The 241,656-nt window shown below is 49.1% G+C and overlaps 9 protein-coding genes and 1 pseudogene across 16 annotated transcripts; 6 read left to right on the top strand and 4 right to left on the bottom strand.

Annotated features, from left to right (window-relative positions):
- Positions 1-800: 800 nt before the first annotated feature.
- LOC134148442 (protein DGCR6) lies at positions 801-8,629 on the top strand. Its single transcript, XM_062590503.1, has 5 exons — positions 801-941; positions 1,021-1,181; positions 1,648-1,748; positions 5,409-5,549; positions 7,468-8,629. The coding sequence occupies exons 1-5, from the start codon at positions 823-825 to the stop codon at positions 7,549-7,551; spliced, it is 606 nt and encodes a 201-aa protein (XP_062446487.1). The 5' UTR covers positions 801-822; the 3' UTR covers positions 7,552-8,629.
- Positions 8,630-15,338: 6,709 nt separating this feature from the next.
- On the top strand, positions 15,339-20,466 carry SLC7A4 (solute carrier family 7 member 4). Its single transcript, XM_062590502.1, has 4 exons — positions 15,339-16,320; positions 16,485-17,161; positions 18,090-18,198; positions 19,824-20,466. Exons 1-4 carry the CDS (start codon positions 15,339-15,341, stop codon positions 20,015-20,017), a joined length of 1,962 nt encoding a protein of 653 aa, XP_062446486.1. The 3' UTR covers positions 20,018-20,466.
- A 7,105-nt stretch (positions 20,467-27,571) lies between these two features.
- LRRC74B (leucine rich repeat containing 74B) lies at positions 27,572-41,957 on the bottom strand. The gene is made up of 9 exons (XM_062590410.1): positions 41,831-41,957; positions 41,463-41,605; positions 40,535-40,667; positions 38,539-38,745; positions 36,333-36,442; positions 33,890-34,005; positions 32,479-32,557; positions 30,979-31,074; positions 27,572-29,394 (listed from the first exon to the last, which is right to left on the bottom strand). The coding sequence occupies exons 1-9, from the start codon at positions 41,955-41,957 to the stop codon at positions 29,323-29,325; spliced, it is 1,083 nt and encodes a 360-aa protein (XP_062446394.1). The 3' UTR covers positions 27,572-29,322.
- On the top strand, positions 41,940-57,956 carry P2RX6 (purinergic receptor P2X 6). 7 transcript variants are annotated; one of them, XM_062589735.1, is made up of 12 exons: positions 41,940-42,089; positions 42,216-42,366; positions 43,644-43,715; positions 50,590-50,665; positions 51,364-51,457; positions 51,776-51,856; positions 53,151-53,292; positions 53,502-53,611; positions 54,174-54,267; positions 55,391-55,456; positions 56,412-56,489; positions 57,449-57,956. In XM_062589735.1, the coding sequence occupies exons 1-12, from the start codon at positions 41,956-41,958 to the stop codon at positions 57,485-57,487; spliced, it is 1,137 nt and encodes a 378-aa protein (XP_062445719.1). In that variant the 5' UTR covers positions 41,940-41,955; the 3' UTR covers positions 57,488-57,956. The 7 variants fall into 7 exon arrangements, with proteins under 7 accessions (XP_062445719.1, XP_062445718.1, XP_062445717.1 ...); XM_062589734.1 differs by having other exon boundaries at positions 55,388-55,456; XM_062589733.1 differs by having other exon boundaries at positions 51,364-51,469.
- A 1,207-nt stretch (positions 57,957-59,163) lies between these two features.
- LOC134148407 (transmembrane protein 17B-like) lies at positions 59,164-61,504 on the bottom strand. The gene is made up of 4 exons (XM_062590409.1): positions 61,387-61,504; positions 60,886-60,989; positions 60,344-60,457; positions 59,164-59,448 (listed from the first exon to the last, which is right to left on the bottom strand). Exons 1-4 carry the CDS (start codon positions 61,502-61,504, stop codon positions 59,164-59,166), a joined length of 621 nt encoding a protein of 206 aa, XP_062446393.1.
- Positions 61,505-66,885: 5,381 nt separating this feature from the next.
- Positions 66,886-131,914, bottom strand: AIFM3 (apoptosis inducing factor mitochondria associated 3). The gene is made up of 21 exons (XM_062590408.1): positions 131,852-131,914; positions 122,878-122,953; positions 115,448-115,661; positions 110,002-110,111; positions 107,605-107,714; positions 107,031-107,075; positions 105,884-105,980; positions 102,872-102,984; positions 100,301-100,387; positions 96,304-96,395; positions 93,111-93,241; positions 85,757-85,872; positions 85,354-85,425; positions 84,532-84,595; positions 82,913-82,989; positions 81,759-81,876; positions 80,422-80,520; positions 79,077-79,152; positions 69,593-69,697; positions 67,627-67,647; positions 66,886-66,925 (listed from the first exon to the last, which is right to left on the bottom strand). The coding sequence occupies exons 1-21, from the start codon at positions 131,912-131,914 to the stop codon at positions 66,886-66,888; spliced, it is 1,926 nt and encodes a 641-aa protein (XP_062446392.1).
- A 19,706-nt stretch (positions 131,915-151,620) lies between these two features.
- LOC134148356 (caspase recruitment domain-containing protein 8-like) lies at positions 151,621-165,478 on the top strand. Its single transcript, XM_062590336.1, has 11 exons — positions 151,621-151,994; positions 152,615-152,659; positions 152,961-153,025; positions 153,427-153,489; positions 154,554-154,615; positions 154,701-154,921; positions 156,560-156,819; positions 158,351-158,476; positions 159,429-159,573; positions 160,236-160,277; positions 161,716-165,478. Exons 1-11 carry the CDS (start codon positions 151,721-151,723, stop codon positions 161,976-161,978), a joined length of 1,566 nt encoding a protein of 521 aa, XP_062446320.1. The 5' UTR covers positions 151,621-151,720; the 3' UTR covers positions 161,979-165,478.
- A 9,017-nt stretch (positions 165,479-174,495) lies between these two features.
- On the top strand, positions 174,496-204,213 carry POLE (DNA polymerase epsilon, catalytic subunit; the record flags this gene model as incomplete). Its single annotated transcript, XM_062590407.1, has 48 exons — positions 174,496-174,669; positions 174,939-175,019; positions 175,335-175,379; positions 176,013-176,105; positions 176,747-176,901; positions 177,448-177,589; positions 177,929-178,009; positions 178,331-178,438; positions 178,924-179,034; positions 179,355-179,440; positions 180,186-180,305; positions 181,098-181,230; positions 181,839-181,952; positions 182,341-182,553; positions 183,811-183,918; positions 184,506-184,634; positions 185,043-185,145; positions 185,285-185,431; positions 186,160-186,305; positions 187,318-187,466; positions 187,899-187,991; positions 188,302-188,446; positions 189,208-189,365; positions 190,885-191,080; positions 191,892-192,106; positions 192,378-192,480; positions 192,715-192,795; positions 192,906-193,028; positions 193,128-193,346; positions 193,673-193,882; positions 194,812-194,955; positions 195,368-195,508; positions 196,180-196,333; positions 196,426-196,532; positions 196,798-196,974; positions 197,423-197,646; positions 197,839-198,059; positions 198,818-199,022; positions 199,506-199,679; positions 200,037-200,162; positions 200,774-200,906; positions 201,047-201,230; positions 201,631-201,762; positions 201,908-202,101; positions 202,285-202,485; positions 202,900-203,025; positions 203,349-203,438; positions 203,737-204,213. Coding segments are annotated over 48 exons (6,828 nt in total), but the record flags the coding sequence as incomplete, so codon positions are not given.
- Positions 204,214-205,927: 1,714 nt separating this feature from the next.
- On the bottom strand, positions 205,928-223,112 carry LOC134148404 (P2X purinoceptor 2-like; annotated as a pseudogene).
- Positions 223,113-235,080: 11,968 nt separating this feature from the next.
- On the top strand, positions 235,081-239,013 carry OAS1 (2'-5'-oligoadenylate synthetase 1). Of its 2 annotated transcripts, XM_062590117.1 has the most exons (6): positions 235,081-235,304; positions 236,305-236,587; positions 236,771-236,946; positions 237,163-237,410; positions 237,976-238,123; positions 238,534-239,013. In XM_062590117.1, exons 1-6 carry the CDS (start codon positions 235,125-235,127, stop codon positions 238,573-238,575), a joined length of 1,077 nt encoding a protein of 358 aa, XP_062446101.1. In that variant the 5' UTR covers positions 235,081-235,124; the 3' UTR covers positions 238,576-239,013. The 2 variants fall into 2 exon arrangements, with proteins under 2 accessions (XP_062446101.1, XP_062446100.1); XM_062590116.1 differs by lacking the exon at positions 238,534-239,013 and having other exon boundaries at positions 237,976-238,206.
- The last annotated feature ends 2,643 nt before the right edge of the window (positions 239,014-241,656 follow it).

Genomic DNA, 241,656 nt, shown 5'->3' with positions numbered 1-241,656 from the left:
ATGAATACCTCACTACGAGACAGGCAGACTGGAAGAAGGATTGCACTTCTAATGCGCAGTAATAACCTCTAATAACCAAAAGATCTTCCGAATGTTTTCATTGCAGGAAAATCATCCTGTATGGACAGGCCACAAAAATTCCAGATATTTAAGGATGACAAACTAAAATGCCTACTGTAATTCTGAAACTCTTTTGACACATAAAGTAACTAAAAACATTTTAGCAGCCTTCAAGCACAAATAACGATATAATTTGAATATTGCTTCCTGTGTTACGTGGTGAGACAAAGTGAGACAAAGCATGGCCTAGAAGGAAATACTCATTCTCATTTCCGTGGTTTGAAACCTCTGCAGTAACAGCTGGAAAGGGTTTATTTTTCTGTAAATCCTTAGTTGCCTTCTCAGCAGAAATAAATATGCTGCTTTGCACTAAGTGTATTTGTCCTACCACGATGTATCGTTTTAACCACGGGTGCAACACCCCCACCGCCACCAGCGCACCGTGCACAAGTAACCGTGCGCACTGCCGGGTTTGCAGCTCCCGTCGCTCCGTTTTCGGGAGCGGTGCCAGAATTCGCCCCTCCGGCGCGCTCACCGCGCACGTACAGCAGCGACCCGCAAACCTCCGCCCAGGCGACACGCGGCCCGCGGCAGGGCGCCCCCCCCGCGCCCCGCTTTCCCCGCCGAGCATCCCGCCCGCCGCCGCCGCTCGCCTGACACCGAAGCGCCGCCGCAGCGCGAAGCGCCGCCCCCGCCGGGCGGGGCCGCGCACGCCGGGGCCGCGGCGGCGCGCACGTCGGCCGCGCCGGGCCGCGCGGGGCCATGGAGCGCTTCGGCGGCGGCGGCGGCTACGAGGAGGCGGCGGCGGACCTGTCCCGGCAGCAGGAGCGGCACTACCAGCTGCTCTCCGAGCTCCAGGCGCTGGTGAAGGCGCTGCCCAGGTGGGCGGCGGCGGCGGCGGCGGCGCGGCGGGCGCGGCGGCGGCGGCCCGGGCGCGCTCACGCGGCCCCTCGCCCGCAGCTCCTGCCAGCAGCGCCTGTCCTACACGACGCTGAGCGACCTGGCGCTGGCGCTGCTCGACGGCACCGTCTTCGAGATCGTGCAGGGCCTGCTGGAGATCCAGCACCTCACCGAGAAGAACCTCTACAGCCAGCGCCTGAAGCTGCACAGCGAGCACCGCGGTGCGGCGGCGGCGGCGGCGGGGCGGGGCGGGGGCGGGCGAGGGGGCGGGGCGCGGCCTGGGGCCGGGGGAGAGGGCGGGGGCGGGACCGAGGGAGCGGGAAAGTGAGCGGGGGCGGGGCCAGGCGAGCAGAGGCCCGGGGGGAGCGGGAGGCGGGGCCAGGGGCGGGGGCGGGGCCAGGGGAGCGGGGAAGTGCGCGGGAGGCGGGGCCGGGGGAGCGGGCAGGGGGCGGGGCGGGGCGGGCCAGAGCCTTGGGGGGGCGGGTGAGGGGCGGAGCCTCGGGGGAGGTGGAAGGGGGGGGGGTGCAGGGCCCCGGGGGAGCGGGCCGGGGGGGTGCGAGGCCCTGGGGGAGCGGGCGGAAGTGGGGTGCATGGGCTGGGCGGAAGTGGGGTGCATGGCCCGGGGAGCGGGCGGGGGGCCGGGCCGGGGGGTGCGGGGCGATACCGCTGACCCCTCCCCGGGCGCAGGCCTCAAGCAGGAGCTCTTCCACCGGCACAAGGAGGCCCAGCAGTGCTGCAGGCCGCACAACCTGCCGCTCCTGCGCGCCGCCCAGCAGCGGGAGATGGAGGTAAAGGGGGGGCGGGTGGGCCCCGCCGTCCTCACACGGGCGGACGCACACACGGACACACACGCGGACACACACGCGGACACACAGACACAGCCGCCGGGTCCCCCCTGCTTGCGCCTTGCAGCCCCTTGGCTGTGAGGCTGGTCCTGCAGGTATAAAATTCACCGTTCTGTGGCTAAGGTGAGAAAGCAGAGGGTGCTCAAAACTCATTTTCCCTTAATTACACTTGTAAGTAAGAAACCACTGAAAATACCCAAACTCAGCTGTATGTAACACAAACACGTAACTCTCTGAACACAGGCCGTTCCCTGACTTTTGGTCACGTGAAGCACCGTGTTAGAATTGTTTCTGGTTCTTCTGCCTGTCTGTTCTCTGCTTACCTTTAAGGCAACTAATGCTAAGCGGGGCCTGTATTATCTATATCTTTTACTTCTGTTTTGAAGACCAGTTCCCACAAGACAGCTTAGGACTGGACTCACAGGAGGAATAATACAGTATGTATTTTCTAGATGTCCAACTTCCTAGTGGAATCCGCAGTACTAAAAAAAAGCTTGGCCCAGGATAGTGGGTAGCCAGTCATCTGAGCTGAAGCAAAAACTTGTGTTTAAACGTTACTTTTCTCCAAAGGGCATTTTCCTGTAGCTCAGAAACAAGGGCCTATCTTAAACTATATTTAGACACTTAAACATGCTGTTTTTTTTTTTTTTTTTTTTTTTTTCCAAAAATGAAGGGAAGTCACTCTTCTAGCACAGTAAGCGATGGAGGAGATGGCATGGTGTCTCCTCTGTCTCTCAAGTCAGGAGGTAGGAAAGTCTTTGGGAAATGTGGGATTTGAATCCTTCATTTCTTCTACAGACAAAGAGCCTGAGCCTCTAGAATGAAAAACAGCTAAGGATAGAGAGAATAATTTGTACTGGATGGGACCTCAGAGGCCTCTGGTCCAACCTCCTGCTCTAAGCCAGGCCAGCTTGCTCATGGCTTTGCCCACTTAAGCCTTCAAAATTTCAAAGGCTGGAGACTGCACTACCTCTTGGCCATCTGTTCTACTGTTTGATTGCCTATGTTATGCCAAAGTTTCTCCTCCTGCTTGCTTCTCGATATTTCCTGCTGGAACTCTTCCAATTTACATGGCCATTTAAATGTTTTTCAGAATAGAAAGCAGGCAAGAGAAGCTGGATTTCCTCTAATGAGGAGACATTTTAGATGAGCACGGAGGATTCATTCCAAGCCCTGATCCAATTAATACCATAAAGCACTGAATATTATCAAGGTTTAGGCAGGAGTGATAAACCTGTATCTGCTTGTTATTGTCAAGACACAGGTGACTATACCTGTACTGCAGCCACAAATTCAAGTGGCTGCAGAATTTTACTAGCAAAAAGCAGGCACTAGAAGAATTCTAATATTGAGGTGTTTAGGTGGTTTTGAAAATCAAAGGCGCTTAAAAATAGATTTTCCTGCTTCTGGCCTTTGACACAAATAATTAGTTTTGTTCTACTCACTTTGTTCATGTTTCCATTAATATTCTCATATTCATATGAGACAACTAGCCCCCTCCATCTTACATTTTACTGAGATTTAAACTGTCCTGAATTACTTCGTATTTATTCTAATAAGTGCATGCCCCCAAGTATTTGCTATAGAAAGCTGAAGTATGGTAATCTTTTGATGTATCAGTGATGCATCCTCCTTGTCATTTTAGTTTTAACATTTAGGGCTTTGCATACTTATTGGTGCGTTTCTCATAATGTCTTAGTCCATAAGCACATTACTGTACAGTAGGAAAAGCATAATGTTCTTTTTAATAAAGTATGTTCTGTGAAGCTTAAGTTAGCTTTCCCAAATCTGTGGAAATAATTACAAATTTAAGACACTGACTGCACTACCTTCAAGAAAGGTTACATGAGGTAGTTTCTTCTGCATGTAAGTAATAATTTTTCTTTGTTTAGGTCAGGCTTTTTTCAGAAGGCCTCTGGTACTTTAATGTTGCAGAGAAACCTCAGCCTTTTTCCAGACTGCTTAGGACTGAGACCTACATCGTTCAAACTCTGGCTTTTCCACAGGACTTAAAACTGTGCACAGGCTTTTCAATTTCTCATGTGGAGGAATTGTCTAGGTCTTTTAAACCACCAGCCGTTGGTATAGGAAATCCATGACCTCTCTCTTTCTGTTCAATGAGGCTAACTTACCTGCTTGAATGTTTCCAACTAAATGCTTCCCACTGTTTACCATATAATGAAGGGGCAGTGTTATATGAGCAATATGTTTAAACTTGTGCCATTTAGTTTCTACATAGGAAGGAGCTTTCCTTTGTATTTAAATTGGATTTGACGTTTTGTGACTTTCCCTGAGGCTTGCAAAGGAATTCTGATGTGCAGTGCCAGGCAGTAACGTGTGATTTCATATTGGCGTGATCTTACCTACCCTCGTGTGCAGCTATTTGACTGAAGTGGGCTCTCTTTGTCCCAGACAGTCCTTTCACGTTGTTTTTTCCCTCTCTGCAGTCTGGCAGAGCTGCTTTTACCATGATAGGTTAGGGTTATCTCTGTAACCGATATGCAGTGTGCCTTTCTGCAGCTAGTGATATTGTTTCTAGAGCATGCCCAAAACAGCCAGTTTCCAGTGCACTTTTGAAGTAAGAAGTAATTGTTGTTGCCCTGTGTTACAGGGAGAGGTAAAGGGAATCACTTGCACTAGGCCAATTACACGATATGTCTGTGGCAAAGTGAATCCAGCTCTGCTATCCCTTGCTCAGGCAACTAAACTATGCCTTTATCATGCTCTGATCTCCTTTTCTGCTGCGGTAGGGCGTTCTTCTGCAAGGCTTAGGTACGCGTTTGCAAGGAAGGCAGGCTAGTGTTGTTCTCCTGATAGGGCTGTTTGGGGAAGTCCTTATATGATAATGTTTTCAGCCCCCCATAAATAGTGTTCTGGCTTATTGCAGTTCCAAGCAAGACCTAGTTTACTGTTGTCAATGCTGGGCAAAATAAATTGACTTTCCCTTTATAAAGTTAACAGCTAGAGAAGTTTAGCTCTGTGGATAAACTGCAAGTTGGTCTGATTTACAGGTCTAGCCATCTTTCCATGTAAGTGTTCAGAGAACGTGGAAGCTTTGGGAGGCATTTGAGTCACATTGCAGTGAGCATCGGTGACCCATATTACTTGTCAGAGTCTTTCTTCAGCTTCTCCAGTGCTATGAGGGATATGTGATTCTTGGACTACTGACTTCTTTAGAGCATGTACTGCTGGAGTACTTTGCTACAGCCTGCTGGTCAGATGTTGGCTCATCAGAATTGTGACCTGTTTCATATGGGTGCTTTCCTGTGCACAGCTCAAAAGTGCCTAGAAACCAGGCTGTATGGTTTGTTCTGGTAATGGCAGCAGACTGTTCCCAAGCTATTTCCCCTGTCCTTTCTTGAGTGGTAATTTGCAGTAAGGAATATTGAATGCCATAACTGGACAACGTAAGGTATGGGGCTGTGCTTGCTGCCCTCTGCTGTCTTTAGAGGAAGTAAAGTTGTCAATTTGAGCACTTCAGGATCTAGCTTTTGGGCTTCTGTAAAGAACATAAGAGATAAGGAAAATAATAGTAGGCAGGAGGATATTCCACTTTATTCTGTTTTTCAACAGAAATTATCTTGAATATTTTGTTCTTTTCAGGCAGTGGAGCAACGAATTCGAGAGGAACAGCGAATGATGGATGAGAAAATAGTCTTGGAACTGGACCAAAAAGTGATAGACCAGCAAAGCACCCTGGAAAAGGCTGGGGTGTCTGGATTCTACATCACCACAAACCCACAGGTTAGTGTATAAGCACTGAGTATTGGATCTGACCATGCTATTGTGCTAACATTTATTTAAAAAAAGAAAAAAAACCTGCTCCTTTCTTAATAAACTCTGAATAGTTGTCTCAGAAAGAATGATCAGTTCTCATTAGCTGATGGGCAACGTGTCCAGGTCTAATCTGGTAGCAGGTTTGTAAATAAGCAGCAGAAACCCACTAGACAAGACAATGTCCACAGCCTTCTGCATTTTTTTTTTCATACTGTAGTGGGAATAAAGGCTATGCCAAGAACCTGCAGTCCTGTGACTCTTGGAGCATATGTACAACACTAAAATGAATACATGAGTAGGTTTATCACTTTTGTGCCTAAGTTACTTCTATAAATTGCCTTCAGGAAGTTTTTTTTTATTTTTTTTTTTTATTTTTTTTTAGGTATCTTATTAATTCTTGCATGTGTCTTTTCGGAGATGATTATATTGGATTGCGATTAGAGTATTCTTCCTGGTTTCGCCAGTGCATCTATTCTATATATTGACATATCTATTGAGAGCAATAGTGTAGTGGGTTTTTTTCTCTTTCTAACACCATCACAGGAATGGAAAAATAAACTTCCAAAATTTCATCATAATAACTCAGAAGTTGGCGGAGAATACAGAGACAGACTATTCTTAATTCTGTTTTTTTCAACTAATTAGATTTCATTTTGATATGAGAGATTTCATTTCAATATGACCAGAGAGGAAAGGTGGTTTAAGTCAAGTTGGTTAAATAGTTGTTTTTTAAAACCAAAGTGATTCCTGGTTGTATACCTTATTTTTGCTGTGCTACTGAAAAGTCCCTTATTTTTGCTATGTTGCTGTTCCTCATCTATATAGTGAAGTAGCTTTTGTGTCCTCTCTGCCTTTTGCATTATTTTCCAAATAACAACTCTTAACAGAATTCCTATTTGCTATTTTCGTTTGTTTGCTTTTATGATAGGTGGAAAATGGGACCCAGGCTCTAGCTTGTGTCTGTGAATGCTGCCATAATACAAGAAATTATTGCTAGACCCAGTTGTTTTCCATACAGTTCCCATCAGCCCATGCGTTTTCCACAGTTTGTTTTATGAAATGCCTATTTATATAGTTTTTATATTTTTACAAAAATAGATTTTTATTTCCATAAGGTAATGCCTACAAGTCTGAGTCACAGGACAGGGGTCCACTGAATTAGGTACTCCCACATATGCAGGGCAAAATACGATTTGTCCTAACTGGCCTGTAATCAAAATGTGAGTAAAGAACAAACAGATGGGTAAGGTTATCATAAGGAAACAGTAAGTTGATGTTGGTTAATATAGGAGACAGTGGTATTAACTCAGTGCAGTCAGGGAAAGGGGAATATTTGAAGGAGAATAAAATATCTAGAGAAAATTTTATACACTAGCACAGCAGACTACAATTGGAGAGCATCCACAATAATTCTTTCTGCTTCCTTCTCTTCTGTCCTGGAACAAAATCAGGACATTGAAGATGCTGTTGGAGAACAATAGGAGGGAGCTGTGCCTGTTTGGAGAAATTGCTTCAGTGTGTGGCGTGTGCCTATGTAAGGGGACACTGCTAATCCAGTGCTGTGGAGCCTGTGTGGTTAAAAAGAAAAAACATGCAAAACTGATAACGCTCACTGGATTTAGTGTTAAATAGCTATCCAGAAGAAAGAACCTTTTTGAATCATTAATGATTCCTAAAGCCCTCGGAGTTTGTAATACAGCTATGATGTGCAGCATGCAGCAGATCTTGTAAGATGTTATTGTCGTGCATTTTGTAAAATGCTTAAACTAGATTAAGCCTTTACTTTGAGATTACTAGCTCTTGAGTGAGTGGTACAAACCAGTTCTTTCTGCAGAAGAGAATGAGATCATCATGTTCTTGCAAAAATGTCTTTCTTCCTTTACAGGAGCTGACTTTACAGATGAACTTACTGGAACTGATTCGGAAGTTACAACAGAAAGAATCCCAGTCAGAGAAGGCTTTTTCCTGAACAAGCAAATCTGCTGTTTTCTTTCCAGAGTTTTCTTGTGACTTCCCTCTAAAAAATGGACTATTTAATGCATTTGCTTTATGATACATAAGGAAGATGCTACTATCCAGCAAGTGTAGAAGAATTAGCTGGGGCCTATAGAGGACCTTTTGAGAATGGGAGAAGTGGACCTCCAGAGCAGAGGGGTAGTTGGAGAGCATCAGACTGCCTTTCCAGTCTTCAGAGCAAGATAAATGTTACAAGTCCTGCTGTGTTGCTGCTGATTATAGCTGTTGAGGAATTCCCACTTAGTTCATGCAGAGAGTTAATCAGAATTAGTAATTCATAGGCCTTCCTAAGATGGTTCTTTAATGAACAGCATGATCTCTTCCATCCCCCAATTGCAGATTTTGGGTGATGTGACATATGAATGGTATGCCAACAGGTCTGGAAGTGGCAGCTCCTTTCCCTTGAAGCACATCTGTGAAGCAAGAGATGACAGAAAGCATTAATTTGGAGCATATAGCCTGCAATGTCAGCAACGGGGTTATGAAGCCAAAGGAGACCAGGCCAGGCACTGAGTCAGGAAACTCAACCCAGCACTATATTGATGACCTTTATGTGTGTAGGTGAATCAAGCTGAATTTGGGAGCAGAACCATCTGCTCCAAATTAGTCTCTTCTGATTCAAGGAGAAGTGAGTGTCTCTGATAAGGAATGGAAGAGGTGAATAACTGCTATATCAGACAGGAAGCAAAGTGAATTTGCCTTCTGGGGCAGACTGTGTATGGCAGTTGGCAGCTGAAAAAAAGTCTCCAAGCTGTATCTACAAGAAGATACTTGTGTATGTGGTGTGGCAGAAATTGCCTCTTTAAACAGGCAGACCCTTCCCAAAGAGATCTTTAGGCAGATGACAATATAGGTTTTCTCCTCCAAGTTTTATTAAAGGAGAAATTCAGTCTTCTGTCCACCTGCATTGGACTGATATCCAGGCTATTTTTACCTGAGTGAGATAGCAGAGAAGACTGAGAGCATTTGCTTTGTTGCTTTAAGGTAGTTTCCAAATGGAGAGAAATAAAATACTCTGTTCAGCCTTCTGAGACTGCAGCTTTCTAAATGTCAGTGATCACACTTCTGGTTCTTATATGCCTGCTTGATGAGTACAGGTTTGAGGGGTGCACTAAATTAAGACTGGTAGGCTTGAGTCGTTTCTGAGAACTTCTGTAGCGGAGCTTATAGCCTCGAGAGCCAAGAGCCTCAGTCCATCATTCTTCCTGAGACCCAGTGCAGGGAAGGAATTAGAGTACATGCTGCTTCCTTGTGAAAAGAGGTTGCCGCAGATGCGTAAGAAATGTGTTGTTGCCAGGTAATGTGCAATGCATAGCCTGCTCTTAAGAAATAGGGTGGATGGTGCAAGGGAGAGTCTGTAAAGAGAGAAATCCTCAGATCTGAGCAGCTGTTGGGGTTAGATCAAAGACTTTAGCTTTTAACTCAGTGTGTTGTAGGGCTTTGATTACACCTGGGTCACTCTTTAAAAGTTCTCTGATGTTCTCAAAGCAGGGGTTATATTTGGGAGACATCTTCACTTTACTGTTTGCTCTTGACTGCTTCCTCTGCTATTGATATAACCATCTCTTTTCACAGCAGAAGTAGTATTAGGAGATTCAGTATGCTGTTAATCACTGAAACTGGGGGATGGGTCACTACTCCTCATTAAAGCTAATGGATGTTCTTGTGTTCCTGTGAAAGCAAATAACTGAAGGTTATTATAGAGGTTTTCACTAAATTGAGGGAGAATATGCAGAAATGCACTGAAGCTAATTTTCTACAGCACTAGAAGGAGCAAAGAGGCTTTTGTAAAGCCAGGGTTGAAACAGACTCCTGATTCCATCACCATTTTCCCCTTACTGGAACATGCTACTGCAATTCAATAGCTGGAGACAAAAGGTGAGGATTACTTGTGAGGTCTTTTCTCCCTGAGGAAAATTCCCAACTGGAAAGTGGGGTGAAGTGGCACTTACACCATTGCAAGGGATCTTGCTTTGAACTTAGTGGCCACTTGACCCTCGAACGGAATCCTAGGAGCCCTGCACCTGACTGCTAAAATACTGAGGGGCAGAGTAAAGTTCCTGGACAGCTGTTTCCTCTTTGGAGACATCTCAACTCTCTCTGAGAGCACTTAAGAGAAACCCCCCAGAAGCTGACCAGATAGAGAAAGGATTTGTATTCCTCCATGTGTGGCCAGAGCTCTTAGTGAGGAAATCACTTCCTGAGTTGACCAGTGTCAATGAGGAGGGCACATATTAAGTATGGGTCCTAATGCAGGAAAGGAGATCAAGTGCATGGATGTTAGGAGAGTACTGCTTCCTCCTGAAAGGACCATCCATTCTTTGACACAAGCACTCTTGCCCTGCTGGAGCAAATACTTCAAGGCAGGAAACTTCCTGCAGTGTGAATCTGCAGGAGCTGGTGGAACCCACAGCTTGGCTGGAAAAGCTTGAAGTTACCTGTTGGTAGGAACAGCAGTTGCAGAAGCTTGAGGATTGCTGTGGGAGGGCTTTGCTCTGCTGTGCTGGCCATGCTCAGGGGCTGTGCTGAAAGACCACAGCTCACCTTGTGCAGAGGCTGCCTACTGCAGCAGGAGAGATGGTGCAGGCCGCTGACATCCACCCTAATGCTACCTTGTGCTCTTCCACAGCCCTGAGTATTGCAAAACCTGGTCCCGTCCCTCGCTGCAGCACCATGGCAACGAGGGCCAGCCACAGCTCCTGAGCAGGAGGTTTTCTCATTCTTCCTGCTCCAACCATCTGGTTTCAGTTGCTTATAGCTTTGCCAAGCAAACAATCCAAGCTGAAATTTTCCATGCCTACAGTCTGCCTCAGGTTGTATTTTAAAAAGGCTTCTGAGTGAGACAGAGAATTACAGATCAGTCAGATGTGGTTAATCGGTTGAAAAGATCATTTAAAATGAATAAAGCAGCTGGGATATCTCGTGATCTAGGAGAGTTTGATCAGCACAGTTTCAACGGGGAAAGAAAAAATCATCAGCCCCTACATGAGGCAATGCTAGAAAATACGCAGTTGAGGATATGCAGAGATTTTTTCCAAAGTAGTTATTTCAGCAGCAGGTTTCTCTACCCTTTCCTGCCAGCATCCCACATCAATACCTTTGTATCACTAGAGTCCTGTAGCATGCCTTTCTACAGGACTGATTGTGGCCATGCTATTGCAGTTGTACTGTTATTGCCTACAACGTTTAGGTTAGAATCAAATCTTGTGAGTGTGGTTCAGAAGAATTGATCTGGCTGGAAATGCTACAAAGGATTATTGGGTTTCAGCAGGCTCAGCTTGTTGATTCAAGTGACTGTGAAGTCCCGGAGCACTACAGCTGGCCGCACAGAGGCAATAGGAGCATGTGGTTGGAGCACAGGCCTGCTACCCCTTTGGTGGCAGCTCAGACTGTCTTTAACCACACATGAAGCTGTACCTTAAGTTATGCCAAAGTCTTGTTGCATGCCAGAAGCAGCATCAACAAGGAATGCAAGGAATACCCATTCCCATTCCCATCCTGGTAAAAGGTGACCAAAGGGAGAGCTACAGCTCTGTGCCAGTCCTGTGTTTATTAAGGAACTTGAAAGGCAAATGAGCAGTGATACTAATAAAGGCCAAATTTTTTTTCTACTCCTTTCTGAGTTGGACAGGAGGCTATCAAGGCCTCCTCCAAGTAAGGAACAGATGCAGTGTGAATAAAAGTGAAGTTATGCACATGGGAAAACTTAGTGTCAAATGACAGACTCTGAGTTTACCATTACCACTTAGGAGTGAGATTTGGGTGTGATGACTGAGGTACATGGAAACATGAGCTTTAATGTTCCATAGTGATCAGAAAATCTAATGGGACATTAGGAAAGGAGAAGAAAATGGAAAGCATTATGCTTCTATAAAGTCTTTAATAAATCTGTATTGGAACATGGGTCCCTTAATCCCCAAAAGGAGAGTTGGAAGAAATTCTGAGAAAGCCAGTAGGGAGACCAAAGCTCTGGACCACCTGCTATGCCAGGAAGAACCAACCAGGCTGGATTCTTCCACCTGGAAACAGGATGCCTAAGAGAGGACAGGATAGAGGGAAAATTATAAGTGGTATAGAGCGAGTGAGCAAGAACTTCACTCTCTTCAAGTAAAAGTTGGGGTGGTACATGAAGGTCGTAAGAGGCAGGTTCAGAAGAAACAAAATGTGATTCTTGTGCACCAGATAGCAGAGCTATGACACTCCTTGCCATGGGGTGTGGGTGTGAAAAGTTTAAATTGGTTCAAGAGATGAAGTTTTGGAAGAGAAATTCGCTGTGATTTATAAAAGATATCACATCTCTCAAAATCTTCGAACTGCAGATGCTTGGAGCATGGTGAAGCAAGGAGAAAGTATTACATACTCGGTTCTTATGCTCTTCCCTAGGCAACTGCTTTTTATCACCCTTGAAGGCAGGACCTTGAGCTTGGACAGGCCTGTTCATGTGTTCCAGAGGTCATCTTCCTCTGTTGTCCCTCTAGCTTGCCCCCCCCCCCCCACATCTCTACCTTTTCATGAGGTATATCTGAGCATGTAGGTGGTCTCCATCCTCCAGCTGCAATGTAGGTGGAACTCCTTAAATTAAGGAAAGAAGCAGGGTCTGAGACCTTCATCCCATCTAGAACTACCTGTGTCCATCAGTCTGGATTTGGGACCCTCTATTGTTTCCATTACATGATAATGCTGAAGCCCTGTACCCCCATGGCAATCTGTATCCAGCCTGTAGATGCTGCCTACAAGCATAACAGGACCATATGTAAAATCCTGCCATTTGCTCTTGCGAAGGAATGTGCAGTCACACACTGCCTGCTCCACTGTAGTGGTCTTCAACATTTCTGGGTGTTTTCCAACTATCCCAAGACTTGTCCCTTAAAAAAAAGTGCTCCAGCTTTGCTCAGCCCCACATTTTCAAAGATAACCCTTTAAATCCACTGGCACTAGCACAACGTGGGTTGTAGCATCCGAAAACATGCAGGCTTGGAGCCTCGGTGGGGTTCTTCACCCAACCCCGGAGCCCTTAGCTCGGCGGGAAGCCCTGGCCTAAAGGGGAAACAGATGGTGCGGAGCTGAGGCGCTTCCCCACCAGAAGCCCCCAGTAAGACGGGGGCACCTCGGGCTCGCACGGAGCCCCCCAGGGGCGCCGCGGGCTCCCCCGGGCGCCAGCCAAGCGCAGCGCTGCCCACCCCGCGCCGGGCGCGGCGGCGGCGTCTCCGTCCTTCCGCCGCCGCGGGCGGGGCCGCCGCCGGGGCGGGGCCGGGGCGGGCGGCGGCGGCGGCGGCTCCGCGGCGGAGCAGGTGCGGGCCGGAGCCGGGGCCGGGGCCGGGGCCGGTGGCGGAGCCGCAGCCGCAGCCGCAGCCGGGGGCGGCCGGGCGCCCCTCGTCGCGCCCCCGCGGAGCGGCCGTGACGCAGGGCCGGCGGCACCGCCCGCCTCGGCGCCGCTCCAGCGCAGGTGAGCGCAGGCCGCCGCGGCACCGGGGACCGGGGCTGGGCGCGGAGCGGAGCGGGCGGCGGGACCCCCTTCTCGGGGCCGGGCGGCCGCCCCCCGCCCGCGCGGTGGGGCCGCGGCCGTGCCGTCGGGTGCGCCCCTCGGCGCTTCTGCGGGCTCGGGGATGCTGGGCGGGGGCGCGGCCGCCGCCCGAAGGACAACGCGTAGGTAGAGCCCGTGAGGATTTAAACTTTCCGCTTTTCCCAGCAAAGGAGCCAAATGGTTAAAGAAAAAAAAATAGGGGGGCAAACTCCCCTCCTGGGAGGGTGCAGGATAGGGGCTGCTTGTCCTGCGGAGCTCGGGGTCTGGCAGCTCGCCCGGGGTCCACGACCCCGCGCTGCCACCCCTTGCCCACCTGGCCGCAGGACGCTCCATGGAGCTCTGGCCGTGCTGCTGGAGCTCCCGCCTTGGATAAATAACCGCTCAAACAAAGGGCGCAGGCACCTGCGGCTCAGTGGCGGACTGAGGCTCCCAATTTCCGCTCCAGCAGCGCTTTCTTGCTCAGGGGAGCCCAAGCCACTCCAGCAGCACAGCTCATGCCTCTCTGCCTGTGTGAGCTGGGATGAAGGCAGCGCTTGAGCTGGGAGCTCAGCTCAGCAGGTGTAAGAGGGGCTTGGACATGGTTCTCCTCCAGGTGGGTCCCTATGAGGCTGCTCCATGCTGCTCGGGAGTCAGTCTTCACATCCTCTTTTTCTGCTGAAACTGTTTGGTGAATTTGGTCAAGTGCACAAATATTTCTGATGACAGACGCCTTCTTTTTTTTGGGGGGGGGGGGGGATTTTTTTTTTTTTTTTTTTGGCAACATGGATGCAAGATTTATGCATGTATCACTCTCAGCAGCAGCGTTGGGGGTGGCTCAGCCCCTCCTGTAACACATAGCAAATGTAACTGCTACAGGCAAAGCCTGTTTTCCCCATGGACCAGGAATCATTGCCACTGGCTTAGGATGGCTAGGTCTTTCTGTGATCTTTAGACCTCAGAGCTCAGCGAGAGGTGGACATGGAAGGGTCGGACAATCCCCCTGCTATGCAGACACGTGTTTTGGCTCTGGGTCCCCTAAGGAGGGCCTCTGGTTTGGGGACTGCATATGCATAGAGATGTGCCCCAGCGCACAGCCCTGGGACACAGAGGAAGAGGAAGGTGGCTGGAATGGGAGAGCCTGTCCATGTGGCCTCGAACTTTCAGACAGCTCCATAGGAGAAGCCATGAATTAGAGCCTTAATATACAAGGAGCTGCATCCTCCCACTGCCTTCAGCTGTTCAGAGATGGCTGCCAGCCTCCTTCATTCTATGTCTGTCTGGTACCCAGGCGATTGATATGTTTCCTGTTCTGGCAAAGGATGCCCACGTTATCCCTGGAGTGGATCTGGAATTCCCTGTGCCTGGCCTCTCCGTGCTGTCTGCTGCACCTCTCAGTGCCTAGGTTTTCCTGCAGAAGCAGTGAGTTGCTGCATGTGGAAGAGCCCTTGTAGGCCACCACAGTAGGTTCTCAGCTTGCCAAGGCTATCAGTGGGAAGTGAGAGCTCCAAGCAGGCATTAAAAGGTGGAGGGGAAACTTCAGAAAAACATTCAGCAGGACTAAAGCTGTTTGATTTGGCCTTTACTGCAGCTCCATTTTAAAAGGAAAAGCCAGGGAAATCCTATCCTGTGTATGTTGTGATTTCCTCCTGGCCCATCCTCTGGGTCAGCACTGCAGCACAGATCTCTGCCGTGTGAGTGTGTGGGTGGCTGGTTCTCCTGTGCCACTGCCCTGGAGGAGGACAGGCACAATCCAAAGCTAAGCCCCACACCTAATTGCTAAGGACAGAGGGACACTTAGACCCAGGAGGTTTCAGTCTGGGGAAATATGCCCCGGTGATTTTTTTTTTTTTTTTTTGCCCTGTCCCAATCACTTGACCTCGCGCTTTGAGACTGTCTTCTCCTTGAGTTTCGCTGCACGCACCAGGCTGCCTGCCTCCTCTACTCTTTGCCAAAAGCAGCTGAGGTGTGGGATCAAGGTGATGGAAGACAGGGCAGCTTAGATGAGTCTCTGCAGGATTGTGCTGAGGTGGCTCAGCCGCTCAGTCCAGTTCAGCAGAATGCAATCAGAGCATTTCTGAGCCATGTGTTACTCTGAGCTGGTGTTTGGGCTGTCTGTGTGAATAAGCTGGCTCACACCTTTCTACTTCCCTACTAGGTCTCTGAGCAGGGATATCTTGAGGGCCTTGCTGCTGTGTTCTCCCTTGCACTGCTGGAGGGCAGGGCTGAGTGTGTCCAAGATGGCGAGATGGCTGCCTCGCTCTGCAGACCTGACCCGCTTCTGCCAGAAACTCAACCGAGTGAAGACTTTGGAGGATGACATGATGGAGACATCCTTCAACAGATGCCTCTCCACCATTGACTTGACGCTGCTGGGCATCGGGGGCATGGTGGGCTCTGGGCTGTATGTCCTCACTGGCACTGTAGCCAAGGAGATTGCAGGCCCTGCTGTCATTGTCTCCTTCATCATTGCTGGCTTTGCCTCACTCCTTGCTGCTCTCTGCTATGCTGAGTTTGGAGCCCGTGTACCTAAGACAGGCTCTGCCTACATGTTCACCTATGTGTCTGTAGGTGAGATCTGGGCCTTCCTCATTGGCTGGAATGTGCTGCTGGAGTACATGATTGGAGGAGCTGCAGTGGCCAGGGCATGGAGTGGTTACCTGGACTCCATCTTTAACCATAAAATAAAGAACTTCACTGAGACTCATATTGGCACATGGCAGGTGCCATTTCTGGCACACTACCCAGACTTCCTGGCAGCTAGCATCTTACTAGTAGCCACTGCATTCATCTCCTTTGGGGCCAAAGTTTCTTCCTGGATCAACCACGTCTTTTCAGCCATCAGTATGGGTGTCATCCTATTCATTCTCATCATGGGCTTCATCCTCGCACAGCCCAAGAACTGGAGTGCTCAGGAAGGAGGTTTTGCCCCATATGGGCTATCAGGTATCATGGCTGGAACGGCCACCTGCTTCTACGCCTTTGTGGGCTTTGATGTCATAGCAGCCTCAAGTGAAGAAGCCAGGAACCCCCAGAGGGCAGTTCCCAGAGCGATAGCTTTCTCCTTGGGTCTGGCCACTGGAGCCTACATCCTAGTGTCCATGGTGTTGACACTGATGGTGCCCTGGTGTACGCTGGACCCTGACTCTGCACTGGCGGATGCATTTTACAGGAGAGGTTACTCCTGGGCTGGATTTCTGGTTGCTGTTGGCTCCATCTGTGGTGAGTATAGGCAGGCTGAGGCCTGGCAGTGGGCAGGACTGTCCTTCTCTCTCTGAGTTGATATGTGTGAGCTTGGGGCTGTAATGCTCTCAGCTGGGATCCTGGGGTGGTTCGGGCCATGCACCAGGTCTAACACAGGGGCCTGCTCTCTGCCTTTCCCTCAGCAATGAATACGGTCCTGCTAAGCAACCTCTTCTCCCTACCACGCATCGTCTACGCCATGGCAGAGGATGGACTCTTCTTCCAGGTGTTCTCCCGGGTCCACCCCCGCACACAGGTGCCTGTCATTGGCATTGTGGTATTCGGGGTGCTCATGGCCCTGCTGGCCCTTGTCTTCGACCTGGAAGCCCTGGTGCAGTTCCTGTCCATTGGCACACTGCTGGCCTACACTTTTGTGGCTGCTAGCATCATTGTGCTGCGCTTCCAGCAGCAGAAGGTCAATGTTTGTGCTCAGCCAACTGGCAGGCGGCCGAGTCCTGAGCCCAGTGAGGGCCCTGCCACTGGTGAGCTGAAGGAGTACGAGTCCTTTTCTGACAAGCTCCAGCTAGTGGATGGAGACAAGAGCAAAGAGCAGCGGGAGCCAGGGCAGCTGAAGGCAGCTTTCGAACCCTACCTGGAGTTCCTCAGCGACTTCTACCCAGGCGAGGTGGTCACCATTGCTGTGGTTACCCTGATGGTGTCTGCCATCTGCCTGTGCTCTGTCTTGGTGTTTGGCAACACCCACCTCCACTTGCCAACCTGGAGCTATTCCCTGCTGCTAGTCCTCTTCAGCCTAGGGTTCCTGCTCAGCCTTCTCCTCATCTGGGCCCATGAGCAGCAGCGCAGCACACAGACCTTCCAGGTATGCACTGGGGGCAGGAGGTTGTGCTGGGGGAAGGCAAGACTAGCCTCTCTGCCAGGGTCAGCAGAGCAGTTCTGGTGGACTCACAGGAGGCCTCGGTCACCACTTCGTAAAATCACTGCAGTAACTGGAGATAAAAAAGAGGAGAGTGTTAGTGAGCACTGAGGGTGGGGAGGTATTGGTGAGCAGCTCACAGCTGTGTACAGCTGGATGCCAGGGATAGAGAGTTAAGGACCATTAGGGTTGGGCAAGAAGGAGCAGTGACTCTGAAAGAGACTCAGTGTTGCGGTCAAAACCAGAGGTATGTGCAGAGGCGCCATGTTGTGCCTAGGATGACAGATGTGATCCTGGGCTGCAGCATCAGGTAGGTGGTACTGGAGAAGACCTGAAGACGTCCTGTCCTGTGACCCAGGATGTGATCCCCTCTGCTGAGACCATCCCTGGCAGGTATTGCTCAAACGTATCTTTCAAACCCTGTTGGTGGTGGCAGCCATATCCTAGGAACAGATGTCCCCAAGCACCCTGGGCTGTGCTCTCAGCATTTCCTAACGTCTCACAGCAGGTCAGGACTCCATCCTATCCTATCCCTTAGGGAGCAGCTTGTTTTGCATTTGGGGATCACAATCCTTCCTGCTCTCATCCTCCCTCCTCCACATCGGACAGGCCCCGTTAAGGGCAGCTTGGTGGGGGGGGGGGGGGGGGGCGGGGGAGGGGGTGGAGATCAGCTGCAAGCTTTCCTTCTGCCTTTCTGCACTAGTTCTGCCTTCAGGCTCAGGTCAAACCAATGCTAGGTTTTCTCTCTGCGATTTTAAGGATAAGTAAGGTTGTCTTCCAGCGTGGTTGCCAGTGGCTGGGTCTGATGTGTGTGGGAGCTGCTGCTGGCTGCTGTAGGTCAAATCTCTCTCTCATCACTCTGTTTTTCTTGCAGATACCCCTGGTCCCCCTGTCCCCAGCACTGAGCATTGTCCTGAATATATATCTTATGCTGAAGCTTAACTACATGACATGGCTCCGGTTCAGTATCTGGCTGATCATAGGTGAGTAATTCAACAGGGATATAGACTCCAGGGAAATCAGTGGCTTTTTCAAGGAGGAGGGAGTGAAATGTCCAGTGCTGAGCTTGCATGAGGAGCTCTTGAGAATGTGGTCAGAGCAGGCAGAGAGCAGGAAAAGAAGGTCAGCAGGGATCTCCTCTCAGCTCAGATGTGTGCATACTCAGCCTGTTCTTATGCCAGCAGTATCCAGTAGCTTCAACAGCACTTTTCCCTATTGTTTATAAAATTTATAAAGTGCATCATACCTCCCCCCCCCCCCGCCTTCAGTTCCCATTCAGAGGCACAAGCCAAGGTCTTCTGGGGTCTCCCTGACACTCCTTCATCCCCCTGACTGTTACATCTTTGACCCTGTTTCAGTTTGCTTAGGTTTGTTTTATAAAAGCACTGGAACAGAGCTGCATCTTATCTGAGAGGCAGTTTGCCGGTACTCATCAAGTCATTCGGAGCTCCCTGTCCCCATGCAAGGTGCTTCTCCTGGTGTACCTGGGAACTGGGCTTGCCTCTCTGCTGTAACCCATTGGAAGATTTTCCTTCTGCAGTCAGCTGATTTTAAGCTTTTCTCATCACACTGAACCCCTATTAGCCAGCAGAAATGCTCAGTAGTACCCCTTAGATGTGTGGCATAGTCTGGTACCATCCCTCTTGGATTCCAGACCTTGAGGCCCTTTGGTTCTTCCCATAGAGCTTCCTCATCCTCTCCTGCACTGACAGCACTAATTCTTGTTCAGCCCATGAGCGTGTTCACAGTTTTTTTTTAGCCAAAAGAGATCTTTGAAGTGCTCCCCTTAGAGTCTCCCCTGCCCCTTCTTTCTGAGGATGCTATAGCCCTCTTTCCTCTGGGTACATCCTTCCCTGTTTACCTTATCCTTTCCAATTCAGTTACCCTTGGGCCTTTGTGCGGACAAACTGATGGAATCCAGGCTGAGGAAATCCCTCTTTCCCTTACTCATAGCAGAGAATGTCATCAAGGAAGGCAAGGCTGTCATTAGCTGGCACAGTCTACCTTCAGGGGCCACATTAAATGTGATCCTATGTCTTTGATTTTTGTTCTCCAGCACTGGGTCTAGCACCTTGAGTGCAGTTGAGATCAGGCTCTGCACTGGACCACCTACAGTCCCTGTCTGAGCTGCTAAAGATCCTGGCTGCCCAGAATGTGATTCTATATGCCAGTTCTGCTGCTAGTTGAGAAAGAGAAGTTTTTTCCCCTGCCTTAAGCACATCTAGCTCTTAAATGATGTGTACCTGATGCTGCTCCAGGAGCTTGCTGAAGAACCGGCTTCCTGGAGAGAGACAGGAAGAGGCAGTGGCCTCTGTGGTTCAGTCGTAACCCTCTGATAGGGCAGATACCATATCAAAGGGTCTGCTCTGGGGAGATGAAGTGTGAATTCCTGTGAACAGAGAGCGTGGAGAGGGGGCTGGGGTGGAAATGGGGCAGTGACTGGGTCCCATCCTCCTCCCCGCCCCCTGGTGCTGTGGTATGTGCTGCTATCTCAGGATGCCCGACTTCTCTTGGCCGCATCCAGAGGAGCATGCCAGCCACCACAGGGCTCCTCTGACCTCTTCTACAGCAGGTTCTCTCTGTTTCTCCTGCTCCCTCCCTGCTCCAGGCCTACTTGTGTATTTCGGTTATGGCATCTGGCACAGCAAAGAGAACCTGCGGGAGCCCAAGCCACAGCGCGTGAGTGCCCGGTACGTGGTGTTTCCCAGCGGTAGCCTGGAGGAGACGGTACGAGCAGTCCAGCCGAGCTCCCAGCCTGCCCTGGGGCTGCCGGATGCAGACACCGAGGAGTCTAAGAGATGATGTTGTAGGGGAGGGGGCATCTGGGTCACCACGGCTCTGGGAGCATTTGCCCCCCTCCCCCAGAGAAGGCCTAAACCTCCCACTCTCCCCAGTCTCTTTTGCAGCGAAAGCCACCAGGGCCAGGTCTGTCCTTGGCACGTGGCTCTGTCTGGTGTGGGGACTGTGACACTTGTGCATCCCCACCTGCTCCCAGCAGAGCATGGTGTGGGGGAGCTGGCTCCCTCCCTTCCTGTCCCCAGCACTCAGGAACCAGCTCTCATCCTGCAAAACCCAGTGCCTGTCTTGGTGACAAGGAGCCTTGTCCTCACCAAATTCTGCCGAGCCTGCCCAGACCCCCAAGCAGCATGTCTCGTTTCCTCTGACCCAGCAGTGCAGGTCCTGAGGACAGGCAGCCTGGGGGCTGTCCATCCTGGCCGCAGCGTGGGCTCTCTCTGCAGCCATAATGAGCCCTGATGCCCCCTGTACATCTGAACTTCCACTAGTGGAAAGAGGCAGGGGCCAGCAGAGCCTTTGGCTCGAGAAGGAGCCAAGTGCAGTTCCCTGTCTGCACCCCTGTGCTCTGTAAAGATAGGAGGTGTTTGGCCTGCTGCTGGCTGTCCCCTTGGCTGGCTGGTCTGCATTGCATTGATCTCCTGAAAGGTCAGACTGAGTGGGGCCATGGGGCAGCTGGAGGCACTTGACAGAATAATTGAGGTTGGAAGGGACCTCTGGAAATCATCTAGTCTAGCCCCCCCCCCAGGCTCAAGCAGGGTCAGCTAGAGCACATTACACAGGATCGTGTCCAGGCAGGTTTTTGGATATCTCCAGAGAAGGAGACTCCACAACCTCTCTGGGCAATTTGTTCCACGTCCTTTGAGGAACATGCGAGCTGGAAGCGGGACAAGGCCTGGATGAGTGGCTGAGTGCTCGCAGGATGCAAGCAGATAGTTTGTTCTTCAGCAGGACTGCAGAGAAATTCAGTGCGGGCTCTCTCTCCACGCTGCTCACTGACAGCAGAGGATGGCTAGTTCAGGAGTGTGCTTGGGCCTGGCACATGGCTGTACTCCCTGCACTGCTATGACCACACTTGACCAGCCAGAGGCTGGTCCACAAGGTCTTGAGGATGGCACAACCATGGGGCCCAGACCTGCTCTTGACACACAGGCTCCAGCAACTGCCAGGGCCAGGCTCTTGCCTCAGCCCTGCACTAGGTGCAGGTACTCAGGATCCTGGATTTGTTGCCGTGTCCTCTGCAGTTCCCAGGGGCCTTCCATGTGCTGCACTACACTGAACATAGCTGGTTATCATCAGCCCTTCTCCTTTCCCCATGCCCCAGCAACTCTGCCTGTGCACGACCTGCATGGGCAAGGAATGCTCAGCCTGACGCACTGGTTCTGCCAGGCTGTCAGTTGCCCATCCCATGCTCAGGACAGGGCTCCACAGGCACTTTTTGGTGTCTGCCTCTCTCTGACAATGCCCTGTGCAATCCAGGACTCTCAATGATGTGTTTGTGGGGTGATCCCCAGGAGCCATTGCCCAGCAAGGCATCTCTGTTAAGATGGCCCCAGCAAGGACACTGCAACTGGCCACTTAGGCACATGGACAGCCCCTGCCTAAGGTGCAGGCCCACATGGTTTTAGTGCATTTTGGAAGAAATATATTGAGGAAACAATCACTCAAGTACAAGGTTATGTAACTGCTAAGCCTTGCAGCGTGGATGCCCTGGTCTGCAGCCGTGGTGAATGTGCAGCAGCCTCTACATCTTCCTGTGGGGCTGGCTGCGCTCCGTTGAGGAGCTGGGGACAGGCAGCAGGCGAGCTGGTCATTTCTCCTGCCTGGCCCTGGTTGCTGGCTGGTCCGAGCCTGACTGGGGGAGATCTAAAGAACAGGGCGCACGTTGGAAGAGCTCTGTACAATACACCGGCTCTGGTGAATGCGCTGATGGCGTGCTGTCTGCAAACACTGCTCCTCATCCTGCCTTGCCCTCACGCTGTAGCTGCTGCCTGGCCCCTACCCTGGCGCTTACACTGTGTGGCTGTTGTGTCAAGAGATGCGGCGCAGTGGAGGCCGTTGCTGCCAACAGAGTGGTACGTTCCTGCCGTGTTTTGGCCCTGCTTGGCACCCCTGTGTAATGGCTTGTAAGAAGAGGGCTGACTCAGCCACCCTTATAAACACTGGTTCTGTAATGGCTCTGACTAACTGGTGGTTTGTGCTGTCACCCCACTCTCATAACCCTCACGTGGAAGCAGGCAGCCAGGCAGCTGTCTGACTGTGGCCACCTTGCTACCCCAACAGATGCTCAGGAAAGCCCCCCAAAGCTTGGGTAAAGGGAGGCTCATTTCACCCACTCCTCCCCTGGAGCCATGATCTTCCTGTGCTCAGCAAGGTCAAAATTAGCTGGTGCCTCCCCAGCTGTGCAGAGGGCAGCTGGCTGCTCTCCCAGGCCTGGGCAGGCAAAGCTCTGCTCATGCCTGCTGTCCCACAGCTGCAAGCCAGGACCTGGGCACAGCCTTCTACAGGTCTATGCAGCTTCCCAAATTACTGGGGTGAAGCCCGTACCTACACACGTCCTTGCACAGCAGAGCTGGAGAGCATGAGTTGAGCAAAGGCTGTCCTGATTGACAGGGCACGTCCAAGAGCAGATCTGCTGCTCAGAAGGGGGGCATTTCATTTATGGTGCTGTGGGCCAGTCCTACAGAAACTGGAGTGCCCAAGAGGCTACGGCAGCTGTGCAAAGGTAGCTTGGGACTTAGGACTTACAGATAGATTAACTATAACATCATTTTCTCAGTCAGGCCTAAACCCCTCTTTCAGCAGAAAGAGTTTGAGCAAAGAAATCTCAGTGCTGGGATAGATTCTCTAAAGCTGACAAGATTTATGGGCAGAACTGATCAGAGAGTTTGCAAGCCACTGTAAATAAGTGAAGTAAAAAGTGAGTCACTTGAGTTAATCCATGTAGATACACCTCTTCATCACTTTTCACTAAAGAAATTTCTTTTCGTTGATAAGAAAGTCACTCTTCATTAAAGAATACAGCATCTAACAGCTAGACAAGGAGGCAAATAAATGCAGACAATTGATAAGGAGAAGTAAATCTTATCTTTGCTATAGATCAATTTTTGGCAGGATCAAGGCCAGTAGAAAGAGCATAACAGATTTGTCTTGCATGAGAAGAACAGTAAAATTATTACAAGAGCAGAACATGCTGAAGTTCAAAATAGTTTTCTGTTGTTTTTTGGAAAAAAAAAAAGTTGATGTATTCAAAAGATACCACTTTCAGCTGTAATAGGACTGATCTTACCCAGCATGTGGTAACATCCAACATTTTAATTGGTAATTCGCATTGCTTCTACAATGGAGACATCAGAGTTGTGTGATGAGCCTCTTCATTATTGTTCCTTAATCTATTTTAAAACATTTATTTGTATAAATTCCAGAGAACTTGCTTATATATGAAATCCACAAGTGGTAGCTGGGGTTCTATCAATCCAGGTAAAGAGTTGGGACTGACATGGATGCAGCTGGCAAGGAATTAAAGGATTCAACATAACTAATGCCAGCTTGGGAAGAGAATGTGCCCTCTCATGCAAACTTTTTTTTAAAACAAAACAAAACAAAACAAAACACAGAATTACAAAACTGGTCATTTGTACCACACAAAATCCCACTGCAATAGTGTACCCTACACAGAAATAAAGTATGTATTAATTGATTTTAATTTTCTACCTGCTAATGCTCAAGAAAAAGGTTATTGTTAGCAGCAATTGCTATCAAGAGAGTCCTCCTAAAATTATTTGTTCCTAAAATTGCATCAGCAGGAAAAAAGATTCAAAAAAGTTACTGTCAGTAGCGTTTTAAGATGAGTGCGGCAACACCGTAAATAATTGTACAGTATCACCTGGAGAGCACATGCAGCTGGGTTGAGTGGAACAGCATCTGTGGCTATAAGGGTGAGTGTAATAAAATTAGATCGGGGGGGGGGGGGGGGGGGGAAGAGTTAGTTCCCCTGCTCATATGCTCCTGCCCCGAGAGGCATGCATGTGATACAGGCAGATTTAAAAATCAAACCACTCCCCATTCACAACTGACAAAACTCAACATTCTTGAAGAACTGGGGGAGTTTGGTGTTTTACAGTGGTTAATATTGCAATGATTTTTCATAGGGATAGCTTTCTCCAAATTTATTAAAAACATACATTTTTGCATTCCTGGAAAACTGTCTAATCAGCCTACCTGGGATTGATGGTAATCAGTCTAATTAAAATGCATCGGAGCAAACTATGTAGGTCATAGTGGTATAATGACCGGTGATGGGGCTCTGGAAAACTGCTTCTCTGAAAGCGATTTAGAGGTCATGGGGCATAAACAACTGAACATGTGCTCCCAGGGCTGTGCTGTGGCTAAGAGGGTTAACGTGATCCTTAGATGATAATCCCCTACTTACAGAATTAGGGGTGGGAACGTAGCGTTGCTGCTGCACGCGGGAGACAACAGCCAAGGATGGGTCTAAGCTTCACAGAAGACGCTGCTGAACTGGGGAGGACTCATATGAGAGCTACTGGGACAATCTAGATTTGCAAAGGAGGTTAAAGAAGGGAAGGCCATGCACTGGGATAAGATTTCTCACAAAGAGGACTCTACTCAAGGAAAAACTTCAAATTTAGACCAGAAAGAACAACAGATTTTTTTTTGCTGGGGGGAAAAACTGATTCCTAGGATGCTTTCACCCGGGATATGGCAATTTCTCGATCATTGAAATGATGGAGACACAAGACTGAATCAGCCCGTAGCCCTCCTCCTAGAAGTATGTCTCATCCAGCCACAAGATTCACGGAGGCATGAGGAAGGGATGTCATGTCCCAGGTCACCCCAGCCAGGACCAGAGATGGCTGAAAGCAGATGCTCTGATGATTATCTCTGAGGCCTCAGGAGATGGGAGCTCTGCTGTTGTCAGCACAGCCCAAACGACGCAAGTGTGTGTTCCGTGGGAGCAGCAGGGACCCTGCAGCACCTTACAAACACGGGCAGCTGCACTGGAGCCTCTGCAAGCCCTGCAGGGAGACTGCATGGCTCTTGCACGGCAAAGCATGGGAGAGACAGGTGCATCCCCACCACTGTTTCAGGGTCAGTTTGCTCATAGATACTAAGTTGGAGTAAGCAGGCACTGACCCAGTTATATACTTGAGCCCTTTCCATGCTCTTAGGAGGAGAAGGGGTGCACAGAGCAGTGGGACAGGGTGGGCTATATCCCAGAGTGGTTCAGTTTCCTGATTCAATCACTTCCCAGCCCTACATTTCTAAATTATCCTCCCGCACCGACCTCATCTCTGAAGGCAACATAGATAATCTGCAGGGCTCCTTTAAGGCTCACTGTAAGTAATCCTCTCCTCATCCCGTATGATCCTCCCCTCCTCCAAATACTGCCAGAGATTGGCAGTTGAGAAAACAGAGCGAGCTCTGGAGAGGGCGTTTTGTCTCTGCGCTGCTCCTCCCTCATCTCATGCCATGCCCTTTCCTAGCCTTCTCCAGCACTAAGGAAAAAGCACCAGTAGGCTGATGGGCTGAGCCTAGATGTACATGAACTTCTACAACAGGGCTAGCATTTGTATTTTGCAAGTGTTTTAGCAGCCTGTATGTCAGAAATCTCTGAAACAAACCTGAGTTTGGAGCATAGCTCTTCCATATCTCACTAGATGATGCAGGTATTTTCAAGACAATTCATATAGACACAAACACAAAATAGTCTGATCCCAGTGATAACAGAGGCTCCCTTTCTGAAAGCAGCCCTATCAGTCTTCAAATATACAGATGCAAAATTAAAGAGAACAAACATTTCACCATATACATGAGAGAGAAGCCACAGGCTTAAACTGTGACAAGAGAAATTTAGGAAGGGACTGGAAATGCTTTCTGACAACAGACTTACCTGGAAAGGTCATGAAGTGTCTATCAGGTATTTCTAAGGTCTGTCAGGAACAACCTATGGTGAGCTACTCCTATTTTGAGACAGAGATAACTGACTCCTTATGATCCCTTTGCCTTCATGCCTGGGATTCCCTCATTAGACTGGAAGCACTTGATGGTAACAACAAGCACAGCAGGCTCTGATCTTAGCTGAGACAAGAGCCAAGATGCCTCTGTGCATGGCAGCACACCTGACACTAATCCTTCCTTCCTCAGACTCAGCTTTTAAATTCAGAGTACTTGGAAAAAACACACTGGTGAGTCATTATCCACACTGGGTAAAAATACCAGACTCAATGATGCAAAGATGAAAGTGTTCAAGAAAAGTTGCTCCTCTGCACTTCAAAGAAAGCCAGAAGTAGGAGTCATATTGCAGGATGTTAAGATACTTTCCAGCTGAGCCCTAGTCAGAATGATGCTTAGTAGTGGCTACTAGAGCTAGACACTTTGCAATCATAAATAACTTACACCAAAAGTTTTTATGAGGAATTAACCAGTGAGCTTCCCCAGAGCATTAATACTGATTTTCCAAAAATAATCGGATGGTTGAAGAAGTTCCAGAGGACTGGAAGAAAACAAACCTGCCTAATATTCATAAAAGGTGATGAGAAGGAGCAAGCAAATTCAAGGTCTCAGATACTAGTATCTGCCTTATCAGGAGGTTTGAAAGAGGTAGCAGTGCTGATGCAATACACTGTCTTCCAAGAAGCATCCACCTGGCAATTTTGTAAAGAAACTAAAAAGGAATGATATTGAAATAATATTCACTTAAATTTTTCTAAAAAGGCGAAGTACTGCAAAAGCATTGTAAACAGAGATTCATCAGCAAATTTTCTTGTGAGTTACTCAAAGATTAGTTCCCAACCTGAAAGAAAACAAAACTGAGTTTGAAGGAAAGAGAAGTACAAACTGGTGGGACTGCCAGGTAAACTGGGAATAGCAAGTATTTCAGTACAACTGAAAGCCATCCTTCAGGTTTTCCTGTCCTGTAACTGATCTTTTTAGCCTACCCACTAATTACTATTTACATTGACTTGCTGTAAGTTAACTAACAGAACAGATGTTGACAGTGAAAGGATGGCAGGACACCCTCCATCCAGCTACTCTGGGGACCTAAGAAACTGTATGAGAAACCTAGAGGTATTTTTCCAGTCCTTCCTTCTCCACGTGTTAATCCTTAATAACATTTTGAAACAGGTGCCAAAACATAGCACATCCTACAACTTTGTAACATAAAACCTCCTGCACTCCAAGTTCAGGCTGGCCATCTCAGCCTTCTCCCTGCAGTGCTCTGGGGAAGATAATTCTGCCTGAGCATAGAGGTCAGTGTTCAATTTTCCATAGTGATCAATTTTTCCTCATCAAACCTGCAAGACAATTGAAGTAACATTTGACATATCTATCCCAATTATATCACCCTATAACACACTACTGGCTCACCTGATATTTTTAGGTTCCCAAATGGTACAATGACAGGTTTATTGAGCTTAATTCTCACAAGAACAACAACAACAAAAAAAACCAACAAAAACAACAACAACAAAACCAGCTGTATCTAACTCTAGTGAATAATGAATTCATGTGATAATGCCAATGTAAGTGGATCTTCTCTAGTTACACCAGCTGGTAAATAAGAAAGGACTTGGTGTGCATTAATTCTTTATCTACTTTACTCTTCATACAATTTTAACTTGCAATTCTTTTTTGGGGAGTATAGGAAGGACTAAGGGTAAAAGAAGTCAGAGAAAAAATATGCGATGACTAAATACTTTAAAATATAAGTATTTATACTGATTTAAATCATGACCTGTTATAGCTTTGGTGTTTAATACATGAGTTTTTCACTTAAGAGATTGAGAGGGACTCAAGATGGTTTTGAAAATCCCGGAAATAATCAATATTTACAGAACATATAGCATGTAAGAAACTTTGCAGAATCATGTGAACAGACAGGTATGAGTTCAAAGCACAGAAACTATTATTTATTAGATATAGAAATGTAAGATAATTTGCACAATTATAGGTCCGATTCTGCTTGGCAAATCATGATTGCATAGAGTTATTTTCAGATAAAGAAGTTAAACCTCATCATTTGCTGAGAAGTGATGCTAAGTGAAGGCACATTCATTAGCTAAATGAAACAAAAATTATAATGGTTGTACTCTAGGAAAAAAATTCAAGCAAAGTACAGGGCACCAACCACCTGCAAGGAGACTGGCAAAAGCTGTCTTGAATTTTGGTCCTTCCCTTAGTGAGCTGCCTCCTCAGACAGGTGCCACCACTGGTTTCCAGGAGAATGCTGCCTGGATCTCCGAGCCCCTGCCAGTCAGTGTTAGCTAAAGAGAAAATCAAACCCAGCGCACATGGACACACTAAGGGACAGACCAGGCTTGTCCAGTTTGAGCCACAGATGAAAAAAAAAGAAAGAAAGAAAGAAAGAAAAAAGAGTGTTGCATGCATTTTACCAGCAGAGTTTGCAATACAATTGTTAAGAAAATCCCTGAAAACCTTCAGGAAATGAAAGACGGTTATTTTTTCACAGTATCAACTACATTACAGTGGGCCTCCAACATTGCTGGGGTTTGCTGCCCTCTGGTTCAGGGCAGAGCAGCTAGAGCCTCCAGCCCGAGCCACACACCACCGGGATGGGGGATTCTCAGCTCCTCTCCCAGCCTCGCAGAAACAGCTGCAAGAATAACCTCTTCACACGGATGCCAAGGGAGGAAGAGTTAAGATACACTGCTTAGTGCACAGCTGCACAGCTGTGACTCCTGTCTCCCTCCCTCAGCCTCTCATCCCCCAAAGAATCCCTTCGGGTGGGGAGGGGAGGAATAACAATCTCTCAGCCTCTCCCCCCTCCAAAGAAGCTTGGCCGCATACCAAGGATATTGAGTTACCACTGCGCACCTGTCCCATTTCCAGGCAGCTTATAGCACCCTTCCAATGTAACATTGAAGAAAGCAGGAGCGCACATCCAGGAAGTAAGAATGCCAACCACATTTTTGGAAAGTGGCTCCCTCATGGAGAGCATGGCCTCCACATAAGGCTAAGGAATTCTGGTAGGAAGCAGCTGAAAATGAGTCACTAGTGCCACGTGACAGCCAACTTTGCAAAGGCAATCCTGACTGTCTAATAAGATAACAAGCCTAAGACAGAAAGCATATATTCATGGCACATCTCTGGATAGGACCTTTCTTCCTACATAAGTGTAATCTCCAGCTGCACTGATCCTACTGTAGTTTTTTGTGGATTCAAGCACCACCAACTGCCAGTGGCAGCTGCTGCACATGGTGTTCCACCGAGCCCCAGCCCTTCCAGACGAATGTTCCTACACACAAAGCTGACGATCAAAAAGGAGGCAGTTACACAGGCCTCTCATCCATGGGGATGCTCCTGCACTTCTCAAGAGACTGAGTTCCGGTCATTGCAGATATCTTGAAGTGAATAGAAAGAAAAATTTCTAAATGACAGTAATGATGAAATAGCCAGTATTTCTAGAGATCCTGCCCTTTCCACTACCCCAGTGTGTTCTCATGTCAAGGGCTTAGTCAGTAGTAGTAGGATGTTACGCAGAAGCACAGAAGCAACAGCCCTGAAGAGATTCTTGATAAGCCACTGCATTCGGGGAATTGGCTGCCACTCTGGACTAAGCCTGAAGCTCAACCTTCGATTGACTTTTTCTCCGCAACTCTGTATTTCCACTATATCTGATAAGAAGATTTGGGCAAAGTATTTTCACAGCATCACACAGGTCTGCAAGCTCTTTGTTCACAGGGATGTCCTAGAGGGGAAAATCACTATAGGTAAGCAAGCATATGGTATGATTTACCTTCATTCAGACAAAATTTGTTACAACATATTCAGAACTCTCCCAATCCAAATACAAAATTCTGACACAAGCTTGTGAAATCCAGGGCTATTAGTGAACAATGCCATGTTACCAGTATGAACAATATTCAATAAACAGCAGTGTCCTAGTCCAAGGGCAAGAAGCAGAAGAGACAAGATGAGGAAGAACAGTGTACAAGTAGCACAGGAATCAAAGCAAGACATGGGTTTTCATAAAAGCTGAAGCGAATAAAGGTGAAAAATACCCTGTCCCAGGAAAACCCCCAGAGAGAAAGTCAGGACAATACCAGAATGGAGAGTAAGCTCAGGAGAATGGTCTACAGGAAGAGAAGTTACAACAGCTAGAAAGAAGGAGGTAAAGTACACAGACAATGAATTACAGGGGAAGGTTCAGCACTTCAGGGATGATCCAGTCTCTTTTCAAGGCTGACATCTGAATTCGTTCTAGCAAAGGATCAGGAAGGACAAGATTCATCTGATAAAAGCAAGTGACTGAAGGGAAATTGTCTCCTCCAAGTTCACCATCACCAACTCCCTGTCTAGACCATGGTGATATATAGGCAATAGTCAGCAGAGTTGCGCTACAATTCTCCCCATCTTAAAGCTGATCTCTGCACTTAGTTGGGCTAGTTGTGCCTTACATATCCACTAAATTTCCATCTTCTATGACTAGATCTCATGTAATTACCTTAGATGCAGTTGCTTACATTGTAGAAGGGTTAGGCAAGACAAATCTCTCCTCAATAAACAACTAAGTAACTGTCTTACTTTACTAGAAATTAAAAGTAGTTGTTAACTAGTTGATCATAAGGGCATTAACTGGCTACTGGTCTGAGACATAGCCTCTATTTAGCCCAGATTTCAGAAGTGATTCCCTTTGGTAGGACACAAGAGACACCTTGTGTTGATGCCTATTTGGAGGCAAAGGGCTGCCTTCTCAGACCTGGCACTGTTCATAAAGTGGGTAGATTATCAAGTGGAAATTCTTGCACCACATAAGGGCTATTCAGTTCTATTAGAAAGAGAACAGAAATCTTTCTAAAACTATTTGCATCTTCAAAGCAGATAGCATGCAGAATCCCTCTGACACCTGGCAGCACTTTGTTATTCATGGATCACCCATTCAGCCTCTTCCCTTCCTTCCCTCTTCCTTATGGTTTAACACTTACTGGCAAGTCCAGGATCTCTACACTTGTGTCAGAATTTGCCTGTAGAGCTTTGAGGATTCCAAAGCAGCCTTCACTCTGCATGGGATTTCTGGTCATCTGAAGTTAGGAAAGAAACAACAGAAAAATATGTGACATGTCTTCCTCTTCCTAATATCTCTTCTTTGGCACTATGAAACTCTGTACTTGTCTCTTCAAACTCAGGAGTATTTAGCAGAAAAATGTCATCCTCCTAAAGCAGCATCCAACCATCAGCCAAACACTAAAACCTCCTAATGACCAAGGGCCAAAATACATGAACTGCGTATCTCAGAGAAGGTGGACTGTTGGAGCGGTTCATGGCTCGGAGACGTGGACATTCTCAGGAGTTCCCACTTGAGCAGTGCAGCAAAGCTGACTGTGAAGCAGTGTCCAAAGCATGCAGCAATGGTAGCCACACCTTGCTCACTGCCATAGCCAAGGATATGGGTTGCTCAGGAGCCCCTGCATCAGCACAGCACTGCTGCCAGTTCTGAGACACAGCCCAACAGAGAAGCCAGGCTTCCACTGCCTGCAGGATGCACATGGCTCAAAAGCCACAGCGCAGCCATCCTGAAACAGGAAGATCTCCAGGCCACAAGACACAGGCAGGGAATCTGCGTGACCTGTACTGCACCAGATAATTCCATGTTCTTATCAGAACCATCTTGTCCACCTTCAGTTCAGCAACTTGGGCCTTTACATTTTCTCCCATGCTCTCTTTCAAGGGAGTTCCTTAGATCCTATCACCTCCTCCTTTTCTCCTTTCATATGTCATCTCCTTACATGCATCTGCTAAGTGACTGATCCCAAATTGTGACAGTACATTTTACACAAGCAGAATCATGCAACAGACACTGCAGGTGTGCAGGTCCCATGGGGCAAAAGAGAAGAAAGCCAAACAACATGGAAGCCGACCGGGACTCCAAGATTTTTTTTATGATCCTCCCCTTGGTGATACCAGTGGTTCCCAATGGGTGACATACCAGCTGCATTTATCTCAAGTGCCAGGAATAGTAGGAAGACGTATGTAAGGATTAGCTCGGTGGCCAACAAATCTCTGGGAAGATGACTGGCTATGAGCCAGTGCTCCCTCAGAGCTGTCTTAGCAGCAGAAAAAGAAGTAGAGTAGTAGGCCAAAGGCCCTCAAATGACCATCACAGTGCCTCCTACCATGCGTAGGTGCACATTGTTGCTGCAGAAAAGGATGCTATCCATGCTGAAAAACACAGCAGGACAGGCTGCAGTCCATACAGTGGCAGGACCACAGAAATCTATAATCACAGACAAAATTGTGCAAGTACTCTGTCTTAATGAGAGCATACTACAACCAGGGAAGCATGGGAGGAGGCAGGCTGAGGCAAGTAGCTCCTTTATCTTGCTCTGGATTTGCTCTTAAGAGATTCCAAGCCAGGACAAGATGTGTATCAGTGATATTTAAATATGCATAAGAGGCTCTAGTACCTTCCTTGGAAAGTTACTCACGTTAAGGTTTTTCAGAGTCTTGTTTTCTTTCAGGCCTAGTGCAAAGCGCAGAGCTCCTTCCACTGAAATGCGATTATTGCTAAAACCAGATAAAAGTACAGTTCATACACTGAACTGTAGGTTTTCTGTATTCATATAGCCAGACTGACACTTCAAAAGACACTGATTACATAAATTGTTCAGGCAGAGGATATGCAACTTCCTGCCTCATCCAACATTGAAAAACTGTTACATCCAGCGGGAATTTAGGGCAGTTCCTTCCAAATAAATATTTGGGATGTGGGAACCTGTTAGGGGTTGCCAAATCTGGTAGCTCAATAGAGGCAAGGCTGTTGCAGGGAGTCTGCCACACATCTAAACAGTGTCTAAGAACTAATTAGTTCCTCTAGTGCTGCAAGTTGATATAAACCTGCAAAGACTGAGGGGCATGCAGGTGTTCAAGCTAAGCAGACTTGGCTCCTCTGGAGCACCAGGGAAGCCCATTAATTCAGGCACTCTTTGCCTTCCAGGAGCCTGGAGGTATCTGCTAACCTTATGCTCTGGCAAAATGATAACTATCAACCGACTGCAGGATTTTATACTGTGCATATTTCATCCTGCTCCGCCCTTTCTATCAGCCTACCCATGCTCTGATCACTTCAAACCGTTTCTAGTTCCACTGATTTTTTCCATAGATGCACTAATCTAAACACAAGCTTGTTTTATGACTTTTATAACTACCATCTCTGCCAGCTTTTCTGATTTTTTTTGCTGAGATAGCTATCATCTGTCATGTTTAGCACTACAAGTTTGCTGAGATCTGTTTCTCAGCTACCTTTTTTCCCTTGCTGCTATTCAGTTCCAAGCCTGACTGCCTATAGATGATGTTTTGAACAGAGGCAATGGTCCAGTTCTTGTTCCAAACACAGATGATATTTTTCTCTCACATTCTAGTCTCATATCTGGAGGTTTTAGCAACATCCTTTCTCATAATTGATCGACCCTCTCATTAGGCCCTTCAATTACTTGCAGCATTTCCTTCTCAATTTATTGTTGCAAATTTTGGCAACTTTGTTCTTTGATCCCATCTTTTTCATTGGTCCCAAATTCTTCTATATAATCACTTCTTTTAGACTGCAAGGATGACACAGAACTGAATATGTAATCAGGAGGATTGGAAGAAAGTAACAGGGATCAAAAGATTTTATTGCACTCCAATTTTAAGCAGAGGAACTGGGATTCAGGATGAGACTAGCACTACTGGTATTTTATGACATTCCCTCTCTGCCTTATCCACTCACTACTCTCTGCAGACAGGAGATATAAATGGTTGCTGCAGGAGATATAAATGGTTGCTAGAGGCTTTGCCCACCATGTTTGATCTCACTACAAAATAAGAGAAAATATGCAGCGGGATCAGAGCCTGACTCACCTTATGTTGAGCTCTTCTAGCACACTGTTGGTTTTAAGGGCTTCCCCCAAGGCAGCTGCTCCACTGTTGTCAAAGCCATTGTAGGAGACATCCAGCACTTTGAGATATATGTTTGCCTGTAGAGCGACAAAGATGCGTGACCAGAAATCTCTCCATCATTTAGTACAACACTGAAGAAACATCCTTTCTGCAGACCAGGTGAAAAATCCTTTTCATTCCAGCTGGGCTGCCATTTCACAAGCCTGTGAAGACCTTGGCATGCAGGATTGACAGCTGCTGGAGCTCATGCAAGCAGAGATGTGGCAGTGCTAGGATCCATGGACTGAGAAAGAATTATCCCTTCACTGGTAGCTCACCCCAAGGGCCTGCTGAAGATCCTGAAGGATGTGATCTAATCTGCTGAGTCTTAGTCTACAACCACACAGTTTTTCTTATCTTTGTCTCCCCATGGGCTTGAGTTGTCCTGCAATAACTGGTTGGAGCCATGTATACCCTTGCTATGTGCAGGATTATGGGTTTCATATAAGCTATAAAATCTGGTCACTCAAAGCTGTTTGAGAGGGGATGCAGAGATGGCTACAAATAGAGCTTCACCTCCTCCATAATTCTATGAAAAACATTTTCAACTGGCTTTTAAACACCAAGTTTCTGTCTGTCTGAGCATCAAGGGCAGCTCAATGACAGAGATACCTACATCAGGCACAGGGACTGTTTTCTACCAGATAGCAGGCAGCATGATTTAGTATCACCTTCTTGAATTCAGCTGCTTTAGTAGGCTCTTGAACAGCCTGCCCTTTAACAGCTAAGCAGCAAGAATTGCCAAGGCTTCAGGAGAGCCACATTTTTTCCCCCTACTCCCTCCAGCAGGTCTTGGATTGGGTTGCAAGTTAATGCTCACAAAAGGTTTCTGATGCACTGCAGAACTTCGTATCTTGGAGTATGGAGCTTTCAAATGCACTACCTCAGCAGAGAGGGATCTAAAGTGAATTTTAATGGATGAAAAGTGGCCAACTACTCAGTACCTCCAGATTGCCTAGCATTACCTTCTAACTGAGGAGTTCTGGGACTCTGCTGAGGATCTAACTAGGGAAGACCTCCTTCACAGACAGCTTTGCAAAAGCTTCCAAGTGAAAGGCTGGTAGTAAATGTAATTTCAGTCTCAGCACAAAACAACCAGTTTTCATCGGACATATTCTACGGGAGGATCTCTCCTCGCTAAATTCCACTTCCATTCTAGGGTTACTTTAAAAAATATTATGCATCTAATTCTGTTTTTGTAGAGTGGGGATAAAAGGACCCTTCTTCTTATGCTCAACATTTCAGTTTGAGCTTTCCAAGAAATTCCTTTGGATATGTCCAATGCAAGGCCACTTCCCATGAAGTACTGAGAAGGGGGAGGAAATGAAGATGGCAAGGTAAAGACCACAGAAGTGTGTTCTTGAGAACATGGTGAATATGGAGAACAGAGAGTGGGGTACCCACCAGGGTAGTGGAGTAAGGCTCTTAAGCAAAAAAAAAAAGATGCAGCCATCAAGAAGAAAGTGAGGAGAGTAAGCTCCACAGCTTACTAGCTTCCAGAACTAACTGAGATGATGCAGAGGAAAAAAAATCATTCTACAGATCTGAGACTTGTTTTTGTTGCAGCTGAATCAATACAGTATCATCCCTTTTCCATAAAGGAACAAGAGTGTTTTTTTTGAAATCTGAACAATCTTCATTTTTACTTCCTGCCAGTTTCCTTTGCCCAGTTTGTCTCGAGGCTCCGGGAAACATTAGCATGAAACAACTTCCTGAACACTTGAGAACTGAAGGCTAGATTTCCAGAAGTTAAAAGCTGGACAGGTTGAAATAGAGAATGCCCTTAGCATCTGGAACTGCCATCAAAATCTTGATTATAAAGCCCATATTCCTTCCTCCCAAAAGGGGCACTTCAGACAGGACACAGTCATTTAGAAGCTGTAGGTCTGTAAGAAACCGGCTACAGTCCAAAAAGCAATTGTGAATTTGCTGCACAAGTCCTTGGATGGCATGTGTGACCTGCATTATACAAGAGGTGAAATTATACTACTTTCAAGGCCCCTTTCAGTTTAAAAAGCCAGAAAAAATATATATTTTAACGGGAAACTACATTCTTTAGTAGAGTGAAAACTCTATATGGAATACAAAACAACACTCTGAATCAGAAGTGAAATGAAACAATTTAAAACATTCATTATAGTAATTTAGATCTATACAGGGAAAGAACTAGAAATAAAGAAATGAAAACATATTCACATCTTTACTTCCTTAGTTCCAAGGTATGTATGCTCCCAGACCATAAATAACTGGCAGACAGGCAACCCCGTAAGGCAAACAGCACATCACGATATCCATGCTCACTCAAACAGATCAAGCTTCATGTGAGTTTTCAGAATTTAGAAACAAGAGTAAAATCATTTCCTACCCCCAAGCCTTTGGCTAAAGCAGCTGCCCCTTGGCTACAGAAATGGTTCCAGCTGATTTTAAGTTCCTTTAATCCAATGTTTTCTGCTATTGCCATTCCAAGAACTTCACCTTAAGAGAAATACATGAAGCAAAACAGTTTAAAAGGATTAGTTGCTCTTCAAAGCTGGATGCTCAAGTTAGTTTAGGTATTTTTCTGCAATTCTCTGTATTACCGCTCTCTCTCTCTATATATATATATATGTATGTATATACACCTCTATTTTATATATACATATACATATATATATATATATAAAATTTTCTTGCATGCTTCCTTCATCATACATAGAAAGCAGAAACTGTCAGAAAATAACGTCCGGCAAATAACTGATCACAAATCACAAATCACAAATGTAGCAAAGAGAGAGAGAAAATTCAGTAATCACAGAATGAAACCAGGGCTTGCTGCTCCTGCCTGAAGAGCTGTCTGCACAGGCTCATTCTCTGGCCCCATGTGAGTTTGAAGGTTGACAACAAGCAACAGGTAGCTTCCCACAGTCTCTTAGTCTTCCTGAGCTTTGGCCTCCAGCCACCTTAAGTCTACTAATGGTAGAAAAACCAGTTTTGCTCTCTCTTTAACAACTCCATAAGCTACTGTGCCATTATGAGATTTAAAGCGGTCTTCTCAGGATATGTCCTTTAAATTTCCAGTGGGGCAGGAAGAAAATGAGGTGAGCCAATCAGCACAGGAGTAAAAGAAGCCATAACCACACTTGGAGACCAGAAGACAGAGAAGAACAGTTTGACTGTACAGGTAGCAGCAGGTCAGCAAGACGCCTTTGCAGCCTTCAAGGGTAATAACAAGAAAACATTCAGAACAAAACTGGGAAGAAGCCAAATAAAGGACCTGGTGTGTTCCCAGTGGCCAGAAGAGATGAGGATTATGGTTGTTTCTTCTCTCTTGAGTTACAGAAGCTCACTGGAGACAGGGAGAATCTTCAAGGAAGAGGCTATAGCAGTTGAAATGTGTGATGATTAAGGGTTGGAAAGCGGTGGACAGGAAGAAGATGGTGAATTTTTCATGAAAGACAGAGCCAGGTTTGGAGAGGAAGAATATAAATCTGACAGGAAGCATGAGATATGGCATAGGAGAGAAGAAATTCAGTATGACCTTTTGGAGTGTGTATTCATTACAAACTGTATTGGAGGTGGAGGGATTTGGAGGCTAGATGTAGAATGAGAGTAAGAATAGGGAGATTTGTGAACCTTCAGCCTAAAAACAGTAGCAGAACACATGGCTGGGATTACCCATGGGCAGCCACAGAAACAGAAAATGCAACACATGCCAGCAAAGCGCAAAAAGCAGATGAACATAAAGGGTGAAAAGCAATGACCACATAAGGAATGTTTGGCAGAAATGGACTGTTAGGAAGAAAGGATGGGTGATTTCAGCCCAGCACAAGTGAGCTTGGCAAAACCAGTATAGAATAAGGCCTAGAAAGCAAAAATTGGATTGCAGAGCATAATAGGAACATTGTAAATGCAAGGATGCAGTAATTACGATTAAATGATAGCACACTTAAAAATCAGGAGCCAAAGAAAAGGAGCTATATGCATTAATAAGGCTGAGGGAGGGGCATGTTCATTGGAGGCCAAAAAGCACATGGAAGAGAAACAGACAAAGCTACTGGACAAAGAAAACCTCCAAACCACAAACTGTCAGAGGTGGAAGAGTTTGGGAGTATGCCTGCATGCTTGCTCTACTCTTACACCATTCCCTTGGCATCTGTAATCAGCCACAGAAGTGCTAGACTAGGACTGTTGGGCACACTCACTTCTGCCATTTTTTCTGTTCCTATTAAGCATTTTACAAATCTATGAAAGTGGGACTGAAAAAATCACCAAGAAAAAAGGAAATGATAGTTCAGTGTAAGAAAGAGCATCAGAATTGAGTACTAGGAAGAAAGGGGGAAAAGAAATAGAAGAGGTAAAGCTTGAATGCTGTAAGAAAAGAACAAGAGCGAGGATGCAAGAGACAAATCATTGCAGCTGACACTGGTTTTGCCTACAAACATCCAAAAGTACTTTTCGGAAAACTGAAAGTATTAACCACCCTTGCTCTGCAGAAGTCTGAAGCAAGCAGAGCACTAATGCAGCTTTTAGGCTGCATTGCTAAGTTCTGCAGAACCCCTTTCTTAATGCAGGGTATGCAGACAGCACCTTACCTGCTTTGTCACCAAGCATGTTGTAACTCAGATCCAGAATTTCCACTTTACTGTTTGCTATAAGGGCATCTGCTAAGTACTTAGCTGCATGGTCATCAAATTCATTTCCTGAGAGCTGAAGGGATACAATTGTAGTATTTTGTAGAAGCATACCAGAAAAGGCCTTGGCTCCTTCAGCTCCTAATTTGTTGTTAGATAAATCAACAGCTGGGAAAGGAAGAAGAAAAAACAACCTATTGTCAGGTCATCAAATCATACCATCATTTAGCCAAGGGAGGTGTCTGATTTCTATGCTGCTATGGTAGAAGCACTTTCAGGCTCAGAAAACAAGCATGGTGAAACTGGTCTGACATAATACCTTTTTCTTTTAATAAAAAATAGTAATAATGAAAAAACAGAACTTGATTTTTGAGTTCACAGCCTGTCTAGTCCTCATTCAAGTTCTGCCACACAAATACGGGACATGAGACAAGAGTGCTTCTTGTCTATCTGTGCTTCCCACTCCAGACACAGCCTACACTCAGCAAAGCTATTGCAGGTTTCTTGGTTCCTCATCATGGCTTGAAAGCAGAGTGTAGGCTGGCAGAAAGAGACAGCTGAGCTAAGTATAACAACATGAATGGATGTGAAAACAGGCCCTGAGATACCAAATATAAAAGCATGAACCCCTCTACCCTCTACCCACTTACATACAGAATGAATTTTCCCAGCACTGAAGTAACACAACTGTAAACCTTGAACACTGAGCCCAATCACTAGAGAACAAGTAAGGAAATTCTGTGTTAACAGGAGTTTCATAGCACCAAATCTGACACACATCTGAAAAGACTCTCCAGCAAAGCAGATAAAGGTTGACTTGGTTATATTAGAAAGTTGGGTCCTACTCCCAGCTGACTAAAGTAACCTTGTTCTCTGTGAATAAAATAAATGCTTCAGTGCAGCAGCCAAAGAGTTTTATTTATAGCAAGGTTCTGACTGTATCCTAGCTGAGGTCAGGGAGACTCAGACAGTGAAATACAAGGGTAATGCAAGTACTGGAAGACACAACACAGAGATATGACAGGGTCTCCATGCAGACTCATGCTGGATCTCTGCTCTACACTCTCCACAGAAACACAGCACAGTGACTCCTGAACTGTCTCAGTACGCAACAACCTCAGATCTGGCAGGGCTTCTTAGTGCAATTGTTTGCAGGTATGAGCTAGCACAAAAAACAGTATCTCAGTTAACAGCCCTTGTTGTACGTTAGTTCTGCAGAGCCAGTGTGGGTCCCTCTCTTCCCATGCCATATGTAAACCACAATCCAGATAAACTGCTCATCCATGTATAACTGGGAGTTGCTACTCAAGTCAGAAATACTTACCCTGGAAATGCAGGGACTAAAATCATGAGCTCTAGACCCGACACTGACTAAGATTTAAATATCAGGAATCACTGCTCTGCTTCTATTCTCAAAATACTACAGAAAAATTAGATATGTGAAATGTCCTTGGGAATAGCAGACAAGTGCTGCCTCTAGAGCAGATGCTTGCTGACTCATTCAAGATGGGGTTCAGTTCCACCCAATCCAGTTTAGAAGCCCTGTTTTCCTAGATGCCAGTCCTGCAAATTCAACTTACAAAGCTTTATCTACTATCAGTGATTCCCTCTGGATAATCTTAAGTTTTGGGTGGATGTTTTTGATCCACGAACCAAAGCAAATGCCTTCTCTTTTTTCTGAGTCTCCATTGGCTTGGCAGAGGATTGGGCTAACTGTAATCAGTGAAATCATAACTTCACAAAAGCAAAAGCTACAAACACAGACGGAGAAAGGTCAATGAGACAGCACAATTTTAAACATTCACTGCTCAGACAGTATCCCAATCCTCTTATCCTTTTCACATAAGCAAAGTCAATGTGACAGTGGAACTGCTTAATTCCACAAAGAAGCCAGGACAATTTCCTCCTCTGCAGTAAAGTTTCAACTGGCGAATGATAGACGGTTTACAATACTAACCTGAAATGTAGCAGTTTTCTTTTAGCATCTCAGCAATTACAGCTGCTCCTTCTCCCTGAAGCCAGTTATCACTCAGGTTTAAGTTGTTGACAGAAGTATTGACCATCAAGAAAAGAGCTAAAGCTTTGGCACCCTGCAACACAGAAAACCACAACAGATCATTCAGAGTTTCATTGCATCCACACAGCTCTTCAAAATGCTTCTGTTTCAGTTCTCCTTAGCCTAGCAAGGTTCAAGGGGATGTCATAAAGCAATCAGCAGTATCTTGCAAAAAGACCACCCTTACAGATTCATTCCATAGACTGGAAAAGCAAACACTGAATACGGTTGAAGTTCAAGAGGTTTCATTTTATGCTATTAAAGAATTTCTTCTTCAAAAAATAATAAAAAAAAAATACTCCCATTGTCAATATTCATGATGCAGAAAAAGAAGAAAAGCTTCCGGTCTGCTATGTCTGAACATGTACCTCTCTGGGCACTGTTTCTACCTGGCAACCTATCAGTACAACTAAAGTGCTCCTTTAGTTTACTTCAGGCCGCTTTGACTCCTGACATCAAAGTTTATTGGGTCAATATGCCGGTCTTCGCCAGTGGAGATTCTTAATTTGATAAAATATTCAGAATTAAACAGTAATATTGCAATGACATTGTCATTACTCAACAGATACTGCAAAATCAGATTATTTTCTAGGCCCAAGGTATCAGGTACAGGAAAAATGAATAGGAAGGGACCTCAGAGAACTACTGCAGATACAAAAAGCTTAACGAAACAAGGCTGATCATCGAAAACAAGTATTAAAGGCTGCGGCATTCTATGGTCCAAATGCCGTATTTCCAACAGGCCACTTCCAACACGACGCTCGCGCGGGTTTCTGCCCGGCGCGGTGCGGCGCGGGCGCTGCGGCGCCGACTGCGGGCGCCGGCTCACCTGCGGGCCGAGGCCGCGGTGCCCCACGGCCAGCCGCGGGCCCCCCGCGCGCCCCAGGACGCGCGAGACGGGGGTCACGCCGTACCGCCGGCAGGCGGCCAGGTACCAGCTTGCGCCCGGCCGCTCTTCCCCTTCCTTCCCGCCTGCAGGGGAAAAGACCACGGGAAAATGTTTGCCGCAGGGTTCGAGCCTGCACCGGGGCCGCCAGAGCCTCGAGCAGCTCCGGGGCAAGGCGAGAGGGCCGCGGGCTCCCCGCGCCGCCTCCCTGGCGAGCCCCGGCGAGCCCCAGCCAGCCCCGAGCACCGCGGCGAGCCCCAGCCAGCCCCCGGCCCGCCGCCCCCGCAGCGCCGCGCCGCGCCGCGCCGCACCGCCGCTCCCCCCCTCCGCGCCGCTGCCGCCGCCCGCCGCCGCCATGGCCTCGGCGACAGCGGCGGGGCGGGGCGGAGGGCGCCGGGCACGGCCCGGCCGGCCGCCGCCGCAGAGCCGCGCCGCCATGGCGGCGGCCGTGGGCGCGGCCTGCCGCGGGCTGCTCGACTACAAGACGGCCAAGTTCGCGCTGACGCGGAACCGGCGGGTCGGGCTGCTGCACCGCCTCCTCCAGCTCGGCGTCCTGGGCTACCTGCTGGGGTAGGGGCGGCCCCTTCCCCTCCCTGCCCTGGGCACCCGCCCCGGGCGCCCCGGAGCTGGCTCCTGCCCGCGCCGCCTGGCCCCGTCCTCGCCGTCAGTGCCCTTTGCCTCCTGTGCCGTCTCCAGGTGGGTCTTCCTGGTAAAGAAGGGCTACCAGGAAACCGACTGTGCCCCTCACGTGTCGGTGATCACCAAGCTCAAGGGGATTTCGGTCACCGAAGTCAAGGATGCTGGGAACAGGCTGTGGGATGTGGCAGACTACGTGAAGCCTCCTCAGGTACGTGCTTGCGGGGTTGTGCGCCCTCGCGGCCGGCGCCCGGGCTGATGTTTCTCCGAAATGCACGACGGAGAGACTGATGATACCTTGCTGGCATCTAACCTGCCCACCCACGCATAGCCCTAACCTTGCTCCACCAGGAGATCCTCTATGGCCCACCACAGAGGTCTTCTCCTGCATCATTTCACCTGGAGACCTGCAAACTCCTCTCCACCCCCATAAGCTTGTCTTTGCCTTGGACAGATCTTCCCAGCACTGCCTCTGTGTCCTCTGGAACATATCCCTGACACCAAGTCACGCAGCTGCTCTAGTGGGGATCTCTTGCTCTTCCTCTGGGGTGAAGGTGTCTTCTGTCTCTGGCAGTTCAGGGGATCAACAAATGTCCTAAAACAGGCATTGATTACAGAGAAGTAAGGGGTCACTTGTGGCTGTCCCACCTCCTGCTGAGCCCAGAAGAGATGAAGGGAGGTAGGCATCCTTTAGGGAGGAGCCCAGATACCCAGGAAAGGTCTCACGTGTGAGGAGCTGCAGAACACCCTCCTGGTGGGGTGGTATCAGGGTACATGATTGCTGCAGAAATTAATGTTCCCTTTGTGCTGGTGCCACATAGGCTGAAGCCCATGTTTCTGTGGTGGCCTGGATGCCTGGTGGGACCTGAGAGCTTTGGCCTAGTGTAACCAGACTACAGAGTTCCTGAGGCATCAGCATAGCTTTCCTTCCAGCAAGCACTGTGCCTACCTCTGGCCTACTGCCTTGCCCCCAGCCTTGCTTACCCCTGTTGCCACTGTCCTGCTTGTAAATACAGAGGAGCTGCTCCAAAGCACTGAAATCAATGAGAGCTTCTTAGTAGCCTTATGACTTGAGCCTCAGTTGTGGAAGCCGAGTTCAGAAGGTGATGCTAAAAGAGTGTTGCTGGCTTCCTCCTTTGATTTCAGTGGGCTCTGCCACTGAATAGGGTGAAAATAGAGCCAAATCGGGCTCTATTTCCTCCTGCTCTGTTGTGCTGTTAATGCTTCAGCTGGTTGTCCTTCTGTAGGGGAAACTTTTCACAGATGCTGTTTGCTGTTTAATCCAAGCTTCCATCAGTGGTATTGTGGGTTTTGTAGTAAACAAGTAAAATTGTTTATAACATTTTAAAAAAGCAAATGTGAGTGCTTCACTAGCTATAGAATACAGATTCTAAATGCAAATTGGGATTGAAGTGGGGTTTGTTCTGCTTCTGGAAAAAAAATGTTACAGTGTAAATTAAATGCTGAAAACATTTTCTTGCCTCCTAGGGAGAAAATACATTTTTTCTGGTGACCAATTTCATTGCTACAACAAAGCAAGCCCAAGGCACCTGTCCTGAGGTAAATAGTGCTTTGCTTCTTTTTAGTTCAGTGTTGTGATGGGATTCAATTTTTAAAGCCTACCAATGTTGCTGCTTTGTAGCAGAATAGCCACTCTGGAGCAAAACTCAATGCAAGACCAGATAAAAAGGATGAGAGATTTTTATTTCAAGAAAAACCCCAATAACAACAGCAACCTAATTTCCTTCATTCTCATTGCTCCATAGATTTCACTTGCACATTCTCACTCCCTCTGTTATACTTGCATGTGCCAAGGCATATGTGTCCAAGTGGACTGGCAGAATTGCACATAGTGGCCTCAAGAGCAAGGGGCGCTAGCTATTGGATCCTTCTCGAGTTCCTGGGGTTTTTGAGGGGTGATAACCCTGTATGATGTTTGCTGCCTTTCTGCTATTTTTGGACAAAGGCAGCTCTGGAGAGTTTGAGTTGTATTGCCCTGTTGTTACTCCTTGTCTGCATTGTAGCCCTAATGCCACCAGCACTCCCATCTCCCCAGCACCTGCTACTGCCTTTCTGTTACCTATATACTTCCTTGGGTCCCACAATTCTTGATCTCTGAACTTACTGAACCATTTTCTTACCTCTGTTTTGCCAATTTTCCTGATGCGTTTTCACACACACGATCTCACTCACAGTCCATGGATACCTGGGTCGTGTTTCCTTTATAGCTCTCTAGTATAGGAGTAAGTATCTTCTCCATCTTAGTGTTTTCTTTTGAAGAGAATAGAGCATGATGTCTAGGTAGCTTCCCAGTCAGCAGAAACTCAGTGGTGTGTGTTTTCTGAGGGAAATCTTAGCACTGAGGCTGGATTCAGGCCAACTTCTTGGACTGAACTTTTCTAGACTGAACACTGTTTGGCAGACAAAGCAAGTAGATTTTAAGCTAAACCAATACTGGCCCCTTGTGCCTCAGCCAAGCACTGTTTGTCCTAATGGTCCCTTTGGCTTTCAGTGTGGCTTGCTGAGCTGTGCACAGTGGGAGCCTGCCTCCCAGCTTACTGTTGTGCTGCCAGGCTGGATTGCTTTCTGAACACAGGCTGCAGCTGGTGGAAGAGAAAGAGGAACACCATTTTCAGCTCTGAGAAGATGATACTAATGGTCCTTCTTGGTTTTAGAATGTTGAGAACTCCTGAGCCACTGGTATCTGCACAAACATTTCCCAGTAGAAAAAATGTCCTGTAGAACATGTCAAGTCTGTGACACAGGCTGTCTCTGGCATCTCTGGTTGATTGTTTTTTTCCATGAGGCAAGCCAAGGAGACAGAGAGATCAGACTATTTCATCCCATTATAATGCTGTCGTGTATCTTAGTGCCTGTCAGGGCCTTCACCCAGTGCTGATGCGCCATAGCTGCTTACTTCTTTGTTCTCAGGCTCTAGCTGAAATCAATGTTTGGAAGGTTAAAGCTGCAGGGACAGCTTTAACTTTGCAGGAAGTTTTGATGTTCACAGTTACCAAAGTGTTTTTCAATGGGTAGTCCAGGGAGCAAATCTGGATGGGTGTAGGGCTAGTTAATAAATATATTCCAATTCAGCCATAAGCATTTGGCTACATATACGCGTTATTGGGTGATGTTGCAGTTGGCACTGTCCAAGCTGTAAGAGTAGAGGGGACTTCTTAGGGTACTGCCTCTGGCGTGAGCATAACACAGGCTAGGTTGTTTTATAAGCTGATGTCTACATTGAGTATACATCTGTTGCAAAGCTATGATACACCTCCTATGAATACATTCAGTCTTGATTTTGAAGACTTTGAATACCTGAAGATCCACTATTTGCAAGAAGCTTTGAAAGTTGATGGAGATGATCAAAATAGACTTAAGAGCTAGAAAACATTAGTCAGCCAATGATTCTCCATCTAGATGCAAGCTGTGGGCCTAAAGGAACATTTCACATAAATCATTGTCTTTAGCACATCCAGCTGTGCTCAGCTCTTTCGGGACCAGATGCTGCTGATGGATATGCATGTGAGTGTTACTGGTCTCAACCACAAGTAGTGCAGGACTGTGCCCTTAGGGGATGAGGGGATGGTGTTAGGTCTTGGGAGAAGCCTTGTCCTTCTTTGTTCACATTATGATACTACTGACGTTTCTCTCCAAGAAGGTTTGCTTTGCTTTCTGGCCCTTCTGATATTGGGAGCAAATGGAACGGCTGATGCTCTACAGCTGTTGAGAGCTGGGAATCAGCAATTTTTCTGATCAAGTTTCAGAATAAAGTCATCCTCTAAACACATAGATATATTTAGATGTGTGACTCTTCTGCAGTCACAAGGAAGCCCTTGAGTCCGAAGTTTCAGGAGTTTATGCATTAAAGTACACATCTCTCCACACAAACACTTCTTTTCTGCCCCTGTGTGAAGTCATACTTGTCCCAGGAAAACAAATGCTATGGACACGGAACTGCCTCTGAGCTGCCACAGAGAAACTGAGCTCTGCCCTCTAGGTTGGGGAAGAACTTCAGCCAGGTACTGTGAGCACTTCAGAGGTCGTCTCCTGAAAATGTGTAGTAGTTCATCTGCTTGTCAAGAAATATGTTCTAAATGCCAGTGAACTCATGAATTTCAGTCCTGTCCAAAATTTGCAATTCTTAGGAAGGCTCCTGGAAAAATATGCTGCTCCTAATTTTCCCAAGCTCTTACACCTTTTTACAACAAAAAATCAGCCATGATTGAGAGCTTTAGAAGCACAGATCCAGGGCCCCATAATGCCTTTTAATTGAGTCTAATCTCTTTTGCTTCTCTCACAGTGGACTCAGGGCATGTGTTACCTAGCTCTGATCATGCCTGTGGAGAATGTCAACACAGACAGATTTTTTGAGGCTGGTTTCCACTAAGAGGTAGTAGGGGAGGTGTGTTGCAACCATCTTGGCCAGGCTTTAGGCTTTCTCTAGCACCATCATAATGCTCAGAACAAGAATTTCTACTAAGGTTTGCAACTTGCATGCCCTGAACACCCAGAAGTGTCTGTGTCTGACATGCAGCACTGTTACTCAGCATGTTTCTTATTGTATGCCTTTGGGAAGGAGCTGCCACACTCATCTGCAAAAGTCTGCTATCTGGGTCCTCCTGGAGGCAGAATCATAGAATCAGTAAGGCTGGAAGGGACCTCTGGAGACCATCTAGTCCAACCTCCCTGCCCAGCAGGGTCACCTGGAGCATGCTAGGTGACTGCTGGGTTGCAGTCAGGTGGGCCTTGAATATCTCCATCCGCCAGCTCCCTCAGTACTTGTGGATGCATCCTGTCAGGGCCCATAGATTTGTGGATGTCTAGCCTGCCCAGAAGATCTCTAATCCTATCCTCTTCAACCAAAGGAAAGTCTTCCCTTCTCCAGACTTTCTCCCTTACAACCAGGCTGCAGGATTCTTGAGGGCTGCCCTTAGCAGTGAAGACTGAAGCAAAGGCGGCATTCAGTAATTCTGCCTTCTCTGTATCCCTTGTCACCAGGGCCCCCGCCCCATTTAGTAGTGGGCCCACATTTTCCCTAGTCCTCCTCTTGCTGCTGATGTATTTGAAGAAGCCCTTCCTGTTGTCCTTAACATCCCTTGCCAGACTCAGTTCCAAATGGGCCTTCGCCTTCCTCGTTACATCTCTACATACTCTGACTGCATTCCTATAATTCTCCTAAGTAGCCTGTCCCCTCTTCCACAGTCCATGTATTTTCTTCTTCTGTCTGAGTTTGGCCAAGAGCTCCTTGCTTACACGTGCAGGCCTCCTGCCCCCTTTGCTGGACTTCTTACTCGTAGGGATGCACTGCTCTTGAGCTTGGAGGAAGAGATGCTTGAATACTAGCCTACTCTCCTGGACCCCCCCTTCCTTCTAGGGCCTGAACCAGTGAGATTCCTCCAAGTAGGTCTCTGAAGAGGCCGAAGTCCACTCTCCTGCAGTCCAGGGTTGCAGTCCTGCTTGTTGCCTTACTTCTTTCCTGCAGGATCCTGAACTCCACCATCTCATGGTCGCTGCAGCCAAGGCTGCCCCCAACCTTCACATCTCCAACCAGTCCCTCTCTGTTGGTTAGTACAAGGTCCATCAGGACACCCTTCCTCATAGGCTCCTGCACCATTTGTGACAAGAATTTATCATCAATGCATTGTAGGATCCTCCTCGACTGTTTGTGCCTTGCTGTGTCATCCTTCCAGCAGATGTCAGGGTGGTTGAAGTCCCCCATGAGAACCAGGGCCTGTGATTGTGAGGCTACTTCCAGTTGCCTATAGAAGGCCTCATCAACTTTCTCTTCTTGATTGGGTGGCCTGTAGTAGACACCCATAACAGCATCCCCGATGTTAGCCTGCCCTTTGATCTTTACCCATAAGCTCTGGACTACCGCCTCTTCCTTCACCCCTCAGCAGAGCTTGATGCATTCCAGTTGCTCTCTCACATAAACAGCAACTCCACCACCTTACCTTCCTGGCCTGTCTTTCCTAAAAAGCGCATAGCCATCCATGACAGCATTCCAGCCATGTGAGCTATCCCACCATGTCTCTGTGACTGCAATGAGATCATGGCCCTGCGACCGCACACAAATCTCTGGCTCCTCCTGTTTGTTCTCCATGCTGTGTGCATTGGTGCACAGGCATTTCAGAGAGGTAGTCATGCCCGCAGGTTTCCCAGGAAGGGTGTAGGGGGTCCCCCATAGCCATGTCCCAAATGCACATCCTGAGCTGCATGCACCCGTTGGAGGCCCACCAACCCAACTTGTGTTTTGTTGTCTACCCTGTCTGTATGACACCCCCCTCCTCCCTCCTATCTAATTTAAAGCCCTCTTTGCTAGGCTGTCTAACCTGTTTACAAAGGCAAATGTGCTCCGCTTGGTGAGGTGCATCCCATCTCTCTGCACCAGTTGTTGGTCGTCAAACCATGTTCCATGGTCATAGAATCCAAAACCCTGTTGCCAACACCAGTGGCGTAGCCAGTTGTTGATTTGGGAAATCTTCCTTCTCCTCCTCCCATGCCTCCCCCTAATTGGCAGGACCGATAAGAAGACCAGCTGGGCTCCCAGAGCCTTGACCACCATGCCCAAGGCCTTGAAGTCTTCTTTTATTGTTGCTAGTTTGTTCTCTGTATCATTAGCACCCACATGAAAGAGCAGCAGAGGGCAGTAGTCTGATGAGCAGACAATCCTTGGTAGCCTTTCAGACACATCTCGTATCCTTGCCCCCTCTCTAGAGGAGGGGTCGGGATGGCAGATAGGCGCCTCTGTCCCCCTCAGCATGGAATCACCCACTACAACCACTCATCACCTCTTCCAAGTGGTCACGCAAGGCACAGGCTCAGACAGCCCAGTTGCTTCCTTTGAGGCCAGGTCTGGGTTCTCCTCATCCTGGAGTGCATTAAACCTGTTCTTCAACTGTAACTCCAAGTCTACAGGAGGATTGGGGGCCTTTCTTCTTTTTGTTGGAGAATCTACTAGCTTCCAGCCTTCTTCGAAATAGTATAGCAGCTGTGCTATACTATTTCACTCTTCACAGAGCCCTCCAGCAACCCCCCTGCTGCAGGGGATTGGGACTCCAGAAGCAGTACTGTTTCTAAGAACGCCCTGTCTATCTCCTGCTCACTTTCTTGTATATTTTGCAGTCTACTGACTTCATCCTGCAACTCTTTTACTTGACAACACAAATCCTCAACAATAGCACACCTCTTGCAGGAGGGCAGACCATCAGTCCAGGCCTTCCGGAGAGGCTCCAAGCACTCCCTGCAGCCTGAGACCTGTAGGGCAGCATCTGCTACAAGAGGATCTGTCTACGTTGAAGCTTCCGACACAGCTGATGCAGCAATTCCCACAGCTATTGGCAAATATGCTTTACAGCAAGTTACAACCATGTTAGCAAGAGTGGGCACTACTAGCACAGGAAAAAGAAAGATGTCCTCTTGCACCTAACTGCACAAACTGCTGCACTCTGGGAGCTGTGCTCCAGGCCTGGCTCTTAAATAGACCTCTCCCTACAACCAACCCACAGGGTACTTGATCCACCCTAAAGAAGGGCTGCCTGTGTCAAAAGCCCCAACTCCCTCTATTCAGGGGCAAGGAGACTGGGAGACTGCTCGTTACCAGTAGCTACACCCAGCTACAGTGGGGAGTAAGTGCCGGAGCTTCTCCCAGGAGAGCTTAAGGCTTCCTGCAATTGCCCTTGCCCAGCTCCCCTTACCTGTTGGCAGAGTCACTCTCTAGTCCCCTCATTCCACAAGGGTCAGCAGACCACAATATCCAACACGAGCCCCAGGAGTTCAAGGCAGAGCCAAGACAATGCTGCACAAACCGCTGCGGAATCCTTGATATCCGGATATGATGCAGGAAGAGGAAGATTTCTCATGAATAAGTGTTTCTTACAGCCCTGATGTGAGTCCTGCAAGCTACATCTGGCCCACAGAGTAAGGGTAAAGTTTTTAGTTTCTCCTTTAGAGCTTGTGTTATACTGTATTTAGTGACTTTTCAGCGCTTCGGCAGGGGAGCTATGGTGGTGCTTTACAAGGTGTGCTGGGTTCTGCACATTAAGATCTTCCAGAACCCAACCATAGTTGTTGCCAGTTCTAGCTTAAAAGGGTTGGTCTGAGCTAGCTGCTGAGGCTTCCTCTGCTGCTGACAAAGTGGAGGTGAGCACTCCAGGAGTGGAGACATATGAAAGGGACTGTCCTTGGGAGATGCCTCTCTCTCCACTGACTTGAGGTTGCCGAAGATGCTGTCCTGGACATGATGAATGCCTACTGTGACTGGGACATGCATGGACTGGTTGGAGGAACAGCACAGGGATGAGGAAAAATGACCTCATGGCCTTTAAGCTGTTGTGCAGCAGAGTAACACCACTTCTCTTTCTCTTTCTCTCTCTCTCCCTCTCCCACTCTCTCCCTCTCCCTCTCCCTCTCTCTCTTTGCTCTCTATTAGAGCCCCTCTATTCTAGATGGGATTTGCAGAGAAGATGCAGACTGTCCCATGGGATACCCAGTGGTCCATGGCAATGGTACTAGATGTTTTACTGAAAAAAGATTTTGTGTCCCCATGCTTGCTAGCAAGCAGATATACAGGGAAGCCTGAACTGACAAGGTTCAGTATATTTGTAAGTGTGCATGGAAGTGCTCTCCAGACAAAATCTTAAAGCAACCAGTCGCTCCAGGAAAAGCTGGTACTGAAGGCAAAAGGTGCTGTCAGCAACAAATAAAGAGGCTGGTTGTTTTTGACGTTGGTTGCTGAAATCTAAACCAATGTGCTTTGCAATTGTAAGGTTTTCCTTTTTTAATAAAACTTGGGTTTATTTCACACTGATTAATATTAGAAAGGAGAATTTTTAGAAGATCAGTTGTCAAAGTTTGGTATGCCATATTCCCCCAGCTTGTATTTCTGACGGGAGTGGGTGGCTTCAGCAGCCACCAAACAGGAGCTGCTGTGCTGGACAGACAGATACTGTGCCATCTGAGACACCATAGCTGCCAGCACCTTCTTGTCTTTGTAAAACAGCCACTGTTGTTTGGCCTTGGGGGAGGGTTTCCCAGAGGAGTTTTTGAGTGGGGAAAACACTGAAGATGATCCCAGGGTTGTCTGTGCTTTCTGAGAAGGCCAGAGCAGCAGGACCATGGCTGGGGCATTATCCTAGAAGGGGAGCTACAGAGAAGACATTCAGAAGGTAAAAGGAGTAAACGAGATGCATTGTCTCTTTTCCAGGGATAAAAACTGGGAAATGTGTGATGTTCAACACCACCCATTCTACCTGTGAGATCTACAGCTGGTGTCCTGTAGAGAATGACACCCTGCCCAGGTATTGCCCAGGGTGAGAGGACAGCTGGCATCCAAACAGGTTCTGAACAGTGGAGTAGTTGATTCCCTTTGTGCTTTGTATAATCAGTGTCCTGATTTTACTTCCAACTAGGGTGGGGCAGCTGGCTTCAAAGAGATCTTTGACTTTGACATTGACCTACCGATCAGTTAAGCCCAGAGAACTCTGGGCAAGAGCATTTCTTGCAACTATCCACAGTAGTTCAAGTCCCAGAGTCATGGAAAAGATTGCAGGGAAGGGGACTGGGCGATACCTTGGCCACTGTAAAAATATTTGAGTTCATCAGTGGTTGTTTTCCAGGAAACCTCTTCTGGCTGAGGCGGAGAATTTTACTCTTTTTATAAAAAATACTGTGAACTTCACCAAATTTAACTTCTCCAAGTAAGTATGAAACTCCTCCTACTGGAACTCTGCTTTCACCATAGCCCAGCATCTGTGCTGAGCTTTTGTGCTTAGACACTGAGTAGCCTAGACATCCAAGAAGCAGTATCCCATCAAGGAGAGCCAATGGCTTTCAGTTAAGATTTCAATGATGCATTCAGGGAGAACATGATCTCTTTGGCTGTGTCTGTAGATGTAACAGCAGTGGGACTGCAGTGTCCCCAGAGAGAGTAATTGCTGCATTTCCATCTGTCTAGGGTACTACAAACAGAGCAGGACAAAGCCAGTCACTCCCAAGGCTTCATTTTACCCTGCACATTTTTACTTCTTATTCTGTACATGTTCCTGAGTTGCCAAGGGAGCCGTTAGGAGTGTGATTTTACAAGTTACCTGAATGTGAGGCCTTTGCCTGGCTTGAGTAGAGCCTGAGATACTGTGCTCTTCATCATCTCCAGCAGTGCGCTGCATAGGCTACTCCTTTTACGGCACAGTAGTTCTTCCTTCAGAGATGGGCAAAGTACCCAAGAAGGCTTTGCAGGTAGAGAGGGTTGGTGCCTGGAGAGAGTGGTGTATAGGTAGACATGAGGGAGAGAAGGGGTCAAACATTTTCATAGAGGCTAAGTAAAGGGCTGTACTGCCCTCATGGCCCCAGGCATGCTGACTGAGCTCTCTTCCTCTGGCAGGAAACAGGAACTAGAGGACCTGAACTCCCCTTGCCATCTCCTCTAGAGCAATAACTCTAAAGCTGGGTCCTTATGTCTCACAGCAGTGACTGATGCTGTGGGAAGGAGATGTAGAGGGAAGAAAAGTAAAGCACAAAGGCAGAGGAATTGGGAGAGAAAGGATCATGGCAGGCTGTACTGGTAGGTGCTGAAAAGGGTGATGACTCCATTTGTGTTTTTTCTGGGCCAGCTTCCGCCCATCCTTATGCAACCTGAGGACCAGAGGACACTTTTACTATAAATGCAGGTCCTTGAGCTGGTAGGTGTCCTGGGGGAAAGATAAGTCTGGAAGGCAGAGCAAAGGAACCTGGGAAAGACAAGGCCCTGATGTAGCCAAGTCTAGAAGAAGGTGACCAGACCTTGAGACAGGGCTGTGTAGCTCTGTACCCGATGTGGTCCCACTCCATAGGGACAATAGGAGAGGCAATGGCTGTCACTTCTCAGCAGGAGCAGTCCCCTCTGCTTGAGGATCGTGGGAGTAGTGGGAGGATGTCCTTTTCAGTCATGCAGTAGTGCCCCATGACCTCCCCCATTCTTCAGTGCTTGTGACAGCTCCCTCTCTCCTGTTTCAGGGGCAATACTTTGCAAACCAGTGACCCCGCCTATTTCAAGAGCTGCACATATGATCCATTTTTCAACCCATCCTGCCCAGTCTTCCGTATCCGTGACATGGTGAAGGCAGCTGGAGAGACTTTTGAGAATCTTGCGTTGCTGGTATTTGCTTTTCCCTTTGAAGTATGAAAGGAGACTGCAACATCCCCTAGGGGCATGGGCAGGCACAGAGTGGGATTGTCCCCTGAAATACTAAGGGAATGGCCCAATCTATCCAAGTCAGTAGCTGTGAACACTTGAACAGTAAAGAACCCAACAAGTCTCCAGTCCAGTGTTTCTTCTTGAATGAAATGTGTGTTAACATGCTGCAGGGGGGGAGCATTGGAGTTTCCATCAAGTGGGACTGTGACCTGGATCACCCTGCTGCCCAGTGCCAGCCTCAGTACTCCTTCAGCCTGCAGGACAGGAACTACAATTTCAGGTGCGGACACCAGCCATGCTGGGACAGTAGCCACACAGGTCCGTGGGATAGGTACTCACTCAGAGATCATTTGAGATATCAGTTCTCCTAGATGAAATACAATGCTCTGAAAGGAGCAATGGGACATGATAGCCCTGGTGTGGAGTCTCTCAGTACCTAGATACCATGGTATCTCCAGCACCTTGTAACTCTGGTCTGTTTGGAGCTGTGCAGGGCGTTACCTGCGTGAGGGCAGGGATATGTGGCTGGCTATGCCCATTGTCACCTTGAAGTGGATGCATTGGGAGTTGCATGCAGAGCCTCTTACCTTGGGCTTCGATACTGAGCAGCTCCTGAGGCCCTGCTGCTGATGCCCAGCTAGTGAGTTGTGGCAGCATGTGCATAGTCCATATCCCTGCCTGCTGGAGGAAATGAAATGTGCACGGGCATCTGGTATCTACTGGAGTCACATGGCACTGGCAGGCCTTCTTCAGGCTGCCAGCTTTCACACGCCCTTGTTCCTCACCCTACTTGCACAGAGCTGCAGCATCTTTTCAAAGCTTCTCCTTTGTGTCTCCCTTAGAACTGCCTCCTACTACTGGGATCCTCAAAAAAGGCACTACCGGAGCCTGCTGAAGCTCTATGGCATCCGCTTTGACATTTCTGTGCATGGCCAGGTACTGTCTCCTCTGAAGACCCCACGTACACAATTCTGTCCCTCTTGCTATCAGAACTTGTTCCTCAAACCTGTCCATGGCTGTGCTTTCTACTAAGGCCAGCCTCATTGCCTTCCTCAGGCATCTTTTCTCTTTACCGTGATAAACTCCTCACCTCATTCCAGAGTCTTGCTTTCCTCAGAACAGATCAAGGACGCCAAAGAGAGCAGGAAGAAATGGTCTCTCTCATTTGAAATGAAAGCTCTTGGCAATGCCTGAGGAATGAGATTTCCCATGTTTGTTGGGCATCTGACATGGGCAGGTATTGTGAGGTCTGCCTTGAAGTAAGGTGAGCTAGTCCAGTCTGAAGGGCTTAGGGCATCTCTGAGGGACTAGTGATGGCTGGGAATACACTGAAGATCAACCTGAACTTTTCTGAATTGAACAATTAATCCCTTCTTGATTAATTGTACCTTTAGGGAGGAAGGCATGGGTGTGATCATGGCTGATGCTAGTGTGTACAGCATCACTGCCAAACTAAATACTCTAATACTCTACTGTGCAAGATGGGGCCTGCACTGAGAGGACTCACCACCTCCAGAGATGTTCCATAGCTAGTCCACCATGCCTAGCAGCGGCCTTTTCACCTGAGGAGAGATGAGCTTGGAAAGCAAGACAGGGTGCATGCATCTGAGTGGTGAGACCAAGACTGGGAAGGTGTGGAGCAGGAGAGAATAGCATCAAATATCTTTTTCTTTCACACCAGACTCATTTGGGTAGTAAAGAAGGCATATAATACCAGCGAGGGATATGTTTGCCATTCTGTAGAGCATGGTTCTATGGAGTTGCCTGGAGCTTTGAGGTGAGATAGAGTCTGCAGTCATGCCTGTACGATTAGGAAGGTTGTATGTAACCTCAGCTGTCACTGAGCAGCAAGCTGCCTGAATTCTTCTTTGAAGGATAAAGGTGATAGCAGTCAAGTGCCTAAAATGGAACATAATGAAATAACCCTTGTTCCATCCAGCATCTCCCCTTTGCCCATGACAGCAGGCTTTAAACATGCTGCCCAGCAGGGCTTTCCATTACAACCCTCTCACTGTTACCTGCCCACTATCTTTCCCTTCCACCCACTGTTTTTCAGCAGGCTGGGAAGTTCAGCATCATCCCTACTGCCATCAGCTTCGGCACCAGCATCACACTCCTTGGTGCCGTGAGTACTCCAAATGCGCACTTTTACTCTGATTCGTGGATTGGGACTTGCCACTTACCTAGCATTTCCTCTTACTGGCCTGCTGTGTGAGGCTTCCTTTTTCACAGCAAACTGTGTGCCTGTCAGCCCAGGAGATTGTTTGGCAAGAGTGTTAGCTCCCATTTGTGATCATTACCAGTAACAACACTACTAGTGCAAGGATCCTGAGAACTGTCAGGGGCACTTACCATGCAGGCCAGGTGTCTTTGTTGACCGTGTGGGTGCCACACATTTGCTGTATAGTCAAGGGAGACAAGTGAGCGCTGTGAGGGTGCTGCTGGTTGGTCTACTTCAGCTGTCTCCCCCAGCAGGAGAGGACATGTCTTCTAATTGCCTCCCCCCCCCACCCCCACTTTGACTCTAAAGGGAGCCAGTAACTGGCCCCAGTGCGGACACTAGCCTCGCAGTCATTGACACAGGTGAGTCCCTTCTAAAGCACCTGTCTCGCACACTGTCATGTCTCTTTCCCTCCTGCAGAGTAATGGGGGTTGTTTGGGCTCCACAGTCTGCCACCTCTTTCCTAGGCATGACATCCCAGATAACTGCTCATCCTCCTCCCTTGTGTGGCTGTGACAGTGGTGCTCCACTATACCAGTCTGGACACTTGGTCCATGCATTGCAGCTCAGATGTTCATGTCTAGCATCTTATGCTAGACATGCAGCTACTGGGAGCAGGTTGGTCCTTGAGAGGTCCTGGTGGGGCTGCCTGGAGGGCTCAGGCTGGCAAGAAAGGATAGAAAGCTTCCTTCTTGCACTGACTGGATGATGGAGTTTGTTCCCAAGATGGAGTGAACTTGAGATGGCAGGCTGAACAGGTTGGATGGGTGCTGTGAGCAGGATCCTGGCTCTCATGCACTGAGTTTCACCATTGACTGACTTCACTTCTGACTGCCATACTGTGTTTGTCCATCTCTAGGCCACAGTGGTCTGTGACCTGGTTCTGCTGTACCTGGATTCAAAGGCTGACTTCTATCGGAAGGAGAAGTTTGAGGAGGTAAGCACATGCTGCAGGGTCAGTTTAGATAGCTGACCTTGGAGTGAAGTTTAGTGAGGTGATTTGAATATTCTGCCTTTTGTTTAAAACTCAGTTCCCAAGATCTTTCATCTGGGAAAACCCAAGTGCAGTGGTATTGAATCTCTCCTCCCTCTAACACCTTGGACTCAGTGTTCAGGTTTACTGAATTTGATGTAGAGATAAAACTTTCACAAGTTTAACGACAACAAGTGAGTGAGTGGAAGAGAGGGATGGAAGAGAGGGACCTGGATGTGGTCTGGTTTTAGAGAAAAGCTGTATGAGCTCAATTTCTTCTATACAACAGAGAGTCCACATGGGCATAGCCCCTTGAGCTCGAACTGAAAGGGAACAAGACTTCCCTGAGTCTCTTGCACAGGGAAACTCACTTTTCTCTTCTTTCTTTTTCTTTTTCTTTTTTTTTTTTTTTTTTTTTTGTTTTGCCTGTACCGGCTTCACAATAAAATTCACCCTCTTAGGACTGAATCTGACCAGACTCTGAGTCAAAAAAGAGCAGCTGTTTTAGATGCATACTGGAGTTTTGTCAATGTTCATATTGATCAATGATCAGCATCATGTTTTGCTGGCATGCATGATGCCATGCATGCCGTGGCATGCATGATGTCAGAGCAGGACTACTGTCAACCCTTTGGCTTTATGTAGCCAAGTCTAAGAAACTTCCAAGGATGGAGATCCCCCAGAAGGCCTGTTCCAGGGCTCCACCGTCCTACTGGGGAAAAAAAAAAGTCTCTCCTGATGTACTGCCTGAATATCAAATCACAAATCAATTTGGAGGCTCTAGCAATAGAGCCATTTGCATGAGATTGAGCAGAGCTGAGCAGTTTGTACCATAGTGTGGTCATCACAGACCATCCAACCGAGATACCCACTGGTCTCTGTTTTTCTGAACAGACTAACCAATGACCTTGTTCATTTTACAGGCAAAACCCCCAAAAGATAAGGCAGAGGTCACAGCGTAGCCATGATGCGTTGACCAGGACATCGGGAATTTTCAGCAATAAACACCGTTCGATCTAGAGTGACCTCCAGATAGGTGGGAGCACAGCTGAAGCCCAGACAGAGGTGACTGCTAGCTCTGCTGACCTAGGAGTGCACTACTGGAGTTGAAATCTGCCCTTCCTGGCGAAACGTTTGTATCAGCAGAAGCTGTTGGCTGCAGGAGCATAAAGCCATCTCACTTGGAGAGACTGCCATCCCATAGCACAATGCAAAGCCAAGCAGCTCCCAGAACAGACTAGCCAGTGCCTAAGTGCAGCAATGCTACAGAGCTGCTATGTGAGCTGGAACTTGCTATAAAGTGGCTGGTCCTTGTTCAACACAAAAGGCTTAAAGTGCTTTGTGCTTCTTCACTTTCTAGATTGCCCTGGGGGTTTGATTTCACATGAAAAATAGTGATGAAATGAAATAAAGCTGCCTAGAAAGTGGGAAGTAGCTCTGCTCTGTCTCTAGCCCTGAGGGTGGCTGCTTGCAGTTTTCTGGCACTGCTCTTTTCTTTGGGACCTCATGTCCTTTGTCTAGTCAGGTACAGGAAGGGCATCCAATACCAAGAGTCTGGAAAGCACTGAGCTACCCACCTTGTCTTGTCCCATCCTGCAGCTCTGCCCTCTGCTAAATCCTCTCCGTACCTGCCCCTAAAGCGTGCAGAGGTTCAGTGTGGCCTGGGCTAGGTGGAAACAGACAGCACCATGCAAGTGGCAGTCCACAGCCTCCAATGGGGATAGTACATTGCAGAGTTTCATGTGAGCCACCAAGCTGCTTGGGAGCTCCCTGGGCAGCACAGCCTGGGCCCTTGTTTCAGACTTTCATAGACCCTCAAGGACTGGAACATCCCTGAGACAATTCAAAAAGTAATCTTCCCTGCCCCAGCAGGCAAGACCAGGTTGTGCATGGTGTCATGGGTGCTGGGGTGCAGTGGTTGGTGGGGTTAGACCAGTCAGTATGTTTCTGGCTGGCTGTGTGGTAGCCCACCCAATGCCACATCTCAGTAGATTTCCCTTGCTTGAAGAGGCAGGACTGGCCAGTTTTCTTTCAATAGCATCTGCAACCCTTGCTTTTGCTTATAACACTCCATGTGTTCAAGCATACCCCCCCCACACACACACACAGCCCCTAGGTCTGATCTCATGCTCTGTTCAGACAGGGTTTGAGAGCTGAGCTGAAGGTGGTGGCCCTGGGCTGATACTTGCTTGCAGAGAGGAGCCCAGTGGCTCCTACCTTGGCTTGATTCCTACATCTTGCTAGGATCCACACTCACTGAAGACAAGCACAGCCCCAGGAGAGCTTGAGCACCTCAGAGGCTCTTAACTCCCCCTACATACTGAGCACCCAAGCTCATCTGCCCCACAGACACGTGTGGGCTGCAAACCACATGTTGAGGTGCTAAGGACCTACTACAAAGCAAGGCAGGGACAGGCCAGTTCAGTGCTTGCACCTGTGATTTCAGCCTGTGTTCTGGAAAACGTACAAGCTCAAGAGCTGCCCTGCTGGAAAAGACAGTACATGGAGATGCACCAGAGATCTTAGAGCACTGTTTAATGCTCCTTGCTCTTGAGAGGTTCTCAAGCTGCTGGGGCTGCCTTAGCAGGGTGATTCTGCCCCATCCTACAGAAGGATATTCCTTCTGTACAGACTGTTCCTAGGGCATCATCTGTCCTTGGCCTCCTGTTCCTTTCTGCCTCATGTGTCGTGGCCTGTCTCCATCCTTGAACTGCTGCAGGTGAAACTGTGTTGCAAGCTGCTTGGTCATTGTCTTCAGGGCAAAGAAGGCTGCTGGGATCTCAGAGGCCAGGAATGCTAGGTAAAGGATGTGGACTGCTGTCTCCAGGGGCAGCCGGATGATGTTATTGTCCATGAGCAGGAAAAGCAGCAGGGGGAGCTGGATCAGGAATGAGAGGAGAAGGAACCCAGCAAGTTCAGGCACCTGTGTAAGTAGAGGTTGCTGAAGGGAGGACCCAGATGTCCTTTGTCAGGCACCACCCCAGGAACCCTAGCTCAAGAACTGTAAGCGCGATGCAGGGTGCTGAGCATTATCTGGAAATGGGACATGGTCCTGGCAGCAGCTGGGCTGAAGCCTGGGCTAGCTTCAGCTGCCCTGCCAGGGCTCTGGCTCTGCTGCTGATACGCAGCAAGGCCTGCATAAGTGGCCAGCACTTGCTGACTGTGGGGTCTAGGTAATGTGCTCTGCGGTGTGACCAAGCCCTGCTCCACTTGTGTGCAGCTGAGCCTTTCTGTGAATCTGTTTTCCAACCTAACCAGCCAGGAAACCATCCCCAGATACCACCTATGCAGTGCAGGATCCAGTGAAATGCTGTTCCTGCTACAGATGCTGGACTGGGAGGCAAAGAGGGAACTCCTCTATATGGAGGCTGTCATAGAGGCAGAAAGGGACTAGCTGCCCCAGGAATACCCTGCTGCAGTCCCTGGATGAGATGTTCTGCCAGACTCAGCATCTGTGTCCCAGGGCTGTCTACCTTGACCTAGGAGCTATGCTCAGGCAAGGTTGGGTGCTGCAAAGCCCAGTGCTGGAAAGGGGCACATTCACAGCATGAGGAGGGGTAAAGTAGGAGGGTGAGCTGGTCCCCTTTATTCCTTGCCTCCAGGTCCGGACAGCACCTATATTTCCCTCCTTGGAGAGCTCCAGGCAGGACCCAAGGAGGGACTGAAGGTGACAGTAGCGTAAACCCAGGCGAGGGGGACATACAGAGCAGACACAGCTTCTCCCCCAGCTGTCCCCAGGACAGCCTGTCCTGTGCTACCCATCTCCTGTTACACTGAACACAGAGACCATGCTGGAGAAGCATGGATCTGGCTCTTACCTTCTCTTGTAGGTTCCCTATGTAGCCCAAGTAGAGGCGGAAGCCCTCGACCAATGAGAGGATGAGGAAGGCAGCAACCAGGAGCAACTGGTAGTACCGGGGCAGCAGGCTGTACTACAACAGGGTAGCCAGTGAGAGCACAGCCTTGTCCCAGCCTGCCCCAACCACTGCACCCTGTGCCTTGCACCCCAGGCTCCTGCTCCGTGCTGATGCCCAGCCCTGCAGGCTCTGCTCTGCCCTGGCCTCCCAGTTTAACTTTCCTTGCCTGGAAAATTAAAAGAGGTTGTTCTCATGTGCAGGGATTTCCATTTCTCTGAGTGGGAGGTGATTTATCCCATGTTTTCGAAAATGGGGTACTTTGGTCATCATTATAAGTGTGGGGGAGAAATCCCTTACTTTCGAAAAATGGTCTCCTGCTCCCCTGTTTAACAAGGCCCCTTTGGTCTAGGCTCTCTGCACTGCCATGCAAGGTAGAGCAGGAGGAAGCTTGCTTACCCTGCCCCAGCAAGACTCTCCCCACCCTGAGCCCCACAGAATGGTACCTTCATTTGGAGCATCATCCCCTCAGCCAGGCACCAGAACGGGAAGTAGTAGACATTGAAGTACAGCATCATCTGGAGAGGCAGGCTGGCCAGCACCTCACGGGCTAGACAGAGGAAAGGCAGGTGTGGGCAGATCTCCCCAGCAGCACCTGAGGCCCCATTCTCCACTGGGAGACTCTGCCTTGCAGCTTGCTGGGGGAAGAGAGATGGCTCTGGCCATGCTGGTGAGGCTGCAGCAGCTCTGGAGGAGCTATGGACGTAGAGCAGCCTGGTAGGGCCTAAAGGCAGCACAGGGGACACCTTGTAACTTTCCAGAACTGCTGTTTGCAGCAAGTGGATTTATTTTTGCTGTCATCCATTGCTGGGAGGGTGCAGGGGACCCATTGCTCCCAGCTTGGAGGCACCTGGCTGCTTTTTGAGCCAAGCACACTTGCAGTGATGAAGTACCAGCAAAACACCCCAAATACCCCTCTGCACCCAAACCTTCTCCTGGCACTATACCTGGATGGTAGATCTGGACAGATCCGCTGTCCCAGGTCTTGTTGCTGGTGAACAGGGAGCCGCTGAGAGTCGTCAAGCCCCAGCGGATGTTGCGAGGCAGAGGTGTGTGCGCAGCCATGGTTAGCAGCTGAGCTATGCTCAGTCCCAGCCTAGCTCAGATGGGATTAGCCAGAAGGTGATTAATTAAATGACAAGAAGAGCTAATGCGTGGGGCCAGCCAGTCATTGGCTCTTAAGAGACAAGGCTGCTGGGAGCTGGGACTGGGAAGCCTTTTGCTGGGACAGTAAACTCAGGCTACCTGTGCGCATATGGCTGCTTTGGGGGGAACAGCACCCACCCCAGACACTCTTATCTTGCCAGCTGATTTAACTGCCACAGGCTGAACCAGCCTGTGGTGACTGGCCCATCTGTGCCGTGGTGACTGTTGCTGGGAGGAGTGGAGTGTGTGTGCTGCGCTGACATGACCACCCCGAGCAAGCATAACCCAAGGGAACTTTTGCAGCATCTCAGGGGCTTATTCCTTATTGAACACATCGCATAACTTTCCGCAGACCTGGTGTCGATAGAAATTTGCTCAAGCTGAATTCCTACCATTCCCTATCCAGAGAGGCCTCCAGGCCAAGACATAGTATGGATAATAGATAATAAATCTGGTTAGGGGCTGTTGAGATTTATGCTCCTGACTGGCTAGAACAGGAAGCAGTGGGCATGGGGAGGCCCTAGCAGTACTGCCACTAGGGCCGGTGTGTAGGTCCAATATGTATTGTCCCTATAACCTCAACCACTGCCCTCAAGGGCAGTGTTTAACCAGCTAACAAATAAGTTCATTAGTTTTCCTGGTGCCTCTAATGATGAGGAGGGAGGAGGTCCCTCTTTTCTAACATCTCTGCCCTGTTACTAACTTGTTCCCCTAAAAGTGTTGTTGCCATGGGATGTGCTAGGCATTGAGTTGCTCTCTATGCAAGACGGCAGGTTTCTGACGTGAGGATTCCTGAAGACATCTGGGGCTGATATACAAAAAACTGATTGCTGCTTAATTCTAGTAGCTCAATCAGTATTTCCTTCTCTGCCCTCTGCTTGCAGTGCCTTATGATGGTGGCATCACACCTAACCTTGCCCTGAGTTGTAGAGGAGTGCTGCATCCCTCACTGAATGGGTTACAGCTGAGAACCCCTTCACACAAGATCCAGTCCACTCCACCTGGTAGGAAAATGGCAAGGGACCAAGGAAGGAAATAAACTACAGCACTGCCAGGTTGGATAAGTGGCCTTTATTTCCAAGGCGAGAGCTCTTGTTCACCCACGTGGGAGCTACAAGGATATGGGGAGTCTCTGCTCCACGGCGGGGGCGCGCAGCATGTTGCACCAGTTCCTCCATCGCTGTGACAGAGACAGGGCAGTGGCTCCTCCCTGCGCACCCTCTGCCACAGCAATCAGCTCCTGCGCACTCTCTCCCGCCGCACTATACCCTGTGCTTCATCAGGGGTACAAGGCTGCATTTTAACCAGTGTAATTATTGCTTACTTATAAATCCCTGATTGGACCGTGAGGATGCTCGGGGAGGGGACAGGCCGTGGCAGGGCCCCAGAGTGCATGCACACCATATGTGTAGCCCCTCTCTCATGCCCTCCACCCTGCTACCTCCAGCAGAAGCTGCTTTCAGGGTGAGGAAGCGGGGAAGTGCTGGGGTGTTGGATCATGCAAGGGATAGGTCAGTAGCCATGCAAATCATCCTGGGGGACGCAGGGGTCTCCTTTGACCCATGAGGCTGATGCTGGCCCTGCCTGAAGTGGTGGACCTGCAGGAGGAGTGGATGGGAGGGATTTGCTATGCTATGTGGTGCTGAACCAGTGCTGGGGCATGTGTAGCCTGCGAGGGAGAGAGCACACCCAGCTGCATCTCCCTCCAATGCTTGCCTTCCCGCCATGCTCACCGGCAGGCCTTGCCAGCGTTCCTGGCCCTGGGGACCTGGGCCACACCACAGAATATAAAACCAAGGGTTCACCAAGTCCCAAAGAGTCCTTTGGCTGTTCTGGAGAAAGTCATTATGTGGCTAGGTCATCTGTGTTTTATCACAACTGGGGATGCTGTTTTGCCAGAACCCATGTTTTCAGTGGACAACTGCTTCAGTGATGACATTGAGGTGACAGTGACAGAAATTGGAAGTCTCAAAGCTCCCAGACACACTGAGTATTTCAACCCCCCCCCCCACGTCCTTCACTGTGAACCTTCCAGCTAACAGGCCTTTTCTTTGTAGCCAGGCGGCTCAGCTCTCCTCCAGGGCCTCAAAGGTCTCCCACACAGCTCTGCTCAGCACCATCACTCCCACCAAGTGACATCCTCAGGCCCTATCCAAGCTAGGGGAGTTGCCTCCAGGGCAGGTACATGGGAAAGGTGGTGGGGGATGCCGTGTATGTGTGAGGAGGTGATTTAGTGGGAAGTGAACTCCAGGCAAAGGAGCTGATTTTTTTTTTTATGGTCTTCACAGGTGGTCCTACTCAATGGGCATCTCCTTTTCTCATCATCCTCAGACTCCATCTCTGCCCACAAGGGGGTCTCAGAAAGACCAGCTGCTGATGTAGCCTGTATCTAGGTCTTACACAACAAATATGGAGAAAGGACATTTAAAACATGAACTTTAAGGGCCTAGGACTGTCAAATAAAAGGAGGACTCTTCCTTTTGATAAAAGCCAAAATTAAGCTGTGGAGCTCATTGCCACAGGATGCTGAGAAGTTAAAAACGGGCTTGAAACATGATTAGCAACATGATGGCAAATGAAACCTGGTGCTGACAAGTCAGAAGAAGAAATTACTCAAATGATGCTTGCAGGCTTTCCTTGAGTCAAGAAAATGCCTGCCTTTGTGCTGACTGGAGAATGTGCCTAAGTCCCCTCAACTGCAGCTATCTTCATATTCCTCCACAGCCTGGGCAGCCTTCCCCGCAGGCAGCTCTCCTCTCTCCCAGAGACAAGAAGTAATGCTACAGTAGGAACTCTAGGTGGCAACACTGCGTGATGTCCCTAGTGTCCCAGAGAGCAAACATGCACAGCCAGGGATCTTAGAGAGCAGCTTCTGAGTGAGGAGCTGCTGAAGCAGAATCTGACTATCCCACCCTGCAAGACACGTGCAGGACGTGAACCCACAGCTCCCTAAAGTGTGTGCAAAGAGTGAGGGAGTAGGCTAGATGGCTGCCTACCCACCGTGCAGTGTACAAGGCCCTGGTTCCTCCCATGAAGTTGCTTTGGGGGCCTCAGCCCTGCTGCACCATAGCATTAGCAGCAGAGTGGCCCCAGCCCTGAGAAACCAGGGGGGTCGGGGGCCTCATCAGTGCTGCAGTGGGAATAGGGCAATCTACATTTGCACTTTGGGGCCTAAAGTAAGTTTGTGTCCCTTTGTGGATTCAGCACTCACTGATACATCACAGTTCTTTAAAAAGACCCTGTTCATCACCATGAAGAGTACTGAGGAGAGTAACACTGAAAAAGCATGGTGTGAGTCCCAGGTACATCCATGCCTACAGTCACTTCTGCTTACACTGCCTTGGAAAAGTCCTGTAATGAAAACAGAAGGGACCAACAGGAAGCATGACAAATACCTGGCGACATTTCTATCCAAGTAAAAATCATGAAGTCTGGAAATAAACAAGGATGAGCTAGACAGAGGATACCAATGGACACCCTTCACAGAAGCAGTATGGACATCACACAGTTGACCTACAGGCCTCCTTGCCAAAAGGCATTACTGACGCCTTACTCCAGGTTAAAAAAAAACGATAAGGAACAAACTTTGGGGGATAGAATATTAGAAATTAACCAAGGCAGGGTTCTCCTTGCTCCCAGGCCCTGCTGGGCTGGCAGAGACAGGGCTTGGGACTGGCCGGACCCACTTCTGAGCTAATGGCAAGGCCTTTTTTCCAGTAAGGGACAGAAAATTGGCAGCAGAGCATTGACATGGAAAGCTGAGATGAGAAATGCAGTCTTGTCACTAGGTGACAGGAAGAATAAGTGACGAATGACAGAAGACAGCCACACATACTCCTCCAGTCACTACTCCGCTATTTTTTTTCTCGAGCAACATTTTAGCAGCATGTTGATTATTCAGTAATCTTTTAGGAAGAGAGTAATCATGAGGCTGATTTGAAGGACAAACACCAACTCCATGAGCTGCAGTCCTGCAGTGTGACCTGGTAACACTTCTCCTCGGGTACTTCACAGAGCACTGGCTCTGCATCCCAAGGCCTGAAAATGATGCCCGAGATCCCAGGGTGCTTACAGGGCTGCTCTGCTGTTAAAAGCAGCAAAATGAAAGCTCAAAATGCATAAGCATAAATGAGGTCAGGCTGGGGGGCAGAAAGACTGGGGGGAGATTGACAATTGCTGTTGTGCTTAAGTAGGTTGAGATGGCATGGCTGGGTGATGAAGCTCCTGGAGCGACTTCTGGGATGGTGACACAGAGGCATGAGGAAGGCCATATGATGAACTGCTGGAGTCCTCAGCTTAGGCAGGGACTCATTTGCACTGGGATATGATGGGAACTTAATGGGAAAAGTAGTTGAGAGCAGCTCAGGGCCTTTTCCATCAGATCCTCACAAAAACCTGACAAAGTCTCTACATCTTGGGAAGGAATTCCAGAGCATGTTGGCATGAAGCATCGTCGTATGTACTGGAGCCACACATGAGGGAGCACAGGTGTGGGGAAATATAAACATGGGCTTTATGAAGACTGGGGTAACCAGTCATGTGCACATCCCTCCATATTATTCCATCGTGCTCCCAGATCTGAGGGCTGGGTGGGAAGCTTTGGGGTGGACTGGCACAGGGAGAGCGCTGTGTGTATGAGTGCTGCAGGTGATGCAGTGTGTAGAACAGGTTGGGATGCCCTGAGGGCATGCTCCACAGGGATGTACTTGGAGCACAGTGGCAGGGGGACTTTGGCTGGGAGTAATGAGAATTTGGGAAGGAGAGAAATGTGCTCGAGAGCATTGAGTGGTCACAGGGAGCAATGAAAGGCACTAGTGCTGTTTATGGGAACAACAGATGTGCTTGGGGTAGAGGCTCTCACCATGCCATCCAGAATAACTACGTTCCTGGTCTCATAGGTCATTCCCAGGCAGAACAGCATGGAAGCAGGCACCTGCCTCCTCCCCTGGTGTCCCACAGTTGGAAGAGGTCACAGCGACACCTCATCAGCCATGCTGCACACATGCTTGCTGCAAATGTCAAAGCTCAATGTCTCTACGGTCCTGCTTTCTTGTGTTCCCACAGGAACTTAAATGCAGAACCTCAGTATAAGTGGCTGCTGGGATGGAGGAGCCAGCAGCTGTTTGCACGCAGACAGGAATTGTTGGGAAGGTAACTGCTCAGTGAAAGACACTGGGCTCATCCAAGTCTGAGAAGGGAAATGACTCAGCTGCATTATTTCCATTTTGCTGTGGAATTTCGGGTGATCCCCATCTCCTCAGGGCATGTGCAGCATCAGGAGAGAGCAGATGTATCCCACATTAGGAGCCTTTTCCAGTTAGCCAAGACATATCTCCGGTTCTAACAAAAACACAAAACCAAAACTACTGTGAGATGTTTCCTAGCTTCCTTAGAGTGGTCTTAATCAACTCTATTCGGTGTGCTTTATGATCTGCCACCATCACAGGTCAGGGTGCTGTTCTGCTGCAGTGCTGCCCTGCCGAACTACAGCCAGTGCAGCACAGCATCAAATTCAGACAGGCAAAGCAGCAGCCCCTGCCTCTGCCTTAGCTTACAAGATGTTATTAAAATGGGCAAAAACATATGTGCATGCACTTCATTCCATTTAAAACTGAGTTCAGATAGTATTCATTTAACTTCAATCAACCCCTCCTGGCATTCAGCTCAAAATTCATGAAAAGCCATGGAACAGCAGGCATCTGCATGGGTTGAGTGAACTGAACCAAAAGGCAAACGCATGTTCCTGGCACATCTGTGCCTAAGCACCCTGAGATGCAGTGTAACACCCATGCCCTCCTAGGCACAGGACTCCTCTGGCACTGCTCCCTGCTGGCAGAGCCACCTCCAGTCCAACTATGCCCTCCCCACCACAGCACTGTCACGTATGGAGAGGCCACTCCAGGTCATAAAACAAACACGCAGCTAGAGTCAGTGATTTCATGCAGGAATTAGAGACATTGCCCAAATCGGGGTGGGGGGAAGGCTGATTATCCCTGCGCTCCTACCCTACCAACGTGCCCAGAACCCAAACCAGAACGTACTTGCCATGACGGACAAACAGCCTAAAAGGTGCAAATGCAGCAGGAAACAGAGAAAGAAAAGACAGTTAGGCTTAGCTGGCCTTGCTTCCTCCAGGCTTGCCAAATCCTCAGGACCCCTTCCCTGGACTCATAGCAGACTGACTGGGTCCCGGCAGCATGAGTCCCACCACAAAGAGCTCTCTGCATCTCCTGGCAGCCTCCTTCCCAACCACAAATCTCTCCCATGCAGGGGTGTCCAGGACCATTTCACGAGTTATATGGAGGCGGTGGGGACAGGTCTCTCCCAGCCACCCCGTGTATGATGGGTCAGTGGCTGGGCACGTTTCCTAAATGTAGAAGACTAGTCTTTAAGTTTCTGGTACTTCTCCCAGGTGGTACAGGCATGCCTGAGCTGGGTTCATGGCTATCTGGGGGCCTGGCAGTGCATCTCTCCTGGTAGTTTTTGAAAAGTTCTGGTTTTCTTCCAAATGCAAAACAAAACTATTTTTAATCTGTGAAAATTGTTTTTGGGACAAGAACCCACATTCCTCCCTCAGCTCTAATTTCCACTCAGAAGGCTCTTTCCAGAATAACTTCCTCAGTGTCTACCTTTCAACACAACATTTTCTGCACCTGATCTCTGCACATACAGGTACATTCTTTTCTGTGAGAAGTCTTAAAAAGAGAAAATGAAAAAGAAAAATAATTTCTCTATGAACTCCCCCTCCCTAAATACACTATTCTGTAAATGTTTGACCATGATGGTCTGGCTCTGGAGCTGATGTTATCTTAGAAGATAGGAAGTCCTAGGTGACTTTCCTTTATGGGTATCCTAGGGGACTGTCATTTATAGGTTTCATGCATCAGTGGGACTTTCTTTGGCATTACATAGGCAGTGTGTGGAGCCTGTTTGGTATTGCAGCTTGTAACAGCACAGAGGCCCTGAATGTGTGCATGCCAACACTAGCCCCACCGTGCCAGGGATGTCTAAGAAAGTGTAACAGGAAAAAAAAAAAATCTCTGTTGCAATAGCTTATAAACCAAAGAGAAAGGCAGAGAAGGTGCAGAAGAAATGAAGGATTATTACCTCCATTTAGACAGAAAGTAGAGGTATCTGGGGCAGGATTCCCTGAACTGCAAGCTTTCCAGGCTTTGTTCTAGCCAACAAGCACAAGTCTAGTGTACGGACTGCAAACCTGGTACTTCCTCTACATGTCCTACCCCGGGGTGTCCAATTACCTACTGGAGGTCTAGCATGGGGCTCTCAGCATTAGGTGGCATTGTCTCGATGGCAGTGAGTGTAAGGCAAGCCCAGGATGCAACCATCCCATTTTAGCCTCCAGGTTTGTGCAATTCTCCCCCCTTCTCCATTCAGACCTGCACAATGATCAGTCTCCTAGGGCTCCTGCGGCCTCCTCTTTGGGGTGGGGTGTGGGGCAATGTGTTTTGTTTGTGACCATTTGTCACCTTGTTTTCACAAGGCTGTAGGTATCACTGTTATCCACTTGAATCTTTGCATCCAGGTCTGCATGTCTATCTGCCAGGAGCCCAAAGTTAAGGCCAAGAGTTGATCTCTAAACCCCCACTGCCAGGATTTTTACACCTACAAACCTCATGGTGTGGAGCAAGCTGTGATGCACAGGACTCTGGGCAGCTAGAGGAGCTTGTACAGAATACAGTGAACAGGAGGGATCTGGATCCTAATGCTGGTGCTCAAGACACCTCTTTGCAAATTCTGTGTGCAAATGCAAGGGAGGACAAACCAGGAAGGGTTTGGGATCTAGCAAGTGCAGTGGAGGAGTGAGTGGGGCAGGCAGTGAGGCAGGAAGGGAGATGCAAGCAGGACACAGAGTGGGTAGTGGTAGGAAGGAGCTGCCCAGGGCCCTGCAGGGTCTTGCTCTAAGGTGCTTAGCCTCACCTTGCAACTGGTGGCTGGGCTAAGTCACCAGTATCAGCACTGTTGGCTCCCCACAGCATGCCTACTTACTCTACATCACGCTTTCGGATAGTTCTGCCAGCAGCCAGGACCTCAGCCACCTTGGACACGATGGGATCATAGTTCATGCTGGCCACAGCCACCACCTCGTCACTCCTAGAGCCAGGTAGAGCAGAGCAGTTAGGGTAGCCTCAGGTGGCCACTTCTTCCTTACCCAAAAAGCAACATGCTGGAGAGAAGTGGGAGGCAGAGAGAAAAGACCACTGTCCAGGGTCAGGACCCATCCAAAGGCATGAGCGCTGCTGTGATTACACTAGTGGCATGGGACAAGGGACGGGAGAGGACCCTGAGCCATTGTTCCAGACTGGCCCTGTAGTGTTCTCACTGGTGCTCAAGTGCCAGCACAGGACAGTGAAATGGAAACAGTTCTGAGCATTCTGGTACCCACAGGCAAACAGCAGAAAAAGTGGATTAGGTGGAGGATAAAAGCATGGATATTAGGAAAGATGCCCAGTTGTTACCATCGTTTGTGCAGGCAGTTCCTGTATGTCTCTGATGCCCAGTGGTAAGGCAGCAGATAAACAGGCATTAGGAATTTCCCTGTGTGATGCCCAGTTGTGTTGCTCCACAATCCTTTCCTGATCCACTCCTCTGAAATAGGCCTCTTTGCAGAGAGAACCACCTCTGAGCTTGTGTCCACAAACAGTAATAATTGCTTGTGGGGTTCTGCACCCCAAACAGTGTGGGACTTCTAGCCAGACACAGTTTCTGAAGCCACTACAACAGCTGGGGTGGCTGACACCACGGTCTTGCCAGCTGCAGTGATGAAATCCCTGTGGGACTGTACAACAGATGTACAGCAGTGCATCCCAGTCCAGCTCAGCATCATCCTCCAGGATCCTAGTGCTGATGATATAATACAAGCCCAAAGGCTGAATGGGAAACAAGTGAAGCGGAAGGGAAGGAGACGTAAAAACGCTGGAGGAGCGCTGGAAAAAGGTCATAAGGCACAAGGCAAAACGAGAAGGGCACCTCCACTTTGAGCTTGTTCCTATGCAGTAAAAACAGGGAGCATGAGACTGTGCTGTTTTAGAACAGTTTTGCCTGCAGGTACACTTAGGTCCAAGTGTGTCTTCAGAAAATAAGCACCTCTCACAGCTGGTAAACACTGGGGGCACATGCTGCAGTTTCCTGTGACATGCCCTAAACCTGTGGAGCTAGGAGACTTACATACTGAGACACATTGCATAAGTCAACTCGAGCATAAATCTTTGAAGACTGAATTTATGAGATGACTCATAATTAGATAACTGAATAGATAAGTAGATAAAGATCAGAAAAAGTGCATGGATAAGATAATAAATACTGATGAGTCTACTGAGTAAGTTCAAGAGTAGAAGCACTGACTAATGAGAACAAATTACTATCTGCTATTCAATCCACTCCCAAAGAGCCTTGTAACCAATATAGTAAAGAGCTGCATGGAGAAAGAAGTGTCTGATTCCCAAGGCTGGTAAGAGCAGAAGCCATGTCTCAGAGCAAACTTCTTCTTCACTGGGGCCACATCAGTTGTGAAGTCAATTCTCTTAGCTGTCCCACAAAAACACAGAGTAATAACATCACAGAAGGCTACTTACTTCTGAAGTCTTCTATTCTTAAATAAACCCACTATAAGTAACTTAGAGCGAGTTTGAAATAGGGTGTCAGCCTGACTTCCCTGACTCAAAGGGGAGCACACAAGTGTAGTGAAGACCCCAGAATCTGACTTTCCTGATTCTGTTCATCCAGTCTTGCTTACAAGTGTCTCCCGGTTCTGTATTTTGGGATGTAGCGATGGAAAGACGTGAGGTACCTCTGCACATAGTGTCCAGTGTCTCTGAGCTCTTGATGCAGTGGGTCCTGGCCTGAGCAAGTGCACACTCCTTATCATAGAATCACAGAATCATAGAATCAGTAAGGTTGGAAGGGACCTCAGGAGATCATCTAGGCCAACCACCGTGCTCAAGCAGGGTCACCTAGAACATGTTAGACAGGGTTGCATCCAGGTGGGTTTCAAATATCTCCAGAGAAGGAGACTCCACAACCTCTCTGGGCAAACTCTTCCAGTGATCTGTCACTCTCACAGTGAAGAAATTCCCCCTCATGTTCAGGCAGAATTTCCTGTGGTTCAGTTTCTGCCCATTGCCCCTTGCCCTGTCACATGGGACAACTGAAAAGAGTTTGTCCACATCCCCTTGACACCCTCCCTTCAGGTACTCATACACATTGATGAGATCCCCCCTCAGCCTTCTCTTCTCCAGGCTAAACAGGCCCAGTTCTCACAGCTGTTCCTCACAGGGCAGATGCTCCAGCCCTCTGATCATCTTCGTAGCCCTACGCTGGACTCTCTCCAGTAGCTCCATGTCTCTCTTGTCCTGGGGAGCCAAGAGCTGGATGCAGTACTCGAGATGAGGCCTCCCCAGGGCTGAGTAGAGGGACAGGATCACCTCCCTCCACCTGCTGACAACACTCTTCCTAATGCACCCAAGGAGACCATTAGCTTCCTTGGCCACAAGGGCACATTGCTGGCTCATGGTCAACTTGTCATCCACCAGCACTCCCACGTCCCTCTCTGCAGAGCTGCTCTCCAGAAGGTCAGCCCCCAGCTTGTACTGGTTCATGGAGTTGTTTCTCCCTAGGTGCAGGACTCTGCACTTGCCCTTGCTGAACCTCAGGAGGTTCCTCTCTGCCCAGCTCTCCAGCCTGTCCAGGTCTCTCTGAATGGCAGCACAGCCCTCAGGTGTATCAACCACTCCTCCCAGCTTGGTATCATCCGCAAACTTGCTGAGGAGGCACTCTGTGTCTTTGTCCAGGTCATTGATGAAAAAGTTGAACAGGATGGGACCCAGTACTAAGCCCTGGGGGATGCCACTAGCCACAGGCCCCCAGCTAGACTCTGCACCACTGATGACAACCCTCTGAGCTCTGCCTTTCAGCCAGTTCTCAATCCACCTCACAGTCCCCTTGTCTAAGCCACACTTCTGAGCTTCTCTAGGAGGATGTTATGGGAGAGAGTGTCAAAAGCCTTCCTGAAGTCAACACACACAACGTCCACTGCTCTCCCCTCATCTATCCAGCCAGTTATGCTATCAGAGAAGGCTATCAGATTGGTTAAGCAAGATCTCCCCTTGGTGAATCCATGCTGACTACTCCCGACCACCTTCTTTTTCATCCATATGTCTGGAGATGACATCCAGAATGAGCTGTTCCATCACTTTTCCAGGGATGGAGGTGAGGCTGACCAGTCTATAGTTGCCTGGGTCCTCCTTCTTGCCCTTCTTGAAGACTGGAGTGACACTGGCTTTCTTCCAGTCCTCAGGCACCTCTCCAGTTCTCCAGGACCTTTCAAAGATGATGGAGAGTGGTCTGGCTACAACATCTGCCAACTCCCTCAGTACCTGTGGGTGCATCCCATCAGGGCCCATGGATTTGTGGATGTCTAGCCTGCCCAGAAGATCTCTAATCCTATCCTCTTCAACCAAAGGAAAGTCTTCCCTTCTCCAGACTTTCTCCCTTACGTCCAGGCTGCAGGATTCTTGAGGGCTGCCCTTAGCAGTGAAGACTGAAGCAAAGGCGGCATTCAGTAATTCTGCCTTCTCTGTATCCCTTGTCACCAGGGCCCCTGCCCCATTTAGTAGTGGGCCCACGTTTTACCTAGTCCTCCTCCCTCTTGCCACTGATGTATTTGAAGAAGCCCTTCCTATTGTCCTTATCATCCCTTGCCAGACTCAGTTCCAAATGGGCCTTAGCCTTCCTCGTTACATCTCTACATACTCTGACTGCATTCCTATAATTCTCCCAAGTAGCCTGTCCCCTCTTCCACAGTCCATGTATTTTCTTCTTCTGTCTGAGTTTGGCCAAGAGCTCCTTGCTCACCCATGCAGGTCTCCTGCCCCTTTTGCTGGACTTCTTACTCATAGGGATGCACTGCTCTTGAGCTTGGAGGAAGAGATGCTTGAATACTAGCCCACTCTCCTGGACCCCCCTTCCTTCTAGGGCCTGAACCAGTGAGATTCCTCCAAGTAGGTCTCTGAAGAGGCCAAAGTCTGCTCTCCTGCAGTCCAGGGTTGCAATCCTGCTTGTTGCCTTACTTCTTTCCTGCAGGATCCTGAACTCCACCATCTCATGGTCGCTGCAGCCAAGGCTGCTCCCAACCTTTACATCTCCAACCAGTTCTTCTTTGTTGGTTAGGACAAGGTCCAGATGGTATCTCCTTCTCCAGAGATACTACAGTTCTTCCAGAACTTAGTCAAAATCAACCAGGCCAGTGTGTCTCTGGAGACAGATCAACCCCAGCAACTTTCCTTCAGAGGCTGGACCTGCAGGACCTGACCTAATATAGGAGAGCCCTTTGGAGTCCATAGTGGGCACTGCTTCATAGGTTTGGCACTCCAGCGGGAATGAAGGGAGAGCCATTGCACTAAGAGGCACTCAACGGAGAGACTTTGATGCTGTTAGAAATCCCAGCTTCAGTCTACTTAGCTCACTGCAGAGATGTGTAATTACAGCAGTGGGAGATTTCTGACAACATGCAGCTGTTCCATCAGGCAGAAAAGGTGAGAATAGGAAGTAATGGATAGAAGCTGATGAGCACACTGGAAAATGGTTGTCCATGCCAGACAGCAAGGATAATTAACCATCAGAAGAGATTATCACGAATGTGTGTGTTTAGTTGAATTGCCTGCTGGGCTGCCATGTTTGAGACCTGTTGCTGTGATTTAGAAAAGCTCTCCACTTTCTAAGCCTGCACCTTTTCTGTTGTAATGCTTGGTGCCCTCATATCAACATAAATGAGGTCCCCAACTTTTCCCCAGGAAAGGACAACCTTCCCTAAGGACTCTGTGACTGGAGACTCACAGTTTTCTTTACAAAAGGTAGTGAGGTAAGTCGGAATGGCAACCTGTCTTCTGCCATCTGCGAGCTGTCTTTTCTTCCAAGAGACTTGCTTGCAGTATTTTACTGCACTACAGAGCAGATTCCCTCTTACCCTGATAACTCTAATTCAGAAACATAAACTGCCAGTGAGAACATTGTTCCCATCAGGAATCACTATTTGGTGTTCCCAGAGTCTTTCCAGGTTGCGTTCCTATTCCACTGGAACTCAGTCTTGGTTAATTCACCATTGCTTGACATCTTCTGTGTTCACCTCATGGCACGGAGGTGAGAGTTCAGGACTTCTGAGAGGCTCTGCACTAGCTCCATTCCACAATACATATTCTCAAAGCTTCTGCAATTTCCTTTATGTGTCTTCACGTGTAATTTCCAGCACGTACCTTCTCTGTGGGCACTAGTGTTGTGAACTGACCTGCTGACAGTACTCTTCAATCTTTCTTCCTTATTTTGTCCTTCTTTCCTCCAAACGCTGTTTGTGCCTGGATGCAGGAGGCAAGCTGCACAGCGAATAGTGACAGCACTTTACACAACTGAGCAGCCTCAGTTTATCAGTCAATGCAGGAATGTAGGTAGCATATAATGGCTGGAATGTACAAGGAGAGCCTGGGCCCTCACATCTAGCCTAGATGCTACTTTAAATTACTTTCTGTCCTCTATGCAACCATGTATGAAAATCATTAATGTCCAACATATTAAATCAGCCTCCAGAACTGGCTGCTGGGGATGGCAGATGAAACACTACAAACTTGATTACTGTTGAATCTCGCACAGATAATGAATCCCAGGAGATTCTCTCATGACAGTGAAATGCTGCACCACTGCACACTGATCGGACACAGTTTTCAAAGTTTTGTACTTCCAGAGTGCAGAGAGCTCCCAGTCACACTGCTGGAGGAAAGATAACGAAAGGTGAGGCTTTCTGCTCCCAAATGGGAAGCATAAAGAAGTGAGTGAGAGACCTATCAAAACCAGGGAAAGATGCACCATTCTGAGGAAAGGCATAAACTAGGTGCACAAGAGAGAGTAAAGGAAGACCTAATCCCACTAGTTACCCAGATATGAAGCCTACCACAGATTCAGCCTGAAGCTCAGCCAGGATAGCTTACACAGCCCAAACACGTTTTTACTTGAGCATCAGCAAGACAAGAGATAGTTGGTCCATTTGTAGAATAACTTGCAGGGCACTGATGAATAGGAGCATACCACATCACTAACGGCTTTTGAACATCTTGTCTGATAGAAAGCTTGGAGGAATAACTCTTAAAAGAAACAATGAGAGGTACCATTCCTAACACTGTGATGCGGGGCAATTGGAAGATTGGCCCAAAGATTTAGGGAAGAAAAAACACTGTGGGTGAGCACCATGTCTACAGGATCTTCCCTTCCTCTGCAGGGCTAAATGCAATGGGAGTGAGCAACTATAAAGACGGCAACCACAACAATCCACTGGGTCTCCCAATATCTCCAGCATCTTAGGGACTGGGACGACATTGGTCAGTTCTGAGCTAGTGAGGTGAACTCAGCATTTCTTGGGGACAACTGCAAGGAGCACCCTATACTGTACACTTCCTTGCCTATGGCACTGTGCTAACAGCTCAGTAGTTCACATCTGGCTCTAAGTGAGGATAAGTGAACAGCTTTCTTCTTTGAACTCTAGGAAAAAGAGAGTTTTATTGCGAAAGTGAATGCTAAGAGCAGGGACTAGGAATGAGAACCACCAGCATTTCATGCAGTGACTGAGAGAGCACACACCAGAAGAAAAAGAGGCCTTTCCAAATTACTAGATGGGTATGGCCTCCCCAGCGGCCAAGGAAGGCAGAAGAAGATGGACAATTTGGGATAGTATCCTCAGTCCAAAAGCATCAAGATCAAACAGCAGAACTATCACCAAAAAGAAAAGGAAGAAATGGTCCCAGTTGCCTCTCAGAAATGCAGAGATGAAAAGATTGGTCCTTGATTGCAACTGCAAAGCAGCAGGGGAGAAGGCAACTTGAATACTCAGCCACAGTTCCCGAGAGCCAGCGCTTCCCAACATTACCTCAGGGCCTCTACGCAGGATGTCATCCTATTATATAAAAGCCATCTCCTGGAGCCCCTCCTGAGTGGCAGAACAACACAAACCACTTAGTACCAGACCCCTGCTAACCGGATGCCAGGGAGTCTCTACCCACTGACATTGGCTTTCATGTGTGCCAGCAGGCTCTGCTCAAGCAGCTCTCATCCCTGTGACATTCACTGCCAGAAAACCTGGGCCATTGCTTTGTTGAATAGTGCACACCATGTGAGGCATGGCTCATCCTAATATGCGGCAAATTATTCAAATTATTCAGAGCTTTCATTTTGAAAAGGCTCTACAGATGTTTAATTAAAATGGCTTGATATTTCCTTTCTAATTAGGATTGGGATAAATATCTAAATCTATTCTGCTCTTCTACTAGAAAGGAAGAATAAGAAGATGTTTCAAATGAGATTTTATGCTAGAAAGAAATGTGGGCCAGCGCAGTTCTCACATACCCAGCCCCATAATGCTGCATGTGCTTCAAGCAGCTGACTGCCAGCAAATTCAGATGACTTGAAGCAGGGCAACACAATGGCTGCAGAGCAATTTAGGAAAGGACATGTGGGACAGACATTGAAGCAGTGGCTAAAGTAAATCTAATCCTGCAAACTACTGAAACAAAACTGTTAAAAATGGTTTTTAATTTTCCTCTGACTCATGCTCACTGAGAAAACAACTGTGTATTTTAAAATGTTATGTATGCAGTTATGTGATTTAAATAAACTTCAAAATGTCAGGTGGGCATCACAGTCTCATGGATATGTCCATAGAATGACAAATATCCCTACTCACCAGCTCTTTCATCCACAGGCTTATGTTTTGGCACAAACCCACCTTTAGTCAGTGCTCAGGAGAGCTCAGAGGGGTGCCTAAATATAAGGAATTTCTGGTGCTGGCAGTTGCAGGTGAAGCCACAAAGTCCTCAGGTCCAACAGCAAGTTTTACTTGAGGATGTCACAAATGCCGGGAGCAGAAGGGTGAGTCCCTAGGACCCAGCTGGCTTCTGCTTGCAAGGTGACAGACCTGACTGACTTGTGCTTGATGGGTGACAACACAAGCCCCATAACTTTTTGAGCCTGGTGAGTCTAAGAACTGCAAGACCTTGCCCTGAAGTGATGCGGACAAGAGGAAAGACACAGAGGGGAGGCAATTAGGGATGTTAGACAGGGGACAGAGCATTTAAACAATATCTTTACAGGGTAGGAGTTGGCTCCAGCCAAGAGCTCCTTCGTGATGTTTGTGCTGGCATTTGCGCAAATATTGATGCCAGCTAGTCATATTTCTGAGTCAGACACCATAAGCCTCTTCCTCTGTCTTCTTCTGTCTTCCCTGGTTTCACTCTTTTCATCTTTAATATTAGAAAGCACTTGAAAAAAATCCCTTCACTCTCCAGTACTAGAAGGCCCTTTGGCCCTGATTTCAGATCAGAATAGAACAAAGACAAGGAAAGAATATATGACAACAAATATTCTGGAAATAAATGTGTGGTGTGTAGTCTTTAACAGCTTGGTGGGATCACGAATAGCCAAAGCACCACATAGTAGCTTTCAATAGATCTCAGGAAAAGCATGCCCAACTTGACTCCAATCCTTAGGGAAGAGCTTTTTTCACTATACACGTAACAAAAGCTCCTGAACTCTTGCTAACCTCCATAGCTGCTTAACAGACAGAAGAGTTTGCAAAGCTCTATTTCTCAAATCAGAAAGACTGATGCATGACCTCACAGTGCAGCCCTAGTCACAAATCATTAACATAGAGGTCAATTAATAAGGAAATCTTTGATGAAAATTGCAAGCAATAGCTTAATAGAAGTCATTATTTGCTCTCAAACAATAAATGAACAAAGTGGTTATATCTGGCAGAGATATTAGGTCCAAAGAGCAGTTTAACTTGCTTTATATTTAGCACATCCTTTCCCTTCTGCCCATCTCTCCTTCTTTCTTGCATTAAAATATTACAAGATTTAATGATTATTAAATGTTTGAAAAGCATTTAAAATATGCTGGAGCTCCTTCAACAATTTGTGGTAGGGAACCACATCATCACATCATCACCTGTGATGTAATCACCTGTAAGTGCAGCAAGATTATTTCTTACCAATACGGAGCAAGAGCTGAGACAGCTTATGAAAGGGTATATTGGGTTTTTTGCCATGCCACATAGCACCCACTTCTGTGCATCCACACAGACAGGGTGCTGGTGTTCAGTCAGCATGGGAACGGAGAAGAGCGCTCTGCACTGTGCTGAGTGGCGGATGGAGACAAAATGTGGGGTTAGCCTCCTGTGCCCAATTCACTTGCACAGTCTGACCTCTTCTCCATCACTGAGTATGCACGAGTCCCAGTCACGCACTCTGCCTAGAGCAGGTTGTGCCTACTGCTTTAACATACTTTTATGAGCAGTTTTATTAATATACCCAGCAGTTTCAATGTCCAGATAGGAATAAAACTGACTGAAAGAAGTTCTAGTAAAAATGTTTTCCAGCCTAGCAGAACAAACATAGATGAATGCACATTTAGGGACCAGGAGGACAGAAAAACTTACTTGGTATAAAATGCCACAAACTTCAGTTCATCTAAATCTCCTTGAATGACGACATCATCAAATCCTTCTCCGTGGCCTGAAAGACAGAAAGCCAAGGAATGGAAGGGGCATGTTCCTGTCATGTCAGCCTTTACTGAGCAAGCTCTGGCATGTGTATGCACTTACACCCATCCATACACACACACACAGAGCAGGTGAACTTACTTGCACTCTCATCTGCGGTCCCACAGTTGTTATTCTGGACTGCTCATATTGCAAGTTCAAACTCAGACCTTTCAGCTGGTATTTCAGAACCTGCCTCCTTTCCTTTTGTGGCACCTTAAGGTAAAATCTCTAAAGCATCCTAACATGCCTTCTTCAAAAGGAAGTTGTCTTAAGACAAGTTGTTGCACTGGTTGTCACAGCATTCACTCCTTCTCCCTCAGCAGTCCCAAAAATAGAGGTTGTAGATGATTCTGCCCCAGGTTATTAAAATGATCCAGGTTAAAAAAAATATCCAAACAAGTTTTTTTTTTGTTTTGTTATGTTTTCATTTTTCCTCTAAAATACCCATTCTTGCTCAAAGAAGTGTAAGTTCAGGGAAATGTTCATGTCTACATTGGGCCATCCAGGATAGTGGTCTTTCTGGCCTTGTGAAATATGAAAGGTATTTTCAAGGTCTTTCTGGGCTATCTGATATGGCTGGAACAAGAAGCTGAATGACTGAAAAGTTGACCCATGCTTGTGAGCAGAAGAGTCTTGGAGGAGATGTCAAAACCATTAAGTACTAGCAAGGAAAGCAGAATTGAGACAAAGGTTGGCTCAGACAGGTTAAAGCGGAGATGGCTATGACTTCTGTATCCCAGGACAACACCTCCACCAGCACAAACTCTACAGCTGCCTTGAGGAGACTCCATTCAGCCCTAAATGGTCTCTTCCCTTGCTGAGGATGGTGAGAGCAGAGGAACTGCTCTGAGGTCATTTGCACTCCCAGCAGATCTATGTCCCCTTCTTCCTCCATTTCCCAGTGATGCCATGGGTAAGTCCTTGTGTCAGTCCCTTCATTTAGCTTGGTAAAGATCACTCCCCCAGGTCCTAGCTCTCCCACTGTGGTTCAAACCCCATCTTCTCCCCCTGCAAGGTGAATTTTAGCCCTCACTGCTCTCACTGTCTGAGTAGAGCCAACTCCCCCACGATTTCTAGGTTCATCTGTGCTCCTGTTCCCTGCATTGTTTGGGTGTCTCATCCTAACACAGCACACTGGATCTCCAAGCAAGGCTTGTGAGGGAGCTGTCAGAGTGACTGTAAGGTCTTCTCCCGTTCAAAATGCCACTTGCTCTTACAACTCACATTATTCTTCTCTTACCTGCATATCGAATACTCTTTCCAAACATAGCAGTCCACAGGTATGGGACTGTGCTGATTTCCATGCCGTGGGCCAGCATGTTCAAAGCTGCTATCCTGCCTGGAAGTCAGAAGAAATAGAATGAATGAGGAAGCCCTGAGCAAGCACTATTGCCTGCACTGCAGACTCAGAGCAGCTCAGGCCCCTTGCTATCAGTTTTTCTAGTCTCTGTGTACACAGAAAATGAAACCTTTTGTTTAGTCTAGAGAAAACACAACATGTATCTCTGAAAAGGAATTGTGTCTCATCCTCCAAGGCTGGGCTTAGAGGAAAGCAGTGTAGCTCTTACTGACTTGTCATCTTCATTTGCAGGAAACCATCATTAGCAAGAACAACTTTTCAATGAGCCCATCTCAACATAGTGTCTGCAATGGTGACAGGGCTACAGCTTGCTGAGCTCCTAACACAAAGTGGGATCGGATGGATAAATTCTCCTTGGGGGTATGGAAGGGGGTATGTTACTATACAGAGTCATTGCTACCCAAGATTAGCATTGGCTCCTAGGCACATGGTGAGCCACTACATAAGCCGACAGCATGACTTCCAGCAGGCTGTGGGAATGAGCTCTTATTTGGGATCTTCATATGCATTGTTGTACTATTTTGCTGTTCTAGTCACAAAGGCATAGTTAAAGCAGTATTAAGCTGTGTGCTGTGTTCAAAGGGCAGGTTAACTTTGGAGGTCTGGTTCCAAAAACTCTCACCCGGGGCACCTGTTGGAAGTGTGATGTTTACACCACATCACCACAGGGTTGTGGACTTGGGAAGGTCAAGGGCAGCCAGCTACACCAGGGCTTCCAGGCTTGCTGTTGTGAAGGGCAGAAAGGTCTTGAGTCAACTGCAACAAGCTCCTTGGTTAGCCCACAATTCTGGGCGTTCCATGTCATCAGCCCAGGCCAGCTCAGCTGGTAATGTGGGTCTGCACCTATGGACTCTGCAAGCTGCCAGGCTGCTGAATAAAAATGTTATTGACTGTCATGAGAGAAGAATAACATACACTTCTTACAGCTGCTGCAAAAGCACACTGTGGTTGGGAAAGCCATGTCTCTAGGCACCTGTGTATCTCTAGCAAGTGATCATTAGTTAATGTGCAAAGGCTCTGCACATCAAGAAGTCTGACAAGTGAAGAGATAATGGACAGAGTAAAATATACATTTCAAAATGTTTTATATAAGTTCCCAGTTTCTTTGTTCTGAAATGTCTCTTTCTAAAGGGGCTTGAAATTTCCTGAGGATCTGGAAAAGGCTCTTGCCCTAAGCAATTTGCTGTTCTAAACTGAAGGAACAGAAAAGCACCTACCATGCATATGGGCCATCTGCCAGTGAGGGACGTTCACTTTCTTATTATTCCGAAGGGCCAACGGGAATGTGACAGCATCACCTGCTGCAAAGACTCCTGGGATGTTGGTTTGCATCATCTGAAGGAGGGAAGCAGATGTGTACATTGATGGGCTGCATGCTGTACTGGACTCTACAAGAACAGGGGATAGTTTGATTGCTCTAGACCTAGCAACATCCCCACAGACAGCTGCACATGCACATGGACAAGCTGCTACTCAGCAGTAGGAGCCTTTGGACACACTCTCATCCCATGGTATATGCAATGGTATATGCAAATACCTTGTGCTTATATCCCTACTTCAAGTTTACAGGACATATGTGAAGGTAACGTGTCTAACTCAGCACAGGCCATTTTAAGCATACCACAGAGGAACTACTGTGGTGGCCTAATGAGCAGAGCATCTCTCCAAGAGCATAAGCAAAGCACACACTAAACTATAATATATGCTCTCATAGCATATGGGCAGGGACACACATGAATGTTACCCAGTTGCCTGAACTGTGATCTGTGAATTGAAAAGGGATTAGTTAAACTGTGTTAAAAAACAGTATGGGTACTTCTCAGCAGACGTAAAGTGGGAATGACATGATTTATGATTCTTCACTTTCAAACCACTACTGTCAATAGAGTTTCTCATTGGCATCACTGCAGCAGAGTGGCTGCTGGCAAAGATTTTGTGGATTCCTGCCATGGACTATAGGATTTGGTGGTAGAAGAAGCTCCATCTCCACTTTTTTCCTGCAGAACTATACACACAATTTTTTTAAATGACTTCTAGGACTGCTTAGAGCAGGAGCCCAAACCACAGCACCCAAAGATGAGCCAAAAGGGCTGAGAACTGTGTTAGGGCCCCAGTACCTTGAAAATCCATCATTTGGAGGACAGTGTGCTGGCCTACACATTCCTACTTTGCACTTCCTATGTCTTAGCATCTTTGAAGACAGACTGCCCATGCTTCAGTAGTTTAGAGCACAATGAAAGTTTAGTTCTGAAGAGCATGTTTGACAGATTTAGCTGTGAAATTTCTCCTGCATGTCCTCATTCTGGGTGTTACCAACCGTCTGGCCCTGGAGGGAGGCTGCCTGCAGTTTTTGGCGCAACACCAAGCTCACCTTGTTGACAATGATGAAGCCTTTGGAGTCAATGTTGATGCCACTCTGCTTGAGAAACCCTGTTGCTGGGATGGCACCTGTAGGAGAACACAAAGGAGATCTTGTAAGTGATAGCTCCGAATCCTAGCACCATGTCTTTGGTCAGAACGGATTACAGCAGCACAAGGAGCTGCCTCTGAGCCAGAGGGATCTCTCTTCTGCTAACATGATCCTGCTTTGGAAAGCGAAATACAAAGATCTGTTCTGGATCACTGCTCTGGATCTAAGAAAGTGCTCCTGTGGATCAGGAGAGCACGGCTGGAGCTTGGGCAGGCACTGGTGCACACTGCACCACCCCAGCCAGGCTCTCCAGGCATGCATGAGCTGGGCAGCTGGGGCACCCAAGGCAGCACTGTTCTTTAAAGGTACCTAGCAGAGCCCCTCAGCCCTGCAGGTGACTACGGATGGATTTGTTAAGCTAACTGAACAACTTCTATTTCTAGTAGAGCTACTATGGCCAAATGCTTCTTTCCCTGCTACTAAACTTCTTCATTTGAGGAGCCTGCTAGTTTGGCCAGGGTTGAACTTGTGAGGGTATCTGAGGGAGGAAGGAAATAGCCTCTCCTGCTACTGCCCTGCCTCCACATTGGGTGTGTTTGCAACTCCTGACCTTGGCCTGGAAAGGTCCTCTTCATGGTCAGTCCTCTGTATATTTACCTGAGTAACCCATAATCACAAAGCTCTAAAATTCATTAATTTACAGATATCACATCCCAGATAATGAACCCTACTGCTCTTGAAGTTATATATACGCCAGTGTAATCCACCCATCACATCTTTCTAATGCTTAAAAGTAATTTTAAATCCATTTCTCTTTCTTAGATATTTTGAAAAAAAAAAATATTCCTCTTGTTTTCAAGGACAATGCTCCTCTCTTTGCTTCTCCAAAAATCTTCCCCATTTTTCATCCATCTTCATTTTCACTCTTTCTTTTCTTTAGCTTTCAAAACTCATTCTGTTCTGGAACAGTCAATAAAACAACAAAAGGAGAATGACAGTATTATTCAGTGATTCTTCCAATGTTTGCAATGTTTTGCAAAGTAATAGAGTGAAAAAGGAATTTTTCTTCCAAGAGTAAAGGGCTTCCATGGCAGCAGCAGCAGCCATAAAAAGAGGAAAATATTCCAAAATTTCAATTTGGGGGTGGGGGTGGGCTTAAAAAAAAACAAATCGAGAGATTGAAATTGGTTCAAATTATTTCTTTCTGGAAAAAAATGAGAGTATTAATATTTTCCAAATACAGTTTTAGATGTATTGGGCGGAGGGGGGGAGAGGAGGGGAAGAGGAGAGGATCTAGAAAGGCTTTTTGGTTATTTTTCTACACAAATACAACCATAACATGGAAGTTGAGTGCAGCTAGCCTATCTCCACTGGCATTTCCCAATTACCCTACGGGGATGCATCATTACTACCAAGTCTCTGTCTCTTTATTTTATTTATTTATTATCTACTAGTTTTGGAGAAAAAGTGAAGTAGCTACCAGCAGTCCTGCCCCTGGTGGGAGTTAGTGCCGCATTTCCCCCACCCCAATCCCACCACTAGTATGATTGGCTCAGCACCCTGCAGCAAGGTCCCCTTACCTATACCAACGACACAAACATCTGCACGCAGAACCTTCCCACTCTTCAGTACAACCTCCTTCAGCTTAATGGGAGAAAAGTGAAAATTACAGTTATTTTAGGGGCAATAAAATAAAATAAAATAAAAACCCTTAGCAGCCAGCTAAGCTGGAATCTTCCTTCATTTTTGACATACAGGTTGACTGTAATTTCCTATAATGCCAATAAGAGGAATTTCCAGTCGCTCCTAGATGGTCCTGCAGGTGTTTTCTAGGGATAGTGTTAAAACATGAACCATGTGCCGCTGTCCCCCTCTCCCCAGCTCTGCAGCTACCCCCAATGCTCTCTCTGCTCCTCTAACTTAATTCCTAACTGCTGGACTGAAAGTTCCTCAGAACAGCGAAACCAGTCTCAAACACTGTGGCTAGAATATGTTTCCTTCAGGGGGCTAAACACTAGAAGAGATACAAAGGAAAAAAAGAAAAAAAGAAAGAAATTAAAGAAATGAAGCCCAGCATTGCTGTGCCCTCCACCCTCCTGCCCCAGTGCTGCAGCGTGCCAGGCACACTGGCTGGCCAAAGGCACATCAGGACCAGCCACTACGGACCTCTGGCTGATGCAGCCACTTGTGTCATCTCCTGATAGCATCTACCACAGGCCCAGTAAGAGCAGAAAGCCTCAGCTTCACTCTCTTCACCAGAAAAGATGCATCTTCACACTCAGCTACTGCACAGGCTGCAGCGTGGCAGGGCAGGTTCTAGGCGGGGTTGTGGTGGCCTCTGCACTCCCACCCATCAGTTACAGGGAGCAGCCATGAGCTCTGCCCTGGTGCTGGTGCCATACCTTGCCCTCCTGCTCCCGCAGTTCTGACACTTCCGTCTGCATGTAGAACTTCACCCTGTTGTTCTCAAACATCTGGGTGAGGGGAGAGAGGAGGGGACGTCACAGATCAAAACCACCTGACTTGGTGTCTCTGACCTGCCCCCGGCCTCTGCAATGCCATTCCCACCCTTCAGGTTCATTCCAACACACATCGGAAACAGGCTTTTCATGGATCTCAGTCCCACACACAGAAAGAACAACATTATTTACAGCAAGCAGGCCACAAGAGGGAAGACACAGCCCATTCTCTCTTTCTAAAGACAATTACAAATACATAAATAAATGCAATAAATCAAACATACACAAACCACATGGCTTCTTGTCTGCCACCAAAACAATCCCTGGTAAAGGAAAGCAGAGTCACCTTCATGACAGCACGGCCAACCCTCTCCCCAAAGAACTTCTTGAAAGGCACTTCCTCCAGCTCGACCACAGACACGGAATGGGCCCTCTCTGTGAGATAGGCAGCCACCTCCATCCCTGGGAAAGAGAAGTATGTCCAAGTGACCACGTGCCTCTCCCAACACTGCCGCAGGGACTGCAGAGCTGGTGAGTGACACAGCCAGTAGCAGGAGAACATCTCTTTGCCCTTTCTCAGCCTGTGAAGCTGGAGCTGCTCTATTTGGAGATCTAGGGTGTAACTGAAGTGAAGAGAAACCAAACTCATGGTCACAAAGGGCCACATCTTTTTATTTGAGATTTATGGCGATCTGCTTTTAGAGACAGAAGCCACAGAAAGGCCTGAAGACTGAAGTAAGGATCCTGCCATAATGAATTCTCAAAGTGTCTTAGGAAACTATAGCATTTGCAATAAAAGAGCTCAGCTATAAGAAAGAAAAACATACCTCTAATGGCTGGGACTGTACTATCTTTCTTAGCACAGGTAATGAGTTACTGGCTGAAAACAGCCCTTCAGAATTTAGACTTTTTTTTTTTTTTCATTCAGGACTGCCCAATTGGTGCTGGTAATTACATGGAAACCTTCACAAAGACATTTGTCCATGGGCTTTTTGAAAACAGTTCTTTTTGACCATCTGCAGCTCTTAACTGGTCTTCAAAACCACGTGTTTCTTCTGTTTGCATATTGTTCTTTTAAAACATGAAATTGAAAAAAATGAGAAACAAATCCTGAACATTTTGGAATAAATTCTTTGACCAATAGTCATCTATGCGTATGGACCTGCAGGACCCACAATAATTTTGCTATACACACAACCAAGCAAAAAGAAGAAACATCAAAGCAATTGCTAGATTTTTGACAGGTACATTACAGATTTCACAGCTCTGATAAGAAGTAACACAGAAATAAACCAACAGGCTCTCACCTACCAACAAGAATTTCCTGATTTAACCCCAATCTATACTTATGGACTGGTTTTGATACCGCTCAATGTCCAGCAGTGCTGGATCACATGCTTTTCAGAATGGGATAGCAATGCTCTTTGACTATATTTCCCACCAGAAAATATAGACCAGTAAGCTAAACTGTCCATTCTCTTAGTATAAGTAAAACAGTATCCTTTTTTCAGGAAGGGGTTGTCCTTATGACCCTACTTGCAGCAGGAGGTAGGGCTAGATGATCTTCTGAGGTTCCTTTCAACCATAACTATCCTATGGATCTTATGATTCAGAGAATATGGTTTCCATTGGCAAGGACAGTGCAGTTCACCCATACAAGAAGGCTGAAGACCATATCATAGAGAACAACAGCTCAGAAGAGAACATAGGAATGCTGAATGTGAGGTCCTGATGCTATGTTCCACCCTATATAACTTAATCTCTAGGTGTTCCAAAAGGAGAAAATAGTATAGGAGCAACACAATGAGATTTGCGGTGCAGAAAACATTAGAAAGACCTTGCTGGACACTGTGTCTGGTTTGAGGTGGCAACTTCAAACAGGGTAATGTCAAACTGGGAGGGGTTCTAGGAAAATTTGCAAGCAGATGTGGAAATCTGGAGAACTTGCTTCAAAGTGAAAGATCACAAGAGCTATAGAAAATGAAGATTTAAATTGTCTAGGCTCATATCCCAACAAACTTGTTACGTCCAGAAAAGATCTGCCCACTTTCCACATACTAGGGGTGAGATGCAAGTGAGCAAACACAGGCACAGATGCACAGATCAGATTATCATCAGTTTGTGTCTAATCCTGCCCCAGAAGGGTCCATTTCCCCTCAATGAACAGAAAAGCTACTTAGCATAACTGCATCTGGAGACACCTATACTACACACAGCTAAGATCAGAAGAGAGAGATACCACCATAGGATACTCCAATTGAATCATCTTTTAATTTGCACTCAGATAAACTACATAGGTTGAATATGTGTCATGAAGACACATCAGAGCAGATCAGTATCGCAGATGTCCCCAATGTCCACTCTGTGGTCCTTCACTGCCATTATAAGGGACAATGTAATGTCACCACAATTGTTTCACTTGATTTTTTCTTAATTTTAAAATCCTTTCAGAGGAGTAGATGCTAGAAGGGGGCTATTTACAAACCTAACGGTTCTTTTTCCGAGTTAGTTATAAAGGCGGCCTGTCCACCTGAGTAAAATTCAGTAACGGTCACTTGAGAATTAGATCTTACATCCCTACAATAATGCTCGACCACAAGGGAGCGGGCAAGGACAAAATTCAGCGTTTCCAGAAGACAGAGTAAGCTCAGTCACCTGAGTGAAGAATTTTGTTCTTGCCTTCCGAAGGAGGATATTGGAATACAAAGAAACTTTGTAATACAAATAAGAAAGCTCACACACCCTTACCTTTACTCGTAAAGATGTGGAGCATATCCACAGAGGACAGCAGAGCTCTTCGTGAGAAGGCCCTCGCCAACCTCTTCATGCGGCTTTGGGAGAGCCCAAGGTCGGCGAGCAATCTTTCGTTGCCTTCATACCACTTCCCTCGTGCACCAATCGGGAAGCCCAGGAACTCCACCTCTCCAGCTTTTGTCATATCCTTCACTTGCTCCTCTAGATGTTGATATTTTTGGACTTTTTCTGTCGCTGCATCACTCAAGGATGTCATCTTACTTTCATAGCGTACTGTAAGGTCAACTACTTTCTCCCCAGAGCCCTTCACCATTATCAAATCTGGTTTAAGAAGCTCGTTGTTTCTGTCTCTGAAGTTGGGTTCAACAAACACTTCCCACTCCAGTCTCTTTGCTTCATTAACCAGCATTTCACACAAGATGTTATGTCTTCGGATCTGGGCTTCCTGGACTGCAGGACAGTATCCAACAATATGGGAGCAAGTTTCCCACTCCGCAGAACAATGTCTGCAACTCTTCAATGCTTCTGCCCCCAGCCCGCGCGCCAAATACTCCCTGGTGGGATAGACATTGGCGCATACTTGGATAGCTGTCAACAACTTCCTGTGAGGAATGCCTCTGTAGTGTATTAGCCAATCGTTACTGATGGTATCATTTTCAAAGTTCTTAATCCCGCGGCCTTGAGATCTTAGATTGGCCTGGTTTTCTAACTCTCGTTTTCTCCACTTGCTAGGTACTGGATAGATGACTTTGGGAGCAGGACGCTCCCATTCCGTAGAGCGCTCGTCGCCTTCTGGAGCGGAGGGGGCAACCACGGAGAACTCGCCGCATACCGATGGAACTTGATCTGCTTTTTCTCCAGCAGTGATCCAGACTTTCTGAAGTTGCTCCTGGATCTCGTCTTCTAGGACTACAGTCCTAGTGATGTTATCATTGGAGCGCGTGATCCTCAACAAGTGGTGAGCCTGCATAGATGGAATTTGACTTGCAAGGCGGGTTAACCCCAAACCACCATCTCTATTGCTGGCATACAAGATGGCATCACATGTGCTGGAAGGTAAGTGAAGCCAGCCTTTCACCGCAGTTCTAATTGCCAGGTCCAGGGAGTGAAGGTATGTAGCGTTCGCACCAACATGATCTGCTGCATGTAGCAGTCGAGGGATAGCATACATTTTCAAAATCTCTACCTTCTGAAGTGGCTTTAAAGGGGCTTTCCCTATGTTCTCAACCCATAAAGCCAGCTTCTCGCGTAGCTCCAGGCAGGTGAGACCAATCCACTGGTCCACCCCAAGGCCCAAATATCTCTCAGAGCTACCAGGCTCAATCATATCCAATTGAGCGCCGTCGATCTTCCACGGATCACAGTCGTTAATAACATAGGAGTCTTTTGTGGGCCTAATGAAAAATCCGTGGCATTTGGAAGCATTGACTTTCAGCCCGGTAAGTTGACAAAACTCTTCCATCACTTCAATGTTACTCTGCATATTCTCCCAAGAGTCACTCAATAGGACCAGATCGTCTGCGAAAGCTAATGATGTTATGGAGCTGTTTCCATATTTGAATCCTTTTCCCGTATCTTCCAACTTACATAACAAGGGATCTATTGATAGATTGAACAGAAGTGGGGACATTGGATCACCTTGCCTCACCCATCCGCCAGCGAGGATGTTAATCTTTTCAGAACAGGTATTCCCAACTTCAATCCGTGTAATACTATCCTTATACATTTCCGCGATGCTGTCACAAATGTGACTATCAACGCCCTTCTGTCATAAGACCTGGAAGATGTGCAGATGTTGGACCGAATCGAAAGCTTTTGCCAGGTCCACGAAGACAACGCCCAATGCCTTATGTTTTTTCTTGGCATGCTTGATTAGCATTTGGAGAAGCGTCAGGTTTTCCACACAGCCAGGGGATGATATGAAACCCCTTTGACGGCTATTGATCGGGCATGCTCGCTGCAGCCGTGCTGTTACGATCTGCGAAAATAGACGTAAAATAATCGACCCGATGGTGATGGGTCGCCAGTTGTTAATGTCCTCTATTTTTGCCGGGTCCAAAAATTTTGGAATCAGGACTGTTCTACATTCCTTCACCCAGTCCGGGATCATCCCGGCCAAGAGCCATAAATTGAACATCTCGGCCAATCGGCTGCCTTGGGGGTCCATTTTGATAATGTCCCTTACCGACACGCCGTCTGGACCAGGGACAGAGGCTTTATTCATCTCCACCAGATTTTTCCCGACCTCCGCTGGGGAGATCATAGGCTTGAACATAGAATTATCTGTCACTCCTGCACTCAGGAAGGTACTGAGGCCGCCCAAAGGTTTTCCCTCCTCCCACTTCTTTTGGAAGGAGCTATACAGTTCCTCCATCGGAAGGGGGCACTGTAGTTCTTCGATGTTATCAAGAATGATACCAGCAAGCTTCCATCGATCCAGATCGAACAGCTTCTGGTATCTGAGGTAATGACCCTTCTTCACCACCCTGTGCTTCATCCACTTCCTTTCCTTTCCCACAGGGATGGTCCTGGCCTGATGTCTCCTGCATTGTTTCGGCTTAGCAGTGAGGACCTGCCCAGCCAGCTGTGAAAGACACTGCTCCGATGCTTCCAAGACGATGTCTCTGCTGTCTTTGACACCCTCCAGAATCTTCTTACATGCTTTCTTCCAGGCCGAAGACTGGGATCCTGAATAAATAGCTTCCGCAACATACCTTCTGTATTCTTTCTTAACAAACTGTACCTCCGCACTCTCAACCAGTACATCCCCTGGGGCAGCCTTCTCGGGCGATGTTGTTGATTTCGCATTCGCCAGCTGCCGTCGCTTATCGCTGATTTGCTTTGCCGTTTTTGTGGGCAAATGTCTAGCGATGAGCTTGTTGATGAATCTCTCGTTTCTATACCTCTGTTCCAAATCAATCAAGAGCCGTCTCCTCTTCTGACCAACAGCTCCTGTGCATACCCTTCCTCCCTTTACCCTTCGGACGGGCTTGCTCTATTCGCTCCAGATTTCTAACTTGTGGATGCACAAATCTTTTGTGCTGCGAGAGGCCGCTCTTCGTCTTGAACGCTCTTCTGCATTCCTCACACCTCTCATTCCCATCCTCCAGTTCATTCCCCTCTTCGGGTTCCAATCGGGCCCCTTGGCACCTTGGGAAGTGGCAGGCAATACTATGATGTTTTTTATTGGTCCTCCCGCACCGGGAGCATTGAAACAAGATTCTACGCCGACCGTGGGCTCTCCGCAGATGTTCAATCAATGCCGCCATCTTCCCCATCCTGGAGCCACAGCAAGGACATGCTGGATGTTGCTCCAGGACCTTTACAACTGGTGTGCTCACATCCGTTGTGACCGGCCCCCTGGCACCAAGAATCGGGCTTGTCACAATAGGAGAAAGGATTGCTGGCCTTGAGGGAGTCTCTGGTACATCGCCTTCCTCCTCCCCCTCCTGTCAGACTGATACTTCAGCTCCAGCATTTGCGTGTGATTCGGCAGATGGCAGCGCCTCGTAAACCTCAGGCAGATCTTTTATGCAATCAAAAATGGAGGGGAGATCTCTCTCCCTCTCCCCGTCACAGGCCGAGTTAAAAAAGGTCAAATTTCGCATCAGGTGGACCCAATCATCTGATGTTATCACTGCAGGTTGCGGCACTGCAGGTTTCGGGAAGATCTCTCCTGTTTGGGTTCCCACCAAAATAAAGTTCACAACCCACTTGGGGCTGGAAAACATGTCTACGGGGGTTCAGATACACCCAGAAGAACCAATGCCCCAAGTTCGACTGGTGCGCCTTTGGAAATGAGCCCTCAGGCAAAGGGCTTTGGACATGCAAATCAGATAACCTGTGGTCAAGAGTTTGTGTCACCTAGAATACTACTGATTGGACGGTGAACTCAATCAACAGGGTGGAAGCGACTATAACACAGTGTTCACTGGGGCAGAGGCCAACTCGGTTGCCCAAATAATGGGCATCCGGCAGGACCATAGGGAGGTATGGCCTCTGCAGCTATGCCCAGTTAGTAACTATGGCCCCGTCTTAAGAGAGTCATAGTTACTCCCGCAGAAGTGATTTTACTGGTGCCTTAAGCAGAACTAATATTAGGCCTGTCTCTTATTCAGGTTACCTTTGATTACAACAGCTATGTCTGTTGCTGTGGTGCAGTATGTGGTCGCTGCTCCAGAAATTCATCTCTCTCATCATGATTAAGAATCATTGATATTCAGAAGCTAGTACAAAACCAGACAGGATACAATACTACTGATACTTTTTCATTTAAAGGAAATTACATGCTGCATCAAAGGAAAGAGCATCATAAATATTCTTTGGATTTGTGAATTTGCAGTGTAGAATGACCTACAGCTGATTATTCTAATCAAACTCAAAATCACGCCAAAGGGCAAGACATGATGAGTAGATTTTATATTCCACAACAACTATTGCAGTCTGGTCTGGCCCCTCAAATGCTGCACAGAACTGAAAGGCGGATTCCTGTAATTTCTGTTAGAGCTTGGGTAGATCTTCTGGAGAGATGTTTGAAACAGAATTCATTTTCCCATGACCGTATCTGTCTGAAGTATCTGATCTAAGCTAAACAGACAGACTCCCTCATGAGCCAACAGCACCCGCTGTGTCATCCATACCAGTTGGTGAGGTGTCTAGGGCAGGGGGATGAGCTACTTTCTGGAGTCACTTATGCCTTATTGCAGATGACCAAACCTAGCTGACTAGCTCAGGCTACATGTCCACCTTCTGAATTGCTACAACTAGGATGTCCACCCTGGAGTTTGAGTTAGAGGGAGGGAGACCTGCTGCATCTTTAGGTAAAGTTTCAAACTATGCTAACCACGGAACTGCAAAGAAAACTATCCTGACAAGTCTGAAAAGACAGCTATGGCTGAATGACCTATCTGGGATGCAGGCAGAACCAAGCCAAAATGAGAGCTCACCAAGGAATGAGGCTCCCACTATAACTACGTTCTTGCTAGTGGCGAGTTTCACTACACGGTTAGCATCTTCAGGAGTTCGGATGTTAAACACATTTTCTACTTCTTTGCCTTTACAGTTGAGAGCCTTCGGCCTGAAAAACACAAATTGAAGGAAATACAGGTTCAGTTCCCATTTCCCTTACCCAACCCCCTTCTTTGAGCCAACCACCACTGCAAGTTCTGCTCAGCATCACACTTGGTCCTGCCTCACTAACTGCCTCTGCTGGGCCACAGCCAGCTGTTCGCAGTGGCCATGGACAAAGGCTGGTGTGCTCATCTTGGGGACTGGCTGCTGTTCTGAAGTAGGAGGCTGGGCTCTTTCAAGAATCTTTTTACTCTGTCTTTCAGCAGAAGCTCTGGAGCCAGATTTTCAAAGATGCATATATAGGCCTCTGAAGATGCAAGTTCCACTATACATTTCTAGGGGCACTTGGCTGCAATATCCACTGTCACTGTGATATTTTAATCTTGTTCTCCCTATGCATTTACTAGTGCTTATCTATCTTTAAATATCTGATTGCTCCATACTCAACTCACATCTGAAAAAGCTCCTCAATAATTCAGGTAACCTATGAACATTTACCCAGTGTTCCTGGAGCTTATGCATATAGATTTTGAGAGTATTTCCAAAGGTTTAGTCCTCTTTTGAATCCTATTATGTAGCTGGTATAGACAGCATTTTGCTGCAGTGTTCTACATCCCCAGGCACTAGCCTTTAAACACACGATGCTGTTGATGATGTGTTGTGTAACATTATCTCCTCTGATGATCCCGCAAGGCAGTCCCACGCTTCTGCGCGTTTTGTCTAATTAATTCAGGCATCAGTTCCAAAAATGAAGCAGCACCAAACATTCAAAAGGACTGCTCAGTCATTTGCATCTCTTTGTAACAACAACCTTGGGGAAAATATTTACAGAAAAACAATAAAAATCTAGAGAATCCAGTCTTAGTGTGCATGTGCATTCTCTCTCCTGCAGCTGTGCCCAGGTATGGGCTGGAGAGCCCCTGTCCTCCAGCATGACTGTCACAGTGGCTCTGTCAGGAAGTTATAAGCGGGATACAGTGCTCTCCGGCTGCATTATCTGATCTGAATGAAACAGAGGGGCTGCTCTGAGGATTAAAGCATCCCTTCTGATCCTCTCAGCTCTGCCTGGTAACATTGGTTTGGCTGTGTTGCTGTTTCTTGGTGACCAGAAGGATGCAAGAGAACTGTGGTATGTTTAAACCTGCTTCTTTCTTCTGCTGTTTCCTCTTGGTTGGGGCTGCAGCTCCCTGCTCAGCTGGTTTCTAAGGATCTCTTCTCCAGCTGGCTAGTTTTGCAGGGGCTGGATTTGGTCTACCTAATTTTGTGCATTTGTGTTAGGAGCATGAGGAAAGAGGCAGGCAAGCCTGGGGGTAACTGGATCTGTGGTCTGGATCTGATCTGAGCAGCCTCCTTCTCCTAGGTACAGCTACTCAGAGCTGGAACTGGGAGAGATTTAGATGCTTGCATTTGTTCCAAAAGAGCACAAAAAATAAAATAGTGAAAACACTCAAAAGGCAGTGAGGTTCAAAAGCATTGCTGTAGAAACGCCCAGTTGTATCTAAAATACCTGACATTTTCTGTGAAAAATGTAATATTCAAAGTTGACTGTTCTGAATGTTTTCATTAAAAAAGATCAAGAGATGTCATCAATGACAACATTTTTCCCATTAAAATGGCAATTTTGACAAATCTCCTGTTAAAAAGAAACCAACAAACCAACCAACCATTTTCAGGACAATAAGAATGATGCTAATCTCAAAAAGCTACCAGGCTAAGCTGAAAAGGAAATATTTATCAGCCTAGAAGTAGCAGCAGCAGCTTGTACAGAACACGATAGACAAATCAACACTCCGTCTCATGAGAGAGGAATCATAGAATCATAGAATCCTGTTCTTCAATCATTTTATCTGAAAAAGTGTTATAGCTTTCTTTGTAAGATTTGCAGCTATTTCCTGACAGAAGGGCTAAATTAGCTCAAATCATTTGAATTTGAATTACTGAGGTTTTGGGTTGTTTTTAGTTTGTTTTTTTTTCCATGTTTGCAGAGGACAGACAGCATCTTGTCCCTACAAACTGCCACAGGGCAAAGTGCTTCTATTCCTTCTCTTGTTCATTTATATTTTGCTCAAAAAAACACCATGAAGTGCAGTCTGTGCAAGAGATGTGTGTAGAGTTGCATGGAAAGCTTCTGCTATTTTTTTCTGCCTGAATAAAGTTTTAATCTTGAAAACTTCACTCTTACAAGTAATTCTCACAAAAGGGACCCTGTTGTGTTGCAGTAACAGCAATATCTAACTAAGGTTGCAATAGAGAAGCATTAAGCTTTCATTTTCAAGAAAGAACTTAATGTTGAGAAGAAATGAAAAATGGAAATTTAAATAAATACATTATTGGATTTTCAGGGTTGTTTATTATTGAGGGGTGAACAATAAAATGCCAAAAATAACCACTAAAAATATTCAGGGTATCTTAATTTTGGAGGCTTTTGTTAAAAAAATATATTCAAGATTCTAGGCATTAATTTTTCCTCTGCCCATATTCTAAACAGGTTTCAAGGACAATAAAATGAGAGAGCTATCATTTCTGTTTGCATTCAGAAAAGAAGATCTCAGTGGGAATTTTCTCAGTATCCCCTTCAGATTCCCAAGCCGACCCAGAGGGGAGACAGTATTAGGGTGCTTAGTTGGCAAATTATCTAACCTTTTGGAATTTCCTTTTTTCACCAATTTCTTTAATATCAAACAACTCACACGCCCAAACTGTTCCAGTACTTAATTTTTGTTAACATTGTTTTGACCTTTGCACAGATCATGAAATACAGAGGGTATCAATTCCTTCACCAGTCCTTCCAGACTCAGCTAGCCCCTCGTGTCTATTGGTTACCTCCTTTCTGTGTGAGTCTTGGGTGATATAAAGGCTTTTCTGCTTTGGTAGAGCAAATATATCCAGCACTGCTGTGCAGACATATCCGCTTGTGTTCCTTGCTTTTCTGCAAACACTCTTGCAAACAGAGAGTGCCCGCTCCAAATTCAGTTGCTATGTTTGATCTCTTATCACTAGTCACCAGCTCCTTACTTTCTAAAATAAAATAGTTTCTCTGGATCTTTAAAATATTTGTTTGTAGCTTACGTGTTTCCAGTCGCTATCAGCAGTTTGTTATATTCCATCTTAAATCCATCCTTGAACACGGCTATCTTGTTCTTGATATCCACAGCTGCAACCTGAAATCATTTCTGAATAATGTTAAGGGTTGAAATCTCAGATGTATATGGAGATACCATACAGTGAGCCAGAGGCTGACTACCTCAAAAGGCATAGGCTATACAACCCACCTCAGAGCACTCTAGGGTCCCTCTCTTCGCTTCCACATCGTGGCTTGCTAAATAGTGAAGTGCATGCAAAACCTTTATTATTATTTTCTAACTGTGAGTTGCTTTCTTACTGATGAAAATCATGGTACCTGAGTTCCTGGTATTTGTTACTCATTTTAGAGTTTAAAAGAAATTGAAAGTCTGTGAGAACCTGGCATTCTTAAACAGTCAATCATTGCCCCCACACTATGCATGAGATTTTTTTAAAGCCTAGAAAATATGTCCCTCTGCCTGCATTGCCAACGGGCACATCAAGAGCCATGTTCCCCAGGCCATCAGAAGGAAATTCTTCCTTCTTGCCCAGGATGGCTGCTTTCCCTATGGCATCCAAATGTCCTAGAGCCAGAAAAGACACATGCAGATGATCATATTCATGCCTCCTACCATAAATGTTACTCTATCCCCACTTATTTACTTTTTATGTAAAGATAAGTCTGCTATCTGTCCTACTGTCAACACTTCTCTCATGTCACCCAAAATGGCACATCTTGGCTGGCTGTGAGGAAGGCAGTCATCGCGTTCCTCTTTCAAGCTAGTTTCCAGTTTTCTAGACAATCCTTCCTCCTCCTCCTCCTTCTCCTCCCACTCTGCCTCTCTGTGACATCAGGTTGACAAACCCAAGTGTTTATAAATGACAAAGACTGACTACTCTTGAAAAGAGACTGGTGTTTTCTCGTGTTCATGCAACTGCAAGAACCTGTCCATCTCCTGGCACATCTGCCATGGCTGTGGCAGCTGGAGCAATGAGGTATTGATACCAGGCAGCTATGGACACAAGAGAGGCTTATTAGGGCATGGCAGGACTGGGACTCATACACACTCACACAGTCACCTCCTTCCTGCAGCAGGAAAAATCCACATTTGAGGTGGCAAATCAAATAAGTAGGACATGAACTTCCTTAGATTACCCTTACCACAAGCAGAATCCATATGCCTGAGCAGAGACAACAGGACATATCAGAGGGTCCTACAGCCAAACTCTGCTTTAGAGATGAGGAGTATGGGCCTCATCTTTAAGCATGCTGCAAAATATTAGCAGACCTCCGCCTTGCTCAGTTGGTTAGAGTGTGGTGCTGCTAATCCCAAGGTCGCGGGATCAATCCCCATACGGGCTATGCTGAGGGTTGGACTAGATGACCTCCAGAGGTCCCTTCCAACCTTACCATTCTGTGAACAGAAACTGCTGACCTGAGAGTTCACAGTGCATAACTGCTGTGTGGGAACTGAGATGTGAGCTTTCTGTCGTAGCTACTGTCTGCACCTTTTCCCTCCTTTTACCTCCTCCTTGTATAGTCCCTGAAAATTGGCACTGCAGCAGAAGGGTAGAGACTCTCAGTGCAAGGTTAGGGTTGGGGTTTGTTAGCCTTGCATGCTAATATTAGTAATAGCAATACCAGCCCACAGCAGACAATACATGGGGTTCTTCTCACTTGCCTTTAGATGTCAGTATTTCCCCTCAGGCTCCTTCTATAGTCAGTGGAAAGACAGATAGCGGAAAGATAGGGCCTAATCCATCTGCCATACTTCAGCCATCTGCCACAGGAGGAGCACGCTTTGGGCTCTACTGACTGCAAAGTACAACTCCTTGTAGCCTATAATGGGAGCTAAGAACCATTCCTCAGATGATGGGGTCTGCATTTAATCAAAGGGATCTCACCCTGTTTGGCTGTTAGACACTGAAGGACTGAATTGCCAAGATATGAAAAAAAGCAGGATTTAAGTGCTCCTGAGATGTCTCAGGATCTGATCTCAGCAAGATCCCTGACCATAATTTTATGGCAGATTCTGTCTTCTTGTAGTGGAAAGTGGCCTAGATCCACATGACACTTAAATCTGACCTCCCACCACTGGCTCTTCGACCCACCATTTCCAGCCATATCCTTGTTCCTACCTCCTATGCTGTGAATGTGCAAAGGCAAGAAAGGGGACTAGAGTGGCAAGGCAAGATAGATTCTATAAAAATAATAGATAAAAAGCAAGCACATGAATAACAAGAAAAACCTAGTGATTGCCAATTGCTCACCCGTGTCCTAGTCTAGTGTCCTAGTGTCTCAGGCAGCAGAAAAGAACTCATGACCACCCAAGAGTGAGGCAATCACAGATGGTAATGAGGAGGCTTTCTACATCCTCACCAACTTGGGCCAGTGAGTGGGGTCATGCTCTGCAGCCAATAGGCCAAGGCAGGACCCAGTTGTGACTCTGCAACGTTTCAAAGCTTGAATTCCATTTCCAAATAGCATTGCCAGCTGGGAAAAGGGCTCTTCTCTCATGCAACAGCAGGAGCAATACTATTAGCATGCCAAAGCTGGTCCCTTCACACAAGAATTGGTTCTCAGAGCCTCCTCCTTTTCCAGGAGCGCCTCAGGGTTCTATGCTCCTCCATGGAGAAGCTGTAGTGATGCACTTGGGTGCGCACTTGTCCTGCTCTCACAGCCTAGCGGAACTGACCACCGAACTGCCACATCTGGCAGCGCTGTGCCAAGCACCCACAGGCAGTGAGAGAGCTCATCTGGACTTATGGGGACCACATGGAGGGTGAAACATCTTTACTAAGGAGGACAGACAAACGTAAGCAAATGGAGATGGAACCTGGTGAAAAATAATGAGTCAACTGGGAAACTGCAAGAAGAAATCAAAAAGTATTTGAGGGTGCACAAATGAAAGCAAAGGAGAGGGGCAACAAATAACACCTGATTTCACACGCCCTGCACAGGGCGGTCACATGTCATTTGTTTTGGAGCACTGTAACTGTCTGTCCCTGTCTCTCCCTGTTGGTCCTCTCTACAGATGACAGCATTTCTGAGTTTACCCTCTGCTTCAGCTTTAGGTCCATTTGGTGATTTTGTCATGGTTTATACATAACTTATACTACATTTGTTGTCTTTGTTTCACTAGAAAACACCCCAAACCTCCTGGTCTGCCAGATTAGTAGCAGGTTTGGGTGTTCCTCATGGAACTGTTTGAGATTTTATGCCTAAGTTTGGTTTCTGCAAACAGCTGTAATTTCTGCAGCCATCTTGCATACTCCAGACTTGAGATCACTTCTGTATGAACAACCCTTCATCTTGGTGAAGCTTTCTTCTATTTCACCTCAAATAAGCCAGTTTCTGTAATTTAACAGACAGGTCTTTGCAGAAACAATGACACTCTGCTGGGCCTAGACAGACTACCACACTAACTTCCACCCTCTCTTACTGTAGAGGTCTCTTTCTCTGCTGCCTCTGTTCCTTACACAAAAATGCTTTTAATTTTTAAGTTTGAAGTAATTTTTTTTTCATTTCTAAGGCTTTAATTCTCTTGGTTCCTGTCTGCATCTCAGCCAATCCAGACCTTTAATCATCTTACATGCCATTTCACAAATATCTCCCAGGATAAGGAAAATAAGGGGGAAAGATGTTTAAACAAACACCGCTTGCACTGCTCGCAGACAGAATATCCAAATCCACAGGAGAACGCTCAGTAAATGGCAGGCAAGAAATCACCATTGCAATGGAGTCTGCATGGGATGTTCTTCCTGCCACAGATGTAATTCTATTTAATTGTGGAAAACCACAGGCAACCTGAGCTCCTATGCATAAAAGAACATGGGAATTGAAGGAGACGTTTTTAATATTTCTCCAAAGGGAATCAGTATGCCAGGAACAACTACAACTGCTACATTTTCTAAACACAAAGCCTTTGTGTGTTAGCACTCGAAAAATTTAGTCTGTCGGCACACTGATAAGACTGCACCATATGAAAGCTACTCTCCTTACCTGCATTTCAGTCAAGACTTCAATGTCATACGTGCGGAAGAATTCTTTAGGGCGCAAGGCAATCTGCTCAGGATGGGAATCCATCGACTGCAGAAAAAGCAATTTTCTCGTTAACAGTTGTGAGTTGAAAAGGGAAGTGGAGAAATGCCTGTTACCAACACATGCTAGTAATAGCTTGAAATTAGTGCTTACAGCACCTGTTAAAAGTCCTCATGAGACTTTGATTTGGGTCCTGATTCCTTTTCTGTTAACTCAGCACAGTGGTAGCACTGACCAGCCAAAGCAGAACAGAAGTAAATACTACTGAAAAACTGCAAAAAAGAAGCTTTAGAGATAGCTTCTCATAATACATAGAAGTTCAGAGGAGCAAAAAAAAAGCTCCATTATTTGAAAAATAACCAGTTACTTGCAGAAATGGAAGTTAAAAGAGCAATAGGGAATTATTATCATTATTATAACAAAAGTCCAAGAGCAACAGTTTCAAAAAGATGCAAGTTGAACAGCACCACAAGTTCCCTCAAAAGCCAAAGCAGAGGTTTGTCACACATATCTGCTCACCTTTAGCTGAAATGTAAAGGTTCTTGCTCTTCCTGGCCTTTACTAGTCAGGCAAAAGAAATCTACATTATCCTTGCAAGCAGGGCTGAGATCACATTTAAGCCCAAACTCACCTCTCCTCCTAACTCTGTGGACACAAGCTCTGACATCGGCTAAAGCTGAGACACAGCAGAGCACTGAGTGACCTGAGCCCATGCTACTCCACACTTCAGTGCATCCCTCCCCACCTGCAATGTGGGGGGAAAGGGGCATGGCCATACACGCTCCATTGTCAAGTGCTGCAATATATCACATAGGACTTGCAGCAGGATCATCTACCCACGCAGGCATGACATTTAGGTTTGGCCCCTGAAGGACAGGGGCTGCAGGAATCTATGGTTTCACCGTCTGCCTCCAACTTCCCTTGGAACCAGTCACATACCAGGGGCTGAAGTGCAAGTTCCTTATCCCTGGAGATGGCTTGGTCAGGCCTAGGGTGAGTGGGAGGCACAGCAGTGCATTCCCCTAACTTAACTTCAGATAACACTGTATTCAGAAGAGGGCAGTATCTTAGAACTTAAGGCAGATTTTAGTTGATGCAGGGTTATAGGGGTTTTACTGCAAATTCTTTCAACACTAAATGTTATCAAGACAGGAACTTTCAACTCTCATGACTTTGGAGCAAGGGTTCCCATGCTGGTGAGCAGCAAGGGCAGCACATAGCAATACATAACTAATACGAGTTTCACTGCATTCCACTGCTCCTGCAATGGGAACTAAGAAGTCAGTGCACCAGAGAGCAGGTCATGGTCCAAAGGGCTCAAAGAGGAACACAGTCCTGAGGGAGCTTAGGATGAACTGATAACAGATGTTCAGCAAAGCAAAGGAAGGGCAGTGCTGCAGTTTCAGGAGGCAAGAAGTCCACTGCTCACAGCTTTACATAGTCCCCATTTACTGACTCTTTCCAGGGTTAGTACCACTCATATTAGGGTTAAGAAAATTGACTTCTTTTTTCTCTTCTGTTCTAGAATATTCCTTTTTTTTTTTTTTTAAGGGCTTAACACACCTTCCACAAGTAACTGCAGCCAGAGGTCAGGGGCAATTATGTATAACTTATATATAACACACCTGTTGTGTGAGATGTTTTTACTAATTAAGGGAGAACAGAACAGGCACTTTAACACCTCTACAAGGAGAAGGAGAGCTTCAGGGAGTTACCTGGCTGGGACCATGACTGCAGGCATCTCAGAGCTCACCTGCACAACAGTTATTTCTCATCCCAAGTATATTTTGTCTATGCACAGCAATGGCTTGAATGCTCTCAAAGAGTCATGTGCATATTTGCATTCCTTTGAGAATCACTTTACCTTCTACAACCAGAGCATTTAACTCCACCCTGTTCTTACGTTATCTGCATGCTTCAAGACCAAATGCTGCTGTTCAACATGAGTTACTGTCTGATATCAGATAAGGTCCAGAAATCAGTAATAAAAATGCTATTAGAAGATCATTCTGTCTCTGCATATTGGCACACAAGCAGGGATGCATGCCAGAGAAAACGACCTATGTAAGGCAATCAAGATGTGATGATAACCAGCAGTGTGAATACTTACAACATGGAGCATCACTGGGCAGCAAGAACCATGTGCTAATAAAAATCTAGGTAAATAATTCAATTATTTTTAGTTAAGAAGCAAAGATTTACATATCCTATTTCACTGTCCTAAAGATTTTGTTCTAGGAACATAAGAAAGAATTGAAGTTAACAGATCCATCCAGGCATGAGCTGGCTGAGTTAGCTGTCATTGGACTATGTAGAATGCCCTTGTTTCTGCACTGGTGAAATCTTATAGTTAAGAGTTTGTACAATTCCTCTTTTGAGTTTTATCTTCCAGTCACTAACAGAAAAGAAAATTCAAGGAAGAAGAGAGCTGGGATGAATGAAGAAGAAGAAATACATTGGTGCAATGCATAATGGTCCTAGTGCAAATTCTAAAAATCAGGAGGAAAGTGAGATACTCTAGAGGATACAAACCTTACTGAGTTTTGGTCGGTCATAGGGCAAGTGTCTGTCCATCGTACACATTACAATCCTGTCCGAGAAACCCTCCTGGCGCAAGGTCTCTGCACAGACTAACCCGGCTGCACCTATTAGAAGAAGAAGACCTATGTTAACTATGTATATGTGTATTTGACAGATGAAAATACTGAAGTGCTAACAACAGTGATCCTGACACAGTCTCCCAACAGCAAGTGAAAGATGTGATTCTGGGTTTGAAACAGAACTTGATCGATTTAGAAAACAGAGGAAATGGCATTGCTCCTGCAAAGGTAGAGCGCTGGAGTTTGCAGTGCTGCTGGACCTATATTCTGAGTGTCCATGAGTCTAAACCCTTTGCCCTCTAAACCTAGCATCCTACACAGAGGCTGATTCAAAAATCACTGCTTCATAAGTCTTGACCTTACTTTTTAGCACTTCCTAAGTCAAATGGCAATGGCCACTTCTGAAGAAAGGACACAGCCATTTGAAGGCCAGAGTGGTGGCTGCACACTTTCCTACAGAGGATTTTGTATGTAATTTCTTGCTGGGGGGAGAGAGATTGTTTTTAAACATAGGAAAAAAAGTGAGATGCAAGCCTGATCTCTAACATTGCTCCCTCAACAAGAGGCTTGAGACAGAGGAGGATAATGTGAGGGCCCCATTCAAATAAGTGGCTACCTGTGAGTGTGCTACCCTACCCGTAACCAAGCAGCCTGATGTGGCACATCCCCTTTTACCTGGTCAAAATGATGAGATATGAAAGGCCAAATTAGAAATCTTGAGTCTATTTTCAGCCCACGAAGCATGTTCAACAACAAAGATTGTAAGAGTCAGAGTGTCACTAACACCCATGAGGAGAAGACGAACCTGAACACTCTATCCTGCTTTGGTTCGTCAGCACCATGCTCCTACTAATGAAGCCAGGGAACAGTGGAAGAAGAGGAAGCGGGGTGGCCATCTTGAGCATGCTTCCTGGAGAACATGCTGAGCAAGGACTGACTCTGCACTGATTCCAGTACTGAATCTCTAATGAGCCCTCCTTGCACATTCAAATATTTGACAGCAAAGAACTCATCCAAATCCAAAAGAATTTCAACATGGATAATGGAAGGGGACATTTCTGAATCAAGTAATGATATAGCTTTGAGCAACCTATACCAGTGTCCTGCTGTTGCGTGCCCTCAGCTCTTCTGGGATGGCTGCCTCCCACTTCCTGACACAGGGTTGGATAGGTAGTCCTTTCCCATCACTTCTTCCTCATACATCCATGTTTGAAATCTGCATTCTTGTTGACCAGAATAAGATTTTGGTCTTTAAAAGAGCTGAAAATTTAGCTGTTTAAGGCTGAGAAAGCTTTTTCAATAACAGCTAACATTATCTGTTGGGTGACTTCGTTTAACATTCTCATGACTGGTCTCATTTAGCCACATCTCACTCCCAAGATAGGCTCACTGATCTCAGAATGCATGAGTGTCAGACTCCAGTTTTTATTCAACACAGAGCAGGATCACAAGAAAGATAAAAATGTTGCCCAGCAGCAAGGGAAATGCAGGCCAGACATGTTCTTCTCATCTCTACTCAGGCTGTAGGCTGTGACTTAGTTGGAGTGGCAGATCACAATGTGTTCTGTATTTCCACAGCTTAGATTTGGTGGCTTGTGGGCTGTAATGTAGTGAGAATAATCCACATGCTCAGAGCAGCTGTTTTCTCCCAGCCCCAAGTCTATCATAGGACAGCTTGTTTCCTCCCAGCCCCTTCCATTTTACCAAGTGCCATTTCACTAAAGTACATGATTCAATCTAGTGCTCAACCAACTCCAGAAACAGGCAAACTGTAAATGGGATTCACTCCATAAGTCTATCCACAAGAACTGCATTGTGTAGTGCTGCCAGGTCACATGGAATTATTTCCAATTTTAGAAATAACTGTCACATATTGCAATTGCAGTGTTGTCAGAGAATATGCACGTCTTTGCATAAAATCTGCAAACTTCATCTGGCTGTCCCATATCGACTCTCAGGTCCCTGGACAAAAACTCCTAGAAACTGTTCACTGCACATTGGTTCAATGTCCTGGTTTGCAATCTATGTACTTTACATAAAATACACCACATTAGCACAAGTACATGGTGTCTCTCCAGCCTCCCCTCTCCCAAGCTCCTCTATCAAATTTGGAACTCCAGATTGGTTACATGAGGAAGTTACATTAACATCATCTCATTGCTTTAGATAGTATTTTTTAAATGGAAACTCCAGAGCTAATGTAAGCACAGAGCTGGTTGTACAAGCTTGCAGCAGGCAAGAAGGACAGAGTGCCTCCAAGGAATACAGAAGACAAAAGCTCCCAGAGCCTGGTTCCCCCAACTCCATGAATTTTAATTGCACCAAACTGTTGAAAGAGCCCAGCTTTATTACAGTGCATTGCAATAGTATGACTGTGATTCCAAAAGGAGCTTGGACAAGAGACGGAAAAAGATGGCCTGGAAGCTTTGCTATTCCATGCAGGCTTTTAGTGTTTACTGGGAAGATGGAAGAAGTTATCTTCAGAGAAGTAGGTTGAGGTGAGAGCTTTGGAGTAGGCAGAGATGGAGGTGTGCAGACCCGAAAAGGTAAATATGTATTCTCATCACAGGAACTGAGAAACATGTATTCACATCACAGGAATTGGAGAGGACTTTAAATGCATCAGTTGTAGAAAAAAAGGGGTTAGTAATGTATCTGGGGAGTGTATAGAGGGAACAGAGTTAAATGTGCCCACCATGGAGGACTGTGACAGGAAAGTACAAAACTCCACAGACCAGGAGCACAGGGACATCTTCAAAGGACTATCAGTGTCCAAGTAAGAAAGTCCGAGGATGACACTCTGGTCTAATCTTTTGCATAGGCCAGGCCAGGAAGGAAAAGAGAAAGTGAACGGCACACAGACACCAGGAAAGAAACAGTGTTCTCTGCACATTCTCCGGAGAGAAGGACACACACTGGTCTTTCAACACACGCCGCTCAGTACCTGCACCGATGATCAGCACGTTGGTACTGCTCAGGTTATAGTTGCTCAAGGAGATGCACTTTGCCATCATCTTTGTCCTCCTCTGTGTCTGAAGAGCCTGTGCCATGATCAGTGAGAACAGTCATTATCTATTCTCAACTTTAACTTCTGTAGCCAGCTAGGAATGGGAACAACTGCAAGCATTGTTATAAAAGAGCTTGGATAGAATGGGAACAATCACATCCTTGTTGCCCACAGAGGTCTCCAAGCCCATGCTCAGCCAAATACTTTTCCATTACTCAGTGCACTGTCCCCTTCCCAGGTACAAAAGAAAACTAAATCCACTGTCTTCTGCAAATTCATCCAGGGATAAAGCTCTGGGAAAGAATACAAGAAAAGCAGCACAGGTGTGTCACTGTGTAATTCTGCAATCAATGGGTAAAATGAAAATGCAGAAGCCCCATTAGGAACTATATTTAGCCTTCACCTGAACAGACCTGATATACCTTTGATATTCAAAGAAGCTAATGTAAGGCAGAATTATGGACTCATGCAACCTACCTCATCTCACTGTGCACCTGTATCAGCTAGGATAGAAGCGTTGTCCCTCTGCCGTCACCTCTCTCGGATCTAACCTCATAAGTGACAGTATTAGGCCATAGTTTTAAGCCGCTAGATTTACACATATATAAATGCAAATGTAAATCAGAATTAGACTCTTCATAGAAAGGGAGATGAGGGCACTGGCCTGACTGCACTTCATTCTGAATCATATCTGGGGGCATGAGAGCCCTCACCTGCCCCCACACTGGTTTCCTCTCTATCAAACAGAGCTGCTGTCTGTGCTCAGGAGGGGACAGATGACCTCTATCATCACTATGCTTCATTCACACCCAGCAGACCAGGCCCAAAGGCTGATGGGAGAGGCTTGTTTCTATGGGCCAACTGAATTAAAAGTTGCTAAAAGCTCAAGTGAAGATGGGACAAGTTCATGGAAGAATTCTCCACTAAAACTTCCTGAATTCACAGATACCACACACAGCTCAGGAGATCCAGAGCTACAGTGTTTGGAGGCTGGGAGGGTACAGGCAGTAGGAAGCATCACGCATACAACATGCATCAAGGCCTGTGACCTGTTCAGCATACCAATGGCAGCTCTGCCTCTCACCTGCTTGCTTGCTCGGATGTACACCTTCTCCTTCTCAATCTTCACCTGAGGGTGACAGAACAGCAGTAGTTTGTAGGACAGTGAGTATCTCTGATTTGAAGAGGGTTGGTTTTCTTTCTGTGCAGAAACTATTAAAAAGTGCAGTGGTCTCATCAGCTCAGCTACACTGCACACCTTGTGTGAGAGCTGCAGAGGCCATCACAGGACTTGCATCAGCTCAAGGCCCTGGCATGTTTCCTGTCAAATAATATCAACTTTGTAATGTTGTTCAGTATAGAATACATCTTTCTTTACCTCATGTCTATCTCAGGTTTACAGATGGTTTCTCAGCACCACTGTATTCCCACATAAGAAATCTCCTAGACTGAACTTCCACAGCTTCCCAGGAAGTGTCTGACACCCATGGCTGGATGTAGGCAGAATGGCAATGGGAGCTGTTGGGAGAAAGCAGGGATGGGTGATATGCTCACCATTTGCCATCCCATTATGTGCATGAGAAATGTTCGCTCCAAAGCTTCAGAGATTATTCCAATGCAAACAGTCATTCCATTTGCTGCAAGAATGAAGTTCTCACCTGGAATCTCGGTAGGCTGTCCAAGCCAGGAAAGTCTTCTATGTCACCTGTGCTGATGTTGAAGCAAGCCCCATGCCAGGGACAGCGGACTCTTCCTTTGGACAAAACTCCTGCATGAAATATAAAAACAGAGTTAGCACTTCCCTGTACCTGCCTCCTCCTCTCCCTAGAGCCCTGCTGAGATCTAGCTGCAGTGATCTGGCCACTGATCTTGACACTGGTAAGTGTCACTGACCTGCAGGACACACAGCAGTGCTCCTGTTTGGAACTAGACCAGGATGGTGAACTGCATCTTGGCTACCTGACATGAGCTTCTCTAACTTGCATGTGGGACTGGTCTAGTAATTTGGGATAGAAGGTGAACATAGTTACCAACCTGGGTCCTGGATGACAGATCCATTTTAAAATCTCCTAACTGACAAATGCCTTCTGGTGACTCTGAGCATAGCTCCACAAAATATCTGTTGGGTTCAGAACATAATCTCACTCTCTAGCAGGACCTTTGGCTGCAGTCTCCTGGGACTTCTAGTCACCTCTACCAGACTCAGTACCACCATCCACTTCAAGAGCAATGGTATTACCCTGAACAAACAGCTGCCTCAAGTAAAGTATAATTTAATTAGAGCAAGTGTATTTCAGAACAGATCCTGACATAGCAGAGCCTCTTGCCACTAACAAAGCACAGGTCACGTCCGAAGCACAGAGTTTGGCTCATTGTAAATGCCTCCAAGTGTTTGCTCAGAGGCTGCTACTTTAGACTTTGGAATTTGTGCCTGAAAGATCTCACAGGCAGAGTGAACCGCTACAGTCCTGCCATGTGAGGCATTTCCTGAGTTTGCACCTTTGTTTGCTGAGGTACAACAGTGTCAGACCTCTTCATTCAACACACACGAGGATGCAGGGAAGCCCCTGTAATTATTCTTGCAGCATTTTCTAAACTCCCTAAGAGAGATCTCTGTAACAGTGGCATTGTTTCAAGGATCAGCCTGCAGGATTCAGATGGGCAGGCAGGCTCTCACCTCCTTTTGCCACAGTAAAAGCAGCATGGGGATCTTTATCCTAGTCAGCTGGCTGCTAGCCCCAGACGGAGATGTTTAAGCAAGTCTGAGAGCAAGATAGCCTGCATCCAACATTCCTGATGGGAGGGCTGTGCAAAGAGGAGATTCAGAAGGATACACAGGTCTGTAAAGTGGTACAGTTGTCCATATGCAATAAGGGAAATGCACAAATCAAGAGAGAAGAAATACTCCCTTTTGAGAAGCTGAGGGCCTTATCCTGTCATTCCTCATCTCCAGAGGAGAATGCTGCTCTTTGTGTCACAGCCACCTTTACTGTATCTCAGATCTTGTTTCTGTGAGTCAGCTTGGCCAGCTTGCACATACTCTGGACCTGGCTAAATGGCACCTAGAGTTGCCAGCACCAACAGTTCTTGCTTCACACAAATGAGAAACTCTTCAATCAGCAGATCATATTCCCAAAGAGCAAGCTCCTCAGACCAGCAAGCAGGCTGGTCCCCTTGCATGTGTCCAGCTGACTGAAAAGCTTCTCTGCTAAATTAACTAGCCATTTTCCCCAAGATCCACCCTTCAGCAAAGTACCACAGTTTTAGTGAAGTACATGTCATACACACAGCCAGGTTGGCCCTACCTGCTGCTGTTACTTAGGGTTTTGGTTAGTGGCCTATTTGGCCTGAAACCCATGCCGTGGGAAAGTGCCATGATGCATATTCTTAAGTGCCAAGATGGTAAAATATTGTACATCATCCCACTCTGATCAGTAAACCAGAGACATTTCTTTTTGTTACCAAAAGTATCCTATCAGTCTGAAAAGCTTCCTCCTTCCCTCATGAGCAGGATTTGATTTATAGTGCGTTGTGGGTTTGCGTTTAAGACTGAGCAGCCAGAAAAATTACAAAACCCAAATTGATTCTTTTTCTTTTGAAGCAAATCTTTATTTCCCTGTGGAAAAGAATCAATAAACAAAACAATATGAAAATCCTTAGAGACATGCTTAGAGACATGAGTTGGGGCTGTCAAAAAAAGTCAAAAAAGGTTGAAGAACCTGAAGACTTGAAGAACAAAACAGAAGTCAACTTTAGCAATACTGGTGCAGTTCTGCTCTTCAAAGTTACCCAAAGAAACTTCAACCCTGCTATTGAGGAGCGACAAATTGGTGTCATCAGCAAATCAAGCTTGAGGCAAAGTGCTTACAGGAGGCTTCTGCACTCTCGGCTTTATGAACATGTGTTTCCCTCACCAAGAAGATGCCTGTCCAAAGCTGACTTTGAGGCACTGCACTGACCTATGCCCAGGCAGCTCAGCTGGGTGATTGCAGGATTGTCTTTTGCAGATACTTCGACTCCTGTTCTTAATCTCAAACCAAGTGACACAGACTGACCTTTCACGAGCGGGGCCCCGTAGTGAGGACATTTGTGCCCCGTTGCATAGAATTCACCATTCTCCTTTATCAGTAGAGCCTTCCCACAGCCCAGGTCCACTTCTCGCATCCTATGAAGAAAAAGGCAGGAAAGCACATGGGACAACATCCACCGAGCAGTAAGAGTCATTCATCTCACTATGTACCACAGGCTTGTTCACCGGCCTGGCCAGCTCCTGCTTCCCTTTAGCTCAGTTATTGGTGTCAGTCACTGCTGTTATATAACTGATTCTGGAAGTCACTCTGTGCTGCTCCCAGCCTGGGCCTGATCCAAAGCTGGCTTACTGAATGGCAGCTTCTCCATCTTATAGGCAGTATGTTTTTTTCCCCTCAGCACTCCGCCTAGGAGGTAGATCTAGAGCCCCCTGCTTAGCTTGTTAGAAAGCAGCTGCTGAGTTCCGCAGGAGTAAAGGGAGCTAGAAACTAAACTGGTTTCAGTGTGGCCTTACATCTTTTCCTGGTGCCCATGGAGCAGGGGATGGGGTGCAATAGCTCAGCACATCTTTATCAGACCTCCATTCGCTCAGAGAGTCAAAGCAAAGAGCATTTCTGAAATTAGAAAAATCAAGTAGTGCCCAGGAGAGCAATCTCTGGCTCCTCTGTGTACTTTGGCATTTGGGTATGTCAGTGCCTCACTCTTGCTATTTTCTCTGCACTGACAAAGCATGGGTTAGCTCTCTAACACACAGAAAGAAAGTTAAAAGTGCCAAGTTAAAAGGACAAGACTAGTCATCAGGTATTGCTGAAATCTTAGCTAGCTTTAACTAAGCTAACTAAGCCTCAGGACAGCAAATATCTACACTTGACCCCATTGCTGATTTCCCCTGCAATTTTTGCTCATTAGAACTCACAAAGCAACCTCCTTTCCTGCTCTGGGTTTGTTGGCCCTTACTGTGCATTACAGATCAGACTTTCTTCTTCTGAGGATGCCTGCATCCAGAGCCACATTTGCATATTAGCCAACTTAATCACCACATAGTTCTCCAGTTGACAGTCAGGTGCTCCTTGAAAGCCTGTAACTCCAAGTGTTTGCATCACATCCTAAATGCATCATCTGAACTTATTGTGATTAGCACAGCAGGAATCTTCTATACACAAAATTCGCAATTTTCAGGCCTTCTGAGCACCCCCCCTCCCAGCGCGCGCGCACACACACACACACTGGAGTGCATTCACCTGACTCTTTCCCTACAAGCCAAACCATACTGAAGCTCTGGCCACCACTGTCCTGGCCAAAAATGTGACTTTGCCAATCACACATCCTATCTGCAAGGACAGAAAAAGTTACTGCAGCATCCCCATCTCCTGAATTAGTGATTAAAACAGTCATTAGTCTTAGAAAGTAGCCTTTTAGGAAAACCTTTCTACCTCACTTACCTTCAGCAATCTGCAATTCACCATTAGAGGACACCATTTAACATAAAGCAATTACTGATTAAGTTTCAAGAAACCTGCTTTGGTTCCTTCCTCTCTTCTCAGTTTGTCTCAAATGATGATAGTAGGCAATGATGCCTGGAATAGGCTGGTTTCATTTCCACTTAGGTCCTGACTAAACAAGATGTCGGTTGGAAAAATGAACCAAGACCCAGCAGCTGAAGAGAAATAGCTTTGTAGGCTTTGCTGGAGCTATCCTGCAGTTTGTGACAGTCAGGGTCAGCAGAGCCCTAAGATTTTTAGCCATAGAGCCAGTGCAGGCTACCCAAGGATTGTTAAATGAGAGTGACTTTGTCCAGCACTGAAAAGTTTACTCCAGCTCTCTGCTCTCTCACATTGTCTCCATTAGGCTTTCATTCAAACCTCTCCTATCCTCACCTCCTTTTCTCCTCATGCAGCTAGTCCCTTTCCAACCAATGGCCCACAACACCCAATACACCCTGCCTACCAGTACGGTCTTCAGACCTGTGTGAAGTGCTGAACCTCTTTCCAATATGATTATCAGAAGCTGTTTACCTAAGGCAGAGTCCTTCAGCTAACAGTCAAGGAATGCAAAGGAGAGACAAGGAGCGAGTCCTCCTCTTGCAGGGAGCTGGGCATACAGCTAGCATAGAGCTGCTTTTCCCTGGGTGGAAGAGAGGAGGTGTCCTCCTCTCTTCCACTCAGAAATCTTGTCCCAGCAGAACTGATGTTTATCCGGAAATCCTGACCATTCCCCTTGTACTAAGTGGATCATCAGTACAACAAGCCTAGCATATATGGTGTACTGTATACATGTCTGGTGTACACACAGCAAATTTTGTGCTCAAGAAACCTACCAGGCTGTGTGCAAGCCATGAGTGAGGTATGTAAGTGTTATGTCTCTAGGTCTCAGACGAATCAGACTCACTTTGCTTGTGCAACAGAGCACACTTGCTTATTTCTCTTTGGGTAACATGGTGACTCTGTCTTGTCTCCTGCATCCAGGCTACAGAAGTACCCATCTCCATCATCTCCTTCACTGCTGTGGAGGCTAGACCAGTGGTCAGCCTACGAGCCCACCTGGAACACCCAAACCTACCTTGAACAAGTCTTCAAGCATGGGCCTGCTTCACCTATATGAATTGTCCCACTACAGTAAAGGCAGATGTTTAAGTTCCTTACTACCTCAGGCCAAAACAACAGTACAGTTGTTTGTCAGACTTGCCCTTGGGAGTCATTTTGTTCAAGTAAATTGCCTTGGAACCCCTGTTCCCGAGCAATGTAGCTCTGCTCTCTCCCTGTCTCCCTGGCACTTAGACATCCTTCAGTCAGCAAAATGTGAATAAACCACAAGTCCTACTGCATTCCTCAGCTGTGCAATATTTCAGATAAAACCTGTGGTTCTTGTTACATGACAACCACAATCTTATAGAAAGATAAGATAAGTGAAAGAGTTTACAACTTACCTAAAGAACTGCATGATCTGAGAGAGTCAAAAACAAGACCTGACACCTTGAAGGCAACACAAAGCAAGACATCTCATGACACGCTAATTCCAAAAGTGAATGAGACAACGATTTATACTGAAGTGTTTCCAGCTGAGCTATTTACTCACTTGAGAAGTCATCTTGTTGTCCTGTTCCATTCTCTACCTGGGAAGCACTAGCTAAAACTCAGCTCTGAAGGATGTCTGCAAACAAGGTGAGGGAACACTAAACTTTCTTTGGGTATCTGGCCCCAGAACATCCCCACTGTGTTCTCCCCATCCCATTCCCTGTTAGCCTACTTGGAGACTGGGTATAGCAGTGGCAAGTATTTTCATTACAGAATCTTTTACTTGTTCTGTGGAGACAATCCAAAAAGATAAAAAGGGTGGGCAGAAAGATTACTTTATGCTTGCAACTCCACTAGTAGCACTTAGAGATAACTAAAACTATATATGGTGATGCCTCATGCAACTGCTGTGCCCCATACACACCTGTGCTTCAATACAGTCCTTAAAAGAAGCACCCCAGAAAATCTGAATTGCAGAACAAGAGGAGACTGGTGCTCCTCCGGTCTGAGCCACTGCTTACACAGGCCACGGAATCTTCTTGCAGTTACCTCTCTTTTGAAGTAGACTGAATCTATTAGAAAAAGAGCCAGTCTCAATTTAGAAATGCCCACTGATGGAAAATCCACTGCAGTATTTGTTAAATTTTTTTCAATGGTTAACTGCATATGTGATTACAGCGTGAATCCATTTTCCAGACTGACTTCAGCTTCTAGCCCTGGCTTTAGCTTTTGCCTGCTAGACAGATACTTTCTGTTATAGCCTTCTGTAGGTATGTACTTATACATTAATATCAAATCATTCTTTATCTTCTCTGTGAGCAGCAGAGTAGACTAGGCTCTTTTAATCTTTTAATCTACTATACTGTATGTTTTCCAGTCCATTAATAACTCAACGTGTTTATCTAAGACCTAATTTTCCAACATCCTTCTTGAACAGGGGCAACAAAGCAGAACACACTCTTTTACTAACCAGGACCAAACACAAAGATAGCAGAACCTGCCCCAAGAAAACTTGGTACCTCTGCACTGCAATAATCACAGAAGCCATTGGATACCTCCTGACATTGGAAACTGTACAGCAGATTAACCATCAGGACCTCCACTATGCAATTAGTATTTCCCAGGATAGTCTCCTCTTTTCGCTTCATTCCAGCTACAAGGCAATCCCAGTAACTGCCTGCCCTCTTCCAGAGGTAATGTTCCCCTGCCTTGGTACTGCTGCTCACTCAAACATTAAATGAAAGGTTACCCACAATTTCCCTCCCACTGCCCTGTATCCACTATGTTTTCCTTGAAGTCCACTGTATCTTTACTGACTCCTCACCTCAACCTCTCACCCAGAGACTGTCATTCACTAAAGTCAGCTGGACCACAAGTACTTCTCTCTGAGCTGCAGCAGAGATTGCAGAAAGTCAGCCAAAATTATTCTGAAGATTTAAATCAATAGAGAATCTAACACATCCCCATGTAGAACATTCTAATACTTAAATTTCCATCACAGTTAAAAATCATTGTTTATTCCTGGATAAATTTATCTAACGTGAATAATTAATAGTCCCTGAAACTCCTTAAATTTAACACAAAAAGTAGTTTGTATTACACGAGGGACTCTAGAATATAGTTAAATGTAATAATTTAAAATATAATTTATAAAATATAAATAATTTAAATATAAAGCAAATAGCTCCCAGAATCTTACTGTTTCCCACACATCTGATATCAGTCAAAGCTCTTTGGAGCAAAAGGTTATTTCAAACTATGCTTTACTTCATACAGTGATGGAGCCTGCTTGGATGTTAGATTAGATCAATGGAACTCGCTGCAGAAAAGGCACAGACGTCCCAAACAAAAACACTTGCCTGTAAAGCATAGTGACTGAGATATACATTTCCTAGACTTAAGAGAACACTTATATCAGTGTAGTGAAACTGTACACAGCTGAAGTGCGATTCCATTAGCAAACGAATTGGAAAATTCCATTCTCAACTAACAAAGAAGTTGAAAGAAATGAGTTCAGCTAGAAAAACAGGACACAGAACTACTCCACTGCAGTACCTGATTTACTCCCAACAGCTCAACGCATGTTTGGTCTGTTTATGCTGCTTTGTAAAGATACTAAGACTAGAACACTAAACTGAAAAACAATCAACAGGATTGTCTAAAGCAAGCAAAACAGAGTCTGTTGAGAAGTCATGCTACAGACCATCAAGTCTTTCTAAGAAGAGCCCTAGGGCAGACTGGGCAGTCTGTAAAAGAATAGCAGTCATTCTGGCATAAAACAGAAGTTGTCACCCATCCATTAAGTTATTTTATTACTATGAAAAAAAGAACAAAAGTCATTTTACTAAATTAAATGATCATTTTCAGAAGCTGTAAAGAATAAGATAATGGGTTCAGTTCAGGATATAAAGCCCCCAGAGGTTTTTACAGATTTCCTGTAAAGGTTTTAGGCACTTACTGTCCATTTTCAAGGTCCTTCACATGGCACACAGATGCTTCCACCACATCCTTTGGATTGTGGTAGGGATTGCTGGCAATGGGATGTTCCTCAAGATGATAATGCCGGGCAGTCCCATTGACTTTGTAAACAAGTGGACTGGCTTTCCCATTGGGTGACATCTCTTCCTTGCTTCTCTCCTTCTCAGGTATCACAACTTCAATTTTCACTTCAACTGCAGGAACAGAAATCTTCATTAAAATGAAGCAGGAGGTTTTGCTGTCATTCTGCCTCTCCTAACTTCCTTGAACTTCTAAAGCAGCTGACACATGCCATGAGAACTGACACTTTTGCTGGCTTGTTTGGGAAGATAATACATTTAATCTCAAACTTGACTTGATTACAGAGTCCATTATCCCATTGTTCTTCCTCTATCATGCACCTTTGCATGCATAAAATACATACTTTTGCAAGTAGACATTAGTAACTGGTGGAAAACAATCCATCAGTCAAAACTCCTGTCTTTTTTAATGGAATATTATTTTAGGTAGTCAAATGTGAACACTGCCCAGGCTAGATGGGATTCAAATAAACTTCAAAAAAAATTCTATTGCTTATAAGCAAAATTAACTAAAATAAAAGCCAAAATTGTATGGTGAGTGCTGTATACAGCTGCTTTGTTAGATGGAGACCAATTAATAAGAAACTGGTATTAGAAATATTCAACATTATTACTATGTGAAGTTTTCAATTTAGAGTGAATCTTTAGCGTGAACTGGGAGAAACAAGAATTGTCTTGCTAACCTGGAATGTTACATGGAGAGCTGCCCCACCTCCTTTCCCCCTAGATTCTTCTCCTGTTATTTCTTCTTCCCAAAAGACATTAGTTGCTTAGGGTTCTCCTGAGCCTGCAGGTCACAGCCTCAGGGACCTGTGAGTTGGGATCAGAGGACCTATCAGAATAGTTTGCATGCAGGCCAGGAAGAACAGAGGGTGAAGAAGAAACAGGCAGCACTGCAGGCAGAGAAGGGCAGCACCATTCTTGTCCTCATCACTAGGGCAAATAGGAAATTGCTGGGAAAGAAGTGAGGAACTGTAAAGGAAGGGCTGGTGGGTGCTTCTCACACCAACAGAGTCATGGGGATGGAAGAGACAGGGCTGAGCAATGTGAGCAGCTAGCTCTGATCAGTGTTATCCACAGAAATTTGTTTCAAAATGGACCTTTCGAGGCTCTGCAGTACCTGTGCAGCTCTCTTCTTAACATATCAGATCTGGCTTCCCACCCCAACACAGGCAATCCTACAGTAAGGTAGGAAATAGGTTAGAAATGGAAACCAGAGCCAGTGGGTCTCTGCCCTCTCACAGCTCCATTGTCAGGCTGCTTTGCTACATGTTGAGTCCAAGCAACACCTGTGCAACAATTAGGGAGTCAGTGATGAAGCAATGTGGCCTCTTTGCCCAGTCAATGCTCTGCCCTTCTCCACTGCCACCACTACACTCTTACTCATAAACACAGGTTATGCTGTGGGTCCTCCTCTGGGCCTTCATCCTTCTGACATAAGCAGAGACTGTGACGGGAAGATACAGGGACTGTTCCAGGCCACCGTAATAAAGACACGCAGAAACAGTTCCTCGGTCTGGGAATCAATTCGTACTTGCAAAACATGACTTCAAGTAAGTGCTTGAAGACTAACAGGAGCAGGCAGAGGTGCCTCCATGAGAGACTGGAGACTGCAGTGGGATGCACCAACAAACATGAAGACTTGTGTTATATAAAGTAGGAGGAACATCAGCTACAGCAAGGGCAACTAAATAAAGGTCCTCAGGAGGTGAAAAGCACAAGCTAAGGGAATTCACCTGAGTATGCTGGATACAGGAACATGGGAGGATGAAGGGAGAACGTGGGGAAATGTCCAGGATGGAGCTGGAAGATCAGGCCTTAATGGCAGCGGACTTGGACAGTGAGTCCAAAGAGTCAAATTCTGCATTAGAGGGGCACATGGACTGGAGAGAGGAGCCCCCATTGTGATGGGGCCAGTTGGGGCAGAAAGAGCTAAGCTTGACAGGAAAGCGTTGAACAGTCTAGGTCTGCTGGGGCATGTTCCCCTCTCCTGGGAAGAGAAGTGTGGTGGAGGCATCTCAGCCTCTGCTTGGGAAGCGTTTCCCAAAGGATGGACATGCAGGAAATGCCACAGCTAGCACTGCTAGAGCAGTGGACATTCAACCTCACTGTGCATCTGCACTGGAGGGAAACCTGAACCTGTATCCCATACCTGTCGTATAGTGCTGGATGAGAACAGACTGGATAAAGGACTATCAGAGGAAGCTGGTCCACATGAGATCTCATCTCAATTCTTGCAGAAGCTGGAAAATATGCATCAAATGAGGAGGCTATCGCAGCACAAGAAAGGACAATCTCAGACTAACAGAAACTGCTCCAGATACACAGATCCTCTCCCACAGGGCTTCTACTTGAGACTAATCAATATACTTAAATGTAAATGTCCAGAATTGGTCATTAATGGTCCTGCCCATCAACCATTTCCTTGGAGACTGACTAGATAACCCTGAGTCTGAGCATTGACTGGGTGACACCAAAAGCCATGGGAGCTGGGTGGACAGTAATGCTACATGCCAGAGCTTCTGAGAAATCTAGGTCTAGCATCTAAATCTAGGCATGCTAGGCAGCTTTGACTTTAAACACTATATTTTGGGTCCACAACTGTAAAAAAAAAGGATAAAATCATTTTATCTCCCAGGGACCTCATGAAACTAAACCTATTAATATTTATAATAAACACTAGGGGAGTTTCAGATTGAGTCAGAAAATAATTGCCCAGAGCTTGAAGAAGCATCCCAAGCAAATAGGATATTATTTAGCTTTGCCAGTCTTGTAAATGTCATGAGCAGAAAAAGCTATACAGGAGATGAAAATTAAATCTCACAAAAGAAAAAGGTTAAGGAAAGGCAAGGAGAAGGGAATAATGTGACCCAAAAGAGCACGAAAAGCCTTGCTCACTGTGTTGCCACCTCAAGAGAAAGGCTTTACGTATTTTCAGCTTTGCCTTTGGCAGCACAACATTTATTTCAAGTTCTAAGATGCTAGTTCCTTGGAAAAGAATCAAGAGGACAATAAAAGCAAAGAACAGAGAAGAAAAGTCATTCATTCAGGACAGGAGAAAAGCAAGTGACTAAGATAATCCAGTAGACAAGGAAATCCAGTAGCTACTTCGGAGAAAGAGAGTGGCAGGCTGCAAGATTAGATGCAAGACAGGTCTATGCACGGGCACTGTGGTAGCAACCCCTGAGCTGGCAAAGACAGGGAAGGATCTTTGGCTAGAGGACAGAAATGAAAGCAGAACACTGCAGCCCACTAGGAGAATGCTAGTGCATCCATCCTTAATCTGAGTGTGGAAGGCAACCTACAGGGAATGCTGTGGAAACTGCTAACCTGCAGGAATGCTGCTAATTTCTCCCAAAGCGAGATCTCCCAACACCCAGAAAACACATACATGGAGAAGACTGGGAGAAGAGGTGAACCACAGAACAGCGTGCTATTTCTCCTGAGCCAAGGCTGACACATCACTCTAGGATTATCTTGTCTTCTGACACAGCTAGGTGAAGATTCACTGCTAACAGTGCATTTGGATGCTGGCATGCTTGCCTCCCAAAATATTGCAGATGGCTCATGGGAAAGCAGAATGGCAGTGGAAAGTAATTATGGTCAAAAGGTCAAACTGTAAACCAAGGCAGACAGCACAAAGGAGATCTGAGAAACGAACCTCTTGTCAGAGAGGTGCTCACAAGATAGAGCATTTGGAGGAGGACACTGTGAGGGTGTGACACCCCACAGGCCCGCCTGGGCGGAGGACACCTGGGAGAGGATGAAGAGTTTTGTCCCAGCATGAAGGGATTCGCTATCTTCCAGGCAACAGGCTGACCGGACTGGTCAGGGGAGCTATGATAAGAATGACAAACGTAAGAATGTGGAAAGGGAAAGAAATACATACTTGGTCAGTATAAAATAAAGGTACTAAAAACAACATTAAATTAGGGCGCCAAAGGAAAAATGGTATGACCAAGGGACCACTTCTACAGGCAGGGCAGACCAGAATATGCTCCTGTGAACATGAAAATGGAACAAGCACTAACAATTATGACATTTGGATGAGAACCAAGGGAAGGTATTGCTATGGGAGCTGAGGATAAGGTAAACATGGGATGATGGGACTGATGGAGAGAAACTAGAAAACCACAAGGTTATGAAGGGGAAGAAAGCCCAGGGAATGGGAGTTGTTAGAAGATTTTGCTCATTTTTTTGCTTGTTGAAAGCTGAGAAGGGAGAAAGGCTGGAAATATTACCATGGCACCATGAAAATGGTGCCAATTAATGAGCGGATTGCAGATACACGGCAAATTGAGAAAAACAAATATTTTCTCCATAGGAAGATGCTAGACCTGAAACAAAAGAGGACAAGCAAATGGAGGAAATCAGCAAGGTCTGGAAAGATGATCCAGCCACATTTCTGAGGTGGGAGCCCAGGGCTGGGAGCAGGGCAGGTTGTTGGGGAGCCTCAGCTGGTTTCTACCATCACAGAAGGGCACCAAGTATGGAGGGAAAGTGAGGTCCTGCCCACCACAGACAGGACAGCCTTGGTAGGAGAGCAGCAGTCACAGGCACAGGCAGGCTGGACACTGGTGAAAGTCTAGGGGGATGACATAGCCGAGCACCTCTTAGGGAAACAAATCAGAGGCAGCGGAAAGTTTGGGGACCAGATCCTCGTGTTCACAGAAGAAAGGGATAGTTAGTGAATCCAAATGGATTTCCATCTATGTGGAAACAAAGCTGAGGATGACAGTCATGTATTCACTTTGGGCTGCAGGGAGTGGTAGCACCAACAAGTGAGCTGCTTTGTCTGCTCCATGCTTGGACCATGCACAGCCAGATCAGACTGACTGTGTCCTCAACAGGAGTGAAAAGGTACAAGACTTTAGCCAAGAGATGACTGAGCAGGGGAGAATACAGCTCAACAAAGCACTGAGTGGCAACGGGTAGTCAGGAAACTCTGCCACACATGCATGCCCTTGCAGACACTAATGCTCCATATAAGGCATGCATATTTATATATATTTATACATAAACACACACATACACAAGGCCATATGCATATATGTAGCCATGCTACTTACATGGCCGTAGTCATCGAAAGGCATCAGCAAGACAAGGCTTGTAGCCAAAGTGGTTTCTTCTACTAGATCAGCTGGTTTAATTGAAATCATCGGACCTGCCTCAGAGTACAGCAGCCTTCCTTAGCCAGATTCAAAACACACATAGCTCCTCCAACTATTCCAGTTAGCCTAATAAAAGATATTATGCCTACCTACAAAACCTGTCTCAGATAGAGATAGAGTGAAAGCATCCACCAATACTGGAAGACACTGCTCTTCCAATCTGAGCTCTGTCTTTCTGCCTAAGGGTCCATAGCTGGTTAGCCCTTGCTTCTCTTTAAATTCAATGTTTCCATCCTGAAGGCAGCATATTTTTCTGAAAATTTAGTGGGAGTACCTGATGCTTCTGTTACTCCACCATTAAAGCAAGTAAGGGGCTAGACTCTATTGCCTGCTCAAGGAGTCCAACTCCAGCCTCAGAGTGCGAGGTCTCAGGAAAAGAGCAAGCGTGTGGTGCCAGCAATGAGCCAGTGGTTTGCAGCACAGTGTGGCCACCTCCTTCGGAGCAGATTTCCTGCAGCTGCTGCCACACATGCTGTTTGCCTTGTCTTTAGGGACTGTATGGGCACTGCCCCCCGGGGCCGAGGCTCTCCTTCGAGCTGCCTCCCTCCTGCCTCAACAGGGCTATGTAGCATTTCTGAGGACACGCAGTAGGTCTCCTAGTCAAGAAAATTTTGCTTTTTCTCTTTCAATGAACTGGAAACAGTTGTTTGTCTCAAAAGGTCTGCGAGTTTCTTGTTTCTGTGCTTTTCCATCACAGGAGCATGGGATCACTCACTGCCGTTGCAGCTAACACAGCCACAAGAAGCAGAGGAAACGCTTCAGCCCACAGCACGTCGCCTGGCTGTGGAATTTGCTGCCATGAGAGGTCAGAGCCTAATGCTGTAATTTGCTTTAAAAACAGATTTCACTTGACAATAACATTTTTAATCATGCCTGATTAGACTGGATGAATCAAACCTCCTGGGCATATATTACTCCTGTAAGGCCACAGAAGCAACTTCCACCTCCTTGACAGCCTGGCAGTATGTGAGAAGGGACTATTTTTTGCTGAAGTACCAAATCCTAGCAATCAAGCAGAGGCAGGGTACAGCCCAGATGCTCTGATCTAGTAAGGCAATCTTCTGTGTACCCATGCTGAACCAATGAAAGAGACAGAAAATGTGAACTTCTCTTGCATTATTGTATCTGACAGCTGCAGCAGTTATTGCAAACAAGAATGCTCAGTTCTACACATTAAAAAAAATATTTGCTGCGAGCAAATTTCTTCCTTGAGCTTTATGGAAGCTTCAGTGATGCAACACAGCTCTCAGTGGGTGATCAGCAAAGAGACTGTTTTTTATAAGCAATGTTTTCCTAAAACATTTGGAAAAGCAGACATGGATTTTCCAGGATAGAATTATGAAATATAATCAACATCAATTTATGTCATTTCCAGTCAAAGGAACATGTGAATCATTTGACATGATTACATGTTTGATTGGTGAACTATCTGAAGACAACCCAGTTGCGTTTCCTTAAGGTTAACAACTGATTAAAGACATACTGCATAACAAGAGAGACTGCTGTCAAAAATCCAGCATCGAAATGATACATCTTGGTTTGCATGAAAATTAAGTGCCCTTGAGCAGTGCCTTCATCTGAGCCTGCCCAGGGCAAAAAGATGTCGCCAATCAGGCAGTGGTATCCTATTACAGGAGATCACTGCGCTGGAAGAGACCAGGCTAGGACCAGCAAACCTGGTGGCTACAAGCCCTAGTAGTGATGTTAACGGTGGTAAATTTGTTGTGCGTGGAATAAACACCCAAATCTGTAACTTGGGTAGTTTTTCTCAACAGTTTTCCAACTACACTTGAAGCAGGTGAGCAGAGAGCCCAGTAACCTTTGGGTGTATGACACAGATGGAAGCCACACAAAGATGGAAGTTTAACTTCCCCTCAGCAGAATACATAAAAAAAAAAAAAAGCGACACGTATCTGGCCACGCGGCATGTTACAGGATTCTCAGCACTGGTTCATCACTCAGTGAGAGTAAGGACTGACATACCACCCGGCTTCGAAATAAATGTCCCTCGGAAAAAAAGAAAAAAGCATGAAATCTTATCTCCTCCCATTTCAGGCCCCACACTTCACCCCTTGTCTCTGTGCATGGCAGCTCCTACTCCCCTGTCCTCGACCCTTTATCACCACCTGAGGCCCTGCCTCCGCTCAGTGCCTTCTCACCTCCACGCCACCAGCATCGCCCTCCCTGGTGCTCCCCTGCCTCCTCCTCCTCCTCCTCCTTCTCCCCAGGTTCAGCCTACGGCCCAGCATGGGGTGGCTCTCTGGCCAAAGACCCGCATTCCCAAATGCTGATCCCTTCTGGAATCCAGGGCTCAGTGGCACCTGAGTTTATCCAGGAAATTGGCCTTATTCTGATCAGAGAAAATGACATTTACATGAAGGATATTTATAAAAACAAGTTTAACTTTTGAAGTCGCCTGGCATGATGCAGCCACCCTCAACCTCCTCCATCCTTCTGTTGGTCTTTTTAAAACCCCCTAAAAGAGGTTCCCCAGCTTAAAAAGTGAATTGTTTGGGAAGTGTTAGGCACATGCATATAAATTTGTTGTTTGTGTGGTGGCTGACTCCTCCTGGGCCAGCCATAGGCACCACTGTAACACAGCTTCAGATTCTCAGAAATGGGAATGAAGATGATGGCTACATTTCAGAGCACAGCAACTGCTATTCTGCAAGTGTGTGTGTTTAGGTGTATACATAGGAAGCACATTAGCAGCAGGCCAGGGCTGGAAGTATTTTATAAGAATACACAAAATAGTAGCTGAAACAGGTTGAGTTAATTGTATTTGTGGATGCTAATACTACATACCAACATATATCTCACACAGTACTGCCAGCTCTTAGTGTTTGAAAATCCTGAGTCAAGTCTCTAAAATCACAGAACTGCCTAAAATGTGAACATTTCTCGAGACTATACATTGTGAGCTTTCTTTTTCCCCCCTTGCTCCCAGTTTATAAGTATTTAGGCCTTAGAGTCCTACTGCAACATCTAGGCACATGTCCAGAAATCTCATTCCAGCACTAAGCAGCCCTTTTCATATCACCATTGATACTTTTTTTCTTTCCTACTACAAATGTGATGTTTTTATCAGTTTTCTCTCACAGCCAGTAGTCATTAGCTAGACTGGGAGCTAGACATTAATACTGCATTATACCTCAAGTAAATTAATGCATTCTTAAACATTATTCCTAAGAGATTCTTAAATCTCTTGCCCTAGAGATGAGCCTCCTTGCCCACTTTCATCCATTGCCACAAGGTTGCAAGCTGCAATAACCTAGTGAGTGGAAGAAGCTGTGAACGACCACCCGCTGCACTGGCAGGAGGGGCAGCCAGATGCCCCAGCCTAGTGATTAGGGATGTTCACTGAGAGAAAGGCATCTGGGTGCCCAGCCCTGCTTTCATGCTTTGTATTAAAGAATTTCACATGAAATTCATAACTCTAGCCTCAGGAAGCATCTGGGCCAGCCAAATAAAAATCAAAGAAGACTCAATTACTTCTGTGAGGAAGATAGCACATTCTGATCAAAAATCTGGCTGTGTGCAAAATCAGTGGTGCCTGTACTAAGGGATCACAGATGCTAATGCTAGATCCTGAATTTCTGGAACTAAACTGCCCAGTGCTGGCTCATTGCCCTGTTTACATCACTTCCTTGGCCTGGCAGCTTTTGCCTTCTCCCTTTTATAATTGTCCTTGTGGCTTCCACATTGCACCTTCTCCCCAGCTCAGTTTGTACAATCTGGGGGCAGCTGACAGTCTGCGCAAAGCAAAGAGTGCTGGACAGGAAGAGAAAGAGGAATTGATGAAAATAAAAGGAAATATTGGAATCATCCCACAGTAATGCAGTGTAAAGCAGAGGGGATGACTTGACTGCGCTGGGTTGCATTGCAGAGCTAAGGTTAGTATTTTTAAAAATTAAGGCAATTAAGGGACCCTGGACCTCTATACCACAGGATTACATTCCTAGTGGTGTTCAGTGGCCTGCTAGAGGTTAAAGTTAAACTATAGCTATCAGGAGATTTAAAATATCATACTTTAAATGTGAAAACAAGAAAAATACTAAGAATTGGCAGGAGTCAGCCAAGGAAGCTGGCTTGAACATGTGTGTGGGCTGGGTAAGATGAGAATGCCTGCCCTGAGACAGGAGGGAGCAGTTCAGCTGGAGGACAGGAAAGCTATCCATGTCTGGTGTACCAAGAAGCTGCTGCTTACATTGAGGTTCCCAGCAAATGTGTACCAGACAGCAAGAAACAACCTTTTATTAAAAAGCAGCTTCTAAAATGCTAACTGCTTGGTGAGGTGCGAGAAGGTAAACTGAAAAACTGTTGAGGGCAGATTGTGGTGCAAGGCATAGCAGGGGATGAGAGGTTAAAGAGACAGAAATCCCAGTATATTCCAACGCAATTTTATTCACTGCACCCATCATAGAATAAAATTGTCACTGTGGCCCATGTTTGGGATCTCTCCCATTCCCACGCCCGAAATGCACTTTGCAGCCATCTTCCAGGCTCACCTAAGGTGCATGGCCCACCAGAGATCCCTCAGTAGTCCCATAACACTCCTTATCTTTAGTGAGTTACATAGAAACTTACCGAAAATCTAGATGACAACTTTTAGTGGCTTGAAAGAGACTCAGAACCATTTCTGTTAAAAATGGTAAAGTTAATGACAAAACCAGGAGGTCAAATGCACCTCGTTCTATCCCGTCTTTCCAGATGCCAATTTCAGCAAAAAACACATTCATAAAAAACAGAATGTGGAGCACTGAAGGGTGTGCCAACCGAGTCGTGACTGCGCTTGTGGAGCAAAGCTCAGAAGAACTCACAGTGCTCAATACCTCCTCAGGCATCATAAAACACTGAGGAACAAGACCCACGTTCCCCGCTCAGAGCCAAACGCATTCTCTGTGCTACGACAAAACTTATATTCAGATAAGCCATGCTGTCAACAGACCATTGTCCACCCTGCCCAACGGTCAAACTCTGCACCTAGGGAAAAGTGAATAGAAAAATAATTAAATACATTTTACAAGCCCTTCTTCTAATTTTGGTGTTTAGATTGCATTCCTATTGACCAGATCTCCCCATTTCCTGGTTTTCCAAGATTCAAATTTCACCAGACTTTACATTCTAGAAGGATAATAGATGCCACAGACAACCTTAAATACACCATAATGAGGACTTTTGGTGATGAATAGTCTGTGAACTGTCTTGAACAACCTCTAGAAAATAAAAAGGTCAATATTGGAAGGAGTTGCAGAAAAGCCAACAGCTACAACAGAATAGTCCTCTGTGCAGGTGTTGGTCAATGATGATCCCCTTTACCTATAATCTTGGCTTGTGATAACTTTCCTGTTGGAGTGGGAGCTGTGATCTCACACAGATTGCCAGATGGCAATGTGAAATTCATTACACATGCATTATGCACCCTGACAAAAATGGAAAAAAAATATACACAGATTGAGAATGAGGCCTTCAGAAGAGTGCTTGGACACATGTGATTACACCACCAAAGAGAACAAAAGATGACTCCAGCACTTGAACATTAGCTTTAACTAAACACTTAAATATCAGTCTAGGGTCAGATTCTGCAGCTGTAGTCACATTTGTGCTGGTTCAGCAAAAGGTCCTTCTAGAATACAGTAATCTGTGTGTAATTTCAAGGTTATCTTGAGAAACGCAGAAGATATTCAGAAAGACTGAGGGTCTCTCTCTTGGAATAACAAGATGGGAGCACATAAGAACCTCAAATACAACTTTCAAAAGTATCTGAATAAGTTAAATCTTATTGACTTCAGGATGGTATCTAAAACATTCCACTCATGTCAAAACATTATTGATAGAGAAGATAGCTCCATTTGGTCCCCTGCCTGGTCTGCTTCTCATTTGTACAGGGCATAGCTGGACTTTTAGAAATAGGAATGTCGACTAGTAAGGCCTGCAAGAAATGTGAACGGTAAATACTATAAAAAGGTTGTGAAACCTCTTGGCCAGAACAAGCAGTAGCTGCAAACGTATCTCTGTTTGTCTTATTGCATTTGGATGTTCTGTAATCACCAAGACGAAGCACTTCCAGTCAGTGGTGTGCAAATGAGGGGCTGGGGAAAGGCTTGTCAAAAGCTTTTGAAAAGTGCTAATCAAAACCAAAGAGTATTACATTACAATAGGGCATTTTCGATCATTTGCCCTGCTATGCAAATACAGCTCTACATGAAAATATGCACTACAGGAAATATGCCTGCAGAGCTCTTATTCCTGTATTGGTCTAAGATAAAACAGAATTTTGCTTATGGCATACAAAATAAAAAGGAACTGCCAGCAGAGTTTGTTACAGGTTTAGTCAGTGATGACATTTATTCCTGGATGTGTCTGCACTCCTTAAATATTTCAAGTAAGGATATAAAACAGTGTGACTTTTCCACAAAGGAAAACTTAGAGTTCTGTGATGAGTCTGAAAACAGATATTTGACCACAGTATCCAATGCTATAGTTCCTAGGCTTGACTACCTCTCTGAAATGCCTGTACACCAATGCACACAGCAAGGGGAACGAACAGGAGGAACCAGAGATCTGTGTGTGGTCGCAGGGCCATGATCTCATTGCAGTCACAGAGACATGGTGGGATAGCTCACATGGCTGGAATGCTGTCATGGATGGCTATGCGCTTTTTAGGAAAGACAGGCCAGGAAGGTAAGGTGGTGGAGTTGCTCTTTATGTGAGAGAGCAGATGGAATGCATCGAGCTCTGCCGAGGGGTGGAGGAACAGGAGACAGTCAAGAGCTTATGGGTAAAGATCAAAGGGCAGGCTAACATGGGGGACGCTGTTATGGGTTTATACTACAGGCCACCTGATCAGGAAGAGGAAGTCAGTGAGGCCTTCTACAGACAGCTGGAAGTAGCCTCATAATCACAGGCCCTGGTTCTCGTGGGAGACTTCAACCACCCTGATATCTGCTAGAAGGATGACACAGCAAGGCACTAACAGTCCAGGAGGCTCCTGCAGTGCATTGATAATAACTTCTTGTCACAGGTGGTGGAGGAGCCTACGAGGAAGGGTGTCCTGCTGGATCTTGTCCTTACCAACAGAAAGGGGCTGGTTGGAGATGTGAAGGTTGGGGGCAGCCTTGGCTGCAGCGACCATGAGATGGTGGAGTTCAGGATCCTGCAGGAAAGAAGTAAGGCAACAAGCAGGATTGCAACCCTGGACTGCAGGAGAGCAGACTTTGGCCTCTTCAGAGACCTTCCTGGAGGAATCTCATGGTTAAGGCCCTAGAAGGAAGGGGGGGTCCAGGAGAGTGGGCTAGTATTCAAGCATCTCTTCCTCCAAGCTCAAGAGTGGTGCATCCCTATGAGTGAGAAGTCCAGTAAAGGGGGCAGGAGACCTGCATGGGTGAGCAAGGAGCTCTTGGCCAAACTCAGACAGAAGAAGAAAATACACAGACTGTGGAAGAGGGGACAGGCTACTTGGGAGAATTATAGGAATGCAGTCAGAGTATGTAGAGATGCAACGAGGAAGGCTAAGGCCCATTTGGAACTGAGTCTGGCAAGGGATGTTAAGGACAACAGGAAGGGCTCCTTCAAATACATCAGCAACCAGAGGAGGACTGGGGAAAATGTGGCCCCACTACTGAATGGGGCAGGGGCCCTGGTGACAAGGGATACAGAGAAGGCAGAATTACTAAATGCCGCCTTTGCTTCAGTCCTCACTGCTAAGGGCAGCCCTCAAGAATCCTGCAGCCTGGATGTAAGGGAGAAAGTCCAGAGAAGGGAAGACGTTACTTTGGTTGAAGAGGATAGGATTAGAGACCTTCTGGGCAGGCTAGACATCCACAAATCCATGGGCCCTGATGGGATGCACCCACGGGTACTGAGGGAGTTGGCGGTTGTAGCTAGGCCACCCTCTATCATCTCTGAAAGGTCCTGGAGAACTGGAGAGGTGTCTGAGGACTGGAAGAAAGCCAGTGTCACTCCAGTCTTCAAGAAGGGCAAGAAGGAGGACCCAGGCAACTACAGGCTGGTCAGCCTTACCTCCATCCCTGGAAAGGTGATGGAACAGCTCATTCTGGATGTCATCTCCAGACATATGGAGGAAAAGAAGGTGATCAGGAGTAGTCAGCATGGATTCACCAAGGGGAGATCCTGCTTAACCAATCTGATAGCCTTCTATGATAGCATAACTGGCTGGGTAGATGAGGGGAGAGCAGTGGACGTTGTGTCCCTTGACTTCAGCAAGGCTTTTGACACTCTCTCCAATAACATCCTCCTAGAGAAGCTCAGAAGTGTGGTTTAGACAAGGGGACTGTGAGGTGGACTGAGAACTGGCTGAAAGGCAGAGCTCAGAGGGTTGTCATCAGTGGTGCAGAGTCTAGCTGGGGGCCTGTGGCTAGTGGCATCCCCCAGGGCTTAGTACTGGGTCCCATCCTGTTCAACTTTTTCATCAATGACCTGGACAAAGACACAGAGTGCCTCCTCAGCAAGTTTGCGAATGATACCAAGCTGGGAGGAGTGGTTGATGCACCTGAGGGCTGTGCTGCCGTTCAGAGAGACCTGGACAGGCTGGAGAGCTGGGCAGAGAGGAACCTCCTGAGGTTCAGCAAGGGCAAGTGCAGAGTCTTGCACCTAGGGAGAAATAACCCTAGGCACCAGGACAAGCTGGGGGCTGACCTTCTGGAGAGCAGCTCTGCAGAGAGGGACGTGGGAGTGCTGGTGGATGACAAGTTGACCATGAGCCAGCAATGTGCCCCTGTGGCCAAGAGGGCTAACAGTGTCCTTGGGTGCATTAGAAAGCGTGTTGCCAGCAGGTCAAGGGAGGTGATCCTGCCCCTCTACTCAGCCCTGGGGAGGCCACATCTCGAGTACTCCATCCAGTTCTGGGCTCCCCAGGACAAGAGAAACCTGGAGCTGCTGGAGATAGTCCAGCTTAGGGCTATGAAAATGATCAGAGGGCTGGAGCATCTGCCCTGTGAGGAACAGCTGCGAGAGCTGGGCCTGTTTAGCCTGGAGAAGAGAAGGCTGAGGGGGAATCTTATCAATGTGTATAAGTCCCTGAAGGGAGGGTGCCAAGGGGATGGGGACAAACTTCTCAATTGTCCCATGCAACAGGACTAGAGGCAATGGGCAAATATTGAAGCACAGGAAGTTCTGACTGAACATGAGGGGGAATTTCTTCACTGTGAGAGTGACAGAGCACTGGAAGAGGTTGCCCAGAGAGCTTGTGGAGTCTTCTTCTCTGGAGATATTCAAAGCCCGCCTGGATGCAACCCTGTCTAACGTGTTCCAGGTGACCCTGCTTGAGCACGGTGGTTGGACTAGATGATCTCCAGAGGTCCCTTCCAACCTTACTGATTCTATGATTCTGTGATTCTAATGAGTAGTAAAATAATCAGTAAAATAATCACAGTATAGTTGACTCCCAGAAGTCAAACTTTCTTTTTCTCTTTGTCTCAGAAGCCACCTGTCGCAGTTTCAAAGACAGCTTGTATGCCACTGCCTTGGAGGGCAGGGTCAGTGGAGCAGAAGACTCCATTTAGTGGATACTTGGTAGCTTGCAAACCTAACCTGTATTGCATCACTGAACTTTCTGAGTCTTTCAGCCTGTCCCTCAGTTCCCGGACACACATCCCAAGAGGACAATGACAGAATAGAAGCAGGGAGTCCATACAGCAGAGCTGTAGAAGGAGAATGTCCAAAGTATACTGCAGGAGTTTGCAGAAACAGAGGAACTATCCTTGAGATCCAGGTGCTTAAGGCAGAGGTAACAGAGGTAACATGCATGGACAAACTTCCTGTTTACTGCTGCTAAAGAAAATAAAATTCACAGAACACAGCACCATTCACAGAACCTAGAACTGGTAAAGTCATAGCCTCAAGAAAGGTTCTTGAGAAAGAGTCACAAGTGTCTATACTAGAACAGATACCACACAAACTCACCCCACGGCATGAAGGGACCAGTTGTGTCCCAGTGAACTGTGGGGAGGCAGAAAGTGGCATCCAAAAGGAAGCACAGAAGCAGGAAAGGTCATTAAGTGGATCGAGACACAGGCCAGGAGCTGTACAAGAGGTAGAAGAAGCTCAGGCAAGGCAGAGAGTACAGCAGATGTTGTGGGGAGGCTAGTGAAGATCACACAATACTTGTTTGGATGGAGTCACAAAGCAGCTGGAAAGCAGCTCATGGGAATCACAGCAGATGAGACAGTGAGGACAAATTAAGTGGGAAAATATTCCTATAATTTTGGATTTGTCTTTGAGCTCAGAACAGCTTTGGACAGAATGCTTGCCCTTGACTCATACCATGACTGACTCCCCTGCTCAGCTTTCTTTTCTCCCATCACTCACTGCAACTCCAGTTCACTGTATCTGAGAGCCTCCTCCAAAAACACTGCTAAAGCCTTTGCACAATTCCTTGCATGTGAGTGAAAGTGCAAAGGAATTCTGGGGGGATTAACAGGTCCGTAATCCTCCCCGCAGGAGCAGAGAATTAACATTCTCCAAAGCCGGCTCCTGGGGAGACTGCCGCATGGCTGACCTACTTTAATCTGCAGCTGCAGAGGCTGCCGTGTGACAGGAGCAGAGTGCTGAAGAGCAGTCACCTGGTTTGGGCTTGGAGAAGCATCCTCCCATGGCGAGCCAAGCAGCCAGAGCGGTGCAACAGGAACAAGGGGCAAGGCAAAGACAGGCTGCAGCCCATATGCCAGCCAGGAGATGCAATGAGGCGCAGGCTGAGCAAGCAGGTCAGCAAGGGTGCAGGCACATCCTCTCACGATAAACTGCCTGTTCACACCATCCTGGATTTCAGTCTTCCTTCACAACCTGTATGGAATAGAAAAGCTCCATGAGAATTCACACTTGCAATAAATCTGCGTATTACAAAGAGGATAGAGAAACCCAACAACCTAGCTGTTGTTTCTCCAAAGAGCCACACACATAAGCTCAGAAATACAAACACTTAAGATGCCGGAAACGTGGGCAAGTTATATTGAACTCACAGTATCACAGAATAGTTGTCTCTGCCAACCCCCTCTGGAGATCATCTGGTCTAACTCTTCTGCTCAAGTGGGGTTAGCTAGAGCAGATTGCTCAGCACCTTTCCCAGTCAGGGTCTGAATATCTCCAAGGATGGAGACTCCACAACTTAAGTACCTCCAGGTCCTTCTCTGCAAAGCTGCTTTCCATCTGGCTGGCCTCCAGCACGTACTTGTACATGGGGTTATTCCTCCCCAGGTGCAGGACTTTGTACTTCCCTCTGCTGAACTTCATGACATTCCCCTCTGCCTATTTCCCCAGCCTGTTGACGTCCTTCTGAATAGCAGCACAACCATCTGGTGCATCAGCCACTCCTCCTCAAACATCTCCAACTCAAAGTCTACAAATATCAGGCATCTGTTTGCAAATTATTTAATTTACTGGGACCTGGAGCCCTCAATTTCAAAAGAAATGCTCATTCTCACACTACGGAATTAGCTCCTCTCATACAATTTCTGCCTGTATCTGTGCCACAGTCTGACACTAGCCTGAGATGTGGTTCCAAGTGATCTTACCACAGCAGCTAAAGCCCCATGGTATGGTTTTCAGAGGAGCTTGAGGAGGCATCACCCTTGCTTTCCAGGAAACGTAGGTTTCAACCTGCCCAGGTGATTCGGAACATGCCTTTTGGAACAACTTGTTCAGACACTGCCAGAGCAGCAGCTTTCTTGTGACCTTGCTAGAGAAATAGAATCTAACTTTACTTTAGAAAACAATTCCACAGACTCACACAACCAGGTTTGAGGTTGGACGGGACCTTTAGACATCATCTAATCCAATCCCCCTGGCTTAAGCATGGTCACTTAAAGCAGGCAGCTCAGGACCATGTCCAGGCAGCTTTTGAACATCTCTAGGGACAAAGATTTCACAACCTCTCTGGGCAACTTGTTCCAACTACCATCACAGTGAAGAAGTGTTTTATTGTGTTCAAGTGGAATTTCCTGTGTTTCAGTTTGTGCCCATTGTCCCTCATCCTGCCAGCAAGTATCACTGAGAAGAGTCTGACCTCATCCTCCCTTCAGATATTTAAATGCATTGATAAGTTTGCCCCAAGCCTCTTTCCTTTGTCATCTTAATGTTGCTCTAGCAAGTTCCAATTTATTATCATTTATGATGGCATGCTAGAAGCCCACAGTGGCATGCACATTTAAGAAATGGTTCCCATCCACAGCAGAAAATGTTAGAGCACAGGATGGAGGAAGGTGTGCAATAGATCAAAGGGTGGCTTGAATGACAACTGGAAAACATAATGCCAAAGTCACAGTTCATAGAGTTGCTGATAAATACAATTATAATTCTAAATGTTTAAAATTACAAAACTCATATCATTTACAGTCAGACTTTAATAACATTCCACAGCCTTGCCTTTGGAAGTTAAATCTTTAAGCACTTAGGCCTCAGCTGAAATATAATGATTGAGCCATAAATACATTTTGGTCAGGTTTTTTTGGTTGGTTGGTTGGCTGTTTTTTTTTCAGTATTAAGCGATGGGAAAAAGCTACTTCACTGCCTGTCCTGAAATTTCTTATTCCCTGCAATAACACTTGCTCCTGTAGAAATTCCATTCATTTTGGAATGACTGTTCATTCAAGAAAGGGTTTTTGAAGTCAGGCTATTTGCATTGAAAACCAGTATTTCATATTATTAAGTCAAGATCTTTTGATTTTAAGTAGGATGGACAAACAGTCCACATCAAATTATATTCATCTCATCAGCTCTGAATGATACTGCTCTCAGATTTTGGTACAGGCTAAGATTTACAATAAGCTTGAAAATAGCAAAGACTTTTGCTGACGCATGCAATTGCCAATAAAAATAGATCATTTAGTATGATTTTTAGTCTATGACTAAAAAAGTCATAGACATTTAGTATGACATACATTCAAAAAAGAGATGTTACCCATTTACACTTGTACTTGAACTGATTTACTACAGTTTTGCTGTGTATTTTTCACAAAGGCTTCCAGTCTGGACAGAAAGGTAAAATTGCTTTTCAAAGAACATCTTTACATAGGTACATCATACTCTTCTTTAGCTTTGATCTTAGAAGTGTCTAAATGCCCTTCAAATAAGAAGAAAATAAAGAAAAATAAAAATTGCTTTGCAATTTCTCCTCAAAGAATGAATACTTTGGAAAGTTAGGGGAAAAAAAATGTTATAAGGAATGCTCCAGAGATTACCAAATGTTAACCACTCATGTCTGGCTAATCTTTGAAGAGGTGACATGTCAGATACAAATGCCCTGCATTATCACCAAGCTAAGCACTTCATGCATGTTTATCTTTACAAGATAAGACAATAAAACAGTACTCTGCAAAACATGCCCTGTCAGGGAGGCTAGCGGCTTACACCATCACTCAGCTTAGTTAAACAGCAGGAGTCATAAAAAAACCTCCAGGTAATTCTGCCAACCTCCAAGCTTATCCAGCAGCTTCAGGACACTGGTGGTGTCAACTGGCTAAAAGCACAGGGGAAGCAGCAGTGTCTCCAGCAAAGTTTATACAGCATGAATTAGGGTGGCATGCAGCTTCTCTACAGGATCTGCTACATTTTCAGGAGGCACAGGTCACCACAGCCACATCATATCTCCACACAACCCATAATCACACATACCCCCCGGCTGCTTTGCCTACACAGGACTTCCAGGCTGCATATGTCTTCCTCAGCTATAGATTGCCTCAGAACATCATAAACCTATCCTTTAGTTAAGCAGGGACACAAAATACCAGACATACCCTTCCTGTTCAAGCTGTCTCCTTCCAAAACATACACACTCATCCCTGCCTACCTGCTAACTTCCCTTCTGCTACATATTCTGCTGCTTGTCTCATCTATATTTGGCTGTACAAAATCCTAGGTGCACCTTCAAAGCCTAAAATATGTTGAATATGTAATTGGGACTACATAGAAGGAAGAGATAAGTGCTTTCCCAAGTGGCATAAAACAGACTTGTGCCATTATCACAGATACACTAATTTGAAATATTAATAGGACAAAAAAACCCACACAAGCTTGTGTGTGGAAACTTGCTTGTGAGAGCCACACTGACTTTCAAAATGCTAACAGACCTGTGCGGGTCGACCAACTGACTTCATTTACAAAGCAACAGCTTTAAGTGGAGCAGGGAAGAGCCATTTCACTGCATGGCAAGGATAAGAACATCCAAGAAAACCAGCCCGCTGATATTTTCACAAGAGCAAATACAAACAATGTCAACCCAAGAGGTGTGCAAATGCAAAGCAAGATTTTCAGATATTGGGGGAAAATGTAACAGAGGAGTCACAGAAGAAACTCTGCACAGACTTTTGCCAAAACTTGCAGGAAGAAAGGGAAAAACGTTCTAAATCAGAAGCAAAGAGCATCTGAGCCCCCATGGTATCAGTGATATAGGACAATAATTTAATGTGAAACATTAAACATCCACATAAATGCTGGCCAAAAAAAAAAAAAAATGAGGCAGGAAATGAGTGCCAAAGAGGAGGACCTGGGTATCCAAGGTTTCCTTAGCATCAAGCCAGAAAGGAAACTGAAACTGCACCTAAGCAAGTTCAGATTGAAATGGGATGTTGCTGCTAGCACAACATACCAGTGGGACAATGTAGACTGCATGCAGAGTGTGAAAGAAAGCATACAGGCTGAAACAAAGATACCATGAATTGCACAGTGGCTGAGCTTTCTGCTAAAAGGTATCTGATGTACCACTAGGCATGGGACAGCTGATTCATAAAACAGACCCATGAGCAAACTAAAAACCTTGCTAATCCAGAGCAACTTGCTGTGGTTTTCCTGCAGTGGACTAGCTGAAAGATAATGTTTTGAGAGGACTAGGATATATTCTAGGCAGGTGGGACCTGCAAAACAGTCGGCATAGAATCAATCATGCAGAGTGGCCTCTGCACTCAAGAAATCTCAGAGGAAGCAATACAACTACCCAGACAAGTTGTGTGCCGCACGACAGAACTGTGGGTCCCTCATGTGTGCCTTACTGCAATAAGCCCAGCTCCCCTCCAGTAGGACTGCCATGGGACTTGGTCTGGCTAGTTTTATGAGGGACTCTGTGAGTGTTACCTGAACTCCTGCCCATGAGCATCAGCCATTTGTCAGACATGACTTGCTTGTTTGGCCTTCAGAGATGGTCATAAAAAACAATACCCTCAGGTCCCCTTCACTTTCTAATTCCCCCACCAACAGTTCCATCAAGCCCTTCAGAGATGTCCTGGCTGGCTGGGCAGAGACATACACGAGGTGCTCAGGCTGCTGGGTCAGCCAGCCACTACCTTTTGGAGCAGGCGATCACAGAGCCAAGTGCACACTTTGGGGTCTCTCTCCTCTACCCAGCCACTCATCTTCACAAAACCTGTAGGACCTTAAAGGTCAACAGGTTAAAATGAACAGGAGACTGACAGAAAAGCAGAAAGAGAGCACAACCACAGACACTTAATTCTTGTAGGCTATAAAAAGGCATGAGGGCTGAAGCCACTTCACACACAAGTTAACTATGGAGAAGGGAAGCCACAGAGAATGAGAGCAAGCCACATAGATCCAGGTTTTTTTTTAAAAAAAAAAAATCTAAATGTTCATTTCCAGAGTGCTAACAACCAGGCAAAAGCAAAATGATTCTCAGTAGGATTCCAGTTCAAGCTACTAGATAAGCAAACATCTAGCTCCCCACAGCCTCAGTCCCAGCAAGCACATACAAATGTTTCAGAAAATCCGGCTTGTCATGGACACATTTCAGCCTGCTACACATGACCAACTAACAGGATACATTGAGATCATGCCACCACTAGTGACATTCAGAGGTACAGATCTGGAATTAGCACGATACAGTCCTGCAGGAAATCATGGCCATAACCTCCTCTTAAAGCAGGGAGACAAACTTATATAAAACAAGATGAAACTTTAACTCACTGCAGGACCATCCATGAAACCTCAATAACTTTTGAATTGACCTAGAGAAGGCAAGCCAGCAGTAAACCATTTCCTAACCTAATCTCTAAACAAAACAATCTTCTGTGCTACACAGTTGCACAGGAACATCTTAAGCATCTGCTAGAAAAGGGCAACAAGAACATACTTACCAAAATACAAAGCAGCTACTGTGGTATTGAGGAACATACAATCTCATCTCAAAACACATTTGTATGAACAGAGAATCAGTCTTGCAACACACTGTCCATGAAATGGGTCTCCAGCATCATCTGTCAGAGAGCGTATTACCAGAGAAACTGTGATGCTCCCAAACAGAAGAAGAAATGTGGAAAATCAGCCAGTGTTACTAACCCTAAGCACCTCCATTGCACAACTGCTAAACTGCAATACTGCAACATTGAGTTTTTACCATAAGAAAGTGATATAAAAACAAAAAAAAAAAATACTGTACAGGTCAGCCCAAATATCCATCTTTCCCCTCTCTGACAGTGGCCATCAGTACTTATAGGCCACAAGCACACAAAAACAAGGCCATGATACCATACATACCATGATACTTCAGCCCACACTTCTTGCCTGGTTCGGGTAATCTATGCCTAGTTTAAGAGCTAGAGCTTGCAACATTTTTGAGGGAAGGAACTAGTACTGCCAGTGGTATTATTAGCATTTTATTTACTTCTTTGATTGCTGCTGAGCCCTAGGCCACTATTTTAATTGAACATTCTTCTGTGACTCCAAAATCTTTTCCAAGCAGTAAGTTCATACGTATGTAAGTATACTGTACATTGTAGGTATAATTATGACTTTTTCCCTAAGCATTAGTTTGTGTTTACTGAAATTGAATGTCATTTTATCACCTAGTCACTCAGTATCATATCCAATTGCAACATTTCAGTCAGCTTCTGTTTTACTGCAGCACTCCTCTGGGAGTAGAGATTGTGCCCAGGCATTTCCTGATAGGAAGGCAATGTGTTGAATCTCATACCTGAGACCACCACAAAGGAGTGTTATTGTGTAGCCAAGGATCATGGATGAATTTAGGTTGGAAGAAACTTCTGGAGGCCATCTGGTCCGATTCCTAATCCAAGCAGGGTGAGATTCAAAGCTGGATCTAGCTTAAATCCTGCTTTTGGTTTTAGAGAATGGACCCAATGTCTTGGTGAGATGAAAAGACCCACACACACCTGGAGGTCCCACAAGGTACCAAGCTTTTTCATGCAGCTATCAGTAGAAAAAGATGAGACTCAATGTCCTGCAAAGAACAAGAAAATCTATTTTCAGCAGTTCAAGTCTTATCCAGATCTCCCATCCGTATCTTCTCCAGAACCAAATGCAGCACCCATAAGAAATAGGATGTGAAGATGTTCAAAATGGTATCGGTCTCAGGCCAGTCTATATTGGGTGGTAGGCTGTAGCAGCATGAGGATAGAAGAGGTTCCCTGCTGATTTTTGCATTGTTTCTGAGAGCACTCAGTGGTCTCCTGCAGAGCCCAGGAAGGATTTTTTTTCCCTGAGGTATATCAAGTCTGTGGGTTTTTTTGTTTTGTTTTGTTTTTTGCCGTTCTCTGAAGCCCCTAAGGTGGCTCCAGGTTGAAAAAGGAAAGCGGTCAGGCAGCACTGGTGTCCCCTGGCGGGCATGAGAACCCCCACTGGGTTGACTGGCGGGCAGGTCTTGCTGACATGTGCAGGGAACAGCCAATTGCCAGCTTTGGGGTCAGGAAAGAATTTTCCCCCAGGACAGATTGGCACCGGTCCCTGGGGAGTTTTCACTTTCCTCTGTAGTGTTGAGCAAGCCTTACTCAATGGGCTCCTCTGGGCCATTTCAGGTCAGTGATTCCCTGCCACTGCGGAACCAAGAATCCAGCTGTGCCCTTGATCTCTCCATCTCTCTCCCCTGTGGGAGTTTTGTTTTTTTAGCTTTCAGTCATTTGTAGCATAGGTCTTCTAGTGAATGTCCTAGAGCTCCATGCTCAGCAGGAGCTGCTATTTTTTAACTGTCCCCGCATATAATTAAATTTTCTTTTTATTATATTTTTGCTCCATTGTTTGTGTTATGCGTATGCCTATTTTTTGTTCCTCAATGCAGAATCAGTGACTGCACATAATTTTCAGACTCACGATGATGCTACCACCATCTGAATAACTCAGCACTTTCTTCCACATCTTTCCTGGGTGCTTCTGAAGACTCCATGTCAGAAGATGTCAGAGTCATTTCCTTCCTGCTCACCATAAGCAAGTCTAAAATGGGTCTCATCAACACAGTGTGCTCCACATACTTAGATCTCATAAGTCACATTGAGTCTCTGGGTATCTAGTCTTTCTTGGAGTCACAACGCACCATGCTGCTATAGGTCTGAGAGAAGGTCCTATGCCTGGCAGAAAAAGTCAATGGATGTACCTTTATTCCAGAAACACCTTCCCAACAGATACCTAGAGTTTTAGGGAGGTCCCAGATATCTATCAGTAATGGATTTTTCTACTGCACTCACTGTTCAGATAAAAGATTTTGGCCTTCAAGAAACAACGTGCAGCTGTGACTTGAGGGCAGGCCAATCTGCTCTGCCTCCCTGGACAGTCAAGATAGTGCTCAATGTACGATGTTCATTGCTCCCAGCTCTCACATAGATTCTCTAGCTAAGCCTAGATCTTAAGGCTTGAACTGACTTTGTGAGACAGTAGAATAAAGGCAAAAGGATGAACCCAAGCTGATAGGTCTACTCCAAACAAGTCTGTAGACACTCCTGTTCTACAGTTCTCCCCCCACCTTCCCTCTTAAAGCACACCAAATGGTTCAGGCAGCAACTACCACAGGCTACATCATCTCTTGGCCATGTCTTTCATACAGCTGTGGTGCTTTCAGTTCTGTCTACTCAGTCATGCAGCAGTCTGGGCTTTCTGTAATCACACAGTACCTTGTGACACACATGGCTGTTTTCCACCTGAACTCTTTATTCAGAATAGAAACGTTACTCAAAAATAAGGTAACAATTTTCTTATTTATAACCCTGAACAGACGTTGCCCTGTGCTCCTCAGTTCCTCACCTACCAGCATGCAAGGCCACATTCATCAGCCACATAAAGGAACAGAAGATGCATTGCAGCTCCACATTTCCTAGAAACCTTGCTCCACTGCAGACTACCTCTGCAGTTTTAACGACTATCCTGTCTACATCTGTCAGCTCAAACCTTACTGTCCGTCCTTCCTTGGTGGACAGTGCCTCTGGCATGGTTTTTCTTTCCTTTTCTGAAGCTAGGAATCCAATGCTGGTCTGACTTGTGTCCCAATAACCTCATCTGCTCTGAAGAGGAAAGGCAACCCTGTGCATCAGAACAGTCATCTAGTAAGAGACAGAGATACAGCTTTGAAGCTTAAGCTCTTGAGCAGAAAAGCAAGAGGATCAGGATTCTTTAGGCTCAAAAGCATCTGACCGCATTCTGGTGGCAGTGTTTGTATAAGCAGGAAAGTGCTGTCTCTGACTCTGGCTCCTGCTGCGGAAAAAAAATAACCCTTGATCCTAAACCATACCCTATCTACCGCAGAGTTACCTCTCTGCCAATTTTCTCTTCATACACAATATTGTCTTTAAAACAAAACACAGTGGGAATCACTGAGCAGTTTCAGCAAGAGACCCATTTTGGGCACACCCTACAAACAAAATTAAGCAAAGACTGCACAGCCAATGCAAGGGTCTCTGTGGAGCTCTCCTGGAATCACTCAGCATGTTCCACAGTGCAGCCTGAACTCTCTCCTCCATGGCAGACTAGTTCTGTTATCTATTGATTGAATTCAAATTAGGCTCTGCTGTGGCAGGACTGATGCAAACACAGTACAGAAAGGAGGAGGACATCCCTCCTTGAAAGGATGAGAGCTGACCCAGGGCCCAGGCATTGGGCTTCCATGTGAATCTTGAGGTCTCTTCCTCTGGTGTCAGGCCCAGGATAGTCCTCAGACACTACACCAATCTACCACTAACTTCAGGCCTACTAGCACCTCACTTAGCCTCTTCAAGTCCAGAATTTTACTGGGATTCAGAGCCCTTGTGTCCCACCATTTTCCTCACCTCACAGTACTGCAACCCAGCAGCAATCCTAGGCTCCTAGTCTCACAATTGCACTGTGTGCTGCCCAGCACAACTCCATACCAGCCAGGCATACACCCACCCAGATCGACTAAGCCAGGTACCTGCTGCATGAGCACACTGCCAGGACCGACCTACCAGACTCACTATACTGGAAGGCCCTGTCTCAGAACAGCAGCAAACCCTCGCTGATTTCCTTCCTAAATATATCTCCCTTCCCTTTGTATCTTATGCTAACATTGTCCTTTATCCACAAAAATTCTTTTCCCTCTGTAGTACTCACCCCAATGTAATCACTCATAGCAATCAGATCTGCACCCAGGCACCATTTGCATATGCCAGTCCTCCTGGTGGCCTCCTAAGACAAGGGTTGTCCATTTCTTTTATGTTTTACTGGGGATCTTCTCTGAGCCAACTCAAGTTTGACTAAAATAGAAGTTACCAAAGCAGTATAGGTCACCACCTGGCACAATGTTCTCCCATGCTTGATGCGGCAATATTAACACTCATATCTGCTGGAACTTTTGATGGTGTGACTCCATGTTATCCTGTGACTGACGAGTAGCAGAAATTCTAGGTATTGGTGCCTCAGTACATAGCCTTGGGCTCCATTTTGTTGGGCTCCATTTCTGTTCCTCTGTCTCTCCATTCTATGGGGCAATTCCAGCCCTCCTGCACCACTGATGCTCTCCTGCACCAGTGAGGCAGACAGTGGTGGGACAGTGCTCAAACTCCCATTCTTGCACTTGCTCTGTCAGTTTGTTAGTCCAAGCACAGCTGAATCTACAGTGTCACATACTCCATAACCATCTTCCTACTGTCTGCACATGTTCCTGCTGCCCTGTAGAGACGGACTTCACCAAAACCAAGCCAGCTCTTGGTACAAAGTCCTGCTGACATCCTAAGCTGTCTGCAGCCTCCCATTCTGCTAGCCCAGGAGCCTGTCCTCCACCCACTGTACCATCCTGGGTGTTTTCAAGCTGCCAATGCTCACAAACACTCAGAAAAATGTGGAGAAAATGGAAGTGTCAGAAGCCCGTCGTCATGTTCCCTGCAAGGTCTGATTCCACTGAGTCAAGCGGCTACCCAGGCCTGGCTTTTGGCTGTCTCCAGAATAACACAGGCTCTGCTGCCAAGGAAAGCACCTCTCTCCTCTGGACACTGGAGTCTAAACACAGCACAGGTGCGGCTAGAGCATCAAAGGTTGAGAGGCTCCTCTCAGTGCCGCGGAGATCATACTGTGCACCCTGCATTAGCAAGACAACACACAACAGACCATGTACTGACCCTGGGAGGTACACAGAGTCTGCCTGCCACAGGAAAAGCATGGAAAGAACCATCGAGAAAGTAACCAAATCACATAAAACAGCATGAAAGAAGCATTTTTAGAGTAGGTTTAATTTGCATTTTTAAAACTAATTTGGGGGTGAAAACAGATGGGGCTCAATACTGAAGCTTAGGCATCACTGATTTCAGGAATTGTGCTATAAAGGATACATGCAGGTCCCCTGCAAACCTCTCAAGCTTCCAGGTTCCCAGTACTTACAGAGATCAGCCTCCTAGTGCAAGGTACACAACTGTTAAAGGAAAGTGCCCTTGTTTGTATAACTGGATCCTGCCTACACATCCCAAGGATGCTGCACTCAAGATATAATCACACCTTTTGCACAAAAGGGCCGTGTACCAGCCTGGCACTGCAGAGTGGCTGGCAGAATAGACCTCTCTGCCTTGCACTGCGGATGAGTGGGAGTTAAAGGGGGCTGATGGGCAGAAGCCAGGCATGGGAACCCACTTCTCTCCTTTCTGCCTGGAATCCCACACCTGTCCCCCTTCTAGCTCCCCAAGGCTTCACCTCCTTTTTTCCCCACTGTTTAGCCCTGATTCCTGACAGCCCTCCAGCCAGCTCCCCCTCCCCACTCTCACCACTGTCTCACTCACAGTTTCCTGCCATTTTCCTTCTCATCCCTCAGCTCTGGGGAATCTGTCTTCTCCTACCTGTTTCCAGCTCCGGGGGCTCCCATTGCCCTTACAGTCCAGCAAGACCTGTGTAGCTTACTCTATCCCAGTGTGCAGACACCATCAGATCCTCACATTCCCTTCCCTTTCCTCCTGCTCTTACCAACTTGCATTCCAGGGACCCTGCAGTATGTGCCCTCTCTCCCCTCTCCTTAGCACACCCTCCTCTCCAAGCTTGCACTTCCCCAGCTGCTTCCTACTCTCTCCCAGAAAGCAGTCTGGTGTAGACAGAGAGATTTACTTTGTACTGGCCTAGAGAAAACAGTGGGTTCGGGTTTGCCAGATAATTGCTCACTGATGTCCACAGGAAAGAGAAGCAAATCTTGCACTACAATATACTGAGTATATCTTGTGAAGCCAAGTAGCCCCATCGATGAGCTGAATTCGCCCAAAGCAAAAGAGATTTGCCTGGACTTCTGTGTCTGCCACTGAGAACTGGGATGGCCACGTCCTCGTGCACTTCATCTTGCCACTTTGTCAGTGGAAATATATATATAGCTACAAAGCCGCAGTTTAACATGTCCAATGGCTCTCAGCGAAGTGCAGCAGGAACACTGTGTCAGACTACAATTAGCTACAATTGTTTTACTGGCTGCTGCTTCAGCAACTTATGTGCTCCAGGTTAAAGGCCCGTTCAGCAGTGCCTTGAGTGCCACAACTCTAACATGTCTTTTGCAAGATGGATTGGAAATGTTCTGAAATTAATAATTAAACAAGATTGGATTGGTTCAGATCTCAAAGGTGCACCAATAAATATTGAAATGCTGAAAAGTCTCACAGGTGCAGACCGCCTGATGCAAAATCAAAGCATTTCACAACACAAAAGCATTTCAATTCTTCTTGCTTTCTAGTGTTAGCATTTTACTGTTGCAGAAGAGAAAATGATGCTTCTTAGAGAATCTGCAAACAGTGCAAAGGAAGTTTATCATGGTAACATTTTCCAACACTAGCAACTAAGCACAACATCACAGAATTTCTTCTTCAATCCACCACGCTCAGAATTTCATGTTAACCTTCAGAAAGAGGAGATCATGCAGTTACCCACACTTTGGCCAGTACAGTTTCCCTACTCACTCATGCAAAGATTTGCATTCACAAGTATATGAGTGGATCATATGCATTTTGCCAGTCTTCCAGATGCTGGTCTATGAAACCATGGCAGTTTGCCCAGATGGGATTATGGTCCCCCATATAGGAGACAAAGTAACTTGCTCAGTGCACGCAGAGCATTAGGTTATTTCAAAAAGGGCAGCTTGGGAGCAAGCACCGCTAGTAAGAAATGAAGCTTGTCTCTGTAAGCCACCACAGTCCATCTTCTTGGTGCTTTGATTTCTCAGGCAATTGCTCTTTTTTAAGATGGATAATAAAATACCAGCAGTATTTCTGTATTGCTGAAGTGGCTGCAGGGTACCGCTCTTCCCCTGGCTCCATCCTTGCAGGGAGCTCCCAGCAGAGAGGAGTATCAGGGTCGAGCGCAGAGAGCTCACCGAGCACGGAAGCGCACAGCCTCTGCACCCCCGTTATCACCACGCGCGAAGGATAACACAGGGTCACGCTGGGAAATCCCGCCGGAGCGGAGAGCACGGTGCTCGGGCCCCGGACAGCTGGATGCGATGCCGGGCGGCCCCCGGGAGCGGGGTCCCCTTCCCGGCAGGGCAGCGCGGCGCGGAGCCAGGGCCGCTCGGGAGCCGCGCGGTGCCGGCGCCGCGGCTCGCCGCGCTCCCAGCCCGCCGCCCCGCCGGTTGCGGCTCCGCGCAGCCCCGCTCTTACCTGAGCAGCAAGCGGCGGCGGCGGCGCGCGAGTCGCGGGCATCGCGGCGGCGGCCGAGCCGAGCCGAGCCGGGCCGGGCCGGGCCGCGGCCGCCCCCGGGCGGGCGGGCCGGGGCGGAGCAGAGCGGAGCGGGGCGGCTGCCCAGGCCCCGCCGCAGCAGCTACCTGCGGGCGCCGGGCCGAGCGCTGCCGCGCACCTGCCGCCGGGCCACGGCCGGGACCGGAGGAGCGGTGGCGGCGGCGGCGGCGGCGCGGCGCTCCCAGCCCGCGGGGCTCCACGGCCCGGCGGGCGCCCGCCGCCGCGCTGCGCACCGGGCGCGGGGGCCGCGGCAGTGCGCATGCACCGGCGTGGCGGCGGCCCCGGGAGCGGCCCCGGGGGGCTCGGCCCCGGGGACTGCGATGTCCCTGCGGGTCCCGGGTACGGGGCTCCGGGGCTCCGTGCTGCTGCTGGGTGCAGATGTGCGCGTTTCTGTGCCATCCCCCGGCGCAGGGGGATGGTGTCCATGTGGGTCCTGGCACTGGGGTGCCCCTTTCTGTGCCACCTCCAGGCATAGGGTGCAGCTGTCTTTGCAGGTCCCAGCACCCTGTTCCTGTGTCTGTGCCATCCCTGGGCACAGATGTGTGGATTTCTCTGCCATCCTCGGTCCAGGGACTGTGGGCATCCATGCAGCCCCTGGCACTGAGATGCAGGTGTCCATTCCATTCCCAGGGTACAGAAGTGCTGATGTCCATGTCATTCTCCAGGATAGGCCTGCGGGTGTCCATATTGTCCCTGATACCAAGGTGTGGACATTTGTGCTGTCCTGAGGTTTAGGGATGCAGTTGTCTATACCATCTTGGGATGCAGGGGTACAGTTGTCCATGCCATTCCAAGGCACATGGATGTGGGTGCCTGTGCCATCTGTGCAATGCTGGGGTGCAGCTGTCCATGCTGTCCTCCAGGTGCAGGTGTCCATCCCATTCCCAGGACACAAATAGTATGGATGTCCTTGCTAGCGTAGTGCACAACTCTGTATCGCCTTGTAGTAACAGCGCAGCTCTGTTTGCCCCATGATATCACAGTGCCTGTAGGGAGGAGTGATGTCTTTTGTTAGACTAATGTAGGATGTAGTTGATGAGGGCGGTGATATTTTGGGTATGAGGTTGCCCCTCTCACCAAGGAGACCTCTGCTTTCCACCCTGGCTCATGGGAACTCCTCTGGGATGAGCAACCTCCAGCTGGACCATGGGGAGTTCAGAGCGGCTGTGTCCATGGGATAGCCTCAAGTCTGCCAAAGCCAGGGTGGGCTGTGCGAGGCCCAGGAATGTGCTCCCCCATAGATGAGGTGTTCAGGGCAAGCTCAGTGACTGCTGTGGCCTCCTTTGCTCATCTTATCTGCATGGCACTCACCTCTGCACTTCAGCCTCTCCCCAGGAATAGTCCTTTTCACTTCATCTCCATAAAGCAAAGCTGGGTATTGCCATCTGAAATCTAGGCAGATTTATTCCTGCCGTCCTGGAAATAAACAGTCCTATGCTTTTGCATATCACTTATTTTACATTGCCCTTTTGGATTTACATTTTTCTACTCTCATTTTGGAGACAGAGATCTATTCTTCTCCTGCCTATCTCACCACCTACCTCACTGCCTTCTGTTTCTGCTTCCCTCAATAAAAAGGCCATTTTCACCATCCATCGTACCTGCCTAGGAGGGTGTCAGTGTCTCTGTGTGCCTTTTTTCATTACTTTCTTTTTTTCTTATATGCCCCAAGTATGTATTTTCTTTTGCCTCTGTGTCTTTTGAGACCACCTTGATACATAGTTAGGTTTCTTTGCAGAATACAGGTTTTCTCAGATTACTCCTGTCTTAAATCTGGATTATATGACTCTTTGATGTTCTCTAAGATGTTCACTTCCTTCTGATACACAACTTTAGTTTATTACTCCTTGATCCAAATGATATGACAGGCTTAACTGGGCTGCTAAGCTACAGTTTTCATTGTGGTTGAAAAGACCACTCAAGGATGGAGTAACCATTAGCACACAAGAGAGGGAGCTCCTGTGAACTATATGCCTCTGTAGTTGCATGAAAATGCATATCCTCCAATTTATCCTCATGGAGCTCCTTCAATTCTAAGACAAGAGAAATGACACTAGATCTGTGGTGGCAAGTAAACAAAGCCAGAGTATTCATCCGCATGGTGTTGAGCCTGGATGGGATGGAGCTCACCTCTCTGGGATACACTGGGGACCCACGGCAGCTGCACACAGCCAAACACCTGCCATAGACCAAAGGCCACTTCCATTTCTCTGGCAGATTGGATCTTTGACCTCTGGTGTGCAAAATAAGAGCCAAACCGCTCCCATACAGCCACTAAGCAAGCAGCAAAGACTGGGCCTTGGAAGGAATTTAGTAAATCGCTTTGCAGGCAATTATCCCAACAGTAAGCATCATCTGCAGAAGGCCAATTGCCCAGGCTCAGCTGCTAATACAAACGTACAGGATTTGGGGCTGACTGTTTTGGTTGTGCCATGCAGAGATGACCAAATTGTGGGAAGGGTAGCAAGATACCAACAGCACCTCATGGCCACGATGCCCCCGCTGCTGTGCTCTCCTTGGGATGGGGTGGCTCAGCTCTGGCAGGGAAACACCATGGCAGGATGTGTGGGCAGCCCTCCAGTCTGCCAGACCCATGGCTATACTTTCAATCCCCAAGGCCAGGATACCTGCAATGCCAGGCTGGCTGTAGACAGCATCACCCATATAGGCTGCCCTGTCCTGCCAGCACCGGCACAGTATTCAGTACAGTACCAGACTACTCCACTACTCCAAGTCCCAACTTTGATTTTTGAATGGATTCCCCAGGTTTCCTTTATGCAGGGGAATCACCAAGCATGGATTCACCAAGGGGAAATCCTGCTTAACCAATCTGATAGCCTTCTATGATAGCATAACTGGCTGGGTAGATGAGGGGAGAGCAGTGGACGTTGTGTACCTTGACTTCAGCAAGGCTTTTGACACTCTCTCCAATAACATCCTCCTAGGTAAGCTCAGGAAGTGTGGGTTAGATGAATGGACGGTGAGGTGGACTGAGAACTGGCTGAAAGGCAGAGCTCAGAGGGTTGTCATCAGTGGCACAGAGTCTAGCTGGAGGCCTGTGGCTAGTGGAGTCCCCCAGGGCTCAGTACTGGGTCCCATCCTGTTCAGCTTCTTCATCAGTGACCTGGACAAAGGCACAGAGTGCCTCCTCAGCAAGTTTGTGGACGATACCAAGCTGGGAGGAGTGGCTGATGCATCAGAAGGCTGTTCTGCCATTCCGAGAGACCTGGAGAGCTGGGCAGAGAGGAACCTCCTGAGGTTCAACAAGGGCAAGTGCAGAGTCCTGCATCCAGGGAGAAACAACTCCATGAACCAGTACAAGCTGGGGGCTGGCCTGCTGGAGAGCAGCTCTGCAGAAAAGGACTCGGGAGTACTGGTGGACAACAAGTTCACTATGAGCCAGCAATGTGCCCCTGTGGCCAAGAAGGCTAACAGTGTCCTTGGGTGCATTAGAAAGCGTGTTGCCAGCAGGTCAAGGGAGGTGATCCTGTCCCTCTACTCAGCCCTTGGGAGGCCACATCTCGAGTACTCCATCCAGTTCTGGGCTCCCCAGTACAGCTGCTGGAGAGAGTCCAGCATAGGGCTATGAAGATGATCAGAGGACTGGAGAATCTGCCCTGTGAGGAACGGCTGCGAGAGCTGGGCCTCTTTAGCCTGGAGAAGAGAAGGCTGAGGGGGAATCTTATCAATGTGTGTAAGTCCCTGAAGGGAGGGTGCCAAGGGGATGGGGACAAACTCTTCTCAGTTGTCCCATGCGACAGGACTAGAGGCAATGGGCACACACTGAACCACAGGAAATTCTGTCTGAATATGAAGTGTCTTAACTGTGAGAGTGACAGAGCACTGGAAGAGGTTGCCCAGAGAGCTTGTGGTGTCTCCTTCTCTGGAGATATTCAAAACCCGCCTGAATGTGATCCTGTCTAACATGCTCTAGGTGACTCTGCTTGAGCAGGGGGATTGGACTAGATAATCTCCAGAAGTCCCTTCCAACCTTACCCATTTGTGATTCCATGATTCTGTGAGAGGTGTGACTTGCTGCATATCTTCGTGCTTAGAGTCAACATCACAGAGTCCAACACCCCAGAGGACCTTCCCCCTGGCTGTTCTCCACCTTTTCCTCCAGACTCCAGGAAGGATCCACTAGCCTGCTTGCAGGCCCTGAGTGCTAGCTGTAGGTCCTAGACAAGACAAATACTGCAGAACTGCTTTTTGATGTTGGGGGGAGCTTTGGGGCAGTAAGGCTCAGCTGATGGTATTTAGCTGGCCCCTGGGCTGATGCTCAATCTGAGCCAGAGCAGTACAGGCAGAGAAAAGGGCCCAGGTCCCATGGGTGGCTTCTGCTTATGTGAATGCCTAACTCCTACTGTGCTCTCTGCTTGTGTCCCAGGCCCCAGGGTGGACTTCAACCTCCTCCTTTTGACTCTGGCTTCACTTTTCCCTGTGTTCATCAGGCTGATCTGCTTGTCCTGGGGCCAGGATAAGTGGCAGTGTCTTGCATGCCACACTGGCTCCTGGTCCTCTGCCTCTGCCATATTCTGTTCTCAGAGCCTGTGCTGAGCTTTAGGTGCTGACTCAGATGCTTCCTCTGTCTGGCATTAGAGTTCTCCTTGGGTCAGGGCAGACCTGCGAAGCAACAGTGGCTGTTCATTGGTGCATGTAGTTTTGTAGAAGCCAAGGCCAAGGGAGTCATTCAGTAATCCAATCTGCTCTCCCAAATCATGTTGCCTGCGGAAGGCCATCTGCTCTCCCTGGAACTGGACTAGTAAGCAGCAGGGCCACCTCTCCCTCTCTGGAGCACTCTTGGGAAGCTATGGAGTATCTTGAGTACTCAGGCCTCAAATCAGAACTACCCTCCCCCTTTCCATCAGTAGTTAAAGCAGTGTGGCCATGCCATGGGGATACCAGAGAGCTGTTCTGGGAAGGGATGCTACCATCCTAGGCATAGCACTAGCCCAGACCACAAGGCCAGTCACTGTCTGAACAGGGAATGAAATGTCTCTGTTCCTCATCTGCCAGAGCAGATGGACCTGAATGTCCCTGGTCATGTCCTGTCCTTTCTGCCTTGCCACCCGCCTGGCTTCTGAGCCACTGCTAGGCAAGCTGAAGGGCTGGAGTAAGTTGCACAGGGCTCAGATCCCATTATCTGTGGGCTGCTGGTGGGGATAGAGGGTACTGCAGGACAGGGACTGAAGGTGTGCTCTGATGCTGGGGCCTATTCCTGCAGAGCTGACAAGGCTTGGTGAACAGCACTGGGCAACTGACTCCACCATGCTGGCTACTCTCGGCTCCATGCCCCGTTCTGTGGGGGTTGGGGTTACTTGTACAGACCTGCAGGTTGGAATAGAAGAGAATCTGCAGGGCAGTAAGATGAAGATAAGCAGCTGCATACCTTCCATCTTCCCAGAATGAACTGTCCTCCCCATGTCACTGTGCCATGAGCATGGCAGAGCTGCAAGATGAAGAGGTGGGCTGGTTCTTCTCACAGCACTGGGGCAGGCACAGTGCCATGTCCTCCCCCAGCCCAGGGGCACACAGAGGGCCTTGAGCCAGAGTGGGAGACTGGGCTGGCAGGAAAGGCAGGGTTGTTGTGGAGAAGGGCTGAGGTGCATGAGAGGAAGAGAAGACATTGGAGTGTCCCCATAACTCTGGCACTCATCAAGCCTTGGAATAGTTGGAGATGTCTTTGGCAGAGGAACTGCACATTCGCACCTCCAGCCCTATAAAAGCCCATTTGTCAGCATCGAGTTCATGACTGGCCACCACCTGTCAAAGCAGTGGCCCTCAGGGGTCAGGTCTCTTTGGCCCAAAGGGACCCACTGACACCCCCAGGCCTGCTTTCCCCAGGGCTATGCACCACATCCTCGCCCAGGCTGAATGTCCCCCATGTCCACTCCACAGCAGCGAAGCACAGCTGCTTGGATGGCTGCTGGGCATGGGACTCCTCTTGTCCTTTACTGCGCTTGTCTTTCAGAGGACAAGGTACCCTCTGCACATGCATTGCTCCAGGACTTGGAGCTGGAGGGGACTGTTCCCTTGGCATAGCAGCACTCGTAGGCCCCTCTGTGTGCTGGTTTGGGGTGAGCTGTGTGCCCAGGCTCTGTGGGGTAGCAGCATCTCACAGCTCTTTGCCCCCAATGTCCTGGGCAGAGTAGCAAGAAAAGGGCCTGCCAGGCCTCTCCAATGGCATCATCAGGCTACTGGCTGCAGTCAGGTATGCCACAAAGCCAGCCCCAGGGCTGGGATCCACCTACATCCAAGCTGGGATGGGGCCTGGAAATGAGGGCAGCACCAGGCAAGCTTTCTCCACAGTTCCTGATACACAGCCAGGAGGAAATCCCACCCAGAGCTGTGAGAGACACAGGCAGTCAGATCTTGTCTCTGATGGTCTCCCATCCCATGTTTAGGCAGGAGCTGGATGGGGCATGGACCTAATTCAAGCTCCCTGCATGGCTGGAGGCCAGCAGCCCCCTCTCACCCTTCCCCAGCCCACGGCAAGTGTGGCACAGCATCCACTGCTGCGGCGTGGGTTGCTCTCACGGGAGACTTGGGAAATGCCGTAGGGAGCACTGTAGCTGCTGGATGCGAGCCTCTGCTGCCCCGTGTCCCTGGGAAAACAGCCCTGCCCTTCCCTGCCCAGCCCTGCCCTGCCGTCCTGTGCCCTCCTCAGGAGAGAAAATCCGGGAGGAGGAGGGCAGCGAGGGGGGGAGGGGGAAGAACTGCAGCCAAGAAGGGTTAAAAAAAGCAAGAGCAGGCAGAAGGGGGAAAGGGAGCTAATGAGAAAGGAGAAAGAAAGAGGAGAGTTTTGGAAGAGGCTGAAGAAATCGTAGCGTGCCGAATCCCTGCAGGCCAGAGCAGGACCCTGCAGCCAGAGGCCCCCGGGGGAGGACGCCGGGCTGCGGGCCGAGGGCCTGCCGGGCCGGGGAGGCAGAGCCCGGCGCCCGTCAACGCCGGGCCGGCGCAGCCTGCCTGACGTCATGTGGTGCTTTCGGTTTTTCGGGAAGCGGCGGAGGCTGGAGCGCTGCGGACGAAGGCCCACGAGAGCCAGCGACGCGCAGGGCCTGCCCGCTCCGGACAGCTGCCCGCTTCGCTGGGGCTGCCCCACGCGCAGGCTATGGGCCTCAGGTTTTCACAGCAGTCAGCAGAAGGCACCATGGAGCAGTTTACAGCCTCAGCGCCCACCTTCCACGTCAGCATTAAGGGTCTGTGGGGCAGAGAGTTTTACCTACCTGTGCGTTTGGATGACACAGTGGAAGAGCTAAAGGCTAGGATGCACCCCGCGCCTGATCAGGTGAGGCTGATTTATGGAGGCAGAGAGATGGAGGATAACAAGCGTCTGCGGGACTATGGAGTAACCCCCAACTGCGTTATATATTATGTATTAAGATGTAAGTATGGGGCGGTACGGGGGGAAGTGGGCAAGGGTCTGCCCGGCAGTGGGGAAGGCTGGGGGCAGGTCCGACATCTCTCCAGGAGGCAGGCGCCCCAGGGAAGCAGGCCAGGAGGCTCCCAATGAGCACACGGCAGCAGGGAGGTGCACGGCTGCGCGGGGAGGGTCCAGGCGGATGCAGACGCGCGTCTTGCGCAAAACAGCTGCCATGGCATGTGTGTGGTTGAAATAAGGAGGAACAATAGGGACCAGGGACGGGCATAGACCACAGGGAAGACTGAGAAGGACTCTGCTCGTGGAAGCTAAGCAAGAAGTCCGTATTCTGCAGGGCAGAGAGCATGCACATGCTCACGGGGAGGAGAGGTGGCAGCTGCGCCCACATCAGCCCTGCAGTGAGCTGCTCTCCTGTGATGAGTAGTTAGTTGGCAGGTCAGGCCAGATGCCTGGCACCCAGCAGCCCCTGCGAGTGGGACAAAACACACAGAAAGAGGCTTCACAGCAAAGGGGTGAAGAGCAGGAAGAGGATGGGCAGAATGGGAAATGGTGGAGGGGGAGGACACTTCTCTTGGCATGGCCTGGGCCCTGAGCTCTCTTCTGCCTTGTGTTACTGTTGTGCAGTGCGTGGTGGTAGCTTGGAAGCCATTGGAAGTGGTATTTCTTCAGGTAAGTTCATGTCCCCATTCTTGCTTCAGGGCTGAGGCTGACAATCTGGTGCAGTGGGGCTGGTAGAGGAGGACAGTCCTTGCAGGGACTCAGTTTGCTGCAAGGTGGTAACTACGTCACTGTCACAGTGCCTAAGAAGGACGTGGATGCTGTGGTAAATGTAGGAGCATGTGGCATTACGAGAGGGGACCAGTGCTGCTTATAGCATAGGGAAGGTTAGGTGAAGCCTGTCCCTGCAACAGCTTCTTCTGTAGAACACGGGCCAAAAATTACAGTGATTTTCCTCTTGTTCCAACCACAGAAATACAAGAAGAATCTCAGTCCCCTTCTGCACTTCTGACAGATGAAGCCTCAGGGAATACAGAGGTGAGTTGTTGCAAGAAATGCAGCTTGAAGCCCGAGACTGTAGTTAGGAGGACCCTGGGGCTGGGGAAGAGGCCAGAATGACTGTAGCACTCTGGGCCAAGCCATGGGAACCCTCATGCAACAGTTCACAGCCATCACTGGGGACAGTGGCGTCCCTTGATGCCCAGTGATGCCACAGTATTGTGTTTGGTGGCAGGAGCTGATCCAAGCTGCCCTCGGTGCTAATAAAGGGACCTGACCCTGAGGACACACCAGACTGGCACAACTGCTTAATGCTAGCCTGTTCCCCCCCTGGAGGAATCGCTGTCAGTGTCAGCACTATGCATAACGTTGTTGACGTTGCTGATGTTGTCAGAAAGCCTTATCTTGTGCCTCCTTAAAAGCGGTTTCTACTACTGTAGGAAAGCAAGGAGGCGGTGCTGCTGGGCTCTCCAGAACAGGAAGAATGCCACTGTAAGAGGCAGGTAAGGGCTCTCCAGCCACAGCTATGCCATAACTGCCAGCTTTACCATTCCTTGCAGGGCACTGTCTTACTCCAAGAAAGCGGCATAGCAGTAAGATTGGGGCTGACTTCAACAGTAATGTGGAAAATTTAATATACCTTCACAACCTCTTATTCACTATAATTCTTCAACCTGCAGAAGTGTCTTTTCATTATGCTAACTCAGCATGCATCACCCCAGTTTTCAAGTTCATCAAAAGACAATTTCTATTCACTAGAATCTAGAATTTATTTTCTGTGCTAAATATTTCATCTGTCTATGTTTTCTCTCTGCTGATAAACTATGGCAGAAAAGGAACAGCCCAGGATTTATTCATGAGAAACACAGCAGCCAACAAATTTTTTCCTCTCAGGAAAAAAAAATGCTATCTGGAATTCCCTTTTTTTGAAAAATACAACTTAAAAATCAGTGTGTAAAAATGTAGTTGTGGGGCTCTAAGAACTGCTTGCATATCCACTCATTATTCTTCCTACTGCTGAATGGGGAAAAAAATGGTATCTTCCCATCCCCAAGCATGTTGAGTTGCTGCCGGTAATGTCTACTCCTCTTTGGTGTGGCTTGTGTGCAGGATTTATCTGGCACACTTTGCCTTTACCATAGCAATGGTTATCGCCTTTAAAGGGCTCATGAGCCTGCACATCAGCACATGGCCTATGTGTCGCAGACATGCCCAGTTCTTGTTTCAGATCTTAGGGGAGATGAGTTGCTAGTCAATGACTTTTGCAACCTCTTCATTGACAACGGTGATGCTTTTCTGGGCACCAGATAGAAACTTCTGTGGTCCCTTGTTTTGAAGGGGTAAAAGCAGTATCATATACTTGACGTCTGTTCTGAACAGTGAAGAAGCAGAGAAGTAACTTCACTATGGCAGAAGTTTTGTTGCTCCTGCTGCTGCTTGTGAGGCTCTGCGCCCATGGGCCAAGCTGCATCACGCTTTGCAATTCCCAGCACCCTCTCCTATAAGAAACATCCAGTATGCAACATCCCATTCAATCCCAAACTAGCTAGCATCACTTGTGTTACAGGCCCTTACAGAAGTGACGCCAGAGATGGTCCAAACCTCTCCAAAGAGCCACATCTATTATCGGTAAGAGCTCTTGGTCAAAGCAGAAACACCCTTCTACAGCCCCAGACATGCATGGCCTAACCTTGTTCTCCCCTCCTGTTTGCAGAGCTCACTTTCCTGGAGCAGGCTCCTTCCAGTGTTCTGTAACAGGCCTTGGCTTTGAGGTGAACTCGGCAGTGACTATCCAGTACAGATATGCCTCCTGGAACAAGCATCTGAGTGCAGATGACCAAGAGGAATGGGTCATCACCGGACCCTTGTTCCACATCAAGGTGCATCCTGGAGCTGTGGGTGCTGTGCATCTCCCCCATTTTGTGTGCCTAACAGGTAGAACAGCTGCAGAGATGTGCTTCCTTCAACTCATTCTGTTGAACTCAGCCAACTCTCAACTGTCAGCCACAACAATTCTCCCAGACCAGCTTTTCTCAGGCCTTCTTACACTCTCCTGTCACCTCGCCCATGGGATTCCTCCAGCATGTGCCCTGAAAGGGGCCTGCCCAATGCAGTGATTTAGAAAGATGACTCCTCAGGGAGATGCCCTAGGACCTCTCCAGGCAGGTTTATGACCAAATTCTTCTTTCTCTCAGAAGCCCTCTGTGCTCCCTTTGCTTTGCTGTTCTTCAACCTTTCTGTTAATCTCCACTCACTTTTTACTAAACCTTTGCAGTGGTCCCTTCCCTGGCACTGCAGCCCCAGCTCCTGCTTTGTTCTCACATCTTCTATTTCTTCTCCCCATTCCTACCTTTCTCCCATCCCCTTCTGAACACTTCCCCCTGTTCTCCCAGCTGCTGTGATAACCCACAGGGATTACCCCAGTTCAGCTGCACATCAAGCCTCTGAGTCCCTCTGAGAGATTTTCTCAGTCCTCTGTGCCTATTATAGCAGTAGATGGCCACAGGCAACTATCACCATCCTTGCTCTCCTCTGCTGTGACAAGAGCTAGTCACCTTCTTCAGTTCACAGGCTGGACTATCTCAGTATCAAGAGAACAACTGCAATAGAATAGAATTGGTCTGGATAGAACAGTAAGTGGAATTAAATTGTTGGTTTTCACCCAGGTGAACAGTGAACATGAGGAGCCAAAAGGCTTCGATCTGGATCCTCTGTTCTGCAATGTCCTGTTAATGAGCCCAGAAGGAGGACTGTCACTGCAAGTAGTGCTAAGCTGGGGCTGGACTGCACAACAGAGCAGAGCCATCTCAGTCTGGCCTGGCTGGGCTGCAGTGCCCTTTCACAGGCAGCAGTATGTGCTGGCAGAGGGCATTTCTTCCTGGCAAACCTGTGCCCTCTTAGCTGAAACAGAGCATACCACAAAAGTAATTTCTTGCTGCATGGCTCCAACTCCTGTCCAGGACCTGGCAAAAACAGCTGTGTCAGCCAAGAAGTAGGTCTATACACTCATCATTGACACAATTGTATGAAGCAAAATCATGTAATTATATTAATTTATCAAGTTTTATGTTAATCTGTCAGGTTAATAGCAAAATGTGAAGACATTCAAAGAGATAGAAGTAGGGTGACTGAGCAGCAGTAGACCTCTCTGCCACAGGAAACAGTCATCCTGCAGTGCTGGAAGTTTGCTAGGGATGTCACCCTAGTTGAGGATGCTCTGGTGATCAAAACTTAGGATCACCCATAATGCAGTAACAGATTTCCTCACAGTATTTGGTGGTGTGACATGTGTACAGAGAATGCTGGACTCCACGGTTGCCATCTGAGGATTTTCATGGTCCTAAATTCCCATCTCTGATTTAGTTTTCTGAACCCACAGTGAGTTTGCCAAAGGCCTACAATTCCCTGCAGGGCAGAACCCCACAAAGCCCAGGACACAGATGGCCCCTAAAGCAGACCATGCCATTTTGTATGGGAGTATGTCTTCCTTCTGCTGCTAAAGTCTTAAATAGAAAGAAGTAACATAGCATTAGGAAAACAAAACAGAACCTTGTTGCTTTTCCTCTCTTGCAGAAGGTGTAGATGTCAGCAACTGCAGAATTGCCCATTTTAAATCTGGGAGGATGACCGCTGAGAAACCAACACAGCTGAATGCTTTCTATGCTGTCCTGGAAAATCCCAGCTTTTCACTGCTTGGTGTGTTTTGGCGAAGGTTACGTTCAACCTTAAATTCACTCCCCATGCATTCCTTGGTGCTGATCTTTCAGCAGCTCAGAGCTGCAGATACAACTCTTCACCTCTACCTGATCCCAGATGATAACTCTGTGAAGCAGGTAAGATGGAGGAAACATAATTGGTTTACAAAAAGGATGACATATGGGGTGGCTGCAGTAACAGGGACTGGATTTGGTACGTGGGGATCCCTCCTAGTTTTGTTCCGGTGTTCAGCATGAACAGGTATAATCTGCTCCAGACATTAGGCAGTTTGAGGCAGAGCAAGACCATGAGAGGAGGAACGCAGATCTTACCTGATTAGACCAGCATACCAGGGAAGAGCTAGCACTGCAGTGTCAGTCAGCAAGGGAATGGGAAAAAAAACAATGTGCTAACCACTGATGAAGTACAAAAGACCAAAAGCTTTTAAGATAATATTTGTGTGATATTTTTGCCTATTTTTCTGTGGATACAAGATTTAGGTAACTGCATTGTCACCCTGTTTGAACACCCATCTGTCCTCCCCCAAGCTCATGGTTCCACTCCAGCCAGATTTGGCAGAAGGACAGAGGTCTCCCAAGAGTGACCCTCTGCAGAAGACTCTATTAATGCCACAGCAGGGAAGACAGTGAGATGTGTCATGCAGATATATGCTGTCTTTTTGAGAACCGACAAACAGAAAGGATCGACCTTTCCTGCTCAGTCCTTCCTTTTATTCCGCAGTCACCCATCTGGAACTTCCGCCAGAGGATAGTGTTGTAGTGTTTTTCTTTGGAATAACTTAAACTTAACTGTAACTTAGCTTGGCAATGGAGGTGGTGTGCTCCCATATACAGCACTGCAAATCCTCCTGGCTCCCCTGACACACCTGCTAGAGCAGGGAGAATACAATCTCTGCTAATACTCACTAGACTAAGGCAAGGGCACTAAGCTGAGATGGAAGCTGGTCTTGCTTCTATTAAGTGCTGTTAAAATTTCCATGCCCCTCAAAGTTCACTGCTAGCCAAGGTTCATGCCTCACACCCTCAAGAAAGCAATTACATATCAGTTCCTTATTTTAACCACTGTATATCCGAGAAAGAGCATGGAACTCAGAGCACTGATGACCTATATTTTATCCTTTCAATTCCTCCTCTCATATGAACTCAGCTGCCTATTAGAGATAAACACAGATCTGTACCAGCAGACATGTCACAGGAGCCAAGGTCCCTGCTCCTTTAAACTGAACTAATTAATTCACAGCGTGAGAATCATTAGCAAATTTTACAGCTAGTGGAAACACTTGTAGCCCTCTGCAGCCCTGTAGAGGAGCAGAGCAGATTTAGGAACTACTAGCTGCTGCCATGCGCAGCAATAACAGACTGTGTATCAGATGTTCTCCTGTTTTGTGCAGGCCCTTATTTCACAGAGTGACCTTAAAATATCTTGCATGCATTCCAGGTTAGGTCCTAGAAGCAGCCGGTGTGCAGTAGTGTAATTGTGACAGAGCTGACAGGCCCCAAAACACAGCACTGCCTGTAATACACATTCAGCTGCGTGTCCTGACTAGGTCCATCTCTTAATCCTCTTAATTTTCAAAGGGTAGTGAGAGCTACTTACCGATCATAGCTCTTTTTTGTACCTCTCAAAAGTGATGCTTGACATTTACAGGCCATTGAAAAACAAGAAACGAACTGGAATTCAAGGCTTATTCCCAAGCCTTCTCCCCAGAGCCCTCTGGTCTTTGGCTGCAGTTATCAAGTCTGCAGTACACCTCATGTGGTGATAACACCTGAAGTAAGTGAGATTGTTTCTCTTCTGAAGTAAAACAAAAAAAAAATCAAAAGTCTGTGTCTCCAGCCATGCTACCAAATCTGTATTATTAGGTTTCAGAGCCATAGAAGCAGTAAGCTATATTGGTTACAAATGACAAAGATATTTCATGATATGCATTCCAACAGATACCATGAGATAGATCATGGAGTCCACCCCAAAGCCATGCTGGTAAGGTTATAAAGGTTCTGCTTGTTTTTTCTCTATGGCAGGAATCACAATGTGGGACTTGTCACACTTATTGTAGCTGCTTATCAAGAAGGAATTTCAGATATACTGGTTCTGGTATAGTCCCAAGTCTTTCATCTTGTCTGCAGTGGGTTTACTTCAGAATAGGAGCAGGACCATAGAGACTCTTTTCTTACCTCTGTTGCCATGATGTGACATGACCTCTTCCTTTGAGGGAACTCAGCTCAAGGACTTCTGTTTTTGAACACTGTGTTCTGTGGCAATCAGATCATAATGGCTGGAAAAAATCAGAATGTGGTTACTTTTTTGCACAGGAATTTGTGATTTCCTGAGAGCAGTGGTGACAATCCAATGTCACATCCATGGCTGGTTACCAAAACCTTCTCCTTTCATGGGTCTGTAGTGCAGTATAATCATGATAAGAATCACAATGTTTGAGGCTGGATGGGACCTTTGAGGTTTTCAATACTCAGCTAGGCATAGCTATTGCTGAGCAGATCTAGAGTAGGCAATGATCCTAGTTTTGAGCAGGATGTCAAATTAGACATTACAGAGGTCCCTTCCAAACAACATTTCTTGTATTGATAGCACAGCAGAGCCCTTACTTTTGTATTTTCATTTGTTTTTTTCCCCCCTTCCTGGTATGGCCAATAAACACAGGATAGCTTATATAAAATCACTGCAGCTCCATGTGATGAGAGTCTCACCTTGCTTCTTTTCTTTACAGCCACTCTTGCCATTTTGCTACAAGAGTCCAAAGCAACAGCAGTTCTTTATTGAGATCTACATCAGAAATATGGCAGATGAAATTTGGTTCCGTATGATAGATAAACGCGATGGCAAACTGGTCTGGAGGGCATCACTGAGATCAGGTAGGAACAGCACATCCATAGGAAAGGAGGAGATGGGGCAATGAGCTGTACTTCTTGCAGGGCAGAATGAGATGCGCAGAAATTCTGATTCAAAATCCACTGACATCTGTAGGCACCCTTCTCTGGAAGTTATCGTGGGCACTAACACTACCATGTCTGTCACTTACACAGTGAGGGGGGCACACAGCCCCCTCACTAGAAAAAGGCAAGGTGCACCATCCAAACAGACTTTATGCATTCTGTGATCACAGTCGTTCATGCTTCCCAGAAAGAAGGTAAACCCCATATATGCAGCAAGTGGCAGGGTTAGAGATGGAGCATGCTAAGAGTCATGTCTGTGTGTAATAATACACAGTAAAACAGTTGAGGTGTGTAGAGATGATGTTCTTGCGTAAGTACTTGAAGAAATGTGGCTGCTCAGAATGCATTCTCTGTTAGGCTAATCTACCTCTAGAAGTAATACTTAAAAATGTACAGAGTCCAGGATCTTTTATTGCTGATTTCTCCAAATATGTCAGGAACATATCTGTGGGTAGGAAATAATGGCTTATGGCTTAGCATAAAATTAAGCACTGAAAAAGGATTTTAGAGAGGGTCTCAATTCCAGTAGTGGTATATTCCAGTAGTGGTAAATTCACTGATATCCCTGCTTTCTCTTTCAGGTGATATTAATCCTCCCAGCTCTGCCTGCAGGACCCTTTCAGGTTAGTACAGTTTTTCAGAGCTGCATTACTAGATTCTGAATCCATTTCTTTGGAACTTACTATCCTTCAGTTTAAAGCAGACACCAGTCTTTTTCTCATCCTTATGATAGTTTCTGGACAAAAAGTCTTAAAAGCTGCAACCTCAACTTTTGTTCCCATACTTCTGCCAGCATGCTCTGCATGCAGGTGACCCTCCAAACTGGTTTGCTTTCCTATATTTCACTGACAGACATTGAATCAGACAGTCTGGCTTCCATACATGCAGATTTGGACACTTCAGCATTATTAGACAGGGGCTTGTCAACTCCTTGTAATGCTCATGGAGTCACCACCCTGAACTAGAGTCTGCCTAAGTGCACCAGAAGGAAAGGATGGAAGGTGAGAGTAAGGCTGGGCCTGGAAATGCTTGTTTGGGTGCAGTCTAGGAGCTGTGTTCTGGGAACAAGTACCCTATAGCACCCTTCAGGCAATGTTGGCTGACATCATTGTCCAGACTGCAGTGGGCCAGACATACCCAAAAAGCTCCTAGGGAGCCTGGTTGATCGAGCTGGGGGGAGCAGCTGAACAGGATGCAGACGGCCAACATGCTGGACACATGCAGAGAAAGCAGCACAAAGGCTGAACATACGCATCCGAACCCTACCATGGAGCTGCTGCCAAAAAGTTGTCCAAAGACAACCAGAGACCCAGGCAGGGAAGAGGACTGAAGGCAGGTTTTGGACAGTGCCTCCCCTCCAACTCTCCCTGGACAGATACCTGCAGATATCAGTGTTGTTTTCCTGATGTCCAGCCTGAGTTGGTAGCTGCCCATTTCAGTCTCTCGTATTAGGAATGAGAGGAGGCTAGCAAGAAGCTGGGAGGTGCTGCCTGAGGTACTGAACCCTAACTTTATTCACTACTCTGCTGCCAGCAGCTGCCTTTTACTAAGGGCAACTTCTTTACAAATCACTTGCAATCCCAAGTGACTTCATAGTTTTGAGTGACTTGTGCTCTGAGTTAAGAGTTCCTAATATTGCAGGGTGAGGAGAAAGAGACAGTAACTTCATCCCCAGACACTGTAGGACTCAGAGGGGACAGTTCTTCAGCAGCTTAAGCTGATCTAAATCAGGACTGCCATGGATCTGACTTCCCTAAATTTTGGCTGTGCGTTCCTGCCCTCCCTGACTCTAGTGCTCCTATCACCAGTGCAGCAGGGTACTCATCCTTTTGGGGGGGGGGATATTTTCTGCTGGCTCAGCCCTCTGAATCCACCTGCTGCCCACTAAATTCCACTGCTGGTGCAGGGGAGAGGATGAGAATACATGGCTGTGGGACAGGAGAAGCAACCCCAAGGTAAATTGATTTAGGATGCTGCGAACTTGTGTCCTTAGCAGTACTGCACTAACCTGGAGCCATCTTGCCACATTCAGCACAGTAACATAGGCTTGGTGTCTGTTAGGTGCAGTCTTCATGAAGGAGCACAAGAATGAGCTTTGTCGTAGGATGGGCAGTATCTCCCCTATTCTGCTACACTTACGGGATGCAGACGTAATCAACAGTGATGAAGAAGAGGAGGTACGAAGTCAAGACACAAGTCGAAAGAAGAACCGCGTTTTGCTGCAGCTAGTTGAGAGAAAAGGACCTGAGGCCCAAGAGCAGGTCTACAAGATTCTCTTGGAAAAAGACCCATTCCTCATGAAAGACTTAGAGAAGTCTAGCTAGGCCAGGAAAAACGGACAGCTTCTGCTACCGCAGTCCAGCATAAGGGAGCAACAGAAGGGTAGTCAGGCAAAAGGAGGGGTTTCTCTTTGCCTGAATCTTAACCTCTTAGTCCAAAATCAGTGACACAAAGCATCAGTTAAAGCCTGCTGAACTTCCTGGTCTCATACCTGCACTATTTAGCTGAATGACTTGCAAGCAAGGGAAGACCACTGTCATGCTGTTCCTCCAGCGAGAAGCTCCTGGAACTAGCCCCAAGGAGAAGAGACCTTGGTTCCTTATCTATCACCACTCCCACAGACCCTTTCGCCACTCTGAGTAGGGCCTTTGCCCTCTCCAGAGGGCCTCCAACCAGCTCCTAGCAGAAAAGCCTCCCATCACAACAGGGTGCTTCAACTTCAACCTCTGTCTTCAAGGTTCTGCAGGATCCTTGGGTGAGCTGCTTTACCACACAGAACTGTTTGCAAAGGAACAAGACAAAGCAAGCCAGTTACGAACACATATCAGTGTGAAACCTCATTTCCTTCCAACTTAATCTTCCCATGTGACCAAAATTCTCTGAAGTAGCAAACAAGCGTTCATTCCCCCAGAAGCAGCCAAGTGATGTAGCACCCCTAGAGAAGCCACAAAAAATAGCAGAGAGATGAGATATAGACTTGTAAAAATCTGAATCTTTAGTAGCTGCTTTACATTAAAAAGAAAGCCAGCAGATTACTTTTAAATCATGTTCTCTGTATCCACACAGAAAGTCCCTTTCAGAATCAGATTTTTTCTGTGTTCCTACTGACAATACTAACAAACTTCATCCTACTGCTATTAAAAATGCACTTTTCCCTGACTTTAAGGTCATGTAAAACTAGGACCTGACATACTTTGGACTTCTTTCACTGCCCACTCTCTGGTCAACTCCCTACTCTCTGGCCACATCATTAGGTGGGGCAGAAGTACCTTTGCCAACAATCTGGCTGACCTGGAGAGTTACCAGTACCCATATGAGGGACTCATGGATAGGGTTGGCAAGCAAAAGCCTTAGGGTGATGTGAACAAAAGGAAACACATAATCAACACTACAGGGCTAAAGGGGGGACAACCTGTTCTAGATGAGCTTGGGCTAGATGATCTCCAGGGATCCCTGCCAGTTTCAACCATTCTCTAATGCTGTGATTCTGTCAAGTGCCAAAGTTCTTCTGTCTCTCTGCTGCTGTCTCTGCAAGGACACTTGCCCTCCCACCAGCTCCACAACTTGTCTGGGTGCCAGGAGTTCTTGTATCTGTCACCAACCTCTACAGCTTGTGTGTGTTTTAAATCACTTACTTAAAGGTTGTGTTGTTCTTGTATCACAATAAACATCCCCTTTCCCTCCAGCATACCACCCTAACTCTATTCATCCCCCTTGCAGTCCCTGCTGTCTCCTCTCATTCTTAAACATTTCCAGTATTTTCGGACTCTTTGCAGAAGTTAAGCTGTCTCCTAGTCATTTTCCTTACCTTGATGTTGCTGTTGTCTTGTTTTCCAGAAAATGCCATGCCAGTGTTCAGGTGTAAACCATGATATGATAGTCTTTTCAGCATGTCTCTTCATCCTTTGTGTAGTCAATGTTGCATTTCCTTTTCTGATCACCACTTTCATCTGTGGTTCCTGCACATATAGGACTAAAACTGTTGGCTCTTCATAGGAAACTATAGTTCCTAAAGATGAGCAGCATAAATAGACACATGTAGCCACACAGAGTCCTGCCTATCCTTGGCACAGGCATATAGGCCTGTTGGAGCAATGCTGTGAGAAAAAGCTTGCAAATAGTTAACAAGACTCAAGGACAAGGGGGAGAGACAAATGCAAAGGATAACCAGCTCCGGCTAAATAACCTTGATGAAACCACAGCGCTTTGAAGAATGTAAGGGCTAGGTAAGACAAAAACAGCAGAATAACCCAGAAGTGACCTTAGGTTCATTAAGGCTTATTAACATATTAAACTACACACCCCTAAGTGAATAATGAGATGGAAATGACACGATAATGATGTTACCGCCTCTTCTTCGCTTCCTCTGCTAATTAACAGGAATGTGAAAGCGCAGAGCGGTTACCTGATGTAATGAAATTGTAACCAATGGAAAGATTTGTATAAAGTACTCCCTGAAAAGTGTGTATAAATCAAGAATGAGAGGGGGAGAAGGTGTGCTAGCTGTGTGGATTTACCACCTAGCCCCCATCTCTGCGCAGAAATGAAATAAACAGATACCTCGACCCTGTGTGTCTATTGGGTGCTTGCACAGCGGGTAACAGAACCCAGATTTTGGGACAACAGTTTGGTGACCCAGGTGGGACTTGCCAGAAGGCCTTGCCCGGATCATCTTGCCGTTCCCGACAGCGGACTGGATCGGATCGAGCTCCAGCGCGCACCGACCTGTTGATCGGGGAGTCCTCCGACCTCCCTCCGAAGTCGGGATGACAAGAGACTCAAAGGTGCAACGCCAACCAGAGATATTTGTGCCAGGGCGAAAGGGGGGTGAATCTCTGGATTGGTGAGTATAAAATTTACTTACTACCATGGAAGATTATGTTGGATTATGTTGCACATAGACACTTGGCAAGGGTTGTCTTAAATTGACCAGAGGGGTCAGAGCCGAGTGCGCACAAAGGTACGGGTATAAAGGTATTTCTAGGTAATAAGGTTGGTATTTCGAGGTAATTGACATGGGATCAAGCCAATCCACGATTCCTCCCTGTAGCCCTTTGGGTTGTGTTTTGGAACACTGGGATATTTTTGGAGGAGATCGGATGACAAAAGAAGGAATGAGAGGATATTGTAATCAGTGGTGGCCAACGTATAAGCTGGACTGTGATGAGCAATGGCCAGAAAATGGGACCTTGAGCTATAACACTATATTACAATTACCGCTGTTTTGCTGCCAGAAGGGGAAGTGGGATGAGATACCCTATGTGGAGGCTTTTATGTCACTATATAGGGAATCAGAAATTCAAAGGGAATGTGAACTGATAAATGAAGAGGAATCTGTAATGGTTGCAATAGAAAAGAAGGAAGAGAGCGGGCAGTGTGCTAACAGAAAAAAATCTGAATGGAGAGGATCAGGAGGATGTACAATCACTGACAGTGCCCCCCTCTTGTGGAAACGATTCCACGTCAGTTGAAGAATCCCCCCCCCCCCCCCCTAGAAAGCAAAGAGTCCAGCCCTGTTTCTGGCCAAACTAGGAGATGCAAACAACCTGTTATGCAGGCTCCTTTGAGGCAAGCAGTGGGACCAGGAGGGCTGCCAGTATTTGTACGTGTTCCTTCTACAACCTCGAATTTACTAAACTGGAAGTAGTCTATTGGAGCATATAGGGAAAATCATGAAAAGCTGCACCAACTTTTGGAGACTATTATGATAACTCATAATCCTAACTGGGGAGATGTGCAGGCACTGTTGAATACTTTCCTGATGGGAGAAGAAAGGAGGCTGGTGACTAATAAGGCAAAAGAAGAGGGTGAGAGAAGGGACAGAAAGGGGGATCCTGAGGTCTATTTACCCACCAGAAAGGATCCAGAGTGGGATCCAAATAGGAACCGGGGTAGGGAGCTATTGAGGCAGTATCAACAGCTAATTTTATACGGGGTTCGGTACGGGGTTCCGAAACCAAAGACTGTATCAAAATTGTATGAAGTAAAGCAAGGGTCTGAAGAAAATCCCTCGGCCTTTTATGAAAGATTATGCAAAACAGCCAGAAAATGGACAGACCTGGATCCAAATGAGGAAACGAATCAAAGACTGTTTAATGTGCTCTTCACTGGCCAGCCAGCTCAGGATATTAGAAAGAAGCTCAGAAGGTAGATGGAGCTGGGGGAATGTCTATTCCACAGCTGATAGAAATAGCGTATAAGGTATAGAATAATCGAGATGAAAAGAGAAAAAGAGAAACACAAAATGGAATGAAACTGCAGGCTTCTCTCCTGGCAGCTATTCAGGGGGGTGAATTCCAAGGCAGGGGCAGGGGAAGTGGGAGAGGTAACAGAGGAGGAAGAGGTGGAAGGGGAGGGAGGCCAGGAGGAGGCCTCCCTAGACCCCCTTTGGGTCCAAACCAAGGTGCAATTTGTAGACAGGAAGGGCACTGGAAAAATGAATGTCCAAATCGAAGAAGGATATCAAAGCTACAGAGCCCAGCAAACACCAACCTAATTATGTTAGAGGAGTCAAATATGGGATGAAGGGGACCGGGGGAGAAAATTAGAATTTCCTCAGCTGATCCCCTGGTTCCAGTAAAGCTGGGGAATGAAACTATAGATTTTTTTATTAGATAGTGCAGCCACTCGTTCAGTGATAACTAGTTGTAAAGGACCCTTAAGTAAGACTACTACCACTATTGCTGGGGCTATGAGAAGGAAAACTTTGAGGCCATTTTTGCAACCAACGGAGTGTACGATTGGAGGTACTAAATTGACTCACGAGTTTCTCTCTATGCCAGAGTGTCCCCTCCCTTTATTAGGACAGGGTTTACCATGCAAATTGAATGCGCATGTGACCTTTTGTGAGACTTCCATGCAGCTCCACATCCCTCCAGAATCGGAATGGAGAGCACAAATCTGCCTTTTGATGGGATCAGCTCCAGATGATAACAGTGCAAGTATCCCTTCAAGTGTATTGGATGCGGTGATTCCCTTGGTCTGGGCCTCAACAAAGCCAGATAAAGCAAAAAAATGTGACTCCGGTCAAAACAGAGCTACAACCAGGAGCGAAGCCAGTTAGGGTGCATCAGTACCCTATCAAGCTAGAAGCACGTAGAGGATTGGAACCCCTAATTAATGCCTTCTTGCAATATGGCCTGCTTAGAGAGTGTCAGTCTGAATTCAATACACCAATCCTGCCGGTAAGGAAACCACACTCCCAAGAACATCGACTGGTCCAGAACCTAAGGGCAGTGAACCAAATAACAAGAGATATCCATCCAACCGTGCCAAACCCATATACTCTTTTAGCCTTGGTGCCTGAGACTAAAAATTGTTTTACAGTGCTAGATTTAAAAGATGCTTTTTTCTGTATTCCTGTAGAAGAACAAAGCCAGACAGTTTTCGCCTTTGAATGGGAAACTCATACTACGAGGAGGAAGGAGCAGTTATGCTGGACGGTTCTTCCTCAAGGATTCAAGAACAGTCCTACCCTGTTTGGTGAGATCTTGGCCAAAGAACTAGCCCAATCACAGGAAGGTAACAAAAATGTCACTCTTTTACAGTATGTGGGTGACGTTTTGATTGGAGCAGATTCAGAGCAAATATGCCTAGAGGCGACAGTGAGTCTGTTAAATTTTTGGGGACTTGCCGGGTATCGTGTTTCAAACAAAAAGGCTCAGATTGCGAAGAAGGAAGTCCAGTATCTTGGTTTTAAAATATCAAAAGGACAACAAGCACTAGGATCGGAAAGAAAAGAGGCTATATGCCGAATTGCAGGGCCCCGCACAAGAAGACAGCTGAGGGGATTCTTGGGAATGGCAGGATTTTGCCGTATATGGATCCCTAATTTTGTGCTGATAACTAAATCTTTATATGCAGCCCTAAAGGGTCCAGGAGAATTGTTAGATTGGACCCCGGAATGCCATGCTAGTTTCGATGAAATAAAAAAGAAATTGATGGAAGCTCCAGCACTGGGACTCCCAGATATGGCTAAACCCTTTCAATCGTATGTGCATGAGCAGCAGCAGGTGGCCTTGGGAGTAACGACTCCAGTGCTTGGGAGCTGGAAAAGACCAGTGGCATATTCTTCCAAACAATTAGACAAAGTAAGTGAAGGATGGCCGGCCTGTCTCCGTGCTATAGCAGCCACTGTCTTATTAATACAAGAAGCTCGCAAATTGACTCTGGGACAGCCCTTAACAGTTTTTGTACCACATGCAGTATCAGCAACGTTAAATCAAAAGGGGCATCATTGGATTTCCCCGAGCAGACTGGTAAAATATCATGCTGTGTTATTGCAACAAGGAGACATTGCCTTAAAGGTGGTATCGGCCTTAAACCCTGCTACTCTGCTACCTGGTGAAGAGCAAAAAGAGTTACCACATGACTGTTTGGCCACTATAGAGCAAGTATATTCCAGCCAGCCCAATTTGAAGGATGAACCTTTGTAGAACCCAGATGTGGAACTATATACAGATGGAGAGAGAAAGGCTGGATATGTAGTAGTGACTCAATGAAAAGAAGTAGAAGCTAAACCATTGCCACAAAACACCTCAGCACAGAAGACTGAAATCATTGCCCTTATACGAGCCCTTGAAATCGGAAAGGGCCAAAGAGGAAATATATATACTGACTCAAAGTACACCTTTGGGGTAGTTCACGCTCATGGAGCGATTTGGAAAGAACGAGAGCTCTTAAATTCTCAAGGAAGTAATATAAAGTATGGACAAGACATATTAAGATTGTTACAAGCAAAATGGAACCAAAGAAGTAGCTATAATGCATTGCAAAGCCCACCAAAAGGGAAATAGTGAAGTGGCACAAGGAAACAGGAGAGCAGATATATGGCAGCCAAAAAAGGCAGCACTAGCAGGACAGGTGATCGGGGCTTTATTACCCAGTAGAAAAATACAAATGAGACCTCCTGAATATTCAGACAAAGAAAATCAATTGGCAGAAAGGCTAAAATGTACAAAAAATGCTGAAGGGTGGTGGGTCACCCTGAACGGACAAGTTTTAACTACAGCCAAAATGGTGGAAGTGCTCCTCAAGAGACTGCATGAAGAAACTCACATGGGAGCAGATGCTTTGATAAGCAGCATAAAAAGATATGCTGTGGGATCAAAGATGCTATCAAATGCTGACCTTATTGTAAAAAGATGCCCCATCTGTTGTGCAAATAACCCCAAAATTCAGAAGAAACCACCTACGGGAGAACTAAGATGAGGATTAACCCCAGGGCAACACTGGCAGATAGATTTCTCTGAATTGCCTAAATGTGGTCAGTTTAAATATTTACTTGCTTTGGTAGATACATTTTCTGGTTGGCCAGAAGCCTTCCCATGCTCCACCAATCATGTGAAAGAAGTAATTAAAATTTTACTAAAAGGGATAATTCCTCGATTTGGGATTCCTGAAGGTATATCCTGAAATAAAACGAGGTCCATTATCTGAGAGGTAGTTTAAGGAACATCCAAATTTTTACAGATGAAATGGGAATTACACACTCCATGGAGACCCCAGTCTAGCAGCAAGGTAGAATGAACCAAACACTTAAGACATATTTCAAAACTGTGTCAGGAAACCCATCTTAAATGGGTAGATGTATTACCAATGGCCTTGATGAGAATAAGAATAACCCCAAGAATAAAAGAGGGAGTAAGCCCTTTTGAAATACTTTACAGGAAACCTTACCCAATTAATGAAATAGGGGGACAAAGTGATCAAATGCATGTAAGAGGGGAAGAAACGTTGAGAGAGTATTTATTGTCTTTGTCTCAGGTACTAACATCTTTACATAGATACCTTAATCAACGAACCCCTCTTCCATTGGATTCCCCTGTGCATGACTTCAAGCCTGGGGATCTAGTTCATATTCGGACATGGAAAGAAGAACCACTAAGAGAAAGGTGGAAAGGACCTTACCTGCTGCTTCTGACAACTCATACTGCAGTAAAGGTGGAGGGAATAAGTTCCTGGACCCACTCTCCCCGAATAAAGAAGGCACCTTTGAATGACTCGTGGACTGCTGCACCCACAGGGCCTCTCAAGAGAAGAATACAGAAGTTACAAAATTAATGAATTGCACCTGGAAAACTGAACTCTCTTACATGGAGTTAGAGTGCTCCTAAGTGTTATTAGGTGTTATTTTGCATTCTGATAGTATTGTTAATAATAGATAGAGCTGATTTATAAGAATATTGATTTGTTTAATTTGATGTGTTTGCTATAGAGTTAAGATGGAAAGCGAGGACATTGTTAATTTTATTATGCATGCTCGTTGGTACAACTAACCTGATTTTCTAGCTTATACGGGCCTTCAGAAAAAGTGACTCAGATTACTGCTTGCTTCTCTAGTCCCCAAATCTCCCGGATTACCCATGCCATGGGTATTAGAAATATGGGGAAATGACATGATAATGATGTTACCGCCTCTTCTTCGCTTCCTCTGCTAATTAACAGGAATGTGAAAGTGCAGAGCGGTTACCTGATGTAATGAAATTGTAACCAATGGAAAGATTTGTATAAAGTACTCCCTGAAAAGTGTGTATAAATCAAGAATGAGAGAGGGAGAAGGTGTGCTAGCTGTGTGGATTTACCACCTAGCCCCCATCTCCGTGCAGAAATGAAATAAACAGATACCTCGACCCTGTGTGTCTATTGGGTGCTTGCACAGCGGGTAACAGAACCCAGATTTTGGGCAACAGGCCTAAAGGGCAAGTGATTGAATTAGAAGCCTTGAAGCAAAGTTGGGAAAAGTGTAAACATACAGTGATATGGAGTTTGGATGTTTATTTGGGGGAAAGATGAAAACCCTTCCAGGACTGCAAACACAGCAGCTTGAAAAATACCTCTGCTGTCTTATCCATATAGTACTTTTTGTGTCAGATAGTCCCTATTCTTTGTCTTTTGGTACTGCAAGTCAGCGTAGAGGAAATTATATGTCTAAGAGGGGAGATTCTGAGGGTCAAGCACAGATCAAATTCAAATGACTTGCCTAAGTTGAGACAGCTGCTTCTGGGTATTCAAAAGAACTTCCAAGGAGTATTGTGGCCTTGTGGGGTTGAAGTGACTGACATAAGTATTTATTTACATTTACCCCTTTTCTTGAACACCTAGAGAACACGTCACTGTTGAAACATGCTTTTTTGCTTAAATGCTCTTCCACATTTGGGGCTGCAGAAGGAGAAATTTTCAGTCATGTTTCAGGCTACCAGCACGATTCAGTTTTGCAGCACCAAATTGAAGGACAACTATCGTAAGGACAGCTATCACTTTGTCCTCCAGTTTGGGATGGAAATCGGATCTTGTACCTGTAAATATCATCAAGTTTTCTGCCCTTAAGATGCCACTGCTTGGCTTTGCAGAGATAAAATCCATAGCCTCTTCTTACAGAAATACACAGGAACAGGCTGTCCTCTCCCCTAGTCTCCTCTTTCCATTCCTTTTATTTTTCTGAGACTCCATAGTAAAGGAAGAAGCACAGGGAACACCACATACAGATTTGCAACAGGTCTTTTGACCACCTCCTTTTCATAGGATCATAGAATCAGTAAGGTTGGAAGGGACCTCTGGAGATCATCTAGTCCAACCACCGTGCTCAAGCAGGGTCACCTAGAGCACGTTAGATAGGGTTGCATCCAGGAGGGCCTTGAATATCTCCAGAGAAGGAGACTCCACAACCTCTCTGGGCAAACTCTTCCAGTGATCTGTCACTCTCACAGGAAAGAAATTCCCCCTCACGGTCAGGTGGAACTTCCTGTGCTTCAATTTTTGCCCATCTTGTCCTGTCACGTGGCACTACTGAAAAGAGTTTGTCTCTGTCCCCTTGACACCCTCCCTTCAGGGACTTATACACATTGATAAGATCCCCCCTCAGCCTTCTCTTCCCCAGGCTGAACAGGCCCAGCTCTCGCAGCTGTTCCTCACAGGGCAGATGCTCCAGCCCTCTGATCATCTTCATAGCCCTATGCTGGACTCTCTCCAGTAGCTGCATGTCTCTCTTGTCCTGGGGGAGCCCAGAGCTGGACACAGTACTCGAGATGAGGCCTCCCCAGGGCTGAGTAGAGGGGCAGGATCACCTCCCTCGACCTGCTGGCAATGCACTTCCCAGTGCACCCAAGGAGACCATTGGCCTTCCTGGCCACAAGGGCACATTGCTGGCTCATGGTCAACTTGTCATCCACCAGCACTCCCACATCCCTCTCTGCAGAGCTGCTCTCCAGAAGGTCAGCCCCCAGCTTGTACTGGTGCCTAGGGCTATTTCTCCCTAGGTGCAGGACTCTGCACTTGCCCTTGTTGAACCTCAGGAGGTTCCTCTCCGCCCAGCTCTCCAGCCTGTCCAGGTCTCTCGGAATGGCAGAACAGCCCTCAGGTGTATCAACCACTCCTCCCAGCTTGGTATCATCCACAAACTTGCTGAGGAGGCACTCTGTGCCTTTGTCCAGATCACTGATGAAGAAGCTGAATAGGATGGGACCCAGTACTGAACCCTGGGGGACACCACTAGCCACAGGCCTCCAGCTAGACTCTGTGCCACTGATGACAACCCTCTGAGCTCTGCCTTTCAGCCAGTTCTCAATCCACCTCACTGTCCATTCATCTAACCCACACTTCCTGAGCTTATCTAGGAGGATGTTACGGGAGACAGCGTCAAAAGCCTTGCTGAAGTCAAGGTACCCAATGTCCACTGCTCTCCCCTCATCTAGTCAGCCAGTCATAGAAGGCTATCAGACTGGTGAAACAGGATTTCCCCTTGGTGAATCCATGCTGACTACTCCTGATCACCTTCTTTTCTTCCATGTGCCTGGAGATGACATCCAGAATGAGCTGCTCCATCACTTGTCCAGGGATGGAGGTGAGGCTGACCGGCCTATAGTTACCTGTCTCCTCCTTCTTGCCCTTCTTGAAGACTGGAGTGACACTGGCTTTCTTCCAGTCCTCAGGCACCTCTCCAGTTCTCCAGGACCTTTCAAAGATGATGGAGAGCAGCTTGGCAATAACATCCTCCAGCTCCCTCAGTACCCGTGGGTGCATCCCATCCGGGCCCATGGATTTGTGGATGTCTAGCCTACCCAGAAGGTCTCTAATCATATCCTCTTCAACCAAAGAAAAGCCTTCCCTTCTCCAGACTTTCTCCCTCACGTCCAGCCTCTGGGATTCTTGAGGGCTGCCCTTAGCAGTGAAGACTGAAGCAAAGGCGGCATTCAGTAATTCTGCCTTCTCTGTATCCCTTGTCACGAATGTCCCTGCCCCATTCAGTAGCAGGCCCACATTTTCCCTAGTCCTCCTCTGGCTGATGATGTATTTGAAGGAGCCCTTCCTGTTGTCCTTAACATCCCTTGCCTTTGGAAAGGCCTCCAAGACCTTTTATCAGCTGTTTCCCAGGGCAAAGGCCTGATTGCCAGCTCAGTAAAAGGACTTGCAGGAACGGTGTAATTCACCACAGTGGTGCCCATCCCCCTTTTTGGGGTAAAGGCTAGGGACTTTGCTGAGAACTAATCCTTCCTTTTTTTCCCCCTTTTGTAAACAAAGAAGTTCAACTGAATACAAACAAGTAAATTAAAAACAGTGTGCTCCTCCTAGTTTATTTACAAAAGCCTTAGCAACGGCCAACACAGAAGAGGCTTGCTTTAGTAGCGGGGGCTGTGCCCAAGGGGCCGCTGACAGAGCACAGCCTGGGCAAAAGGCAGCGGTGCTTCCTACGTGCTCCCAACACCGCCCGAGCACCACGGAAGGACAACGCAATCCGGGCTGCTCAAGCTGGCAGTGCCGGCTCGCAGCTGGCTGGGGCCCAGAAAGAAACTTCCCAGGAGCCTCCCGATTTCCACACTGCATATGCTTAAAACCCCAAACATACGGTTCGTACAGCCGTGCAGAAAGCGCTTCCTGTGGACTACCTCCACAGTGCAGTTTTCCGACGTCTGAGACATTTTTTTTAGGGTCCCTGCAGAGGACCTGCCCCTCTTTTCTTCTCCCAGGCAGTGACTCCACAGACTGACCGCAGTGCTGCTTGCTGTTTCACTGCAAGCCAGCCAGCTTCAGCGGCCAGCTCCCTCCCGCGCCCTGAACGGCCGGGCGGCACCTCAGCGAGACGGGGCGGGCCAGGCTCGCCGAGCCCATGCCAGGCCTGCTCCGCGCAGCTCGCCAGGGCTTCAGCCCGCCCCGCCAAAGCGCAGCAAGGACGGAGCTCGCACGCTGCGCCTCGGCCCCCGACGGCTCCCCGCAGCCCGTCCGGCCTCCAGGCAGGAAGACTCGCACGGCCCAAGGAGCCCGGCACGCGCCTCAAGGCCGGCCAGGGCTCCTCGGGGGCGCAGCCGGCTCCCAGCTCCCTCGCAGCCGGAGGGCTACCTGGAGAGGCGGCCAAGACGGCGGCGCCGCTCCGCAACTGCCCCCCCGACGGCGCCGCTTCAGGAGCAGCAGCCGCTTCCCGCGCAGCGCCGCCGCCCCACGACAGGCCGCGCCCGGCCGGGCCGGGCCGGGCCGGGCCGGGCCGCGCCGGGCGCCGCCGCGCAGGCGCGTGCGCGGCAGCCGGGGCGGGGGCGGGGCCTGCCCGGGAAGGTGCCGCGAGGGGCGTGGCCAACGCAGCCGCCGTGCTGCGGGGCAGAAGTCGAGGAAGAGAGCGACCATTGGCTGCGGTGCCGCGCTCTGATTGGTGCTCTCCCTGGGGAGGCGGGGCTGGCAGGCTTCCCGCTCGCGGGAGCTGGGGGCAGCGCGCGAATGTCTTGCGGCCGCGGCGGGATGGTGCTGCGGGGCGGCGGGTGGCGCGCGGGGCCGGGCGGCGACGGCGACGGCGGCGGCGAGGGCGCGCGGTGAGCACCGGGGCCTGGCGGCGGCGGGGGGGGGGGGGGTCGCGGCGGGGACTGGGCGGCGGCTGACGGCGCGGTGTCCCGCAGGGACGATGGCTCCTCGCTGTCCGCCCTCAAGCGCCTGGAGCGCTCGCAGCGCACGGAGCGGCTGGACGCGCTGTTCGGCTTCGAGCGGCCCGCGGAGCCCGGCGAGCGCACGGGCTGGCTCATCAACATGCACCCGGTAGGACTGGGCCGGGGGGGGATGTCACCGGCGGGGGGTGTCACCCACAGGCACCAGGTAGGACTAGGGGGGACAACGATGGGGGGGTCACCGACATGCACCTTGTAGGACGGGGGGCGAATGTCACCGACGAGAGGGGGAGGTGTCACCGACAGGCACCTGGTAGGACCTGGGCAGGGGGGGAGGTGTCACCGACAGGCACCCGGTAGGACTGGGGTGGGAGGGGGCGGGGGGGGTCGTGTGTTGTAACAGGCCATGTGCATGTGCAGACGGAGGTGCTGGATGAGGACCGGCGGCTGGTGAGTGCTGTGGACTACTACTTCATCCAGGAGGATGGGAGCCGCTTCAAGGTGGGTCCTGTTCCTCCAGCGCAGCACTGGTGCCCGGGCTGGGCGTCCTGCCTGCCCCCACCGGTTTGGCTGTTCTGGGCCCCAGGCATCACCCACAAGGCAGCAGCGCTGTCTGCCCTGCGCTGGGTCCACCTGGGACCCTTGGGGGCCAACGTGGGTGCTGCAGAGATGCAGGGATGTGTGTGTGGCGCACAAATGCCAGCATCGTGCAGCAAGGGCAGCGCGGTGCCCGTTGCTTCCGTTGGGAACCGTTGGGTTGGTTTCTCACCTTGGCTGCGGGGTCGCGCAATGTTCACCGGTTTTGATTTCTCCTAGGTGGCCCTGCCCTATAAGCCATATTTCTACATCGCTACCCAGAAGGCGAGTATGGACTTGGAAGCTGCGCACTGGCAAGTGGGGTCTTGAGTAAACTAGTGGCCGAGGTCCCAGAGACAAGGGCAGCTTTGACTTGAAGGGTCCCCCAGTAAGCTGAGAGGCCTTGTGACTGACCATCTTCTTGGGTTGGTAGGAGAAAAATACAGCTACAGTGCTTCTGTTGGTGGTTTTGTCAGAGCTGTTAGAGAAGATCTGAGATGGGAAGCAGCTGTGTCAGTGTGGTGGCTCCACTAAGGTTTCTAGAGGGAGGTTGGTTGGTTATGTGATGAATTATTCCTTCAAGAACCTGTCATATTTTTCCTGTTCTTTTTTCATCCTAAAATTGATCTCTGGAGCCTATTTCACTTCCTCTAAGCCCAAACGGGGATAAATTAGCACTCTCGTCTCATCTTGATCCTCTTCGTGCTGCAGAAGTGGGTTTGTTCTGACAGTACTGTGAACTGATAATCAAAGACAGCCCCAGTGTGAAGGAACGAATTTCCAGACGGCCAGGATTTCAGAACAGCCTCGTGTCCTCCCCTCACAATTGAGGACGCTACTGCCAGAACCTCTTGCAAGCCTGTCTTCTCCTCTGGCAATGTGTCTGGCTTTGTTGCTCATTCTCCAGTTTCTTTGCAGGGCTGTGAACGAGAAGTGTCATCCTTCCTCTCCAAGAAGTTTCAAGGGAAAATTTCAAAGCTGGAAACTGTCCCCAAAGAAGATTTGGATCTGGTCAGTATTCCTCTGCCTGCTGTACTATTGAATAACTAATCTTTTTGTCTTTCTTTTCTTTTCTTTCTTTTTTTTTTTTTTTAATTGCAGAGCTCAAGTAGAGTAGAAAGGGGCTAAGCAGTAAAGGGAAGCAGTATGCTTACCTTTAATCTTCAAGCACTGTTTGCATTGCATATCATAAATAGGCTAATTATTGCTTATTGACAGTATTTGTTTATTATAGTAATAGTAAATAAAATATATATATATTCTCCTCCAGCACATAGTCTTTTTCATAGGATGCTCAAGAAATTTCCTGAGCTAAAAATGGCTGGAGATTAAGAGTGTTGTGGCAGAGGAAATACTATCCATTTACTCTTTCTTGGGTGTGTACTGGTGATTGAGCTTGGAAACAGACAACAGGTCAAGATGGCCCTTGGTGTGAACCGGCATAGCTCATATGTCCTTTGCTGGCTTACGTGCTTGCTAGCATCTCTTCTCACTCCTAGTCTTTCCATCCAATTACTACCTCTTCTTTGGCCAGTTCTTCCACGTGTGTCAGTATAATTTGCCTTCCCAACGCTTTCTTACTGTTAGCAGTCTTCCCCTTTCCCTCATTACTCTTTCCCACCCTTAGCTGGCACTGTCTTGTTGCTTTGTAGCCAAATCACTTGGTGGGTCTTAAGCGGAACTACATTAAGTTATCCTTCCACACGGTGGATGACTTGGTGAAGGTGCGGAAAGAGATCTCTCCTGCTGTGAGGAAAAACAGAGAGCGAGACCAGGCGAGCGATGTCTATACGTCTATGCTGTCAAGGTAAGAGGTCTCCTTAGGACGGTTGGCCCATGGGCTTATTAGGATTCCCTTAGTCACACAGACTAAAAAGTACAAATGAGAATTCCAATCTTCTCTTTGGTTTCCTACACCTGATGTCTGATTTCAGTTGAACCATTTCAAAGGAAGAGGAATCTAGTGAAGTGAGCACTCCCTCCCCAACTGAGAGGTGTACATTTTTTGTTCCAGGTGATTCCTGGGGTGCCCAACTATTCTTAAATTCATTATGCTTTATAAATCCAATGCGATAAGAAACATTTATTTTAAAGGCATAGAGGTAGTAAGTGTTTTTTGCGTGCGCAATGTTTCCTCACGTGCTGTCAATCCTGATGACCCTCTTTCTCGAAGGGGGTTGTGGTATTAAAGAGAAGCTTTTGTTATTCTGTTCTCTCCTGTTAATGAATTTTGCTGTTTGGTTATCAGTGGGTACCACTGTTGCTACATTGTCTCCTACAGTCAAGCCTGCTAGGTCTGAGATGTGCATAAACATACTTACGTACATTGGTTGGTTTCCTCTGCTCCCTGTAGTGCTCTTGCTGGAGGCAGCCTGACCACAGATGATGAAGGACCCTCAAAAAAGGTTGCCAACCAAATGGACAACATTGTGGATATGCGGGAGTATGATGTACCCTACCATATTCGCCTGTCCATTGACCTGAAGATCCATGTGGTGAGTAAGGAATATGGAAGCTAGGAGAAGCTTAAGGCATTCATTTTGTACTACTGTATTCTTGAAGTGCAGGCATACTGGAAATCTTCTTTCCAGCACCTGCGTAAAGGCATCCATGACAACGAGTTAACATGTGAAATCTAGTCCGCTACTGGTGGGCTTTTTTTTTCCCCCCAGTTACTGATACACAGGAAAGTTAAATAGTCTACTGCATAACCACAGTCTTTCCTCTGAATTACAATGAATTCTTGCAGTTCTGTCCCCAGCATGTGAACAAAAGTATCACTAGGAGCAGGTCTCCCATTAAGTGCTTCCTGCAATTCTCCCTTGCTGTGATAGGCTCATTGGTACAACGTGCGATACCGGGGCAGCACTTACCCTCCGGAAATCACCCGCCGAGATGACCTTGTAGAGCGACCGGTGAGCATTTGTCAGGCAGGAGTCAGTCTGTGCCTCTTCATGGCTGGTTTGTTTTCTGCTAGCAGCTCACTTTGAGCAGTGCAATGGCATTAATTTCCAGTGCCTAGCTGAAATTATATCACAGTGTTCATGGAGCAAATTTTGTTTATGGGCTTGGGTGGTGATTTTACTTCGGATTAATAAGGCACATTGTAAAATGATTACCAAGGAGAGTATGACTGGCTTACTGTGCTAGCACTGAGCCTAGTAAATCTAATGAGAACTGCTTGTTAAATCATACTCTAAAGCTGATTTGAGTTTAATGTATTTGGTCATATTCAGGATCCGGTTGTTCTTGCCTTTGACATTGAAACTACCAAACTCCCTCTGAAGTTTCCTGATGCAGAGACAGACCAGATCATGATGATCTCCTACATGATTGATGGGCAGGTAATGGAACAACAGTTCTTTTCTTCGTGCTTCAGAGCAAAATACTAGACAGCTAACGAGCATGTCACCTTTGGCCATCTCATTCCTGGCTTGCTTTGTTGCTAGTTGCTCGGTCTATGTGTAATGGCTGTGGAAATAAAATTGAAGTCTGAATGATGCATAAGAATTTCCTCGTTTTGTATGTTGGAGAACCCAGCTAAGGCTACTGGTGCCCCTTTGAGGGGCAGTAGTAATTCAGAGAGTATAGTCCTCAAGCTGTCTCCCTTTTGGCATGCTTAGTTGATTGTAAGCAATTGTTCAGAAGGGGACCTCCAAAGAGTCGTTCCCACTTGACAAAAGCTCTACCTATCAAGCTGTGCAAGGATTATCGCATCGATGGAAGACTATTTCATCCTTTAGGCAGTGTGTTCTGGTTGTTCAGGAACCTGTCTCTGGTGTAGCAGGGATCTGAGTCCTCAGTAACTCTTCCTTTGTCAACTTTCTAGGGCTATCTGATCACAAACAGGGAGATTGTCTCCGAGGATATTGAAGACTTTGAATTTACCCCCAAGCCGGAGTATGAGGGTCCATTCTGTGTCTTTAATGAACCAGATGAGGTAAGTAGGTTCTCCTTGGGAAATAAGGCTGCTTTTTATCTGCCTTGGTCTCTTGTAGGCCGAAGAGAGCTTATCAGCCAGTAGACTATGTTTGGGGAGCACAGTAGACAGTCGCCGTGCTGGTGATGCTTTCATTTCATGGTGTGATGATGAGGCAGATCAGGTTCTAGCTAGGTCAAGAGCAGAGGGGAAGGACTGCATCAATTATATTATATCCAGTGCCTGCCTGCAGGAGGTGAAGTTGCTGAGTGTGTGTGTGTCAGGGGGGGGAATGCTTTTTGTTTTGGGATTTTTTTTTTTAATCCTCTGTTGCATACTAGGCTCATTTAATCCAGAGGTGGTTTGAACATGTCCAGGAGACCAAACCTACTGTCATTGTCACATACAATGGAGACTTCTTTGACTGGTAAGATCAGGAATGAAAACTAACCTGGATTCTGAAAGAAAGTGTTGTCTAGGCCATGGGGTGAGATTGGATACCAGCCTGTAGGTCCTTTGTGTGGAGCTGGAGGTCACATAATGGTCACACGCATTCTTGTCTATGCAGACTGTCCAACCAGTTTGGGAACCTGTTTACATCCTGATTATGTGCTCTTTATCTGGAGTGCTGGGCTGAGTCTTGGATTGCCAGCCTGCAGAGGACTGTCGAAGAGGGGGAGGTGGAATTCAGAACTTTTTTTTTTTCTGAGCAGAGCTATGTTTATTGCATTTGAAATATGAACTTCTATAGAGTCCTATCAGTTGGTCCTGGGATTGCTGAGCTACTTCTAAATTGTTGTTGATTTGGCAATGTTTGTATACTGATGACCTCAGTAACCGGAGGACAGGCAAAGTGTCAAAAGAGAACTGCAGAATAATAGGGAGACCAGAGCAGCCAAGCCTTTGGGGAGCAAGGGAAACTAGACCATAATGTTCTGCCTCCTGGTATAGGATGTAAGCAAGCAGCTTCCTTCATGCAGTAGCTCTGCCCTACAGGGAGTTTTCACTGTGGCCAGCTCTCACGGGTAAGGTCTGGAGCAAAGGAGAATTCACAAGAAAAATTCCTCATTAAGTAGCTTATAAGAAAGCAATTCTGAAACCCTTGGGGTGGGGATGGGGTGGAGGAAAGGGACTGCTTTGTTTCTTCTCTTCTGCATTGTCTCTCTCCTCAGGCCTTTTGTGGAAGCAAGAGCAGCAGCTCATGGAATTAATATGTATCAGGAGATTGGATTTCAGAAGGACAGTCAGGGAGAGTACAAAGCCCCGCAGTGCATCCACATGGATTGTCTGAGGTACCGAGTGCTGCCTCTGTACCGTTTAACTGCATCTTTATCTGTTAAATTTGTATAAAATGCCTACAGTTGATGTATTTGAATACTGTCCTTTTTCCATCTCTGTGCACTGCTATCACGTGTTACATCTTATTAGGAAAGAACTAGCACCCCCATCTTTGGTTTTGCTGCTTCTACTCGGTACTCCGTTGTGTGCCATTAGCTACAGAAGTTACGTCTTGCCCACACTAGCCTGAACGACTAACTCTGTTTATACAGTCTGCTGGTGGCTGTCACTGGGGATTTGAGAACTGTCCTGGATAGCAGGTAAAAGGACAGGATAAGACCAAACCATTGTAGTGGGTACAGGGCCATAGTCTAACCCAACAGCCTGCCTAGCACAGAGAGGAAAAGAAAGGATGCATATGTGCGTGTGTGCAGAAGAGGGCTGTCTGTCTCGGAAGATGTGACTTGAATGTTTTTTCACATTAGACCAGTGTCCAGACTCTGGAAAACAACTGACTCTTTGCAGTCCTGCTGATACCTCCTCCTGTGTTGAAATGTTTATCTTTGAAGTCTCTGAAGTATGAGGGTTGAGAATCTGAGCAATAGAAATGATTTGAATAGCAGGATTTAAGAGCATGGGTAGATATGCAGAATGTCTAAAGCTGTGCAGCTTCTTGTTCCACTGCACTTGGATGTTCTGCTCTCACCTTTCCCTGTTACAGTAATCCAGACCTTTTGCACGTAGCAGCCCTTTCTGAAGTGCAGGGCTGTCTCTTCGTCGACTGGCATTTTCATTATTCTGTCTAGGTGGGTGAAGAGAGACAGTTACCTGCCGGTGGGAAGTCACAACCTGAAAGCAGCAGCAAAAGCAAAACTGGGTTATGATCCAGTGGAGCTGGACCCTGAAGAGATGTGCCGGATGGCTACAGAGGAGCCTCAGGTATTCCCACCCTGTGCTGTATCTCTGGGCATCTGCAATATTAGTGAACCTTTGAGTTAGAGCTTTATGAAATACTTGTAAGTTAATGCAGTGTCTTTGAGAAGTTGTCAGTGTATCTTGCTGAATTTCAGACACCTGAAAGAAGCTTAGGGAAGAATAGAATTTCTTTGATGTGTTTCTGGCATTGGCATTGCACTGTATATTTGTGTTATTTACACTCCTGCAAAATGGTAGTACTCGGGGCATTGCAACGAAGCAGTGCTTTAAGGTGTCTCACGGACACTAGTAATGAGGTTTCTGCTGAAGCCCTGGAGATCTCTGTAGGCCAGGAGTGGCCTCCTGACCACTCAGGAGTGGCATCTGTGCAGATATGTGGCAGTGAGCTCATCTTCCCCATTTCTGCTAATTCGGAGCTGGCTTATGTAGTTAGGGTTAAAGCAGAATGTCGTCTTAAGCCAGCTGATAACTCTTTACATGCTGGGATGTTTGTATGCAGAGATATACCTTTTCCATCTTCCTGCTGATTTTAACCTTTCATTGTTTCCCGTTGTACGTGTTAACTGCTGTCTTAAATATGACTAGGATTGATTTGTCTTTCTCCTCAACAGACTCTGGCCACCTATTCAGTGTCTGATGCAGTTGCTACCTATTACTTGTATATGAAGTATGTGCACCCTTTCATTTTTGCATTGTGCACCATCATTCCCATGGAGCCTGATGAGGTGAGTGCATGCCTGAAACAATTTCTTTTCTGGGCAAAGAGCTGCATCCTTCATGCAACAGTGACACGTTGGCAATAGAACAAATTTCTACTGTTTGGATAGTTTTTCACAAGGAAAGGAGGGAAAGTAGTCTTCAAATGCACTTTCTTTCTGCAGTACAGCAGTCATAGCTGTTTTTCCATAGACCAGTTATGGGTAGCCTAAGTGAAGGAGCTGGTTTTGTTTCCTTACTGTGCTCCTTCTTGCCTTGGGCTTCAGTACTGCCTGAATAAACGCGTCATGTTGGGCACCAAATCAAACATTTAAGTTTAATGATACGGTGATAAGGCCAGGCTAATTCCAGCAGCGCTTCTTTCTAAGTCCAGTTTTTGATGTCTGTCTTTTACAGGTGTTAAGAAAAGGTTCTGGGACACTGTGTGAGGCATTGCTGATGGTTCAGGCCTATCACGCCAACATCATCTTCCCCAACAAGCAGGAGCAGGAGTTCAACAAACTTACAGATGATGGCCATGTGCTGGACTCTGAGACGTATGTAGGAGGCCACGTGGAAGCTCTGGAATCTGGGGTTTTTCGCAGTGACATCCCTTGCCGCTTTAAAATGGTAAGGACACAATCAAGGTGTTGCAACAGAGGCTTTAAAATGGTAATGCAATGATGCTCTGTCTCTTCTTTCTGGAGAACATGGCAGCAGGGAATAACCCTCCAACTGGAATTACCATCCTCTGTTCTTTTGGGGGATACCCGATAGCAATACCTGTTATAAAACTTTGATACCTAATTTATTGGTTGAGTACATGAACCTGCTTAGAGTTTAGGTGGGAAGGGTTGGAGGAGTTGCTCCTCATGACCTCAGACTGGCTATTGGGTAAAGACAGTGTTACAGCAAGGAGAGTGGTTCATTGCTTTTGTATGGGTTTGTTTATTGGTTGGTTGAGGGGTTTTTCTGTTTTTTTTTTTTTTTGGTTTTTGGTTTTTGGTTTTCTTTGAGCCAGTGGTTGTTGGCAGAGATGGCTCTGCTTTTGTCTCGTCAGGATTATGTCTTTGTCCTTCTCTCACTCAAGCCAAACTTCTTTTGGCCTCTTCATTTGAACTTCTTTACCTGTTTCTGGTTGGTGCTACTGTCTAGATTGTAAGTTTTAGAGGCAACTTCTCTCTTTCCTATGTGATACACCACACCTCAGTGCTGTTTATTTTAGTGGCCTTAATCTAGTAAATGATCTTAAGGGAAGGTGCACTGTGAATTTAGAAGGATCTTAAATCTAAATCCTTGGCCCCTTAGAGCAGTGAGATGTGTGAGCAGCTGACTGCTAGGTCAGCCCCACCTGCTAAGTGTTGCACTATGAAACATATATGCAATCTTCTCTTCTTGTTAGCTACCCTATATAGCCTCCTTTGCAGGAGAACTTGAAGGGCCGGGGAGCAGCCACCATCTCTTCTGTGCTTTGTGTTTTGCCCCAGTGCCAGTGGTCTAGACTTTTGTGAGTTGTAGGGTTCTTAGCAGAAAGCCACCGTCCTTCAGTTCTAGAGAGCTCAAGTTGGCTATGGAGGTCAGGCCAGCTAATTGGCCAACGTTATCTGCCTGCTCACAACGGAGCTGATCAGTGAGCGAAGGGGCATTTTAAGATGCCATTCAGCTGACCTGTTTCAGCCATCTGCCCTTCAGATGAGATGAACTGCTCTCTACCCACACTGAGACGTGCTCTGCTAAGTAGTGAGCCTGTTTTCAAAGATCCCCAAAGCTACACTGGAGCATGGATAATCTTGCAGAAGCTGTCAGCCCACCCTCTTCCCTGGGCAGTGTGCCAGGATGGGTGTCAGGGCTAGAAGAGGTCTCAGTATTATTCCTGTATCCTTGCAGAATCCTGCTGCCTTTGACTTCCTGGTGCAGCATGTGGAGAAGACGCTCCGGCATGCTGTCGAAGAGGAAGAAGGTTTGCCATTGGATCAAGTCACCAACTTCCAGGAGGTCTGTTGTCCTGCCTCAGCCTGCAGGGCCAGAGGCATGACTGGGCTTTCCAGGGAGAGCAGAACTGTGAGGGTGGAGTTGCAGCACATTTCTTTAGGCAAGCCTGGGTCCTGTGCACATATGTTGGTGTTGTATAACAACTTTCTTCAGCTTTGAGTTCTGCTCCACGTGCATCTGTGCCTTATTTCCCATATTAATAAAGAATTGGCACAGGCTGGAGGCAAGGCTGATTTTTCTCATCCTGAATATGTCTGGTGAGACAACACATGTTAAAGATGCCTGTTTAGACTCATTTTATACTCCATGGAGAGAGACAAGAGAAACTTATATGTAGACATTTGCAGTGTAGATGAAACCTATCTTAGAGGTCCAAAAGAAAACTTTAAACAGTGGTGGCTAAAGAAGACTCGCCACTACCACTCTTCTTAATCCTATTCCTTTAGTTCTTCATACTCTTCCTCTGTTCCCCAGAATCAGTGGCAGGTGTCTCTGTGCATGTCGGAAGCAAAGGACCAAATATAGTGCCTATGTGACTGCATCATTAATTCCTTCTTGTTTGAATTTTGCTTTTTGACATCTCCCTGCAGGTTTGCGATGAAATCAAAGTCAAGCTGAATTCCTTGAAGGATGTTCCTAACCGAATTGAATGCCCCCTTATCTATCATTTAGATGTAGGGGCCATGTACCCCAACATCATTCTGACCAACAGGTTGCAGGTGGGTAACCTCAGTCCAGTCAGGAAGGTGTCTTTTGTTTTGTCTTGCAGATGGTCTAGGTAGTCCCTCCGATTTGATCCCCCTTAACGGCAAACGATAAACTTTCTGCCCTGGACAGGGAGATAAAATAAGGCTAGGTTTGAAATCCAGTCAGGCTGTTACAGTTGGCAGGTGTACAGAGCCGAAAGGTCTGTCCAAGATAGAGCAATAGCTTTAGCTAGCTTCTTCCAAAGAATAGTCATTGTTTTTGCTGTTCTAAAAAGCTTCTAGAAAGGAGAATTTACTGGACATCATCTCTGTGATGTTCACATTTGTGTTCTACTACTACCCAACATCTGTTCATTCTGGCATATGTCACTGGAGACAGTTCTGTTTTCTCTAACATGGGTGTGTCTGGCCTGTGTCCAGCCCTCAGCAATGGTGGATGAGGCCACATGTGCTGCCTGTGACTTCAACAAGCCAGGTGCTAACTGTCAGCGCCGGATGACTTGGCAGTGGAGAGGAGAATTCAGTAAGTGTAATTCTGCTGTCTGCTTTGTCAAGTTCCCTGCTGCATTGCAGCATGGATAGAGCTTGCAGTGTGAGCTGAAGACACAGAGACCACTTCCTGTTCCTCCCCTGGAAAGCTCCTAGTTGCTGTTCCTTTGCAGTGCCTGCAAGCCGCAGCGAGTATCACCGCATCCAGCAACAACTGGAGTCTGAGAAGTTTCCTCCTCTGTATCCAGATGGAGCACCCCGGGCGTTCCACGAGCTTTCCCGTGAAGAACAGGCCAAGTATGAGAAGAAGCGACTGGCAGGTGAAAATAAATGGCATTATCTGGAGCAGGTTTTTGCTGCCTAGACTATAAACACATCATTAATTACTTCTCTCTCAGGTCTGGGGCTACTTAGTTCATGCTGGCTCAGACTGAATTTGATCTCAGTTTTAAGCTGCAACAGTTTTCCCCTAGGATCCCAACCAGTTCCTGTACGTTTTTTTGAGGAGGAGGCAAGTGCTGGTTTTTGTCTCAGTGTTTCTCTTTTCTCACTGAGAGCCATGTATTTGAGCTGAGACACATGAAAGGTGGTGTGTGTGTGTTTGTTTTTTGTTGTTGTTGTTCCTTAAAGAGCGCTCATTAAGCATGTCAGTGAAACACATGCATCAATAGCCTTTCACTTTTTGCTCCTAAAGTGATACTGCTCAGCAGGAGCATCTAGCTAGTGGGGGCTCTGAGCAGAGCCTGAATTTGTGGATGAGCCCTCATGGGTAATTTGTTTCCCACACACACCTCTGCATCTCTCTAGAGAGGTGCTGTTTCTCCCCACATTAATATCTTCCTCCCCTTGCCTGTGTAGCAGGTCTGCTTCCTTGCTTTCCTAGGTATGATGTTTATTTGCATTGATGGAATTTTTCTCAGACTGGTGCCTTGAAAGCTTCAGCTCTGTGGATCTGTGTGGTTTGCCCGATGCCATTGTGTTCATCCTTCCCATTCATAGTGGGGCGCTGATCTCTGAGAAAGCTTTCTCTGTTTATTCCCTTTACTAGATTATTGCCGCAAGGCTTATAAGAAGATCCATGTCACCAAGGTGGAGGAGCGTGTCACCACCATCTGCCAGCGGGAGAACTCTTTCTATGTAGACACTGTACGAGCTTTCAGAGACCGTCGCTATGAGTTCAAGGGGTTGCATAAGGTGCTGGGCTTGAATTTCTGTTTTATTTGTCCTGCCAAAGCTAGAAGGTTCTCACTTCTTCAGTGAAAACTTGAACCCTAAAGAATCATTTTGCTCAGTCTGTGTGGTCAATAAGAAATACTAGCTTTCCTGACAGCTCTGGTGCAAGTACAGGTTTTTTCCCTGCTGAATCCTAAACAGCTGCTGCCACAGTGGTTACTAGCTCTCTGATGTCTCAGCTCGCTTTCAGTGCTAGGAAACAAAACAGCCGGGGGTTTTTTGGATTTTTTTTTTTTTTTTTTTTTTTTTTTTGATTTTTTTACTGGATTTAGAAAATCCTCAGCTCAACTGTTTTGTGATCTGGTTTGTGTTCAGTGTAGAGTACTTTTCAAACAGAAAGATGAGACAAGCAGAGAAACAATCTTGATCTTGGGTTAAGAAATGGTTGATTCTCGGAGAAAGAAGCAGCATGTTCTAGTTCTCAAATGTTTGGGGTCTTGTGGCAGAGGGAGGAGACTGAAATGTAATTCCTAATATATTGAAAGAAATGACAAGACCCTGGGACTCTGTCTCTGGGAGAGTTTTATAAAGAGCCATTTGCTTTGCAGTTATTGCTAGTTCTGTTGTGAATCACGGAGGTGGCTGGGAGGCCTTTTCTGCTGAAATGGTTCTGCTGTTAGTCTCGATCTAATCTCTTGCTGCAAGCATTTAGTTCTTGCCAGCACAATACGTGGTGTGACAGAATTGATGTAGGATGGCAGTTCTGCTGGGATTAGGTAATTCTAACTTTGGCTGTGAGTTACAGTTGATGCTGGAAGACTCTTCCCTAATATAGCATGATACCTATGCCCAACGCTTCCTCCTCAAATGCAGAAGAAGGAGCAAAAAGAAAGAGGAATTATCTTAACTGATACTGTTCTAGGATCACAATGTCATATTAGGATTGAGATGGGGGGAATATCTGGCTATTGATACTGCCTGTAGTGGAATGTGGAACCTACAGGGTTGTCCTGACTCTGCCTCTTGCCATCAGGTGTGGAAGAAAAAGCTGTCTGCGGCTGTGGAGACAGGCGATGCCTCTGAAGTGAAGCGCTGCAAGAATATGGAAATCCTCTATGACTCCCTGCAGCTGGCACACAAGTGTATCCTCAATTCTTTCTATGGCTATGTCATGCGTAAAGGGTGAGTCTCACCTGTGGTCATTGCTGGAGTCCTCCAGCAAGGAGCGTTGTAAACCAGAGCTGTTCTAGTGAGGCTCTCACCTTCTTAACCTGCTTCCAAAGGACAAGGGGGATGATAGGTGATCCCTGTAACACTTTTTTTTTTGTTCCTATTAATGACTTCTTATTTATTAGTCCCCTTAGCAGGGACTTTTGCTAAACAAGGCCCTGTAGCATTGGCAATGAATGGCAGGGTTTGTCTGTAGGTGATTCTTCAGGGTGTGCGGTTTCCTGAAGTATCACAAGGAAGGAAAGGAAAATGATCTCCTAAGGGCTGTTGTGATCGTCTTTTTTGCCCTGAGACTTTATTTTCTGTACGGCCTGATGCCCTTCCCCGCAGCTGTACTTAAGAGGTAGCACTGCAGCCTTTTGACTGTCCCTCCTCCATTCACAGAGCTCGCTGGTACTCCATGGAAATGGCTGGGATTGTGTGCTTCACTGGAGCAAATATCATCACACAGGCTAGAGAGCTGATTGAGCAGATTGGGTGAGTATGTGCTGAGCTGAGGAAGAAGGGTTCTCCTGTATGTAGTGTGAGCAGATGGGTAAGGGCAGAATTTGACCGGCAGAGAAGAGGGGCAGTGGGACAGATGTGGGATTAATCACTGGAAGCACTGGTGTTCTGGAGATTCAGATTTCTGACATTGCCATGGCTTATTAATGCAACTGGCGTTGTATTACTAGGACTTCCTTTGCAGAAAGGACAGTGGCTCTGCCTGACTTGTGGACAGAGAACAGTTCTTTGGCATATTTTCCAATCTCTTCCTGATGGTGATTTTTTTTTATTCCATTCTTAGGAGACCTCTAGAACTGGATACAGATGGGATTTGGTGTGTCCTTCCCAACAGCTTCCCGGAAAACTTTGTCATCAAGTCAACCAACTCAAAGAAGCCCAAGGTGACAATCTCCTACCCAGGTGCCATGCTGAACATCCTCGTGAAGGTGAGTCTGGCATCTGTATCAGCCAGCTCTACAGTCTGGTATAAACAGTGAAGGGAAAGAAAATGTTTTAGCCTTCTGTAGGCCTGCAAGCCAATCAGGCAGTTCTTGCGAATGGAGTGGCTCTGCTGGCAGTGGAGTATGCATCTTTGTTCTTGGAGTTGGCTTCAGCCCAGAGGACAGCCTGTCTTTTGTCTCTGGTCCCCTGTGTAATGAGCAGGACGTTGGGGCTGACAGCTTTGCTTGCTACACAGCTACTCTCTGCCCTGCACAGCCCATAGCTCAAACTGGCGTTTGAGTGGAAGGAGAGACTCTGATATAGCAGGGAGGGTATAGTGTAAGAGACCAGGGTTGGTGTCTGCTTATGTACATAGACTGCCAGAAGCAGCAGGAGTCAAGACAAGAACAAGGTCCCATGCTCTGCTTGCTCAGACATTTATGGCTATAAGCCAGAAGAAGTGACTTTAGAGTCTCCTGCACTTTTCTTCAGGTCCCATGTTTGAGTCCTACCTGCTAAATTGTTCTGTAGCTTTCCAAAGAGTTGCTTGGTCACAAGGAATCAGGATAACTTACTTTATTCTCTGCTAAGATAGGGTATGTTCCCTCAGGAGAGCAGGGATTGACCTTTCCCATCATCCGGAAGGAACAAAGGCCATCAGTGATCCCTTCAGACAGGATAATGTATCTGGGGGCTGTCTACTCATATAATCAGCCCAGCTGTTCAGCTGTTGAGTGAGGCTATTCTCTTGGGGCTGTGCCGGCAGGAAGGCTTCACAAATGATCAGTACCAGGAGCTGGAGGACCCAGCCTCTCTCACCTATGTCACACGCTCAGAGAACAGCATCTTCTTTGAAGTGGATGGGCCCTACTTGGCCATGATCCTTCCAGCGTCCAAGGAGGAGGGCAAGAAGCTGAAGAAAAGGTAAGAGTTCAAAGCTTGAAAAATCACCACTTTCCCAAGTTAAGAGATTGACGGTCCTTTTCCTTGACTACATTTGAGGCGTGTTAGTCCTTGCCCCGTGTTGCCAGTCCTCTGGAGCTCGCAGCATGTTTGGTTTGCTTGTTGCTGAATACCACCGAGATCATGCTGCCTTTAAACGGCAAGCTCCTTGCATGAGATCAGTCTTTGAATCCGGCTATGCCCTGGCCTTAATTGACACACTCTGACAGTAAATTTTGAAGATAACAGTAGAACAGCACTTCTCAAACTTTCTGACTAGTCATGGTCTCCCTGTTTGGTTCTGAGATGCAGAGGCAAACTTTGATTTTTCTTTCTGTCTTTTCTCTTTAAATTCACTAATCTCTGTCCCTCTCTCAAGTTTACAGATCTCTAGTAACACTTTTCCCAAAGGTTTCCACTTTAATCCCCATCTAGGGAAAGGAATGGATCTTGCCATTGCCATCATGTTATAGAAAAGCAATTGCACTTGACTTCACTGACTTTCTCCTGCAGCCTCCTTAAATATGAGCACGAGCAGTCACGAGAGGACTGCCCACAGACCTGAGTCTGGGTTCAAAAAATACTGTCACTGTCCTCCAGCCCTCTCTATTCTTACAGGACTATGTTTGTTTCTGCTTGAATGTCTCTGTTGGATGAACTCCAGCATCCACTGTGAGTGCCTTTGCATGCCAAGGGAGTCTGTCACAGAAGTCAAGATGACGTCAAGCACTGAATGAACTCTGCTCACAGGACTCTTATCTCAGGGGCCCTTGATTTTTTTTTTCTGTGATTTTTGGGATGTCAGCAAGTGCGCTTATTTCTTGCTCACTCTCAAAGTGGAAAGAGCAGTAGTGTGGAGCTGGCTGGCAGGTACCACTGCCAGCTGAGGAAGAAAAGACTGCCTGGAGGAGGGGTGACAAAGCAATGTACGCTTGAGTCTCACCTCTATTCCACTGAAGCTTCCTGTGATGGTTATATTGAGCCATGCAAATAATTGGCAGGCATGTGAAATCCAAGAAACACGACAGGAAAAAAAAGAGGACGGTGTGTTTGTCATAGTTGTTTCACTAGCAATGTCCAGTTTCCTCTGAGTCCATTTTGCCAGCATCCCCTCCTATTTTCCAAACAAAGCTTCATTCTCCTGTATAAGGCTTTTCCTGGTATTTCACTCCATTTCTCTACTCCTGTAACCCTGACTTTCACTTCTTGCCCTTTATTTGTGTGCATTTAAGAATATTTTACCAGTTAGTATTGGCAAGTTGGGGGCAGAGGCTGATGTGCTTTTGCAGCTGGAGGTGAAGTAGTTCATAATGTTATTGTCTCTAGCTGTGTAAATATGCCTAGATCCTGCTAGTACAGAACCCCACAGCTTGGATTAGCTTACCTGGTGGCTGCCTGGTTTGGCAATACTAAAAGTACTTTGGCAGGAGGGTAGTAAGCAGCATCCTGGGAGATGTGTTCCTTGGCACAGACAAGGTTTTGCACGAGCTCTATATCCTAGGTATGCAGTATTCAATGAAGATGGATCCTTGGCTGAACTGAAAGGGTTTGAGGTGAAGCGACGGGGAGAGCTGCAGTTGGTGAAGATATTCCAGTCTTCTGTATTTGAGGCCTTTCTGAAAGGCACCACACTGGAGGAGGTCTACGCCTCTGTAGCCAAGGTGGCTGATTACTGGTTGGATGTACTGTACAGCAAGGTGAGTGTAGGATTTGCAGGATATGCATCCCCTGCATGTTTGTCTTCCCAGGTTGGGGCCAGAGAGGAAATGTCAAAGCTACCCTAACACTGTAGGGAGGATGGACTTTGTCTGAAGAGAATGGTTGGTCCGTTGTGCCTCTGATGGCTGTTTGCCTGTAATTTCTGCCTCTTTGATTCTCTAGGGCTGCCCTTTAAGGTCTTTTAGCACCAGACCTGTTGTTACAGCACTTTTTTCAGCTGTTACTGCTTAATTGTGGATAAGCGTTGTCCTCCAGTCACCTCTTTTACAGAGGTAGCCTGGTGGCCCTCTTCCACCAAGGACTTTCTCTAGAACCACTCACTGAGACAGAGGATGGCAGAGCCATTTGCCTGCAGAATCTTTTCTGAGGAGCCCAGAAGAGATTAGCTTTAAAATAACCAGCAAGAGCAGAGACAATGCCAGTAAACAGAGCCTCAAACCGGGGAGCAGGAGAGATGAAAAGCCGGAGCGACTGCTCTGCTTGGGAGTTTATTGGGAGCACTTCCCCTTTGTATTTTGCATCTGGCACTACAGAGCTGGGCCCACTAAGAGTTTGCCGTACAACATCATTTCAAAGCATTGCATTCACAGCAGGAGTTCTGATGCAGACCTCATGTCCGTGATCTCTATATTCCATAGATCATGTTGGCAACTGGAGCAGAGATTGTTCACAAACTCCTTATAAAGGCAGCCGTATCAATCGGTTTAAATGTTCCATGTATATAATAGCAATGAGGTTTGAGCATTAGGTTCCTGATAGTAGGTTTTTTTTCCTTGCTCCTTTTCTCAGGCTGCCAACATGCCTGATTCAGAGCTGTTTGAGCTGATCTCAGAGAACCGTTCCATGTCTCGCAAGCTAGAAGACTATGGGGAGCAGAAATCCACTTCCATCAGCACTGCCAAGCGTCTGGCAGAATTCTTGGGAGACCAGATGGTGAAGGATGCAGGGCTAAGCTGCCGATTTATCATTTCTAAGAAACCAGAAGGGTCTCCAGTCACAGAGAGGTAAACCTGTCTTGAGGGGCCAGGACTTTTGGCAGGATGTGAAGGGAATGGCAGGATGAATTGATGTGGCATGACCAAGTGAATCCTGGTGTACTGGCTTAGACCATAAAAGAGACTGTAGTGGTGAGTAATGCTGTGCAATTGCCTGCTGTTTGGTGGCATAGCAGAGGGGTGAGAGGAGAAGCCCAGAGAGGTGTGTGCAGGCTGAGAAGATGGGGTGCTGTGCTGCCAGTGACCTTGCTCCTGGTTGGTGCTTCCCTGTCTTCTCCAGGGCCATCCCACTTGCCATCTTCCAAGCAGAGCCCAGTGTACGGAAGCACTACCTCCGGAAATGGCTGAAGAGCCCCTCACTGCAGGACTTCAGCATCCGGGCGGTGAGTTGAACACCCCTATGGAGCAGCACAGCCTTTGATTCTCCAGCACTAGCCTGCAGCTCCTCCTCTGGGAAGCACTATGTTGGCAGCAGTTAGTTGTTGTCACAAAGTGAAGTGCTGTGGAGAGTGCTGCAAGCAAGGAGAAATGCTGGTCCCTGCATCACCCAGCAGAGCCCAAAGCAGCACCTTTCTAGTCCGTCTCCTTCACTGTCTACTATTGTGCCTCTTGCCCAGATTCTGGACTGGGACTACTATATTGAGAGACTAGGCAGCACCATCCAGAAAATCATCACTATTCCTGCAGCACTGCAGCAGGTATGGAGGTGGGAAAGGACAGGAGGGCTGCAGGCCCGTGGTAACGGGAGGAAAGGCAGAGGGCATTGGCTCTGGGGACTGTTTATGTGTGATTTGACAACATTCCTCAGGTAAAGAACCCTGTCCCACGGGTCCGGCATCCCGACTGGCTGCACAAGAAACTCCTAGAGAAGAATGATGTGTACAAACAAAAAAAAATTAATGAGCTCTTCACTTCTGAAGGCAAGAGACAGGTAATAAGAGTGAGAGAAAGGAGCTGGCTGTGCTGATGGGTGTCTCTTCCTGATACTGTGGCCTCAGCCCCCAAATCTTCCTGCTGTCATTTCTCTCAGGTCCTTGCTAACCAGCAGCAGGGGGGGACACCCAGCTCCCAGATTGGAGACATAGAGGATTTGGGGGCTGCTAAGCCCCTTCAGCCGTTGGTTCCAGTTGCAAATAAACGGAAGCGGGTCCCTACAGCAGAGGAAAGCCAGCAGATGTCCCAGTATCTGGAACTGTCCCAGTCCTGGCGAGAGATCCTGGGCCCACCTCCTGCCATGGGCACCACTAAGGTAAGTGAAGTAGACTGGGCAGGAGGAATCCAGGAAACATCCTAGGAGTATGATCATCTGCCTAGCTAGCTAGGGAACAGGGCGTAGCAAGCTGCGTGTTTATTGAAACCCTCTGCGCTTCTATGACTGAGAACTACAAAGGGAAATGTTACCGGGAGAGTCCCACTAGCAGAGAAAGTCAGGCCAATGGCAACTTCACAGCTATGCCAGTAACATGATCAGGGTCTGAAGGTGGAAGGGCTTGGCTTTCTGGTGCTTGATCCTCATGTATAGGAGATGCGTGCTAATTTCTATGGTTCCTGTTCATGTCCTCTCTCTCTGATTAGGAAGAACAACTGGTCTGGCTGCGCTACCACAAGAAGAAATGGGAGCTGCAGGCTCGGCAGCGCCAGGAGCGTCGGAAAAAGCGGCGCCTGGAGGATGGTGGAGTGATGACAGGCGGAGGCGTAATCCGTGATACCCTCTCCAAAGGACTGAGCAGCTACCTGCGCAGGACGGCACGCAGCATCCTGGACTTGCCCTGGCAGATTGTGCAGGTACCAGGCAGCAAGGCAGGCCCACTCTTAACCCCTCACAGAGGCCAGTTCAGTGCCCTGTGCCTCATGTTTGCAATACCTATAGTGAAACCTTGAACTTCAGGGGCAGTTAACCTCAATCCTACTTTAGTTTTACCTCCTTGAAGATCATGTGGGACTGCATAACCTCAGGCTCAGAGGGGCTTTATAAGGAAATGAGGTCCTCAAATGATCGTGCTTGATTGCAAATCTGGGACTTCTATGTAGACCCTATGTGGGGCAAGCTCAGCTGAGGACCTGGGCAACTGTGCTTTGAATCCTAGATTTAGTCAATGCAAGCATGAAGTTGGTGGTACAATCCAAGCATTTTCTTAAATTCTTATTACGCTTGGCTGCCTCTGCTATCTGAGACCCAGCCTCTTGTTGTGACACTTCTCATCTTCCAGAAAAGTCTTGTTTAGTTTAAGATCACGTGCAGCCTTTGACTCTGTGTACAACCATGAGCTGGAGATGGGACACCTAATCCAGCATGTCCAAATGATTTGGCTGAAGTCAGACAATGGCATGAATTTGTTAGCCTTGGGCAAGCATTAGCCAAGGGATGTGTTTTAACCTTTACCAGGTGTACTCTTCCCTTTGGAAGCACAATGCAACGTGCTGCCTGCAAATCAGTCAGAGCTGTCTTCGTTCACACTCTTTCCTCTGACAGGACAATTTTTTTCACCGTACCTGTAGCACAATAGCAGGATGTGGAGATGCCAGAGCTGAGAGCAATGAATCTTTGGGTCCACTGCTGTCTTTGTGGTCACCAATTGCTCCTTGTTTAGAGAACAAAGACATAGGTGGTAGAGCCTTTGAAGATCCCAGAAGTGCTCCATGGCATGTATGTAAGAGCTAAGAATGGGTTGCATCTCTCCAGCAAAGCTAACTTAAATCACCCTGTCCTGCAGATTGCTGAGAGCACCCAGCCTGGCTTGTTCAGGCTGTGGGCAGTGATCGGAAGCGACCTGCACTGTATCAAGCTGAGCATCCCAAGAGTATTCTATGTCAATCAGCGTGTTGCAAAACCCGAGGAGGGAGCTGTCTATAGGAAGGTGGGTGTCATGTTTTTGACCCTGCTGCTTCTACAAGGGAAAACAGCTGGTTGAATTTATATAAGTTGCTGTAGCCACTGCAGGCAGATATTAGGGACAGTTTGCCTCACAAGACCTCCCTGTCCAGCCCTGCTAATGCACCTTAATGCAGTCCCTTTTGCCTGCTGCTAATCTCAGCCTGACCAGAAAGCAGGTTGACAGTTACTGCAATGTGGACAAAGCATAAATCCCACTAACTGCCTTAGGAATGACCAGCATCGGCAGCTGGATTGCTTCCTGAGTCAGCATGTTTCTGGAAACGTAAGGCTGGCTCAAACTACAGCTCCTTGCTGCCCTTTAAGATTCCCCTGCTGTTGGGAGGAGCACGGCCTGAAGCAAGGTGCCCTGCTAAGTGTGTCTGTTTTATTGGCAGGTGAACCGGATCTTGCCCCGCTCAAACTTGGTTTACAATCTCTACGAATACTCAGTCCCTGAAGACATGTACCAAGAGCACATCAATGAAATCAATGCAGACCTGTCTGCTCCAGACATTGAGGGAGTGTATGAGACTCAGGTAACCCTTCCAGGTGCTCGTTTTCCTTCCTCATCCTTTAAGGAGTGCTGAGTGGTAGCTGACTGGTCTGTGTACCAATGGCACAGGCAGAGGCACGGGAGCTCAAAATGAAACAAGTTAGTAAGACGCTAAAATGAAAGACCCTCTCGAGTAGCTTTCTGAGAAATATGTCCAGTTTTATATGCGCAAAGATACTTGTTTGGTTTACAACCCCTTAGGGGAAAGAGATTTAGATTTATTTGAAATTAGGAGACTCTGGGAAAAGACAACACTTGAACAAGAAGAGTGAGTTTCCTCTAAACCAAACCAGAACCATCTTGCTAGCAGTTGAACTGCAAAGGTACGGGAGTTCTTTAGAGTGAAGATGGGGAAAACCCCAGCAGGTGGCATGTTCATAGGCCAGGGCGCAGTTACAAAACCTCTGTATTCCAGAAAGAAGGATAGGATACCACTTTTTAAAGTTCAGAAAGAGCAAAGAAGAACTAAACTGTATTCAGTAGTAGACATACGAAAGCAGTGGGACCAAGATTATATGTACTAGTGCTTCTAATGCTGTAAGTCTGAAATGAAGATGGGCAGCTGGGATGTCTGCTTTTAATGAAGATTTTGATTTGTTAAGCAGCTCAAAACTTGGTGGCTTGAGGATTATCTGAGTGTCCCTGTCACTACAGGTGCCGTTACTATTCCGAGCCCTGATCCAGCTGGGTTGCGTGTGCATGGTCAGCAGGCAGCTTGTCAGACACCTCACAGGGCGAGAGGCTGACACTTTTGACATTGAACACCTGGAAATGCGCTCGCTGGCTCAGTTTACTTACCTGGAGCCAGGTAAGGCACCCTAGGAGAAGGCTTGTCAGTGTACCCAGGACCAAATAGCTTGAAGATACTATTGATGCTGCATGTTTGCTCTGTGTCTCTAGGGAGTATTCGCCACATCTACCTCTACCACAGCTCCCAGGGCAGCAAAGCGCTCTTTGGCCTTTTCATCCCCTCTCAGCGCAAAGCTGCAGTGTTTGTGTTGGACACGGTAAGAGTAGGGCTTAAAGGCTTGGGAGGGAACGCAAGGGGATCAGGCAGCAGTTTGGAGCTGAGCGGTTTCTTTGCACAGACACAGATCCCTACTGCTCTGCAGCAGGGATTCTCGGATTTTGAAGTGTACCAAGCAGGTCTGTTCCTCAACTGTCATGTGAAGTGTTGTGATGTGTAGAGGGAAGTACTTCCTTGAAATTTGCAGCCTGGAGCCTGTCTCTTTTGAACCCTGTTCCTTCTGATCACGTTTGCATTTGGTACAGGTACGCAGCAACCAGATGCCAAACCTCACCAACATGTACTCATCGGAGCGCAGTGCTGTGCTGGAAAAAGTGGGCGAAGAACTACTGCCTCCAGACAAGCACACCTTTGAAGTGCGTGCTGAGACCGACCTCAAGACAGTCTACAGAGCCATTCAGCGGCTCCTGCAGGGCTACAAGGTATGAGCTGAGGGCATGAGGAAGGTCCCCACTGAGACCTTGTCAGTGCAGGTACATGGGAGGAGGAAAACCTTGCATGGAAGGCATTGGTCCAGTAGTTCAAAGAGCCTCTAAGCATAGCTCTCTGCACACAGCTAGTGCTCCAAAGTTCAAGGGTAAAAGTGGATGTTGCCTGAGGGCTCTGGCTTGCCTGGGGTGAGCTTACATAGCTCAATGCAAGCAGTGAGGCTAGATCATACCCCCAAACCCCAGCTCTCAACTGTGGAGCTGGTTATTCAGTGGGAGGTACTTCAAGAGACTCCGAGTACACTGTCTCTACTGTGTGGAGGACCAGGGGCCACTACAGGAATGGGGCATGTGAGCACTCATTCACACAGGTGGTTTCCTGCTGAGCGGAGGTGCCGGCTGAAGGGATGTACCAGAGCATGTCCTCTCCTCCTTTGTGTAGGATGAGCGCCGGGGCCCCACACTTCTTGCTGTGCAGTCTAACTGGGACCTGAAACGACTGGCAAGTGGGATTCCCATCATCGAGGAGTTCCCTTTGGTCCCTGTCCGAGTAACAGATGACATCAGCTATTCAGTCCTGGACTGGCAGCGCCATGCAGCCCGCCGCATGATCCGCCACTACCTCAACTTGGACACGTGCCTATCCCAGGCTTTTGAGATGAGCAGGTGCCTGTGGTGGCCACATTCCCCTAGGGAGGTTACTTTGTTCCTGCTTGGGTGGGAAAGGGAGACTGCATGAGCCTGAGGCCAGATGCTGTCACCTTCTGTGCTTTTGTCCTTGTTGGGACAAGCAAATATGATGCTGGCAGAGTTCTTCTATTGATGTGTTTACCCTGATGACTGTACCTCTTTCCTCAGATATTACCACATCCCCATTGGGAATCTCCCTGATGACATCTCTACCTTTGGTTCTGACCTGTTTTTCTCCCGCCACCTCCGTCGCCACAACCATTTACTGTGGCTCTCACCCACGGCCCGCCCAGACCTGGGGGGTAAAGAGGCTGATGACAACCGTTTAGTTATGGAGTTTGACGAGAGAGCCTCAGTGGAGATAAACAACCCCGGCTGCTACTCCACAGGTAGGATAGCACTGAGTGGGAGCAGAGGTAAGTGCTCTTCCATGAGCTCAGGAGAAGGATGGATGCAGTGGCAGAGGAGTATCTGAGCAGTTCTACAGTTGCTGACAGCTTCGGAAGTTGAGCAATGATCTGGACAGGATATATGCAATTGGCATCTCCTGGGGATAGAAAGTCCTGTATGCAATAGAAAAATGCATGTAAGGTATTTAAATACAGATTATTTTCTAGTTTGTGGCCTCTCATAGCAGCATTCAGAAGATCACTTCTGGTGGTCGCTAGGATGAATCTTTCTGTGATGCAAAACAAGCTGACTGATAGTTCTTCTGAGCACCTCTGCTGCAGTTTCCAGAAAACCCTGGTGGCCCCTGGCGGGGTAGTAGATCCAAGTTTTGTTGGAAGGTGCTCTGCTGTTTAGCTGCGCAGTGAATGTGGCCATCCATCCATAGCATCACAGCTATAGAGGGGAGAGGTCTGGCCGTGTGCCAAAAGTGTCCTTTAAAGCCTGTAATACAAGGTGCGTGGCAGTCTGGAGAGCAGCACAGTTTCCCATGCTGCTGCAGTACCATATAGGCTTTCACCATTTCCTGATATGAATATCTTGATGTTGCACTTGGTAGATGCAACAACACCTGTAAATAGCTCTTATAACTTGTGAAAAGCCCTGACAAGTGGGTGCATTCATCATACCTGGAGAGGGGATTGTGTCCTTGCTGGTTCTCTGCCCTGCTTGCCTGTTGACAGGTTGTGTTTGTTCACAGTGTGTCTGGAGCTGGATATTCAGAGCTTGGCTGTAAACACAGTGTTACAGTCCCATCACATCAATGACATGGAAGGAGGTTCCAGCATGAGTATCAGTTTTGATGTGATCCAGCAGGCATCTCTAGAAGACATGGTGACAGGGAACCAAGGTGCTAACATTCCAGCCAGCTATGATGAGACTGCCCTCTGCTCCAACACTTTTAGGTATGTCTGTAAGGGTCAGCATCAGATGGAGCATCTGTCCCATCCTGCTTGTTGCCCTCAGGGTCCTGCCTCTCCTCCCCAGCTGACTGGCTGGCTTTAGCCTCTCCAGATTCTTACTAGCATGTGGTTTGTGGGGTGCCTTGAAGCACAACAGGCAGCTGGCTTGGCAGAGGGAAGGAGGCGAACCCCAGCTTTGTCTGTTGACATCCTCCCTTTTAGGCTTGAGGATCAGCTCTACCTAGTGGCTCAGCCAGCATGTCAGGAGATGCTTTTGAAGAGTTTGCCCTTTCCTATTTCTCTTCTCTTCACCTCCACAAGGTCATAGAGGCACATAATTGCCCTGTGGCTTATGTGCTGAGAGCTAATGCATCTCTGCTTTGGCAGAGTTGCCACTTGCTCTAGTGTTATCTGAAAACATGTCAGTGTGTGAAAGGAGGAAGGGCTCATGTGCCTGATGTGATGCTCATCTCTGCTCCCTGGCAGGATTCTGAAGAGCATGGTGGTGAGCTGGGTGAAGGAGATCACACAGTATCACAACGTCTATGCGGACAACCAGGTGATTCATTTTTACCGCTGGCTCCGCTCTCCTTCCTCGCTGCTTTATGACCCAGCTTTGCATCGCACTCTGCACAACATGATGAAGAAGCTTTTCCTACAGTAAGTGAAAATGGAGCTTGCCATGCCCTGTGCATGGAGCAGACGGAAATAGCCGTGGGTGGGACTCTATTGGCACCCATAGCTGGGTCTTTCTGAGCACCTCTGGCACAACCTCTGGAGAGGCCCAGTAACTTCCAGATGCATAGCTGGTCCAACTTTTGTTGGAGTGCCTGCCATACTGTGGCTGGAGCTCCCTTAGATGGCAAGACCAAGGCATTTGACTTCTGGCTGTGCTGGAGCAGCATATCCTTCCTGAATTGTATGTTGTGCTGTGGTTTGCTGTTCTCTGTTTAATGGCAGCTAAATAGCAGCAGTTCCTCCAGCTTCCTGACTCCAGCTCCTGTGTTCTGCTTGTAGGTTAGTGGCTGAGTTCAAGCGTCTTGGCTCTTCAGTGGTTTATGCCAACTTCAACCGGATCGTCTTGTGCACCAAGAAACGGCGAATTGAGGATGCCATCAGCTACATGGAGTACATCATCAACAGGTGGGGCACACTTGGCTACCAAAGGGTACGCTCAGCAAGCCAGGCCTGGAGATAATCTTCTGGAGGCTGAGCTAAGACATGGTTCAAGGTGTGGAAGGAGGATGCTGATTTTTGCCTTTTTTTGGTCCTCAGCATTGCATTTCTTGCAAAGTTAACTTAGGAAGAAAGGGGACAAGGTCATCTGGTTCTCTCGCCATCATTCCCAGAGTAGGGATCTGTCCCTTAACGGTGCTGTGTGGGGTAGTATTCCAAAAATATCTGTACGATTCAATCTAAAGAGACCTTTAGGAGAATGTGAGCAGTTGCGCTCTGCCCAGTCTCTTATACTCTGCTAGCTCTCAGCATCCCAGCTATGATGTGTAGGCTCCTAAGACAGGCATCTTGACAGAAGAGGCAGTTGAAGCGTGGGTATGATTCCTCTGCAGCCCTTAGTTCTGCTAATGACTGCTCTGCAGCCTTTTGTACTGAGTCCGTTCACTGAAGCATGGTTGGATGTGAGAAGTGAACCTCTCTCTTGCTAACATCACCTGCTCCTCATTGCCTCCCATGGAGAAGATTATTAGCTAGGGAAGATGCCAACATTGTGTGTGACTGCAGTCTCTTCCCTCCAGCATCCACTCAAAGGAGATCTTTCACTCTCTGACTATTTCCTTCTCCCGCTGCTGGGAATTCCTGCTCTGGATGGATCCAGCAAATTACGGAGGTATCAAGGGAAGAGTGCGTTCTAGCGTCCACTATGGGGAGGTAAGAGATGGGAATTGCTCAGTCCTGCAGAGACAGGGGTGCTGTGGGTTGAGTTGAGCAGAGAGCTATTGGTTTGGATATAGGGAATTGCTATGACATCACCAACTGAAAGCCTGGGCATGGCTTGTGCTCTGTTCCAGAAGGACACTAGCAAGAGTCAAGTCTTGGATGAGGACAGTGAGGAAGAAGAGGAGAACAAGGAAGAAGAGGAGGAGGAGGATGGAGAAGCAAATGTGGAGGACTTGCTAGAAAATAGTTGGAACATCGTGCAGTTTCTCCCCCAGGCTGCCTCCTGTCAGAACTACTTCCTCATGATTGTGTCGGGTGAGTGCATTCTGCTGCTCACCTGGTCCTACTCTGAATGTTACCTCTGGTGACTGGAGCTATACCCACCCTGCTGCTGCCCAAGCCATATCCACAGTGTTCCCCACAGCTTCTTGAAGCTCTCTGTGCTACTGAGAAGGTTCTGATGTTGATCCAAAGAACCCCTTACAGTCAAAGACTGCACTGTGCTGGATGTGGTACAGAAGGAATCACCTCCACATCTGTAAATATCATTGTTTGGGTGGTTTCAGCGCCAGTGTGAACTCTCTCAGAGAGGGGAAGAAGGTCGCTAGTTCCTGATTAGTCATTGGTGCCCCAGGAGAGTCGACAAGCACAGTAGTGCTTGTGCCACTCTCCCATCGTGGACTGTGTCTGGAGCTTTTCTTACGTGTCTCTCCAGCCTACATTGTGGCTGTGTACCACAGCATGAAGGAGGAGCTGCGGCGCAATGCCCCTGGGAGCACTCCCATCAAGAGGAGGGCCACGAGCCAGGTGTCCCAGGAGGCATTGGGAGAGACGGGAGCCATGCCTGGTGAGTACGGTTAGCCATAGTTAGCCATGGGAGAGCTGTGAGCAGCACTGCTGGGCCAGTCCTGCAGCAGGAAGAGAGCTGCCCACCTTGCTGTCCCCATATGCTTCCATATGGCTCAAGAGCTCTCTCTGCTCCTTCTCTCCAGGCATGATCACTTTCTCACAGGATTACGTGGCCAACGAGCTCACGCAGAGCTTCTTCACCATCACTCAGAAGATCCAGAAGAAGATGGCTGGTTCCCGTAATGCCACTGAGCCCTCAGACATGTTCCCAGTGCTACCTGGCTCCTACTTGCCACTCAACAACCCAGCTCTAGAGTTCATCAAATATGTCTGCAAGGTTAGTGGGGTGGGCCATGTGTGGTTTTTTTTTTTTTGTTTGTTTGTTTGTTTTTTGTAGAATTGCAACAGATTCACAGATTCTTAATCAGTTTGTTTTGCCCAGCTAGCACTCGCATCAGAGTGAGTCCCTGTGAGGACCGTCTTCTCTGCTGGTGGCCTTACCTAACACTTTCTCCTGTAGGTGTTGTCCCTGGATGCCAATATAACTAACCAAGTAAACAAACTGCGCCGGGACCTGCTGCGCCTCATTGAGGTGGGTGAGTTCTCAGAAGAAGCCCAGTTTCGGGACCCTTGCCGCTCCTACGTGCTCCCTGAAGTCATCTGCAGGAACTGCAATTTTTGCAGGGACTTGGACCTGTGCAAGGACCCTGCCCTCTCGCAGGTACAGCCTTCCTTTCCCAGGAAATCCCCTTTGCCCTGGCTGCATGCATTAAGTCCCTCTTGGGGACGCCAGAGGCCCTAGCATGGTTGTGCTCTCAGCCTGTCATTCACTCACATGTTGTCCATCTTTCTCTCTCTCTTAATCCTTCTGCTTTGAAGGTCTGCTTGGTTCCATGACAGTGATAAACCTCCCTTCAAGGTTATTTTCTGCTCATCCCCTTTCCTAGCTGCCTGTGACAGTTTGAGGTGTGCTGGTGCTTTGGCTGATGCTTTATCCCCTCCAGAAATTGGTTATGGCTTCCTGGCACTCGGGGCTCTCAGAATGCTCTTGTTAGGCTGCAAGGGCTGAGGCTGCACCATGCTTTCTCTTGGGAAGAGTCACACTTGTGTTCATCTCCCTTCTCTCTGCCCCTAGGATGGGTCAGTGCTGCCCAGTTGGGTATGCTCCAACTGCCAGGCCCAGTATGACTCAGATTCCATTGAAATGGCACTGGTGGAAGCGCTGCAGAAGAAGCTAATGGCCTACCTGCTGCAGGACCTGGTGAGTGCTGGGCTGCCACGCTGCAGGAGCCTGCCTTTGATGTCGCAGGCTGCAGCAGGAGGGCTGAGGCTGCTCTCTGCTCCTTGGAACCAGAGCAGCCCAACCTTACCTCTCTGACTGATGTGATGCAGTGGGGATGTGATGAGGAGAGTTTGGCTCGAGCGCTCTCCACGTCTTCTCAGCACATAGCTGCAGCCTTTTGCTGGCTGGCTGAGGCTTGACCCATTGACCTGATGTCAGTGGTGTGTCCCCAGAGAGCCCTGTAAAAGGACTGAGCTGCTCAGCCTTGTCTGCTATCCCAGCTAAAACTCCTTTGCCTCTAGGTGTGCAAGAAGTGTCATGGTGTGAAGGAGACACATATGCCTGTGTACTGCAGTTGTGCTGGAGATTTTGCCCTCACCATTTCTTCCCAGGTATGTGTGCATCCTGCCACCAGGTCCGGCCTCCTGCCAGTAGCTGCTCTGTAATAGCCAGTGAAAAACCCAGGGATAACTTGTCCCTTTCGGCCCACATGGCACAAGTTCATCTCGCTGTGCTTTCGGGCTGTTTATTCGTTGCTTTGTGCCCAACCCAGCCAGTCCTGCCTGACCAGCTTGCAGAGCTTCTCCTGGCCTGGCCCTCTCAACTCCTGTCCCCTTCAGCTCCCATCTTCCCTGGCTTGTGCATGAGGTGTGTTGGGCAGCCCTCCCTCACTGGTATCTTCCCCCTCAGATCTTCATGGAGCATATCAACATCTTCCAGAACATTGCTCGGCACTACAGTATGGCCTATCTGCTGGAAACTATTGAGTGGCTGCTCCGTACAAACCCCCAGCTCCAGCAGTGATGTGATGAACTTGTCCTCCTGTCTTTTTTGTTGCTAGGTCAGCTCTGGGTACTTGCTCTCACCTCTGCTGAAGAGCATTTGTGCTCTGTGATAGATCTCGGAGAAGCCGCCCATCCATGTCCCACTGTGTGGGGGCGCTAAGAGGTGCTGGGGCAGTCCTGCTTACAGCCTGGTGCTGTACTGGGGGAATTAAGAAGGTGCCATGGGGCTGGAATTGCTCTTTTTGGGGTGGGGGGTGGGCATTTGCCAGAGCCCTGCAGAAGCCCAGTTTTGGTTGGGAGTTTGTGCTGTAGGCAGCACCCTGTGTGCATGAATCTCTGGTTTTAATGTGGAGTTTTATACAATTAAACGTGTCACAGACAATGCGTCTGGTTCTTTGGGTAGAGGAGCACGTGCTATGGCCCACACACAGCAGGGAGCTGTAGGCACCCTGGAAACGAGCATTCTCTGAGCCATGGGGCAGGATTCCTAGAGGGAGGAGAAAGCCAGACTCTTCTTGTTCGGGTGGAAGGGGAGCAAGGGAGCTGTCCCCCTTGGGTGCTAAAGCTTCAGGTTGACAGCAGTGAGTCATAGGGTGGGGGGGCTGCTCACTGAAATCCCAGCACAGGTGTGATGAAACCCAGGAGGCCAGTGCTTAGCTGAAGCCTGGCCTCCTGGTCCTTTCCATCTACTCCAGCTTGCAGAAGCCTGAAAAAGCATGAGGGGAGCCAAGATTACTAGATTGCAGTTAATTTTCTGGGCATTTTGAAACACTGTGTTCAGCTACTTCTGACACTTCCTTTTATTTTTATATATATATATATAAATTTTTTAATTTTTATTCAATGCACTCCACACACACCTGTATTGAAAATATTTTTGAGCTTTGTTTTTTCACTTCTATAGTATACCTGTTTCTATTAGTATTGGGTTATGGTGCAAGTGTCCTTCATTATGCCCTCCCTCCATCTAGTACTGCTGAAAGGGGAGTTGAGGGGGCTGTACGTGTGTGTTTGTTTTTTTGATATTAAAGCTGGAGGAAATGAGCTGGCCTGGAGGGGCAGAGAAACCTGGCCCTAATGCAATCACTGCGTTGTGCAATTGAGTTAATGTTTGGTCCAGGGGAGCTTCCATGGCTTCCACCTGCGCCAGGCAGCTCCTCTCAGCCCTGCATCATTGCTCCTGCTCTCCTCAGGGCAATGAGCTGCTGGAGGTGGGGGCAGGCACTTGCTTTCATCCTGCTGCTCTACAGTGAGAGGCTGGCTCCTTCCCCCAAGCCCTTCCCATAGGTTTGCCTGCTCAGAGTTGCTCTTTGGTCCTAGAGAAGCCAGGTCCTCTTCTTGGAATGAGGACAAGGGAGACTCCTCTTGCACTGGTATTACCTTGTTCCTGTGAGCAATTGCACCCCAAGTCAAAGGGGGAAGATGCTCCCCAGCCCAGCAAGGGGAGCAAGAGGAGGTTTTGGTGCACCAGAAGTCCCCTGCCTGTACCCCTGGCATGTCCTCCATCTGCATCCCCACCCTCCAGCCTGTGGGAGAACCTTTAAGACGTGGCTTGGGGTCTTCCCTCACCCAGTGTGACAAGACCCCTTCCCCCAAACTTCTGCCTGGGCTGAGCTATGCTGGGGGAGGATGTGCTGAGCTGAGCTGCTGTAACCTGAGAGCCAGAAAACAGTCAGGTTATGCCTTGGTGAGTTACTGCCAGGTACCTACTGTGAATTGCTTTTGGGCATAGGCTGAGAGAGCTGTGGCCTCAGGGCAGGGCTGGTGTTGGCAGAGGTCCATGCACCACACTGGCAGGGGTTGGGGGGAACCTGTCCTCCTCCTCTGCTGCTGGGCAAGCAGGTGCTTGCACTCATGTTCCCTACCACCCGGGCTCTGGGGCAAGAGCATCCGTGCCCTGGCACTGCAGCAGGGTGCAGCTTTTGGGGTGGAGGGTGGAGTGATGCACATGTCCATCTCTCACCCCGCTAGCCATGACGCTGCACTGTCACCCCCCGCTCGCCCCAGCACATGCTGCAGCAATCAGGCCCCAGGCAGCAAGGCTGGGTGGCTGCAGTTTATTGGGCACTGGCTGCTTGGCTAGTGCAGGACTTGCTCTAGTCCTCAGTACGGCTCCAGGGCCACCACCACTGCTGCAGCTCCATCTGTGGCAGCTTTGCAGGGGCACAGGGGATGAGCAGGGCAGGCCTACTCGAGATGTGCCCACCCCTGCCCCCAGCACCCTGGGTGCCCGCAGCCAGGAGCTGCTCCAGGATGGGGCTGCCAGCCAGAAAATGGTAATGCCCATTCCCAGTGTGCTGAAGCAGAGCCAGTAGTCAGGCACTGCCTTCTGCTCCAGAGCAAAAGCTCCTGAAAGCCCCCACAGGAGCCAGCCAGGGCACCACGGGTCTGCCCCGCTGCTGGGGCTTTTCCCGACCCCCAGCCTCTCCCAGCAGCTGGCAGCCATGGGGCAGGACCTGCCTGGAGCTGCTTGAAGCATGGCTGAGGGAAGGGAAGGGGCCGTGGCTCTTGGTGGCCAGCAGCAGCAGCCGGCAAGGTGCCCGGTGCATCCTGGCCAGGCACAGGGATCATCGCGTGGGAAAAGCAGGTAGCTCAGAGTCGAGCAGGGCCCGGACGGAGGAAGTGTTATTGCTGCCTGGCACAGTGTCTCCTTCCAGCTGTGGTTGTTCGTGGTGGGGGAGGGACAAGTGGTCGGTCCCTGCAGGCCAGACTTTCTGGAGGCTGGAGAGCCCTGAGGTGCTGTATGTCGTGGAGCAGCCTCTGAGGCACCTTCAGCCTGCCGCGGGGGTGAGAGATGGCTGGAGGGGCCAGATGCCCTGGTAGCCCCAGCCCCATGCTGCTGCCCACCCTGCGGCCATGCCCAGGCAGCATGGCCACTGCTCTGTCCCAGAGGACCAAGTCTCCAGGGCCAGGATCTAGGGTGGTACCTACTCAGATTTCCTGCTACTGTACACCTGGTCCTTGTTCATGCAGCTCAGCAGGATCCAGTCCCAGAGGAAGGAGCCCTGGAAGGTGAGAGAGGGAGGTCAGTGCTGGGAGTGTGCAGCTGGGCCGAGCCCCCGGCACCAATACTCACCATTCCCAGCGAGGTCAGAGCCACGGCCAGGTTGATGACAGTGGGGATCAGGCTAAACTTCCCTGCCTGGCAGAAAGGATGGGATCAGCAATCGCTGCCCAGCCCAGGTTGCCTCCTGCCTGGGCCTGCATTCACTCTGGGTTGGGCACAAGGAATGAGGCTGAGCAGAGACCTCCCTCTGCCCAAGCCACAGTGTGGACAACCTACCCAAGCAGCAGCGCACACTATGAGGTCTTGCATTTCCTTCCAGCACACTTTGCACACTTTGCCAAAGGTTCTAATTTGAGGCACCTGGGATTCCCCCATTCCTCTGCAAGGCTGAGCAGAAGAGGCCTGGCTGGGCTCATCCCAGCTCTGAGGCAGCAGTGGAGAAGAGCTGCTTTTCCAGGACGGTCCCAGCACCACAGCAGCATATTATGCACATATGCACCCCAGTAGCACATGGAGCATGCAAAATCCTACCTGGCCCTGCACGATGACATCAATATGGATCCCACAGGCCTTGATCAAAACTCGTGTGTGGGTCCCGTTCCATTTGTAATACTTCGCAGACCTGCTTGGGAGACAGATAGAAGGGCCCAGTGGTGGGGACTGGCCACAGCAGGACCAGGGAGGGCAGGAGGAGGATGCAGGACTGCAACTACCACTGCCTGGGACAGAGTCATCTCCTGTAGTTGTAGCCAGGGGAAGCTGAAGTGGTCTTGGGGTCGAGGCAGTGGAAGGAGTAGTGGGGGTTGCAGTCAGTTTCAGGCAGGCCCAGGTTACAGTTCCAGCTGATGACCACCCCACCCTGCAGCAGAAACCAGCAGGCCTAGCACAGCACCAGCACACCATGGACACAGTGAGCCCAGGGCACAGCACTACTGTGCACACAGCCTGGCCATGGGCATGATAACCCAGCAAGCACGGCACGGCATTTCCCCCCACTCAGGCGTTAGCACAGCTGTCATCCTCATCACCAGCTGGGAAAGGCCAGGAATGCCACCATACTGGGGCACACGGCCCTGCCAGGGAAGCCAGCGGCACTGCTTGCAAGGCTGCTTACCCAGGGGAGCTCTGCCCCAGCTGTGGGCTTTCCAGCTGAGTTGGGAGCATGGCTAGGCATCAAGGAGCATTCCCAGATCCAGAGTTGGGAGGACTCTAGGGTCTGGAGGGTGCTGGGGCTGAGCAGGGGATGCAGAACCTGGAGGGAGGATGGAACAGTGCTGAGTTCCTTCCCTGGATGAGAATTATCTACTCCCAAAAGTGCAGCAGAGGCAGCAGGGCTGGATGGGGCTGGAGACCAAATGCTGGGTGCACTGCCCTCCCCTGGCAATGTCATGGTATTTGCCAAGGTGTGTGAATGAGTCCCCACCGCTGGGCGAGCAAACCTGCCAGTCCTGGCAGTGATACAGGCACACCTGCAGTCTATGCTTTGCTGCCAGCTGGCCTCCTGCTCTCCAGCCTCTGCACAGGGGCCTTGTAAGAGAGACCCTGGGCCTGGGAGCCTTGCAGGGCTCTGCATGCGCAAGGTGGGCAGAAACCCAGCCCCAGAAACTCAGGGGCTGCAGTGGATGTGCTGTGCTCCGAGCTGTTGAGGCTGGCTAAGCTGCCACTGCCCTCAGCCCATCCCAGCTAGCCCCCGCAGCATACTGGCAGGGCAGCAGGGCCAGGGACCTGCCTCCAGCTGCCTCTGAGTCTCAACAGTGTCAGTGTGTGAGTGATGATCCCGTGGAGCCAAGCACTAGAGCAGGTGCTGAAGGAACGCCCTGTGCCCAGCCAGCAAGACCTTGGGCCCTCTGGGAGGACCATCCTCCCAGGACATGACACCTTCTCTGCCAGTCCATTAAGTTCTCTCCCGCCTGCTCCGCGATGAAGCTCCACTTGAAGATGGGGCAGTGAAGGGCAGAGGTGGTGTTGCAAGTAACTGCTCTCAGCAGCTTGAATGTTGTCCCTGGGGAGACAAACCCAGAGCCATGGCATAGAGCAGCAAACCAATACCCCTCAATTTTCTTCCTAATATCTTGAAGCACCCCAGCGAAACATTAAACCCCAGCTCTGCTCATTGGTATCCATGCCATCACTGATGGTCCCAACTGATGAACAGTGAAGGGGTTTCCTGGGAGAACTACATACCAGGTGTGGATGTATGCAGACACTCAGAAATGCACGTGACTGACTGAGGGATGGCCTGCACAGCAGGAGGGTGGAGAGCAGGAAGAGGAGGAACCCAGGGGCAGTTACCTGGCGAGATGCTGGCCTTTTCAAAGGGATTCTTGTTCCTGACGACTTCAACCACTCCCTTTGCAAGGCCACATGCCCCATATCTACCCACCAGTGTGAGCATTCCTGCTCCTTCTTTCTCAATAATTACCATCCTCATCATCACCTCCTTCCTCGGTGGAGGCAGGGGCAAGCAAGAGTGAAGGATAGATGGATGGAGTAAGGGTTGAGAACTCAGTATCACAGAGACAGCAGCTGAGCACCAAAAAATGTCCTGTCCCAGCAGGTTGAGGGAGGTGATTACTGCCCTCTCCTCAGCACTGGTGAGGCCACAGCTGGAGTGCTATGTATGGGTGTGGTCTCACCAGTACAAGAAAGACATGGACCTACTGGAGCAAGTCCAGCAATAATGATTAAGGGACTAGAAGCATCTCTCATCTAAGGAGAAGCTGAGAGAAACAGGACTGTTTAGTCTGGAGAAGAGAAGGCTCAGGGGTATCTTATCAATGTGTACAAATACCTGATGGGTAAGAGTAAAGAAGATGGAGCCAGGCTCTTCTCAGTGGTGCCGCATGATCGTATGAGAGGCAATGGGCATAAACTGAAATACAGTAATTGTGTCTGAACTTAAGAACAAACTTTTTTACAGTGAGGGTGATCAAACACTGCACCAGGTTGCCCAGAGAGGTTAGAGAGTCTCGATCCTTGGAGATACCAAAAACCTGAGTTGGCTTGGCCTTGAGCAACCTGTTCTAGGTGACCCCGCTTTAAGCAGCTGTTGAACTAGGCAATCTCCAGAGGTGCTTCCAACCTTTGTCATTCTGGGAGCAACCTAGGAACAGGGATCCCCTGTGAAAAGCCGGCATCTCCTCCAGCTCCTGCACAGCTCCACTCCTGCCTCTCCATCCTTCAGGCTTGTCCATGTATTTCAACCACATCTTCCTGCTGTCAGTGAACACTCACTCCTCCGGTACCTAATTCTTACGGGAAATGTCTCTGCCATCCATCACTGCACTTTCAGGAAGGCATCTGGCTGCACTCCACACACACACTCAGACAACACACATGCATGTGCAGGGCCAGGGTGACCTCCTTTTCCCCACTGTGCCAAAGACCAGACTACAAAGCACTGCTGGTGCAGCAAGGCGGCCCTGGTCCCAACAGCAGGGCCTGACCTGCACTCAGCTGCTTAGCATCACCTACACCACTCTCCACTCTGCACTCTGCCCTTTACAGCAGCCTGGGCACCCACCGGCCTACTTGCTCCATCCATAGGCCCCACATTGATCTCTTGCACACGCACATACTTGGAGAAGCCGAAGCAGGGGAAGTGGAGGTTCTTCTTGATAAGGATGGTGAACTGTGGTGCCATCTTTGCCAGGGACTCACTGTGGAGAGAACCGAGCACTGAGGGTTGGGGAGCAAAATGGTCCATGTTGGCATGGTCTGAGCAAGGGCATCCCTGTGCCATGGCACCCTCTGCCTAGGCCATGGCCTATTGCTGAAGGGGCCAAACCTCTCAAGAGTATCCTCTGAGATGTCCTGCCCAGAGCATCCCTTGGTGTCCAACAGGACGTCGAAGATGCGCCAGCCTTTTGGTGTCTGTTCCATCCTAGCAGAGGACTCTCCTCCCCAGTGCCAGGAGACATCCTTGGGGCCCGCACCTGACACTCGCTTCCTCTCCTGGACACCAAGCCAGCATCTCACAGCTCTTCTCAGTGCCGCCAGCATTGGGCACGCAGCGCCCTGTCTCCTGCCCTGTGAGGACGAACACACAACGCTGAACTTCCTGGCCAAAGGGATCCTGCCCAGTATGCAGTGCTACACAGATCACTTGTCCCTGCACATGCCCAGCTCTCTGTGGCCCAACATGTCCATGTCGCTAGGAGTGCAGTCATGGTCAGAGTTGCACACAGCACTGCAAACTGTTAGCCCCTGCAGGGTCATGGGGGACATGATGAGAACAGGACATGCACCTGGTAGTCCTACGCTGTGGCTGCAGAGGGGACAGGGCACCCCATGTGCTTCCCCATCTCTGCATAGGTGCCAGCCCTTGCAAGCTGCCTGGGGTAAGCAACTGTCAAGCGTGCCTGCGGTGGCCCTACTCTAGCATGGCTTTCCTTGGTGTGTCCTCCGGAGTAGACAGTCAACCCTCTTCTCCATTTCCTTGCATGGGAACTGAGCCAGGGGCAGCTGTGCTCACTAGGATTCCCCACGTCTCTGCATCCGCCAGCAAGCTCCGCTCAGTCTCCACACATCTGCCCTCCCGTGATCCCTCACTCAGCAGCCCGCAAACAGTGCCCAAGCCAAGGCAGGCAGGGGGATCCCTGCCACAAAGTGGTAGCGGCAGAGCAGAGCTACAGGCAGCAACATCACGGCCACGTGCAGCTCCGCACTGGCTTTGTCCTGGGGTCCCTGCAGGCAGCTCCACGCATCTCTGTAACCCGCCATCCTCTCCATTCCTCTTCCCGGGCCCACCTCACCTCAGGGCAGCTCTCTATCTTCTGGGCAGGGCTTCCGCAGGGATGCGGAAGGTGCTCCCGCCCCGAGAGATGATGCCATTTGTATGAAGGCAGAGCTATGCTTTGACACAGGGACATGCAAGTGTATGCACATGGAGATGAGACCACATGCATTCTCATGGAGAGTCACGTGCAGCTGTGCACACATGCACACACACTGGGCCAGTGCACACAGGTTCACACCTGTGCTCGTACCACCACGTACACATGCCTATTCACACAGGGACATGCAAGCCGTGAGTTTGCACTGCTGTGGAAAGCACCCCCTGGCAGCACTTTGCTCAATCTGGAGCTAGTTCTGCAGGCAACACACAGCAGAGAGCTACTGTCCCGTGTACCCATCAGGCTTGAGCCAACCTTTGCTCTTTGGAAACAGCCAAATCCTGTAGAGAATGGCAGTGGCAGGGAAAAACTCCAGCACTGTGTCCTCACCCCAGGGTCACCACTGTCCCCAAATCACCTGCCTCCTGAAAGCTCCGATCTGCTTCAGCGCAACAGCAAGAAGCATTCTGCCTTCAAAGTCATTTCTCCACGGGTTCTTGCTGCTTTTAATCACAGATTGCTGAAAGCCTGAGGTGGGCAGGATGTTTGCAGGCCTCTAGTCCACCCCTCTGCTCTAGGCAGGGCTAACTCCACTCAAAGCAGGCTGCTCAGGACCTTGTCCAGCTATGTTTTGAACCTCTCCAAGGACACAGGTCTCCCGCCTCTCTGCTGCCTCTCCCAGGGCTGCACCACTCTCAGGCACAAGAATAGTTTCCTTTCTACCAGGCAAAATTCCCCCAGTGGCAGCTCATGCCAGCTGCCTCTCTTGCCTTCACTGAGCACCTCTAAGAAGAGTCTGCCTCCCTATCCTGCTCCAGGTGCTGGATCACTGTCTTAGATCCCCCTTCATTATCCTTTCCCGAGACGGAGCAAACGCAGCTCCTTCAGCCTTTCCTCCTAGGTTGTGTTCTCCAGCCCTGACCATCTTCATGGGCTCTGCTGCACTTGCTCCAGCTTACTGGCAGCTCTCATGGTCCCTGCACAGGGCACTGCACTCCAGATGTGGCCTCACTGTTGCCACCTAGAGGGGATTCATCTGGCTCAACATCTCTGTGACAAGACTTTGGGGGATAGTGGAAGAGGCTCCCAGACTCTCTGTCCGAGAGAGGCCATCAACCAGGTCTGACACACTGGCCAGGTGATGCTGGGTGGTGGCTGCAAGCCATGTCAACACTGGCAATGCTCGAGGCCAAGCTCTTCCACAAACCAACTTGGTAATTTCAAAACCGGTGAAAACTCATCCTCTCTCTCATGCCACCCGTTGAAAAAGCTAAGATCCTGCCCCAGTGCACCAGGCCATCTCCACTCTGGCCACGCAACAGGCCTGGGGCAGCTGCCACATCTGAAAGTGCCCCACCAAAGTCATGCGGTTGCCTCGAAAGACAAAAAGCTGAGAGAGTGCCTCTCCTCCGGGACAGAGCCCAGCATCAAAGGCACGTTCTTCTTCCCGCTTCTCACTTGCACAATCTGGCAAGGTTCAATCTGTTTCCCGCAAGCTTTGGGGGAGTACAAAGCTGATCTGCCCTCTGCTACAAAAAGCTGCAGCTGGCAATAATAGCCCTGGCAAACAAGGAGGTGAATGTCAGAGCTTCCCCTGACATGATCTGAGAGTGCCCTCTCCCGCCCTGAACATCCAAAACCACAGAGGCCGGACGCTGCTTGTCAGGGCAGGCAGAGCATGGCGCACCTGCCTGGCTAAGGCCACAGGGCCCTGCCCGGTGCTACGTGCCAAGCTCCGCTGAGCCTGCCGCACAGCACTGCAAAGGTGACCTCACCTGCAGTCCCAATGTGTCTGGGACGCAGCTATGGTTGCCTCATCGGGAGCCAAGGACAGTGCTGGGCCTGGAGGAGGGAACACAGGAGTCCCCATGCAGGCAGTGCGGACCACCAGACAGGACAGCTTCCTTTGCTGGGTCCATCTGGGTGAAGGAGCAGTTGTGAAGGGCTTGCAGAAAGTCTGCTGCTCATCTACTGCTGCAACAGGCCACCCAAAGCAAGCAGGACAAGAGAAGAGAAGGGAGAAAGGAGGGCCGGAGCCTCACCTCGGCCAGAGGTGGGGTGGCGGGAGCGGAGGTGGGGGGGGCAGTGGGCTATGTACACCCCAACATCACACACCTTGCTTGGTGACTGTGTCACGCCCTTGACTTTGGTGATGACGGAGCTCTCCGGGCTTGTCTCCCATTCCTGGTAGCCCTTCTGAAGGATGAGCACAGATGTATGGGGAAAGGACGGGAAAAGGAGCTATCAGTGATCTGCTCGCCTCTGGGACCCAGAGTGCTGTATCTGTACTACATGATACTTGGTGGGAATTGTTCCTGTTGTAACTTTTTTATCTGTACTACGTGATACTTGGTGGGAATGGTTCCTATTGCAACTTTTGTATCCATACTACGTGATACTTGGTGGGAATGGTTGTAACCGTGCTGTAACCTTTTGGTGTCTAGAACACTACCGCTGTGTTAAGCAGAATACAAATAAGTAACTAACAAGGGCCTGGAAATCTGTGAGAAAGAACTGCAGTTGGTTACATACGGATTCGGTGGCTCCCAGGCCAGGAATAACCATGAGAAGAAGTCAACATGAAGGTCCCAAGTTGAAGAGTAATGAAATAGTGACCCCCCAGAGTCAAATGTGGCCCCCAAAATAAGTCTGCACATGTGTGCAGTGTCATAGCCCCGTTATGCAACAGGGGCAGAGTTGGGCTAAACTCCCTGCACCTGCTGGCCCCACGTGCCAGGACTCCCGCCTACCACAAATAACCATAAACACCAGAATTTTTCCAAAGAACAGGGAGGCTGCTACACAACAGAGGGCCACATTGCCTCCTCAGGGACGCCCAAAAGGATTGTACCTGCCGACTCCCTCTCTCTCATCATGCAGACGATCGGGACAAGCATTGGGGTGGTCCTTCTCGAGATTTCCCTCAGGTCGGTCTCTTTGGAGGTATTTACAAATAAACTGCTTGCTGCTGAAGAGAGAGAGAGAGAGAGAGAGAGAGAGAGAGAGAGAGAGAGAGAGAGTTAGTGCTGGCTTGCCAAAGCGGACACTTGGCCCCCGGGAACCTAAGTGGAACAAGTGCTCCCTAGCACCATCTGTGAGCACCAGCACATGGGGCTAGGAGACACAGGGCCCTGCTGCCATTTGAGGTATTTGAGGGCAGCAGGCAGGATGGGAAGGGCTCTGCTGGGTTACTTTGTTCACCAGGCATGTATCATCCATCTCCTGCAGCTCTGGAAGTCCCTGGGATGTGGCACTGCAATGCTCCAGCTGGGCCTCGTCTTTGCTATCCCTCTGCTCCACTTCCAATCACACTTCCAGCAGATCATGGTGAGAGATCATGGCTCATCAGAGCCACCAAAGGCGGGCAGAGCGGACAGACAGTTAAGAGAGAGCTGCCACACTTGCCTTGCCCTGTACAGCAACACATGCCCACGGTCTCTGCGGTATTTCCCACAGCCTGCAGGCATGGCCCCTCCGCTACCTGGTCCCAAGCAGCTTCTGGAGAGCATAGGCTGCAGCACAGCTGCTTTGTGGCACAGGAGAGGGTGGAGGTGGTGGGTGCGGAGTCGTTCCAGGGCAAGCACCAATAGCCTGCTCTCTCTGGCTGCCAGCACTACCTGCTAATGTGGGCTTTGCACAGCTCAGGAAAGGTGAAAGCATCCCAAAGGCAGGGATGGGATGAGGCCAGTGTCAGGTCCTCAGTGCCACAGAGGAGCCGCGGCAGCCACCTGCAAATAGCCCTTGCCATGCTGCTCTGCACAGGCAAGCAGAGCACCCCAGCAGGGCAGTCTCAGGAGAGCCAGCCTCCCTGGCCTGGGATTTGCACCTCACGGCTACCTCGCCTGCGCAGGGCAGGCCTTCACGGTTGGCAGAAAGCACAGGCAGAGCTCTGCCACCCACTTCCTTCAGCAGCCAAGCATTACCCATCTCCTGCAGACGTAGAAATCCCTGGGATCCAGCATTGCCAAGCTGCAGTCGTGCTATCCACAGGTGTGCAGGCCATGTGGGAAAAATGGGACAAGGCTCAGGGACAGCACCCCTGCAGGGGTCCCAGTCAGGGGCGTACAAGAAACGTGGCCCTAAGAGCAGCATGTGAAGGGACTGGAGCAAGGGGACAGGGGACACGGAGATCACCATCAGGGTGGGACAGAGACACTGCGCCCCCCGCTTGGAGCACTATGGCTTTAGCTGAAATCGCCTTCACTATGGCTTTAGCTGAAATCGCCTTCCCCCTGTCCCGGCAGAGGCAAGAGAAGCTGCCCTGGCAACTTGTGGGGCTGCGCAGGGGCTGTGTGCGGAGCAGGGATAAACCGTGCGGCAGTGATGCCCGCACTGGGAGGCAGCAGCTCCCAGCCCCGCACTCGCCTGACCAAGTAAAGCAGGACGAGGAGCTGCAGCGCACGGTGCGTGGTGCCGAGGTGCCCGTTCCTCACCACCATCACCTGTGGGGTGGAGTAGCTGCACAGCGCCCACAGGCAATGCCGGGCACCCATTGCCGCCGTGATCGGCACGGCACGGCACAGCATGGCACAGCTTGGGGAACCACTGGAGCCAGAAGGACTGACCCGACCACCCCATCCCCAATGACACCCCACAGCCTGGCCCAGCCTGGCACGGACACAACCCCTGCTGTGTCATGGGGACCATGGCAAGGGATGGGCATGGTCAGCACAGACACGAGTGGGGAAGCCTGGAGCTGGCACTCACAGCACAGCACCACAGGTAGGACAGCAGGCAGAGGAAAGAGGCTGCAGGCAAGGGATGGGGGTTGCAGGCAGGGCATGGGGGCTGCAGATGAGGGACAGGGCTTGGAGGCGAGGGAAGGGACCGGTAGGCAAGGCACAGGGCTGCCAGCAGGGCACAGACAGAGGCTGCAGGAAGGGTTGGGGAGCAGAGGAAGGACGGCTGGTTGCCGGGTTCGAGGAGAGGAGAAAGGGGCGATACAGGGTGCAGGACCAAGAAAGTAGTGGGTGAGCTGTGTGTAGAGCTCCTGTTCACCAAATGTTGCAGGGGAACTGGAGTGACACACTGAATCTGGCAGAAGAATGGGTTAAAGCAGGTAAAAGACAGTTCTTCCTTGTGTGGTGGCCCTGAACTGGAGAGAGTTGCTCCCTAGGAGGTGGTGGAGGTACCAGCAGGGTTCAGACAGAGTGGAGACATGCACGGCAGAGAGATGCCAGCGGGAACTCGTCAGAGCCATACCCTAGCAGCCCGACTGCAAGATGCGGGGTGCCAGCCTGGGACTGGGTCCAGGTGTGCAGGTTTGAGGGCTCTCTGCAGAGAGCAGCTTCTCCTACCTTCCCTTGCCACTGATGAAGCCTTTGGGCTGGACAGCAGTATGAGCATGCCAAAGTGTGATGCTGCTGGAGGGGGGGATTGTGGGGAAGGTGGTGGTGACAGAGGTTTCTCCTGCCTGCAGCCTCTGCTTACTCACTGTCACCTCCCCTGGCAGCCTTGGCTTGGCTTGGCTTCCAAGAGTGGGACAGAGAGCGCTGCTGGAGCCAGAGGGTGTGCGGCAGGATGGCAGGCACTGGGGGTGCAAGGTGGGAAACCCTCTGTGGAGGGTCTGGGCTCTGGGAGCAGCCTCCCATCACATACGGGCCTATGAGGAAAGAGTCTTGGGAGCACACTCTGCCAGGCAAGGTCCTGGCATTGCCTGCAGGGCTCTGGGTGGAGTGTGTTGCTCACAGTCATTGCAGGCAATTGTGTGCCTGAACGTGCTGTGGGGCCAGCCCTGGCCTTGCTGTGCTGGTGACGAGTGGCAGGGATGGCGAGACACAGCCCTTGGCCACAGCAAGAGGAACAGATGTGGTCTACTGGAGAGAAACACCTGTGGACCCCAAGGCACCCACGGGATCCATTCCTCAACTCCAGTGCCTTGACTCAACGCTCAGGACACAGCAACTGAGCATGCTTTGAGGTAGCACTGCGATTCAGAGCAACCCTGCAAGCCCTGCAAGCCCCACAACAGGCCCTGCAGGCAGCAGGGTACCTGCGCCTCCTGACAGCACGGCTGCACGACAAAGCGCTCAGGCCACAGCCACAACTCACACGACACACACAGCAGAGCCAGCAGAGGCTGCAAGCATTGCACTTTTATTACATGCAGAGAGAGCTGACAAGCGGCAGCTGCTTCCTGATGCAGCATCAAGCCCGGAGCCTTTGCAAACGCACATTGTTTTGCACAAGGCAGAACAGCCCAGGCATACGGAATGCATGGAAGTGCCTGAGCTTGCCCCAGGGCAGAGAGCGGGAGAGCTGCAGGGCACAGCTGGTGTCCGAGCCCGGCCGAGCGGCAGGGGCGCGGGCGGTTTATAGCCCTGCTCGTGCCGCGGGCACTGTGACTGCGTTGCCGGGTCACAGCGCTGTGACATCGGGGCCCGGAACCCTGCTGCAGCCTCCCTGCCAGCCGTCTGCCGGCCCGGCGTCGGCGCGGCACAAGGCCCCGCGGCTGCCGGCCCTGCTGCAGCCCCTGTGCCCAGCACCCCAGGGCAGCTGCGCCTCCCGCTGCGCGGCCGTGCCCGGGCCATGGCCCGCGACGCCTGCCGGCCCCTTGCTCTGTGTCCACGCGCCCCACGCTGCCCCACGCTTGGCCCAGGTCACCACAGAAAGGGCAAGAGTCCGCTCCCACGCTGCCGTTGGGAAGGGGCCCCTTGCGCAGCTCCGCAAGCGGCCAGGGAGCTCGGCAGAGCTGCGCACAGTGCCAGCAGCTGGGCAGCAGCGACCCCCTGGCAGCGGTGGGGGTGCTGGAGGTGAAGGGCGAGCTAGGTTGTCCTGGGCACCAGATCGTGGCCACAGGCGGTGACAGTGAGGCACAGAGTACCTTCTCTAGCGCCGCTGGACACATTTACAATCACCTGCTTCAGCAGGCGAGGGCTACCTCTCCTATCATGGCCGAGCCCTGCCATAGGAGAGCCCCAGCCACCCGTATCCCTGGCCCGGCATAACCCAAAGCCAGGGACTGAACACGGCTTGGGCACAGGCTGCAGAGACACCGCCTCCGCCCCCCAAGGAAGGCTTGGGGAAAAGACCAGCCCGCCAACCTCCCCAAGGACGGTGACAAGCCCCATGGCCAGGAGGCTGCCAGCACCTCCTGACAGCGCAGCTGCTGCAGCAAGCTCTCAGGCCACAGCCAGCGCAAGCAGGACACAAACAGCACACTTAGGAGAGCAGAAGGGCACTTGGCGTTTATTGCGTGCGTGCAGGCAGGCACAGATGACAAGGGGCAGCTCCTCACGGATCCTCAAGCCTGCGGCCTTTCCGGACACGCATGAGCCAGAACACCCCACGGATATGGAAGTAACGGCAGCCCTTCAGCTCCTGCGACAAACGCAGGGCAGAGAGACAGAGAGCTGCAGGGCACGGCTGGCGTCTTGGTGCTGCAAGAGCAGGCAATCAGTGGCCTGAAAGGGCTCCGAGGAGCCCTGGGAATGGGCCGTGCTCAGTGCTACAGAGGAAGGCGAAAAACCCCCAGGCACTGCTGCCAATCTGTGCTGGGGGAAAATTCCTTCCTGACCCCAAAGCTGGCGATCGGCTGTTCCCTGTGCAGGTGAGCAAGGCCTGCCTCCCGGCCAGCCCTGGCAGGCTTCTCACGCCCACCGGGGCACACCAGCGCTGCCCAACCCCTTTCCTCTCTCAACCTGGAGCCACCTTAGGGGCTCCAGAGCATGGCAAAAAAAAAAATAAAAATAAAATAAAAAAATAAAGACCTGATAGAGCTGTGGGGAGGGGGGAAATCTTTCCTGGGCCCTGCAGGAGACCACCTGGCCGGGTGCTCCAGAGCGTGCGCTGGAGGAGTCCCAGGCGGAAGAGGAAGAGGATCCGCAGTCTTTCTGAGGCTCAGACAAGCCAAAGACCCAATCTTAGAGCAGGTGCTGGGCGCTGCAGCAGGACTCTCTCCCCGCCAGGCACGTGGCACCCAACAAAAGCCCTTCTTGGCACAGGCCCTGGTGTCTTCAGCCTGGAAGCACTTCCTCAGAAGAAAGAAGGCTGTCCATCTAGAGCCAGCAGGGAACCTCTTCTATGGCCAGGCTGCTGCAACCTACCACCGAGGCAGGCCGCCAAGAGCCATCTCCCTCAGCACTCTTCATCCGAGGCAGGCAAGGGCGATACTCTCACCATGCTGATTAACTGCCATCTCCTGAGGCTCTGATTTCAAAGATCCATCTCCGCTGTCACAGGTCAGGCACTGAGGGCCACTTGGAGCACCATACCAGGAAACACACTTCACGCGGGGCGGCTGCCGCAGGCCAGGTCGTGGCCGCATGCCATGAGCATCAAGAACTGCTCCGGGTAATTGCGCCAAAAGCACCGAACACTGCCTCACAACACGCAACGTTATACCCATCGCTGACTCATGCCACCGCATTTAGTCCGGCAATGAGCCAGCAGGTTCCTTGCACTGGACCCTGCATTCCAGTGCTGGCAACACTGGCCAGGAAAAGCCTTCAGAAATAATGAGACGGCTGCTGCCTTTCGGGAGGCTGTGCAAGAGATGTGTCTCCCTCTCCAGAAGAGCAGTGCAGTGGAGCTCTCCCTGGGCAGCTGGAAGCACAGAATAGCCCTGCCTGGCACTCAGCAGGCAAGCACGCTGGCAGAGCCTGGTTTGGATAGACACGCGGGCACAGGCCGTCTCTCTGATTTGCTCATTTGTCTCCCTCCTGCTACCTGGAGGAAGGAAGTGCTCTCCAGGCAGATCCCACACAGCTCCTCCAAACGCACAACCCGTCTTCCCAGAGCCCTGAGCAATGCACTGCCTCCAAGCTCTGCACTAGCGCCACAGCCTGGCACTGTGCACCTCAGCCTCAGCATGTCCCCACTGCCCTCTCCTGAAAATGCCACGGCCACAGCTCCCAAGATGGAGCAGCCCCAAGACAATCTCCACTATGCCCCTTGACTGCCTGACAATCGCCACGTGCCTGAGGTCACCAAACGCTTTCAGAGGGCAGCTCCAAACACCTAGCGGCACGCTCTGAGCCAGCACAACGCGGAACACAGCCAACCCGCAAGCTCCAGAAAGGCACGGATTTCTCCACCCAAAAAGCGCAGCACACCTTTGGCTTTGGCTCCGCACTGCTGAAGCACTCACAGCCTCCTCAGAAAGCTCCAGATGCCACACCAGTGGCCACCACAAGCGGAAGAGGAAGGCAGAGGCTTGTTGCATAGCGCGGGAAAGTGGTGGAGCCGCCACCAGGCTAGTCAGTTCCCTGCTGTCCCGCGCCAAGGGGAAGCACAGGCCAGAGCGGCCAGAGAGATCACTAGTGCTCTGGGGCTCTCCTGTCTCCCTTGTGGCCTGAGGAGGCTGCAGAGTGATGCGTCTCTCTTTGCTAGGCCCGTTCTCCTGGTCTCCTTGGAGCCTGCGAGCCGGCTGCCGAGCCCGGCCGAGCGGCAGGGGCGCGGGCGGTTTATAGCCCTGCTCGTGCCGCGGGCACTGTGACTGCGTTGCCGGGTCACAGCGCTGTGACATCGGGGCCCGGAACCCTGCTGCAGCCTCCCTGCCAGCCGTCTGCCGGCCCGGCGTCGGCGCGGCACAAGGCCCCGCGGCTGCCGGCCCTGCTGCAGCCCCTGTGCCCAGCACCCCAGGGCAGCTGCGCCTCCCGCTGCGCGGCCGTGCCCGGGCCATGGCCCGCGACGCCTGCCGGCCCCTTGCTCTGTGTCCACGCGCCCCACGCTGCCCCACGCTTGGCCCAGGTCACCACAGAAAGGGCAAGAGTCCGCTCCCACGCTGCCGTTGGGAAGGGGCCCCTTGCGCAGCTCCGCAAGCGGCCAGGGAGCTCGGCAGAGCTGCGCACAGTGCCAGCAGCTGGGCAGCAGTGACCCCCTGGCAGCGGTGGGGGTGCTGGAGGTGAAGGGCGAGCTAGGTTGTCCTGGGCACCAGATCGTGCCCACAGGCGGTGACAGTGAGGCACAGAGTACCTTCTCTAGCGCCGCTGGACACATTTACAATCACCTGCTTCAGCAGGCGAGGGCTACCTCTCCTATCATGGCCGAGCCCTGCCATAGGAGAGCCCCAGCCACCCGTATCCCTGGCCCGGCATAACCCAAAGCCAGGGACTGAACACGGCTTGGGCACAGGCTGCAGAGACACCGCCTCCGCCCCCCAAGGAAGGCTTGGGGAAAAGACCAGCCCGCCAACCTCCCCAAGGACGGTGACAAGCCCCATGGCCAGGAGGCTGCCAGCACCTCCTGACAGCGCAGCTGCTGCAGCAAGCTCTCAGGCCACAGCCAGCGCAAGCAGGACACAAACAGCACACTTAGGAGAGCAGAAGGGCACTTGGCGTTTATTGCGTGCGTGCAGGCAGGCACAGATGACAAGGGGCAGCTCCTCACGGATCCTCAAGCCTGCGGCCTTTCCGGACACGCATGAGCCACAACACCCCACGGATATGGAAGTAACGGCAGCCCTTGAGCTCCTGCGACAAACGCAGGGCAGAGAGACAGAGAGCTGCAGGGCATGGCTGGCGTCTTGGTGCTGCAAGAGCAGGCAATCAGTGGCCTGAAAGGGCTCCGAGGAGCCCTGGGAATGGGCCGTGCTCAGTGCTACAGAGGAAGGCGAAAAACCCCCAGGCACTGCTGCCAATCTGTGCTGGGGGAAAATTCCTTCCTGACCCCAAAGCTGGCGATCGGCTGTTCCCTGTGCAGGTGAGCAAGGCCTGCCTCCCGGCCAGCCCTGGCAGGCTTCTCACGCCCACCGGGGCACACCAGCGCTGCCCAACCCCTTTCCTCTCTCAACCTGGAGCCACCTTAGGGGCTCCAGAGCATGGCAAAAAAAAAAATAAAAATAAAATAAAAAAATAAAGACCTGATAGAGCTGTGGGGAGGGGGGAAATCTTTCCTGGGCCCTGCAGGAGACCACCTGGCCGGGTGCTCCAGAGCGTGCGCTGGAGGAGTCCCAGGCGGAAGAGGAAGAGGATCCGCAGTCTTTCTGAGGCTCAGACAAGCCAAAGACCCAATCTTAGAGCAGGTGCTGGGCGCTGCAGCAGGACTCTCTCCCCGCCAGGCACGTGGCACCCAACAAAAGCCCTTCTTGGCACAGGCCCTGGTGTCTTCAGCCTGGAAGCACTTCCTCAGAAGAAAGAAGGCTGTCCATCCAGAGTCAGCAGGGAACCTCTTCTATGGCCAGGCTGCTGCAACCTACCACCGAGGCAGGCCGCCAAGAGGCATCTCCCTCAGCACTCTTCATCCGAGGCAGGCAAGGGCGATACTCTCACCATGCTGATTAACTGCCATCTCCTGAGGCTCTGATTTCAAAGATCCATCTCCGCTGTCACAGGTCAGGCACTGAGGGCCACTTGGAGCACCATACCAGGAAACACACTTCACGCGGGGCGGCTGCCGCAGGCCAGGTCGTGGCCGCATGCCATGAGCATCAAGAACTGCTCCGGGTAATTGCACCAAAAGCACCGAACACTGCCTCACAACACGCAACGTTATACCCATCGCTGACTCATGCCACCGCATTTAGTCCGGCAATGAGCCAGCAGGTTCCTTGCACTGGACCCTGCATTCCAGTGCTGGCAACACTGGCCAGGAAAAGCCTTCAGAAATAATGAGACGGCTGCTGCCTTTCGGGAGGCTGTGCAAGAGATGTGTCTCCCTCTCCAGAAGAGCAGTGCAGTGGAGCTCTCCCTGGGCAGCTGGAAGCACAGAACAGCCCTGCCTGGCACTCAGCAGGCAAGCACGCTGGCAGAGCCTGGTTTGGATAGACACGCGGGCACAGGCCGTCTCTCTGATTTGCTCATTTGTCTCCCTCCTGCTACCTGGAGGAAGGAAGTGCTCTCCAGGCAGATCCCACACAGCTCCTCCAAACGCACAACCCGTCTTCCCAGAGCCCTGAGCAATGCACTGCCTCCAAGCTCTGCACTAGCGCCACAGCCTGGCACTGTGCACCTCAGCCTCAGCATGTCCCCACTGCCCTCTCCTGAAAATGCCACGGCCACAGCTCCCAAATGGAGCAGCCCCAAGACAATCTCCACTATGCCCCTTGACTGCCTGACAATCACCACGTGCCTGAGGTCACCAAACGCTTTCAGAGGGCAGCTCCAAACACCTAGCGGCACGCTCTGAGCCAGCACAACGCGGAACACAGCCAACCCGCAAGCTCCAGAAAGGCACGGATTTCTCCACCCAAAAAGCGCAGCACACCTTTGGCTTTGGCTCCGCACTGCTGAAGCACTCACAGCCTCCTCAGAAAGCTCCAGATGCCACACCAGTGGCCACCACAAGCGGAAGAGGAAGGCAGAGGCTTGTTGCATAGCGCGGGAAAGTGGTGGAGCCGCCACCAGGCTAGTCAGTTCCCTGCTGTCCCGCGCCAAGGGGAAGCGCAGGCCAGAGCGGCCAGAGAGATCACTAGTGCTCTGGGGCTCTCCTGTCTCCCTCGTGGCCTGAGGAGGCTGCAGAGTGATGCGTCTCTCTTTGCTAGGCCCGTTCTCCTGGTCTCCTTGGAGCCTGCGAGCCGGCTGCCGAGCCCGGCCGAGCGGCAGGGGCGCGGGCGGTTTATAGCCCTGCTCGAGCCACGGGCACTGTGACTGCGTTGCCGGGTCACAGCGCTGTGACATCGGGGCCCGGAACCCTGCTGCAGCCTCCCTGCCAGCCGTCTGCCGGCCCGGCGTCGGCGCGGCACAAGGCCCCGCGGCTGCCGGCCCTGCTGCAGCCCCTGTGCCCAGCACCCCAGGGCAGCTGCGCCTCCCGCTGCGCGGCCGTGCCCGGGCCATGGCCCGCGACGCCTGCCGGCCCCTTGCTCTGTGTCCACGCGCCCCACGCTGCCCCACGCTTGGCCCAGGTCACCACAGAAAGGGCAAGAGTCCGCTCCCACGCTGCCGTTGGGAAGGGGCCCCTTGCACAGCTCCGCAAGCGGCCAGGGAGCTCGGCAGAGCTGCGCACAGTGCCAGCAGCTGGGCAGCAGCGACCCCCTGGCAGCGGTGGGGGTGCTGGAGGTGAAGGGCGAGCTAGGTTGTCCTGGGCACCAGATCGTGCCCACAGGCGGTGACAGTGAGGCACAGAGTACCTTCTCTAGCGCCGCTGGACACATTTACAATCACCTGCTTCAGCAGGCGAGGGCTACCTCTCCTATCATGGCCGAGCCCTGCCATAGGAGAGCCCCAGCCACCCGTATCCCTGGCCCGGCATAACCCAAAGCCAGGGACTGAACACGGCTTGGGCACAGGCTGCAGAGACACCGCCTCCGCCCCCCAAGGAAGGCTTGGGGAAAAGACCAGCCCGCCAACCTCCCCAAGGACGGTGACAAGCCCCATGGCCAGGAGGCTACCAGCACCTCCTGACAGCGCAGCTGCTGCAGCAAGCTCTCAGGCCACAGCCAGCGCAAGCAGGACACAAACAGCACACTTAGGAGAGCAGAAGGGCACTTGGCGTTTATTGCGTGCGTGCAGGCAGGCACAGATGACAAGGGGCAGCTCCTCACGGATCCTCAAGCCTGCGGCCTTTCCGGACACGCATGAGCCACAACACCCCACGGATATGGAAGTAACGGCAGCCCTTGAGCTCCTGCGACAAACGCAGGGCAGAGAGACAGAGAGCTGCAGGGCACGGCTGGCGTCTTGGTGCTGCAAGAGCAGGCAATCAGTGGCCTGAAAGGGCTCCGAGGAGCCCTGGGAATGGGCCGTGCTCAGTGCTACAGAGGAAGGCGAAAAACCCCCAGGCACTGCTGCCAATCTGTGCTGGGGGAAAATTCCTTCCTGACCCCAAAGCTGGCGATCGGCTGTTCCCTGTGCATGTGAGCAAGGCCTGCCTCCCGGCCAGCCCTGGCAGGCTTCTCACGCCCACCGGGGCACACCAGCGCTGCCCAACCCCTTTCCTCTCTCAACCTGGAGCCACCTTAGGGGCTCCAGAGCATGGCAAAAAAAAAAAAAAAAACAAAAAAAACCCAAAAAAACAGACCTGATAGAGCTGGGGGGGAGGGGGGAAATCTTTCCTGGGCCCTGCAGGAGACCACCTGGCCGGGTGCTCCAGAGTGCGCGCTGGAGGAGTCCCAGGCGGAAGAAGAAGAGGATCCGCAGTCTTTCTGAGGCTCAGACAAGCCAAAGACCCAATCTTAGAGCAGGTGCTGGGCGCTGCAGCAGGACTCTCTCCCCGCCAGGCACGTGGCACCCAACAAAAGCCCTTCTTGGCACAGGCCCTGGTGTCTTCAGCCTGGAAGCACTTCCTCAGAAGAAAGAAAGCTGTCCATCTAGAGTCAGCAGGGAACCTCTTCTATGCCCAGGCTGCTGCAACCTACCACCGAGGCAGGCCACCAAGAGGCATCTCCCTCAGCACTCTTCATCCGAGGCAGGCAAGGGCGATACTCTCACCATGCTGATTAACAGCCATCTCCTGAGGCTCTGATTTCAAAGATCCATCTCCGCTGTCACAGGTCAGGCACTGAGGGCCACTTGGAGCAGCATACCAGGAAACACACTTCACGCGGGGCGGCTGCCGCAGGCCAGGTCATGGCCGCATGCCATGAGCATCAAGAACTGCTCCGGGTAATTGCACCAAAAGCACCAAACACTGCCTCACAACACGCAACGTTATACCCATCGCTGACTCATGCCACTGCATTTAGTCCGGCAATGAGCCAGCAGGTTCCTTGCACTGGACCCTGCATTCCAGTGCTGGCAACACTGGCCAGGAAAAGCCTTCAGAAATAATGAGACGGCTGCTGCCTTTCGGGAGGCTGTGCAAGAGATGTGTCTCCCTCTCCAGAAGAGCAGTGCAGTGGAGCTCTCCCTGGGCAGCTGGAAGCACAGAATAGCCCTGCCTGGCACTCAGCAGGCAAGCATGCTGGCAGAGCCTGGTTTGGATAGACACGCGGGCACAGGCCGTCTGTCTGATTTGCTGATTTGTCTCCCTCCTGCTACCTGGAGGAAGGAAGTGCTCTCCAGGCAGATCCCACACAGCTCCTTCAAATGCACAACCAGTCTTCCCAGAGCCCTGAGCAATGCACTGCCTCCAAGCTCTGCACTAGCGCCACAGCCTGGCACTGTGCACCTCAGCCTCAGCATGTCCCCACTGATGTCTCCTGAAAATGCCACGGCCACAGCTCCCAAGATGGAGCAGCCCCAAGACAATCTCTACTATGCCCCTTGACTGCCTGACAATCACCACGTGCCTGAGGTCACCAAAAGCTTTCAGAGGGCAGCTCCAAACACCTAGCGGCACGCTCTGAGCCAGCACAACGCGGAACACAGCCAACCCGCAAGCTCCAGAAAGGCACGGATTTCTCCACCCAAAAAGCGCAGCACACCTTTGGCTTTGGCTCCACACTGCTGAAGCACTCACAGCCTCCTCAGAAAGCTCCAGATGCCACACCAGTGGCCACCACAAGCGGAAGAGGAAGGCAGAGGTTTGTTGCATAGCGCGGGAAAGTGGTGGAGCCGCCACCAGGCTAGTCAGTTCCCTGCTGTCTCGTGCCAGGGGGAAGCGCAGGCTAGAGCGGCCAGAGAGATCACTAGTGCTTTGGGGCTCTCCTGTCTCCCTCGTGGCCTGAGGAGGCTGCAGAGTGATGCGTCTCTCTTTGCTAGGCCCGTTCTCCTGGTCTCCTTGGAGCCTGCGAGCCGGCTGCCGAGCCCGGCCGAGCGGCAGGGGCGCGGGCGGTTTATAGCCCTGCTCGTGCCGCGGGCACTGTGACTGCGTTGCCGGGTCACAGCGCTGTGACATCGGGGCCCGGAACCCTGCTGCAGCCTCCCTGCCAGCCGTCTGCCGGCCCGGCGTCGGCGCGGCACAAGGCCCCGCGGCTGCCAGCCCTGCTGCAGCCCCTGTGCCCAGCACCCCAGGGCAGCTGCACCTCCCGCTGCGCGGCCGTGCCCGGGCCATGGCCCGCGACGCCTGCCGGCCCCTTGCTCTGTGTCCACGCACCCCACGCTGCCCCACGCTTGGCCCAGGTCACCACAGAAAGGGCAAGAGTCCGCTCCCACGCTGCCGTTGGGAAGGGGCCCCTTGCACAGCTCCGCAAGCGGCCAGGGAGCTCAGCAGAGCTGCGCACAGTGCCAGCAGCTGGGCAGCAGTGACCCCCTGGCAGCGGTGGGGGTGCTGGAGGTGAAGGGCGAGCTAGGTTGTCCTGGGCACCAGATCGTGGCCACAGGCCACGGGGGCCGGTCCTGATTTGCTGATTTGCCGCCCTGCCTGGCAGCACCTGCCGGACTTCTTCCGGCACAGGACAGCAACAGGTCCAGGAAAGAAGGACTATCTCTTCTAAACACGTCTCCACCCTAAGCACAGCCTCTTGAAGGTTACACTGTGGTTCCTATGTCTCTCCACACGAATGCCATGCCCTGAAGGCTGCTGCTGCCAGCCCTTCCAGCTGTTGGCATATGCAGTTTAAATCGCAGCCGCCTAGCATTTTGCAAAAGGTCAGCATCTAAACCTCATCCCCTAAGCGCACTCAGGAAGCCAGCCGTTTCTGCCTGACAAATGGGGAGCAGGCTTGCTCAAGACAAAGTTAGGGGATGGCCAGATGTGCGCTTAGCTGCCTGGATGGGGTAGAGCTCAAGGTCAGCATTCACATGGAGCTTTCCCAGGCCAGGGCAGGCCACCAGGGATTGAGAAGCTGTTGTCCCAATCAATGTGGCAAACTACAGACCAGGAGATTCATCTGACTAATTGATAAAGCCTTTGTGAACAGCATTTTGGTAGTGTGTTGGTTTGTTTTTCCTTGGTAGCGTCAATGAAAGGAAAAGGCAGTTCGCAAGACTCTGGAAGGGCAAAGGCTTGAGTTCTGTAGGAAAGTTCCCATTTCCCAAGCGTCTTGAGCAGTGTTGGGAATTGCTGGCATAGGCTCGGTTTACTGCAGTCTGCCCCTCTACTAAGCCTGGCACTCGGCCCCCTCACAGCTCAGCAGGACTTTTCTGAGGCCTTGCACGTGCACCACTGTCTTCTTGGGCGCGTGCCGCCTTGTTCAGCAGCTAGTTGCCCAACTCTGCAAGAGTTGCACAAGCCCTCTTCCTGGGCACGACTAGTCTCTTTTCAGGAGACTGACCCTTGGTAGGTGCAGGCCCATTTTCTCATTGTAGCTTTGACATTGCCAAAGCAAGGGTGCAGCAAGGGCCATCAGAGCCAGGGGCAAGGGCTCCCTCGGACGACTAGCAGCTGGAAGCCAAACACAGGCACAGAGCTGCCATGGCAGGGACATCACCAGCACCTGGTGCCCCTTCAAGACACACATGTTTAGAGCTGCTCTTTTGATGTCGGTGGCAGGCAGGCCATTCACAGCAAGGCCTTCAGCCTGTGGATGATGCCCAAGGGAAGGCGAGGAGGTTCTCCGAGAGGTCTAGGGGATGGGGAGGCCAGCGAAGGATGCAGCAGGGGAGTGGAGTGGAAGATGTGTTAGTGGCAGGCTGAGGAGGCAGGTGCAGGCATTAGGAGTGGGAAATAGGAGGAGGCGAGAGAACAGGTCTAAAGTGGACAGGCAGGAGAAGGCAAGGAAGCGGTGGCCGTGGTGGGGCTTCAAGGTGGTGCCCCCTTGGAGAAAAGGCTAACAAGGAAATGAAGGCGGTGACAGTGAGGCACAGAGTACCTTCTCTAGCGCCGCTGGACACATTTACAATCACCTGCTTCAGCAGGTGAGGGCTACCTCTCCTATCATGGCCGAGCCCTGCCATAGGAGAGCTCCAGCCACCCGTATCCCTGGCCCGGCATAACCCAAAGCCAGGGACTGAACACGGCTTGGGCACAGGCTGCAGAGACACCGCCTCCGCCCCCCAAGGAAGGCTTGGGGAAAAGACCAGCCCGCCAACCTCCCCAAGGACGGTGACAAGCCCCATGGCCAGGAGGCTACCAGCACCTCCTGACAGCGCAGCTGCTGCAGCAAGCTCTCAGGCCACAGCCAGCGCAAGCAGGACACAAACAGCACACTTAGGAGAGCAGAAGGGCACTTGGCGTTTATTGCGTGCATGCAGGCAGGCACAGATGACAAGGGGCAGCTCCTCACGGATCCTCAAGCCTGCGGCCTTTCCGGACACGCATGAGCCAGAACACCCCACGGATATGGAAGTAACGGCAGCCCTTGAGCTCCTGCGACAAACGCAGGGCAGAGAGACAGAGAGCTGCAGGGCACGGCTGGCATCTTGGTGCTGCAAGAGCAGGCAATCAGTGGCCTGAAAGGGCTCCGAGGAGCCCTGGGAATGGGCCGTGCTCAGTGCTACAGAGGAAGGCGAAAAACCCCCAGGCACTGCTGCCAATCTGTGCTGGGGGAAAATTCCTTCCTGACCCCAAAGCTGGCGATCGGCTGTTCCCTGTGCAGGTGAGCAAGGCCTGCCTCCCGGCCAGCCCTGGCAGGCTTCTCACGCCCACCGGGGCACACCAGCGCTGCCCAACCCCTTTCCTCTCTCAACCTGGAGCCACCTTAGGGGCTCCAGAGCATGGCAAAAAAAAAATAAAAATAAAATAAAAAAATAAAGACCTGATAGAGCTGGGGGGAGGGGGGAAATCTTTCCTGGGCCCTGCAGGAGACCACCTGGCCGGGTGCTCCAGAGCATGCGCTGGAGGAGTCCCAGGTGGAAGAGGAAGAGGATCCGCAGTCTTTCTGAGGCTCAGACAAGCCAAAGACCCAATCTTAGAGCAGGTGCTGGGCGCTGCAGCAGGACTCTCTCCCCGCCAGGCACGTGGCACCCAACAAAAGCCCTTCTTGGCACAGGCCCTGGTGTCTTCAGCCTGGAAGCACTTCCTCGGAAGAAAGAAGGCTGTCCATCTAGAGTCAGCAGGGAACCTCTTCTATGCCCAGGCTGCTGCAACCTACCACCGAGGCAGGCCGCCAAGAGCCATCTCCCTCAGCACTCTTCATCCGAGGCAGGCAAGGGCGATACTCTCACCATGCTGATTAACTGCCATCTCCTGAGGCTCTGATTTCAAAGATCCATCTCCGCTGTCACAGGTCAGGCACTGAGGGCCACTTGGAGCACCATACCAGGAAACACACTTCACGCGGGGCGGCTGCCGCAGGCCAGGTCATGGCCGCATGCCATGAGCATCAAGAACTGCTCCGGGTAATTGCACCAAAAGCACCAAACACTGCCTCACAACACGCAACGTTATACCCATCGCTGACTCATGCCACCACATTTAGTCCGGCAATGAGCCAGCAGGTTCCTTGCACTGGACCCTGCATTCCAGTGCTGGCAACACTGGCCAGGAAAAGCCTTCAGAAATAATGAGACGGCTGCTGCCTTTCGGGAGGCTGTGCAAGAGATGTGTCTCCCTCTCCAGAAGAGCAGTGCAGTGGAGCTCTCCCTGGGCAGCTGGAAGCACAGAACAGCCCTGCCTGGCACTCAGCAGGCAAGCACGCTGGCAGAGCCTGGTTTGGATAGACACGCGGGCACAGGCCGTCTCTCTGATTTGCTCATTTGTCTCCCTCCTGCTACCTGGAGGAAGGAAGTGCTCTCCAGGCAGATCCCACACAGCTCCTCCAAACGCACAACCCGTCTTCCCAGAGCCCTGAGCAATGCACTGCCTCCAAGCTCTGCACTAGCACCACAGCCTGGCACTGTGCACCTCAGCCTCAGCATGTCCCCACTGCCCTCTCCTGAAAATGCCACGGCCACAGCTCCCAAGATGGAGCAGCCCCAAGACAATCTCCACTATGCCCCTTGACTGCCTGACAATCGCCACGTGCCTGAGGTCACCAAACGCTTTCAGAGGGCAGCTCCAAACACCTAGCGGCACGCTCTGAGCCAGCACAACGCGGAACACAGCCAACCTGCAAGCTCCAGAAAGGCACGGATTTCTCCACCCAAAAAGCGCAGCACACCTTTGGCTTTGGCTCCGCACTGCTGAAGCACTCACAGCCTCCTCAGAAAGCTCCAGATGCCACACCAGTGGCCACCACAAGCGGGAGAGGAAGGCAGAGGCTTGTTGCATAGCGCGGGAAAGTGGTGGAGCCGCCACCAGGCTAGTCAGTTCCCTGCTGTCCCGCGCCAAGGGGAAGCACAGGCCAGAGCGGCCAGAGAGATCACTAGTGCTCTGGGGCTCTCCTGTCTCCCTCGTGGCCTGAGGAGGCTGCAGAGTGATGCATCTCTCTTTGCTAGGCCCGTTCTCCTGGTCTCCTTGGAGCCTGCGAGCCGGCTGCCGAGCCCGGCCGAGCGGCAGGGGCGCGGGCGGTTTATAGCCCTGCTCGAGCCGCGGGCACTGTGACTGCGTTGCCGGGTCACAGCGCTGTGACATCGGGGCCCGGAACCCTGCTGCAGCCTCCCTGCCAGCCGTCTGCCGGCCCGGCGTCGGCGCGGCACAAGGCCCCGTGGCTGCCGGCCCTGCTGCAGCCCCTGTGCCCAGCACCCCAGGGCAGCTGCGCCTCCCGCTGCGCGGCCGTGCCCGGGCCATGGCCCGCGACGCCTGCCGGCCCCTTGCTCTGTGTCCACGCGCCCCACGCTGCCCCACGCTTGGCCCAGGTCACCACAGAAAGGGCAAGAGTCCGCTCCCACGCTGCCGTTGGGAAGGGGCCCCTTGCGCAGCTCCGCAAGCGGCCAGGGAGCTCGGCAGAGCTGCGCACAGTGCCAGCAGCTGGGCAGCAGTGACCCCCTGGCAGCGGTGGGGGTGCTGGAGGTGAAGGGCGAGCTAGGTTGTCCTGGGCACCAGATCGTGAACACAGGCCACGGGGGCCGGTCCTGATTTGCTGATTTGCCGCCCTGCCTGGCAGCACCTGCCGGACTTCTTCCGGCACAGGACAGCAACAGGTCCAGGAAAGAAGGACTATCTCTTCTAAACACGTCTCCACCCTAAGCACAGCCTCTTGAAGGTTACACTGTGGTTCCTATGTCTCTCCACACGAATGCCATGCCCTGAAGGCTGCTGCTGCCAGCCCTTCCAGCTGTTGGCATATGCAGTTTAAATCGCAGCCGCCTAGCATTTTCCAAAAGGTCAGCATCTAAACCTCATCCCCTAAGCGCACTCAGGAAGCCAGCCGTTTCTGCCTGACAAATGGGGAGCAGGCTTGCTCAAGACAAAGTTAGGGGATGGCCAGATGTGCGCTTAGCTGCCTGGATGGGGTAGAGCTCAAGGTCAGCATTCACATGGAGCTTTCCCAGGCCAGGGCAGGCCACCAGGGATTGAGAAGCTGTTGTCCCAATCCATGTGGCAAACTACAGACCAGGAGATTCGTCTGATTAATTGATAAAGCCTTTGTGAACATCATTTTGGTAGTGCGTTGGTTTGTTTTTCCTTGGTAGCATCAATGAAAAGAAAAGGCAGTTTGCAAGACTCTGGAAGGGCAAAGGCTTGAGTTCTGTAGGAAAGTTCCCATTTCCCAAGCGTCTTGAGCAGTGTTGGGAATTGCTGGCATAGGCTCGGTTTACTGCAGTCTGCCCCTCTACTAAGCCTGGCACTCGGCCCCCTCACAGCTCAGCAGGACTTTTCTGAGGCCTTGCACAGGCACCACTGTCTTCTTGGGCGCGTGCCGCCTTGTTCAGCAGCTAGTTGCCCAACTCTGCAAGAGTTGCACAAGCCCTCTTCCTGGGCACGACTAGTCTCTTTTCAGGAGACTGACCCTTGGTAGGTGCAGGCCCATTTTCTCATTGTAGCTTTGACATTGCCAAAGCAAGGGTGCAGCAAGGGCCATCAGAGCCAGGGGCAAGGGCTCCCTCGGACGACTAGCAGCTGGAAGCCAAACACAGGCATAGAGCTGCCATGGCAGGGACATCACCAGGCAGGCCCCATCCCACAGTAGCCACATGAGGTGGGCGAGGCAGGCCCAGAGATGGTAGCCAGCGTCCAGAGCAGGAGTGCCCGTGGCCGGGCACAGGCAGGGCTGTAGCAGAGTAGAAGACTAGTGCTCCGACAGGGGTGCTTGTACTCCCCTCAGCAGAAAGCAGGGATGGTCTGCTCTGTCTGCAGGCCAGCAACTTAACTTTGCTGAGCCTAGGGACTGGTGCAAACAGGCTCTTATGCTGGCTCTCAGCACCTGGTGCCCCTTCAAGACACACATGTTTAGAGCTGCTCTTTTGATGTCGGTGGCAGGCAGGCCATTCACAGCAAGGCCTTCAGCCTGTGGATGATGCCCAAGGGAAGGCGAGGAGGTTCTCCGAGAGGTCTAGCGGATGGGGAGGCCAGCGAAGGATGCAGCAGGGGAGTGGAGTGGAAAATGTGTTAGTGGCAGGCTGAGGAGGCAGGTGCAGGCATTAGGAGTGGGAAACAGGAGCAGGCGAGAGAACAGGTCTAAAGCAGACAGGCAGGAGAAGGCAAGGAAGCGGTGGCCGTGGTGGGGCTTCAAGGTGGTGCCCCCTTGCAGAAAAGGCTAACAAGGAAATGAAGGCGGCAACAGTGAGGCACAGAGTACCTTCTCTAGCGCCGCTGGACACATCTACAACCGTTTGCTTCAGCAGGCGAGGGCTACCTCTCCTATCATGGCCGAGCCCTGCCATAGGAGAGCCCCAGCCACCCGTATCCCTGGCCCGGCATAACCCAAAGCCAGGGACTGAACATGGCTTGAGCACAGGCTGCGGAGACACCGCCTCCGCCCCCCAAGGAAGGCTTGGGGAAAAGACCAGCCCGCCAACTTTATGTGCACGCACACGTGAAGCACGGCAGGCACTCGCACACCTCTCTCCCAGGACTGCGGGGCTGGGAGTGCGGCCCAGCGTAGCAGCATCCCCCACACCTCCTCTCTCTCTGGTCCCCACGCCTGGGCTCCTCCTCCCCAGTGCACACAGCACGGCTCAGCTGCTCCAGGAACGTGCTGCCAGGCTGCAGCTCCTCATTGATGAACTTGTCCAGCTGCTCGTGATGGGGTCTCCATGAGCCACTGCTGGAGCTGTGACAGCACTTATGCAGTTCCACAGCTCAGCCTGCTCACAAAACAAGAAAGTTTCATTTCCTGCAGCAGCTCCACCCCCTGGCTCAGCTCCAGGCAGGGCTGCCGAGGGAGGCAGCAGGCAGGCAAGCTGCCTGCAGGACAGCACCCAGGGCATGACTGATGCCTCAAGATCATCTTTTGCGTCCAGCAAAAGATGCCCAGGTGCAGGGGCAGGGCCTGAGGCATCAGTCATGCCCCCTGTCCCTGTGTGCTCTGAGGGGGCTGGCAGGATCCTTCCTTGCACAGAGCCACAACAGTAGTTACAGCCATGGACCTTGTCTGGCCTCACCGAGCTGGGATGGCCCATAGCTCAGCTCAAGCCTCCATGCTTGGAGGGCACCAGTGGTACCCTCTGGTATCGGCGGTCTGCCAGTTGGCAGAACCACCTAATGCCTAGCACTGGAGCCATGATGTGCCCGCTGTGTACATCATGGGTCAGCTCCAGCCACTGGACTGCCAGGCCTTCCCTTTGGGCCCTCCAGTGACTCCTGCTAATGAGCCTTGCTGGGCCCTCTGCCTGGGTGCTGCCCTACATGCACCTTGCTTGCCTCCCTTGGCAGCCCTGCCGGGAGCTGAGCCAGGGGGTGGAGCTGCTGCAGGAAATGAAACTTTCTTGTTTTGTGAGCAGGCTGAGCTGTGGAACTGCACAAGTGCTGTCTCAGCTCCAGCAGTGGCTCATGGAGCTCTACGAGACCCCATCACGGCAGCTGGACAAGTTCATCGATGAGAAGCTGCAGCCTAACAGCGTATACCTGGAGCAACTAAGCCACGCTGTGCACACTATCTGCGAGTTCCTGCGGGACAACTGTTTTGCAGGAACATCTTCACCTAGAACGCGGGTCCTCAAGGTTGTCAAGGTGAGTGGGGCCCTGGGCCTTCCGGACCCGCTGAGTCCCTTGCTCTCCCAGCCTGAGGCAGGAAGGATTACTTGTTGGACAAGCAGGAGCAGCACATTTTTGCAGAGGTGTTTGCTGAAGATGTCCCCAAACCTCCAAAAGGACCCTTCACCTCCCAGGTGCTGGGAGGCGCCTAGTGTCTTAACCAAGATGGGTGCCTGGCCCCTCACTCATACTTGGACAAGGGAAATCAGGCACTCATTTCCCTCTTGTGCTTGGCAGAGAGAGTCCTGAGTTTCCACTGACCTGCTGTGCAGCTCTGGCCTGGGGAACAGGCAGCAATCCCAGCCTTGGGAAAGCTCCTGAGAGGGAGGAATAAAACACCCTTGCAGATTTTTCCAAGTGTCCTTTCAGGCTTCTGGTTTGCTGGAAATCTCTGTTTCCTTCAGTGAGAACAGCCTGACATTTCAAGGGTATGATGGTCTGTAGCTGAAGGGTCCTGGGTCACTTGTTTTTATGGCCCCAAAGGCATGCTGGTAGGGCACAGGGCATCAGCAGAGCTTTAGGCAAGGCCTGTCAGGCAGGGCTGAAGATGTGATAGCTCAGTCTGCTCAGTGTCTCCAGGAAGACATTTTCCAGGGAGTTGTTTTGGGAGTTTTTTCTAACCCAGTGTGTGGAAAAATGCTGGAGAGTAGTCTTTTAGCCTGGCAGAAGCCGTGGTTGCACGACCCAAAGCTTGAGAAGTTCAGATACGCTTTTCTGCTGAGGAGGGCACTGACCCTGGACCAGGAGTCCAGACCTGGATGACCTTGAGGCCAGGAGTCAGAGAGGACGAGTGGGTTCTGGGGTTCCTTTGTGTGCCCAGGCTTGGACAGGAGGTCTTGCCTGCATCTCCCCAGCTCCATCAGAGCCAGAGGAAAAGCTGAGTGCCCTGCTGGTCCTGCTGGCCCTCCTGCTGTCAAGGGAAGCCCTGTGGGAAGGCAGATTACAGGCAGCCAGTGATAACTCCCTTTCCCTACAGGGTGGCTCTGCAGGCAAAGGCACGGCCCTCAAAAAGAGCTCTGATGCTGATCTCGTGGTGTTTCTCGACTGCTTCAAGAACTATAAGGACCAGGAGGAAAAACGGACAGAAATCATCCATGAGATTCGAAGCAGGCTGGTGGAGTGCCAGCAGCAGAAGCGTTTTGAGGTGGAGTTTGAAGTGAATAGTTGGTCAAAGCCCCGTGTGCTGAGCTTCCAGCTGAGCTCCAGGACACTCTCTGAGTCTGTCACCTTCGATGTGCTGCCAGCCTATGACGCGCTACGTACGGTCCACTACCCTGCCTGGCTGTCCATTCTGCTGGGCAATCCCCCTCTGCCAGGGGACTCTGCTGCTCTGCCTGGCTCTTGCCTACAAAAGGGCTTGCTGGGACTGAGGTGTCCCAGCTCCCTGCCTCTGTCGTGCACCCCTCACGTCTGTATCTTTCTGCTTTGCTTCCCTCTCGCAGACCACCTTGTCTCTGGCTACAAGGTCAGCCCCACAGTTTACATCCAGCTTATCCAGCAGTGCAGTCAAGGGGGTGAATTCTCCACCTGCTTCACGGAGCTGCAACGAGACTTCATCATTAGCCGCCCCACCAAAGTGAAGAGCCTGATCCGCCTAGTAAAGCACTGGTACAAGGAGGTAAGTGGGGCCAGGCTTCCTAGGACTTCTGGGGGGGCAGAGCTAGCACCTTGAAAGCAGTGATTCTCCTCCAGGTCAGAGGGAAGTGGAAGGGGCTGGGAATAGAGGGGAATAACTGTCAAAAATGAGCTGCCAGGACTCCCAGACCTCCACAAGGCTGAACAGATCTGCCTCCTGCCCATGGGCACACTCACTGCTCTGCCCTGTCCGTCTCAGTACATCCGTCCGCACAAGAAGGCGTTGAGAGATGGTGAGGCCCTGCCACCGAAGTATGCTCTGGAGCTCCTGACAGTATACGCCTGGGAGTGGGGGAGTGGGGAAGCAAAGTTCAGCATGGCCGAGGCCTTCCGCACAGTGCTGGAGCTGCTAAAGCAGTATGAGAAGCTCTGTGTCTACTGGACTGTCAACTATGACTTCGAGAATGCAACTCTGAATAATTACCTGTCGCAGCAGCTCAGCAAAAGGTCAGTTCACCTGCCTGTCTGCACTCACCCATCCGCTGCCTAGCCATCCCTGGGCAGTTGTCCCTTCGTATGGACAGTGCCCACCTCTGGACTTATCCCCATCTGCTCATCCTCCAGCAGGGCTCCACAGCCCCCATCTCCTGCCCAAGGGAGGGTTGGGCACAGAGTGCAGCAGGGACTTGGGACAGTACTGCTGCTAAAGGCTATGAGGCATCCCTGCTCAGTGAGGCCAGACAAGGTCCATGGCTGTAACTATTGCTGTGGCTCAGTGCAAGGAAGGATCCTCCTAGCACTTCAGGAGCCCAGCTCAGGGAAATGTTCCCAAGTCCCACCTGTGGAGGGACTACTTCTCTCCTTTCTCCCGTCACTCCCAAGGCCACAGCTGCTCATCTGACAGCTCCACAGGGCACTCAGGTCTGCTCCAGATGGAGTTTGCGGGGCTGGCAGAGTATCTAGGAGGGGAGGGCACAGAGGTGGAGGGAGCTGGGGGCATGGGGGGCAGGCAGGCCCTAGGGGTGCTGTGAAAGGGCCACACTGCACCGCTTTTTGTCTCTTCGAATCATAGGCCCGTCATCCTCGACCCGGCTGACCCGACAAATGTTGTGGGCAAGGGGAGCCGCTGGGATGTGGTGGCGAAGGAAGCTGCAAATTGCTGTAGGCAGCAATGCTGCCTGCGCGGTGACGGAATGGCTGTGCAACCATGGGATGTGCCGGTGAGGCAGGACTTACCAAAAGGCCAGGGGGCTAAAACAGGGGTCAGAGCACACTGGGACAAGAGGGATGACTGATACCTTAGGCCCTACCCTGCTCCTGGGCATCTTCTGAGTGGGCACTGATGTGAGAGAGTACCTCCCGGTCCTTCCCCTCTGCTGCAGTTTGCAGCAGCTCCTCCCTGCCCAGAGACCTTGCTAGCACAGCAAGGGCACAGCCCAGGCCCGTGCAGTTCTGTTTGTCCCTGGGAGCCCTGCACTGCCTGTCTGCACGTAGAGCCGCTCTCCTCAGTGGCTGCCTCACTCTGCCAGGCTATTGGTGCTAGCGTGAGTCTGAGGGAAACCGGGGCTGGGTTGGTCCCTCCAGCCAGAGAGAGGTCTCTACTCACTCCCAGTGTCTGTTCCTATTACAGCCTGAGCAAGTGCGCTGGAAAAGCAAGGGTATGCAGAAATAGAGGTCGGCTGAAGACCTGTGCAGTCTGCTGTCATCCCTTTGTGAAACTGCTCAGTCCTATTGCAGTGTTCCCTGACTCCCCACAAGCGCTGTGGGGAGAAACATCCGTGTGAGGGCGAGCAGAGCCCACCCTGCAGAGCTGGAGGTGCCTCCCTGGCTGGCAGGTGGGAGCATTTCCTGCCTTCATCTCTGGGCAGGCAAGCCCTTCCCTGCACAAGCAATGCAGCTCCTCACCCCCAGCTGTCGCCAGCTCTGCCCTGCTCCCCAGGAGCACCGCAAGGGCCTGGCGTCATGCATTACCTGGAGCAGAGGGAATACCTGGAGGGATGGCAGGGGCATCCCCTGCCAGTCGTCCACCCCACTCTGCAGGGCCGGGAGGTTCACTGACTCACCCTTCAGCCCCCCTTCCTGCTCCAGCTGCACCTCCTCCTCAATAAATCCTGCTGTGCTTTCCGTTGTCATTCTCTTTTTTCTGCCACCATCCCGGGGTAGGTCTGACAGGACTGCAACACGGCCTTTCCTGGGACTGCTGTGCGGGCACGGCGGCTGCTGGGGAGGTGTTCCCAGCAGGGCACAGCCACCTCTGGCTGCCTGAGTGTGGGCGTTGGGCTGGAGCGGGGCAAGAGACAGGGCAGGATGGCTGTGGGGAGAGAGGCCAGCAGGAGCTGGAGGGGGGGCTCTCCCTGGCAAGCCAGTGTACAGGCAGGAGAAAAGCGTGGGGAGGAGGACCATGTGTGTGTCCCCGGCAGCCCAGCCAGGGAACAGCCCTTCCACAGACATGGGCTGCCAGACCACACTTGATGCCCTCCAGCCTTGTGCTGACTCTTGCTAATGAGCTGTGCAGGGCCCTCTGCCTGGGTGCTGCCTCCCTTGGCAGCTCTGCCTGGAGCTGAGCCAGGCTGTGGAGCTGCTGCAGGAAGCAAAACTTTCTTGTTTTGTGAGCAGGCTGAGCTGTGGAACTGCAATGTAAGCAGCCTTCAGGGCATGGCATTCGTGTGGAGAGCGCCAGGAACCACGGTGTCACCTTCAAGAGGCTGTGCTTAGGGTGGAGACGTGTTTAGAAGAGATAGTCCTTCTTTCCTGGACCTGTTGCTGTCCTGTGCCGGAAGAAGTCCGGCAGGTGCTGCCAGGCAGGGCGGCAAATCAGCAAATGAGGACCGGCCCCCGTGGCCTGTGGGCACGATCTGGTGCCCAGGACAACCTAGCTCGCCCTTCACCTCCAGCACCCCCACCGCTGCCAGGGGGTCACTGCTGCCCAGCTGCTGGCACTGTGCGCAGCTCTGCCAAGCTCCCTGGCCGCTTGCGGAGCTGTGCAAGGGGCCCCTTCCCAACGGCAGCGTGGGAGCGGACTCTTGCCCTTTCTGTGGTGACCTGGGCCAAGCGTGGGGCAGCGTGGGGCGCGTGGACACAGAGCAAGGGGCCGGCAGGCGTCGCGGGCCATGGCCCGGGCACGGCCGCGCAGCGGGAGGCGCAGCTGCCCTGGGGTGCTGGGCACAGGGGCTGCAGCAGGGCAACGCAGTCACAGTGCCCGCGGCACGAGCAGGGCTATAAACCGCCCCTGCCGCTCGGCCAGGCTCCGCAGCCGGCTCGCAGCTGGCTGCCGCCCAGGGCCGAGGCTCTCTGCAGGCTGTCCTTGGGCGCAGGCGCACCCACCGCCACGAGGGCAGCAGGGCTCTCGACGGCCACCCAGCGCGACGTTGTCGCAGGACGTGCAGAGGCACGGCTGCCTGCACCTCAGGCTGCCAAACGATGGATGCGCTCCCCAGCTGCACCTCCCTTTGGTATGGAGACCTCTTGGTGACCTTCCTCTGGCCTTACTGCCAGCTCTTGCTTTGCACCTTCTCTGCCCTGCTTTGGTGCTCGGAGCACTCCCTGCCGTGTCCCGTGCCTCGCAGGCTTGGAAAGTGCCTATGTCTGCTGCTTCACTCCCTAACACTGCCTAACGCTGCCTCCTGTGCCGGCTGCCTCTTCCCCAACACAAATAGGCACGACCAACCCCTTCCTCCTGCAGCCCTTGACCCCTTCCAGCACCGGCTCTAAGACTGGCTCTTTGGCTTGCCTGAGCCTCAGAAAGACTGTGGATCCTCGTCCTCTTCCGCCTGGCACTCCTCCAAAGACGCACAGAGCATTACCAAGTGACAGCAAGGTTTTCACAATGTTTTCACTCTCAGGAGAGCAGAGGGAGGTCAGCATCTGCCAGCTCCAGGTCTCTTCTAAGCTGCCTCAGCTGAGCTGACGCAAAGGGGCCAAGGCAAGCAGGCTTTCTGCTTTTATTGCTGTACTCGTGTGGCGCTGCTGGGCACAGCTGGCCTGTGCATGCCTCCTGTGGGAAATGGAAGTGACCCCTGCCACCACTGTCAGCAGCCATTCTTCTGGGAGCGCAGACTGTGCCCAGGCATCTGCTCACGGGCAGGCAGCGCGCTGAAGCTCACAGCTGATTCAGCCCTTGTGCACCATCCGATCGTGGAAGGTTTTCTGTTGGAAGAGCTCGCTGGAGGCCCTCCGATCCAATCCGTGCTCCGAGCAGGCTCGGATTCAAAGCCGGATGTAACTTTGGTCTTTCAGAGACCGGAGCAAGCCCTTGGGAGCGGGAGAAGACCCCTCACACGCACCTCAAGCTCCGCAAGAGCTCCAGGCCTTTTCAGCTGGAGATCAGTGGAGAAAGTTAACTCGATGGCCCGCAAAGAGCAAGGGCATCCATTCTCGGAGCGGGAGACACTTCCAAAGCTCCCCATACCTATCTGCTTTGGCGCCAGATGCAGCACCCAGGAAATGCAGGCCATGCGATGCGAAGATGCTCCAGGTGCTCATCATCAGTGTCATAGGTCTCAGGCAACACTCTGGAGCACCCGGCCAGCTGGTCTCCTGCAGGGCCCAGGAAAGATTTTTTTTCCCCTAGGCTCTATCAGGTCTAGGTTTTTATTATTATTATTATTATTATTTTTAATTTTGCCATGCTCTGGAGCCCCTAAGGTGGCTCCAGGTTGAGAGAGAGAGGAAAGGAGCTGGGCAGCGCTGGTGTGCCCCGGTGGGCGTGAGAAGCCTGCCAGGGCTGGCCGGGAGGCAGGCCTTGCTCACCTGC

This window comes from Rhea pennata, chromosome 17 (genome assembly GCF_028389875.1).
Source record: "Rhea pennata isolate bPtePen1 chromosome 17, bPtePen1.pri, whole genome shotgun sequence".
NCBI lineage: Eukaryota > Metazoa > Chordata > Aves > Rheiformes > Rheidae > Rhea > Rhea pennata.
This window is presented reverse-complemented; position numbering and strand designations above follow the sequence as displayed.

Coding starts and splice junctions, on each gene's coding strand:
- LOC134148442 (XM_062590503.1), top strand. CDS start 823: ATGGAGCGCTTCGGCGGCGGCGGCGGCTACGAGGAGGCGGCGGCGGAC. Junction 1,182..1,647: donor GCTGCACAGCGAGCACCGCG/GTGCGGCGGCGG, acceptor CCCCGGGCGCAG/GCCTCAAGCAGGAGCTCTTC. Junction 5,550..7,467: donor ACATCACCACAAACCCACAG/GTTAGTGTATAA, acceptor CTTCCTTTACAG/GAGCTGACTTTACAGATGAA.
- SLC7A4 (XM_062590502.1), top strand. CDS start 15,339: ATGGCGAGATGGCTGCCTCGCTCTGCAGACCTGACCCGCTTCTGCCAG. Junction 16,321..16,484: donor TGCTGTTGGCTCCATCTGTG/GTGAGTATAGGC, acceptor CCTTTCCCTCAG/CAATGAATACGGTCCTGCTA. Junction 18,199..19,823: donor CAGTATCTGGCTGATCATAG/GTGAGTAATTCA, acceptor TCCCTGCTCCAG/GCCTACTTGTGTATTTCGGT.
- P2RX6 (XM_062589732.1), top strand. CDS start 41,956: ATGGCGGCGGCCGTGGGCGCGGCCTGCCGCGGGCTGCTCGACTACAAG. Junction 51,470..51,775: donor CTGCCCAGGTATTGCCCAGG/GTGAGAGGACAG, acceptor GTTGTTTTCCAG/GAAACCTCTTCTGGCTGAGG. Junction 51,857..53,150: donor ACCAAATTTAACTTCTCCAA/GTAAGTATGAAA, acceptor CTCCTGTTTCAG/GGGCAATACTTTGCAAACCA.
- LRRC74B (XM_062590410.1), bottom strand. CDS start 41,957: ATGGCGGCGCGGCTCTGCGGCGGCGGCCGGCCGGGCCGTGCCCGGCGC. Junction 40,668..41,462: donor ACCGCGGCCTCGGCCCGCAG/GTGAGCCGGCGC, acceptor TCTGTGTTGCAG/GGTGCCAAAGCTTTAGCTCT. Junction 36,443..38,538: donor CATGCTTGGTGACAAAGCAG/GTAAGGTGCTGT, acceptor ATTTCTCTTAAG/GTGAAGTTCTTGGAATGGCA.
- LOC134148407 (XM_062590409.1), bottom strand. CDS start 61,504: ATGGCTGCGCACACACCTCTGCCTCGCAACATCCGCTGGGGCTTGACG. Junction 60,990..61,386: donor TGTCCAGATCTACCATCCAG/GTATAGTGCCAG, acceptor TCCTCTGTCTAG/CCCGTGAGGTGCTGGCCAGC. Junction 60,458..60,885: donor GGATGATGCTCCAAATGAAG/GTACCATTCTGT, acceptor ACCCTGTTGTAG/TACAGCCTGCTGCCCCGGTA.
- AIFM3 (XM_062590408.1), bottom strand. CDS start 131,914: ATGTACAAGTACGTGCTGGAGGCCAGCCAGATGGAAAGCAGCTTTGCA. Junction 96,396..100,300: donor AAGTCTTGACTGAAATGCAG/GTAAGGAGAGTA, acceptor AAATGATTTCAG/GTTGCAGCTGTGGATATCAA. Junction 66,926..67,626: donor CTGTTTGTCCGTCATGGCAA/GTACGTTCTGGT, acceptor TGTTTTTGTTAG/AACCGGAGATATGTCTTGGC.
- LOC134148356 (XM_062590336.1), top strand. CDS start 151,721: ATGGGCCTCAGGTTTTCACAGCAGTCAGCAGAAGGCACCATGGAGCAG. Junction 151,995..152,614: donor TATATATTATGTATTAAGAT/GTAAGTATGGGG, acceptor ACTGTTGTGCAG/TGCGTGGTGGTAGCTTGGAA. Junction 160,278..161,715: donor TGCCTGCAGGACCCTTTCAG/GTTAGTACAGTT, acceptor GGTGTCTGTTAG/GTGCAGTCTTCATGAAGGAG.
- OAS1 (XM_062590116.1), top strand. CDS start 235,125: ATGGAGCTCTACGAGACCCCATCACGGCAGCTGGACAAGTTCATCGAT. Junction 235,305..236,304: donor GGGTCCTCAAGGTTGTCAAG/GTGAGTGGGGCC, acceptor CTTTCCCTACAG/GGTGGCTCTGCAGGCAAAGG. Junction 236,947..237,162: donor TAAAGCACTGGTACAAGGAG/GTAAGTGGGGCC, acceptor TGTCCGTCTCAG/TACATCCGTCCGCACAAGAA.